General features: G+C 44.0%; 1 protein-coding gene and 1 long non-coding RNA gene across 7 annotated transcripts; one reads left to right on the top strand and one right to left on the bottom strand.

The window, feature by feature from the left end:
* Nucleotides 1–1,379: 1,379 nt before the first annotated feature.
* Nucleotides 1,380–199,551, bottom strand: Fam107b (family with sequence similarity 107 member B). Of its 6 annotated transcripts, XM_021647494.1 has the most exons (5): nucleotides 199,138–199,551; nucleotides 123,596–123,653; nucleotides 12,227–12,410; nucleotides 4,853–5,003; nucleotides 1,380–4,046 (listed from the first exon to the last, which is right to left on the bottom strand). In XM_021647494.1, the coding sequence occupies exons 1-5, from the start codon at nucleotides 199,549–199,551 to the stop codon at nucleotides 3,930–3,932; spliced, it is 924 nt and encodes a 307-aa protein (XP_021503169.1). In that variant the 3' UTR covers nucleotides 1,380–3,929. The 6 variants fall into 6 exon arrangements, with proteins under 6 accessions (XP_021503169.1, XP_060228679.1, XP_021503173.1 ...); XM_060372696.1 differs by lacking the exons at nucleotides 123,596–123,653; nucleotides 199,138–199,551 and adding an exon at nucleotides 69,941–70,263; XM_021647498.2 differs by lacking the exons at nucleotides 123,596–123,653; nucleotides 199,138–199,551 and adding an exon at nucleotides 62,100–62,260.
* LOC132649266 (uncharacterized) lies at nucleotides 114,482–122,782 on the top strand. The gene is made up of 3 exons (XR_009587708.1): nucleotides 114,482–114,601; nucleotides 120,589–120,713; nucleotides 122,651–122,782. It is a non-coding gene; the product is annotated as an uncharacterized LOC132649266 (long non-coding RNA).
* Nucleotides 199,552–222,068: the final 22,517 nt, after the last annotated feature.

The following is a 222,068-nucleotide window of genomic DNA, read 5'->3' as shown; positions in this document are numbered from 1 at the left end:
CAGCGATCCAATGAAGTGACCTGACAGCTTGAAAACTACCACCTTGGGGAGTTAGTTATCCCGAGGGGGCAGCTGTCATCTGTGGAACCTTCTGAGCTGGTTTTAGAGTCCTGGCGTAACTTCAGGAAGAGTAAACACTCACTCTAAGAGACTTTACAGTCCTTCACTTCACCAACTCAGCTATCAAAGGAATTCTAGGTAGACTTTAAGAACAAGACTCCAAAGATACTGAAAGCTGGGTAAGTGGTCAAAATTTATAGTTAGAAGATAAAAGCATGTTTTATAGTTATGTTTTCCAGAATGCCATTCCTTCTGAAAAAAAGACTTTCATATATTTCATTTGTGTGGATGGAACTCAGTGTTCTACCTCTGAACACATATGCAGAGCCCTTACAGGCTTTCCAAATATTTATAGTATCTAATTCAATATAAATATTATGTAAATTAGTGAAATAAGAGTACTATTACTGATAAAATAAGAAAAACGCATATGCTCAGTTCTCCTCCCGGCTCCTCTTTCTCTCTGTACCCTTCTGGCCCCAGTCTCTCCCCTTCCCTTCTCCTGTCAGACATTCTGCTGTCTTCCTCACACTTCTGCTTAAAGACCCATGTGTGTGTGGGAAGTAAACGAAATCCAAGTTTCCTCTCCAAAGCTGTAACTAACAATTGCTAAGGAGACTCTCCCTGTGGCGGATGCAGCTTTTTCTGAGCCCTTATGTGAGGTGGGTTTTTACATGATGCTTTCTGTTGAGTCACCCATACTCCTGTAAGAAACCCCGAGCCCCTGCCCCTGGCTGACAGAGTCATACATGGAGAGAATTTTTTAGTATGTTCTCAGTATCCCATATGTGAGGAATGGACATTCATGTCCATCACCACAGGAAAAGTCACACAGTGAGGCGTAACTGTCAAGGGATATTTGGCCCTCCCAACTATTTTTTAAGCAATCATAGAATATAGCCGTGTGTACAGAGAGTACCCAACTCACTTCAAGGGTAGTGTTCAAGCAACTGAGTAAGCAAAAACAACAAAAATTTTACAATTCACAAGTGCTGAAAAATCTGTCTCTTCCAAAAATGTATCTTCCGCTGTATAGTGAGCCCCCTAAACTTCTGACCTGGTGACCTGAGGGACCAATGGCTGCAACAATGTTGGATGCTTTCTGCAAAGGGCAGCATTTAGAGCCACTGAGATGTTAGGGTGAAATTAACTGCCATGTAAGTTTTCAGACTCAGCAGACACACAGAGGGAAGACATACCTGAGGTCAGAGAGAACAATTACCCAAGGGAGACTTGGAGGCTGCCTTTTAATCTCTGAACTGAACAACACTCCCTTCCATGTCTAGATATCCCTTAAACAGATGAGACAAACATGGCTGTGTGGTCCAAGCACTGGTGATTTTTATTAAGAATAACTTTGGTTCTAAGAATTCCACCCTTGATTCTGTAATACTTTCCATTAAAAAAACAATTATACAAGAGCAAATACAAAAAATATTAAATTATGAAAACAAATCCATTAAGGCTCCCTTTATATATATTATGTACACTCAAACGGGTTGAGATTCTCGGAGTAGAAGAATAAAGTCAACTGTTATAGCTTAGAAAGCAATACTACTTTACTAGCAGGAGACTACAAAACACAGAACTATTTTAAGAAAACTACAGAGTGGAAAAATGGAGCCTTTTTCTTTTTCCCTATAAGTGGCTCAAAGCACAACACTGCTCTCAGATGGTGATATGTCCTAGGGGCTTGGACTATACAGTGTTCAAGTGCAAAGAAAGGGTGACGGCATTCCAAAATGCAGGCTCCTGAGCTGAGCAGAGTTCTAAAAGCCCCACCGCCTGTATGCTCTGAGACCTAGCAGAAGCCATCAGTATTTACACATCCTCTTTTGGCCAGACCCTGGAGCACTGGAGCACTAACCACCAAGGAAGATGGCAGGTCTGAGTGCAATCAAGAAGGAAGCATGTTTGTAGTTAACTTTTCCCCTGTGGTCTATGAGTTCCTTAGTCTTAGGAACAGCATCAGCCCTTCCATAGGAGCTGATGATGGCTCTTGAAGATCCTGTCAAGTGGCAGGACATCTCAAGAGCTAACTTCCAGTTAGATAAAAAGGTATAATCATCCTGAATCGTCACCTTACCACCTGACATCTTTACTGTGTGCACAAAGAGAAAGAATAATCAATGTGCATTGGAGATTTTTTTTCCCCAACAATCAGTGAATGAACTTTCTTTTCCCAAAAGGAAGGAAGATGAAAGAGTAGTCACCATCCATTCCAATCCTCAAAGGCAAACAATTTTATCTACAGCATCTTGTATTTTAGATAATACTTGCTGACAAGACCAAAAATCCATTTCTGCTGTAATCAGCTCTCATGTTTCTCTATCTAGCAGTGAATTATCATCCATTTATTTCTTATTCAAGCTTGGCTAGAACATGGGCCTGTTAACTACCAGACTGAAGTGTTCCCAGAGGAAGCTAGCATCTAGTGTGCTAATCAAGGATTCCAAAGCACTACATCCAGCATTCTATGCCTCATGAAAGGAAATAGAAGTCTTCAGTGTAGAAATTACTGGTTAATCATCTCTGTGGAGAAATACTAAATACAGGAGAAAAAAAAACCCTCCCATGCCTACAGTATAAAATATATTTGCATGAGAGCTTTCATATCATTTGTAAGTTAGATGTCTCTTTGAACAGCATGCTAGCTAGCAAAAGGAAGCTGAGCAGCCCTGCCCAGCACCTCAGCTTTTCCTGAGAGATGCAGCGTAGGAGTCAAGACCATCCCTACCAACAGCATCAGGCTTAGAGAGCGCCAAAACAGTCGAGAAACAAAGGGGGGAGGAAACTCATGACCATTCACCAGAAATGTTCAAAGCTAAAATCTAAGATACTCAAAATGCAAAAGGTATAGTCTTCCACTAAAGTCTCCTGGAAACAGATCTTTGTTTGCATCACATATACTATCTAAAAACCTTGTCACTCAGTCCTAATGTACACGCCTCTACACTGCTCTGAGGAGAACTCAAAAGATCTGGCGTCTCTATATGGGACACAGACGTTGAGCTATACCCTCTAGTTTCATCCTCTGAAGAACTGAAGGACTACTTCATCTAAAAGGAATAGTAGTTTTGAGCAAGAAATGACAAACTAAAACTGAACAGAAAGGCTATGGTTATCAAAACAATAAGGGAATTGACACGATGTACCTTCTTGGAAGTAGAAAGGCAACAAGTAGCATACTGTCATACCAAGAACCTAAAGAATAACAATAAGTTTAATGATGGGTGTTGAGATGTTATAATTTCTTTTTTTTCTTTTTTTTTTTTTTTTTGAGATGTTATAATTTCTTATCCTGCTTCTGAACTTCAATGTCAACCAAAATAAGAGGTATGGTTAATCATAAATGTTGACATCCTCCATTCTTAATCTGTAATGTGGGGAAAAATATAAACCAAATACTGGATGTAACAGATGAAATGCATTTTGATGCAATCCAGCTAACCAAAGGAAGGATTCCACACAATTTCTTTAGTTTTTAAAGAAACAAGGCTGTGTCCCACTAAACTTGGAATGAAAGAAAAGCAGAGTAGTGCAACCCTCAAGCATATTCCAGTGCCCTGTTCCTAGTTCTCTTTGCTTGTTTTGTGTTTTTCTTTGTCCAAAGGCTAAACACGGGTCCATGATGACTTGCGTTTGAGTCGATGTCTTTCATTTGGCGAAGGGGAATAGATACCGTCAAAGACAACTCATCTACCACAATGATAAACCAAACCCAATCCTTTTTATGATAGTCAAAATTCTCGGCTGTATGGATTCTCTTCCTCAGGACTTTGGCCCAAGATGAGTGCTGCAGAGGCACCTAGACAGGGCTCCCGCAGAGATGGTGGGGACGCACCAGGTCACAGGCATCCTGGGCAGGCCTAGAACTCCTGGGCCTGAACCACCTCCTGGCCTGTTCTCCTGAGATTGCCTTTCACCTTCACAAACTCGGGGGCGTTTTCTTGCTCTTCTCGCAATTTCTGCTTCTCAAGTTCAAGCTAAATGAATTTCAAAAATAAGAAAATTATTTACGTACTGGGAGGCATTTCAAAAGAATATTAACTTTCAAAAAAAGGATATAATTTTAAGAATTTTAATCTGTGCAGAAGCATGAGCCCTTTGTTTGTTGCCACAAACCATACCCAGAAGTGACAAGAATAAAAAGGACATCCTAGGCTCAGCACACAGTTGTTCTAGTCTTTCTAGACAAATTACAGTAAGTTGTCCCAACACTTGGTGTACAGTGATATTTCTTCAACTTTTTTGGTATGCGTGTAGTGTGTGTGTGTGCGTGTGTGTGTGTGTGCATGCTTTGTGCTTGTACATTCCCATGAGCATGTATGTACACATCCATATGAAAGGCTGAAGCTGACTCCGATAATCTTATTCAATCACTACCTACCATATTCTTTGAGGCAGGGCCTCTCAGTTCAACCCAGGGCTGGTCAGCATGACTAGTCTATCTAGCATGTTTACTATACGGATCCCTTATCTACTTACACGACACACCCACCCCACATTTACATGATTCTGGGGATCTGAATCGGGTCCTGTTGCTAGCAATGCTTTAGCCACTATACACTCTTCCCAGCCTCTCTGATTAGTTTCGGCCTCTAGTATCTCTTTTAGGTCCCTAACAGAACTTGAGTGTCTGCCTTGAATGGGATTTATGCTCTCTGTTGCATCTGCCTCCTGTTTGTCTCTCAGGAAAAGCCCATGCACAACTAGCCTGTTGGAATTGTGCTTGCCTGGCATCCAGCATCCTTGCTTCTCAGAGCTAAACTGATTTTCACCCATGCCCTACCTGCTCCAACTTCTGCTGCCTCTTGAATAGTTCTATTTCCAGGTCGGATTTCTTCCTCTGCGCTTCTTGCTCCTTCTGCTTTATCACTTGATCTCGTTTTCTCTTCTCCATCACCTTCTGCAATTCTGGTTTATTCTGAGGGGCAAGACCTCTGGGAGGAAGAAGGGATTGGAAAAAAAAAATGTTAACTTATTGGCAGTATCCTTCAGGAAAAGAAATGTAACTGAAGATATCAGCTGCAGAATAGATGGACAAGGAATTAGCCAGACTGGAATATCCACTACTAAGCCAAATGGTTCTTCAACAGCGCTCACTCACCAGAGTGGAAGAGAAGCCAAAGCCATCTTCCTGAGAGCTCATAAAGTCCATGAATTCAATAAAACACATAAGGCCAGGAGCAGTGGGGAAGGCATGCTTACAGTGTAGGGCAGATTCTCACAATAGAGATGAAGACACGTAGGACCTGAGATGAACCCACCTGAAGCCATAAGCTGCAACCTCTAATCTCGTGTACTGAACACAGTTTAGGGACAGGATAGAAAAAAATGGCTGAGGAATGAAATCTCCCATCTGTCATTTTCCAGATATGAGAGAGGCTCTTGTACCTTTAAAGACACACCCCAAGGCTAAGCTATTCCTGAAAGACAGATGCAGAAAAGCACACTCTCTCCTACTCGCCAGGCAGTTATAACAGAGTATCATTAGTATGTGCTTTTTTATATATACAAGAGGTCAGACTTCAGGGAAATGCTGCATTCCTGAAAGAGAAACTGGGTGGCCATTTCTTCAAATACTGGAAAACCAAAGCTCAAACCAGCATTTCATCAAACCCCAAACCCTGATGAAATGCTTGGGGCAACCCAATAGTGAGACATCTGGTAGCATGAGCTCAGGTAGGAATTCTAAATTACATGCCAGCTCCGAGTCACGTTCTCTCTTTTTGTTAGGATTTATCCAGCCCCAGCTTTCTAAGATTCTAGATGAACCTACCTGCCTCTTTCTTGTCTTCCTTATTTATGCCACTGACCCATAAATAATCTTTACTTGATATTAAAATGTAAATTATTATACTTATTCAAATACTTATTCAAATAAAAGTGAAACAACGGGAACAGAAAGAGCACACTACATCAGAGACAGAACAGTTATGTGCTAGCTCTGTACACACTCATGCTATACACACATGCATGCAAATGCACAGTGATCAGCTCACCCACATGGCACACTCAACCCAAGGAACACGGGGGGGGGGCTGTGCCCTCCCACTGCTGCCTGCCTGGGCTGGCTGCTGCTGATCTGCCCTGTGGGGCCAGGGTCTCTAAGGTTTCCTTCAACCAAATCTGATTAATCAATCGGTACCTTGCTGAACACATTTTAAAGAACGGTTTTCAAAATGTTGCTCTGGTTATAAAACAAAACAAAATATGGAACCCATATGGACTTTAATCACGTTGATTAAAGCCTTTATTTCCTTGACACCCTGTGTGCAGTTTTTTTTATCTGTTTAACCTTGATAACTGTGAAATAAACCATAAAACCATAAAAGTAATCTCATGTCATTAGAACCTACAGCAATTTTCTTCTAATCAATGTCCTGCTATGAGAAATAGTGAATGAAGAGATATGTGTGTTCTTTTAACAGTGTAGCCTTTATTATCAGAGGAGGAATATACTAAATCCTTATTCTCTAAACACAGCCACACAAGTTACTGCAAATCCAAAACAAACTATATTTCACAATTTCTGGTAAATTACACATATGATTCTGGCATTTCTCCTACCTAGACTGTTTTATCACAATGAATTTTTTTCTTTTCTTATTTTCATTAGCAGGAGGTTGGTTAGAAGAAAAGTTCTAATGAAAAAAAGGAGATTACTTTTATGATTTTATTGTTTATTTCACAGTTATTAAGAATAAACAGATACAAACTACATGTAAAGTGCCAAGGAAATTGCATCTTTAATGTGCATAATTAAAATCCATATGAGTTGCATGTATCACTAGCCGTTGCGTGTGAAGGCACACTCTAATCTCAGCACTCAGAAGCCTAAAGCGGAGACTGGCCTGGGCTACATGGTGAAGCGCCATCTCAGAAACTCCAAAAGTATCACTAAGGAATAGTGAAATAGGAGTTTCTCAGTTTTATGAATATATTAGGTCTCAATATAAAACCTCAGACAAAATTAAAATTTAGGATTAAGAATTTAATTGTATGAATAATTTAAATTTCAGATATCTCACTGGCAAAATTAACTTCAACTATTAATAATTTTTTTCTGGGTTACACCAAAGCTGCTGAGCAAACTCTTGATGTACAGCTCATTAGGCTGTTTTCCATTGCAACACAATACTTAACCATGTTAAGTATTCATTTTCTAATCAAAGATTTTTACATAATGGAGACAGTAAGATGAAATATTTAGCAATAGAAAATACTGGAGAAAATGGCCCGTTTATGCTAACAGTCAAGAAGTCACATATTCTTATTTAAAATTTACCCCAGTAGATCATTTAACCTTCTGTGTTGATGAGACAGTGAAGCACCCTCTGTAGGCTTGCTAAATCCCCGGGAGAACAGACTGCAGACGTGATGTCAAAAGACAGAAAGCAGCCACTCTGAAGTTTGTAAATCGGCCCTTCGTCCCCTGAATGGAAATGATGGGTCCTCATGAGCTCTGACATCTACATTAGCAAGTATCTCCAACCCCCTGTCAATCCTGGTGTCTCAGTCTGCCTAAGACCAACCAATTCCCATAGGCCTACCTAATGACAGTAAGCAGAGCTAATTTTGTGTAGGTGTGTGTGTGTGTGTTTGTGTGTGTGTGTGTATGACTGTGTGCACACATGCACGGGGGTGCGTATGTCTGTGCCTGCATATGGATATGCGAATATGCGCCTGTGAGTGCAGGTGCCCAAGGAGACAGAGATGTAAGATCTCCTGGAGCCGGAGTTAGAAACGGCTGTGAGCGGCCCAACCTGAAGGCTGAGATCCAGACTTGGATCCTCTGGAAGTGCTCTTCCCTGCCACTTCTCCAGCTAGAGTACAGCCAATTTGAAAATTAGGATTAGGATTCTATGTCAGATGGTCATGAAACAGATCAATACCCATAAAATTAAAAGCTGAATGTGTAGCCCAAGCTCTCCCCCTTTAAGCAAACTGCAGAAACACCATTTGCATTGTATTCTGGTGGCAGGTATTACAGTTAGAATCTGAAATCCCTAACCCACCCCCAGGAGGGGGTTAATCCTATGCTTATCTCATTCCTATTGTGTGATGCTGAGATTAGACATTTTCAAATGCTGATTATGAGGATACTGAACAAGCTTTTGCATCAATGGGTGCAAGTAAACTGAAATGACAGTTATGTTCTCTATAATCACATAATATTTCTGCAGCACCTTAAGCCACCAAGCTTACGATACTTAATTACCAAGGCAACAAACTAATACATATAAATGATCTTAATTTAAGTTTAAAAAGGGAGATTGGGAGGCATTTGCATTTTTTATTACATGTATCTTTTGTGTATGTGTACCTGTGTGTGTGTGTGTGTGTGTATGTGTGTGTGTGTTCATAGACATACCACAGCCTGCATGTAGAGAGCAGAGAACAACTTGCTGGAGTCACCTTTCTCCTTCTAACTAAACTCAGGCCATCAGGCTTGGCAGCAAGGTCCTTTACCCACTGAGCCTCCCAGGGCCCCTGTGAGGCATGTCAGTTCTCCCCTCCAAGGCTAGCCTTCCTCCCAAGCTGGCTGACTCCTGCCCCAGGAGCTTTCTATAAGCAGATTGTGACTCCTTTGGTTTTGGGCCCAGCACAAGCAAGGGAGCTGTTAGACTGATGTTTAGTGTGTGCTCGTGCGTACATGTGTGTGTGTGTGTATGTGTGTGTGCGCGCATGTGTGCGTGTGTGTAAGTCAGGGGTTGACTTTGAGCATCTCCCTTGATCACTGTCCACCTTTGCTGCAGAAGCACCTCACTTAACTGCACAGCTTCCCAGTTCAGCTGCTCCACTGCCAGCTTGTTCCATGGCCTTTCAAGTTTGGGGACTATAGGTGGACCTATATTTGGCTGTCATTTACATAGGTTCTGTGAGCCCAAACTCTCATCCTCACACTTAAAAAGCAAGGACCTTACCAGCTGAACCACCTCCCCAGACCCCAGGTAGTCTTCAGGCAAACCAAACTCAAACTGCCCTCAAAGGCTGGCTTTCCTCAGGCACGGCAGTGTGGGGAGCCTGTGGGCTTTGAGTTTAGCGAGGAATGGTCTGAGTCTAGTTCACCGTTTAATTTGAACTGCCTTAAGATCTTGACCAAGCTGCCTCTCTTGGGATCTGTTCCTTCATCTATATAGTGAAGGAAAAGAATGTCTTTCCTGTAAAAATTAAATAATAGCATCCATCAAAATAGTGCATATGAGTGATAAGATGGATCCTGTCCATCTTCGCTTCCGTGTGGCACCATCATAAATCCACAATGTTGATTCCTCAAAAGATTCTGATGACTGGGAGTACATGAAAGAAAGAAAAAGGAAAGAAACAAACAAACAGAGAGAGAGAGAAACGAAGAAAAGCAGTTTAAAAAAAAAAACAAAACAAAAACCTTCTAATGGTTTTGTCTGCTTTTCAATGTAAAAACCTCACATTTTTAGGCAATATATAAATGCTTTTAGAGTGGAACTTTATTTATTACCCTTTATTTCTCTTCTATTTCATATATTCTTTAGAGACCATGGATTTTTTTTTATTTCTAAATCTTAGTGCTAAATAATATGAAGCTTTATATATGCAACATATATGTTCAGTTCATGGATAACCAGTCTTGATTACTGGCTCACAATGTAATGGAAGCCTGTTTTGAAAATATTTTACCTTATCTACTGGAACTAAGTATGTGTGTGTGTTCTTGCATTCACCCCATGGAACAAGAACTCAGAATGCCTGGCTAAGGGGGACTGATATTGACTGTCTCAATAGCACAACAGATTTTGTTAACAAAAAGGATTAAAATAAAGATTTTAAAGATCCAGAACTCACGATAGATAGATAGATAGATAGAGAGAGAGAGAGAGAGAGAGAGAGAGAGATAGATAGATAGATAGATAGATAGATAGAAGATGCTGCCGGGCAGCTGCAGTGACACATGCCTTTAATCCCAGCACTTGAAAAGCAGAAGCAGGTTGGCATCTGTGGTCTCTTAGAGGCTGCAAACCATCTGTCCAGGCTCTTCTGGCTTTTAGAGTCTCTGTTGAGAAGTTAGGTATAATTCTGATAGGTCTGCCTTTTTATGCCTTTTTCCCTTGCAGCTTTTAACATTCCTTCCTTTTCTATAGATTCAGTGTTTCCATTATGATGTGGCGGGAGGATTTTCTTTTTTGCTCCAATCTAATTGGTGTTCTGTATGCTTCTTGTATGGAGGCTCCTGGGAGTCTACGGGGGTGAGCCTAGCTGAGACTCCTAGCAGCAGGAGATAGAAAGCCATAAGTTGCCACCTCCTGTAGCCAGGTGAGACTTCCAGTGGAGGGAGGGGACATCAATCCACCCATAAAACCTTTGATCCAAGCTTTGTCTCACCTACAAGAAGCGTAGGGATAAAGATGGAGCAGAGATTGAGGAAATGGCCAACTAATGACTGGTCCAACTTGAGACCCACCCCATGGGAGAGAGCCAACCCCTGACACTATTAATGATACTCTGCCATGCTCACAGACAGGAGCTTAGCATAACTGTCTTCTGAGAGGCTTCGTCCAGCAGCTGATGGAAACAAATGCCAGACCCACAGACAAACAATAGGCTGACCTTGGGGAATTTTGTGGAAGAGTGTGAAGAAGGATTGAGGGAGCCAGAGTGGTCAAGGACATCACAGAAAGACCTATAGAGTAAATCAACCTGGGCCAATGGGGGCAGACAGAGACCATGCACAGGGTGGACCTAGGCCCCCTACACAAATGTAGCAGATGTGCAGCTTGGTCATCATGTGGGTCCCCTAACAATGGGACCTGTCTCTGTCTCTGTTACCTGCCTTTGGGTCCCTTTCCCATAGCTGGGGATTGCCTTGTCTGGCTTCAGTGAGAGAGGCAGCGCTTAGTCCTGCTCTAACTTGAAGTGCCAGAGTGGGTTGGTACCTCTTGGGGACCTCCCCTTTTCAGAGAAGAAGAAGAAGGAAGAATGGAGGTGAGGAGGACATGAAGGTGGGACTGGGAGGAGGGGGGTGTCTAGAATCAGGCTGTAAAGTGATAGATAAATAAATAAATAAATAAATAAATAAATAAATAAATAGAGTAGGAAAAAAGAAAAGCAGAGGCCAGCAGATCTCTATAAGTTTGAGCCTTATAGAGCCTTATCCACAGAGAGTTCCAGGACAACCAAGGCTATAAAGAGAAACCCTCTCTTGAACTCCATCCCCAAAATCCTGGTCACAGTAGCAAACTTCTGTAACCCAATACTGGGAGGTGGAGACAGAGGAATCCTGGGAGTTTGCTGGCCAGCCAGTCTCGCCAATCAGAAAGCTCCAGATTCAGTGAAACACCTGTCTAAAACAAAATAAGGTGGAAAAACTGACTGAGAAAAAGACAACCCCATCTTTCCACATGCCTTCACACACACTACATATAAAACACAATGAATAAGCAAGCAAACAGCAGCGGGCCCAGCCCCAGACTCCAGAGACATTCATGACAGAGGTGGGAGTAACAAAGAGACTGCAAGAGAAGACAGAGGATATTTTGCATCTCTCTAAAAATTCAACAGAAAGATAATAAAATTTAAAACACTATATAAAGAAACCAAGAAAGACACAAGGAAGAATAGTATTGTCTGTTAAGTCTAATAAGGTTCTAGAAACTTCTCTCTGCAACTAGGAAACACTAGCACAAGTAGGACTAAACAGTGGATTCCTACACTTGCCCAAATGTCAGAGATTTAAAATTAACAACTAGTATTTCTCTTCTGCTTAGGACACGCTCTTCTACCTTCAACTCAGACTCTTCCACCCAAGTAGTAAAATACGCATGAGTGGGCTCAGCAAGTGCAGGTGCTGGCTGCCAAGCTCTATGACCCGAGTTCGATTCCCAGAACCCACTTGGTGGAAGGAGAGAACTGATTTCTCCACATTGTCCTCCACATGCATGAGCACAAGCACAAGCAAAATAAACAGAAGTGCTCCTTAAAAATCTGCATGAATTTGGAAAGGGACAGTGTGAAGGCCTGCCCGTGTCAGCCACACCCGTAGGAGCCCTGGCTCCGGGATGCTTGTTAACGGTATGCCTTCAATATGGCAGACAAGCAAAATCCCTTGAAGCCTTTGTAAACTCAAAATGAAACCTGGTTACCTTAAAAATTCCTGAAGGAAAATGATGCTCAAAAAAATGCATACCTTTTTTGATTCATAAGAAGCTCTCTGTGGAGGTCTTGATGGTTTCGGGATATTTTGACAGGATTGATTAGCTTCTGGGGCCTAATTAGTTCAGGATTGTCATCATTTATATAGTCTGGCTCAGCCATGATGTTTCTCGGAATGAGACAGGAGTCTTTGGGGTCAGTATCCTCTAGCAGGCCGTCTGAAACACAAAAAGAAGGCACATTTATTTGCAGCCTTTTCTGTCAGCACTTCTTTCACTGATGCTCAGGCCCCAAGAGCTGCGCCTGGCCTGTCACACTAGGACATGCTGTCCTCCGGTGTCTACTTCAGGGACATGAGTGATTAATTCTCCCAAGGATCAGAAAGCAACAGGGAAAGATATGAGCCCTCTGACCTGACTGCAGTCAGTGCCAATCACACTCTGATTCCAGTCACATAGGACACTTCCTGTCACCACATCACAAAGGCAACCTCACAAGAGACCCTTGGGTAGCAGCTCTTTCCTCAATCTCAGCAAATGAATCCACACTACCTGTGGAAGCCTGAGGCTGCATGGAGACAAACCTTCTAGCACTCACTTGGATAACAGATGGCCTGTCTCCCACCATCAACTCATCTATTCTCAGGGCTAGAACTGGGGGGCAGGAGTGGGTCAGGGAAAGAAGATCTTATAGCAAGACCCCTTTGTGGGGTGATACAGAGAACAGGTTTTTACAGTATAGAAGAGCAATGTGCTGACATATATGGGCAGAGTTATTTAATCCTTCTGGCCTCAGACTTCCTTCCCCCCATCCCGCTCTCTTGACTCCAGTATAAGTACCCCCTTCAGTGAGCAAGGCATCTGTCTCCTTTCTTAGACACCTGTAAGTAACCAGAGCCATGTAAGACATGTAACAGAGGCTTGTGAGTATGAGTACCATTTCATGATAGTAGGAAAATCCCACTGGGGTCTAGAGCAGGGAGATCAAGGACTGACTGCACAGCAGAAGGCAGGCAAGAGCTGGTGCCAATGAGTGAGTGCCATGCATGCCAAGACCCATTCCTTGGTGCTGACCCCATCCCTGCTCCCTGCCCTCAGAATGAGCCAGATGCATATTTTGTAATAATTAACAGGAAATTTGTACTTGCCAGTCCCAGGTTCAGTAACTTTGATTTTCAGCTCAAAATCAGATAAGGGCCTGGCTACAACAGAGTAGTCCAACCTTCAGAGCCCAGTTACAATTACTAACTCCGGTTACTTCCTCGTTTACTAGATGATGCTGTGACCAAGAACAGGGGAATGTGTGGGAGGAAGAGCCACACCCCAGCACTGCACTGCCACCTTCCTGGTAAAAACACACTGCCACCGTCCTGGTAGACACACCACAAGGCACATCTGGACACAGGGTGACCAGAGGTTTCTGTCCATTCTCTGCAAGGGCGAAGATCACCTCTTCTCTAGTGCTGTTTGCAGCCCCTCTAGGGACATGGAAGATGCTGAATTAATATTGGCTACATAAAACCTGCTCTCAGAAGAATGAGAAGGGTTCTTCTGTGAACAAGCTCTTAGTTCAATGCCAGAGCATTTACTACTGCCCATGGAGGCCACTCACCACAGCAGTCATGGGAAGGGTGGGGCTAAGTGGAGCTGAGCTGGAGGGCAGTGAGAAAGCAGGACAGCTATCCCACAGGCTCCATAATAGACACTGGAGAAAAAACAAACATGCACCAATGATCAAAGCCGAGTGAGTTTCAGTTATCAGTGATGAATCCCTGAATCCCTGAAATGTCACCAACAGTGCTGGATACTAAGCAAAGTGACGGCCAGCAACCACCAGTGTCTTAGGAATGGCATGTGCAGAGGTAGGGTGACACCTGACTCCAGCAGCAACACTAGGAATAAGAGACTCAGAATCTTCACCAACAATCAGAGAAACAAAATTTCAATATTATGCTGGTGCTTATACTGCTGGTGACATAAAGCTTATAACAAATTGCAGGTCCACTAATCTCAAAACCTAGGTTTGCCAAACTGCTTAACACAAAAATAAACATGTTAAACACCCAAAGAATAAGTCAACTAAAATACAAAAGTAGCTGCACTGTTTTAATATTTGAGGTAACATTGCATGTAATCTTAAGGCTCAAAGCTCCCAAATAAGGAAAACATAGAAGAGAACCCACACATCTCCTACACGCTGTTAATAGTGACGTTTTAACTGAGAACTCCTGCAACCTTAAACCGAAAGAGAGACACAGACCTTGCACATAGCGAGGGAGGGAGCCCGTCACAGCCAGCATGATTTCAGCACCAGCGCTCCTGGGAAAAAGCTGTCCTTTGCTTGAAATCTCAAATGTACAAGGCACAGTTCCACAGTCCTGACTGTCTAAAAGAGCCCAGAGCTTATTCTAGTTAATCAGTAGACAAAGAAGGCTGCCTGCTTCCATAAAAGGACCTGCTTCTCTACCCCAAGCCATGACATCCATTCAACGCAGGAGTGACTCCAAAGGTCAAAGTTACATATGGAGGATGGTTGGGAACAGACTGGAGGCAGGCAAGGGAAGACTGGGCTAGCTGTCAATTCCAGGTGAGAGGAACTAAGGCCAGGATGCTGCGGCTCAAGTGGGTGGACAGCATACGTGTTAATAACTTCTCTTTTAGATTCTGGCTTCTTGGAAGGCCTCCTCCCCCACAGGAACAGGGAGATGACACCGATGCATGTAGGTGGGGGTCTCCTATTAGACAAGACCCTAGAGCAGTGCGGTGGAGCTGCATGAGTTCTGATCTAAGCACAGAGAAAATATCGCCATTCATTTTCTCTGTCTTGGAGTAGGGGAGTGGGCACAGAAGGCCCACAGCCCAAGTCCCATGCATAGACTCCGAGCCTTTCTGGAGCCCAGGGAGAAGGCATGTGCAGTGCACCCCCTGCTAACTACAGTAAAGGAGTATGGAAAAAGAATAGCTTCTCCCTGCACCCTGTATGGCATGGCGGCTAGTGCAGGAAGCCCTGGCTTTCCACTCTGGACCCACAACACAAAGAAGAGCAGCAGCCATCACTGTGGTTTTCCTACCAAACACTCCTTCCTCAGCCAGTCATCTTCTCACTGTCACTCAAGCCTGACAACAGAATTCTGATCATACGGCAATGTGTTCTTCTCACAGAGCCCAATGCTCTGACTGGACTGGCACAGACACTATGTTGTGCACCTTCACGCTCCTCGACCTTGGCCTTTGCTGCTCCCTGGAGCAGGCGTGACGGTCCTTTTCTATTCATCCACTGATCCTCACACCAAGCCAAATTTCTCTTGATAAGTGTCAAGTCTTCCAGGAAGCTTTTCCTAATTTCCTGACTGTAATTAAACTCTGGCCTCCAACAACTATAGAATCATCTCCCTTCTTCAGTAGGCATCAATTGTGCATTTCAGAAATAGCTACATGTAATTTTTCATCCCTTTATTGCAAGGACTGTATCTCTTTCCACTCTCCAGGTACCTTGAATTTGTTCTTTGGAGATTAAAAGAAGTAAGCAGAAATTGTGGTACATTTACACAATGGAATACTACTCAAAAATTAAAAACATGAAATTTGCAGGCAAATGGTGGGATCTAGAAAAGATCATCCAGAAGCAGAAAGACATAGATGGTAAATACTCATTTTAAGTGGATATTAGACATATGATACAGGATAAACATACTAAAATCTGTACACCTAAAGAAGCTAAGCAAGAAGGAGGGCCCTTGGTAAGATAGTCAATCCTCACTCAGAAAGGCAAATGGGATGGACTTTGGAAGAAGGAGAAAACAAGAAACAGGACAGGAGCCTACCACAGAGGGCCTCTGAAACACTCTACCCAATAGGGTATCAAAGCAGATGCTGAGACTCATAGCCAAACTTTGGGCAGAGTACAGGAAATCTTATGAAAGAAGAGGGAGATAGAAAGACCTAGAGGGGTCTAGACCTAGAAGACAAGGAGAGCAACAGAACCAAAAATCTGGGGTGTTTTCTGAGACTGATTCTCCAACCCAGGACCATGCATGGAGATAATCTAGAACCCCTGCACAGATGTAGCCATGGCAGCTCAGTATCCATGTGGGTACCCCTAGTTAGGGAAACAGGGACTGTCTCTGACATGAACTCAGTGGCTGGCTCTTTGATCACCACCCCCTGATGGGGGAGCAGCTTTACTAGGCCACAGAGAAAGACAATGCAGCCCGTCCTGATGAGACCTGATAGGCTAGGGTCAGATGGAAGGGGAGGAGGACTTGGAGAGGGGCATGGGAGGAGATGAGAGAGGAAGGGTGGGATTGGGAGAGGATGAGGGAGGGAGCTACAGCTGGGACACAAAGTGAATAAACAGTAATTAATAGAAAATTGAAATTAAAAAATTATATGAAAAAGTGTATTTAAAAACCAAAACCAAAACAAACAAAAAAGAATTAAGTCAGAGGTTTAGCTACCAGTAGAGGGAGCCCCTGAGCTACATGACTTCTTTGGCCTTTTGGAACTGTGCTCAAAGTGTGTTGGGGGATTGGGGAAGGGGAAGCGGGGTGTCCTTCACTGAGCATCAAACAACCAAGGCGGCTGAGGTAAACAAGTGATAGAAAAGTCTAGAAGTAAAAGAGTTATTCTACATATATGAAATATCTCTTCTTGAAATTAACACAAGATTCTGGCAAATGCTAGCAACTCGGAGAAATGGAAGATGCTTAAGACTGTAGGCTGGCAAATTCTGGCCTGGGTCAGCCTGAAAACCGGAAGGTGCTTCTTGGATCCAAAACAGTCTCTTCCCTCTGGCCCCAGATTCCCAGACAGACAGGAAAATAAGTTAGTGCAAGACTCACTCCCCAGTGGCACTGGCCTCATCTGCCAATGTCTTGAATAGCCTGGCCTTGAGGTAAACCTAAAATCTCAGTCTTGGATGAGGAGCCATCCTCTGATACCCAAAGGCATTTGACAAATGACTGGAGGACCCAAACCAGCTTCGAGAAAGCCTGGGAAAGGCTTCCCTCCGGGGTTATCTGTGTAAACAACAGCAGTGTTACTTTTTCATATTCTGCCAAGCTCTACAACTGTTCCAGGAGACCCCAACACTCCCAAGGGGCCCATTTAAAATGACAATGAAATCTCGACCAGTTTGCTCCTAATATGTTGCTGTCCAAACACCACACAATGACGTTCTTGGGAAAATATCCAAACTCCTTTTCTCATGTTTCTTTTTCAGCCCCACCCCCCACAAAATATATTTTTAAACAAGGCACATACTTTATATTTAGAAGATGGTTAAAGAGGAAAGCACAGTAAAGGAAAGAAAGAAATACCAGAAGTCAGAGCACATACCAACAGCCACGATAAACTGGACCAGTGTCAGAGCCAACCAGGTAGTGATGGTACAAAAACACCTGGGCATATAATTCTATGTACACAACAGTCAAACAACTACTTGCTGTCTGATATCAGGGTGATGTTATCTTAGGAGTCGGTGGTGAAGACAAGACATAAGGCAAGGAGGGGGGATTCTGGGGTATGATGTTCCATGTGCTAATTGGCTACCCAAGGTATTTATTCACTCTGAAGATTCATCAAATGGCACTTTCTGGTGCATGCCCTTCTCAGACATCATAAACATTAAACACAGCTTATATAACACTGCTATTAATACCATCAACTTTTACCACTTTATTGTTACTATGCTATTAGAATTTGGCCTTGCATCTCGTTACGTAGGCATAGTAGTCTAACCTTAATAGCCTAACATGGAGGCATGTTAATACCCCAGTGCATCTTGGAACACGTTTATTCGGCCTCCAGCCCAATTCCTGTCTATCAACTTTCCATAATGTTCCACTGAATATCACATAAAACATGTGAAACAGGTCTACCCATGTATGCATACACTAGTAAAGAGCTGTCTTGAGGATCAGCAGTCCTGGATAGACCCTTGCTTAGGTCCTTCACCAGTTATGTGAGTTTGTTTAAATGGCTTACCCTGCATCTCAACTTCCTTAAATGGAAATCAGAGCTATTTTCCAACAGCTGTGGGCTTTTCTAAGCATGAGACATATTGAGAACCCATCACTACCCAACAGTGCCATCCACACCTCAACATAACACTCCACCTCTCCATTAATGAGAGTGCTAGCAAAATAGATGACCATATTCTAGAAGGCTGATGTAGAAATAGAAAGTTAATATGGATGAACCCAATCTTGGTCTCTGTTCATTTTTTCCAATTTTGACACAGAAGTATGAATGAAGGGAGATGGAAAGAGAGAAAGCAAAACTTTAATAGGCTAGGCAATAGGTAGATCCCATGCCTGTCAAGGCCTAGAAAACTCTGAGAATCCCCCCAATCTCCTTGGTTCTGTCTGATCTCTAACACGGAGTGGCCTTCTCTATCATTAGGCTTTTTGGTAATCCACTGTGCATGAATACATCTCCTGAGCATAGCCCAATGACATAAATATGAAAGGTCTTACAGAAAAACTACACCACTCCACATTTGCAATTTATTTAATCTCCCACATATGTTAAGGAATACAAATTAACCACCAGTTGGTGGAACTGCAAACGCACTGAAACAGAAACAAAGGGAGATCCTCACAGAGGCATGGCTTGTACGATGCTCAATGCAACCCTATGCAAAAGGCATAAGCAGATAAGCAATGAGCTCTTGGCTACTGTAATAGTTTACATGTCTGCATTCCATGCTGCTAACATCAGACCAAGAGTTTACTAGGCCTGTGTGTTTAAGATTGAGTTTTGGTGTTATTGTGGCTTTACAAGAGCATTTAACCACAAGTTGTTCAAGTATGCACAGTGGCTACAGGAGGGAAAATGATAGAAGCAAAGACTCAGAAAGGCAGCGTGGCAGTACAATACCCCAGACCCCACTGTGGCTTCATCAGAAGAAAGTGATGCTGCCAATTACTAAGCAAAAGTTTGGGTTGCTTTCCATGGAGACTAGCAGAGAATACTAGTGTCTTCCCTCTACCTTCCAGCTATTCAACATCTGACATTGCCAAACACAGGCTCTGTCTAAACTTGGCCAACTACATGAGCAAAGCCAAAGTAAAAGATAGCAACTACTCGACAAGCCAGGTTAGAGAGGAAGTTGCATACTCAGACAATTTTAGAAAATTCTGAAGACAAAATGCAAAGAAACAAGGGGGAAAAAAACGACAGCAGTGTTAGGCTGGGGTGTGGCTCAGAGGCAGGAAGAAGCCTTTGGTACCATGAGCAGGATCACAAAAAAATAAACACATAAAAACTACCCACATGCCAGGCTATGAGAGATAATGTTTAGGAGGTGATTCAGATCCTTCAAGGGCAAAGTTTAGAGCACCTTGATAAGACTATAATATACTCTAACTCTTTGAGGTGTGCATGAAAGTGGGAGAAAAGGTTCTGAGGTCCTGGAAAATAGTAGCGCACCTGTGCAGGAGCTGAGCAAGGTGACCAGACAGCTAGACCATACGCAGAGGTGGAAACACACAGCACCATGTAATGAAGACATCAAGCAGAGGCAAAGACCTGCAGCCTGCTTAGTACCATCTGAGGCTCAAAAGCACAGATGCGTAATCCACCCTAGGAATTCATTAGACATTAGTCCAGCACATGGCTGGGTCTGCGGACTCCAGAGAAATATCACTCAGGAAAGAGCCTTAGCTTGCAAGCATCCTGTCCTGGCTGGGTTTGTGTCAACTTGACACAAGCTAGTCATTAGAGAGGAAGGAGCCTGAGCTGAGGAAATGCCTCCATGAGATCCAGCTGTAAGACACTTTCTCAATTAGTGACCAATCGGGGAGGGCTTTGTAGGTGGTGATCCTGGGTTCTATAAGAAAGCAGGCTGAGCAAGCCATGGGGGAGCAAACTAATAAGCAGCCCCCCTCAATGGTCTCTGCATCAGCTCCAGCTGTTTCAGGTTCCTGACCTGCTTGAGTTCCCATCTTAACTTCCTTCAATAACGCACAAAGTGTAAGGCAAATAAACCCTTTTCTCCCCAAACTTGCTCTTTGGTCATGGTGTTTTGTCACAGCACTAGACACCCGGACTAACTTACACATATCCCCCCTTCCCGATTGTCTACTAAGGACTGGTTGTGCCCTTGGCCAATCAGATATTCTTTCAGATGAAAGATCTCGTGCTCATGTTCCTCAAGGTCCATCAATGAAGATGATCCAAAAAAAATTCATTACTAAAGACAATGAAATGTCCTTCCGGCACTCAGAAACATCGCACAAGTTCTAGCTCCCATGCCTGTCATATCAAGAGACTCTCAGAAGCCTCCGGCTTCCCCAGGAGAAAGATTCTCCTCAGCCTGCTCTCCATTTGAAGCTGCTGTCCATCTGCTGCATTTGAAAGCTAGTCTTTGGGGTCTGCAGCAAAGCTTTTTCTTGCTGCATGGCCCTCAGTGGCAACCATGTCCAAGAACAGGTCTACAACCTTACACCCTACCCCCACAATTGCATCTGAAGACACTGCAAACTCTCCCTTCATGCTGCTGCAATATGAGCAACTTCTAAATTAAGCCTGAAGACCCAAGGGACCATTGTCATCTTTCCTAGCTTGACTCTAAAAGTCCAACTGCAGGCTCCAGCACCCATCTTTGGACCAACTGTACAGCCAAATCTCATTCATTCTTTGTTTAAGCAGTACTAAACACCACCCAGATTCAGGAGTGACGGGTCAGCCAGATCTTCCGGGCCTCAGCCTCCGAGCTATCACTGCAGCAGCAGTCATCCTGCCAAACCCAGGCCAAGGCTGTCGTCTACCACCATCCATGCCAGCCTCTCCTTGGTAGAAGCCACCCTGTGTTCCTCCAACTTCCTGATTTCACACCTGTCTCAGACAGGGTCCTCTCAAAGTCACCATGAAGAACCAATCCATCCTGGATTTTTCTCCATTAATGTATTTGTAAACTGTCCTACCACTGCCTGAAGCCTAGCTTCCCCTTCACCTCTCATCCCAATGCTTGCAATCAGCTTCTCTCTAGGCTCCATCTTTCCTGACTATCCTTCCTTCTCTTAGATAAACCCAGTATGCTGACTAATTTACCCAGATCAAAAGTCCACAAGCAAAGCACCACTGTCACCCTCAGGAGAGAGTGCACAACTGCCTGGTTCGCCCAAGTTTTCCATAGTCAGGTCCTCAGTCATCCTTCTGAACTTCTGGGTTCAGCAATCTCATACCAGCAGTTCACACAAATCCATACACACACACACTCGTGTACACACACACACACACACACACACACACACACACTCCAGAAGCTGAGAACCAAGAAAGGCAGATCACCACAAGCTTTGAGTGAATCCCTTCTCTGATTTGATCTCGGGTGCTTGGCACAAATTCTAGACAAGTTCTACTTGCTCTACATCTGTACAGGAAAACCAGTGTTCACTTTTCCCAAGAAACAGCTTCTGCTTTGTCTTAGGACAGCTCACTAAAGTCCTCACTAAAGGTCCATACACAGCATTGGGCTGGAGAGTGGATCAACAGAAAAGGAACGTGCTGCCAAGCCTGAGGACCTCGGTTCAATCCCCAAGATTGATATGAGGGAAGGACAGTGTCAACCTCCTCCCCCTGTCTTCTGACCGCCACAGGTGTGCTGTGACATACATCTATCAGTATGTACAAGCCACCAACAAGGTTTTGACCACCAAAAGATAAGTCAGCTTTGTGTCAGGTGTGGAATAAATATTAAAACACGAGTTCGTATAAATGTTTCCCTGAAATAATTAGTAGTTCGTTAATATGCAGCACATTAATCTAAACAAACCTCCAAGCAACTGAAAGGCTGTCTAATTAATGATCTTGTTAATAATTGATGATCCTATACTCACAGGCCTTAAAAATTGCCTCAGACTGATAAATTATACCTATCACATCACATCTGAGAGATGGCTAGCATGCACTTTAGACTGAAGAGTTAGTTTCCTTGCCTGCTGCAGAAAGCGCTTTGAAGAAGTCTGAAGTTCAAGGACCCATTTGGTTCCACTAGTCTAACAGCGTCACCCAGTGGTAAAAGGCACAGGGTGTATTCAGAGCAGCTGGCACTCTCCAAAAGAAAGCGCTAACGCTTGTCCATTACTACACAGAAAAGAAAATATTTTCTTTTTCATTTTGAATTGCAATAAGGAAACTGGCAAGTAAATTCTAAAACATAAACAGAAGAGAGCCATTCTTTGTCCAGGGTTACTCAGGAACATTAGTGAACCCACAGAGGAGGAAGGTCACCTCTGAGCTCGTCCTCTCTGGGAGAGGCTCAGCAGTGAGGCCCTGTGAGCAGCAGCAATGGAGGCTAGTCCATTGCCTCTGGCACAGCCATGCTGGCTCTCATGATGCATTAAGTGGGAGAAAAACGGCAAACTAATGCACCCTTTGTTTTGAGTGCATCTATGCACAGGTTAGCTCAGCACAGAGATCTGCAGTGTCTAAACCCCAAAGCAGCAGCAGCAGCAGCACAGACAATTCTGTCCAACACAACCAGAATCAGAATTGCTCGGATGTGTCAGAAAATCTGCATTTCCATCAAGAGTGCTGTGTGCCTCATGACCTTTGAAGGACAGTAAATGAAATCCTTGTGTAGATGGGGACACTGAGGCCCAGTGTAGCTTGGGATCAGCCTACCAAGTTAGTGAGTAACAGTATCACATAGCTCACTGCACTAACAGCGCCTCTCTCTGTAACCAGCGACTGGAAGCCTGCTCTGTGCTCTTGGCCCTAAATGGGGAGCATGGGGCACCTCAGGTATTATTTCATCTCCTAGTTTGTAGCACTCATTAAGAAGTTACTAATGTCCACTAGTGCTGGTCTCCCCATTGATAAATGCCCAGATGAGTGCTCCCATCAGCACCTTTGAGGACTACACAGAGGTATAGAAACTAGTGCACATTATTAAATCCCAGCCCATATCACCAGCAATTTACATACCAAATACACAGGTAAAGGTACCTGCTACCATGCTTTCACCACGTAGCCAGCCCAGAACCACTGTCCACAAGCCTCAAGGTCTACCTAATTTAAAGTTATGCAAATTTTAACCAATTTATTTTGACTCTTCTGGTTTCTGCATTATTCTTTCATCTGAACATTAATGCAATGCTTAAATATTTACCATGCCACTCTGTATTCATGGAAGACAAGAGGGAAAGGGAATCACAACTCATCCTGATGCTTCAGGCTCCTCATTAATGAGGCTGGCACTTCTGTCGCACACCCTGGGCACTGCTTTCAGGAAAGTACCCGGGGAATGGACTGGGAAAAGGGCAGACTGAGGCCTGATCAATCCTGAGCAGAAGGAAGCTACACAGACCAGAAGAAACTTCCTGCTGAACCTGCTTTCAAAGCGTCAAACACTCCTGTTTTTAAGAGCTGAATAATAATGCAGAGAATTCATGACCCAGCACAGCCAACCAAAGGAATTCAAAAGGAGGCTTGACCTTCAAATGACCTAATGGTTAAACCTCCAAAGAGTTTCTGTTCTGCTTGCCTGTTGTTACAAAGGAGGAAACTGAGGCCCAGAGAGGCCAAGGTCAGCCTTGAGCTCACACTTCACTTTATCATACTGCCTCACTCACTTCCAATTGCTCTCTCAAGTTTTCCAAATCAATTTTAAGACTGTACAAAGTCATAGAGTGAGCCTCCCACCTTTTTTCCCTTAAAGTTGACTACAGTGTTCAAAAAACAGATATCTCTCAGGTCCCATCACTTGAGAAAATCCATCTCCGCGTTATATCTGATCCTCCCGAAACCTGGCTTTTCAAAAGCACCAGCATTCAGGACAGAATGTAAATAATACATTTTTAAAAAGGAAGGAAAAAAAATCAGCCCCATGACACCCAGAGACGGAAGAAACAGCTTTAGTGACCCTTGACCCCAGTACATCATCAGAACATGAGGACACAAGCCACACTTCCATTTCCTCACTGACACAGGTGAAGTCTCCTCTCCACGTCCTACACAAACAACATGAAGACGCTCTTGTTCATCAGATGCAGCCCAGGCAGAGCTCAGGTCCCAAGCGGCTCCTTCAGATCCCAAACCAGAACAGGACAGCCCTGCCCTTCAAAGACAACCAGGTTCTTCTTGCCAGGCTGGCTGTGCTGAAGAGAGCTCAGTGAGGTCGCCCTCCAGAAGTTCATACATGTTGCTGGGGGCTTTGGTGAATGGTGCTCCACACATTTTAAGCCCAGTAAACTGTGAGTAAGATGGTAGGGTAGAAAGCCTTAAATGAAAGGCCTGGAACCTAAGCTCAAGCTGCCACCCCTGCTATCTGTGTCCTTCCTGGCAAAACAACAGCCATTTATTCTACCACATTCAACTTTTTATCTCAACCACAGTGTGGATCAAACCATTCAACATCCAAAGGCTCATTTTTCATAATTATCAAGAAGAAACCTGCATGCCAGAAACAATGATTGCAATTACATGTTTTTCTGGATGTATTAAAATGTTTCACAGTTGTGAAAATATATAGCAACTGTAGCTGATTTCTGTGTCCACAATGAGAAATTAATATGGAGACTGGATATCTTTGTCCACATCTTTGAGGGATGCTTGTCTCTAACTAAACCCTTGGGAACAGCTATTTACCAGCTCAGATACATCTAATTAAAGTCTGTTTTCCCACTTAGCTCTCTTCAGGCTACCTCATGGGCTTTTCTGTGAACAACAATTTGTCACTCTGTTACAGAGGACACCAGAAGCAAGGTAGGAGTAATAAACCAGAGCTAGCAGCGAGACCAGAGCTAGAAGGCTTGCCAGCATACTTAATCATTATCATGTCCCTCTCCTAAGCATGAGCCATGAGGCAGGCCCTAAAAATGTGGAGGTGAACAAGACATGGTCCCCACTGTCTAGAAGCTCACATCAACACGCAGAAGAAACTTGATGTGAGACCACAGTGTGAACCCCACAGGTGGGACATACATCAAGGCTTAGAAACAAGATCCTAAGATAGTGGCTCCTGTCAGAAGATTTCCCTTGTAGACTCTACTAGCAAGAGGTCCTGGCTGCCAACAACACGCCTACAAGGAGCTGCAGCCAAAGGCACTTCTTTTTAGCCCACACTCTAATGCTGACCTTAAGTCAAGGCTGCTACAGAGTTCACATGTGACCTGGGTTCTCTTCAATGTCAACCCTACCTCCACTGCCCCCTGTAGACAGAGCAAGAAGGGAAGGGAAAGCAGAGAAAACCCCACACTGGCTCTTGACCTGCAGGGAGGCATTTCCCATAAGCCCCTGGGAGGGGTTGGGGTTGTTTATTTGTTTGTCCAGAACAGTGTTACGTGACTAACTAATAGTAGGAAGCCAGGGGACATTCGAATCCAGCATACCAGCTGCGAAAAGGAGCCGGCAATGGCTGTCAGGTAAAGAATTAGCCCAGCCACCTTATACAGTTATGGACTGTGTTCCCCCAAAATTCGAAATAGCTAAGTCTACAATCCACCCTCAAAGTGCTAGTATCTGAAGTTGAGTTCTTTGGAGGGCAAGTTGTTTTAACGGAAGCCATAAGTCTTATGACAGGATTAGTGTTCTTATGAGAGCTGTAGGGGTGGTTTGGTGGTTAAGAGCTCTACGTACTGTTCTTACAGAGAACCTGGTTCAGTTCTTACCACACGGGCAGGTAGGTAGTTCACAACCACCTGTAACACCAACCTGAAGGGGCTGAGGGTCCTCTGACCTAGATGGACGCTTGCGCTTTCATACAGATACTCACACACAGACACATAATTAAAAACAAATCATTGTTTTAAAAAGAAAGATCAGAGCTCTAGGTCCCTGCCACTTCACATCACACCCAAGATGAGAGGACACACAAAGAAGACTATGCCATAGAGACAGCCCTCACCAGGAGCCCACACAGCTTGGGTCTTAATCTTGGCCTTCCAGAATGAAGACTAGAAACCCCTGTCGGGCAAGCCACCCAGTCTGTGATATTTCATGCTGGTGCTAGACAAGCCAACACATACTAAAGCCCCCTGTCTTCACAGGCATGATGGCCTCCTGGCAAAAAAGCCTCCTGGGCCTCCTCTCCCACCCCCTTCCCTCCACTTAGCTCTGGGCCTCATCTCCAAAACTGAAATGGAAATGGGAGCAATATACGTCTTCTAAGAATGTACAGCCACGGCACCCATGGCAAAAGGTAATAGTTAAGGAGGACAGGAGGTTCTAATGGAAACCTCTTGGGCCTCAGCTTTACTGTCTGTGGAAACACCCCTTTCTACTGGAAGGAGGTTTGGCAGACACTCAAATGTAAACACATTAGCAGTCAGTGTGGGCACAGGAACACAACTCTAACTTTCTCGGCATGAACTCTGCACACTAATTCAACTCCCTCTGGAGGCTTGTCTTCCTAGGACACCAGGCCTTTCCATTTTCTCACAGGCTGCCTTGAGGAGCCACAGGACAAACAAATACAAGAGCACCTCCCATAAACACAGCCCCACACAGCCCAGCCCAGAAGCTGGTCCACACTCAGAGGAGCCACTTAGGCCATGGGCTGTCTGTCCACAGATTAGTACACGAAACTTCCTGAAACAGAATGAGAAAAATGGCAGCTGCCTTCCTGGCAAACAAGGAGCCCAGAACTGTGAGAGCCTGGAAACAAGCTGACCACATTTAAATCGCCAGACCTCAGGTGCCGTCATGTCTGCAAAGCATAATGACCTTTGCCCCTAGGGGAATCAGAAGGGTGCTCCCTGTTCTATAAAACACTCCAGCACTGGGTTCTGGCTCAATGGCAGAATATTGCCTAAAATACTTAAGGACCCACAGCCTACCCCCAAAACTGGAGGGGGGGGATTCAAAATTCAGATTGGGAAATGGCTCTGTGAGTAAAACTGCTTGCCATGTAAGCCTAAGAACGTGAGTTCAGATCCCCAGAACCAACATAAATACTTTCTCCAACAAGGCCACACTTAATCTTTGGGGTTTCAAAAACCCAAGCCAGGCGCCATGTTTCTCTCCTCCTCCTCTCCTCTCTTCTCTCCCTTTCCTCACCCCTTCAGCTCAAGATGTAGAGCCCTCAGCGACTTCTGCGGAACCATGTCTGCCTGTGTACTAGCATGCGCTTCACCGCGATGATAACAGACTAACCTCTGAAACTGTGCGCAAGCCCACAATTAAATGCTTTCTTCTGTCAGAGTTGCCTCGGCCAGGGTTCTATTCTCACAGCACAGAACCGTAACTAAGACACGTCTCCTCCTCCACCCTCACGCCCAGTTATGGGGGAACACCAAGCTCCCGCCACGGAGACTGTGGCCCACACTCATTACAGGCTTTTAAGACTCTGGGCCCAGGAACCAGCATATCCCCATCAGCTTGCTCACTCCAGCAACTCATGGCACAGCAATCAATCTGTGACTGGCTTACAAACCTGCTGCCGATCACCAACTAAGTCCAAACAAACCCTTTGACAGCAGCAATGGTCAAGAGTGGACCGCCGTCTAGCGCCTCATCTGAGGCTGCACCTCGTACCCTTCCTCGTGAAACGGAAAATCCACGGCCCTTCCGGCAGCCACCCAAGTTGCGCATGTTTCCACTTCTTTTGTGGCCACAGGATCCATTACCCAATAACCCAGCATCCAGAAGCTTCCTCTCAGCTCTGACTTCTCTCACAGTTCTCGTCGCAAGAGGCAGAGCTTACTTTTAACAGAACCTGTTTTTAAATTTCCACACAGAGGGACTACTGGTGACTAAGTAAATAAAGACGCAAATAAATGACACATTAGCACAGTCACAACACAAACTTGTCCTTTCCTACAGTTGGCTAAAAAGGAACTCATGAATTGCTTCCGGATGAGCAATTATAAAATAATTAACAAAGGGTACATGCATCATGACAGCTAGCTATTTCCCTTGTGGAAAAAAAAAAGCTAATCTGAAAAACTGAAAAAAAAAAGATTCTACCTTCTTAAAGAAATCAAGTACTGAAAGTAAAACGTAGCAAAAAGGTCAGGAAAGAAATTGAGACAATTCTTTTAAAAGTTTTTTTCAAGGCAAAACTTGGAAATAAATTCTCCACTCTGGTTTACAATCTTACAAAGATCATACTGAATAATATTCCAGGTACTTGAGAAAACAACATTAAAACTCAGTTGTAGTTAGAAAATACATAAACACAAGAATGCATGTAACATGTTAAGAAACTCCTCCAGGGCCTGGTGGACACTTGCCTAGTTATATAAGGCCAGATGGTCTGTCCTGTACCACAAAGAAAAGGGAAGAATGGGGCAAGAGGGGAATCATAAACTACGGCCAGCCTGGACTAGAGAGCAAGACTCTGTCTTAAGAAAAAGAGAAACAAGCAACAAATAAACAAGCAAACCACCTTGATTTTCCTAATTTCATCTATGAATGCTTAGTATTGAAGTAATAACCTTATTATTATTTACAAAATACTTCAGTTCTGTGGGAGGAGAGACCTATTGCCATTGCAAGAAACTGTTGTGCTTATTAAGGATATGTTGTCACAAATGTTTTTTGGGTCTTTTTAATCTATGTCATTTCCCAGTTTAACCCTCTGATTTGTCAGTTCCAATAACAGCTCTCATTTCCACCTTTACCACAGTCTCCCAAGGCCCAAGCCTCCAGAGACTTCTTGGTAGATGGGACACTTGTTTCTCCTATTTCATCCCTGCAGAATTAGCCTGCCTTCTCTTCCTGTCCACTTCTGCCATAAGTGCATGCATGTAACCCCCCCCCCAAACACACACACACCCCTTCTAAGACACCTGCCTTTTGGGACACATAGCTTGGTTCTATCATGAAGGATTTCGAACCCTTATATCTAGTGCAGAGAAAAGAAAAATGACAACCCAAAGAGAAAAGAGAATACACTTTAATTTGAAAACTAGAGCATGAGTGGTCATATCCTGCATGTGTCATGCTGCATGTGACAATGGCTCAGCTGATTATGGCTCACAATGCACTGAAAGATTTTAGTCGGAAACAGAAAGAAGGAGGGAGAACACTGCAAAGCAATGCCATTATAGCCACCGTGTTCTTACATTCTAAACTGAGTTCACTCTGAGCCCATTCAGTCAGCAATGGAAAAAAGCTAAGGAGGACATAGTTATTAGCATTTCCCCCCGAGCATACTTAGACAAACCCTAAAGTACTTGGGTAAGCCTACAATATCCCAGATGAGTGCCTCTCAAAGGTTTCTGTGTGTAAACCATTTTATACAGTGGCACAGGAAGACCCCACAATATGAAGTCAAGGTGCCAGAAGCTCTTACCAGCTATCTATACGTCCTGATGCATTCATCACTTCACCTTTCCTAAAGCTCACTGCAGCCTACTAAACTGATTCCATGACCAACCCGACACTCAGAAGATCCTGTCCCACTTCACTCAGCTAAACATGAAGTGAAGAGCCAGGCTCGGAGGCAAATGCCTGCACTCCCACACTGGAGAAGTGGAAAGAGGAAGATCCAGAGTTTAAAGTATGACTTCACCACACAGGCACATCACACACGCTCATGCACACACATACATACCCACTCAAGCAAATTCATAAGTAAAAAAATAATAATTTTAAAAGAAATTGCATTATTAATTGAGTCATCCTATATTTTAAGAACTCTTAAAAGTTCATTTTGAGCATTTCATTTATTTGTAAATAAACATCTGACAGTGCTTTTGGAAAGCATCTTAATAAATAGAACCAAAACAACAACAAAAACTTTCTCAGCCAGTCTGCTCTCCATCTTCCATCATGGTGGGAGGAGGCACATACCACTGTGAACAAATATAATTCCTGAGATAATCTTTCTTACTCCCTCTCTTATGTACACACAGATAAAGGGACCTGTGATTACTCTGCTGGACAGGATTGTTGGAAGGTTGCATAGTGGAACTGGTGGCCACTGGATCAGAAACACTACAGCCGAGCACCTGCCGTTCGGAAGAGATGACGCTCAGCAAACAGCAGCTCCACTGGAAGTTTCCATGTGCCTACAGCTGAGCGAAGAGCTGCCAAATGATCCTGCGCAGCATTTCTGTTGTTTGTTTCTATAAGACAGGCTCACATGTAGCCAGCATGTGCCCCTCCAACTCACTCTGCAGTCCAGGCTGCCCTGGAACAAAGGTAATCCTGTCCCAGCTTCCCCAGTGCTGGAATGACAAGGGAGGGCCACTGTGCCCAGTACTTAATACCTGCTTAATGCCGAAACAGTAACTCTGCATGCATAAGGCTGTCTGTGGCGCTAGGGATGGAACCCAGGGTGGTGAGTACACTAGGCAAAAGCTCTACACGAGCAACGTTTCCAGCCCATTTAGGTAACCCAAACACAAAACAAACAAACAAAAAACAACAACACCAAATTCCACTAAGGCATTGTCAGCAAGGGGCAAAGAAGTTCCCCACGTGGACAAGTACATAGAACGGATGGTATGGGAGAAGGTGAATGCTGATCTGTTTCCTTGCTGACAGAAAGAAATGGAGTCACGGTAATAGCAAATAATAAATGGGCTGGGGGGGTGTACCTCACCGGTACAGTTCTTACCGACCAGGCACAAGGCCCTGGATTTGATCCCTACCACCACACACCGAAACCAGCAAGAAGTTTCAGGATCTGAAAAAGTCAGCCCAGCTGTACCATGGATCAGCTAACCACACAGCTAAAACAATGACTAAATAGTGCTGTGCACAGTGCACGTGACCGGCTGGGCAGTACCAGGGCTGAGCTGGGCTCTGAGGAGCAGAACCTCCAACCCCAAGCCCCTGCGGTGGACAAAGGGAGAGCCGGCCCCCCAGCCCAGGCTCCTCCCCAAACCCTCATGGTGTCCCACTGCCCTCAGGGCTTTCCTTACCTTCACCTCTCAGCCGCGCACGGACCGCCATCTCTAGCCTGTCCTCTGAGCTTTGTCACCATACACACACAGGCTTGTCACTTCTACCCAGGGAAGCCGGCTCTGCCTGTTCCGGAATCAGCAGTTGGCTTCTTCTCTATCTTTTTTCCTTCTACCCTCCCACTGCCCCACCCCTCAAGCATACCTCCCCCATGAATTCCTTCCATGGGCCTTGGGAAAGAGGGCCTATTTCATCAGGTGCAAGTAATATAATCCTCACCATTGGTATATTTACTAAAGGAAGGGAGGTGAGTTCTCTAACATCTGTCAAACAGGCAAAGTTGTCAGGCTGAACTCAAAGCCGAGACGATGACAACAGAAAGCCGTAAAGTCTGGGACACCAACCAGGTATGGAGTGCCCTGGAACAGTCCTTGGCCGTAAGCGTACTTACGCAACAATGCCTTTGGCACAGTCAGCAAGAGGGCAGGGAGGAGATGAAGGCGAATTCTGCTGGTACGAAATGGACTGGGCCAGTTGTGGCTTGGGGAATCTGGCAGAAATTAATAGGGGCAAGGCCTCAAATATGCCAGGAATTCTGCCCAGAGCAGTAAACAATCTCAGTGTGGTGTAAGACTGAATGAGCTTGGGTTTGGGAAAGACGAAAAACCAGGAGTAGCTAGTAAGTTCTGACAGGGCTTTTCCGATCAGGGTTACATTCTCGCTTGCCTGTCTATACAGTTAGTCTCCACTCCTTTACCAAGAAAGTGGGCAAGGAGGGACACTTGACTACTGAATGGAAACAGGCTAAGTGCATACATCAGAGTTAACTAAGTGGATGACGGGAACCTTCCTATGGAAAACAACCCTACGCAGACGACTTTAAGAATGACATTGTTGGTTGTAGGATGCAGAAAAATCAGTCTTGGACTGGCCAGGAAACTCTCCCTGTTGGCTAGGTCTCACAGTGCTGCGCAGGCTGCCGGGGCAGAAGGCATCCATGGCCTTACCTAGTTGCTGGACCCGACATGTTACAATATCAACCCTCAAGCAAGGAGTGTCCACTGGTCAACTGTGGCAAGACTCTATGGAGATATAAACTGCTCCTTTACTGGATTTGAAGCCTGCACCACAGGAGGAAATTCATACCTGGTATAGTAAATATGGTCAAAACCTATAGCTAGGGAAGTCCCAGGCCCAAGAGAAGAATCTACTGTGTGCTGCTCTCTATCTTAGTCAGAGAAACTTATTACAGTGGGCAGTCATTAGTGTAAATAAGTGAATTTTAACTACTGTCATAGCAATAGTGCACATACCTACACAGATCAGCATCAAGCCATAAAGCTCTCTGCTTTCTATTTTACATACGCCATTAACTATTAAACACACACACACAAAAAAAAAAAAAATCCATTCCCGCACCACACACAAGTATTAAGAAATCTCTACTTTCTCAAAACAGGGAGAATTATAACCCAGGGTAATAATCTTCATTTGGAAAAATGCACCCACAGCCTAAATGGACAGACTAAATGTCCAAACATTCAGAAGATAGAACACTGTTACTATAAATCTATTTAATAATTTAAAGAAATGTTTGGTTTTATCTTAAAGGAAATATTAGGAAACAAGACAAGACCAGATTAAGCAATAAAATCTAACAAAAATAGATTTACTGATGATTCTGTTACTTTAATTAAGTACTAACATTGTGAACTTGGAATTATACTCCCACATACATAAGACTTTAATTATAAATCATAAAATAAATGGAGTATCTGAGACTAGCATTTTTAATATAAAATTTAACTTTTGTTTTTGTGAAACTTAACATTTTACTTCCGCCTTTAATTTGGCTTTATTTTAGCTCACTCTTAGCTTTTAATATAAATTATATTTCTATTCCATTAGGAAAAAATGAACTTTGTTTTACTCCTAAAATGTTTACTGCAAGGATAAAAAGATTCAACTCACAGACCTGGAAAAGTCGGACATTACGTGTTTCCATATTTCCTCACTACATCTGCTCCCTAACTACTGTCCTTACGCTTAACTCAGCTTCACCACCTCATCCAACAGCTCAAGTCCCAGTATCAGAAACATACGGCACAGGTCAGCTGTCACCCCTCCGACCCTGTGCCCTGAAAAGGTGACCTACCCTTACATGCACACACACACACACACACACACACACACACACACACACACAAACATGGCCACATGAACACAAGCAGTGTGCACACATGCAAGCAGGTACCTAATTGCATTGCTGAACCAGGTGATCCAATTAGACTGTGTGTAACATCTTTCAGAGCACAGACTTTCCCTCTCCAGGAAAGGGAGAGAAGAGAAGTCTGGTTTTCAGCCATCTATAGCACAAAGGTGCCTGTCAGCTAAGAATCCACAGAAAGGCTATGCCTGCCACACAGCCCACACCAGTGCTGGCCCTCTCAGAACTGAGAAGGGACCAGGAACCTAAGAAGGCAGAGACGATTTCTATGTGACATAGACTATTTCATTCCTTTCTCTAGAATCTGTCACACATACACACAGATATACAGACAGGGACATACAAACACTCATGTCCCTCGAGCACAAGAGCACTTTAATGGTTAACTTGGGTGTATATGTAAAGGGCCCTTCCTATTGTTGGAACCAACCACTGTGACGGCCACTGATTTGATAACAGTACTTTACAAGGCTACCCAACTGACTACTTCCCAGTGCACAAAAGACCTAGAAATGCTGATTACTGAGGTCCTGGATTGGTCCAGGGTTGGCTGGGTTGAAGTGGAACTGTACCAGTCAGCACCCAGCCTGCCAGAATCACCCCAGGGCTCCCTGTCCTCCACAGCCCCAACCCAGTGACAGTGCTGCTCTGGACACCACCAAGTGTGTCCACTCTCAGCTCCTCTCCGTGCTATGCTTCTCACACAGGAGATGGGGGAAGCATCGGGCTAGGCCTGGCTTCCCAGTACAGTCTTCAGTGGAGCTGCAGGGTAAGAACACAGCCACCTGTGCTGCCACCTTCCAGAGATACCCTAGTCCCGACAGCTCTGTGTAAACCGACCAAAGGAAGCGTTCACACTTTCCTATAGCAAGAACTGGCTTTCTTCCACGTTTGTCAGGGCTCTCCTCAGTAGGTCCTCCAAGCAAAAACCACCACTCCCTGCCCAACCTGGCCAGCCTGCTCCTCTCTCTTCATGGCTTCACTGTGTTTCCTTGCCCCTCTGCCAACTTGAGAACTCCACCAAAGTCTGTTTGTACACCCAGCACCCCTGACCTAGAATGTAGCCTCCCAGGGCCTCCCCACCCCAAGTCTCTTCCACCATGACTCATCCTCACCCTTTAACTTCTACACAGCCTCGCCCTCCTACTCAGCAATCACAGATTCTCCCCATCTGTCCATCTCTGTGCTCACCTTTCCCACTCTCCTAATCTGTGACTGTTCTAACTGCTGGACACCTGTTACCTGACAGTGGTATGACAGCACAGGCCACCTCTAACTTATACTCATGTATCTCCAAGGGAGAGAATAAATGTTTGATTATCATCTGTTTTTGCTGTGCATGTGTGTGCGTGTGTGTGTGTATGTATGTCATGTTCAGGTTAGAAGGCAGCCTCATGTGTTGGTCCTAGTCTGCTTTTGACCTTTTATCTTGTTTGAGGCAGGGTCTCACTAGCTAGACTTACAATTTATGTCTCCCCTCTCCTTGTGGGAGCACTGAGGTCACAGATAGGTGTGCTATAATGTCCAGCTTTGACATGAGTTCTGGGGATTCAAACTCAGGTCCTCATGATTGTGTGGCTAGTGTTTTATTCACCGAGCCATCTCCCCAGCCCTCAATTGTCACTTGTTAATGCGATGAAGTATCCCAATAAATTTGCTATGGAAAAAAACCTGCAGTCTGTGAGCGCTTTCAGTAATCCTGTATTGGCTGGCAGTGGTACAAAAAACAGTTTTCACGGACCTTGGAAAACATTCCGTTCTAGTCTATTTATTCCCACTAAATAATAACTCTGGTTGGACCTGTTGACTACTACAAAGCCTTACTTACAATATGTTATCAGTGCTTTGAAACTTGTAGCAGTAATTACATTAGCAATGACTGCTTGGTCTACCAGTCGCCCACTGAAATACTACTCTATTACCGGGGAACTTCTGAGTGCTTACAGCATTCCAGGCATTGTTTGAAACACTCGTATTTCATCTCCTTTAAGCTCCCTGAGTTCTGTGAATTAAGTATTTGTGTCCTTACTGATGGAGGAGTAGCTGAGCTCAGGAGATTAGCAACTTACCCTAAGCCATGCAGCCTGGAATTCTGAAAGGGCAAAGTTCATGTTTCAGCCCCCTCCACTTGAAGCCCGGTAACTCCCCTCCCGGTTCCCAAGCAATTCCTCCTTGGTCTGTAGTGTCCTCTCACACCCCCTGAAAGCCCTGAACTGTGCACCTCTGTGCTGTGGAATTCACAGTAAAGCTCATTAATTACTCACCTCCCCTAGATAAACACAGACACAGTTACCCTTCCAAAACTCTAACACCTCTGTCTAGTTCTGACCTAACTTAAAAGTTTTACCCTAAGATAGGAAAGGGAAACAATATCCTGGCCTTCCTACAGATGCCAAAAGCTATAGCTAACAAAACATTGCTTGCTCACACATATAATTTGCATTTCTAAAAAGCCAGAAAATTACCAAAGTTGGATGGGAATTTCCAGAAGTATCCAAGGAAACCATTAAAGAGGCCCACAGGCCAACAGGCTCCTGGTCCTGGTTCTCCTGGTTCTTCCTCTGCTTCTGAGCATGTGAAGTACACCCTGCCTGCCTCAGCTGAAGGCAGGGAATGTGGCAAAGGTGGAGGTCAGGCTGGTGGGCAGCTGAGTAGGGGCTCTGCTAGCCTGTGGGGCTGACCATCCAGGCTGCACTGCTGAACTTTCAAAAATTGTGTCAACACCCTAATAATACATCTTGTTGGGTATAATCAAAGTGTCTGAAGAACTCAGATTCATTCTTGTTCTCAAACACTAAACAGGAAGGGTACCCCAAATTAGTTCACCAAAAAGCCAACTTCTCGAGTAAAGGTTCGACTAAAGAGGAACAGATCTTAAAGGCCACACATCTTAAAGGCCACACTGATTTTACGTCCATATGAGCCAGTTGGTATAAGGACAGTAAGAATCAATCACCATGGCCACAATGACAACGGGGCCTGCACCATAACATTACCATGCAAATGGGGCAGGCTCATGGAAACTACAGCAGTCATATCTAGTCAAGCCTAGCAGTGCAAGCATCTAATCCCAGCTACTCAGGAGGCTGAGCCAATGGGATTATAAAGTTGAAGCTTGCCTGGGCTATTTAGTGAGTTGATGACAATCTGGGTAATGTCATGATATTTTGTCTCAAAAGGAAAGAACCAGGGAGGGGTGGAGCTCAGCTCAATGGCAGAGTGCCTGCTAGCGTGTTCAGTACCTTAGGTTCAGTCCCTGGTTGAGCTTAGGCAGGTACAGTTGTGGATTTAGTGATTCGTAGTCTCCAGATTACTGAATCCACTTGTGCCTGCTTAAGCTCATTTCAACAGGAGGCTGGGCACTATACTACACAGCTTTATTCAATCGACAGGATTTTCTCAGTGCCTCTAAATGTCCCTCACCTCTGGTCTGGGTGAGCAGACAGCTCAATTCCTAATATATGCCCATCAGCATTTTCATTTTCGTTCCCCCACACAGACTTCTCCATACAGAACAAAGACCTTTCACAGGCTTAGGGGCACTAAGCTAAAAGATGTGCAAAACTCCACATTAAGAGTTCTTGCTCTTTTGTGAAAACTAAGCTAAAATTTCAGTAGCCATGAATGCAACACTAATTTAAAAACAACCTGTGTAAGGCAATGGGGAAAACATTAGTCAGAGTTAAAGTTCTACTTAAGGCAGACCATAAACAGGCTGTGGCCAGTCCTAGCAGGACAATTTACAGAGGAGCCAGAAACACAACGGGGCAAAGCCAGTATGATGGACAAGAAGGGCACTTTTGGTTAAATGACAGAAAATATGACTGAGTGAGTAGAGAAGCCATCAACACAGGGTCTAGAGTCCTATAGGGTTCACCTATGGTTGGTCAGTGAAGGATAAGGCCGAGTGGGAACTGTAACAGGAATGTAGATAAAGTAGCTAGCTTCAATTTCTCTTATTTGGCCCAAGGAATGTAGGACAAGTGATCAGGGGCTAGATTAGGGGAGGGTTTTCCATGTTCTCAGCATCACAGGCAGATGAGGAGAAAGGGCTGTTCAGTTGTAGTTATGGTGATACAATAATAACCCTCTTTCTGGTCCTCCAAGTCTTAAGATGCTTTCAAGCCTGGTCTAATTCATGAAGACAGCTATAAGCCCAAGAAGGAACTAAAAGTAAATAGTGGCTTCAACTTCTGAAGAGAAACCACTAGACATTCATGAATCACATTTTCTAATATCCAAAATATCCAACATGTGCTAAAATTGGATGGATGGTAAATAGGCCTGTTTCCAACTGGAATGATAATTAAGGATACTGACATGTCTAGATGTATGATTGTTTTAAGTAGAGGTTTGAATGATCTTTTCATAGAAACCGTTATTAGAATGCAGAATTAGGTAGTGAAATTTTCCATCACAGAGCCATGCCTTCCATAACGGCCAGAGAACCATCAGCATATCCTGAAAGTCCTTCACATCAGCAGAACCACAGCAGACCATAAGTGTGGGGCTGGCTGCATCTCTTGGCTTTAACATGACGGGCATCAGGTGCAAAGCTGTTCCATTCTTGGTCTGTAGACGCTGTGTGGAATCTTCCAGCACCTTAGTAATTACTAATTATAGCATAGAGGATGTAAATCAAAGAAATGAGAACATGGTAGGCTGCTCCATTTTCAGGAAAGTGACCGCCATCAGATCTGGATTCCTGCCTGCACAGGACAAAAGCCTGAGAGCAGCAATCCTTTAGGACAATGCTGCCTCAGCCACACACAGCTGCCAAATGTCCCTTCTAAATCCAGGAGTAAGCAGAGAATCCGCTCATTTCTGAAACCAGTCCAATTTCCAGCCATAAAACTGTGAAGCGACACTCACATCACCAGCAAACAACCCAGACACTAACCCATGAGTGGCTGCCTGCTCGTGTCAGGTCATTTCCCAGCCATGAAGGAATGTCATCATCACCACAGGACAGACATCCTTCGCATTGCTCTTAGGGAAGGAAACAGTTCCACCTGGGCCAGAACAGAGATGAGAAAAAGGCAAATGCTGTCCCTGAGTGCGAAAGTTCAATGCACATCAGTTCTTACACCTGAAAGGCTCCCCACTTGCTATCAAAATAAAAGGAAAAGCTCAACTCTCAGGACAGCCACAGGAAGACCACATAGTAATAGAATATTACTATGAATCATGCAGTCAGAGTTAACAACCACAGATGTAAGCAGTGCCGAATGACTGAGGAGCTGTGACTAGCAAGACACATGGCTGAGATGAGCACCAAGGGGAGCCAGGAAGAGAAAAGGAATAGTCACAAGGGCAGGGTCTCTATCTACTGCTTCCAGACCTAAACGCCCCAAGGTGTGAGAGACACAGCACTCTCTGCTAGGCTGCAGGCTGGCATAAAAGCAAAGAGTAAGGAGGCAGCATAAGAGCTGACTGACCACAGGACGAGAGCAGAGCAGCGGACGTAGAGCAAGAACAGAGAAAGCATGAGCACAGGACAGGAGACTAGCACAGAGAACAAGCCAAGAGAGTGTGGCATGGAAAGGCACCCAAGGACTGGCTCCTTGCAGGAGCACTCTACTGCTGGGAACCGGCCATCGGACTGCAAAGGGACAAGTGTGTGGATGTCAGAAGGCAGGAGCTCTGCAACTTAGTGGCCTCATGTGGCACAAGAGCAGAACAAATGGCACAAACCAAGCTGTCCTCAAACAGGCCCAGCTTCCACACATTGCATGTACGCAGCTTCCCCAACACTGCAAGTCAAATTCAGTCGTGCATGAAAAGCTAATCTCTACTTGAAAACAGATGCCCTCTGTGCCAGTTAACCGGAATCTAGTTACAAAAGCAAACGTCTGTCCCTGGTGAAGTAGCTCCCTCACTCTGTGACAATGTACCTTACAGCTAACAAGTCAGACCTACTCTGCAACCCTGGATGGATGCCACCCTCAGCCCAGCATTCATGCCACTTCTGGCCCACGCTAAGTCACTTCTGCTTATAAAAGCATCCCTAGCTACAGACAGCTGCTCTAATTTGCCTTGTGATGTCTCCCCAGTACCTGCAGTACACAGGCTCCGGGGCATCTCAGAAAAATACACCTTAGGGTGTGCTCAGAACATCACAGCTCACTTACAAAATGTGGACTCCCTGTGGAATCCAATCACAAGGGGAAGACTAGACTTGAGCTTACTAAATTTAAAAACCCAATTCACTGGCATAAAGGCAAAGAGTAAGGAGGCAGCATAAGAGTCGACTTAGGACTTAGTCACATACACTCAACACAAGCACACACACTTACAACTGAATATACAACCCTTCTCCACAATTCTTTATCTAGTATGTAACAACCGGATAGTTGGGTAGAATTACCTTAGCATCCTAACGTAAGTACTCCCGGCGGAGTTTGTGAAAATGAACCATTTGTTACAAACACATGGTAGCTCTAACTTACTCGGTATCCCAAAGGCAAGCTATGGTTTGTGTTGCTTTTGTTTTTACCTGCCCATTTTAAAGACACTCTAGAGTTGTAGAAATGTGGCTGGGGTCAGTGGCATTTGGGACACACGGACTTACTGAGTGCTGTTCTGAGCTTCTACAGATCAAAGGCCACCATAGTCATCCAGCCTTTGAGACCAACTGCAAGGGCTTTGCTGTTGGCAGTAAATCAAACCAGTAGTTATACAGTGATTTAAAACTGACCAACACAGGAGACAGAAGGAAAAACATAAGGACCACTCATAAATCACTTAGTTAACTTACAGGAAAAGCAGCAGGGAACTGCATCCGTAAGTTTACATGAAACAAAGGAAGTAAGATTACGTGATACTTTGACACTATTACATCATACATTTCCCCAATGTGTCTCCACCCTTAACACAAGCCACCCATGGCCCTTTAAATTCTGCATGAAGTTTAAAAATTGTTTTCTAATTTGTGCATAATTGGTCACAGCTAGCCAGTATCAGGAAGTGTGAGTCCAGATCCATTTTATCCCAGACATCAGAATAGTCTACTCTGTAACACATCTGTGCACAGAAGGAAAGGAAACATACCATTCCATACTCATAATGCAGCTTCATGGTGGCCTTTCATGAAAACAGATTTTGTTGGCGTTTGTCCTGAGTTGCTCATAAGAGTAAATTATTCACAGGAACCACAGCTTCTTGCGTGGAACAAAGTAGGATCCAGAGCTTCTAAACTTTCTATAGTAGGCATTGATACCTCCCTGTACTAGGCCTCAGCTACTAGGAAACTTCTCAATGGAGAGGCATAAAAACTCAGCAAAGAAAATGTGCTGTGGGAGGCTGGACAGCAAGCGAACAGCCACGAGGGGGATCACACAGGTGCACACTTCACAGTCAGTCCTTGATGGTAAAGAAATCTTACACCACAACTCCAGCCATGAGTGGTGGCATGCCGGGAATCCTAGCGCATGGGAGGCGAAGAGGGGCATCCAGCCTGGATGCAATACTTCAGCTGGGCCTCCACAGCAAGATCCTTCCTTTCTCAACTCCCCTTCAAAAGAACAGACCCCCACACCTATGCTTCATAATGCAAAAATAGTGATTATTTTTTGTTATGTATTTCTGTATTATGACACATTTTCTACTCCTTTTGTGTTTTAAAGTCCATTTCTAACACACCATGAAAAAATAATGAGATCCAGCAACAAGTGAATGGAGACATAAAATGTGCTATCTGCATACAATGGAATATTATTAAACCAGAAAGAGAAAATGTCTGAACCATGACCTTGATGAAACTGGAGAACAATAGGCTTAGTGGAATAAGTTGGTCACAGAAAAGCAAGGATTGCACCACTACACTCATCCAAGGCCCTTCATGTAGTCAAATTCATAAAGGGAGTAGAACACTGGTAACCAGGGACAGAGGAGGAGAAGGAGAACCAGGATACTGGTGTAGAGGGAGGCTCACAGCCATCTGTAACTCTGGAGGATACGGCATCCTCTTCTGGCTTTGACAGGCACACGTGTGACATACACTCACACAGAAACACATGCATACACCTGAATTAAAAATAGAATATGTTTCAAATTAATCAAGTAACTTGCAGAAAGCCTTTTCCTTCTACAGGTGTGCTGCTGACCATGTGTTTGCCCTTCAGCTCACACACATGGCAGCTGCTAGCCTGCTGCTTGACCCCGGGTGCAGAGCCCTTGATTAGAGTCTGCGCTTATCACAGCACACATCCACACTGGCCCTGCAGGATAGAAGAGACCTTTTAAGAAAAAAAAAAAAAAAAAAAAAAAAAACACAAAACTCTTTACTGGTAACCCACAGCTTTCCATTCACATAATGCTCCAGAAGTCAAAGAACCACTTTTTCCCCTTAAACATCTTTGGACAGTTAATTTTTCTGTGACCCCAGCAGGTCAGGAAGTACATTAAATTACAGCCAGTTTTTTGTTTTGTTTTGTTTTGTTTTAAGGTATACTTATTAAAGAGTGGCTCCTAGTCAAAATTCTTCCCAACAAAGTAGTCCTAAAGCTGCCATCTGTCCTAACATTTAATAAAGCAAGGACCAGTCAGAAAGTAAAATAAGATCTGCATTTCTACACTTTGAAGCTGCTGTTAATCTGAAGTATCACCCAGCTTCCCTCAAGACACTGACCTCAAGCTCCGAGAGGGCAAATGGCTCACATGTATCATGAAGAGGATGCCTGCCCTTATTTAGGAGTTTAATGCATTCCACAAACTCCGTCTGGTCTTACCCATCTGTCTTCCCTCTGCCAAAGCTTTTTCAGCAATTTCTCAATGTTAAAAACACAGTGAAGAAAATTCCAGAATGAACAAACTCCTTCCCTACTTATCGTGGATACATGTTCCCTTTGATGATTCTGAAATAATAATGGTTTATAACCATGACCAGTCTTCACTGGTAGGGAAATCCTATCAGAGTCGCTGAGAGATGGGAGCCTGCCAAACTGTTCACTTTCTTCTCCTGCTTATGAAGGAAATCGCAGCAGCCCTCTAGACTTATTTCCCAGGCAAAAAGCCATCCGTAAGGCAAGAAAACTTGGAACCATACTTTCATACACACACAAAAAAAAGTCATTTTGGAAATTTCTGTTAATTTTTTTTTCCACTATTGTGGTTGGAGAGATGACTCATTAGTTAAGAGTGCTTGCTGCTCTTCCAGAGAACCAGCACCCACATGTTGGGAAAGGCTCATAACTGCCTGTAGTCCAGATCAAGGGGATATGATATCCTCTTCTGGCTTCTGCAGGCACCTGCACTCATACACACACACACATACACACACACACACCTTTCAGTAAAGAAATCATGACTGTTATAGAAGAGATTAAAATGAGGAAGAGCTGGTCAGCAGGGAAATCTGTATATTCCACCTGATAAATCATTGCTGAGGCCTGAAGGTAACAGGACCCCAATTCTGTCCAGTGTGCTCAGTGAACTCATCTGTGCTCATCACCACTTCAAGTAATGATCTCTCCACCAGACTCCCCAAAAAGGACAGAACATTTTCATTTAAACACAGGCAAAAAATAAGAACTCTGATCACATGTTTTCTCTTAAGTTTCTGTACGGTTTGAGACTGAAATGTCCCCCACAAGCTCATACACTTGAACACTTGGTCCCCAGATGGAGACGGGCTTTCTGGACACGTTGCCCAGCCTTTGCAATGTGAGGCTTAACTGTGGACCCTGTGGTGCTGACTCCCAAGGCAAATGTGACCTCACACACTCACCTCCCAGGGCAAAGCCACTTACACCACCACGCCTCCCTGCCACAGCAAGCTGCAATCCCTCTGAAACTGTGAAAACAAACTTTTCCCGGTAAGTGGTTTCTGTCAGGGAGTCTATCTCAGCAACAAGAAAAGCAACTCATTCAAAGACAGTGTCAGAATCATAATGGGAAAAGAGAAGCTATCTTCTGTTAATTTCTGTGGCCTCTCATAAAAATGTACCCCAACACAAGCATCTGGAAAACGTCCACAGTGTAGGGAGCATGAAGTTCAAAGGAGCAAATAAACTCGGTTTCATAAACATTTTTTTCCTTAATTTTCAGCTAAAATAGTTACCAATTGGCACAACACCTTTAAAAACTAATTTATTAAAGTGTTGCTCTCTCCTAAGGGGTTTGTGCACGTTAAGTGCTATTTTTAAATGACCAGAGCAACTAGTGAGCTTCCAGAAACTGCAGAAGGTACTATGTAACTGAGGAGAAAACCTCAAGTCCTTTTGAAACAGCAAAATCTGAGAATCAGCTTACTGTTCAGAAGCCAGGACTCTAGCTGTTCTGAAAACCCTGAATATTTACCTTCACATGGGAAGATAACTAGAAATCTCACAACTGGAATAAATCAAGTAGAATCGGTGAGAGCCAAATGGCACTCTAGGACATCAGCCAGCATCCAGCTCCACACTCAGCCTGTGGCACCCCTAAAACTGCTAGCCAGAGTGTAGCCAATCAAACACAAAGTTCACCTATGCAAACACAGGCATTCCTGTATTTCAGACCCTCTCTTGAAATACACAACCGCAACAGAATTTAAAATTCAAGCTGGGCTAGGCTTAAGTTTAATCCCAGAATTTGGAAGATTGAGTGAGGCAGGAGGATCACACGTTTGGGAGGAACATGCACTAGACCTTGTCTCAAAACATGGAGGGGTGTGGGTGTTAACTCAGCGTTAGACTGCTTGCCCAGCATGGGGCAAGCCCTGGGTTGGGTGATCTCAGAAAGAAGTATGGCAGCAGGACCAGCCAAACCCAGGCAGGGCTCAGTGGAATCTGAATCCCCAGCATCAATGCAAAGCTGAGGTTAACAGGTCCTCGGGAGTGGGCCTGAGAGTCATGCCCACCTGTAGTTCTGTCCTATTCTTTTTCTGTCTGATCCCAGATGGGGAAAATGCTTTGAAACCTGGGACCAGCTAGCCGGGAATAACATCAGAGAAAAAGTCAAGCCTGTCTCAAACAAGGTAGAAGGTAAGGACTGATACCCAAGTTTGTCCCCTGACCTCCACATGGGCACCGTGGTGCACACATACACACACACGTATACACACGTACACACACGTATACACACGTACACATACACATGTCATATGCACTATCTACACCAAAAAAAGCTACTCAGTACCCCATATTAGAGCATAAAATTATTTTAAATGTTTTATCATCCCCTAAATTCTTTTTGAAGAAGACCAATGACACTATAAATGTTGAGTTATACATATAAATTAAGTCAGATATACAAGCACATAAATAAAGTAGAATTAGAAAGACAAAGCATCCAACACACAGAGCGCCCAAAGTACCACTCCGTCAGAACTAATGGAATTTCCAAGTCTGAGTTAAGTGTATTACCTGCTTCCTGATGTCCAGGACCCAAAAGTTACATATTTTTCATTCTCAAGAACAAAAAATAGCATCCGATTTTCTCAAGGGAAAAGAAAAAAACACCACAGCATGCTAGTCTAGAAGGCATTTCCCACATGGCTTAGATAAGGGACAGAGAGCAACCATGCAGACAACATCCTTCATTCATCCACACACAAATACAAGAGCAATAAACACATGGCTATTTTCTTATTTTTTATTTTTAAAAAAGCTGTTAAAGGCCAAAGGCTCAGATTATGCCTGGCCTTCAATTCACTTCTCCCAGGATCCTAACTTCATACCAAGATGGATCTCCAAATAATGTATTCTGCAGAATTTTTCCAAATAGCATTTCCACCTGTACACTGAGATGGAGAAGTATTCAGCTATCCGCAGGGATGAAGATCTAGAGTGCCCATGTCCTGCTGCTTTGGCTAGTGTAAGAAGGGGTATCCCAGGCGGAAAAACACCAGAGGCTCCAGTAAACTAAGGAAGAACACAGCACATGCCTGTGCCTGGACAGGAAGAGTTTGTAGGCTACAACAAGAACACACACTGTGTGTGCAGCAACTGATGAGAAGAGACTAAGGCCTCTGCATGGCTTTCCAGAGAGGGATCTAGGGAACTGAAAAGCCACAGGCAAGTACAAGAAGGGACATTAATGGAAACCAGACAGGGAGGAAGCAGGGCCGAGAGCAGACTTGAACTCACCCTTACACTCAAAGAAATGATTTAGTCTCAGACCACTAGAAACCAAGTCTTCTAGAAAAGGCCTAAAGCCATCTCTTGTGATGTAGCCTAGACCTAGATGTCCATGGGGTTATCCACCTATGACATCACCGCAGGTCACTGCACCAGCCAAGGGTTTCAGAACTGATGTCCATACTGTGTAAGGTTTCATACTGTTTACAATTGTGGAGGACGTCTGTCCAGGTTGGACATTTCAATTCTAGCTTACTAATGACATATCCTTTATGACTCATCTGGTTGTGGGACACTAGAATAAACCTCTGCCCTCATAATCAAGAACACTGTCATTTATCAGTGACACTTACGTATATCAAATCCGGGTTTGGAGGGGTAGGACAATGGAACACACCACCCAGCTTCAAAATACCTTTGACTTGCTGTCCCCATAAATGCATGTGAGTTCCTAAAGACTCACTCTGACATGGTTAGAAAGCAGAGCATGTGCCCAGGAGAGCCTATGCTCACGGACTGTACATGCTCTCAACAACCAGCACACCCACGTGGTCAGCTGCTTTACTGAGTGCTTACGCTACACAGACACACTGTATAGCATTACTGCAAACCTCACTGAAAAGGCTCCATGCCTAGTCTCCAATTTGCTAGCAAGGAGACAAACTCGGGCAGGTCCTTCGCTGGCCTGGTGAGCTACAGACCCAGAAGGTGGGCCCAAACAGTGGAACTCCAGGGTCCATCCCCTCACACCGTGTCTCAGTTTAGAAAACTGGAAAGAGAAAACTGGTTCCCAAGCCCAGAAGATGCCCAGGAAGAGAGTGGAGGCCTGAACAAGAGTCGGGGTCTCACTGAATATTCTTGCTAGTAAGTGGGGAGTAGCATGAAATGCAGAACCACAGGACAGACAACAGAGCTCTGAAAACAGGATATGGGTGCACCTTCCTGACACACACCACCTACTCCCCAGCTGCCCTTGCGGATTTTAGTGTGTTTTGATCTCTGTGCTACCACAAGCTCACTGCATCTATGTTTTGTTTGTAGTTATTATTATTACTTTTTTTTTTTTTTTTTAAGAAAAGACTCAAGGAACTTGTGGCCAGACACATCACTCCACCCAAATCGTAAAGATAGGGTGGGTGGAGACCAAAGACTCACTTGTAGATATCAGCAGCCAGGGAGGAAAAAGGAAAAATTCACACTAGAAGCAAGCTACAGAAGAAAAGAAATACAAGTCCATCCTTGCTAGAAGGATCTAAATTTCAGCCTTGCAGGATAACCCCTGCCATCACAAATCACTTCCTAGGAGCCATGAGTAGAGATAACATTGAGGCTTTCTCCCTAAGAGGCGCATTGATGTCATTGTCCTTAGGGAAAGGGGGCCAGGATGTATGGAACCAAAATGATAGAAACACAAGTAAATGCCGCCTTATAGAGGAATTTCTAGCTACTCCTGCAGATCATAGCTTCAACAAACACAGACAAAGACCAGCTGAGGCGAGACAGGACTTTCTGAAGTTCACTCAGCCCCATGGAGGCAAACAGTGAAGCCCACAAGTGAGTACAGTCATCTTAGTGTCAGGCGCCCAACTTTAGGAAGCAGGAAAGCCCTTCAAGAGACTCAAAGATTGACCAACAGGGTCCTGTTTCCACCCAGACCTGGAAAACCTCCGTGCATAATAAAGTGAACACAGGAACAACCCAAAGGTGGGAAAGCAAGCATGTCCCCAAGGACTGCTTTCTCATCCCATGGCATTCAGGCCCCAGGACCTTTCATCCCCTTTCACCAGGAACAAAGGCATTTCAGATACAACAGTGATCTTTATAGGGTGGCCTCCAAATAAAATGTTCCACATAATCTCTCTCTTGAGTCTCACAAGGAACACAAGCATAGGGCACTCTCTGCATGAAGACCAGCAAACTCTGAGGACACAGATCGCTCCCACTACCTTACTCCCTCATGTCTACTTTCCCAGCAGTCAATGAGAAAATAAGGTTTCCCAAACCAGTTCTCATCAGGCTGGAAAGCAAAGAAGGCTCAGCTTCCCTCCTCTCCTTCCTCTTCCTCACTCTCCTGCCTCCTTATCTAAACAGTCCTAGCCAGCCATGTCTTAAGAAGCCTATTGAGCTCCTAGGAGCTCCCAGGAAAAGAGACTACTGTCTCCTAAGAGCCTCCAGAAGAGGTGCAATGACAGATACAGTGGCATGTGATGTACTCAAGTTTCCAATATTAGCTGAGCAAACAGTCATCTAAAACAAACCAGAGAGGCGAACTCAGAGAAGCACACGCACAGTATCTTTTAGAATTCCAACAGTACATATGTAAAGAGAACAGCCAGGTCTCTACAGTGATGCGGCAAACTGGAAGCCGCTGAGGGACAAATCTTCAATCAGGTTCATCATTCACATGTGCAATGGGTATCTCCCTGCAGCCATGTACATGTAAGCTGGATGACCACACTGCCAACCATAGCCACATCACCTCATAGAGTGGACAGGCTCTGTTAGAGCCACTTCATAGAGAGGATGGTGACTAGACCTGGACCAACCAGACAAGCCTGGAGAAACACTGACCCTATGCAGAAGGCTCCTCGCCTGCTCTCCCCCTGCCACTAACAGGTGACCCTGGCTGCTACTCTCAAACAGCAAACAGTTCTTGAATACCAGGCCTCCATAAAATAACAAATACACTTGGCAAGACTACCTGCTCAGCACCACTGTCCTCCCTGGGTTTGGGGACCTGATCTGGCTTTCCCGTGTGCTGGATCCTGACCTGCACCAACACTGCTACTTCTACCACTCCCGACCCTTCACCCCCATGTCCATTCTGGACCCTGAAGACCCCTTCTCTGAAGAACACTTCCTTGCTTCTAAGAACCAACCTTGCCACCTTCCCACAAAATCTAAATCACTGATTGCCTTGATTACACCACAGATCAGATGGTGTCACTCCTAAAATTCATCCTGTGAATCCTAACCCAAAATGCAATGGTATATGGAAGCAGAACATTGAGAAGGTAATACACAGAGTTAGAGCCTAGATTCAAATGCTAAGAGAAGGGATGAAAATGCCACTTGTCCTCTCGGCCATGATACATGATTTTTTTTCCTCTCTCCTGATACGGCAAGAAGTTATCTATAAACCTGAATGCAGGCCCTTCCTAACTCTGAACCTGCCAGATGGCATTCTCACCTCCTAACTAAGAGTTGAATGTTGGTCACTAAAGCCACTCTATATCTAGCAGTCTAAATTAACAGCCACCCACACTTTTGTGCCCAGAGGTGCCCCCTCCATTCTCCAATTAGAGTCTGTGCTGGACAGTTTTACGTCACACTGACACAAGCTAAAGTCATCGAACGGGAAGAAAATGCCTCCTTGAAGTCAGGTTGTGAGCAAGCTTGTGGGGCATTTTCTTGATTGGTGGTCGATGGGGGAAGGCCCAGCCCACTGTGGGTGGTCTTGAGTTTGGGGTACAGATGCTGAGCAGGCCATGGGAGCAAGCCAGTAAGCACCACTCTGTGGCCTCTGCATCAGCTCCTGCCTCCAGATTCCTGTCCTGACTTCCTTCGATGATGAACAGGGAAATGAAGTATAAACCCAAAAAACTCTCTCCTCTTCAACTTGACCTCCAACATGGTGGTTCATGACAGCAACAGTAACCCTAGTAGAGACAGATCCCAAAGCTCCAGGTTGAGCCCTCTATCCACTCATCTCTATATTCTATCAGAGCTTAAAGCTAGCCCAACACTTCAAAACCAAACCTGGAACAAATTCTCATGAGTTCTAATAAGATCAAAAGCCTCATGCCGTTGAGTAGCCACGTCAACAGTCAGGTATGAACTCACATGAAGACACCACCCTGCGGAAGCATACATGAGAAGTGTTGTTGATACCTGCACACAGACACGCTGCCTACACTTTACCTGATGGTTCACTTTAGGGTTAAAAAGCAAAGATGAGAACATTATTTTAGTATGTAAGGGGAAAAGAACATCTCAGACATCACATTTCTAACCAACATCAAGTTCTTACTCTCTCTTGTGTGCTGTTAGAACTAATAAATAATGCCCTATGTCTGCAAAAGACTAAAGCCATGGTGATGTTTGAGATATTTCACTCAACCACCATGAGAACTCATGTTTTATTCCCATGTGTTTATCCACAAAAACACATTCTCTTACATTTAGAAAGAACTTATAAATATATTCAGGCACAGGAAGTCACTTGGCCCTAGAAGTCAAAACGAAGAGACAGCAAAAAAACGTTCTCATGCATGTAAACAAATGGCTAGGCTTCTGTCTGTAACATGAGAAACTATTTTTAACACCTAATATGTTTTAGACTTTCTACTAGATAAAGAAGAACTTGCCTCTTCCACAGAATTTCAAACCTCATCACTCATTCTCTGCAATAAAGCTATCACCATCTCAGTAACTATCGACTTTTGTTTCCTGTTCCTGTTTATATTCTTTGTGGTAGCAAACACATGGGCTAGGCACGATAAGGCAAGACTGTGACAGCTAGCAACACTGTTTTAAGTCAGGGTCAAGGGAAGAGAGTCCTAGTTGCAGAGACATACAGAAGAGCTTCAAGTCCTGTGTGACCCAGCAGCTTCAGTACATTTTAAAAACTAAGAGGCTGGGGAGAGGTACTTGCTGAGTAAGAATGAGGACCTGAGTTCAAATTCCCAACACATTAAAAAGGCAGGTATACCTGTATCCCAAGCACTGTGTGGTTGTGGTGGAAGGGGAAGCAAAGATGTGATTGGGGCTTATTGACCAGGCTAGCTCCAGGTTCAATAAGAGGCTCTAGTTCAAGGGAATACAGCGGGGTGTGACAGAATAGGCCTTCTGATATCCTCCTCTGGCCACAGCTCCCAAATCCATGCACTGCAGTCTCTCTCTTCTCTCTCTCCCTCCTCTCTCTCTCTCTCTCTCTCTATCTCCCTCCCTCTGCTCTCCCTAACACACACACACACACACACACACAGAGAGAGAGAGAGAGAGAGAGAGAGAAAGAGAGAGATGTGAGTTCTCTAAAGCACCATCCCACACTGAATCCAATGCTAATTATTAAAAACTCCTCCCTGGGCTATTACTGCAGTGACACACTTCAGAGACACAGTCGGGGTATGAATTGATAGAGGACTACCAAGTGAATCATCCACACATACAAAACAATTCATCTCCATTTAAACAGCCATGTTGATCCACATGTTAGCAAGAACGCACAGACCAAGTGTCTGACAATTACTCTGAAGGGCTATAAATAGGCTGTTTTTGAAATTAGTCAGCTCTGCGCTCTGCTCTCCTCAAGGCACATGCATGCAACATGTCCCAGACAGTACACAGGCTGTCTAGTTTCAAGCAGAAATGGGCTACAGGGAAAACACAAGTCTTTAGAGTCACCGATCTCAGCCATTAAGTGTGAAAGGAAGTGCATGAAGCGTTGTAATTTAGGGGTACTGAAAGCAAACAAGCTCTCTGGGTACATATAAGAAAAGCCACAAAGCCAAGTGTGTTTTTATTTTACCACAAAATGTGTAAGCTCCTTATGGATCAGAGAACAAACCACATCCAAGAGGACACTGGCCTCCGTTCTTATCCTGGAGTGTTCCGGGAACACGGGTTAAGTAGTCTAATGAACAGCTCTGGGGAACACACTGCACTTCCTGGGCTGTACAGGGAAGTGATGCCTGGAGCCTTAAGGAAGCAAGGCTAACCTCGGGAAATCCACACCACACACCTCCCTCCTCCTCTCACAGGAAGGATGGCCCAGGGCCTGAATTCCTCCCACTATCTCCCACACACCTCCCCAGAGGTACCTGCAGGAAGCCTTAGGTCCAGCACTGCCCGGCATAGAGAAGAAAAGAGACAAGCAGCTCCCAAGTCAACCCCTAGTGATGTTTTCAAGTATTTAAAGGATAAGTGGTGATTTTGTAAAATACAAATGATCTGAGGGATGGTTTGTTTCTTTTTTATGTGGCACTTATCAAAATATACTATCAGTTCAAATCTACCTAGACATCTAAGGGTCTTGAAACATCTAGCACTTCAAAGCCCTTTTAATGCCTTTATAAAAGCCAAGAGAAATCACCATTTAAATAATACTCTAGCTAGCACATCAATTTCCACTGACCAAACTTAAAGCTGGTGATTTTTTTAAAAAATCGTGCATACTAGATGGTGATGGCGCATGCCATTAATCCTAGCTTTAGAGAGGCAGGGGCAGGCAGATCTCTGTCTCAAACAAATAAGTAAATAAGTAACTCATCAAGGAAGTAAAAACAAAGAAACCAACAAACAAAGACCCTTTATCAATCTTAACAAGCAGCCTGGTGGTGGCACATGGCTTTAATCCCAGCACTCAGGAGGGAGAGGCAGGCAGACCTCTGAGTTCAAGGCCAGCCTAGTCTACAGAAATGAGTTCCAGGACAGCCAAGGTTACACAGAGAAACCCTGTCTGGAAAAACCAAATAAACAAACAGAATACACAGAAGGCCCTGAAAGAGACAATGTATGAGAAATAAGAATGTGGTATTCCTTTGGGGGGGAAAAAAGCATTAAAAATAGTAAGCGGGATGGAAGGAGGAAAGCAGAAGGTCGGGCAGGACCAAAGTATGGGTAGCAAGACTCTTTCTGTATTTAGTATAATCAAGGGCCAAGTGATGCTGGTGATTATGGATGTCTCTGCTTTTGGTAAAATGGTTGTAAGGAGTCTAAAAACTGATGTATTACAAAGCATTTGGCATATACATAAATATCCAATATTAGGGAACATTTTTATAGTGTGAGTTCAGGCTCCACACTGCTATCATTAGCTGCGTGGTCTCAGGAAGGCTGCTTAAACATCTAAGCATTAGTTTATTCACCACTGCCCCCATCCTCTCAAAAATAGAGACTAAATCAGATGCCTCCTGATTTCTGTTGCTTTTGTAAGCATCATTTTACACTGTCAAATTCTTTTATCATTCCAGATTTCATCAACACCTAATGGTCAGAGTCAAGAGTTACCTGATACCAACTGTCTAGCCAAAAGCATGATCTTTAAGACACTGCCTATGGGAGGGATGCCCAAACTCTTTGGACCATCATAATGCTGACCCGTGTCACAATGCGGTTTCCAGAAGCACACTATGGTACCACTATGGTCACTCACACAGGAGAAAGCAATCTATTCCCACACCCTTCTAATGCTCAGAGTATCCCCAGATCTGACTAGAGTGTCAGGGCGAAGCTTGCTGGTGAGGTAAGCCAATTTCATTTGCTATGGCATGGTCCTTTAAAAGGAGCACTCTCTATTGCTACCTACTGAAAACAGAGCAGTAATTCATCTTTCCCAACCACTCTTAAAACTGAAGCTGTGTTTCAGAACTAAAACAAAACCATCTCAAGCCTTATCGTTCTCCTTTCTCTCTCTCTCTCTCTCTCTCTCTGTCTGTCTCTCTCACTCTCTCTCCCCCTGTCTCTGTCTGTCTCTCTCTCTCTCTTTCTGTGCATGTGTGTGTGTGTGTGTGTGTGTGTGTGTGTGTGTGTACATGGTCCTGTGTGCACACAGGTCTATGTGATGGCCAGAGGTGGATGTCAGATGTCTTTCATAATTGCTATCTACTTACCTTTAGAGACAGTCTTCTCTTAAGTGAGCCCGGATCTCATCGAATCAGCTAGACTGGCTGGCCAGTGAGCACCCATGATCCCCCTTTCCTGTCTCCTGAGCACTGGGATTACAGATACACTAGGGTGCACTGGGCTTTTGTACGGGTTCTGGGTATTACATTCAGAGCCACACAGTTGCACAACTAGTAATTTACCAACTGAGCCATCTTTCCAGCCCATCATTCTCCTCTTTTTAAAAGAAGTTTATTTATATATATCGTGTGTGTGTGTGTGTTCCATGTGTGTGCTGGTGCCCATGAAGACCAAAAGAAGGCATTAGATCCTCTGCAGCTGTAGTTAAGATGTGATCCATCCAACATAGGTTCTGGGAACTACACTTGAGTCCTTTGAAGGGAAGTAAATGCCCTTAGCCACTGAACTATCTCTCACCTACCCTTTGTTAAGTTGATTAATGATTTACCTAAAAAAAAAAAAGTGTGGCCATACATGTCCTTACACATCAGAAAATCTCGACTGGTTACTGAAGAAGATAACAGACAAGTCTGTGCCACCACATAGAACTGTACCTTATACTTCTGTGCTCTAAATTCCTAACAGCGTAAACACACAGGAGTTAATATTACTATAAAACTCAACTTACAATAAGACTAGCCTGACACAATAACGTTCAGAAAAGGCAGTACAAATGGCAGTTAACTCTAGCAGCAGGAAGCACCTTACTTGCAATAACCGGAAAGACCAGCCACTCTCTTTCTCGCTATTAAGTCCCTAATATCCTTACGCTGCTACGACATGGAGGTTGCCAGACACTTTGGCCACCGCAGGTCTCCTCTCACACTTGATAACTTGCTCATCAAACAATTGCTAATGAAATACTTAAGTCAAGCAACCATCATCAATAGATACTAACATCTGGAGAAAGATCGATGGAGGAAATTCACAGTGATGGATCAAGCTGCCAACATAAAAACCCACTGATCAAAGTTCGTAGCACTGTGAGTGACAGCCACACGGTGTCTTGGGATGATGCAACATGAAGCAGATGTCACTACCAACAAATTAGCCCTTCCCAAAGAGATGACCATGAACCCAGCAAAGCGGTGGTGATAAATTCAAGGACTCATGGAACAAGTTTTCAAGGTAAACTGTAGTGCAATCCAGAAAGTGGGCCATTCTACTAGACAACTGACCTGGTTTCCTCAAGAGCACAAGGAAGAAGGTGCTGAGGAAGAACAGCTGGATTTAGAAAGCCTTAAGAGTCAGAACTAGCACTTGCAGCCTGTGCACTTTTTAAAGACTCAGCTTCAAAGAAACCAGGCATAATAAAGTTCCTGCCACACTATGAAGAAGTAAGGCCAATGTTAAGATGAAGACAAATTCAAGAGATTTCTGGGCTTCCCCTTAAATCTTGCCTAGGTTTTCAGCTGACAGAACCTTCAGCCACCCCTCAGGCATAGGGCAGGGCCTAGCAACAGAAACAAGGATGCTCTGCTCTGCCCAGCACAGAAGGGGAAGTCTCTGAGGTTAGAAGAACACCGGACAGTTCCGGGGAATACCCCAAGAGGAAACCTACAGACCTTCCCACCCAGAAACTTTTGCAAATAAGTTTGTAGCAGCCCAGGGTTTTATCCAAAACTTATTCTTGCAAAAAGAGGAAAGTCGGTGCTCCAGGCAGAAAGGTCAGATCTGAAGTGAGTAAGATGCTGGAGGATTGAGAGAAAGGGAGAAGAGCCAAAAAGCTACTTAGATTTTGCATCTTAAACAAAGATCCACTCATCCACTCTAGCACGGAGGGGGAGGGAGGACAGGATTTGACTTTTGTCTGTTTTCACCAAATTCAGAGTCTATCATCACACCCACTAATCTCTTAAGAAAAAAAAAAAAAAAAAAAAAACAGCCAAGGTGAATCAAAGGAAAACTTTTAAAATGAAAATTGTGATTTTTTTTCTCTCCTTAAAATGCTGTGACTCTGACTAGTAAACTAGATTATACAGCAAAAGCCTAAGAGACAGGATGGCATTTTACCTTTGAAAGGCTCCTGTGACAACTCTACAGTTCCGCTGAATTGAGATGTGGAACTGGCAAGGAGGGTCTCAGCAGAAACCAAGGGTAAAATCCGGTCGTGAAGCGCGTCCTTATTCCAAACAGCTCACTGCCATTAACAAGTCAGGGCTCATCAGTGCTTGGCCCGGAAAACACACGTGGCCAGCTCTTCCCAATCTACTCATGTAAACTAGTTGTTGAAAATATTCCCACAACTTCAGAATACTAGTAATACATAAGGAATCCTTCCGTGATACAGGCCATGAAATCTTCCAGTAGGAATGTTACATAGAAAAAAACTTCAAATATGCAGTTGGCACAAAGAGGAGAAAACACATTAATATCTAATGCAATTTCATAATCATCTTTAAAAAATGTATGATGACTAATTAAATTCTATCCAGTAATAGTAAAGTCATAAATAGCCTCAGGGTACTTCATACAAAAATAGTATTTCTGGTAAACACCATATTTACAGCATAACTCAAGCAGGCAAGCTCTGCCTAATGGCATAATTACGTGCTTTTTAACCTGGTGCCACTCTGATGTTATGCCCAAGAAAATTACCCCACAAAAGGATCGCTTTAAGACACCATAATATCCATATGGCAAAGCCAAACTAAAAATTAGGGACCAACATTGCTCCTAAAGCTACAACTTCAGACTTATCTGCAAGCCTGTTTCCCTACTCGAAGTCTCAGCCCTCTCAGAAGCTTTCTATAAGGAGCCAGAAGAGCCCAGCAGGATGAAGAGGCAGTTCTATGAGGACAAAGCCTCCTCCTGATCTTCGCTTTATAGCCCTGGGCAAGCGGGTTAGTCTCTCTGCACTTTACTCTCCTTGGCCATGCACGAACCACAGAAAGACCCTCAAGGACTCACTTGGAAGATCACAAACGATAACAGAGTTCAGAGCCGGGTACTGGTGAACCCTAACTCCTTCTGTTATTAATGTCATCTGAAGGTACACACTGCTCTGGATGCCATCAGAAACTGTGCTGTTGGGGGTAACTGCCAGTGTGTGCGTTTGTTGCTAGCATTGTATTTTACAGGTAAGAAGACAGGATCCCGGGCTGGAGAGATGGCTCAGAGGTTAAGAACATTCGCTGTTCTTCCAAAGGTCCTGAGTTCAATTCCCAGCAACCACATGGTGGCTCATAAACAACTATAGTAAGATCTGGTGTGCAGGCAGAATGTTGTATAAATAACAAATAGGCCTATAGGCCACTGTCAAACTTTAGTCTATCATGCTTCCAATTCCATGAGCACAGCTGACTGACAGGAAGTGCGATGCATTTTCCCCACCATTCCAGGCCTGCCTCCTTACGCCATCTCCTGAAGACCGGCCCACGTTCCAAGACCCCGGGGCATGCTCCACAGCAGCAGCTGACAGTCACAGGGTACATCGTCAGGTGTAAAAGACGCGAAGATGACAGTGAGAGGTAGGGAGGTGGAATGACCTGAGCTTACAAAAGCCAAAAAGCCTGTCTCACACCGTCCACTAACTCACAGGAAGCCTGGCTGCAGTCCAGGCTTCTCTCTTCCAGGCATCTGTAGTACTCTATGCAACTACAGAAGATAGGAAGAAAGAACAAGGGAAGAAGGGAAGGAGGATAAGAGGGTGGGACTAGGATGAACTTTTGTCACACTTTTGTCCACAGTTGTCCCTATTTCAAAGACATTAGTTTTTCAGGGGAAGAACACTGACATAGAGACGTCCAGATGACATTTTGTCCAGGCCATATCTCTACCTTAGCCATCATAAACAACCTGTGCTCGCTTAGACTGTGGAAAAGTTCACTAGTATCCATCAGGCTCAGGCACCTTAAAAACCTGACTTTTCACTTCCACTGCAGAGCACACACACTCAATGAATGTCGCTGTCAGGCTTCCACAACCCTCTTCTCTCCCACACCTCGTTATGACACTTTGGGAAGAATGCCAAAACCTGAGTCCAAGAATAGAACACAACGTGGAATTTCTAATATGACAACCAGGTTATCTTTAAAACCCTCCAGGGAACATGACAAGAAGCCAGATGAAGAGGGGAACAGAGTCTCTGCCCTCTCCAAATACCCCCATGTGACCGGCTGCTAAAATTCTTAGTTACAAGGCTTCAGTAAAATGTGGACTCCAGGCCCTAGGCCATTTTAAAAGTTTTTTTTTTTAATTACTGTTGAGTCCTCTTGAGCTAAATGGCTAACAAATCATCACTAATTCTGTAGGCTGCCCTTCTGCTTTGCTGTGCTGAGGCTAATTCCATTACTTTGGGGTTTTTGTTGTTGTTTCTTTTTTTTTTTTTTTTTTTGCTATGTTCTGTCAAATCCATGAAATCACCGCTAAAGCCAATTTTGCAAAGATTTCCTGTTTTCTTCTAGAAGTGTTGTGGAATCACCTAAATATCTACCAACAGATTATGGTTTTTAGACAGTGTGGTATATACTTACAATAGAATACGGTTCGGCATACTGTATGCTCCAACCTTAATAAGCCCTGAAGGTGTCATACTGAGTGAAGAACGGCAGCTGTAGAAGGCCCGATGCTGCACAGTTGGTTGCATTTCTGTGAAGTACCTAAGAGTCAAGTTCACAGATTCAAAGGGGAGAATGATGGCTGAGAGAGGCCAAAGAGAGAGGGAACTGGGGACTTTCCAGTCAACCAGTCATCTCTAGAGAACAGCTTTGGCCAAACCTGTGGTCACCAATAATGGACATGACCCAGGTATCCTCCTGCCTCTGCCTCCCTGGACCTAATTACAGCCATACACTTCCCACAGCTTTTCACACGGGTACTGGGAATCCTAACTCGAATTCTCAGGTCTGTGCAGGAAGTGCTTTATCAATTGAGCCATCTCTCAGTGCCCTATAATGAAAAGCAAATTTAAGTGTATTTTTTAAAAGCCCCAGACAGTCACAGGAAAGCATGAACACCAGTCATCTGGTCTCAGGGACCAAGTCTGGTGTGTTTACCTGGTGCATAGGTGGTCAGTATTACCCAATTCAAGTTAGCCCTCACAAAAGAGGAAAGTTCACAGTGATTTGCTAGAGGTCATCCGACTGTAACCTATATTTCATTCTGTTAAGAGAGAAGTCTTAATGATTCATTCTTAGGAAGCTTACAGAGGCCCAGCAAATTCCCTAACTAAAGCTTTCTGTGTCTCATGACGGCAAGGGCTTAATCAAGAGCAGCCCAAGGCGGGTGGACTGAGGCGGGCCTCCTAATCCTGCAGCATGCTCTACCACCACACCATGCCTGTGCGCTATGGAGGTCCATGCAAGCCAGTCATCAGTGCCAGTGTGCAGCTCCCTCAAGACCTCACACAAGTATGTGACACAGACAGGCAGAGAGACAGGCAGCCACACACACGCGCACACACACACCACTACTGAGGACACCAACCACAGGTCCAGCTGCTCACTGCCCTTTGCCTGACACTCCAACTTTGAATGACATCTTTAGCAGGGCTGCCCTGTGTTCCTCTGACGTAAACACAGCCCTCCTGAACCTATCCCCTCTTCCTTCCTGTATCACAACTGAGCATGGGAATACCCTGAAGCCAGTCCTCTCTATTTTCCCACAAGCTCCTCTACCTGCCTCTTGATCTGCAATAGAGTCTTCAGAAAAGGGGGGGAAACAGCTGCAGTCTGCTGACCTCTGTCTAACACCAGCATTCACTTCTCAGAGTCTCTCAGTCACCATGCCATGACACTGCAACAACTGGCTTCCAGGACTGGACCTAAGATTTACTGTCAGTGGGGACGACGAACATGTATGACGACGACATCTCTCAGACACTCTTCAATTCTGCACTAGAAACTGTCCCTACAACACAGTCAAACTCTAGACAAAACACAGTGGCCCACCTCACCAGGTAGCTCAGCTAGTCCCTGTCAGCAGGCGTGGGCAACTCATGCTCTCGGCCCCAAGTGTCTGGCTGACAACATCAGGCTTCACAGGGATAGAAACTTAATCCCCATTCTTCTCGGTGGTTTCTCTCATTCTTTCTAAAACAGCTTAAATCAAAAAGTGCTAATTTCCATTCACAGCTCTAAAAGTAACAGCTGTTAAAAAAATGTAGGGTCACTCTGTATAATTCTTAAAATATCACACTTACCTACCCTGCAACAAGGGCCTAGTTCATCTTTTAACTACAATGAACTCAGGGCCTGTTCCCTAAGCACCTGTACAAAGCCTCCCTCAGCAACCCCAGAAACAGCCCCCATCGACTTACCATGTCTAAAAGTAACCCAAGACAGCTTCCCAAATTACTGTATTTCTTTCACAGTTAAGGCACAAAACCCATGGTACTAGATGGATAAAAGCATTCACTCCTTTAAATCTACTCCCCGTAAGTACTTGGGGTTAGGAAAAGTTCAGATGGAAAAGGCGCAGCACTTCTCCACAGGAAGGAAAAAAAGAAAATAATAGATTGCTTCAAACAGGAAAGGCAAGAACAGGCAAAGATTAGAACAGGGGAAGACACAAGGAAATAGGAAGTTCTTGTGGAACCATGCTAAAGTTAGGCATAGCTATGGATGCATACATAGATCTTTAGTTCAAACTTTCCCTGCCCAGTATGGAGCCAGTGAAGCCCAAAGCTGGTCAGTTTCTCCCTAGCACTTTTTCTAAACCCACTAAGGTACATTTGGACTTACACAAATGGCTGAAAATCCAGATCTCACTGAACCAAACTCTGAAGTCCACTTTCTCAAAACAATCCTGCACTTCGAATTCTAGAGAGAAGGAGCTCTCTCTTAGACATTAACAACACTAATTAAGCCATAGTACTCATCTGTGCATCCCCCGTTCAGTGAGGGGAAGAATCTTCTACCCCTCAATCATCAGAGAAAACCAGTAAAAGCCCTACCTTTACTGTGGTTATTTTAAAGAAAAACCAGCGCTATAGTGACTGAGACCCAGCACCTGTCGTCCTACGGTAACAGGGCTTCTCTGAGCGCCCCTCAGGTACAAAGTAAGTCCTTTAACCACATCCGCAATGGACTCTCCAACAACTGGCTCTTGGCATACATGGCAACCAAAATGAAGGGAAAGACTCCTAAACTCTGACCTGAGGTCCAAGCTCACACTGTCCAAAGCACCACAGAGGGGGTGAAAAACAAGAGCCGGGCACTCTGCAGTTTGTTTCCTCCTGGACTTTATTCTGACTCTATTACGTAGCCAAGTGCCATGACTAGAAAAGCAACACAGATCACTACAGAGTGCTAACTATTCTGCCCTCCACCTAGGGGTCACTGCAACCCTGCAACTACTGCAAGCATTGAGGAACCCCAAAGTACAGATAAAAAAACCTCCAAATAGGAGGGACAGCAACAAAACCATGTACCTGAGAGCACACAGCCACAACTTCCTCCTCACCACACCTCCTAGCTTCAAAAGCTATTGCATCATCTCCTGAACACCCTGCCTCTACAGGGCTGTCTCAGAGTCTTCTCTCCACTGTGCACATTAAAGAATTCAAACATTAACATTTTCACAAGGGGGAAATAAAAATAACAAGCATGTCCACTGGCCAAATATGTGACCAAATGGCCCTCAAAACTCACTGTGCAGTGGAAACTTATTTTACTCTCTCGACCAAAATTCCGCCTCAAGCATGCGTGGTGCATATGGAAAAACCACTGATATTCTTTCTACAAAGCAGCTCTTTCCAGCTTGTATTTCTCATGAATTTCAGAATTTTTTTAAAGAAATACTTGCCTTTTAAGCAGTCAGTCCCAAGCTACTCCTGACATCCAAAGGGAATATATATATATATATATATATATGTATATGTATGCATGTAGGTATATTCCATAAAGCCTTTTGTGAGCTCTCTCCAGTAAACTGCAGAGCACATTACTTTTTCATTCGTCTTCCCTCTCCCTTCTGAATAAGTAGTTACTGGCAAGGCTCTGAGAAAATATATTCCAAAACAAGTTGTTGCTCTAATCCTCTGTCAAAGTGGCAAAGGAATATTGCAAAGTTGTCAATATTAAATGTTATACTTTAGACAAGTGTAAAGGTTACGAATTTATTAATAATGTGTTCACTTAGTCTCTCTTGCGCTCTTTCTCTTTTCCCTATCACAAATAAAGCAAGCATGCCTTCTTCATCCTCAGGGTATGTTTGGGTATCTTTTTTGTTTTTGTTTTGTTTTAATTTTCACAAATATATATTATATAATCGGAAGTGTAAAGCCTGAAACTACAAACATTTAGAAACTGTCCCTAGCCGCACGCCTGTGACAGGATTTAAAGCAACGTTAACAGCTTAAGGTGTCCAGATGATAGAAGGGTAGCATGCCTAGAAAAAGACACTGGCCTGCCTGTTAGCAAAGAGGCACAAATTCAGAAAGTTAAGTCTGACATGCCTCATTCTACTCCTGTGTTGGTCCCTTCAGTATTCTATGTAACTTCGCTTTGCAGTCCTGGACAAAAATCTTTCTGAGAAGGGACTGGTATGGTATGGTTGGTGTCTGCATTTCACCCTCTCAACAGGAACCCTCTGGATTTCAAAGAGAGCTGGGACGCTTCACTTCCCGCACACATGTCAAAACTTGGCTCTAATGCATCCGATTACCTCCCAGTCACCCAGGAGGCAATCACGAAACCCAAGGAAAACGTTGGGACTTCTGCGCAGACCTCACCCAACCTCCTGGCTTGACCGGACTCAGCAGAGTCCAACCTAGAAAAGTTACTTGCAGAAAGGAAACAGTGTCACCACCACCTTTCAAAGCAGTGCGACCCCGCCTTTGTCTGCCGGGCAGGGGCTGGCGTCGGGAAGCTGACCCCATCCTGCCGCCGGGGCAGGCGAGGCGGGCATCTGGCCGCGGGCAGCGCAGCCGCTGCAGCCTGGGTCTCGGGTCCGGGTCTGCAGCGCCGAGGATGCAACAATGAGCCGAGCAACAGCCTGGGTCCGGCCCCCCCACCGGGGTCCCCTCCGCCCCAGCGCCGCTCCACCGGGGCCGCCGCCCGGGCCCTGCACCCTCGACCTCCCCAGGCAGCGCAGGGGGCCACCGGGCTCCCGCCAGCCGCCTGCGCCCCAGGGACCCCGCGCTGCAGGCCAGGCGCAGGATTCCCCCGGGTCAGGCAGGCGTCGCTTTCTCCCGGCGGGCGGCCGCCTCGCAAGCCCCTCGTCTTTGTGTGAGAAGTAAGTGCGGGGCCAGCCTACCTCGCACAAAGGCGCGCTGCTCCCCGGCGCGCTCCGCCGCTGGCGGTGGTACCCGGCACCTTGGGAGCCGAGGTGGCGAGAGGGCGGTTCCGACGGCGGTCGCAACGCCCGACTGAAGCCCGTCCGGCTCAGGGCGGCTCTCACACCCGCGGCCCCGCGCGTCAGAATTAAGTGGCGGGGCGGGGCCGCTGAGTCATCACCAGGCCACGCCCCAAATATAGGCCACGCCTCGATTTCTTACCACGCTCCCCCCCCCCCCCCCCCCCCCCCCGCTCCGAGCCTTCAGCTTTGGTTGGCCCTGATGCAGAGGAGTGCAGAGGAGTGCTTTGGGTCTTGGATCAGGTGTCAGGAGTTGAGTGCTTTACTTTGGTTAGCTTGGGGACCCAGGAAGGAAGAGCAGGAAGACAGGAGTAAAAATTGTCACCTGTCTAATGGAAGGAGACAGATTCAAGTTCACTGCGCCTACAGTGTAAAGATTCAGTATGCACCTGCTTGTGTGTGCCGCCTCTCATCTTTCTGTCTCTCTTTGTATTTGTGTCTCCATGTCTGTCTCTCTCTTGCTCCGCCTCTATTTGCCCCTCTGTCTTTCTCTGGGTGTCTTTTCTGTCTCTGTTGCTCTTTTGCTTTGTTTCTCTCCTCTCTCTCTCTCTCTCTCTCTCTCTCTCTCTCTCTCTCTCCCCCACCTCCCTCTCTCTCCCTCCCTCCCTCTTTCCCTCCCTCTGTCCCTCTCCTTCACTAACTCCCTCTTTCTTCCTCCCTCCTTCTCCCTCCCTCCCTCTCTCTCTCTCTCTTTCCAGTCCGCTGAAATGCCGCCAAATATTTTTGGAAGAGAACTCAAAAGGAGTTTGTTATACTTACATAAACTCACAGTCAACCCAAGGCTCAGAACCCCAAACCCTGGGTTTTCCTCCCCACCCTCATCAAAGGGCAGCTGAAGACTTAAATCAAGGAAGGACTTACTGATTTTTTTTTTAATTCTCTCCAATTTTCGTTCTCTGGCTCGCTTACGTTGAGTTGTTTCCCTGGCCACCTCAAAGATTCGAAGATTACCGCCTACCTGAATCGCAGCAACTACAAAAGCAGGAGCTGGCTCAGGGTGAAAACAAGGCCAGCAGGTTGATGGATTCTATACCAAATGCTTTTTCATTTTCTTGGCAGCGGATGACTAAGGATTCATTTATTAGGAAACTTTTCTGACTCAAAGAGCTTAGGTCATATTTGCACAGAAAAATAAATGCTCTGGATGGATTTCAGTGACAAATTGCTTATTCCAGAGGTATCTCTCCTACACGGCATGCTCAGCCAGCCCCTGGGCATCTGCCCAGCCCAGAAGCAATAGAATCACTCACCCCAGGGTTTACATTACTTCATGCTAGTCTAAAATATGACAGGCAATACTGGTAACTTTGCAACATTCCTTTGCCGCGTTTACATAGACTTAAACCAATGACTTGTTTTGGAATATATTTTCTCAGAGCCTTCCTAGTCATACCTCTGCTCATACCTCACTCACAGTCTGCCATTCCTCCTCACCCCTGCTTCGCATGGTGGTGCTTCTCTTCACTGGTTAGCCACTAACCAGAACTTGGGATCTAGCCTAGATTCCTACTCCTCTCCACTCTCCACACTGGTGTCAACCCCTAAGGTCCCATATGATGGCTAGCACAGCCTCCCTCATCTCCTGTAAGTGCCACACTTGTCTCTGGGCTCTGTTGCTGTAGTATGGCAGCAGTGTCCCAACCAGTCCTAACCACCACCGTCAGTGTCCCAGGTGCTTTGTGGGTGAACTTTTCAATACAAACTTTCAGCTGCTGCTGCTGCTAAATTCTCTGTTGTCTCAGCTCCTTTTCCTGCCACTTTCACAAAACATCTGTTAGAAGCAAGGGATGGGGACTTACTCTGGCTCAGTTTCACGAGTTGGTGTCCTTCCTGGTGGCTGGTGTATCTGACGGTAAGTCCTTACACCATGAGTGCCCAGGAGCACAAAGAATGAGAGTAGAACCAGGTGCCAGTTATAATTTTCAAAGCCCACACCAGTGATCTACACCCTGAAGATTCCATAGCCCCCAAAATACCACCACTGGTGGTGGGCCACACACTGAAAGCGTGAACCTATAAAGAACATTAGAGATTCTATGTCTAACTTGTAACAGATTCCCCAGTTCCTGCTACAAGATGGCGTTCAAGCTGCTTAGTGCAGTGCTCCAAAGGAAAGCACCCTTCCCTGAAACCACCTTGACCGTGGTCCCATGCTCATCCCACTTCCCCTAAGCACCTAGGACTCTGCTCCGCCACTATGTCACATTTGCTGCATGGCCCTGCTCTGTGACCATTGACGCCAGGCTGTAGGGTGAGTAGGTCACCTACTAAGTTCTTCCACACACTTCTGCCCCTGCATCCAAAAGCTGCTCCCCTGTAAAGCCTTCGCTGACCTGCTCTAACCAAATGGGTTGATTCTTCCCCTCTGTACCGAGCACTGTAATTACCACAGTGCATTGCCAATATGCGTTCCCTGAGTGCATATTATGCTTGCCATACATACTTATCTATACTTCCTCGGGCTTAATTTAGCACGTGCCGTAGAAGTGGTGCTAGGGTGTAGATTGTATAGTCTTCATAACATACAAATGGAAATCCTAACCAACCACCCCCATCCCAGTAGAGCTCTTTGGCAATAAGCCCGTATAGAGGTAATTAAGTTAAACAGGGTCATGAGTTAGATATTAGTTGCTTGTCTGAGAGAAGCAATATTTAGGAAGAGCGTATTTTCCACACGTAGTTCAAGGAGATAGGCAGGTACATGACAGAAGTGTGCAATGGTTGTGCCCATGGTACCCACCCATCCAGAAGCAGAGAGAGATGAATGCTGTGGTGCTCAGCTCTCTGTCTGCTTTTGACATAGCACCAGACCACAGCCTACGGAATAGCACCACCCACATTTCATGGTGGCATCCCACTGAATAACCTAATCTTTATAGTATCTGAGCAGATATACCAAGGGGCTTGTCTCTGGTGATTCTAGACCCTGTGAAACTGACAATCAATGTTAAATGATCTTATAGAAAGAAAAGTGGCAAGCTCCCCCTCCAGTCTCTCTCTCTCTCTCTCACACACACACACACACATACACACACACACATGTTCATACACATGCACAAGGACACAAAGAGAAGGCGGTTGTCCAGAAACCAGAACAAGAGGCCGTACCCAGAAACAACCTTCCTGGCATCTTAACCCTTACATTCTAGCCTCCAAACCTGCATCAAAATAAAATAAAGGGTCTTGTTCGTACCTGACAGTCTGTGGTATTCTTTTATGGCAGCCTGATCAGATGACATAAATAGCACGATTTGGACCCTCACTTTGGTAAGACACTCCCCAGCCAGCGTGCCTGACTTATCCCCTCAAAGCAGACTGCACAGACTTCCATGCTGTCAAACCATTGGGTAGAGTGTCTGAATGTGATAAGTGACCACAGAGCCTTCCGTCCCTGCCCTCTCAGAGAAATGAAAACACGTTTGTTCTGCCATCTGAGATTAAAAAAAAAAAAAAAAAAAAAAAAAAGCCTTCAGAGCCTAGCCTGTGGTGTCAGGCACTACATATCTTTTAACCCCAAACAAATAAGAGTGAGAACAAACATTTGATTTTTGAAATACAATTGGAGGTAGGCAACACCCTTTTGTGAAGTCCACTTTTGGTAAGTTCAGCCAAGCCAACTTGATTTGGTTATCCCTAGAGCCGCTGTGGGTAGACCCTGGAAATAAGAGCTTTAATGCGAGAGGCACTGATGGCCACGCTCTTAAACAGCCAACCCCAGTGCCTTTGTCTCAGCTGGCATGGAATCAGTGCTTGTTGAATGGGTGAACCTGGAACTTCTGAGCACAGCTGGACGACTTAGAGGACCCACAGGTGATTCCACACTCCACTGAGAGTCTGAACACGGACAGGGCTCTGGGATGAGGATATAGGTACATACTGAGCTGCACATGGACTTTCATTTCTGGCTGGTTCGTTTTTGTTTTTTGCTGTTGTCGGTTTGTTTTAATCGGACAAGGGGGGCCTTGGCAGACTGACTTATCGCCAAATAAAACACAAAAAGAAAACGTTTCAACGGTTTCTGAGTCACGTAGCCCACCACTGTGACAGATTCTATAATCTCACATTACTGGAAAATGTATCTAGTCATTGGCACCATAAGGTCACTCATGAACTTGGCATTAGTCTCATGATTTTGCTATGATGGGAAGGAGGAACTTTTAAATTGATTCCTAAAGAAAACTGAAGAAAAAAGAAGAGAGCATTTGGGAGCATAAAGTAAAGCAAAAAAATCAATTTGGATTAAGACATGCTGGTTTTGTGCTCTTCTTTGGTCATTCCCTTATGCATCATCTTGGCAACCCTTACTTTGTATCCTAACCATCATCCAAGAAGGCTCTGAAGAGACAAGGTGAGCATAACTGTGCCCTGAAATAATTAATTCTTGCAGATGTACACTTTTTAGTACCTTATATCTTCACTATGTCTCATACACACAAGTCAATAATTCATTCAAAAAACAAATAAAATTTTTATCTTGAAATAAAATGTTGAAGCCTTGACTTTTATCCAGATCATGCTCTAATATCTAATAGATATTAGAACATCCATTACCTAATACATTACAACAATTATGTCAAAACTTAGTGTCTTAAAATAAAGATGAGTAATTTGTTCACAGTGCTGTGGCATTACAGACAAGGCTCAGCGGATAGATCTCAATTCTGTTCTATATAGCAGTCACATCCAGCCTGGCTAGGTTCTCTGCTAAAGAACTCACAAAGATAATTCAAGGTGTTTTATGGCTCAAGAGTTTGTGGTTCACTCTTCCACACCTCCCATCTTGGAGCTTTGGGTCCTTTTCTAAACTCATTTGGCAGAATTTCATGCCTGTTGTTGTAACATTGAAGGTCTTGTTTGGGGGTGGTTTTTTGTTTGTTTTACTGTTGTGTTTTGTTTTGTTTTGTTTTGTTCTTGCTGGATGTCATCTAGGAGCCATCCAAAGCCCCTCAGATCTCCCCATATGCTTCAATGGATGGCCCTTTCCACCATTAAATTCTTCAGTGCTTCTAACCAGTGACTTTCATCTCAGCCTCTATTGAAAGGTCAGACCTGAATCTTTCCCTGAATCTTCAAAATCCCATCTTAACGTGGCATGTTTTGAAAATGGTTTGAGTTGTATCTTCTCAAAAAGCTCATGTTCTGGAAGTGTAGCAGTGGGAGGCTGTGGACCAAGAGATGGAGCCTCGTGGGAGCGCCTTAAGTCATTGGGCCTTCAAAAGATTCTTAAGCCCAGCCTCTCTGGCTTCCTGTGTCAAGATGTGATCACTTCCTCCCACACATTCAAATTTTAATGACATTCAGCATTTCTGTCATAACCCTGACAGAAATCAAACAGAGAACAACTGATCCTGAACTTTTAGATGGCAAACCCATGAGGTCAATAAAACTTTTTTCTTCAGAAAATTAGCCTGTCATAGATATTTTGTTATGGTACATGGCAGGACAAAGTTCAGCATATTGTGGAATAACAGAAGCAAGGCATGGGTGCTCTATAGGCCAGTAGGCTTGGAGGATGCTTTAGAACTCCACCACACACGTGTGAACATGGGTAAATGGGTACAGAGGCAGACAGACATTCTCTCCTATAGAATTTCTAAACCTTGGGTCAGCAAGATGAGTCAGTGGGTAAAGGTGTTTGCTGCCAAGCTGGACAACCTGAGTTTGGTCCCTAGAACCTACCTGGTGGAAGGAAAGAATCAGCTCCTACAAGTTGTCCTCTGACCACCACATGCCCATAAAATAAATAACATAAAATGTACTTGAGGGCATGCAGAAGAAGGGAGTCCTCGGTAACTATCCTGCACGGAGTTCAGTTACGCAGCTAAGCCAGAAAGCCCAGGGCTGAGGATGCTTGTGTGGGTGATAACTGGCTGGATATAGTTCCATCCTGTCACCCAGATTCCACAGTTCAATACACAGTACAGTTCGTTAAGCCCTGATGACCTGGATATTGAAAATTAGGAAAAGGAAAACAAAGCTAAGAATATTTCACCCTAATTTTATAGCTTAAATAGCATAGTGATGTGAATACGCTCTGTTCTGCTTATTTTGATAGCCTGTTTGACACAGTTATTATATAACTATAACCCGGTAGTCTATCACCCTGGGACTTCATTTATAGAACTCACTTGTGGAGTATTTTGTGAAAAGTTCTATGGCTTCTTATGCAAAGACAGTGCACACATACCTTCTAAAATGAATAGTGCTTGGAAGATGTGACGGAGAGTCTTAATTGTCCCCAAGATGGATTTTAGATCACTATGGAAACAAATCTCTGGGCATGTTTGTGAGGGATGGTCTAGGTTAGATTAACTGAGGTGGGAGTATCCATCCTAACTGCGGGTGTTACCTTTCTATGGCACAGGGTCCTGGGCTGACTGAAGAGAAGAAAACAAGCTGGGCAGTGACACTAAACGCTCTCTGAGCTCTGACTGTGGATGCAGGAGCTGCCCCAGGCTCCTGCTGCCTGCCTTCCTCCCCTTGGTGGACTATGCACATGAACTGAACCGTGAGCCAGAATAAACCCTCATTACCTAAGTGGCTTTCACTGGGTGTTTGGTCACAATGAGAAGACAAATAATTAATTCAGAAGGGATAAAAACGGCATATGTGAATTGGCTTATAGCCTATAAGCCTGCTTTAATAACCTGTTACATTAAACAATCTCTGTTGTGAGCACTTGTGAGCAACGGTGTAGAATCATTTCATTAAACATGCTGGTAGTATATTAACAAAACATGCTAACAGCTAATTGCATGATAACAAAAATAAATATTCTCCCAGTAGGACTGCCCATTACAGAGCATTCTGCAGACTCCCTGCCAGAGCGACACCTCGTAAGCTGACTGAACACTTCCCTGTTTCTAGAGAGCTGAAGGACTGATTTCAAAAAGTTACTATATGTATTTCTTTAAACGTCTAATTCCCTTTTAAGAAAATGCATGTTCTATATTGTTTGGACCTTAAAATCAAAGGGGCTCTGTGAAATCCCAGTTCTGATTTGTAATTATCATGAAGAACCAGGAGAAACAGCTGTGAGTTCCATAAACAATTACCAAACGGTGCAAAGATCTGAGCCTCACATCTTTTTCTTCACATGAATCTAAAACCAGAAAAGAAGGATTTCCTGAGGTCTTCCTGTGTATTTAAAATGAAAAGTCTGTGAAAACAAAACAAGAGGGAAGAGCACAACTGTTCATCCTGTCAAAAAACACTAAGATTGCGAGCAGTGCCGTTAACTGAGGCGGTTCTGCATCTGACCAGTGACGTCATACCTCTGTACTGCTCACTTCAAATGACTTGCATGGAGGACTCACACACATATCACAGTCTACTGAGGAATTTGTTCTGAGTGTGGTCTGTTCCAACTTATTTTTCCCCTTTGACATTCATCGTAAATTCCTGTCCATCAGCAGGAACAGCCCTCAGAAGGCTTGATTGACTACCAGACTGTCTTCTTTCTTTATTCCTCTACCTGGGATTTGGTGTAATGAAGCAAGTCCTTGGAGTGATGAGATGACCAGGACTAAGGAGATGTGCTCAGGTGGAGCTATGGCTCTTAACTAGGAGTGCTTGCTCAGTTCTCAGCACTCACTGCGTGGCTCAAGACGGCTGAAACTCTACCTCCAGGGGATCTCACACCCTCTTCTAGTTTCCAGTGGCACCTGCACATACATGATACACAAACAGACAAACAGGCACCCATGCACACACACAAAAAAATAAATAAATGATAAACTTACAGAGATCTGTTTTTTCTAGTTTCAGCTTTGCCACCAGGTGACTTTGGACAGGGTATTTAACTCATTGTATCCTTCCTCTTCTTCTGGACCCAATATGTACAAAAATTCCACAGTCGTCGTGTTTCTGCCAGACTTGGTTGCGAAGCAAAGCTGTTTGATCTACTTGAAGTTTACTGGTAAAGTCCAAAGTGCAGCGAACGTGAATTCTTGCCAGAGGTTTTCTTACTAGCTTCGCTTACAGAAGCATGTCTCCCACATTTAAGCTGCTAATGATTGCTGGATTTTTAAAGTCCTTTCCCCTGTTAACTTTCTTCTGTCTGCTCCAAACGATTATACTATGAACTGAAGCTCTCGCTAACATCTGCTTTCACTGGATCATGTGAAGAGGACAGCAAATCAGAAGGACAAAGAGACAAGAAGGGATAAAAGTCGGTCTCATCCAGGTCCACCTCCCAGACATTTGCCATCAGAGCTCGGGACTTGCTGTTCTGCCCTCAGCTTGCAGCCCGCCCCGTGACCTCCTCCTCTAAATAAACAGCTGAAAGGTATTGTGGAGCGCAGGGAGGCACACCTGCTTTCCTCAGCTCGTTTTTCTTCGCAGCAACTGTTGAAGCCATTTGCTATCATCAACACTGTTCATTTACAAGCTCGCATAAGGAAAGAAAGAAAAGGCTATCATAGACACTGTCTTGATCTATGAGAGACCAAGAAAGTTGATAACTTTCTGTCCAAAGGAATGAAAGACAGAGAAGCAGAGACAAAAATCCACAGAAAGGGAATATGTTTAAAAAAAAAAAAAAAGGAAGAATGAAAATGAAGAAAACAGCTACAGATTCTCAAAGTGGGGAAAGAAAATACTAACCACCGTGACTAACTTAGTCTGGAAACTGACATGAGTTAGAAAAATAGAGCGTGGCTGTGCATGCCCACGGTGAAGCAAGAAACCTGGAGATGACTGCTAGCTTTCAGTGAGCTAGTCAGCAATCACAGTTTACTCACAGGACCAGAAGAAGCTGGCTCTGTGAAAAGCAATTGTAAGATTTGTTTATTCTCAACCTTCTGCTTCTTCAAGAGATGGCTTATCCTCATCCGTGTGACTTCCTTCTTAGCCTCAAGCCTGCTTATCAACTATACAGCAGATGGTCTCTTTGCCACACAAACGTCAAGACAAACTTCTCCTACGTTTGCCCAGCATCTGCTTAGGCAACCACGCCAGGCTACGGTCTTCCCTACACAGATCTCGGAGTTTCTTCCCCCAGCCGCCTCCCCGAAGCTCTGCCTGAATGGAGGTGCAGCCCTCATGGAGTGAACAACCTACCTGCCTGCCTCCTGGTTGCTTCTGGAATGTGTGCGGTACATTTCACACAATCCCTCAAGCCATCTTGCAAGGCAGCCACGTGAGCTAGCCTAATCAAGGAAAGATAACCCCCTCCCCCAATTCCCTTGAGCCAGACCACTGGCTTCTTCTTCTTGTTGTTCCATTAAAGTCAAAGTACCATAACAGGAAGATGATGGATCTGGGGACAAAAGCTCTTGCCATTCTAGCCTGGCAAGCTGAGCTCTATCCCCAGAACCCATGTTGTAAGCCTGATACAGTAGCGCACACCTGTAATCCCAGCACTCCTGCAGAGACACATGACAAGTCACATGACAGGAGATTGGCTGGGAGCTCAAGGGCAGCAGAGACCCAGGCTCAAAACACAGAAAGAAAAAACCTGCTCCACAAATCTTGTCATCTGACATCATGCTCACAGACACACACACAAACACACGCGCACACACACAAAGAAACACACACACACACACAGACACACAGAGAGACAAACACACAGACACACATATGATCATTAAACAATTAATGTTTAACAATTTTAAAGTTCTGTCTTTAAGAAAGGACTCTTTTGCTGGAAATGAAGGACTCCGTGCTAGACAGCTTGACCTATAAAAGGTAGGAGTCCCGGGGTTAATGCCCAGCACTGCCAAAAATGGAGGGAGCTGTTTTCTCCATTAGCTATTATCCTAAGGAGTTGCTGTTGGTGATTCCTTACTGGCTTTTTAAGTGTGTCTGTGAGGAAAGGAGTTAACTGGATTTGAGAAGAGAATTAAAAGTACGTTTAAAAGGAAAGCAACAAGGCTCTCCAAGGTAGCTTAGCAAGAAAGGGCACATGTCACACAATCTGGACACCCAAGTTCCATTCACAGAACACACACAAAGGTGGAAAGAGAGAACTGCGTTTACAAAGTTGTCTTCTGATCTCCACCCCTGTCCTATGGCCTGTGTCCCCTCCCACACAAATCATGCATAGACATCTACAATAATAACAAAATAATGAAAAGTTCAGTATCTGCTGTAGTGCTCGTTTTTAAAACTTTTTTTATGCGGGGAATTTATGCTTCTACCTCCCTTCCACCAACCCATTAAGTCTAGGTGAGAGAGAGAAGGTTAATGGGGAGAAGAGGTGCAGACCCCTTCACTTCTGGCTGTTCAGGGTTGAGTGGTTCTTTGGGGGGCTATACCAATCTCCATCAACAGCAAAGAGAGCAAGCAGTCTACTCCATTACTAGCTGGCACAAGACAGTTATCAGCTGTGGACAAACTAAAACCCCACACTTGGGATTAAAACAAAAACATATTTACATGACATAACTGAGTTTTCAAAGACACCAAAACTTCTGTTACAATCTGCATTCATGAAGCTAATAATTAAGAATATGCCCTACATTATAAGTTTTATACTCATGATTTTTACCTTAATAGCTTGCAAACTTTGAAAGCAGGTGACATTTAATGTTCAGATTTCCTCTATGATTGGTATAAGAAGTCCATATTAAAAGCTAGACAAATATTTGTTGAATAGTATTAACAATCCATAGATGGAGATTGAGAACATAGTGTCAAGGTGTGTGTCTGGGATGTGGGAATCCCTGGGTTCAGTCCTCAGCACCAAAAACCACACCAAAAGTCACTATGATGGAAGAATTTAAGACATCAGTGGGGACTGGAAGGATGGCTTAGGGGTTAAAGGGCACGTACTCCTTTGACAGAAGAACCAGGTTCAGTTCTCCACACCCATGCCACGTGGCTCACAAGCATCTGTAACTCCAGGGGCCTCTGTGGAAGCTTGCACTCACGTGAACATATCCCCATAAAGACACACAAGAATACACATAATTTTTAAATAAAAATAGATATTTTAAAATCTATACTATTATAAGTTCAGTAGAGTGGCTCACACCTATAATCTCAGCACTTCAAAGGTATAGGCAAGATCAAGAGTTCAAGGTCATCCTTGTATTCATAGCAAATTCAAGGCCAGCTTAGACCAGCTTAAACTTTTATAATAACATGCAATAATTTCTAAAATACGTTAGATATTTTCCTGCTACATTGAATAAGAGTACTGAAAAGCATAATTTATTTTATTTTGCTTCTTAAATTTTTACTCTTAGGCTTTCATAGATCTCAGGGCTTTCAAAACTACATTTATTTATTTATTTATTTATTTATTTATTTATTATTTATTATTTCTTTAATTGCAGGGCAAAGACATGTGCCATGACATATATGTAAAGGTCAGAGGACATTTCAAGAGAATCAGTCCCCTCATTCCATGATGTGGGTCCTGGGGAATGGAACTCAGGTCATCAGGCCTGGCAGCAATCACCTCTATCTGCTAAGCCATATGTCAGTCCACGACAATTTTTAAATTATGGTTATGGTCTGCTGTGAATGGCAGAACTGAGCATTTCACTGGAAACTTGATAAGGCTGAGCTTGGTGTTCAACACACATTTACCAGCCCTGCTGTTTGAGGATTGGTTTTATAAATAAATAAATAAATAAATAAATAAATAAACCCTGATCCGCTTCATGGAGCTGCTGGAAACACCTATCTCCAAACCACTAAACAGCAAATGAAAAGAGAAAGGCTATTTTTTAACTGTATTTTCTACTATTCTCAGTGCTTTCCCCATGACATGCAATAAGCCCAGGGGACTATTAATGAGGCAGTAAATTAATATTCATGAGTTGGAGTCCCACCAAAAAGCTGATAAAAGGTATTGTCCCACGACCTAGGTTGGACTAGTATTATAGAGCAGAGAGACTCAGTTGGCATATTGCTGGCAAGTTCCAGGCAGAATTTCTTCTTGGCTTACTGAAAAGCACAACCTTTCACTGAATAAGAGAAGATGTAATGAAAGATACACTTGGGTCCTTTTAAAAATCAGTGAAAAATAGTGGGTGAGTAAAAGTTTAAAAATAAGGCAGCAGATGGGTGGATAAGACAGGAGAGAGAGGAAAGGGGTAAAACAGGACAATAAGAGAAAAGGGAGAGAGAAGAACCCCTGGCAGGAAGTGTTAACCACAGGCGTGTTTGGAGTAGGCGGGAAGAAAAGGAAATAAAGAGGCAGGGAAGGAAAAAGGAAGCGGGTAGGAAGAAAGACAGGATATTTTAAGGCTGTGTGTGTAAAGGTCATGGCCTCCCTAAACTGTGAGTTAAAGACTAAGGAAGCAGACTTTCCATTGAGGGATCCTTGCTGTCCCTCCTGGCCATTGTTGCACACTAAGGCAAAGTGCTGTTACTGTGCCCCAAAGCTGGGGCTCCTATTGGTTTAGATCCTTGGGGGACAAACCTGAAACTACAAATATGGGAGAGTCCTGGCCTTGTGCATGAGAAACCAAGCCATATGGGAGATCCCTTGTCAAAACACAATGATATCCCTCGATATCCACAGATGCATAACATCATACCATGGAAGTTGAAGCAAAACCTGTCCAGAGAAACAAAGGGGACTCACAGGGGTGGGGGAGAAGTGGAGGACATTAGGTTTAAGGCAGAATATGGTCTATAATTATACGACATTGTATCATGTGCAATACAAAAAAAAGTGAAATAAATTAAATAACTGAATTGCTCTACTTTCATTTTTGTTACTGTGACAAATATCCTGACCAGAAGCAACTTTGGGGGAGGAAGGAACTATTTGGCTTACAGGTTCATCGCTGACTGAAGTTATTGCAGGAATGTGCAGGCAGGCCTGTTTGATACGCCACAGACATATCACCTCTTCAGCCAAGGAGCTCACCTCACAGCCAAAGCAGCAAGGCAGGAACCATGAGCGTGCTGCTTACCGCCTAGCAGGGAGGCTTAGGCTCAGCTAGCTTTCTTACGCAGTTCAGCACCGTCTGCCTAGGAGATGGTGCCACCCACAGTGGGCTGGGCCCTCTTACATCCTTTTAACAATTAAGATAATCCCCTACAGACATGCCCACAGGCCAACCAGATGTAGTCAGTCCCTCGATTGAAATTCTCATCCTTGATAGGTCTAGTTGACAGTTAAAGCTAATGTAGACAGATAGCAATTGAAATGTGACAATGTAAAATTATTATTATTATTTTATTTGAAAGGTTAATGCATCAGATTTCCACAACTGATGACTTCTTAGTTGAGGAAGCATAAAAGTAACGGTGTGCATTTGGCTGAGAGCCAAACTGAAGAAAACCAAGCACCAGCTATCCTGTGAGTGAAGGCAGGACATGGCCTGTCCAGGAAAGGGCTAAGGGAAGAAGAGAAACAACAGGGAAGGAGCAGGTAGATAGCATGGTGATACCTGCCTGGACAGATGGGATAGGCACTGGGAGCCTTGTTGGTGTTTGGATTTGGGGGGTTCTGCAAGCCCCAGGTTGTCTTATAGACTGTGCCTTGAAAAGATCACAGCCCTGTCACTAGAAGCCCAAGTCCAGCCATGTTGGGATTTTCCTTCATTTTGCTTTTGCTCTTCACTAGGTGTCCTAAAGCACCCAACAATATCCATGTAAACTTTCATCGCCAGACTAGAAGCATTTATAACAATGAAGTTGGGGATCCATTCATCCCTTGAATTGTGAAGAATCTTAGGTCCTGTATTTTAAAGTGTTTTTGGTGTTCAATTTGTAGTTTATCATATAAAATATATGTAAGAGTTTTCTTCTTCATTTTGATAATTTCACTCATGTGTAAGATATATTTTGACTATAGTCATTCTTACTACCCTCCCTGTCTTCCCACTTCCTCTAGACGCCCTTTTTCTCTCAACAAGTTCCCTTCTATTTTTTCTTTAGAGAATCATAAAGATATACTTTAAACATCCATATTTCACCAAACTGCAAAATCTAAAATGATACATTCTAGATATATAAAACTACCAATGTTAAATCATGAAAAGAATTTTAAAAGATCATAACACCTAATAAGATGGCAGTAGTTAAAAATCTCCCAAATAAAGTGAATCCAGGACCAGACGGATTTGGTGCAGAATTCTACCAGTCCTTCAAAGATCACCAGTAATCCTCAAGTAATTCCATAAAATAGATACTGAAGGAAAACTCCCAAATTCTTTTTACAAAGCCAGTGTTACCCTGATACCCAAACTAAACAAATTATAGAGCAATATCTGTTATGAACATAGATGCAAAAAATTCTCAATAAAATCCTTGAGAACTGAATTAAAAAAGGATTATCCCCCATGATCCAGTTGACTTCATCTCAGAGATTCAGGGATGGTTCAACCCATATAAATCAATAAATGTGATCTACCATAGGACAGAAACCACATGGTCATCTCAGTAGATGGAGAAAAGGTGCCTGACCAAATCCACTTTTCATGTCTTCTTGTACAACCCACTGAGCTTGGTTCAACACCTGATAAACCCCTGATGGATAAACCCCTGATGTAACCCATAGACTCAATCTCCTACTGGGTTCCCTAGTAAGGGGAACAGAGACTGTCTCTCTCAGGAACTCAGTGGCAGGCTCTCTGATCACCTCCTTCTGGGGGATGCAGCCTTGCCAGGCCACAGAGGAAGACAATGCAGCCAGTCCTGATGAGACCTGATAGGCTAGGGTTAGACAGAAGGGGAGGAGGATCTCCCCTATCATTTGACTAGGAAAGGGGCATGGGGAGAGAAGAGAGAGGGACTGGGTGGGATGGGGAGGAAATGAGGAAGGGGCCACAGCTGGGATACAAAGTGAATAAATTTTAATAAATAATAATAATTAAAAATTTTTTAATTTTTTTAAAAGTACCTGTGTGTAAGTTCCTGCTGGCAGGGTGTAAGGGGTCTGAACTGTAAATTGTTATTACCAGTGTTTTTGAGTTATGCTATTCTTAGAGGTATGTGGTACTTTTTGTTTTCATTCCCCTAATGTATTATGATATTGAACATATTTTCTGTGTACTCACTTGCTATATCTAAACTAATCCATACTGTCTGCAAAATTTTTTTAACCAATGTTTTTTGTTTGTGTGTTTTCTAAATGAATTATAACAGGTAGATTTTTTTTTGTTATTTGTGTGTATGTATATGCGTGTTTGCGTTTCCTCTCCTCTTTCCTTTGCTTTTGTTTTGAGACAGGGTCTCACTATGTTGCCTAGACTGGCCTTTCAATCCTCCTGCCTCAGTCTGCCTAGTGCTGGGATTTAAGGCATATGTAACTACACCTTGTTTGTTAAGACTGGGTTTTCTTTTGTTTTGTTTTTTGAGACAGAGTTTCTCTGGGTAGCTTTGGCTATCCTAGAACTTACTCTGTAGACCAGGCTGGTCTCAAACTCAGAGATTTGCCTGAGTGCTGGGATTAAAGGCATCCTCCACCAGCACCAGGCTGCTTGTTAAGATTGTTAAAGAGTTGGTTTTTTTTGTTTGTTTGTTTTTACTTCCTTGATGGATTATTTATTTAATTATTTATTTGAGACTTACCTCACACTGATTAAGTTCATGACAATCCTCCTGCCTCAACTACCCAAGTGCTGAGATTATGGATATGAGCACCAGAAACCATTCCATGTGTGTCTGGAAAGTATTTGGAAAGCAGAAAGTATTTTCTGCTCATCTGTGAAATTTTAAAGATTATTTTCCTGATCCCTTTTGAAGAAAAATAAATGAACGTTTTTTTCGAGGTTACTGTTTTTGTATCCTCTCTGAAAACAAGTCAATGTTCTAAATGCTTTTTCTCGTGTTTTCTCCTAGGAGTTTGAATATTTTAACATTTTCATATGGCGCTAGACACAGGTCCCCTTTTCATTGTTCCTTTCTTTTGTCATACAGTCATTCAACTGGCATGGCTCCACTTATTAAAAGCACCGCGCACATTGATTATTTTAATAGCTTTGATACACACCTATCGATTATGCGAGTGTGAGTGTGCTTGGGTCAGCTTCCAGGCCTTTCTGTTCTGGTCCTTGTGACTGTCCACTGATGCTGCAGCGCTCCTTGCCTTGCTTTATTGAACGCCTTGACATCAGGCCACGTGGATTACTCACCTCTGTTGTTCAGAGTTATTTTTGTTTCTCAAGTTCCTTTGTCACTCATACACATTTTAGAATTGCCTGCTTACTTTTTCCATGTATTTGCTGGATTGTTTTTGTTTGTTTGAGACACATTCTCACTATGTAGCTCTCTATGAGCTCACTGTGGCAACCAGGCTGGCTTAGAATCAGAGCTCTGGCTGCCTCTACCTCCAAATGCTGAGATTAAAAGCATACACCACAATACCCAGCTCTATTTGCTATATTTTAATTGATAGGTTTTAATTAAATCTGTAGGTTGATATGGAGAAACTGGCATCTTGTGGAAACATGGTATATCTTTCCTTTTTTGCTCTTAATTTTTTTTTTCCTCTCTGAGACAAGGCTGAATCCTAGGCTGGCTTTGAACTCACTATATAGTCAAAGATGACCTTGAACTCCTGATCTTTCTTCCTCTGTCTCCTAAGAGCTGATTTGTCAAGTGTGCACTGCCATGCTCAGGTTATGTATGCTGGGAATTGAACCCGGCATCATACAATATAAAGCAAGCTCTCCATCACCAAGCTACATCTCCATTCCTGTGTCTTTCCATTTAGTCAGCTCTTCTTAGACTTCTGTCATCAATATTTTCTCACTTTGGGCATATAAACCTTACATTTAAGTTCGTTAATTTTATTCCTGAGTATTGTAACATTGGGTGCAAGGTTATAAATAACACACTTTAGATTTTCAGTTTCTTTTTTTTTTTTTCATGCTATATGCTCTATATATGCTTTGTATATAAAAATACAAAGCTAGAATAGTAGAAAATTCTTCTAATCCCAGCACTGAGGGTACTGAGACAAGAGGCTTGAATTACAGGCCAGCCTAGGCTACAGAGCAAGTTCAAATCCATCCTGGGTTGTATAGCAAGACCCTCCTCTCTTCAGCAGAGGTGAATCTCTCTCCATAGAGTGCATCTCTAGCTTATGAACTTGACAAACTCACACTACTAGGTCTAGCGGTTTTTGTGGTAAGCCTTTGGGAAACGTTTGTGTAGACATGCATGACATTTGTAAAAATCCATCCCTTCATTTTCTGTTTTGTGCTTGCTATTCTTTTCGCAGGACTCTGGGGGAAGGATCCCGCCCGCAGCCAGTAAGAACGATGACATTCGGTTCTATTTAGATTTTTCTGTAAGCACACATTAAGATACTGCACATACTACATGGATTCCATTTGCGATTCTGCGGGGATACACGTTTGCTGTTTGTGACAGACTGCTACTGCACGCTACTTGGAACGTTCAGATCTGGAATGTTCCGACTCTTATGAACATGAAACACTTCCTCCTGTGGTCTGCTTTTTAAAACTTACGTAAAATGGAGCATTCTGTGGGCTAGACGGAACCCAAATGCCAGAGGGAAGAGGGCAATTACAGCACAGCATCTGATTAAAGAGTTAAGACCAGAGACTTGAAGAATATAAAAGATAGAAAAAGGAGTTAATGCTTACCTTAGTTGGGCTATGAGTTTATTAAAGGAAATGGGATAGTTGGCCTTCAGAACTCCCAGAGGTTCTCAAACTAGAAGCATCTGTTGAATTGAGGTTAGAAAAGAAAGGCGCATAAACCCAGACTGATAATCTGAGGCTTCCCTAGCTTGTCAGAGGAGGGGTAAGCCTGTTCCATAAGGCTTAGTTCCTGGAAGCAGAAGATAACACACAGAGAGAAAAAACAGAGGAAGAAAGGGTGTTCAGGGTGGAAAAGACCCACGCAACCATCCTACACTCAGAAGTATGCTACGACAAGAAATACTTGACTAAATCAATCCAAATGTGTGATGGTTCCAAGGTCTTGACCCTTCAGCTAATCAAAGATCATAGCTCTTGACAGAAAAGCCTTTCTCATCTCCCTATTAGATAAGACACCTGGCTCTTCAGTGTGGTTTTCCCACCAACACGGTTAGTAAAGTCTATCTTTCATCACCAACTCAATAAACACCTGTGTGTTCACACTGGGACCAAGAAGGATTTCATGACTTAAGAATATGGAGATTTAAAATGGATCACTGTCCTCCCCTGGCTCAGAGCTTTCTGGAAGAAATAGACAATGGAGCAAGCAGTTATGATGTCATGAAGGGCCATAGTGGATAAACAGCAAGGGATTCATAAGACCGATGGGAGAGGGCAGTCGAGGAAAGCTCCTCAATGAAGATCCTATGTAAGAAGCATGCTGAGCAAAGAAGTGCATTCTACAACACAAAACCCTTAGCTGATTATTTTGGCACAGGTGGCTGGTCAGTGGATTGGAGATGAAAACTTTATAAGCATAGTGAATGCTTTATACAATTTAACTTAAAGTTGTGTTGGGTATCTGTTTCCCAGTTCATTTAACTGGCATTTCTAGGTTTTGGTTTTTGGTTTGTTTGGTTGGTTGGTTCTGTTTTTGTTTTGTTTTTTCTTGTTTGTTTTGTTGTTTTTTTTGTTTTTTTTACCATAAATCTTCTCTAAAAGATCTTATTTTCTTTCTTGCTGAAATATCACCCAAAATTCATCAACTACAAAGGATTCACAGTGTTTCTTTAAAAAGAGATCAAGAATGTGGGTTAGTGGGACTGAGGAGATGGCTCAGTGGGTAAAGTGTCTGCATGAGGACCTGATGCAGAGCCCCAGAACCTGCACAAAAGCCTGATGTAGTACTGTGTGTGTCAGCACCCTTATGCTGCCGTGGAAGACAGGAGTATTCCCGGAGGCTAGAGAGCCAGCTAGCTTGACTTTCAGGGACCCTGCCTCAAACAGAAACAAGGTGGATGACTGAGGACCCTCACCAAAGGTTGCTCTCTAGTCTCCGCATGTGAGCCATTGTATGCACAAGCTCCCCCCCCCCCCAGAGAAACAATGTGGAGAGAATAGGAAAGCAACTGAGCGAAGCAGGTGAAACCTTTCGAAGCACACCTCTGTAGAATCTGATAAAATTCCTCTTGCCCGTTTTAAGGAACTCATCTTCATTCTTTTCTCTGGGTAGCTCACAAATGCCTGTAATTCCAGCTCCTGGACTCTGCTGTGACCTTCTGGCCTCCCAGGGTGCCTGCACTCACATGCATGTACCCCTACCCCCCACATACAGACACATAATTTAAAAATTAAAAAAAAAAAACATTGTACAAATACATAGACACACAGCCAGACAATTTGCAGAGACTGAGGGACCTTGGAATCCTTAGCCCTAAATGTGATGTTTCCATGAAATCCCTCCCCTCAGGGCTCAGGAAACCCTGAAGAAAGGGAGATGGAAGGAATGTAAGAGCCGGAAGGGATGGAGGATACCAAGGAAACAGGGCCCTCTAAGTCAACAGGATCTACCCTCGTATGAACTCACAGAGACTGAGGCAGCACACACAGGGCCTGCACGGGTCTTCACCATCGGAGTCCTAGAGCTGAAAGGAAAGTGGACACAGCCCCCATCCCTAACCCAGAAACTCTCTTCCAATTGATCACCACTTGAAAAAGAAGCTTTGGTGTTCTCCAAGTGCGGCTCACTGGGGAAACTACTCTTAGGGGTAGGCTGCAGTAGACGGTCAACAGAGACTGAACTAAGTGTCATCATTTCAGGACTCTTCCTTCCTTCTTCCTTCTTCCTTCCTTCCTAATTTATCTATTTTTCTTTTTTACCCTACAGATTCTTTACATATACATGGCTTCCAGTTTTGTGTTTTCATGGGATTCCTTAGTGTTCAAACAAGTATGCCTCTGCATCTATATCTGTTTTTTGTGCCTTTTCTTGAGATCTTTTTCTTGTTTATTGGTTCTGTTCTGTTCCAATTTGTTTGCTCTTGTTCTGTCACTATATTTTATCTTACTTTGTTATTATCCATTAGATGTCTGTCTGTTTTCTAAGGAGAGACAGAAAGAATGTGGATCTAGATGGGAGGGGATGTGGGAAGAAAGTCAGAGGAGCAGCAGGGGGGACTATAATCAGGAAATATTGTATGAAAAATATCTATTTTCATTAAAAACATCATTAGAAAAGGCAGACATTTAAAGGCGAATGAGCACTGCAGACAAGGAAATGATCGCAAAGAAACACAAATATACAAAGGATGGGGCACAGAGCTCAGGCTTCAGGGTGAGTACTTCACAGTCAGGCCTGTTCTTCAAAGGAGTATGTGACAGTCTATTTTCCTTAAGTTTCCTAATTCTCAACAAAATGTCCAGATCGCCTTTCTCAACACAAACACTAGATATCACTGAAGAAGACATTGCTGTTTTCAATGATCTTGCCATCCTCAATGACATAGCCTTCTTCCAAGTAATGGAGCATTATAAATTACCAGTTGCTGATGTCAATAACTTCAGTGCTTACCCTCAAACAGTTCCCAGTGAACACAGACTAAGTAATGGCAGGTATAGGAAGCTCTTATAGAACATGTGGAGGAACACTCGAAAGCCACGAGAGTATTGAAAGCAGTCTCTTGATAATAAGAGCATTGGAGAGGCCACAATAATAATGATAAATCCAGGAAAGCTACCAGATAATTGAAGAAGTATAGTAGCTGCTGCAAAGCTGGTTGAAAGGATTACCCATGACAGTGAGAGAGCCAGTTTGCTGAGCTGATGCTGAAGCTACCCTGTTATATCTCAAAGTCAAAAAAAACTTGACAGCCAACTCCCACAGAGTACCAAATAGGTGCACAAATGCACCAAAATAGGATTCCATACTTTGGTATAGAAAGCTGTGCTTACGACAAATGTGGTAAAATTATATGAGCATACACCAAACAGGGGAATAAAAAGAAAGAGGTAGGTGGAACTGCTGGCTAAATAATACACAGCTCAGACAAACCAAAAGCATACATGTAAATAAACAAACACAACTTATTTATACTGACCAGTATTTAAGAGTAGAGAGTACAAGTTGGGAAAATGGCTCAGCTGGAAAAGTGTTTCCAGGAGGCCTAAGGACCCCAGCCTTGGGAGTGGATGCCAGTAATCACAGAGCTGGGGAGCTAAAGAGAAGAGGATCCCCAGTGTTTCCTGGCTAGCCAATCTAGCCAAGCCAGTCAACTCCTGATCCAGGGAGAGACCCTGTCTCACAAATAAGGTAAAAGCCAATTCGATGGTTCAGTGGGTACAGGCACTAGCTGCCAATCCTAAAATCCTGAGTTCCACCCCCAGAAGCTACATGGGGAAAGGAGAGAACTAATTCCTACAAGCTGTCATTTGACTTTCATACAGGCACCACGGCATGTGAGCCCACGCATGTGCACACACACACATACACACACACTCTAAATAAATACATGTGAAAAAGATGAAGAGTGATTGATGAAGATGCCTGACCTCAACAGCAGGCTCTACACATGTGCATATTCACATATCCACATTATTGTGTTCACACACACACACACACACACTGAATAAGAAACACTTGTATTTCTTTTGGTATGTTGACCTATATACATAACAATAATTCTTTTGATCACTGTGTGTGTGTGTGTATGTGTATGTATGTGTGTGTGTGCCCTCCAGTACCCTCCAATTTTCCAACCTGACACTAAATCAATGCCTTGTCTCCGAGCCATCTTTAATTTTTTTTTTCTCTGACCCTTAGATGAAGCGTCATCTAGTCCCAGACACTTCCCCCAGGGCAGCCAGAAAGCCTTGCTCGGCCCAGCTCTGTAATGACTTATTTCAGAGCTGTTCCAGCCACCGGGGCCTGCCAGTCAGGAATATGACTCTTCTGGCAGCCTCAGCAGGGAGCTCATAAGACCAGAGCAGGAGGAAACAGCCCTGCTCTGCAGCTGTGACACGGTGCGCCAAAACAGGCATTAAAGTCGCGTGTGAGAGAAACAGTTGGAAGACACAGGGAGGATTTGTCTCATATTAGAGTTGAGCTGCGTTTTACAAGTCAGGTCAGATTTCTTGATCTCTTTCATGGGGAAATTCTAGAGGTTATGGAATCCAGTGCCATGGCTTAGCAGAGAGGGGGTGTACCACCAAAGAATAATTGAATTGAATAAATATTCAAAAGTGCTTCCTCCCAGACTCGCTCAGTTTGACCTAACCAGCCCAACCATGCAACCCTTCATGCAGCTGCTCCCAGATAAATGAACAGCTAATTTCAACAGGGCTGCTGAATAATGAAGACTTAAAAGGCAGAATCCAAATGGAATCCGATCCCTTGCCTCCATCATTAGAAAACATACAGCTGTACATCAAAGCCAGTGTATCTTCCTCCCTCGTTAGGGGCTAAGGGAGCCTCAGGACACGAGGTCCCTTTAAGGTACAATTGGGGCTCTCTTAAGTCAGTGATTGTTTGGAAGCTGGCAAGGCTGAGGAGAGGAGAAAAGCCACCTGTCACGTTGATATTGTGGAGGGCTGGTCACTGCTGGTCACTGCTGGCCGCTGCCAGCCCCTGGATGGCCTTGGATTTACAGAGGACTCTTCTTCATAGACTGTGAATGGAGCTGAGGTTCTTCCCCTCCTGTTTTCAATATACAATTCATTACAGAAACAAGCAAAACAATGCCCTTTCTATTTAAACAGCAATAGGGAGTTTTCCATTGTGCTATGCAGTTGTAGGTTAGGAGGCTGGACTCTCAGAGCATAGATGGCCAAAGGCTGCATTTCCCAACACCTTTGTGGGTCATTTTGCAGCTTTACGTGTCCTGTAAGAGGCTGTGCATCTCAGCAAAGGTCTTCAGGCCTTGCATTGAAAAAAATCATGAGGCAGGTATCCTCAGAGATTGTTTCTAATCTGTGCCTACTTGATCTGTTTATACCATATTCCACTTCTGAGCCCTCTGTCATAAACTTTGTGTGGGGTGTATATTTTTGAGTTTGGGCACTCATGTGCCACAAGACTCATGTGGAGGTCTGTAGTGAGAATCCTGGAATTTTGGTTTCTTTAAAAACACGGAAAAAAAAAAAAAAAAAACACGGTAATATTATAAGAAAGTTTTCACTTTAATCCCAGGTATGGGATATGGGCTGCTTTGGACTCCGCAACAGCTATGATTTGCCTCATGCTTTAGCAGAGGTGTGGTTTTGCTACAGCTGCAGATCGTTTCTGCAATTGTATGACATTTGGAATTCTGGGACATTTTCAGAGGGTCTATAGATTTCAGGAGCCCTGAGAGGCAGGGTGAGTAGTTGTTGGTCATTCAGGAGGGTTGGTTGGGCTTGTTAGTAGCATGCTCAAAGAAGAAACAAGAGGGAAAACATTATATTCAAGATCTCTCTCTCTCTCTCTTTCCTCTTCTTCTTCTTCTTTCTCTCCTATCTAGTGATAAGGTGTGAACCTGGGGGGTAAAGGGTGGGGAAAAGAAAAGCCCATTAAGAAGCAAGAGCAGCTACAGAGGTCAGAGGACAGCTTTAGAGAGTCAGCTCTGGCCTTCCACCTTGTTGAAGCAGGGTTTCTTTGGCTGTTTCTGCTCCTGCCACCTCTCTATATAGTCAACTTTCTGATGATGTTTCTGTTTCTGTCTCTTATCTGACCATCTGGAATGCTGGGGTTACAGATGTTTGACAGGGCATCTGGCCTTTCAGGTCACTTCCAGGGAATCAGATTCAGGTCATCAAGTCCTAGAACTTTTACCCACTAAGCCATACCTCATAAACTCTCATTTCAAAATCCTGATTTTTCTTCTGAAGCCATTGGCCATGGTCCCTGTTTTCATCAACCTCTCTCCCTTGAGAGAATGCTCCTAATTAGATCCAAGGATCGTCTGAAAGTGAGCCAAGACATTTACAAGGCAGACACTGGTGGGCCTGGTTTCCTCCAGGTCCCACACATGCAACTTAGGTAAATTGTCATGACTTGAACCTCAGAGTGTAAATTATGGTGAAATGATTAAAAAGGAAACTTTCCTAAATGAATGTTATTAATTCTTAAAGCATTGCCATCTGATTCTCCCAAAATCTTCTCTTAATCACAGTCCTGCTAATTTCCATATCCCAGTCTGCTTAACATTAGACTGTGACCGGCAGAATGGTTTTAGACACTTGACCTACAGAGAAAAACAGTTAAGAGGAGGCATGCAGAGGAAAACAGATGTTATGCAAATAACAATTAAAATAGGTCGCTCATGTCTCCATAGAAAGGATGTAGAAGGGATTCAGAATAGAAGTTAAGATTAAGTTGACTGAAATCATTCAGAGTTGAGCAGAGGCAGATGGCTTAGAGGGAAGGTCACGAAATATCACTGACCCTGTCATCAGAGGACACAACTGACAACTACCACAAAGAACAAGACTAGGGGAGCTAATGAGATGTTAAGAGCAATTCACCATTCTTGCAGAAAACCTGAGTTTGGTTCCCAGCACCCATAAGGGGAAGGCAGTTCGGAACCATCCTTAATTCCAGTTTTAGCGGACCTCGTGCTCTCTTCTGACCTTCATGGGCATCGGCAATGCACACAGTGCACGTGCATAGTAAAAAGTAAACAAACAAACGGAACAAAGACAGATAATGAATTCAGAAGACCTGGAACATCAATGCGGAGTCCAGACCAACTTGACACAAGCCATTGCTCCTGAAAGGACCAACAGAGCAGCCTACTGGTGAGAGGTTACTGGCAGACCAGAGCTCTTCGTTTCCCACTCAGATCTGCCTCTTCAGTTTATGTGCAACTTGGCATGTGAAAAGGTTATCTTAAAATTACTTGGGATGGGACTCTCATATTTTCTAAAAAAGTACCTCCAAATTTCTTGGAAGATAAATGAATGAAGGTGGGATTCTATAATTGCTTCCTTGGTTTATATGTGTGTGTTTCTGTTTTTTATTAGTGCATTCTAATTACACAAAATAATGGGTCTTATTTTATTTTTATAATGCATATAACATACATAACAAACAGGTATCCTGTTTAAATGGAAGAGACAGCTTAATGTGTAATTTCTATGGTATAACTGTTAGAATCCACCTGTGTTTAGAGACAGATTCCTTTCCTGGAATTCGACAGGGGATTCTCAAGAATAGATTAGAGTTGATTCTGATAATTTAACATTTTTCTAATTGAATACAACAGAGGACTGCCACTGTGAGGCCAGGTCTGTTCCTCTAATTTAAGGAGGTTCTCAAGGAAATGGGGAGGTACTGAAAGCTGACTCCTCTACCTCTAACCTCCCAGCCCAGTGACTGTATCATTACAACAAAGTCTTCTCCTTACCTCTGCAGTGAATTGCATGTGTCTTGGTTTGATGAGCAGTCCTTTCTGCGGAGCTAGCTAGCTAGGTTGTGGAGTCCAGTGTGAAATGATTAAACCATTTCAACAAGGTGACTGCATAAGCCAAATGTGGACGCTTTCTGAGAACATGTCTGTGTACGACTGTGCCAGTCGTAACTAATGAAGGAAAGCACAGATTCCTGAGCCAAAGGAATCACTGAACTCTAGTGACAGGATTTGAAATTCTGTATGAGAATTATTTCACACAGAAATCGTAAAAGCAACTTTTCTCGGGGACATGGTGGCCATAAAGTAAAGCTGAGAAGGGAAAGGTTAGGTGTGAGGTAGGGATAAAGAAGGAAAAGAACAAGACATAGCACAAGGACTGCAAGCCAAAAGATCAAAAGACAAAGCCCAGGGGATACAGAGGAAGAAGTGTCAGATTATTTATCAGGTCAAAAATGTCTCACTGAGGGCATGGGCAGATGGTTCAGTCATTAAGTCGCTTGTCATACAGGTGTGAGGACATGAGTTCGAGCCCTCAGAATGCACATTATAAAACCCACTATGAGTCACTACACAGTTCCAGTACTGAGAAGGCAGAGACAGAAGGATACCTGGGAATTGCTGCCCAGTTGGTCTAACAAAATTGGTGAGCTCTAGGTTCATGTCTCAGAAAAAAAAGAAAGAAGGAAGAAAGAAGGAAGAAAAGAAGGAAGGAAGGAACAAATGAACGAAGGAAAGAAAGGGAAGGGATGGAGAGAGACATCCAAAACTGACTTCTAGCTTTGACATACATGTGCACATATGTGTACACATATCCACACAAAATGTATAATTAAGTGAAGGCCTTTTTCAGAAGTTCATGGCCTTTTTCAGGAGTTCACGGCCTTTTTCAAGAGTTGATGGCTTTTTTCAGGAGTTCATGTGTAATTTGCACGTAAGTCTTTATTCGTGAAACTAACCAATCAAGACAAATTTACAAAATCTATTAAGAGAATAAATATATATACTACACATGAACTCCTGGTTTTCAAATAGTGCAAGAAGAGATCATCGATGGAAAAATTCCTCAGAGCAAAACTCAACTAAGTTAATGCCATAAGAGATGTCCCAGGATTGCGAAGTGCCCGAAATAATCATGAGAAATTTAATAACCAATTAAATTATCTCATTGGCGTATCCACATATTAACTCAGTTTGTGAACTAAATTAGTTTATTGATGAACGAGTGTATGGACTCACCCAGTTAATCCTAATGTACAGAATACTAAATTAGTGTTCCATTAAATAAACTAAATTTAATAATCTATAATAGGTGATCTGAGAAATAGTTATTGAGCAAAGGAACAAATGGGAAAATCAAGCAAATTTTTTATTAACTCTTAGACCTCAGGAAGGCAAAGCATAGAACACGGCAGAGGGATTGATTGCAAGGCTGGATCAACAGAAGACAGAGCCAAGGAGCTAGAGTTTTCCAACCTGAAACTTAATGGCTTTTTCTGTAAGGTTTGCGAAGAAAATACCAAGTCAATAGGTTTGCAGCATGAAGCTCATACCTCTCCTACTTCCAACATACCAAGAAATTTAGAGCATTTCTATTCAGCACTCTCTGCATTTTGTGACGTGTAAGTGCAGTTAGGGAGGAGCTGGCGGTAGTTGTAACACACACCAGCCATGTAGGCATGTTTTGACTGAATGTATGTATGCATACAAGGTACTTGCCTGTGACCGAGGAGGGCAGAAGGTGTCAGCTTCCCTGGAACTAGAGTTATGGATGGTTGCGGGACACTATGTACGTTGTCAGTGCCAAACACTGAACCTGGGTCTTCTACAAAGGCATCAGGTGTTCTTAATGCTGACTCATTCCAGCCCCAATTATTATTGATTTTTTTAAGTGATGTAAAAATAGATTTTAAGATTTCAACCATATAACAAAGGCATTTGCTCAACTATATTCACAGTGGCTTTATTCATAATTGCCAGAAACTGGTAACAACTCAGATGTCCCTTAACCGAAGAATGAATAAAGAAACTGTGGTACATCTACACAATGGAGTAGTATTCAGCTATTAAAAACAAGGACATCAGGAAATTTGCAGGCAAATGGATGGATCTGGAAAAAAAAAACCATCCTTCACCAAGCAACCCACTAGGCAACCCAGACCCAGAAAGACACACATGGTATGTACTCACTTATAAGTGGATATTAGCCATATTATACAGGACAACCACAGGCAGCACCCTAGGGAGGATATGCAATCCTCATTCAGCAGGGCAAATAGAATAGACACAGGAAGTGGTTAAAGAGAGGGAACAGGACAGGAGCCTACCATAGATGTCCTCTGAAAGACTCCACCTACCAGGAGATAGAAGCAAATGCTGAAATCACAGCCAAACTTTGGGCAGAGCATAGGGAATCTTACAGAAGGGGAAGGAGGATAGAAGGACCTGGAGGGGACAGGAGCTCCAAAAGAAGACCAGCAGAACCAACAGGTCTGGGCCCAGGAGGCCCTGTGGAGACTAACACACCAACCAAGGAACATGCATGAGGAGAACCTAGGCCCCCTGCTCAGATGTAGCCAATAGGTAGCTCAGTCTCAAAGTGGTTCCCTAGTGAGGGGAGCAGGGTCTGTCTCTGACATGGACTCTGTTGACTGCTCCTCAGTCACTTCCCTTTTGGCAGGGAGGCCTTGCCAGGGCACAGAGGAAGAGGATGCAGCCAGTCCTGATGAGATTTAATAGGCTAGGGTTAATTGGTAGGGAAGGAGGGCTTCCCCTTTCTGAATACTAGGGGAGGGAAATAAGGGAGGGAGGAAGGGTGAGACCGGGATGAGATGAGGGAGGGAGCTAAGATCAGGAAGTAAAGTGAAGAAATTAAGATAATAAATTTAAATTAAAAAAAAAATTCAAATCAGGGTTGGCAAGATGGACCAGAGAGTAAAGGCTCTTCTCCCCAAAGTGCTGTACGTTGAGCTGCACCCCTAGACTGCCCTCAACTCTAAGACTCACTGGAATAATCTCTTTGAAATTTTCTCTGACTGACACTCGCCTTCCTTGCTATTAATATCACCTGTGGTCCTGCCCAAAGTGATGTCACTCAGTTTCCATTTGCATTTAATACAGAGCATGACCATGGTAACACTTGCCATTATTAATTTTCTATGTTCCAGACAGCGTGATAAAAATCTTACCAGTATTAACTCGTTAACTCTCACAGCAAGCCTTTGAAATGAGAAACTACAAGACAAGGTAGTTTGCTTAAGGTCGTAAGGCAAGGAAGAGGTGGAAGCAGGATTTAAAAGCACAACGTTTGACGCCGCAGCTTAAATGTTTAACGCGTCATACCAAAACTTCTTGAACCGAGGCTCCTCCCCACGTGGGTTCACGCAACGGAATGTGGGAGTGAGAAACCTAGCAAGAGTGAAAAGTTCGTGAACGCACAGTGAAACCAGAAAGCCGTTTGAAATCAAACGCACCGTGAGCTCGTGGTGTCTCTGGCAGCACTTGCCTGCTTTGGGTTAACGCGACTCACTGCACCCTTGGCTCTGAGCGCACAACCTGCCCCCCCCCCCACACACACACACACTGCTCGTGCTGGTGCACCCATACAGCAGCAAGCAACACTGAAGTGCCTTGGCTGAGATTTGGGAGCACTGCGCAGCGTGAACTGCAGGGTTTTGACTGTACTAACCCGCGAGGTTTCCACTCTTTAGAAAATGATTTAAACAAAGAAAACAAAACTGCTAATATTTTCCTATCCTCACTCCACCTTTGGACTGGGTTGTATTCAGCAAAAAAGCTATTCATCTCATTAACATACAAGTTTCCATTTGTCCTTATTTATTGGTAAAATTATATAAATTATTTTAAAAATAAATTTCTTTGTGATTTCCTATCCATAAATGTTTGATTTGAGTTCCTATTTCACATACCTTTGTATCTAAGAGTACATGGAAATATCTCGGGTGAAAGGGCCATGGTACTGAATGGTAGAAAGCAATCAGCCATTCTTTTCCAAGTGACTGTATTGCTCAGAGTACACTCTCCCAATCTACACTCTCAGAGAAGATTCTCATATGCTTTAATTTCCTTAGATAGAAAGCAGAAGAGTGACCAACCTTGTACTAAAGCAGTCCCATGAGTTCCCTGTGGCCTAGCTGGGCATTAAATACTGGACAGTCAAGAAGTTCTTTCCAAGTCAAATAAAATCAGAGTTTTATTTTTCACTTCCTGGAGTTATTACAATAGTACCTTGCAGAAATCAGAGCAAGAAATCCTAGCATCAACTAGATGGACTTTTTAGATCACACATTCCAACTTAGTTTGATGACAAGGAAGCTGAGGCTCACAGCAGTGACAAAGTAAGTTGGCCTCCTGGTCATGCAGCTAAGCAGTAATTCTCAGACCAGAACACAAATGAAGAAAAATAATTTCAAAATCTATTGCTATATCCTTTCTGTTCAATGGAAATGTTCAATTCTGACCCCCCCCCCCACACACACACACACTTCTTTAAATAAATAGCTTGCTTTGAAGGAGTTTTAATCTACAGTTTCTCACCCTTGACCTAGCATGATTACCTCTGGTTTCTACTTCCAAGTTGGCTTAGAGTCAGAGGATCTGTGGTGTCCTCCACCACCTTACTGGACGAAGGTTCTTCTGTCTCCCAAAGAAAGAACTAGTTGGCATTCCTAACCAGCAGCTTTAGCAAATGGGGAAAATGTGCTTCAGTCACAGTACTGAAATAATGTAAGTAACCATGAGCCAAGCCTAACAGACTCCGGGTTCTTCTTAGACAAATATAACGCCATGTTACATTGATCTAAGAAAGTATTCTCCATTCCTAATGTGTCCAATGACCAAGGTGTGTGAGAAATTCCAATTTTTCTTTTTCTTTTCTTTTCTTTTCTTTTTTCTCTTTTTGAGACAGGATCTCTCTGTGTAGCTCTGGCTGTCCTGGAACAGCCTGAGCTGTAAACCAGGCTAGCCCCAAACTCACAGAGATCCACCTGCCTCTGCCTTTTAAGTGTGAGCTACCGCCACCCAGTGAAAAATACCAGGTTTTTCAGAGAAGTATTTTAGGAATTTGGAGACATCCAGACTACGAGATTTCTGTTTTATATAATGGTTTTGAAAAATATGAGTTGGCACATGGAGCATTGTATGCAGACTAGAGAAACAGGTGTAAACCAAGGAGGCTAATTTTGAACGACTGGCTGTCTCAGTTCACTCAGGCTTCCACATGAAATGCCACCGTCTGGGTGGCTTAAACAACAGATACTTGTTTTCTTCCATCAAATGCCATGGAGCCAGAGTTATAGGTGATTGTGAACAAACTACGTGGGTGTTGGGAACCAAATCCAGGTTCTCTAGAAGAGAATCAAAGATCCTTAACCCCTGAGACATCTGATCAGCTTCAGCACTCTATTCTTTTGTTTGTTTGTTTGTTTTTTGTTTTTGTTTTAAAGACAGGGTTTCTCTGTGTAACAGCTATGACTGTCCTAGAACTTGCTTTGTACACCAGGCTAGCCTCAAACTCACAGAGATCCACCAGCCTCTGCCTGCCAGGGGCTGGTATTAAAAGCGGGCCCATCATGCCCAGCTAATGCTGTTCTTAAGAAGAGAATCCAGTGGACACATAAGATTACATTTCCCAAACAAGTATAACACCTACCAAGGAAAAATCCATTAGATGAGGTTTGGAAGACTCTTTACGGCTCAATACTCCTCCATTCAGGTTTAGCACAGTCGCAACAACCCCACAGCTGTAGCCTCTGTGGGCTCTTTTGTGACTCTGGTCCTGTCAGATGATCCTGCCATCCCCAATGCTCCCCTGGCTGACCCTTTTCCAAAGTGCCTGGGAGTCTGTCGGGTCTACTGAAATCAAGACTGTAGCCATCAGCACATATTTTTCCTGTTCTTGGTATAGTGAATGCTTGTAGACAAGTAGTTCTAATGTCTCATCTTATCAAACCTAAAAAATCCAAAGTCACCCTTCATTTGGTCTCACCCTCTATACTTCTCAGTCTAAACTGCTACTCACAGAATCCTAGAAGTTAAGCCATTAGTGTTCTCTTTGGAAGCCATCATCTTTAGGAAGGGTGGACTGGTTAGCCCAGGTCTTCAAGATCTGAATACTTCTATCTTAACACTTTCATCTTCATCCTTTTACATTTTCACTAAAAGAAATTGGGAAGAGCCAATCCCCTCCTCTAATACTTTACTTAGAGATCTCTCCATTTTATTTTATCACTCACAGTTTGTAGTTTCCACAAAATATTAGAATGCAGTTCAGCCAAATTCTGTGTCACTTTTTCATCAGGATCATCTTTCCTCTGGTTTTCAATAACACAATTCTGATTCTTGTTTGAGATATCATCAAAATGTCCCCTGTGTCTGTATTTATAATAGGTTCCTTATAATTCTCTTTGTCTATACTAATTCTACATTTGAAAAGTATTTGTTACAGCAGTCCCTTAAACTTAGTACCACAGGTTTTGCTGGTCAGGTGTTTTTGGTTTTTTTTTGTTGTTGTTTTTCTGAGAAATGGAACTGGAGAGATAGATGGCTGCATAGATAGCTGAGTTGATGAAAAAAATAGGTGATAGGTAGATAAATGGATAGACAGATAGGAATGATAAATGAATTGATGATAGATAGATAGATAGATAGATAGATAGATAGATAGATAGATAGATAGATAGATTTGTTGTAAGGAATCCACACATGTAATTATAAAGGAACTGTTAAGATCTACAGTCATTCCACTAGACCCAACAGTATAGCTCAAACCTGAAAGGTGACTTTAAACTCAATAAAAAAGCCATAACAGCCAGTGTTTCAAAGTCTAAAGGTAGAAAAAAAAAAATCAGTGTCTTTACTCAAATAATTGCTCAGAAGTAATTGTCTTAATTTTTTTTTTTTTTTTTTTTTTTTTTTTTTTACCAAGACCTTCAGTTGTTTGGTTGAGGCCCACCAACATTAGACAGATTAATACATTTTATTCAGTGTACTGATTCAGACAATCTCACCCACAAACATCTTCACCAACACACACACACACACACACACGTGTACATATCAAACCCACCAACAACCTGGAGCCCTGTGTATGCCAGGCTAGTGCTCTATCACTGAGCTACATCCACAGTCCCAGAATAATATTTCACCGAGTGACTAAATAACCCTTGGCCCACTAAAGTTAATAAATATTGACCCTCAGGACATGACCTCTGCATTCTGCAGTATCTGCAGGCTTCCAGAAATAATATTAGAGGACAATTTAAGCAGCTTCAGATTGGACAAAGACATAAGAAAACAGATGATCAACTTAAAATTACTAACACTGATTTGTGTTATTTATTTACAAACTAATAGTATGAGTAATAAGGGAATGGAGGAAATATGAGAATGAAGGTTGATCTCTCTGTTTGTTTGGACTCTTCTTCCTGCTGATTACTTCACTTTGGTGTTGCAATAATATAGCAGAGCTTTGTGAGAGGAGCCAGACGTTGAGTCTATCTACCGATATAGCAATAATAACATGTATACAATACTTATTGTGTTCCAGACACAGCTCTCATTTTTAGTTATCTATTTATCTTTTACAATGTCTAATGCTACACATATCATGTAGCCTGCTGTGTTATCCTCACCCCTAGCTGATCAGGTGGGTCCAATTATCTTATGTTATAGAACTGAAAACTTCCCGGTGAAACAAGACTTGAAATGGGTTGTGGAGCAAGAGAAGTCTGTCTTGGGGAAAATTGTTCTTTCTCTTGTATGTAGCTTTCCACTACTGATACTCATCAGTCACCTTGTACACTAGCAAAATAAATACCACAGCAGACAGCATTTTCTTCTACATTAGAAACCAGAAAATGGAAGAATGTTATCCTGGTCTTGCTTCTCACTCACTTTCTGGCCTTAACTACATCACTTAATCTCATTGACTCAGTTTCTTACTCTGTAAAGTAAAAGTTTTATCTGTCTTACCATACGTTGAGGAGTTTTAATGACAGATTCAAGTAAAATTATTATGAAGACATTTAGAAGATGCAGGTGCAGGCTTGGGGATGGCTATGCTTTTTGTAAAATTCAGAAACCACCTTCTTTTCTGTGTGACAGACATGATTTTTTCTTTGTGTTCCCACTAGCTCATTATCTTTGTGCCCACCTGTTCAAACTTTCTGGTGTGCGCTCGTGTGTGTGTGTGTGTGTGTGTGTGTGTGTGTGTGAAGGATATCTGAACAAGTAGACACTCAGGAAATACTAATGCCCTTATTTTGTGTGACAGAGCATAGGAAGCAAAGCCTAGTCTCTATTGGTCAAGTGTCATGGGGATCCATTTACTGTATCTTAAAAATAATAATCAGCTCTGAGCTTTTTGTGTAGAATGATAGTCAAAGTAAAAAATACAACATGGGGTGAAAAGAGAAAATTATGCTTGTAAATTTCTTAGTTAGGGGGCTGGAAAGATGATTCCATGGGAGAGAAGCCTGAGGACCTGAGTTCCATCCCCAGAACACACGTAAGAGCCTGGCAGTACTGCGCATCTGTTATCCAAGTGCTCCTGTGGACATTGGAAGCCAAGTCAGGAGAATCAGTCATAAGCTCTCAGGCCAGCTAGCCTGGTGGACACAGTCACAAAAACACGAGAGACGGCCTTAAAAGTGAGGCAGAAAGGTGAGGACACACACACACACACACACACACACACACGCATATCCTGAACTTACATATATATCACATACCCATGTACACAGAGGTACACCATACATACATACTATACACACTATACTCATGCATGTACACACATACACAGATAACATACACTTAAACATACTACACACAAAATATACAAACACACATGCACTGTATATGCACACAAGGAAGAAAGGAAAGAAGAGCAAAGAGGGAGGAAGAAAGAAAGAAAGAAAGAAAGAAAGAAAGAAAGAAAGAAAGAGAGAAAGAGAGAGAGAAAGAGAGAGAGAAAGAGAGAGAGAAAGGAGAGAAAGAAAGAGAGAAAGAAAGGAAGAAAGGAAGAAAGGAAGAAAGAAAGAAAGAAAGAAAGAAAGAAAGAAAGAAAGAAAGAAAGAAAGAAAGAAAATTGCTTGAGAGGTTGGTCTGGTGCTGCGTATTCTAATGCTAATTACTGGCCCCCAAGATCTGGTTGCCACCCAGACTGAGCCCATTTTCACGTATACCTTGCTTTTGTTGTGTAAACTTTGCTCAACCTAATTCAAAGTTAATTGTTTAATAAAGTTGCTGAAACCTGTGAGTGGGCAGAAGAGAGGTAGGCAGAGCTTAGGTTCCCAGGCTTGGGGTCTCTGAGGTTCCATGAGGCAGGCAAGAAAGTGGAGAGAGAAGAGGGAGAAGGAAGGAGCTTTGCCGCTGGAAGAGATGAATTAGGAGCACGAGGACAAAGGAAGTGATGGACTGATGGAGCAGAAGCCACCCAGGAGTCATCAGATTGGCAAGTGCTGAGCTTTTATGTAGGTTTTAAGAGTAGTAGGATTAAAATAGTGCAGAACCTGCCAACATAGTACCTACAGCTTAATAATAAATCATAGTCTCTCTGTGTCAATCACTGAGGAAGTAGCAGGTTAAAGAAAACTGCCACCATATTAATTTCCTGCATACATTATTATAATTAATCATTTTGCAGGGGTGCCAGAGTCCTAGCCTCAGGATTCAGAAGACAGGAAATCGTTTGGGAGGTGAGACCTCACTGTACATTCTGCCCTGGGGCACAGGGCATTCGTTTGGCTATAGGCACTCCTTCATTGGCTGCCTCTTACTCTCCACATCCTAAATCTTCAAGTGAACACAAGGCAGAGGCCAAGTGAGCAAGTCTGAAATGTTTTCATTAAGACTTGTCACCGGGATATATGAACATTTGCCTTTAGATTTCCGCGTCCCTGTAGCCCAAGCAGACCTGGAAAATGACACACTGGAGCTGTCCCATTTGGTCTTTTCTTCCCATGTGTTTTGATTCATTGATATTTTTTTTCGGGCTCACTGTGACCATGGCTATACGATGACTAAACACAGCGTGCTAGAAAGACTCCTCAGTCTCTATGACAGATACAGCAAAAGAGGGAAGAACCTGTTCCCCGAGGGTTTGGCTGCTAAGATACGTTTATTCTTCCTTTTTCATTAACTAGTGTAACACTATGTCTGGGGTGGGAGACGTAGCATAAACAGTAGCAATTCAAATCCCACCTCCAAGCTAGGATTTATTTCCTACTTTTTGAAGGCCCCAAATAAATCTCCAAGATAGATTTCTGTTTTCTGTCACTTAAGCTGATGTATGTCACACTGATTAAAAACAGCCCAGGTGGGTGAAAAGGGGAGATCACGAGACAGGGATTTTACTGTTTTATCGTGATGACGAAGAGGTTAACAACAAGAGCTGGACTCAGGTATTAGGAATGAAGTCTTCTACCTGCAGTACAGATCTAAGCCTCGCAGCTCTCTTCCTGGTTCACAGCTTTTTGGACCACTCACAAGAAAGGCGATTTTAGTCTAGATCGCCACCATCACCTCTGCCACGGAAAGATGTGATGAGAGAGATGCTTGACAGGCATGACTTACAGATACATAACTCATCTTCTGTTCTAAACTGTGATCTCTCTATGGTTACAAAGAAATGAAAATGAGGACGTGGCTGCTTCCAGGTATGGTGGAAGAGAAGGTGTTTATTGCAGATATGAGGGAGAGAACAGCCAGGGGCATCTGGAAGAGTCCAGAGCAGGGAGAGAAAACAGCAGACTAGACATGGCCAGCAGACCTAAACCAGACCATGAGAGAAGAGAGAGCAGGGAGAGTGAGAGAGAAAGAGGTAAGAAGGGAGACCAAGAGAGCCAAGAGAGTGCATGGCCAAAATGCCAGGTTTATATAAGAATGAGAAGCTGGGAGAAGGAAGGGGGAGGGAGGGAAGGAGGAGGGGGAGGGAAGAGGGAAAGGGGGGAGAGGAAGGAAACCCTGGGCTAGAGATCTTTAGGGTGTGGGGGAAGAAGGGAAGAAGTGCTGGGAGGAGTCACAGGTACTGAGTGAGCCTAGAGACCAATCACGGGCTTTTGCTATGCTACTAGACACCACACAATTAGCCATTTCTCTCTTTAGGACCTAACAACAAAATGTGTTTCTGCATGACAACATAGCCGCTCCCACTCAGGAGACACTCAGTGCTTGCTGGTTGAGTGAGTGGATGGACTTCAACATATCTAAAGGCCTTCGCTCTCAAGGATTCAGGAGGCAATCGGTCTCAATTTTAACTGGCTGCTTGCTCAGTTCTTCGATGCAGTTGTCAACTGGTAGGCAGACACACAGCCATCTCCTATGAGATTGTTGCTGTTTGAAAGCAAAGCAAGGACTTTCCTGTGGGGCACAAGCTAGAGTTCTGTGCTTATGTAGCATGTTGGGGCTTCAGAAGCAACAAAACCAAAGCCCTTAGTCAGGGCTGTCTGTAGAGCCCAAACCAGTACTGTAAGCACTGTTAGTATTTTAGAACACAACCTGCTCCTGGGTTACCCAGCAACCTATGATGTCATCATATGTCGCAGGCCAGGTGGCCACACCTGGAAGGCATGGTTACCTTGCCCCTTAAAGGGATTACCCCAACACGTGGTCTCTCTCTTACACTCTCTCTCTTACTCTTAGTCTCTCTAACTCTCTCTCTTTCTCTCCTCTCTCTCTCTCTCTCTCTCTCTCTCTCTCTCTCTCTCTCTCTCTCTCTCTCTCGATGCCCCTTCCCTTTTATCTCTCTCTCTCTTCATGTCCTGCTCCCCCTCCCTCCATACCCTCCTAATGAACCTCTTGCAGAAAATATCGGTTGACCAGCCTCATGCTTTTTATAACTAACAAGCACTCTCTAGGAGGACATTTCATGTTGTCCCAACCATCTTGCATATTTAAATATATATTAAGGTACCAATATAATTAAGGAATGAAAAATTTTTTTTGGTATCAATAGGAAATGTAAAATAGGATGAAGAGTTGATCTTCTGGGGAGACAAAAACTAACCCTTCTTAATAAATTTAGCACATTTGAAAAATGTGTAAAAATATTACGCTGTAGGAAAGCTCCATTCCAATTTTGTCACCTCAGTCTTTTCCATTTTGGGCTCCAAACTTAAAGAAAAGAAGGAAGGAAGGAAGGTCTGAGGTAATTGCAGTCTAACCAAGAGCAAAACGGGGCCCCAGATCTCCTAAGGAAGCTTGACGCAAAGAGGAAGAAGGCCTTTGGCTTGGTAAAACTGAACCACCAACGGTTAACTAACTGGCCCTCCCACAGAGCAGGTGCTGCCCTGCCTGCTGACAGGCAACAGGCAGGGGAGCGAACAAAAAGCCAGAGACTACTGGGTGCTAAGAGGCTTTCAAAGGCCCCAGTTGCTAGGGAACCACTTCCTCTGAGTTCACACGCAGCTAACTCAAGCCATTCAGAAGCCCCTAGAACAATCTTTCTTAGGCTTCACCAGGGCTGGGAGGGGGAAAGAACCGCTCTCAAAGCTCAGACGTCAGGGTTACACCAAGCCAAGCTCGACTTTTCCCAGCAGATGCCAAAGAGCTAAGGATGCTGGGAGAGAATGAGAAATAAATGGGTGTCTTGTCTTTACGAAGTCGACCAGTTTCCGCCCTTACCTATCTGAGTGTGCAGCTGCAGACAGTGACACACCCTTATACAATTTCATTAACGATTCCTTGAGGTGACAATGTTTTCTTCTTCTCAACAACTCCAACACAGTTGCTTATAAATAGCTGCCCAAGTTCCTTGTATTCAACTTCTCCATCCCATTAAGATACACTAGGACTTGCTCAGTTTTGAGTGGGGTGCTGGGTGGAGATAAAAATACAAAGATTGAGCACTCAGAGAGTGCTCAGGGAGGCAGAGGCAGGTGGATCTCTGTGGGTTCAAGGCCAGCCTGGTCTACAAAGTGAATACAGGACAGCCAAGGCTACATAAAGAAACCCTGTCTCAAAAAAGAAAGAAAGAAAGAGAGAGAAAGATACAAAGATAAGATCTTTCCTTCATAATGTCTCCATGTCTGTTGTGAAAAGCAGTCCTCAGAGCATCCTTCAGAGCAGCTGTGACTATTCAAAGAGACCCTCCCGGCTGTCTTAGGAAGCTCCTTCAGAGAAGGAGAGGATGGAAGGGTGGTTACACCACCACCTAAGATTCCAGCCACTTCTTCCTACACCTCCCATTCAAGCTCACACAATAGAGTGAGTGTGAGAGGGACACTTTCTGTACAACTATGAGGAAGTCATCACACATGCTGGGCGGAGACTTTTGGGCAGTGCAGCTCTTCGGGTTGCTCACTCTCCTATAGGTAACTGCCATTAAGCCTAGTAAGTTCATTGGTTCACTAAGCAGGACTAAGGTGGGTGAAATCACACTTCTGGAAGATATGGGCCATCGGAAGGCATTACCTAGAGATCACTTCTTGGTTTATACTTTTTGGTTATTTATACTTTATTATCTCAGTGATGCCATAGAATCTAGCCTGGACCTTCAAGTCTAAGTGTAATATTTTTATGGCTAAGTACATAGCAATGTGTATAGGATTTATAAGAATGGGTAAAACCTGGGCCCAAAAAGGTCAGTAGTGAGACTATTAAAATGGCTTGAGTATGAAGTAACAATGACCTAGCATGATGGCAGGGCTGGAAAGCTGGGACAGACTGAGGGCACAGTTCAATGGCAGGGGAGGCTGCTTGCCTGCTATGTTCAGGGGCATTGGCTTGATCCCCAGCTCCACTTTTAAAAAGGAAGACTGGAAAACCTGGAATTGATATGAGAAATACTACAAAGTCACTCAGTAAGACTGGAGCAGAGGGTAAGTATAAAGAAAGAACTCAGCATGACCCTGGAGTTTGAAGCCAGGATCCATGCTGGCAGCGTGAACAGAAGTTCCACAGACAGAGCAAAAAGGCACATTCAGGGGATGTCTATTAACTGCTGTTGCTTGTGCTAGATGAAAGTGTTATGTCCTGATAAAGTCACAACTAAAACACCCATTCACATTCATCAAAGGAAAGTGACGACTCACTTCTACACTTCATGTTCATCAAAGCATGACTTTCTGTGTCCAGGGAAGATTCCAAGACCTCACTGGACCTCAGAGTTCTCTCTTCATGGGAAAGCTGGGGGTGGAGTTAGGAGGGTGTTCTAAATGGCATCAGACCTGAGGTTTCTGCTGATAACTTTGCTAAATCAGAGGAATATAAAACTAACCTTGACTTGGCACTGATGAGAAATTATCAAATCTGTTTAGAATACATATTTGTTTTGAAAAGCTATTAGAAAGGACAAGAGTTAAAATTGTTTTGGAATTAACCAGGCCTGAATTAGGTCCTAGTTTCAGCCTCTTCTTGCTATGTGATCTTGGATACAAAGATTTTTAAGGCTTGAGTTATCTGCAAAAGAAAAATAAAACATCCCTACTACATTGGGATGATAGGAGGACTAGGTAATCACTCTACCAAGGATGTCTAGCAAGGGGTCTGAAACATTCTAAGCATTTCTGGAATGTTTTTGCTATTACTGTTGTTGTAGTACAGAGGCTGGCTTGAGCACCAGATATCTTGTGTGCACTGTCACAGTAAATCAGTTGTGATAGTATGATCCTAAATGTGCTTAAAAAAAAATTCCTTTGGTAGTTGGACCAGATGACTTCAGGATACAATCAAGAGGCTAACTGAGGAAGTTGTAGTAGCCTAAATAAATTCATGTAATTACCCACTTTCTTTGTGCTTTTCTAAGTCACTGGAATAAACCACATACTGTGGAAAAGGCATCTGTGTAAAGAATTCATACAGAAAATACTATGAGGCATTACTTCTGGAAACATGATCATTAAGTTGCCAAGAGTAACGGCTTTAAATGAAGTAGGTGAAACAGCCTCTCTCTCTCTCTCTCTCTCTCTATCACACACACACACACACACACACACACACACACACACACCATCTCCTTGCTCAGCACTGAGCAAAGGCTCTGTAAATGCTTGGGGAACGCAGGCATAAATTAAGTATGTGACCCAGTGGACAGATGTCATTGTATGTACAAGTAAGACGGATACTAGGATCAGGCTTGGGCAAAATGTGCCCTGACTGGTTTGAGTCTTTGATCCTATTTCCATGCCTTAGAAAAAGTCAAGGGCAGTTTTTCCATTTTGTCTACTTCTCCTTAGATAAAAAGCTGAAATTTTCCATGATTCCTAAGCATACTGGAATCATACTTGATCAAAACTCCATCCACAAGGTGCCAGGCACACAGCCAGATGGGAAAAATTCTCCTGAGGTAATTTTACCTCATCAGCCTTTCCAAGCAAGAATAGAGGCAAGCAACTTTCACCCCAGTGCTCTCAGGAATAGCCTCTCACTTTTCTAGAGAAGCCCAGGTCCCAGGCCATCCCTGATGTCAGCTACTGTGCCATCAGGATAGAGCTGGTCATTGCCATTGGTCCAGCCACTCTAGCCAGAACATGGCTGCCTTTCTTACTGGTATCTTCAGAGCTGTGAAATCTTTCATAATCTTCCATTATTGAAATCAGGAAAAGCTGTTGAATAGTATAGTATTAGCCCCTTGTTCCAAGTAACTTGCAACTGCGGGAAGCTTGGGGGAATTGTGCAAAGATCTTAGGTAAGCACTCACAAGCTTGATGCATTTCCTCTCCTGTTTCCATAGCAACAGCCCCACACTATCTTCTTAGATCCTCAGATAATAGACAAAACAGAAACTTCAACTAAAGGAGCCAAAACACACAACATGGTTCATGAAACATGTGGGAAGAGTTTCCTGCTGCCTGAAGATGACAACGCTTCTTATTTGTGTCTCTTCCTCTGCTCTCCTTATTTCCTTTCCAGTCTTAAGCTTGTAAACCAGTAGCTTAAGCTTCAAATGCCCTCAGGAGCCTAGCAGGATAGGGAGGGGCAACTAGAGATACAATAGAGCTGATGTTTTCATTAGCAGAAACACAGTCCCGCTTTGGTTACTTCTTATAATTTCTGTAGAAACTGGAGCCTGGAAACTGAATGTTTTTTTCATGAAATTTTCAAGTTTTTAATTGATGTGAACTAATTGTTTTTAAAGACCACAAGCCAAACAAAAATCTTCTATTAAATGAGTGTGCTGAGTGTCACTCCTATGAGTAAGGATCTCCTTTTGACATTTCAGAATTTATTTTCTGTTTCCTGTGTGGCTATGAGGAGCATAAACATTGCATTTCCTGTACTAATTATGGCCAGAATCTCTTAATTTGCTAACAGGAAAACATTATTTCAGAACAGGCTTTATTACTTTGCTGTGTTTTGTGTTCTCTTTCAACATTTGTATTGAGGGACAAGAAGCCAGAGATGTTCTTTTGCTCTCTAGGCAAGCTTACACAGAGCCAATCAGCAATTGAGATGAGAACTAGGGTAGATGTTTAGTACTCAAAATTAAATGATACCACGATTCAAATGTATCAAAATTCAGATCAGGTATATCCAACTGAGGCAACATGCTTTAAGACAGGGAAATTAGAGATGGATAAATATCATTTACTTTTACCAATCATGAAACATCTCATGGATGGATCAGAGCATATAACAAGCACAAGAGGCCATCAAGTAGGAAAACTTGGGGCATGCTACCATGTTGACCAGTCATTTATGAGTAACCTAAAGAACATATTGGCTAGCAGTCTAAACCAGACCATGAGAGGAGAGACAGGGAGGGAGAGTAAGAGAGGAGCTGCAGACTAAGAGAGGCCACCCAGGCCAAGACACCAGCATAGCCAGAATGGCTGAGTTATACTGGCATCAGGTTTGAGGAAGGGAAATGGAAGCCCAGCCCCTGGGAGGAAGAGGCTTAGGGTGGAAAGTAGGAGAAATGCCTGGAAGGAGCCACAGATACTGAGTGAGACTTGTCCCAGGTTTCCTTGAGACCTAAAACCGACTTTAGGGCAATAAAAATATTTTAAAGTATAATGCATGTAAATATATGTTGAAGTATGTTCTTTAGAGTCACCGAACTGACTGAGAAATTTGCCAGAGAGAAATGTCCCAAATCACAGAAGAGAGGCCTCCCTTTCCATATGATAGGGGCCCAGAGAAGCATCCTGGCACACTGGTGTGGCTTTTGTAGGAACAGGAAACAAAACAGGCAGTTCTGTGGTGACGCTTACCCAGTAGAGGAGGAAAGATGTGTGGTTAGAGCAGGTAGAGGAAAAACGGCTGAAGTGTCTTAGTAAGCAGGGAGTTGCCCACATGGTGGGTACCCCAGAGGGTGTAGCAGGGTTCGGGAGCCAGAGAGAGAACACTCACTGAATAGGCAAAGAGACAGATGCTTAGAACAGGTGGAGAGCAGAATTGACTGAAGAGATGAACTCTAGAATTTGGAATCCAATATGATGGGTGGCAGAAGCCAGCAGGAACAGATGATTGTGTGTACCACAGGGGAGTCAAATTAGCAGCTTGATTCAGAGAGGCTGAGTCTCTTGGAAAGGAACTCATTTATGCCACGCCTGGGTTTTGGCACCAGATAAATGAAAAAGTGAAATGAAAGGAGGAAGACATGACTACTCCTAAAATATGGAAAAGATTTCTATTGTAGATACAAGGGAGAAAGCAGACAGAAAAGTCCAGCCAGAGCCCCTATATCCTGTTCCTCTAAGCTCCCTCCTCCCAACCTCACAGCTTCTCTGTGCCCCTGTTGTCTCTATAATACCTGGCACCCTTGTCCCTCCTGCCTCTGAGCTCACTCCCGGAAGTCCTTCAGCTTCCCTGCGACCTGCTTCGTCTCTAAGGTATTGGAGCTCTCCTTAGGGTGAGGTTCCTGCTCCAGCCCCCTGTTCCTAATAGACCCTGATTTCTGTCTCTTAGATCCTTCTTAGAGCTCATAGAAATTCTCTCTCCAGAGGAATTCATTTTGCGACCCTTCCTCCTTTCTCAATTTCCCCCATGGACTCAAAGATTTTATCAAAGCCTCACTATTTTCTAAAAATGGCTTTGCCTCAGTACAACCCAATGGTCAAAATTAGCACACTTAATTTCTACTTTCCCTTATATGGTAACAACCTCTGCCACTGCACAAATGATCCCAAAATCTTTATCTAAACTTTCTCAGCTCTCTACTCCCAAAAGTCTCATCTCTAAGCTTTTTCTATTTTCCACCCTTGAAAATCTTTTATCCCTACAATTTTTTCTACATTCTGCTCACAAGAAATATAAACAAAGTTTATAAATTCCAAAGATTATAAAAGTCTACTCAAATGAACAAAAATTGATTTACAGATGTATGTCTAACTACTTATGTCTTTGCCAACTCTGCTCAACCAGGCTTCTAGAAATTTTAGGTAAGAAACAACATGTGTTTGATAAATGATTCATATTTGATAAATAAAGTTTATAAATTTCTAAGGTGTACTCAGGTTTAAAGTGACTGGCTTAAAGATATATGTCTACCCTCTGTCTTTGCTCACTTTATTAAGCTTTATCTATTTTGACAAACAGAGTTCTATAAGAAACTTTGATGTTCTGTAATGATACACTATAAAAGGATTAGAAAAGTAAGGTTCTTAGTCTATGCCGACTTTTTTTTGGTCTAATAAAGTTCTCAGTTTCTCTATGAACTATTTATGGTTTAAAGTTTTATTTTGATGCTAAAGAATTTTTCAATTAAATCTTCAACTCAGAATTTTAAGGCTCAAAGCTAATGACTTGTTATTAACTGTTAAAGATAATTAAGGTATGCAAGTTAATAGCCAGGAACCTCATAAAGGATCATTCTTTTAAAATATTCTCAGAACTATGTTTGTAGCCATGCTAAATTCAAATGTAATTCATTTATTTATCCTCCTGTGTGTATTTTCAAGGTTGAGCCTAAAGCTAGTAACTAAAAACGAAGTTTGTTTAGCTCATATATACTTAACAGATTATGGTCCTTAAATTCTTCAGAGATCTGCTGAATATGGCATTTAAAACATCTAGTGAAAAAAGTTTCCCACGATAGACAGAAATTTCAGCTCCTAGCGGCAACTCTAATGTTAAAAAGACAATGTGGCATAGAGGAGTCAACCTGGATTGTGGTAATGCTAACCAGTGGCCTAAACTGCTCCACGCCTCACCTACCAATAGATTCCTGCCCAAACTGTGGACAGACAGAAGACTTTTGGGTTGATTGCCCTACTCTGCCTGGCCAACGCCAATGCTCCCAAGTTCCCTCCATAGGAAAATCTCTGAGACCTCCTGGGTCTAGTAGCTGAAGACCAATGCTGTTCTGTGCCTCGGCTGAAGATGGAACCCTGTGGCAGCTCAAGAATGACTACTTCTGCCCCCAGCGAAGACACCTAGATGCTCAGGAGCCTAGTGTAACTGTCCAGGCAGCAGTATGTCTGTCACTCTAATGGCTATTTAGGCTGTTTGGATTATAGTCCCTGCTCTAATTTATCCTTCTCGGATCTCTAATGATACTGAATGTCTAACTCTGTGTTACTGCAGCAAGCCCGTCAGCTCCTCCCCCAAGGCTGCAGCTGCCTGGTTAAAATCAGGCCTCAGGCCTCACTTCCCAGAGCTACCATGTCTCCAGCCAGGGAAAGACAGTTTACCTTGCTGGCAGATTCCGCTCTGAGACAAAAGCTCACAGACCAAGTTTCAAAGCAACTTTAACTACTCCTTTATTTAAACTTTAAAATTTAAAGGAACTTACCTTGCAATGACTGCTCTCAGTAATCAGCCACCTGTGTCTCATGGTAAAAGGTACTTAAGAAATTAAGAGAAGCATGTTTCACATTTCTTCCCTCCTTGCTATGCTATTGTTACACTAAAACTTCCAACATTCAAAACTTCAACATCGACCAATGGAGTTCTGATAAGCCGGCAAAGCGCTGGGTACTATTATTAGTCACGAGCTCAAATTTTTAAATTTCCTTTGGTTGTCTTCTAAGAATAGACTTAAATAGTGTTTCTCACTGTGAAAGAAAAACAACAACAAAACAACTGTGCAATCTTTATATCTAACCTCTGGATATGTAAGAAAAGTGTTCATGCTTTTTACCCAAAGTCACTTTGGGGTCTCCAAGCTTTTACTATGACTCAAAGGCAGGCGTCTACTGCCTTTAGACAATGTAAGTTTCCATACAGATTACAAACTCTGGTAATACTAACAGATCTAAAACTTTTATCTTTTTTGTTTTTAATGTAAAAAATTCAAGTAAGCTTCAGGGAGATCTGCCTATCACAGGTCAAACAGACTCCAGGTAAGTACTCCTGTCTACCAACACACTGAGTTTCTCTACCTGCCCATTCCTGAAAGTAGGGTCTCTCTTTCTCTCTCACTCCCTCTCTTTCTCTCTCTCCTGGTCTTGGGACTCCCCTCCTCCAAATACCAGGACCATGGGCCTAAAGTTTCAGATGTACACTCAAGATAAAAATTGTTCCTAAACTCCTTACCTTCACCTTCTCTCCCTAGTATATCTGTCTCACGGGGTTCAAGACAACTGGAGGCTACTCTAAGGCTACTTACAATGCATTAGCCCCAGGTGGGCTTGCATTTGAGACTACTCCAAAGTGGCCTGCACTTCCCTAGCCCCAGGTGGTCCCACAGAAACTGCACAGGAAGCTAAACAGCCTGTACTACTCTCTCTTCCAATCCTTTGACCATCATCCCAGTCTTTCCCAGGCCCCCCATGATGATGGCCCAATTTCGCAGGAAGTAGTTAGAGAAGTCACTACGTTGCTCCTTATTATCAACAAAAGATTTGAAGGTTAAGTCTCAAAGTCTCACTCAGTACCCGTGGCTCCTCTCAGCATTTTCACCGCGCCCCCTACCCTAAACCTCTCTCCCCCACGGGCTGGGCTTCTGCTTCCCTTCCAGAGCCTGATGCCAATATAACTCAACCATTTTGGTTATGCCAGTCTCCTGGCTTGGGCTCCCTCTCTTGATCAGCAGTTCCTCTCTTGCCCTCCCTCCCCTCTCTTCTCTCATGGCCTAGTTTAGTCTGCCTAGTCTGTTCCCTCAACCTGCTTTCTCCCTTATATCCTCAATAGAAATCTTCTTCATATTTAGGGAGTAGCAGTGTTCTCCTCTTTTTATTTCATTTTTTTTCATTCAATAGTCAAAATATTTTAATTGTACAAATTAATGGTTCTCATTATGTTATTTTTATATGTGCTAGTTTTTAATATGTGTGTATGGCATATGCTCACACAAGTGTGTGTGTTTGTGTGTGTGTGTGTGTGTGTTTGCAAGTACGCAGGAGCTCATGAATAAGGCCAGAATAGATGTCAGGATTCTTCCAGTACTTTTCTCTATCACTCTCTACTTTATTTTTTAAGATGGTTCTCTCACTGATCCCAGGGTTTATTGTTTTGTCTAGGCTGGATATCCAGAAAACACCTAGGGATCCACTTATCTTGCTCTTACCTTAGTGATGGCATCACTGGTATGGGGTATTGGTCTGTGCACCACTTGTGTGCCTAGTGCCTTCAGAGGCCAGAAGAGGCCAATGGATCTTCTGGAATTGGAGTTACAGAGAGTTGTGAGCATGCATGGGGTGCTGGGAATCAAACTACACCTGTGCTCTTAAGCACTGAGCCATCTGTGCAGCCTTAGTGCTCTAGCTTTTACACAGATCTTAGAGATCTGAACCCGGCTCTTCATGCTTAACTGGCAAGCACTTTACTTACTGAGCCATTTCTCCAGCCTGTTTAAATCATTTTTACATTAATTTATATTGTATATGTTATCTAAGTCGGACTATTGATACTTTCAAATATGCTTACAGTTACATTTAATCAGTGAGTGTGCCCAAAGGACCCTCTCTTATTTCAGGTCTTCCAGGAGCCAACCCTTAGACAGGGCTACAGACAGAGCAGTTAGGCAGGAGTTGCCAGGTGTAGGGCTAAGAAAGGCTAGGGAAAGAATTGTCAGGGAGTTGTTTCCACCCAGCTACTCCTAAGGGTGACATGGCTTCACTCTGCTGGAAAAACTGGGAGCCAATGCAGAACATACTATACCACCCTCTGCTGAAGGGGGCAAACTGGCATATTCATTCATCCACCATGCCCCATTGGAGATTGGTGGGGGGCTGCTCCCAGCGGAGGCATTTCCAAGACAATTAAGAAGAGGCTTTGTGCACAGGCATATACATTTAGAGATGGGGACAGTACATTGATGAGAAGGACAAGGCAACAGAGGTAGGTGTGATGGTTGGCCACACACTCAAACTTCAATGTTTGCAAGTGCTATAAAGGGGGCTATGGAGAAAGGGTGAGGACACGTTTGGGTGGATATTTAGAAGAGGGAGCTGCTGACCCACCATGGGACACCAAATCATCTGGTAAGTTATCCTATCTGCAAGGCCCCGTGGAACGAGAGTGTATGGGAATAGTGAGCTGCCTTAGATGTCATGGTGGCATGTACCTGTAATCCAGAACTCAGGAGGTGGAAGCAGAAGGTTCAGGGTTGCCTTCAGTCACATAGAGAGTTCAACCTTTTATGAGGCCTTGTCTCCATAATAAAGAGAAAGAGAGATGGGAAGAGAGGAAGAGAGAGACAGAGAAAGAGAGACAGGGAGAATATGGACTTTACAAGGGATCTCTAGAGACAGAATTTTTTTTTAAAGGGGGAAATAAGTAACCAGCAAAAACAACAGTATCACTGATAATCTCTGAGATTTCTATCTTAGAGATTCATGTTGCCATCAGTCAGAATTTCTAGATGATTTCTACTTCCTACATCCTAAAAATGGGAAGAAAGGGACACCCCAAAGAGAAAGCTGGTCAGGCATTCAAACCCATACAAAGGGAAGCGAGAAGTGAGAAGTGGGCAGGTGTTTGGGGCTCTTCCAAGAGGAAAGCATGGAAAGCTTTACTTCTGAGTTTGTATGCAAATGTCACCTTCACAACACTTCCTCCTTCTGGAGATCTCTGCAAAGAGACCACATTGAGTTTGAAGCAAACAAATAAGATATTTTAAAAGGTAAAATCGGGGCCTGGAGATGGCTCAGTGGGTACAAGTGCTGACTGTGTAAGCCTGGTAGCCCAGCTTGGTCTCTGGGACCCATGTGAATTTGGAAGGAGACAACCAACTCACAAAGTTGTTCTGTGACCTCCACATACACACTCTTGCACACATGACTACATGCATTTAGCGTGCATACAAACACAATAATCATAATTTAAAAGCTAAAATAACACAGATACAGATTTTTGTGACAGTCTCTGGCAATTCTATTCTACATGTCACCACACTGAATGTTTTCTTCTAGATAAACAATAGAGCTTGTGGGTAAACTTCTGTAATGTTCCATTCCTCTACTGTCACTGTGGTAAGAGACATAGGGAAAGCAGAGTCATAAGAAAGAGAGCGACCAAGGTCTTCCTGGGATGTGGACACAAAGTCAAACTCAGATCTTAGAGATCTGAACCCGGGTCTTCATGCTTAACTGGTAAGCACTTTACTTACTGGGCCATTTCTCCAGCCTGTTTAAATCATTTTACACTAATTTATATTGTATATGTTATCTAAGTTGAGGCCAACTGAGTGGAGCTTCTCAGGCCCTGTCTAGGGAACAAACGTCCAGTCATTCAAAAGCACATCGGATGTGAAAGCAGTTGAATGCAGAGGTCTATGCCAAAGCCTCTTGGGCATTTTCCTATTCAAAAACAATAAAATGAGCTGTGAAATTTTCTGAATTAAGGAAATCTAGTGCGCATGTGCAGAAGTTGCCATCTTGGTGACCTTGAGGAGGACAAGGGCTGTGTTTCCAGAGCCGTAGCTGACTCCTTCTGAATGCAAAATGGCAATGAGCTGGATTGTATATCATTCAAAGCAAGCAAAGAAATCTCTTTCCATCCTAAACCCTAGGGAGAACATTGATCCCTTTTTTCCCCTGGAACATGTTACACCCACCTCTGGTCACTAGAGAAATGGTTCCTCATTGTCTACAGTGATTGCAACCGGTGAGGAAGACACTAAGCCACAACAACAATTCCCTTCTATTTCCTATCCTCTATTTGATAGTGCAGTATCAATTGTACATTTAAGAAACGTTTCCTTATGAATTAGGTCAGAGTTCACGGCCTCCTGCCACCTCATTTCACTTCTTTAAGTCCGATTCCTCTCCCCACCTCTTCAGGAAGAAAGATGGAAGTGAAATCCAAACTCTGGAATGTAAAACAAAGGCAAGAAGGCTGGAAGGTGAGGTCATTAACGTTGTCGCATTGCTGAGAACTCAGTGCAGAGCCCAGAGCCCCACACACACCACACAAATGTTCCAACACTGAGCTACACACCCAAGCCTTTGTTAAGACATAGAAAGGGCAAATGTCCTTATTGTGTACTTGAGCCTCTTTTGGGTATATGCCTAGGAGTGGTACAGCTGGATCTTGAGGAAGCGCTATTCCTAGTTGTCTGAGAAAGCACCAGATGGATTTCCAAAGTGGCTGTACAAGTTTACATTCCCACCAGCAGTGGAGGAGGGTTCCCCTTTCCCCACAACCTCTCCAGCATGTGTTGTCATTTGAGTTTTTGATCTTGGCCACTCTGATGGGTGTAAGGTGAAATCTCAGGGTCGTTTTGATTTGCATTTCCCTGATGGCTAGTGACGTAGAGCATTTCTTTAAGTTGGGCGGAATGCAGGGAATGAAAGTGGGAAATAGTAAGATCTGAAGAGGACAGGAAGTCCACAAGGAGAGCAACAGAACCAAAAAATTTGAACACAGGGGTCTTTCCTGAGACTCATACTCCAACCAAATACCATGCATGGAGATAACCTAGAACCCCTGCACAGATGTAGCCCATGGCAGTTTAGTGTCCAAGTGGGTTCCATAGTAATGAGAACTTGGACTGTCTCTGACATGAACTGATTGGCCTGCTCTTTGATCACCTCCCCCTGAGGAGGGAGCAGCTTTATCAGGCCACAGAAGAAGACAATGCAGCCACTCCTGATGAGACCTAACAGACTAGGATCAAAAGGAAGAAAAAGAAACCCTCCCCTACCAGTGGACTTAGGGAAGGGCATGTGTGGAGAAGGGAGAGGAAGGGAAGGATTGGGAGGGGAGGAGGGAGGAAACTAGAGGGGGGATACAAAGTAAATAAAGTGTAATTAAAAATAAAATTAAAAAAATTTAAAAAAAAGACATAGAAAGAGACTGAGGAAATCAGTCTTTGTAAGAGGTCATCTGCAACTTGAGATAGTCTTTTTTGTTTTCTCCTAGAAAAAGGCCTCTCAAAAGCTATCTAACTGTCCTAGGTTTAAGAAAGTAAACTCAAGATAAAGGAAACACACTTGGTTTCCTGGAGGCAGGATCCATGTCTGACTAAACTCTGACATCCATGGAGCACCCTGAGATACTTCTTGTTTACTAAATCCTCAAATAAGCAAGTTTTTACATCACAAAGCTTTGTGTAAATGACTCAGCTTCTCATTCACACATCTACGCAGACCACGAAGTGTGTGGGAAACTGAAGGAAGACAACAAACAAAAGATATAGTGTTTGGTTCCTGATTCACCTAACAGAACTAATGGTTTAAGAGACTAGATACACATGGCTGCCTCATTCAAATACCTACTAAGGTATGGCCCAGGTTCCATTCAGGATGTTTGGTGTGCACACAGCAGTGTGTAATGCAAGGCCAGACAGCACTCTGCCTCCATGGAGCTTGCTTCTGGAGGAGTGGACAGACATAAAGCAAGGGAACTGGACTGTGCTGGACAGCAGTAACTGGTTTTGGCAAAACAAGTCCGCCTAAGAGATGAAGGAGAGGTTGTGGTTTTCCGGAAGGTGGCAGAGAAAAGCCCATGGGGAACAAAGTGCTGGCCTGCGGTGAGACACCATCCATGTACACCTAAGGGTCCCACAGAGGGATGAAGGAGTGTTGGGCACCAGATCTCCCCTCAAAGTCGTTACGAATCCCAGGAAACGCTCTTGTAAAAGACTCACTCAAACCCTCCCTCCTAGTCTTCAGTATTAAAACCAGGGCCTTGCGCACAGCAGGTAGGTCTGCCACTAAGTGATAACCTGAGCCCTCCTCACTGACCTCTTTACCTGAGACAGGGTCTCACTAAGTGGCCCAGCGACCCTTGAACTCTCTCTGTAGCCTACGTAGGTTTAAACTTGAGTTCTCGGCCTCCCTAATAGCTGGAATTGCAGATGATGAATGCCGCTGTTCCCACTCTACCTTTCTTTCCCTACCCCCCTTACTTTGGTGTCTGAGACTTTATCTAGTCTCTGGCCAGAGTCTTGCAAAACTCTGAGTGGGTGATATGTAAGTTATTTGTGAAATCAAAGGGGATGTGTGATTAAGATAGCCGATGGCAGTGGAGGGCTCGTTAGACTGTTCTCCAAGCACCTGGCACATAGCAGCTGTTAGTAAATATTTGAAGGAGGCAGGGATGTTTATCTGGTCTCGAAAACTATTAGTTCAATTAGGTGAAACAGCAGAAAAGCTGGGCTGGCGAGGTGGCTCCATTGGGGGATGGGAAGAGACACAGCAGGTAGAGTGTTGGCTGCACTCATATAAAGGACAAGAGTTCTGATCCCGAGCACCCGTGTAAACAGAAGGCCTAGCATGTTGGCCTACCTATAATCCTAAACATCAGAGAGGCAGAGACAAGGGAACCCTGCTCCAGTATGTAAGTAGGAGAGTGATGGAGGAATGTATTCACCGCCAACCTCCAGCCTCCACATCTACCCCCCCCCACACACACACACACAAGGGGAAGGAGGAGAGAAAGAGGGAGGGAGGGAGAGCGAGAACCTGACATCTTATTTGTGAGTAAGCAGATGTGCTTTGCTGGCTTCACCCAGCCAGAAGGCCTAACCCTAACCACGCCTGGATGGACCTCCCCCAGGGCTGACTCTGCTATGGAAAGACAGGTTTCTGCTCTGCAGAACCCTGGTCTCACTTCCTCACAGGAGTTAAAAAAAAACTCATGTTGGTTTGTCTCCGCATGCTCACTGTGATCATTTTCAGTTGAAGAACTTTAACTGTTGGGGGTTTGTTACTTCACACTCAAGTAACCTACAAACCACAGGAAATGAAAACTTGCCTAAACTGTGTCACTCAGCCAATTCCAAAACTATGCTAGGACCCAATCTGCCCCAGGTGTCCTTTGGCAAAGAGAGGGAGCACTGGCAAAACCTTCACAGTGAGTTGGTCGCGCTAACTTACAGGGCTGACCCTAAGAATCTCTGCGACACTGACCAGATACTGTGGTTGCTGAGAGCCTGGTAAGAGTTCAGTTCAATATGTAAAGTTATTCTGTCTCTGTCTCTCTCTGTGTCTGCCTCCACCCCCCGCCCCCCTGTTTGTGTGTGCACATGCATGGGCTCGTGTGCAATGCACATGTGAGTGAGTGCTGTTGTGATTGTGACTGTGATGGTAGGGGTCTCCTGTTATGTGGCTATAGGATCCTCTTATATCAAACTCCTAAGTATTAGGAAAAAGCTGTTTCTTTTTACTTGTAGCTTTGGTTTGTTTGTTTGTTCAGTACAGGCCCTCAAACCCAAAGGCCTCTAGCTACCTCTGCCTCCTGAGTGCCGGGGTTAGAAGCATGAGAGATGGTGAAGTCATTTATTTACTGCTCATGGACCTAGGATCAGTTCCCAGCACCCACATGGCCACACACAAATACCTGTAACCCCAGTTCAGGGGATCTAACGCCTTCTTCTGACCTCCGAATGCACCTACACACATGCAGTGCGCATACACACACACAAACACATACACACACTAAGCACATACATAGATAGATACATACATAAACCTAAAGAGTTGCTCTCTAAACTAAAATGTAAGATGACTGCAGAAGACGCAGAGAAGGAATCGCATTAGGACAGGCCAGTAAGACGGGAGTCTACCCCGGGGAAAGCGCTGTGTTAATTACATGGGTAACTTGACTGGGCCCAAGGTGCACAGGTTATTTTTAGGTGTTTATGTCAGGGTGTTTCCAGAAAGTGAGCACCAGAAGTGGGTGGGGGAGCTCAGAAAAGAAGACAGCCTGTGAAGTGGGAAGAATTATCGCTTCTGTAGAGAGCCAGGGTAAAAGGAAAGGTCGGGTGGGAGGAGCTTGGCTGCTTGGGTTGGGTGTTACGATTTGAACATAAATGCCTTACCCAGGTGCAAGTCTTGGGCAGCTGGTGGCACTATTTGGGGAAGTTATGAAAGCTTTAGAGGTAGGGTCTGGTTGGAGGAAGTGAGGCAAGCTCTGCGGATGTTAGAGCTTAGCTTATGCCTCTCTCTGTCTCGCTCTCTTTCTGCTTCCTGGCCTTCCCTGGTGCTCTGAAGCTCCTCTGCCACGTAAGGCCCCCAGGATGAGGTTCTGCTCACGTGTGTGGGGCCAAGCTGTCACGGAGTAGACCCTCTGAAACCCAGCTACAAGCAGCACTTCTGCCATTGAGTTTTTTAGGTGAGGTGTGTTGACTCAGTGATGAGAAGAGTAACTAAGGCACCATGAAACCTTTTCCGCTGACATCGGATCAGGGTGCAACACCAGCGGCTGCTCCGGTCTCAGCCTTTGGACACACTTAGGCCACAAGCTTTCCACAGAGTCGGACCACAGGCTACATTAGCCAGTCCCTTGCCAAACAGCTCTTTACTAATCTATAACCTAGTGCTTCTGTGTCTCTGGAGAGCCTTGACCGCTACAGACAGGCAGAGCCTTGGGCACTGCAGCTGCTGAGAAGGGGGCGTGTTCTCAGGAAACGGGACCTACGCAGGCTTCTCCCTGTCCTCGGTCACTTCCGGTTATGGGCTTAGCAGGCCGCCAAGTTTCATGATTCACCATTGTGCTAACAAATGGTTCCCTTTGGCATCCTAGCCTCCTTGTCACTATTCGTAAAATGTCTCGGCTTTATTCCTTATTATCCAAATAACGACCTATATATATATATATATATATATATAGCAAAGGAAAGCTTGAGTATGGAAAATTTTCACTTACAAAGCCTGTGCCAACATAATTTTTTACAAAACCATACCCTCAGTCTTCTTTGTGTGTGTGCATCGATTAGTATGATTTTGTATCTTTTTCTTACTTTCACATTGACTATTACATCGAAAAATGGGATGCATCTTCAAAATTTCACCTTCCCAAGGAGAATCTTTGGGTTTTTTCCCCTTCTTTTTGAAAAGTATGTGTGAGCACATGTGTGCTGTATTTGTGTGAGGCGCATGTGCTCACCCACGTGGGTGTGTGCAGGCTAGAGGTTTAACATCAGGATGTCTTCACTGATTTCTTTGTCGCCTTCATTTTTTGAGATAGAGTCTTGCACAGAGCTTGGAACTGGCCATTTCAACTAGGCTGGATGGCCAACCATCCCATGAGATCTGCTTGGCACAGAGACTTGCTGCCATCGCCAGCATCTGGTGTAGGGGCTAGGGATTCAGACGTCCTCCAGCTTGCACAGCAAGCACATTACTCACTGAGCCGTCTCCCTTGGTTCTGGCTTCATTTCTGAACAGACGCAGGCTGTGCTGGTTTGAATAGGTATGACCCCCATAGACTCATGGGTTTGAATGCTTGGCTCATAGGGAGTGGCACTGTTAAGAGGTGTGGCCCTGTTGAAGTAGGTATGGCCTTGTTGAAGGAAGTGTGTCACTGTGGGGGTGAGCTTGGAGGTCTCTTACATTCTCAGGCTATGCCCATTGTGGCACACAGTCTCCTTCTGCCACCTGTAGATCAAGATGTAGAACTCTCAGCCCCTTCTCCAGAACCGTGTCTGCCTGCACACTGCCATGCTTCCCACACTTCCCACCGTGATGATAATGGACTAAACCTCTAAAACTGTAAGCCAGCTTCCCAATTAAAGTTTTTCTTCATAAGAGTTGCCATGGTCATGGTGAACAAAACCCTAACTAAAATACAGTCCATTCCTCTTGGAAAGCATATAGCTTTCAACGTGTTTGACTGTGATTCTTGGTATTCCTCTGCTCAGGTGAGGAGAGGGCTGATGTCTTCTCCATTCACCCTCTGCTCCATTCATCCTTTGCTTGTTTGCTGATATTAAAAGTATTTCCAATAGGCACCATAGTTTTTCATTCTTTGCATAAATTTGAGACTTAAAATCCCAGTAATCCCAATTACTAAATAGCTGTGTACCCAGCAGCACGCCCTTAGCTGTTCAAGACATTAGGAGCCAAACAGGGTGAGGAGGAGGTAATAGGTGGCTGTTCTCAGGAAAATGTGCTAAGGCACCAGCAACACACTCCGTTCAAGGCTAGCTTGGTGAACCAACAAGTTGAATTGGGATTACTTACAGAAGCATGGGTGGGGGGAGATTTACAAAGGCACAAGAGTCTACCCATCTTGTTAAAAGTGGTGGAGGGCATTATGAGTCCTCCCTTCTTCCACACAGGAGTATATTTACTTGTTAATTTTTAAGTTAGCCTATAAAGAAATGTGTTTCATTATGGCAGTTCCATACACAGGCGTCACTATGCCTTATTCTCATCTGTCCTCATCCTCCACTACCTTTTGCCTTCCATTATGCTCACTGTCGTTTTCTGGCTTGTTTCTTTCTTCTACAGACACCCCTACCTCTGTGGTCATGTGACATGGACCATATTATCCTCTCTTTCCCTGTCTTCCTTAAGATTTCCTCCTCTTGTTTTCTCCTTTCTACACTGAGGAACATATGTATTCCCACAAATGGGGATCTTGTGAGAAAAGTACAGTGAGCTGGTGTGCTCTCAGGTGCTCTGATTTTAAGACGTTAATGACCATGTCATGTCTGTGAATGCTGAAATACTGATGTAGGGGAGCAGGGCACGAGAAGAACTGGCTGGGAGCAAAAAGAAATAAACCATCTACCTGAAAGACTCACCGTGTGTTCCCCTGGCTGAAAGGGAGCAACAGTGGACACAATGAACATGGCATCTCTGAAAAAATAGACTTTCTATGAAGGGGAAACCCCTTTGTGTTCAGCTAGACTTCCATGGAAGCTCAGGGAAATGCTGCCTGGTTCTAGGTAGGTCTTGTGTTCTGTCTACTACAGTCAAGTCTCTTACTAAGAAACCCTTCAAAGGAGCATAGCACTCAGCAGAAACAGAGAAGTGGCAACGGCAGTGGGAAAGATTAAGCACCCCTATCCCCTAATGAACTGTCATTGCCTCCTGGGTGGCCCCTGCACATATAAACTGTGACAGATTCCTAAGGATTAGGTCATCAGTCCAAGAAAGGGTTGATCTCCAAGTAAGTATCACTTTGAATGAAATCAATTAAAGTAATTGGTTTTCACTTTAGTAATGCCCTTGCGAATGTATCTCTATTGACAAATGAATTCTATCTCCATCTTTGTAGCCTGCTTCATGTGTCATAGTCTCTGAGAAAAATTCCTGAACACCCCAAATTGGTCATGTCATCCACTGAGTTCTCCAGTGCCCTCTACTCTTGAGTATGTGGGCACGTGCTCATGTATGTGCACATATGTACAAGCCTGTGCATGTTTTTGTGTGTAGGTGAGCTTGTATGCACAAGCATGTGTCAATCAGAGGACAAGATCAAGTGTTAGTCCTTAGCTACTAACTACTTTGCTGGTTGTGTTGTTGTTTTGACTTTTCTTCTTTCTATGTACATGTGTGTATGGTGGGCGTGTGTTTGCATGTGTATGTTCTCACATGTGTGGAGGTCAAAGGTTAGTACTGGGAATCTTTCTTTATTGCTCTTTTACCTTATCTTTTGAGGCAGGGTCTCAAAACCAAGAACAGCCTTCACCAATAGGACTAGTCTGCCTCACCAACCTACTCCGGCAGAATTCCCTCCCTCTACCTCATATGCCTGAAATTACAGGTGGCTGTCCTGCCAATCAACATTTACATGGTTTCTGGGCATTTTGGTCTTCTTACATGCATGACAAATGCTTTAACCAAAGTCATTGCCTCAACTCTCCACCTTATTTTTTAGAACAGAGTATCGCTGAAGCAGAGCTTGGCAAATCGATGAGGCCGGCTGACCAGGCAGCCCAAGAGATCTGCCTGTCTCTCCCTCTGCAGCACTGGTAGTACACACACGCTCCATCACACCAGGATGTTTTTATTTTTTCAAATATGAATGCTGGGGATTGAACTCAGGTACTCATGTTTGCAAGACAAACGCTTTCCTGACTGGGCTGTCTCCCTGGGCCTCTGTTCCTGTTTCTGTTTGGATACATGCTATATCCTGCCTTTGTTCTTGGCTCCCTATCTCTACAAATTACAGGCCATGTTTAATTATAAGGCCCATGAAGATGACTTCCTCAGCACTTCTATATAATTTACATTTTCTTTTTTAAAGGCTATCATTTGTATAGCTTACATTTTCTTTTAATTTCTTTAATGGCTTCTTTTCTTGTTGTCTATAAACTCCAGGAGGCATAGTTCTGTGATTATGTACTTAGCCACTCAATATGGCACAGTCCTCATGCAATCTGACACATAGATGATATTCAATAAGTGTTTCTGAATGAGTATATTACATTTTCATATTTTTCAAATAATTTAGCAAACACAAAGTATCCACTTTATACTAACAGGATCTCAAAGAATGATTCACAAACATAGGAAATCTTAATCAAATGGTTGAAACTAGAGACAGCTCCTTAGCAATAAAACCTAGTCAAGGACTATAGAGCAAGCACAAAGTGAGTAAATCCAGAGAATTTTAGAAATACCGGGAAGCTGCAACTGGAGAGATAGCTGTGGGGTCAAGAGTACTTCTTTCTTTCCCAGAGCACCTTTGTCAGGCAGCTAACAGCCACATGTAAACCCAGTTACAGGAGACCTGATGCCTTCTTCTAGCCTCTCTGGGCACCTGCCCACTTGTACAATAAACTCACATGGATACACACATGCATAAAAACTTAAATATATCTATAAAGAAACAGTGAGTAACTGTATTCTTTACTTGAAATTCCCACTTATAGAATAAAATTATTAGGTGGGATTTTAAGAAAAGAAAACATAAGTCATTTATTCAAATGTCCCAAATCTAAAGTGACAATAATCACAAAGAAATTGTGATTCTAAGTTTCTTTCTTTCTTCCTTCCTTCTTTTTTTTTTTTTTTTTTTTTTTTTCATTTCTTCTCTGTTGTCTTCAGATAATGTCTTACTCACTGTGTAGCCGAGGCTGGCTTCAAGTTCATGATCCTTCCCTTCTGAGCAAGGATGACAGGTGTGCATCACTTTACCTGTCTTGGGATTCTAGAGTTCAAACTAAGCATCATTTTTCCTTTTTTGCAGAACTATTCTTCCGAGCTGTTCTCTGTCTCTGAATGTGTTGGTGATTCCTAGTGATGCCCTCAGAGGTTCTAAAGACAAGGATCTTAGCAGCATGGAAATGAAATGCCTACTTTTCTTTCTCTAAGGTACCATGGGATTCCGTGGAGTCATTTGTACCTTGGGAAATTGTAGAGGGCTAAAGACACGGACCTGCTGGTAAAGTGCTTGCCTTGCAGGCATGAGGACCTGAGTTCAATCCTCAGAACCCATTAACAAAGCCAGCTGTAGTTAGCCAGATAGGCAGATTATAAGCCGGTGACTCACCCTTTTGTTTGTCCCCAAAGCAAACAAAAACAGGAAAAAAACAAACTGCAAATTCTGAAGAATGATAGTTGCAGTTGACCTTTGGCATCCACAGGTACAGACCTGTGCAAACATATGTACCCATTTACCCATGTACACATGAAAGAAAAATCTTTGGAGAGTGGTAATACTCTCCCATATGTATGAACAAACGTCCTCAAGCTACAGTGGACACTTAGCCAAGAGAGCAAATATCGCTTCTAAGCTCCTGGTCTCCTGGTCTCTTTGTTGGTTGACTTTGTGCAGACTCAACAGAGATTATTATCTGAGGAACTGAAAATCAAGAGCAAATGTGAAAGGTGACACTCGGAACCACTTTCCTGAGATATCAGGAAAGTGATATCACAAGAGATATCAGTTCAACCCTGCCTTATACCGTCCTTCCCAACTCCAAACGCCATGAAAAATGTCCTTAATGCCAAGGTTGTCACAATCATTCTGGTCACAGTTTCCCAATGCAAACTTGATTGTCTCCTCTTCACAGATCCAGTCACACTTTGGCGACACTGACATTTCATAGTACTTCTTACAAACACATCTGTCTCTTTGACATATTCTGTTGTTTTGAATACAACTACCATGTCTGATTCGTAAATAATTGAGAAGTCCAAACCAAGTGCAAAGTGGGCCCTCACCAAACCACCTTCATCTCACAGGAGAAAGACAATGCCTTCCATGAATGGACACAAAGGACTCACTAACAAGAGGCTCCTAAGGGCTGGGGTTATGGCTTACTTGGGACAGTGCTTGTCTGCCACACATAAGGCTGGGCTTACTCCTCAGCATCACACAAGGTGATATAGTGGTACACAGCTGTAAGGCCAGCACTTGGAAGTAGAGGCAGGAGGCTCAAGGTCACCCTCAGTTACATCACAAGTTCAGGGTTACATTAGACCCTGTCTAAGTAGAGCCGGGGGGCGTTAGAGGGAAGACCGATCAGTGACTGCTATATGCAGAACTGTTCCGGGTACTCAAAAAGAAAGGCGGTGGGGTAAAGAGCAACTCAGAGGCATGTGAAGTGGTCAGGGCAGTTCTCTGGAGGACAGAACATTACTGCGAATGTTCTGTCCAATGAGCCAGGAGATCCATAAGGGAACAGTGTCCTGGGAAGAGGTGCTCGGCCAAAGCAATGGCTGTATTTGAGGGGGATACACTTACAGAAGCAAGGGAAGAATAGATATAGAAGGAAATGGTGTGCTGGCAAGATAGCCCGATGAGAGAAGGCACTTGCTGCCAAACCTGAGGTCTGTCCCTGAGACCTGATGGTGGATCCTGAGAACCAGCTCCTACAGCTGTCCTCTGACCGCCCCACCCACCCAACGACGTGAGCACACACAGAAACAAACACAAGTAACAGAAGATACCATGGTTGGCTACGAGCTAACCCTCTCCTCCATCATGTCAGAGAGGAACACCACTTTTTTCTCACTTTGCGTCATCTTTCCATTATCACTTTCAGTGTTGTAACCTTACTGCCTGATTTCTACTAAACGATAAGCCTCTTCCAGCAACCATCGTATCTGGAGCCATCTCTTAGTGCTGAGTCACACACAACACAACAGTTGTTAGGAAACAAGGGCCGGGAACTGTAAGCTTTAGCGTTTGCTATGTTGAAGTCCTCTCCACTGATGTTTATTTTTCTGACCATTGCTTCTCATGTTGGGCACTGGTTACAGTCTGAAGTTATAAACTTTCTCATCCTTTGTTTCTTTCCACACAGGCTTTGTCTGTTATGAAGCAAATAACTTCAACAAAACTACATACTTGACTTCACAGTAACATTTAAAAGGAAAACAGAAAAGTGATCTAAAATAACATCTCCCAAAGTAACTCTAAGTATTTAATTAAACAACTACACTCATTGTCTTTTCTTTTCATTGAAAGAAAGATTTTTTCTCACATAATTTATCCTGATTATATTTTTCCTTTCTCTACCCCTTCCAGTTCCTCCCCACATCCCTCCCATCCAGATCCACTCCTTTCCTGTCTCTTATTAGAAAAAAACAAAACAAACAAACAAAAAACAGCTTCTAAGGGATAATAATAAAATATAACAAAATAAAAGATAATAATAAGATAAAAACTGTCATATTGGAGTCGGACAAGACAAAGAAAAGACAAAGAGCACAAGGACCAGAGGCCCATTTGTTCACAGACTAAGGATCCCATAAGAAAACGTTAAAATAAAAGTGATAATGTATATACAGAGGACATGCTGCAGACCTGTGCAGGCCCTGTGCACGCTGCCTCAGTCTCTGTGAGCATACGTGAGCATGTTGATTTAGAGGGCCTTGTTTTCTTGGTGTCCTCCTTCCCTTCTGGCTCTTACAAACTCCTCATCTGTATTACTGACTGAAATTCTTCTTCATCACCCCCTACACTACCACCATCCTCAGCACCATCTCCCTTGCAAGTGTTGCCTCATCCATAACTGTAATCAGTGCAAGAAAGAAGACAAGGAAGGGAGCAGACAGTTTTTGTAGCACAATGAGATTGTCCAGGTGTTTTGCCTGGATTGCATCACCAGTGACACTTCTAGCCATGTTTCCGATCATCGTTAACAGGCAGACTGGCCTCTGTCATCTGCAAATCTTTCCAAAGAGTTAAGCCCAGCGGTGAATAACTGCAGCCAGCCAGAGATAAGCCACACTGACCCGTACTCTACCTGACAGCGTCTTCTGTTCCTGCTCAAGGCACTGGGGCTCTTGATGGAATTCTTCTCCCTAAATTACAGCCCCAAAAACAAGAAGAGAGTGTAAAAATAAGCATTAACTTACAGTGACATGTTTCTGTAAATCTGAATTCATATGAAATTAAAAGTAGAAACATTTAAAATAAATCATTAAAAAATGGACATTTGAGCCAGTCATAGAGGCACATGCCTTTAATCCCAGAAACTGAGCAGGCAGAGGCAGGCGGATCTCTGTGAGTTCAAGGTCAACCTGGTCTGTAGTGAGCTTTAGGACAGCCAGGACTACATAGAGAGACCCTGTCTCAAAAAACCCAAAGTGAGTAGGGGAAAAGCTGAGGTTTGGAATGTGTGTGTTCCTCTGTGTCTCTGTGTATATCTGGCTGTATTTATGGGTGTAGGTGAAGATGTACATGTACTTGTATGGGTGAGAGTACACGGAGGCCAGAGGTCAACCTTGGATGTCGTTCTTCCAGGGCTAACCCTTGGCTTTTGAGGAAGAATCTCTCATTGACCTGGAGCTTGCCGACTAAGCTATGCTGCTGGCCAGCTAGCCCCAGGGATCTGCCTGTCTCCACCTCTCCAGCACACGACAAGCACACGCCACCACACTGGCTGTTTTGCGTAGGTCCTGTGGCTTAAACACCGTTCATGCTTGCGGCAAGCACTGTAACCACTGAGCTGTCTCCCCAGCCTCAGGAACTGACGTTTTGGATGAGCAACAGCTGTTAAGGAGGAACTTTGATGGTGCTAGGCTACACCTTTCTGGGTGCCATCAATACTAGAGAGTCTTTGAATGGCATCCTTAGAGCAGTGCAATTCACGGGTCCCTCTGACGAATGCATTCATGGTACCAACTACCTAGATGAAGGAGGCAGAGGTTTCTCCATGGATAGTAATTCAGGCAGTACAGTGGGACAGAGAAAAGTAGGCTCTATCTTTTCTAATGCTTGGCGCTGGCCCTACAAACCTTTGCAAAGTTATAACAGTTATTATTTTGGGGGGAGGGGGGCCTGGGAAATAGGGATACATAATCCTCTCTGAATGCTGATATAATGTCAGTTACTGATTATGCTTAATTTTGATTAATGTGTATCAATGCTGTTCAGTGTGTTCTAATCAAATCCAATCTCCATTTATCCACACTTCCTAATCATTCCATACCTCTAATAGTCAATGTTCTACATGGAGCCGACATTTTAGCTTCCAGATAGGAGAAGAAATATGTGGCATAATATAGTCCTTTCTACCTAGCTACCTTGTAGCAGATGGCAGGACAGCATATGTATGGATGAATGCCATTTTATTGTTTATGACTCACATTTTCTTCAGCATTCACCCATTGGCAGGCCCTCGGGCTGGGGCTCTAGCTCCTGAGAATAGTGTCACATAACACAGCTGTGCAGGTATGTTTGGGGTATGCTAATTTCATCTCTTTGGGCTATGTAACTAGCAGTTAAATAGTGAATTACAGCTCTGTTTTTGAGTTTCTTTTTTAGAGGCACATACATACTGTTCTCCATAACCGTTGAATTGGCTTGCATTCCCAGCACTAGCGTATGAGTTCTTTTCCTCCACATTTTTGAAAATATGTAACAGCCACACTGAGGTGAGATGGTATCTCACTGCAGAGGCATGGCACCTGACATTGGAAACATTAGGTGCACGTGTTATGTGGTGTGTGTGTGGAGAATGCACATACGTGCGTGTGGAGGCCAGAGGTTGACGGCACGCACACTCCTTCATCGTTTTCTGCTTCATTTGTTGAGGCAGGGTTTCTCACTGAACCTGAAACTCACCACTTCAGCAAGACCAGCCAAACAAGTACAGAAATCCTCCTGCCTCTGCCTTCCCAGAGATAAGCTAGCAGGTGTGCAATGTCGAACTCGGTGCTTTTTATATGGATGCTGGGGATCCAAACTCAGGTCCTCATGCTTTCTTCATTGAGCCATCTTCTTGGCCCCAAGAACTGATTTTTTTAAATTTTTAATGAAAACAGCCACTAGAACCTGCTACAAGTAAGGAGATGAATGAAAAGAACATTAAGGGGTTCCACTCTAGCTTTGTCAGAAAGATGAATTTGTGTGAGTCCTTTATCCAGATCTCTAAGCAGGACCTAGGCTACACTGTGGGGAAGCTGCCTCCTCAGCCTCCTTCCTGGCCTGGCACTCTTCATCTGCGTTCATTGTTCTTTTGGAGAATTTAGCCCAGTGAATGAAGCGTGTGAATATAAAGTTCTACGTATGATAATCAGGTCTACTATACAGCTGGAGTGCAACCACGGAACTCAAAAACTGATTCCACACGTCATCAAAACACTCCCAATGTGTCCTGAGTTGGCTAGTCTCTAAGTAATATCTCACTTGGGTGAGAACCTCAACAGGCTCTCAAGCTCAGTTAGTAAGGCAAAACAAAACCAAAAAAATAAAAATAAAACAAACAAAAAAGTGCTTTCTAATTTAAAAAAAAACTAGTGTCATTAAATTACCATCAGAATTGGCTCAAAAAGAAATTGATGTCATCTGTAACAAAAACAAATGTTTCTCCAAAAGTCCAATAACATCTTCAAAGGTTCCTTGTTGGAGATCAGATCCCTCAATTTGTCCAACTTTAAAAACCCATAAAATAGCATGGAAGGGGTAACTTCAGCATACAAGACCCCCACCCAGTTACCTCAAATTCATGTTACAAGAAATCTGAATGAAACAATGTGCCTTTTTCTTTCTATAAAGGGAGCGAATTAACAACGAAGCAAATGTCATGCAGATTATACAAAACAATCCCACCAATACACAGCAATTCGACACAGCACACGAATTCTTGTTTCCCAAGGCCCAACAGAATGGTACATGATGAAAACATGAAGAGTCATCTTATAAAGCCCTTGGGAAAAAAAAATCTTTCGAGATGCCAAAGTTACCCAGTCGTTTCATAGATGAAACAATTCTTTCTCCCTTATCACCAGTGAGACTGTTCACTATTTCTTGTTTTGCTTGTTTGTTCAAGACGTGGTTTCTCTGTGTATTCCTGGCTGTCCTGGAACTTGCCCTGTAGACCAAGTGGCCTTGAACTCGGAGAACTGCCTGCCTCTGCCAGCAAGCACTAGGATTAAAGGTGTGAGCCACCCTCCCCACCCTGCTCACCGAGCCCAGCTAGACTGCTTGATTTTTATCACTCTGATTTTCAGGAACATGGAACAACACCACCCTTTCGCCTCCTCCTTAACATGCTCATTACTCCATCTTAAACGCCCCTACCCCAGATTCTCTTTAGTGGAAATTGCTAAGCCCACAGGAATCAGCAGATGGAGGGACGGCCGCATTTCTCTCGGCTGTAGAGTTCACAGTGCAGACTAAACAAGCATCTGCCTTCAGTGGTCTAAACTGCATTCTATTTAGAGAAAGAAGGCTTTAAATGAATGTGTCTCTTCTCTTGGGTGTACGAGCTGCTGAATTTGTTCTTAGCTGATTTCCCAGCAATGCCACCATGAAATGACAACAGCACAACCAGAGAAACATCTGATTCTGCTGCCTAGAGTTCATTGTGTGTCCCAACCTCCTCCTCAAGGGATCCTGTCCTGCTCCGAAGAGGCTGTGGCTCCTTAGGCTCCTGTGTGACTCATGCCACTGTCCATCGGTCAACTGAATTTGGCTATCATTGGTAGAATAGTCATGGGACCCAACCAGAACTAATAAAAAGTAACCAGGGTGTCTACTGTGCAAGGGTGAGGGCCTACGTTTGAATCCTCAGAGCCCGTGGAAAAGCTAAGTGAGGTAACGTGTGTATGTGTGTGTGTGTGTGTGTGTGTGACTCCAGTGCTCCTACAGTGAGATGGGAGGTGGACACAAAAGAATCCCAGCTAACCTACCAGCCAGCTAACCTGGTGAATGCCGGGGTAAACAATGAGAGACTATGCCTCAAACAATATAGAGGACAAGAACCAACACCTAAGTTTGTCCTTTGACTTCTACACACTGTGGCATACATATGACTATACACATGAACACCTAATAAATGCACACAAATCATACACCAATACATACATACATATATACATATATAAATATATACATTTTTTAAAGTTAAAAGATTCAAAATTCTCTCTAGACTTCTGAGATTGTGCCTCAAACTTTTCACTGCCCTGAAACCTAAGGCCACTGACTGTCCAGATTTGAACTATTATTTGTAGTTGCCATATTTTTAAAAAATATATCAGTTATTCCTTGATAATTTCATAGATGTATGTAATGTACTTTGATTATAACCACCTACTACCCACTCTCCAATCTTCCTAGACCTTGTACCACAAAGCTCATCATCCCAAATTCATGGTCTTCACACACCATATGGGCATGGGAATTGAGCCATCCACTAGAGCATGAACAGTGTACCAGTGGCCACATTCTTGAAAAAAACTGACCCCCCTCCTAGAAGCCATCAATGACCAATATCTCCTCAGCTACAGGCAAGGCTTTGGATTCCTCCCCATCCATGCTGGAATTTTAACTAGCTTGGTCTTGGCCAGGCAACCACAGCTTCTATGAGCTCATGTGTACACTGCCCTGTCATGTCCAAAAGATGCTGTTTCTCAGCTGTCCTCTTTCTGCTTCCTCTTCACAATGTCCCTCCTGTGGTTGCCATTTTGTCCTCACATGTAGCTGAGACTCAGCCGAGAGCTGGAATGACACCTGCCAACATCGACTGACCTGCCAGTTCAAATATACCCAAAGCATGATTGTCGGTGTTATGGTTTAAACATGAAATGCCCGTTATAGCTTGGTGTTTTGGGTATGTGTATCCTCACCTGGTCTTGCTCTATTGGGGAAGTTGTGGGAAAGATAGGAGAAAGGACCTGCCTGGAAGAAACAATTCTTTGGGGTGTTGTTGTCCCCAGGCCCCCAGCCTCCCCCCCAGCCTTTTCTTTCCCAGTGCTTCCTGCCCACTGTGAATAGGCTCTTCCACCACGTGTTCTTACCACCATAATATTTTCCCCGAGATGATCACAGGACCAAGCAGCCCAGGCTGAACCCTCTGAAACTGTGAGCCAGGATAAATTCTTCAGTTATTTCTGTCTGGCATCAGATCATGGCAATCTTGCTTTCTTCCCTTCCACACACATTCACCCCAAGGGCGGTCTTATCACCCTGCACCTGCTCCTCTCCACCCACATGCAATGTGTTCTTTAGCTCGTTGCTGTAAAAAGTACCTAAGAACAAGCCAAGGGAGGAATGACTAGTCTGAGTTCACAATTTCAGAGGTTTTAGTCAATGGTCATTGGCTCCATGATTTCTAGGTCTGTGGAAGGCAGGACATCAGTATAGGAGGATATGATGGGGGAGGGGGGCCTAGGATTATGTTGTGAATGTTTTGGTTTATGATATGTTTTTGATAAAATTCCAAGTTTGGAAATTTAGTTTTTCCACACCTGTTAAGTGTCCTGTGCAGAGCATGGTCTTTGCCACATGGAATTAGTTAATTCTGAGGACTTTGAGGGGTATAAATATGACAGCCCAGAGGAAGGAGGCGCGGATGCTTGGAGGAGGACTGCTTGCTTCTGGTTCATCCTGCTCTACATTTGCTGTTTGCTGGTTAGATGGTAGCATGGACTTCTGGATGACTGATATTGGTATTGCCTCCCAAAAGAATCCTTAGACCCTACCCATAAAGAAGTAGCAGAGAGAACTCTGCCCTCTGTCCCCACTAACCTTCTTTCCCTCCTACTTGGTGTTGGGGGGGGTGGAAGGGAAGTAGAAGTGTTTAATAACCCTAAATAAAGCAAGTTTTTTTTTTTAAATCAAGGTCAACAGGATTACACCCTATAAAGTATGGTACCCCCTATTTTTCATCAGAATACCACTAACAAGAAAGTTTCTCCATGAATGTACATCAGTTACAGTGAGTATGGCAGAAGGTCATACTCACTGTAAAGAGTTTTTGGCTGTTGATCTCTAACCTCCTTTGTCATCTAACTTTTACTCACATGCCACAGCTTGTGTATACCTGTATATGCACTGTATTGAAAGTCTATGCTTAGTAAAAAATGACTGCTTATGAGATATCCAGAAGGAGGACCCTGGATAAGATGCTCAGTATTCATCAGAAAGGCAAATGGGATAGACATCAGAAGAATGTGAAAACAAGGAACAAGACAGGAGCCTACCACAGAGGGCCTCTGAAAGGCTCTACCCAGCAGGGTATTAAAACAGATGCTGAGTGCAGGGGAGGGGAGAGATAGAAAGATCTGGAAGGGTCTGGATCTCCACAAGGAGAACAACAGAACCAAAAAATCTGGGCCTAGAAGTCTTTTTTGGGACTAATACTCCAACCAAAGAACATTCATGGAGATAACCTTGAACCCCTGCACAGAGGTAGCCCATGGCAGTTCAGTCTCCAAATGGGCGCCCTAGTAAGGGGAACAGGGGCTGTCTCTGACATGAATTCAGTGGCTGGCTCTTTAATCACCTCCCCTGAGGGGGGAGCATCCTGACCAGGCCACAGAGGAAGACTATGAAAGACAGTCCTGATGAGACCTGATAGGCTAGGGTCAGATGGAAGGGGAGGAGACCCCACCCCACCATCAGTGGATTTAGAAAGGCGGTTGGAAGGAGGGAGGGAGGGAGGGCAAGATTGGGAGGGGATGAGGGTGGGGCTACAGCTGGGATACAAATTGAATAAGTTGTAATAAATAAAAAATTATATTAAAAACTAGGCCAATTAAAACTGAAAAAAAGAATTTTAAAAATTGTAAACATCTACAGCATCAAACAACAGCACAACACAACAGACTGACCACAGAAATCCAAAGCATATGACTGTAGAAGAGATATCTCTGCAATGGAATGAGCTACTTTCCCTCGTTTTTGAAGGCTTCTTCAAAGAGAGATCACTGTGTGTCTGGAGGGTTACAGAGCCCCAGGCCAAAAGCACAACAGAAATAAACAGCCTTCATCACATGGTAGGACATTCAAGCCCAGTTTCTTTGGAAAGTCTGACACATCTTATGGCTCTTAGTCCAAAGTTCAAAGTCAAATAAGGATGAAAAATAATGTTTTTAATTAAACTAAACTTTTGTCAAACTACTTGGGAAAGGGAGGAGGTAAGACTGACTCTTTATACTGCTGATTAATTACTTGCAGGGATGAAACTATAGATTCTATATGTCCCTTGCACTCTGGATTATGAGTGAATGATGAGAGAATTATGGATTTCCAGTTACTTATTATATATTCTGATATATCCATTGCCCATCTATAAACAGATGAATGGATAAAAATGTAAATGAATCTTGTTTCAAAGAAAAAAATCTCTCCCTCCCAGAAATCTTCTTTCCTAAAACTGGAGAGCCAAGTAAGTTACGTGTGCCCAGAGACTGGAGTCTGGAGCTGAGCACAGAGACACTTGTCCTGGAAGACAGTATACAGTGTGAGAGAGATGCCTGGCTCCGGCCCCTCAAGTTGTTATAACAAAACACTATGGTTTTGGTAGTTCTTAAACAACAGAAATGTATTCCTTAAAGTTCCAGATCCTGGGCATCCAAAGATGAAGATAATGGTTGATTCTTATCCTAAAGACTCACTTCCTAGTTGGTAGATGGCATCTGCTCACCTCCATCTTCACATGAGAGATGAGATGAATGAGTGTCTTTGAATCACTTTCATGAAGGCATTAATCCCATGTATGAGCACCCCATCCCCTTAATCATCTCCTTAATTTCAGCCTGCCTTAGATACAGTTACTCGATGAATCATCATCTTAACATCTGGATTTTGAAAAACAAAAACATTCAGACAAAGAATTACATCAAATATTTTGTGAATATGTTGTGAATGAGAGAATGAAGAAATTGAGGCACAATTTTTATTCTATCTCCATATTGACTCAAGAAATAACTATATACTTTTCTATATACTTATCTAATACTATATATTTATCTAATATTTCTCCATGTATACAATTTATAAAATCAATATTTTATTTCATTTATTTAATAACTGCACATGTAGGTAGAGTGGCGATTTTCCCAGTTTGTGCACGAGACATGGGAAACCCCACAGTCACATAACCTCAAAGGCCAAGCCCTCCGCTCACTCTCTATTGAAGGAGTTCACTGAGGGTCCAACGAGATGGTCCTCCGGGGAAAGGCGCCCCACCATGCCTAATAACAGGAGGTCAGGCTCACCAGGATCTACAGAGAGGAAGGGAAGGAGTGATCCCCACCAACTATTCAGTGACCTTCACAAATGTGGGGCAGCATACCTGCCCCACAGCCACAAATATGCCCCTGCATAAGATAAATAAGTGAACGTAATAATTTTTTAACAGGAAATAAAAGAACAGTGAGATGGTTTCTGCACGGTGAGTTGGGTATGAAGTGCCCCAGAAAGGACCATGTGCTGAGCCTCGGTCCCTGTCTGGTAGATCTAATCACCAAGAGGTGATGGGGTCATGTGGGTGCTGATCTCCTCAGTGCACTGGTCTACTGACGGGTTCGTAACTTGTCAGCATTATCGGGAAGTGTGGAAACTTAGACAGACCAGAGGGCACAGACTGAGGGTGTGTCCTCCCCTCCCCCTCTTCCTGGCCACCATGAAGTGAGCTCTTCCATTCCATACTTCTGACACCAGGATGTTTGGTCTTAGCACAGCCTGACAGCAACAGGGCTAGCACAAACCTTCTGTCCTTTCAACCGCTCCTCTCAGGCATTCGGCACAAGAAATGATGAGGCTACTATTGGTGCCTGTTGCTCCCTCAAAGTTAGCACAGAGACTTCCGAAAGAACAGCAAAGAGGAGGTATGACTGGCTGCCTCAGACTTCCCCAAGGTGGTCATTCCCTAGAGCTTTCCTCAGAATCCTGAGGATGATCACAGAGTTCTATGATCCACACCCTGCCCCGTCTCCTACCCCTCGCTCACTGTAAAACCTGTCATTTGCAGAGGCTGGAATTATGTCCATGGGCAGGAGTCACCGCTGTCAGTAGTGACACCCAACAGCCCCTTTGGTTTCCTGCTGTCTCTTCCAGAATAAACAGGAACTTCGTGGTGATTTTTTTTTAACCTAAATTGTTTCAGCACTTACTGAAGCTGAAGCTGTGGTGAGGTTTGGACTCCAGGTCTGGCACTCAAATACATGTCCTGAGTTTTGGTTGATACAAAGTACAATTTATAAATTGTCTACATGAATTTAAAGTGTGACCTGAACTCACCTGCAGAAGAAATGCTTAACTGAGATTCTCCAGTGGGGGAGCTAGAGAGATGGCTCAGTGGTGAAGAGCACTGTCTGCTCCTCCAGAGGTCCTGAGTTCAATTCCCAGCCACCACACGGTGGCTCACAGCCATCTACAGGCATACATGCAAAGAGACTGTTCATCTGTATAAATGAATAAATCTTCAAAGAAAAAGAGATTCTCCAATGGCTACCCCTGCCCCTCACCAGCTACACTACTCAGGAGGGCAGGCCCTGCACCTTGCATGTACAGCACAGCAGAGCTGTCCCTGGCGGCTGGGGTGTGGGTGAGCTGGCCCTGGGGGTGTGAGTGTGGGAGAGCAGGCTCAGCCACTCATCTGCTGTGTGGTGGTGTCAGTGAGGAAAAGATTCCCCTCCCCTCCCTCATGCCCTCACCACCAGTGGCAGGTGGGAAAGCTGGCCCTGACAAAGTATGAGAGCAGGAAAGCTGGCCCTGCACCTCAGCTGAACAGCACAGAAGAGCAGACCCTGGCTGTGGGGACAGGGGTGTTGCTGGTGAGCCGGCCAAGGGCATGAGAGCAGCTAGTGGGCTGACCAGCTCACGGACCTCGCAGCCCAGACCCAGGGCTTTGAACTGGCCTACCCCAACATCTATCCCATCAATGACCTGCTGGAGTACATGAAGGGGCTGTTTCTACAGATCAAAAACTATAGGATCTCCATGACACAGGACAACACAATATCCGAGAGGAGTCCCAGTGAGGCTGCAGTATTGATAGAGTAGCAGAAGCCAGAGGCCTCCTACCAGACCAACAACTCATTGCAGTGAAAGAAGTGTGGACAAAAGGGTATACTGTGGGACACACTGTGACACACTACAGCTTCCACAATAAGATTTTTTTCCCCTCTGTTTGTGGTGGTGGGGTTTCAAGGGTGGAGGGCAGGTACTTCGGGAGAGGAACATGAGTGGGATTGAAGCGCTTGATGTAAAATTCACAAAAAACCAACAGAAAGTTTTTAAAAATTCTCCAGTGCCAACTAAAGAATTAGAAATTTTGGCCAAGGAGTCAGAGACTACTGTGTCCAGCACACCCCACATGCCAACACACAAGGTCCTTGGCTAAGCCTATTTTTTAAGCCAACTTATAAGGCAATGCTATTTTTATTTTAATTTTTTTTCTTTTAAAGAAATTTGATATGTGAGTGTTTTGGCCTATACATATGGATGCTCACCATGTCTGTGCCCGGTGCCTGCAGAGGTCAGAAGAGAGCATCAGATCCTCTGGGACCAGAATTATGGATGGTGGTGAGACACCATGAGGCTCCTCAGATTCCAACTCAAATCTTCTGAAGAAGCAGCAGGTGCTCTGAACGACTGAGCTGTTCTTTTGCCCTAACAATACTATCTTTAAGTGCACGATGGTCATGCCATGCATCAGAAAATTTTAGGAATTTAGAGAAGTTTTGTGCTCAGAATACCAGGCAAAGATGCATGGAATTTCAAGGGTTTTCCTGAGTCCACACATAGCTCTCATCTTTGAGACTAATGTCAATAAAATAAATCATGTACTTCCCACTAGCCTTTATCAGCACTTTGTTTTATTGTATCATATTTTATTGAGCCTTTGAGACAGAATGTTCACTTAGCCCAGGCTGACCTAAAACTCACAATCCTCTTACGTCAGCCTCCCAGGTGCTGAGTGCACAGGCTTGGTGACGTCATTTCGGAAAGACAGTATCTTACAGTGGAAAATAAGAGGCAGAAGACACACATTCCTCTCCAACATGACTGCGTGAACCCGACCAAGCCTGTTCTTTCTTGGGCTTCATTTCTCTGTAACAAACACAAAGGTAACCATGGCTCTGAAACCTCATGGAACATCTCCAGATCAAAGAAGTGGAAGAGGCATGAAACACATGAGCTCTCAGGAAGCTTCAACCTGCTTCATATTTGGAAAGGTCATAAAGGTCAGTATCCATCTTCAGGATACTTCAGGAGAACTCAGGCCCTCCTGGGCAAAAGCAAAATCAACACAACGAACAGAATTTCTGTTGCTTCACACACAATGATCGCTCAGCAAACGTGTTTTGTTTGTGGTCTGGCCTCGGCCTCCAGACAACACCAAGAGCACAGAGGGCCTAGAGAAGCTCAGCAGAAGCAAGCGATGTTGCTATGAGAACAGAGGGGAGGAGAACACGCTAGTGAAAAGTGGGTGCGAGAATTCCGGGCCTCTGTTTCCACTCTTCCCATTTGGAACTAGTCCCACATCCAGTTATAATTCCTGGGAAGAACCTTGCAGAGACTGTGAAGATGGAGGTGTTTTCTCTCTCTCTCTCTCCCTCCCTTTCTCTCTCTCTCTCTCTCTCTAGACAGACAGACATATATAGATATAGATGCAGATATAGATATAGATATAGATATAGATATAGATATAGATATAGATATAGATATATCCCATATGTATTCTCTTTATATGTTTTTTAAATTAGTGTTGCTCTTATTTAAATGTGTTTATGGCTGATCCCTTAGGACTGGGGTCTCAGTTTTGAAACAAAATGAAAATAGCCTGGTTCTCGAAAGGGCAAACTTATGTAGAATGACTGCTCACTTGTTTTTCTGACTTGCAGAGGGACTAATGGAGTGTGCAGGGACTGCGAAGGCTCACACTTACCAGTGTCCGGAGACAGGTTGGAGAAGATGAGTTTGAAAAGTGTTTGGTAGCAGCTGGGCTAGAGCACCTGTGTCATCCAGATGGCTTTGCAAGCCTCCCAGTGACTAAGAGTTTTTGCAAATAAAGCATCAGGCAGTAAATACAACCTCCTGACCTCCCATTCTGGTTTATAAGGTAATATGGGGCAGGGAAGCAATTGACAAAGATAGGAATGAATGGGGCCCTCACTGAGGCAAGCCCACATCACAGAAATTACTCCTGTTGGCCCAGAAATCCATACCCAAGGGCAGTTCTTGCTAGATTTCCCATTAGTTTGGTGTGCTCTCTTTGTTTTCTCTCATTGACTTGTTTACTAAAAATTATGGCTTTTATTACAATGCATACACACACATACCATACTACCAAATAAATTTAAAATTTGAAGTGGGAGAAGAATAATTTTTTACTGTCTCTTTCTAGAAAGTTAACATCTGAAAGCAAATTTTGGTCAATGGAAAATTTTGGCTAAAGAAAATGGCTCAGATGCAATCAATCTTAAATTCAAGCATGACCTGAGCCATGGCTTTAAGCCCAGCTCTCAGACCACCCACGAGCTCACATGGAGCTGTCAGGAGACTCCATTTTACTTTTGACTTGCTCAGTTGGCCTCCCCTATAAACAGATGAGGCTAGGGTGACAGGCAGAGGGGATGAGTGTGGGGACAGCCGTCTGTGAGGTTGTCACTGTCACACCCAACCTAGCCCAGGTTCTTTCGTTTAGAACTTAAGAGCTTGTTGCTAGGGTGTATTTCGTCCTTTTTGCATCTGTTTAGAACTTTGAAAATGTACCCCAAACTTCCTAAAACTGAGCTTTTATATCTTCTTACCTAAAATTATGAAGAGAGGTGGCCGTTCAAGTATGAAAAGTTAGCTTAGCACTTGAGTATTTTTTTAAACATATTTACTTATTTTGAGGGAGGGCAGGGCATGTGTATGAAAGTCAGCAGGCTCCTTCTTCTGTCCTTCCACCACATGTGTCCCGGGATCAAGCTCAGGATGTCAGGCTTAGCCCAGAGGCACCTCTGCCTGCTGAGCCATCTTGCTGACCCTTGCGTATCTGTTTGACTGTGAGTTTCTCCAAAAGGCTCGGTAGGAGAAGGACCCATGATAGGAAGCCTGTTATTAATTCATTTCTCATATTAGACTTGATAGTCCATAGATAACTTGACTGGACTTAGAATCACCTAGGAGATGAGAGAGGCCCACCTCTGGGTGTGTATGTGTGTTTCTAGCGAAGGTCACCTGAGGTGATGGTGCCATCAGGCCGGCTGGGCTGCCAGACAGAATGGACTAGAATGAAGGAGATATCTCCCTTTCTTGACTTCCTGTTTGCCACAATGTGAACTACTCAACTCTGACACACCTTTCTTACTATGATGGACTCATGTCTCCAAATCCAATACCCAAAGTAACGAATCTCTCCTTTCAATTGTTCTCAGGTAATTTGGTCACAGGGCTGTACAAGTAACTGATACGATAGACAACTGGTGTACTACACCATGGGGGACCTCTGGGGAGTATCCGTGCAGAGGGCTGGGAGCGCTAGGCTTGACCATACTGGCTCCCAAGAGTCATCAGTTGGGGGCTTCTGTGTGAGCTGCTTTCACACAGCTTGCCAAGGGCCAGGCAGCCATCTTTCTTGACTCATGGGTACATGGAGCCGTTGATACCTGGAGGCCCACAATGGAACACTTCCAAACAGTCAAGATGCTGGAGTCATGGCTTGGGCAGTGTTATCAAAGTCTACATAGGACTACTATGCTGTTTCTGGAACTACACATGTCTGTTTAGAACTTCAGAGAAAGTTAAAGGATAAAGGACTCCTTTATAGAGGAAGACAGAGAAAAACTAAAATTTGGGAGAGTCAAGAGGAGCCTTCATTGGCCCTGGTCCTCTGGGGTAGCATTTCTTGTGTGGAGTGGGAAATTGGAAGTACAGGCATGGCTTCTAGGGGGAAGTGTCACGCCAGTCATTCAGCTTGGGATGTCACCTCTCCTTCTGTCATCTCCAGAACCCTAAGTAACTTTGGTTGTCTATGGCCTGTGCTAGAGTTTCAACCCTTTCCCTCCATCAGGTCTCATTGGCATCAAGCCATGTGCATTGGCTTTGCTCACAAACTATACTGTTGTACTGGATGTAACACAGGCTTCCTCCGCCCAGCACCACTGAACATTCCTGTTCCTTAGGCACGAATGCTTGTGTTCCCCCAAACCCACACATCATTCGATGGCATTAGGAAATAAAGGTAGTCAAGATCAGCTGAGGTCATGGCAGTAGAACCCCCATGAAGAGATTGGGTACCCATAACTGACACTAGAAAGCTTGCTCCCTTCATGTCTTTGCTTTGTGAGGTCCAATGAGAAGAAAACCACCTACAAAGCAGGAAGAAGTCTGCCCCAGCCGCAAGTACTCTGAGAAATACATATTTGGTGTCTAAGCCAACAAGCCTAAAGTATGTTTACAGTACTCCAAACTGACTGAGATAGAAGCTTTAGTTGAACATGGAGTCCAGAGTTCATAATCCTCACCTTTGAGAGATAAACCCAATTTCTTATTGCATCCCTCTCCTTTCTCCTTTCCTCTTTCCCTTCTCCTCTTTTTTCTCCTGTTGTCCTTGATTTTTTTTTAACAAACGCACTTTATTTAGGGTTATTAAACACTTCTACCTCCCTTCCAACCCCCCCCAACACTGGGTAGGAGGGAAAGGAGGTTAGTAGGGACAGGGGTCAGAGTTCTCTCTGCCACTTCCCACTGAGTGGGGTTTTGGATTCTTTTGGGAGCAAGGCCAATATCAGTCATCCAGAAATCCAGAAGTCCAGGTAACCAGCAAATCAGCAAACAGCAAATACAGCAAGCAGCAGGACAAACCAGCAGCAAGCAGTCCTCCCCCAAGCAGCCGCGCCTTCTTCCTCTGGGCTGTCATACTTATACCCCTCAAAATCCTCAGACTTCAACTAATTCCACACAGCAAAGACCACACTCCGCACAAGACATTTAACAGATGTGGACAAACTAAAATCCCCAACTTGGAATTTTAACAAAAACATGTTTACACATCCTAAACCAAAACATCCACAACGCCTTCCCCTTCCCTTGTTTTCCCCTCCTCTCCTTCTTTTCCTTCTTCTTTTACCTTCCTCTCCATATCCTCTCCCACTCAATCCTCTCTTGCCCTCCCTCCCCTCTCTTTTTCCCCTTTCTCTTTCCTTCCCCTTTCCTTCCTTCTTTCCCTCCCCCTCCTGCTTTCTGCCTCCCCTTTCTCTTTCTTTCCCCATTTTCCATCCTTCCCCCTCACCCCCTCACATGTGTCCTCTCTCCCTCTCCCTCTCTTTGACTCTATGTCTCTAATTGCAAATGGAGTCTAGTTTCTATAAAAACCCAGCCAAGCTTCCCAAACCATGCTAATAAACCTGGGTCTGCATGAGATGGACTGAGAGCCCTCCTCTCACCTCAACAATTCACCCTACCCAAGAGCATCTGGCCCTCAGGTGCCGCTTCTCTTTCCCCCATGCAGTTGTGTTTATTTTCATGAAATCCGAATCATGTGTGTCTGATTCTTTTACATGAAACTCAAAGGGGCGCCGTTCCCTTGCAGCCTTTTGAAGTTAAGGGAGCTTTATGGACACGACTCTGCAAATGTTTATTTTCTAGCTTCATCCCAAATGAAGATTTAAAAAGGCTCTGTCTTACAACCAGTGGAAAAGAAGACACTGGAGTCTTTAGGACCCGTGTGGCCATGGCCTGGGCACACCACTTTTCATGGGGGGAAGGGGTTCTGCATTCCCTCAGCCTTCTTCCTGCTTGCTCTACTACTGGGCTCCTGGGATTTGTATAAACTTGTATAAAGTTTGTTTGGAGCTGGTTTTAACTTTCTTCTATTAATCCTGAGTTTCAAAAGAGAAAACTCAGTTCCATGATTCTGAGCCAAATTTGAAGCAAGGTTTAATTAAATACTGTCCAGGATGGACTTTGGTTAAGGACACTCTGTGGAATTGCCAGTGAATGGGGACAAGACATTTGGAGTAGGGATTTTTGAAGGATAAAACCATTTGGCCACCCTACTTTCCAATGTGGCTTTGTTATTTTCCAAGAACTACAGCTCTCAGAATTCCTGGAAGTTGCCTGGACCTTGGGCAGGTGGGGCTTACAGGCAGATTTTTGGTCTTACACTTCAAAGACTCTGGTCTAAAGTTCTTGTGCTAGAAAATGTTCTCTTCTTAGAAGCAAAATTGTGGGTGCATGCTGTGAGCAGTTGCTAGTGCTGATCATTGTGAGCCAACGTAGGAAAGGTATTTTTATGTCACACTAGCAGATTAACCCATCTGAATGTATGGGAAGCCTGTATTGGCCAGACCCCCACTTTGCTAGGGATTGTTTTGTCTTTATGGTGTACTGTGGCCGGTGTGTGACGCGGTAGGCACGTGAGCAGTGTATAACTGAAGAACAGATGGGTGACTACTCCATCAGCAAGGGAGACGCATGTCAGCGAACATCAGTGTGGATGTATTCCTGCAGGAGCTCACTTTTGCAAATGGTAGGAGCAGTAACCTCTCAAATTAATATGGGCCCCCACACAAGGTTATAAAGCACTTTTTGTGGGGTGTCGATCATTCATTACTTAAAAAAAAAAAGACTCTGGGATGTTTACTGTAGAACAGTTCTAATGAAGTATTTGAAGTTTGACAGAGTAAGGAGAGCCAAATGAGGGAACTATTAGATGCTAAGACAAACAGATGCCAAACTGCCAGGGGTTTGACACAGTTTTATTTCTTCCAGAACTGTAGCCACAGGTGATAAGATTAGTAAGGAGCCTCCTACACACAGTGTTTATAGCACCCATTTTAGAAAAGCCAAGTAGGCTATAAATAAGAGATGCATTCTTTGCTTTTTGCAATAGGGCTTCATGATGTACTTCTCAGACCAGCCTTGAACTCCTCTTTCCTTCCCATGTAGGATTACAGGTGAGCCACCATGATCAGAGAGATGTTTTCTGTTGTTGTTGTTTTGTTTTGTTTTTTGTTTGTCTGTTTGTTTTTAATGGATCCTGCTTTCCCCTGGATGCTGGTACTGTTAGACTGTTAGTGAAGTCTCATGGGAGGGATGGAGGATGCCCCTTCTCAGCACTCACTAACTCAAGCTGTCTTTGACTCCTAATTGTTTGTTTTCCTAGGTTTGGGCAAAGGCTTCCAAAAAATTAGAAATCAAAACAGCCTTTTCTTAGCTCTCCATTTCCTCTAAGTCCAAAAAAAACCATGCATTCCAGATTTCTCTGGACTAAACACAAATGCTCATTCATCATTCAAAAGAAGATAGGGCATTGTGTTCTGATTACTTAGCTGTCCATTCCTGGGAATGTTAAGAGGATCTTTCTGAGTTCTGGTTTGGACCTTAGCCAGAGCTGCAGGATAAACCACATACTCTACCAAAAGCCTTCTCCATATTAATGACAACTGTGATTTACTGGCATTTCCATGAACAGTTACTTTAAATAATTTACTCTTAAAAGAGCTGTGTACAATGGCAGGCACATCACACTCTACAGAGAAGGAAACACGGGAAGGAAGAGGTTAAATAGTGTGTAGAGGAGCCAAGACTCAAACCCAAGATTATTTGACTCCGGACTTTATCCTCCTATCTCACCACACTTTCACCACTGTGAGCTGTCTCTCTACAGTGAAACCTTCCTAGGCCCTTTTCCCTAGTTCAGACCTGATATTTTACATGTAGCAGACTATAGTGGAAAAGCATGAAGACTTTCTCTTTGCTCCCTCTCTGATTGCTTTCTCTGGCAGAGACCAGCTGCCAGGTCAGGAGAACACACAGGCAGCTCTTGGAAATACCCACACAGTGGAGGACTTCTGCCAGTTAGCCAGGAACTGACCCTCGGGAGGGAGCCAACGTCGTCACTACCATTCCAAAGAGTCTCCAAGAGAACCATGTAGCTAGGTGCGAGATGACCTTAAAAATCTGTATGAGATAATTAGCATTTAGTGTTTTAAGCCACTGTATTAGTTAGCCAAGGTTGTGCTCTCCCCCTGCCTCTGTCTCATCTCTTCCTCCCTCTTATTTTTTAGATTTATTTTTTCTATTTAATCTTTCCACTTATTTTAACTTCAATTACTGTATTTTTAATTTCTAAAGGCATGCTTGAGTTATTTGTTCGTTGGTGGGTCACCTGTCCTAGTTCGTCTGGTTCTTTTGAGTCCCATGTTTCCCTTTTCTCTTGTGCCCTAGCCCTTTCAGGTGTCTGTTGGTTCTAGCTTGTCCTTTCATCAGTCAGAGGGCAGAGGCAGAAGCTGGGAATTCTAGGGTGCCTGTCTGTGATGTACCCTGAGTAACCACCCACCAGCAACGGTTGCTGGTCTTTCCTGTGGTTTACATCTGTGAAAGAAAGACGTCTTTATTCACGATCTAGGATGAACCTGGCCACATGTGTGAGCAATTAGGTGACTATGGAAATGAAACCCAGCACCACTCAACTGAAGAAAGAGATGGAGAGGATTTTGTGGCCAGTCCCTGCAAAATGAAGCATTCCTCCCTGGAAGGAGGGTAAGGGTGCATAAGACTCAGGAAGCTAAAGAGATTCCTTTCAGGAAACTCACTGAAGTTTATGAGGCTCTGGAACTTCATGAAAGTAACAGGACTCACAAGGGCATGCCCCAAGTTTATAAGATACCTTGAAGGGGTGGCTCCCTTCCCTGCCCCAGATACCAACTTCTTAGCACAAAGGAGGTTACCCCAGAGGCAAGCAGCACTGGGGGTGGGGATGGAGGATGGGGGTGGGGGTGCAAGGGCTTTATCTCTGGATTGGGCAAAGGCAGACTACAAGCAGCAAGTGTTTTTGTTGGTGGTGGTGGTTGGTTGGTTTGTTGGGTTGGTTTGGTTTGCTGTTCAGGAGTGGGTTTTTAAGGAGAAAGGGGAAATCTGTGCTAAGGTGAGTTGGTAAGTCCTGAATGGACAAGTTAGCTAGTGTGGCCCAAATACGAATTCCGATAGCTGGACCTTGCAGTTTTGGGCATAAGAAAGTGGCCAAATAAGGAAATAGACCTCGGGGGCTTGTGGAACTCTGTCGGGTAAGGTTGAAGTCTGACATCTCCGAAGAGCCTTTTGTTTGTGCTTGGTCTGTGATGGTGGAATTATAATACTCCAGGGGACATCCACGCTAGAGTTCATTTTATAACTTGTTCCCTAGTCTGACTTCGTAAGGCCACCCTTAAAGTGGTAAATCATGACAAAATCTGAGAAGTCATACAGGACAAGCATGAGAACCCATTACAATTCCTAGAGCGCCTTACCAGGGCCCTCTTCCAATATGCCAGTCTGGATCCTGAGACAACAGATGGAAGACAACTTATGACTTTTCTTCTCTCAGAGTTTTCCTGATTTTAGAGCCAAACTTAACAGAAAAAAAGCAAAAATACCTGATGCTATCTAAGGCCTTTTGGGCAGCCTTAGGAACTGCCTAGGCTCCAGGGCCTATCAAATCCCAAGAACCTCCAGGCCCCTGTTTTAAGTGTGGTCAGGAAGGACACTGGGCCTGAGCCTGTCTGAGGCCTCTTAAGCCATTCCAACCATATCCAAGGTGCTATCAAGAGGGACATTGGGCTACTGACTGTCCTCATGACTTTTGAAGTGTGAAGGTATCCGTTCTCCTAGTTACAAACAAGATAGAAGAAGTGGTCCAAAGTGTCTCAACAGCTCTCCCGTCTGTCTTTGATAATATTAATACCACCACCCTGTCATATGGTCTCTTGTTTCAACTATTAAATAATGTTCTGCCTAACCACTTTGGGGAATGCTAGTAGTATGACCCTCCTGGGTCAAGCTCACAACCACCCTTTGTGTCCTGGCCCATTGTCTTATTAGATTCTCTCACTTTACCACTTGTTAAGTGCACAAGACCAGGAATGTAAGCCTGGAGCCGAGGCAAACTGCTGCCCAAGCCCACTGCAATGGATGCCCCAGGCTGAGGCAATCCCAAGCCCCAGGGCGTGGGATGGCCCACCAAACTGAGGTGGCCTGCCACCCCAAGTCGTTCTGATGCCCCACAAGCCATGGTGACCTGCTGTCGCCCCTCCCCTCTTGCAACAATAGGGAATCCGAACAACCTGTTGCAAATCCCCTCCCCCCCCCCAAAAAAAACCCTAATGTTTAGAGGTCAATTAAATACATAGTAGCCTTTGAGCAGCCCCGGCTCTAGCGCCAGTTCTCCTTCCTGCCCTGGGGCTGTGGAGGCAGAAGACAAAATGGCTGCATTGCCTCAGTGGATGCTGTCCATGTTGACCATTCCTGCGTCAGCTGATTGCTAGGGGAACACCTTTCCTGCTTCAGAATGCCTACTGCCACACTATGTCCATAATGACAACATTTCCTGCTTCAGCCTACTGCCTTCACACTGGACTCTTTCTAAATTTTGGACTCATTGTGGACTTTATAACCCCTCAAGGCAGAAAAGTGGCCTGACCTCTGCCTGAGGAAGCTCCAGCAGCCCAGCTCAGGCCCCCACCCCCAGACCTCTCTAACTGTCATTTCCAGCCTCTCAGTAGGACTCATCCCAGATTATGCAAATTTTAGGTGAGAAATCCAGACAAAAACCCATCAATCCCTGAGCGGGAAAGCTGACCAATCCCTGAGATTCCCACTAAAACCCACCAACCCTGAGTAAGAAAACGGACCAGTTCCTGAACAGAAAAGCCCACCAATTCCCCAGTGTTCCACAGCTCAGCCAGAAAGCTCCGCCCACTAAGAATCTGCTAGGTTCCCTGCTGCCTTCTCCAGGGACCAGAGGTAGCCCCTCCTGGATTTGTCCCTCCTTTCCTGGATTCCTCCCTTCAATAGATCTCTTTTAAGACATTTACTGCCTGCTGTGACTCACCCGTTGGAAGAAGAAGAACAAGAGAAGAAAGAAGAAACTAAGAAGGAGCAGAGCTCATACTCCAAACCTCAGCTCATCAGGGGTTAAGGCAACCCTCTCTTGGGAACTGCAACAGCTGGAGGAGTGGGGCTGAGGCTCCTAAGCTCCTCAGCTCATCAGGGGTTAAGGCAACCCTCTCTTGGGAACTGCAACAGCTGGAGAAGGAGGGGGGCTGAGGCTCCTAAGCTCCTCAGCTCATCAGGGATTGGGGTAACCATCCCCTGGAAACTGCAACGTCTCTGTTGAGGAGCCTCCTCTCAAAGCTGTGTGGTTCCTGGGCCTTGCGTGCCTCAGGATACCATTGAGACACTGTTCCACCTCATAGCTGGGATACCATCCATCCCAGTTCTCAGGGCTGTGACTCGGATTTGTGGCCTTGGGGTTGTGGGTTTCCTGGACACCCTTCCATCTGAGTATAAGAAGGCAGGCCAACAAAACAACAGCACATAGTCCTCAGGGCAGATTATAGGCTGGACCTTCCTGATAAGAAAACTGGTCCAGCAAGCATCTGGGAATTCCTCACAAAGCAGCACCATGCTAAGGAGATCGTAGTTTTAAGCAGTGACTTTCAATTTTTCTTGGAGATTCTCCCACCTGTAGGATAATTAAGTACTGTTTTTTTTTTCTTGTGATAGCACAGTGCTGCTTCATGCAAAATTTAGCACTGCAGCACTACATTCAAATCGACTATCCCTGACCCGCTGACCCCCTGACCCCATTGAATCAAACACATTCACCCTCAAAATCCCTACCATTGCCCACCGTTTATAAATAAATGTGGTTTCAAATAAATGTGCTGGCTGGCTGTGTGCTTTCTCCCATGACCGCCTGAGATCAGTCATTCATCCCCTACCAGGCCTCACTGTGCCTCATCTCAGGGGCCTATCCTCCGGCCTGCTGGGCCTGGGCCGGGCCGGGCCTGGGCCCCAGCAAGCCTGAGTCTCCGCTGCAAGCCCACCAGTAATGGGCTTTCACCTGCATCTCTGCCGTGCCCAGCACAGCAGCTTAACCAAGAGCTGTAAAGCTTTGGTATCGCCATAGGCTCTGGAATGCCCGAGTTTCCACTGCCACCAGCGATCTCATTCTGAAAGAGCTAGCTAACTGTAACACTCCGTGGAAAATTCTTTCCACACCCAGGCCTAGTATTCCGGCATCGCTCTAAACCACTCCAGCTGCTCCTGAGAGAAAGAGAACCCCCATTCTCTGTCTGGAAGCTGAGTTCCAGGCCCCCACTGAAATCAAGGCCTCCCTCTAAAGGAGAATGACAGGGGCTAGCTTTCAGAATGTATTTTAACTGTTTACAGAGAGGAAAGGGGAAAGGGCAAAATCTGCCCTTGCCATGTTTGCCATGCTCGGGCCTTTTAGAGAGCCCTTCACAGTTGCTCCAAAGAGGAAGGTACTCTTAAGTGGTGCTGGCTGCAGGATAGAGAGATCCGGGGAAGCAGCTTCTGTGAGTCACCCCATGCTAGGGTCGACCTTGAGGGGATACAGTTGCCTTTGAGCCATCCATGTTCTCCTAAGTGACCCCTTACTCACTTTCCTATAAGTCAACCCAACAAACTCACTGCTTCACTCTACTGGACTTGCACAGAGTCAGTTCTTTGTCCTGTTGTGAACAGAAAAAAAAAAAAAAAAAAAAAGATGTATGTTCATATCTACCAAGGAAAAGTCATACAACAGAGTTTATTTTTAAGGACTGATATCATCTTGTTCCTCTAACCTCTAACGCTATTTTGAGATGGAAAGGAAAAACTTCTCAGGTTTTTGCAGTCAAATGTTCAGCTTTTCCAATGTGCCTTATCCTCCATTCCAAGATTGAGTCTGATGTCCAGGTGGGGTCATGGTGCTGGTTCAAGGCTGTGGGCTCCCTGTGAGTTTTCTCACCCTCCTAACAAAAGCAGACAGTCTGGATGGCATAGGCCACGGTTGGGATTTTAGAGCCATCCTATACTGGATTTTATGGTTCCAGCCATTCATATCTTGTTTTAAAATTCCAGCTACTACTATGTTCTGAGCCTCGGCTGCCACCAGCCCTCCATTTTCCCAGTGAGGCACATAGAAACCGTTACTCCCACATACTCCACACAAAGTGAATTGATTCTTTGGTTTGTCATGAATAGAAATCATGCTCACATCTATCAAGAAAGAGTTATATAGCAGTGTTTATTTTCAAGCACTGATACCCTATTGTTCCTCTCACCGCTAACACTATTTTGAGAAAGAACTAACAGAGAGGGTGAGATCTGGGAACACAGTTCAGGTCCTCTCTCTAGTCTGTTCCTACCACCAGATCCCTTCCAGCCCAGCAGGGCTCCTCTCCTCCCCTGCCCTCCCCTCCTCTTACTCTCTCTTCTCTATTCCATCCTTCCTCTTCTTTCTCTCACCTTCTCTCTCCTCCTCCTATCCTCTTATTTTCTCTCCTTCTTTCCTTGCTTCCTTCCTTCCTTCCTTCCTTCCTTTTCCTCTCACTATGTAGAGCTAGCTGGCCTGGAACTCATTATATCAAACAGTCCGGCCTTGAAATCACAGAGATTTTCCTGCCTCTGACTCTTGGTGGTAGGATGTGCCACCGCTTTCTTTCTTGATTTTGAGAAATAGTCTCAGGTGGGCTACGCTATCCTGGAACTTCTGATCCCCCTCACAAACTCCTCTAGAGTGAACTCGGGATTCCAGACAGGTCCACCATATTTAGTTTATGTGGTGCCAGGCACTGCAACCAAAACTTTAAGAATGCTAGGAAAGCGCTTACATAATGACTGAGCTTTTCCCCAGCCCCTTTCCTTTTTCTTAACTCTTAACACGTTGTGTTCTAAAAACTTGATGAAAGCATGTGACTGTCCCTGCAACCCCACCCCCATCTCATTGCAGGAACAATGAGGGATCTGCATGAGTCTTTGTGTGTGCAGACTTCCTTGCTCTCTGTATTTCAATGGGAACCCCTCACCTCCTCACCCCCTCATCCCCCACCTTGGAGCCAGAGGGGTGAACGATTACAGGGAACTGTTTGTCTAAGGAGTCACCTGTTCAATATTTTCAAAATGTTTTCTATGTAACACTGTCTACCCTATAAAGCAAACATGCTTATGGAGAAAGCTTTCGGACTTCTGTGGAACTGCTGGGCTGTGGACAGGAGCAATTTGCAGATGTTTGATGCGTGTTGTCAATTGCCGAGTAGGGTAACACAATAATCCATTATCTTCCATTACGGTAATGTGGTTTGCTTAATCCAATTAGCCAGAGAAGAACATGGCTTGGAATGAAACTCTAAACCTGTACACGGGGCAAACATGGTGGGGGTGGGGGGAGGGGATGGCATGGAGAAACAAGACTGCCCTGAAACTCCATATCCAAGGACTGGGTTGTAATAGAAATCCAGGAAGAGAAGTCCAAGAAAGCGATTAGAAGCCCTAAGGCAGTAGTTCTCCACCTTCCTAGTAGCATGACCTTTTAGTACAGTTCTTCAGATTGTGACCCATGGGTTGAGAACCACTTTCCTAAGGTGTCCGCTGAGGGCACATTTTTGACTCCATGACTATGAAGGAAATTGCTTTAAACACACCCTCATTTTGGGCTGAAGTTCTTCCTCATCACTTTAATAAAAGGGACTTCAAGGAACACACATACACTCACACACATATATATACATACATAGACACAAACATACACACTCACACACACACAGAGGCACACAGACACACACACTCACAGACACACACAGGTCTCAGAATCTCTGACAGGTTTGTACCTTAAGCCTTTTTCAGCAACGTAGCGACCATTTAGGTAACTTATTAAGCCTTAGATTCTGTGCCAACAGCCTTAGCCTCTAGTCATTTGTACTTCTATGACCTCCTATTAATAAGTCTGTGAGAGTTTTTACATAAGTGTGTATGTGTGCTGTGTGTGCATATGTGTGTTCTTACACACACATGTGTGGAGAGGGTGTCACTGGGTGTCTTCTGAGATAGCACTTTCATCTTCTTTGACTACGGCACGATCTTGCTGAGCCTGGAGATCACAGACCTTGTTAGTCTATCTAGCCAGCTTGCCTAGGGGTCCTCTGAGCTATCACCACAGTGGTGGGCTAACAGGTGGGTCATCACGCCTGACTGTCCTTTAAATGAGCACCAGGGATCCAAGCTCTGGGCCTCAAACTTGCAAGGTAAGTGCTGTAGCCACTGAGCCACCTGCCTAGCCCAAGTCTGTATGCTTAACCGATGCTGACCAACTAGGGTTCAAAGTCCCGTTTCTTAACTTGGTAAACACAGGGGTGGGGTAGGGGGGGATTTCATACTCTTCGGCAATAATTTGGGTGTTTGAGTGTCAGACTTCCCACAGGAGAACCCACATGAGCTAGCAGAAAGTAATCAGGGGCTGAAGTTGGGCCTAGGCATCACTATTTTTTAAAGTTTTCCTCTATATGTTTTCTAAAGGTATAGATTTTTAGAGAAAAACTGAAGCAAAAGCAGGTAGGCTTCCCATAGCTATTGCAGAGCAATTCGGATACAATAGGACTAGCTAAAGTCCAGAGCTTCTTCGGAGGAGCAGATTTTTTTTTGTGTGTAGCTTTTTTTTTTTTTTTTGTATCTCTTTTTATTGTTTGAGGATTTCATGCCTGCATCTAAAGCACTTTGATCAATCTACCCCTATCATCTCCCTGCCAATTCCTTCTCTGCATCTCTCTTAACTATCAATTTCATAAAAAACAAAACACAACCCACGGAGTCCACTGCGTGCTGCCTTTGTGCTTGTAGATACAGGACCACCTACTCGACACTGCGGTCTCCCAGAGCTCATGTCCCCAAAGACAGCTCTACCTTCCCTAGTAACCATTGACCCTCAAAACTTCCTCAGGGCGGGCTTTTTAATTGTGTAGGAGTCTGTGCCTGGGTTTGTGTGTAGAGAATAGTGCTCTTGGCCTCCAGAAGGGGCACTGGATCTTCCAGAGCTGGAGTTACAGCGTGTTGGAAGCTAAACTTGGGTCCTCTACGAGAGCACGGCGTACTCCTACCCACTGGGCCATTTCTCCAGCCCTCTTCTGTGTGCTTCTGAGAGCGACATGATGTATAAAACCACCAATATGGTAATGTGTAGAATAACTTAGCTACTCTAACCTTCTCCAGTTCCCCTTCTACTTGGAGGGCTAGGATGTCTTCGAACTAGAGTTATAGATGTCTGGGAGCCACTCTGTGAGTGCTTGCAAATGAAGCCAGGTCCTCTACAAGAGCAGCCAGTACTCTTACTGCTGAGCCATTTCTCCAGCCTGCCTGTTTTCAAACTTTGTAAAGTATGTGAGGTCTTTAAAAATCAACGAAGCCCCTCACTGTGAGTGTATGTGGGAGTTCCTTCTCTTCTCCTACAAATTTCCTTTTCCTTGGCTTTTCAGAGCTTTGTTACAGTCACAGTTCTGACAGTTCATTAGCCAGTCCTCCGCCTCCAGACTGTGCCGCCCTGCCTTGCTACAGTTGCTCAGCATCTCCACCACAGCCCTGTTGAGTTTGGCAGACGTCTCCTCATCAAGTGCTTTAAAGTGGTGGACAACCTTCTTGAGTGTCTTCTCCCAGCTGCCTTCACACACGCCCTGATGACCGCCTCAGTCCGAGCCAGGCACTGAGTGTTGTCACGGATTCAGTCATCCCTCCAGAATTACACCAATGTCTTCTCAGTTGTAGAAACAGCCCGGATAAATGTTGTTCTCCCCAGGTAGCTAACCTTCAAAGCTGCTCTAATTCCTCAGCCCATTGGTTGGATGAAAGAGATAGTGTTTACAGGGAGAAAGCTCGCCAGTAAGAGGAGATGGTGCTGTAGGGTCATTAATGAGCACAGTCTGGAGGAATATGTCACTCTCCAAACAGTCTTTCTTCATTTCTCTGTATGGCAAATCGACGAGCGTGTGTGGCTTCTTGGAAGAGCAGCTGGACCATCTGATTTCTTATTGCGCCAATGGCAGCGTGAGCTTCCTATCATGCTGGGTTGGGCAGGAGGGGCCCTGGCATCCTCATTAAGCCGGATCAGAAATTTTCCACATGTAGCCTGAAACATCGGGCCTGTTATGGTCTGGTTATAATGGGTCTGTCCTCCTAAAAAGCTCATGTCCCTGATGTAAGCAGCCACCAGTGGTAGGGCTTAGGGGAAAGGATTGGCTCATGGGAATTCTGGGGGAAAGGATTGGCTCCTGGGGATTCTGGCTTCACTAATGGATTAACCCATAATGATTATTTGGGCACTTGTCACAGCAGTGAAAAAAAACTGAATAATACAGCTCCCAAGCAAGACTTTGTCTTTTTAAATTTTAATTAATTTATTCACTTTACATCCCATTCATAGGTCCCACCCTCCCTCCTTGTCTCCCTATTACCCCTTTCCCTTCCCCTCCCCCTCAGAAAAGGGGAGCCCCCCCCAACCCACCCTAGCACATCAGGTCATATCAGGACTGAACACATCCTCTTCCTTGGTGGCCTGGCAAGGCAGCCCCGCCAGGGGAAAGTGATCAAAAAAGATGCAACAGAGTCCTTGTTAGAGACAGCCCCCCACCCCCTTACTAGGGAACCCACATGAAGACCTAGCTGCCCATCAGGTACATCTATGTGGGGGCCCTAGATCCAGTGCATGCATGATCGTTGGTTGGTGCTTCGGTCTCCACAAGTCCCCCTGGGCTCAAGTTAGTTGGATCTGTTGGTCTTCTTGTGGGCTATGACAGGATAGGCTCCTGGGAGGATATGGGGGTGACTCTGGCTGAGATCCCAAGTAGCAGGGGTCATGAACATGTTAACACTCTGCCTTGGTACATGCTTCGGAATGAAGTTGATGAATCACGTGTGTAGCTTTTGTAAGAAGTGGCTAACCTGTCTTGTCAAGTGGCTGGAGCACTTGGCACTCCTAACGGTATTCAGAGTTCTCAGTTTTCATGTCCGGGTTAACATGTGGAGTATGGGGGATTACAGCCTTTCTAACAAGTTTAAAATGGTATGTATGTATATATACACACACGATATATATAAAGTGTGTGTGTGTGTGTGTGTGTGTGTGTGTGTGTGTGAAGATATCTGTGTCTGAGTGTATGCCATGAGACTGCAGTACCTATAAAGGCCAGGAGAGGACACCAGCTTCCCTGGAGTGACAGTTCCAGGCTGTTATGAGCTGCCCATTGTGGGTTATGGGAACTGGACTTGGGTCCTCTGAAAGATGAGCAAGGGCTCTCCACTGCTGAGCCATCCCTCCAGCCCAGTGGTACCTTATTGTCTTAATTTGCCCTTCCCCAGGGACCTTTCACATGGTTGTCACCTGGATATTTTATTTGACACAGTGTCCGTTCAGGTCTTTTGCCCATTTTTTAATAGGGTGTTTTGTTAGTATTAGATTTTAAGAGTTCTCTGTGTATATTAAACACCAGAATCTTATCTGATATATTCTGCCTTTCTCCCCAATCTATGGCTTGTCTTCTCAACAGGGTCTTTTGCAGATTAGAAATTTCTAATTTTAGGGATGGGAGATGGCTCAGTCGGCAAAATGTTTGCTATGCAAGCAAGGGAAACCGAGTTTTATTTCTAACACCTGCACAAAACACCCAAAGATGCCAGCATCTGTCTGTAATCCCAGTACTGAGGAAGTAAGTAGAGGCAGGAAGGTCCCCTGGAGCTCAGGGTCTGGACAGTCCCTCTGAGTCATTTGGCTCCAGGTTCAGTGAGAGACCCTGACCCATGAGACTAGGTGGAAGAGTGATCGAGATGACACCTGACACAGATCTTTGGCGCAGACACACACAGACACATGGAGATACACAATAAGAAAAACTGAGGAGAATCCAGTTTAACTTTTCTCCAATCAAATATACTGCCAGGGCTGGCAGCCAATGTTTAAATGGAGCCTGGCTATCCATTTCCTTTCTCATTGGTCTCAAAGGCTCTTTCCCCGGGCATGTTGGTTTCATTGATCATAAATGGGAAACACCCCATCATGTCTTGATGGCCAATGTGTGTCTCAAATGCACATGGAGTCATGAGAAAGGGAAATGGTCAAATCTGTCTGGGGCGCACACTTCCTAAAGGGAGGAGACTGGGCAGACACTCAGAGCAACAACACGGCTGGGTGTGGAAGGAGAGCGTGCAGACTGTGTGTGCGGTACTGGTTTGTGAGCAACCGGGAGCTGAAGGCACTGCCATTTGTCACTATTAACATATGCTGTGCCTTCCACAGCCGGGTCTGAATTTGCATGTTTTTTCCCCGTGAGCTCGACTTTGCCCCTAGGTGCTGGGACTCCCTGAGAGATTCATGACTCCTTTTTAAACAGTACTTTAAATTTCATAGTGTCTGCATATTTCACCAAATGGCCATGTGAGAGGCAGGGGCTGTACTTGTGGCTGAAACAGCGCAGAGATTTTCAACAGAATGAAGAATGAGAAAGAAGGGGAAAATAAACACTGAGGACTGCCCAGTGAAGGGGCTAACGTGGTCCATTAATCTCCCCCAGCTGCCACAGCCCTCTGCTGGGGCCGGAGTGTTTGCCTGGCAGAGCAGCATCCTTGAGTGGAAATAGCTGTCTAGAGCTGAGCTCACAGCTGCGGGCGCAGGGCCTCTTTTCTCTGAGGAAGGGCTTCCCCTCCTCAGTCGCTTGACATCCTGTGAGGGACAGTTCTTCCTTTGATCCTGTGACACACTTCCGGCTAGTGCTCCCTGGCAGGGACTTGGAAGCACATACTCTGTGAGGAGAGGAGGAAGTCTTTCTCTGTGTCCATGAGAAGAATATCCTGATAGAAGAGTTGGTAGGAAGTAGGTCAAAGGTAGATACAGCCACCTGTGCCATTACTTGAGAGGGGAACTATGAGCCCATAAGAGCCAGACCCTGGGTGTTTGTGTGTGAGTGCACAAACCATACTTGTAAGCAAACACAATCTGAAATGTTATCATGCTAGCCATCTTTAATGGCGTAGTTCAGTAACCCCAACCATGTCTACCATCCAGCTCCAGAACTCATCATCATTCATAACTGAAATGATTCCTGCTAAACACTAACACCCCACTCCAGGTCTGGCTTAACACCTCTCGACCTTCTGTCTGCCTGCACATAAGTATCTTGCATTGCTGTTTGGGCTGTGCCTCTCACACATAAATGCACCCGTGCGCGCACGCACACACACACACACACACACACACACACACACACACACACACACACTTACCAGCGGTTAGCCTGAGGGGAGGAAGTGGGAGGCAGGAATGGCTGGGGGTGATGGAGACATCAGTCAGTGGGTGAGCAGGAGGAGAACAGATTGATCAGATATCAGTCCCCCAAACCTATTTAAAAGACCCCAAATTAGTGGTGTGTGCCTTAATCCCAGTTCAGGGGATGTGGAGACTTGGGAGGGGGCTTGCTAACCAGATAGTCTAGCCAGATCGGTGAACTGCAGGTTCAGAAAAATGATCTTGTCCCCCCTCCCAACCGCCCCCCCAAAAAAAGTGGAAAGCGATTGAGGAGGACACAGGATAGACTCTGGCCTCCATGCACACACTCACTAGCAACCATGTATGTGTTCCCACCCTCACACACACACACACACACACATACAGAAAGGGGGAGAGAGGAGAGAAGGAGAGAGACAGACAGACAGAACATCTTACTCCAAGAGGCTTTCATTAAAGATAGAAGTGCAGGGGGAATATTTACCAGGGAAAAACACGACTGCATCATCTCACTTCTGGTCCTGGTGCCAGGATGGAACTCCTATGGGTACTCAGTGCCCCAGCAGCCAGCGTCCAGGGGACACTCACCCTGCATGTTGGCTGTTGTCCTGAGCCTTTCAGGAAGCCACATCAAGACTGCATTTACTCTGTCATTTTCTTTCTACAGTCAGCCTCCAAGTGGCCAGCTGGGCCCATAGCTCACCTAAAGCGTGTGCCAGCTGGGACCGTAGTACAGCTAAGGCCTGTGCTAGTCATGTGACTTTGGCTGCTGGAGCTGCCGGTGGGGAATGGTTACTCAATCTATTTCAGCATCTGGGAAGGAGTGTGTCGTGGATGCCCTAAGCCCCGCAGCAGTCTACACGGCGTGCTTCAGCCTGGGATACACACAGACCGAGGCTGCCTCTCTAACCCCACACCCACCCCACCAGCATGCTCGCCATTCCTGAGCCAATTTCTCCACTGTTGTTGGGTTTGTTTTGTTTTCCATTTTCATGTGTGCACGTATGTGGAGTGTGTGTGCTTTGCATGTATGTGGCACGTGTGTGGGGGCTTGGGCACATGTGTGCATATGGAGGCCTGGGGTAGATGTCAGAATCACCCTCCACCTTTATTTAGTGAGGCGGGGCCTCTCAGTTAAAGCCAGAGTTCTCCCGTGTCTGGTCTTGCTCACCAGGCTGCTCTGGGAATCCTGGGAATCTTCACCTTCCTGCCTAGATTTACAGGCAGGCTCTGCAGCCTAGCTGGCATTTGTACGGGTTCTGGGGATCTGAGCATAGTCCCCATCCTTCAGCCGGTGAGCCATTGCCTCAGTCCACATTCTTCCTTTTTAGTACAGTACCCTCCGGTGTCATCACTAGTTACTCTCCCTGCACACAATTACGTGTGCCCATCCAGCAGCCCTCAGGGCTTTCATTTGAGAATGAGCCTCCATCCCATTTTTCTTGAGTTCTAAAAGTTAGGAGAAAGGAAGCCAGGTGAGTTTTCAACCACTAAAGCGCCCTAGAGGGTGCCAGTAAGCTCACTCACTGGGACAACGTAATTCTCAAATTCCACAAATTGTTCCAAATAAGGTAACATTATTACATTAATGAGGTTTGGTTTAGTTTAGCTTCAAAGACTAGTCTTTCTACTGGGATTGTTCCTCAACTGCTGATTCTTCTCCTTAGCCGTTTGACCCCAGTCTGCTACTCCCCTCCGTCACAGTTACCTTTATTTTTCCTTTTATATTTATCACTGTTGTTTTTAAATTAGAATGCAGCGTGGTGAGGTGCCTTTTCATCCCAGCTCAGGGGAGGTGGAGGCAAGCAGATTTCTGTGACTTCCAGTTTAGCCAAAGCTGCATATCAAGACCTTGTCTCAAAGAACAACAAACAGCATACAAAAAAATGGGTTTTACTCTAACATTTTCATACGCACTGCTTTCCTTTGTGTGTGCAAATGTGTGTACAGATATGCGTATGTGTGTGCACATGTGTACACATGCATGTGGCAGCCAGGGGTTGCTATTGGGTCTTCCTCTACCTCTCTGCACATTATTTTCCAGACAGGGTCTCTTGGGGAATTTAGAGCGCACATACTTGGCCTGATTGGACGGTCAGCAAGCCAGGTGGCTCCTCCTGTTTCCACCTCCCCAGGGCTGTGACCCTGGGGGTGCACCAGTGACTACCTCTCAGGTGTCTTCTGGGGATCGAACTCAAGTTCTTAGGCTTGAGAGGCGAGCCCTTTGTTGACAGCCCTATACTTAGCCCTATACTCACTGCTCTCCTCCTCAGGAGCCACCCACCCTTCTTTATGTTCTGTTAGCTCTCCTTCACATGCCCTCTGCTCCCTTAACACCTTCCTCTTCTCCCATAGTCTACTTTACAGTTCCATGACCTTTACACACACACACACACACACACACACACACACACACAAGTCTTCTGTTCACATATGAAAGAAAACATGCAGTATTTGTTTTTCTGGGCCTGAATTACCTTACTTAATATAATGATTCTCAGTTCCAGCACTGTTTTGTTGTTGTTGTTGTTAATTTCATTGTCCCTTCTTCTCACAGGCAAAATTACCCTAATCCAGACCCCACACTGTTGCCTGACTGATCTTCAGGACGTGAGCTTTTGGTTCCTCCAGGGGATTACCCCAACTTCAAAAACTAAGTAAAGGTTTTCAGCACGGCCTTCAGATCTTGTACAACATACATGGGAACTAATTTGGGTCTCCTGGTCAGGACTAATGGATGCCACAGTTGCTGGCAAAACAGTGTCTCCAGGGATGCCCCGAGGGTGTTTTCACCTTCAGTTAAACCCTCACAATAAAGCGCTCTCTCTCTCTCTCTCTCTCTCTCTCTCTCTCCATCTAATGCAATGGGTCAGCCTATTTCTCCCTCGCCTCCTCCATGATCAGAGCCCGTCGCTCGGTGTTTGCCCTGTGGACCACACATTCCTTGCTTTTTCTCACTCTGCGCTTTTAGTGCTCAGTGTCTCTGGAGCCTCCTGTTTCCCTCTCCTCACACTGGACCCAGTTTCCCCGGTTTAACTACAGCTCATTTCTGCCATTAAGATAGTTCTTGTCTCCCAGGCAGCGAGCTATACCCCTCCCTGAACTTCCACAGCCTGTGAAGTGAGCTAATGCATCTCTGTGATGATCACACACACACATGCCCTGTAGTTCAAGTTGTACAAGTTGTATGTGTCTCTGTCTTAGCCAAAAAGAAAGAAAGAAAGAAAGAAAGAAAGAAAGAAAGAAAGAAAGAAAGAAAGAAAGAAAGAAAGAAAGAAAGAAAACAACACCAGAATCTTTCCAGTCTAATTTCCAGGGACCTGACACTCCGCGTGAGGTAGATACCATGAGCCAGCTGAGATGCGACAGAGGGAACCACACTGGAGATTACACAGGCCAGAGTTGTTATGATTAGTCCCATACTCACCATCAAGAGGCCTGGAGTTGACATTAGCCCACACTGGCCTTGAACTCCTGATCCTCACCCCTCAGCCTAATGCATGCTGGGATTATAGGCGTGTGCTGCCATGTTTTGAAAAATAACTCTTTCAACTGGCCCTATAATCACTGGGTTAAAAACAAACAAACAAAATGGCAAAACATCAAGTTTCCAGTGGTGCCAGTTCACACATGTAATCCTAGTAGTTGAGAAGCTGAGGCAGAAGGACCGTAAGTTCAAGGCCAGCATAGACTATATACGGCATGATTCTAATAAAACAAAGCAAACAAAGATCTTCCTACCTTAAAAAAGATACAGGAGCTACCCACAGCAGACTTCTACCCCTCCAACAAATCTACCAAGACAGAAGATGCTTTACATGAGCAGTTGATTTTGTGAAGTTAAAATTAACATGAACACAAATTATTTTTGACACCAATGTTTGTGTTTTAAGAGCAAATGTTGAATTGGACTGGGTCAATGTTTTGCAAGAAAACTTTCCTCAGTGATAGTACGTAACAGAAACATCTAGGTTGAAACAAAAACAACAACAAAGTCAGGAAAAACACCCAACCACACAGACACATGCACATACACACACACACACACACACACACACACACACATGCATGCAAGCATGCGAGCGCACACACACATACATCTTCCACCTAAAACCTCATGATACTGGCGTAAATAAAACTGAGGTAGAGCAGAGGAGAACAAAATAGAAATCTAGACATCTATGATCAACTAATTCTGGAGAAGAGGAACAAGAACGTGCCATGAGGAAACAATCCAGTCAGAATGAGATACAGTAATGCCATATTTCCACATGCAAAAGAATGAAATCTGACCCCAAATTAATGAAAGGCCTGAATGTAAAATCTGAAGCCATAAAATCTTTGGAAGAAAACATGGAGGCAAATGTCTTTGACATTGCCCTTAGCTTTTGTATATCGAATCCAAAACTCAGCCCAGGAAAGGACGAATAAGCCATGTGGAGCTCTGAGCTAAAGCAAGCCCTGTGCCCTCCACGTGGCTCCCACTGCCCCCACATCAGTGGGAATAAAACCAGGACAGTGCTCAGCTCTACCACTCCTTAGGGAGGGTTAAATCAATGCCAGTGTAAAATAGTACATCACGCCCTCCAGCACGGCTGTTATCAAAGCATCAATGGATAATAAATGCTGACGAGGGTGTCCGGAAAGAGGAACCCTGATACAGATTAGGAAAGTCACTATGGAATTACGTGTGGAGGCTCCCATCAGTGATGAGCACAGTGGTGTGGCACAGCACTCCCAGGCAGGGCCCTGTATAGATATGTGTGCTTTCATATTCACGGCAGAATCATTCACAACGTACAAAAGCAGTTGGCGTGTCCACTGATGGAGGACTGGATCTACCATGAGCCATTAGCTACAACATGGATAAACCAGGAGGACATGGTGCTAAGTGAAATAAGCCAGAAGGAGAAACAGTACACAGTCCCACATGTGGAACCCGTGGGGAAAAAAAATCAAACACAGAGATCAAGAGGAAGACAGCAGCTACTGGCTGGAATGGGCAGGAGGTGCAGGTGAGCAGAGACAAAGCAGCTCAGCAGGGTGGACAAGGACGAGCTGTAACCTACACTGTGACTACTCTAGTTGACAAATTGGACTGTCGTAGGGATTCCTATAAAACAAGTCTATATTTTATATTGTTAACACACAAAAAAACCCCAACAACGTGAAATTATGGGTGCGTTGATTTTCTTCACTGCCACAACCATTTACCATCTATATGTATGTCATAGCTTCAAAACTGTGTGACTTAAATATATTAAAAACCTTTATTTAAATGTTTTGGTTTTAGTTGTGTGTGTGTGTGTGTGTGTGTGTACACATTGGGGGAGTGGAGTACACAAATAGGCGTGTGGAGGACACAGTTCAGCCTTGGCTGGTGTTACTCAGGCACCAGCCAGTTTGGTTTTGGTTTGTTTGTTTCTCTTCCTTCTTCCTTTCTTTTTTAAAATTTATTTGTTCACTTTACATTCTGATTTCAGGCCCCCTTCCTCTCCTCCCAGTCCCCCCTTGCATACTCCTTCCCTCATTTCCGCCTCTTCTCCTTAGAGAAGGGGAGGACCCCCAAGGGTACCAGCCCGCTCTGACACATTAAGTCATGCAGGATTAGGCTCTTCCTCGTCTTCTGAGGCCAGGCAAGGCAGTTAGGAGAAGAGGATCCCAAGGGCGGCATCAGAGTCAGAGAGGGCATTTGCTCCAGTTGTTTAGGCATCCACATGAAGACCAAGCTGCACATCTGCTACTTGTGTTCAGGGGACCTGGCACTAGCCCAGCCTCTTTGGTTGGGGGTTCAGTCTCTGTGAACACCCATGGGCCCAGGCTAGTTGACTCTGTACATCTTCTTGTGGAGTCCTTGACCCCTCCAGCTCCCTCAATCGTCTCCCCAACTTTTTCACAGGACTCCTCTAGCTCTGTCCAATCTTGAGCTGTGGGTCTCTGCCTCTGTTTTCATCAGCTGCTGGGGGAAGCCTCTCAGAGGAGATATGCTAGGCTCCTATCTACAAGCATATTAGACTGATATTAATAGTGTCAGGGCTTTGTTCTCTCCCATGGTATGGGTCTCAAGTAGGGCCAGTCTTTGGTTGACCATTCCCTCAATCTTTGCTCCATCTTTATTACTGCACATCTTGCAGGCAGGACAAATTTTGGGTCAAAGGTTTTGCAGGTGGGTTGGTATCCTTATCGCTCCATTGGAAGTCCTGCCTGACTACAGGAGGTGGCCACTTCAGGCTCCCTATCCCCTGCTGCTAAGAGTCTTAGCTATAGTGAGCTCCATAGACTTCCTGGACCCTCCCCTACCCTACATCTCTGGCAAGTCCCAGAGATGCCCCTACCTCTAATTTCCCTCATCCATCCCTCTCTCTCCCCTGCTCTCCCTACTCCTAATCCCCACTCCTGCTCTTCTTCCTTATCCCTTCTCCTAGCCAATTCCCTCCCTCCATCCACCTCCAATGCCTATTTTATTTCTCCTACTGAGTGAGATTCAAGCATCCTCCCTTGGGCCCTCCTTGTAACTGAGGTTCTTTGGTCTGTGGACTGTAGCAGGGTTATCCTGTACTTTATGGCTCATATCCACTTGTAAGTGAGTGCATACCATGCATGACTTTCTGGATCGGGGTTACCTCACTCAGGATGATATTTTCTAGATCTATCCACTTTCCTGCAAATTTCATGATTTCCCTTATTTTTAATAGTTGAGTAGTATTCTATTGTGTAAATGTCTTACATTTTCTTTTTCCATTTTTCAGTTGAGGGAGATCTAGGTTGTTTCTGGTTTCTGCCTAGTGGAGCATCTTTTTCCTTCTGGTGGAAGCCAGGAATGTTATATCTCGGTCTTGAGGTCAATCTATTTCCAATTTCCTGAGAAAGAGACAGATTGATTTCCAAAGTGGTTGTACAAGTTTGCACTCCCACTAGCAATGGAGGAGTGTTCGCATTTCCCACAATCTTGAAAGTATGTGCTGTCACTTGAGTTTCTGGTCATAACCGTCCTGAGAGGTGTAAGACAGAGTCTTGGTGTTGTTTTGATTTGCTTTTCCCTGATGCCTAAGGACACTGAACATTTCTCAACCATTGAAGATTCCTCTGTTGAAATTTCTCTGTTTAGCTCTGTACCCCATTTTTAATTGGATTATTTGGTTTGTTGGTGTTTATTTTCTTGAATATTTTTATATATTTTGAATATTAACCCTCTTCCAAATGTAGGGTTGGTGAAGATCTTTTACCAATCTGTAGGCTCCCAATTTATTCTATTGACAGTGTCCTTCGCCTTAGAGAAGCTTTTCAGTTTCATGAAGTCCCATTTATTAATTGTTGATCTTAGAGCCTGTGCTGTCGGTGTTCTGTTCAGAAAGCTGTCTCGTCTGACAGTGAGTTCAAGGCTGATCCCCACTTTCTCTTCTATTAGATTTAGTGTGTCTGGTTTTATGTTGAGGTTTTTGATCCAGTTGGGCTTGAGTTTTGTACAGGGTGATAAATATGGATCTATGTGCATTTTTCTCCATGCAGACATCCAGTTAGACCAGCACTTTTTGTTGAAGATAGTGTCTTTTTTTCCACTGTATGGTTTGGGCTTCTTTGTCAAGATGTGCAGGGACAAATACGGAGCAAAGACTCTTTTTCTCTTTCATTTTATTTTATTTGGTTTTTTTAATAATTTATTTAATTTTATTTTATGTGCATTAGTGTGAAGGTGTCAGACCCCTTGGAATGAATTGGTGTTAGAGACAGTTATGAGCTGCCATATGGGTGCTGGAAATTGAACGCAGGTCCTTCATAAGAGCAGACAGTGCTCTTAACCACTGGGCCATCTCTCCAGCCCTTCTTTTATTTGTTAGGTAAGTTTTCTCCCTGGTTTGGAACTCACTAGGCAGCTTAAGCTGGGTGGCCAGTGAGCTGCAGGGCTCCCCCCGTTTCATCCTCTCCAGCACTGGAGTGATAAGAGTATACCTCACCCAGCTCTTTTCAAACTTAGTTCCTCATGCTTCCAAGGCCAGCCCATTGACCTATCTCTCAGCCCTAAAATTTTTAAACAATTTGAAGGCTTCTGTGAATATATGCAACAAAATTTACACATGACAGAGGCAGAGCGGCACTTAGAATTCTACTTGCTAAAAGGTTTACATCGCCAGGTCACTACTGGGTCTCTATGCTGTAGTTTACCATGGTTATAGAGTTCTCTAGCCTGCAGAGGGCCATGGTGACAGCTAACTGCCTCCTTCTGGTCCTCACTTGGCTCTTAAGAGTCCTGTGCACCGAATGATCTCTTGAGGTCATTTCTAGGCCTAAAATCCATAACTCTGTGAACTACTTCCATCTGTTACGGCTCACGAAGTCACTGGCCATGTAGTCTATTCTCATTTGGCATAAAGGATCTGAGAAGTTAATTGCACAGTCTAGACTCATGTAGCAGAGGACATTCATCCTGAAACCAGACCTGGGCTGCCAGTGCCCGGCATCACCTTCCCTGCCAGTCAGTTGTACACAGCCTAGGAAGTCTGATTATTTGTCATCCAAATTGCTACTTTGAGGCCCTTGAAAGGGAACCGCAGGCATATACCATGCCAGGTGAGTATTTTAGGCATAACGGAAACTAGGTAGCAGGTTTTTTAAATGAAGATGTCAACAGTTCTTAAATTTGAATTTTATAGGACTTGTAAGGTACTTTACATTTACAAGCACTTGCATTGCTTGTCACACATGAAACCCCTCCTGTGTGGGGAGGTAGAGAACCATGTGGTCGAAGGAAGCACATGGTGAAATCACCCACCCACCCCCCAGCCCATTCCCAACATGGGAAGTCACACATCCCCCATGTGTGACTAATCATGTGTAGAATAACCACACATTTACAATCCGAATCTTAGCCCCCTTCTTACCAGCCATCAGCTCCAATGCCACTTCAAACCAACAATTGACAGACAGGTCAAAGGGAGTGCAGTTCCTAGGGTGCACCTTGCTCTGCCTCTCAGCCCTCCTCGCTTCTAATTCCAGGGCCAACTGTTAACTGGTGTCTAGATTTACCTTCTGGGACGGGGATGCCCAAAAGTTGCTTCCTTACCCTACTGTGTGCATACAATGATAGAAATCAAACCCAAAGGGCAGGATAGCCCTCCACCATCAAACCTGCAGCTGACTCTCATTCAACAAACCCTCTTCGGTCTTGACCATGAATTGTCTATTCCTGGAAGAGACACTGCTAGGAGAAGCTAGGTGAATAGATGTTTAGATTCAGATTCAGATCCAGATCCAGATGGTACCTGCTGCCAGCTGTTAGAAGCTGGAGGCCTTCATTTCCTCATCTGCATAGTAAAGAAGATAATGCCTGTTTTTCAGAGATTGTCATGAACACTGAGTATGGTACTTGGCAGGAAGCTTTCACCTCATCGTCGGCCTCATGGGTCTTGACCCCAAAGCAGCAAATGGAGTGTTCAGCGAGTGAACAAGCTCCACCCACAGTGCAGCTGCAGAAAGCCTGCACAAATCCTGCCGTGCCCTATGCTTGCTCAGGCCTTGGACTTTACCTGCCCTATTCCTTTAGACACATGGGACGTCAGAGCACAAGGCTGGAGTATATTCTCTGGGAGCAGAGTATCTGCCTTGTTCATTTTCCCATTACTGATAGCTACAAAGGTCATGTTTTATTTTATAAAAATACATGATTTATCTTTGAGAATTTTGTACATACATACAAGTACATTTCACATGTCATTGATACTCACCCTACTTCTCCCTCCTCCAACTCCTCCTGGATCCCTTCCAACACTGTGTCTTTTTTTTTTTTTTTTCTAAATAACCCACAAAATCCAATTACTATTGCCCCCTCTGAGGCAACCACTGGACCATGGTCAAACAACCAGGGCCACACCCCTGAAAAAAACCTGACTTTCCTATTGTACAGTTCTTGACCAGGCAACTAAACTTGCTGTGAGTTCATGAATGAAACAATCCCACCATGCCCAGAAGGCATTGTTTCACCCAACAACCTACCAGATTATAAAATCTAGAAACTATGATTTTCTTATCTGTTGTGGTTTTCTGTGTACTTGGCCATTGCTAACTGCCTGTATATTGATTGAACAGATCAGCTATCACGAGCTCCGTCGTTGGCATCTATGTCCATTTTCTGTGTCATGTTCATCTTGATATGTTTGCTGGATCAATGTGGGTCTCAATAGAAAATGGCTTCACCAGGAATACCTGGTAACAATGGCAGGGCAATGACCACTCTTAGGCCTCCAGGGAAGAGGAGAGGAAGCAGAAATAGGAACTTGGAGAAAAAGTCTTTCCTAGAAAAGATTGCCTTGACAGAAGCCTTGATCTTCACCTGTGGGGGCAGATGAGAGTAGGGAAATAAGAACGTGGCCCCACTCTCTCCGTTTCTTAGCTAGTGGTTCCCACTGATAGACCTCAGTAGGAAGCCAGAGGCCAAAGGAATCCATTGATGTAGTGTATCAACAGACGCAAGGAGAAAGACACTGGGGATGTGTTCAGATGGACTTAAAGGTGAAAACAATTATCTAAAACTGTTCCCCTAAGCACTTTCACACCTGGAATACCCCCATATCTGTTTCCCTGGCAGGCACCATTCCTGGACTTAGTGCTCATGACCTTCAGATGACAGGGAATCCCTCAGGATCCCTGCATGCTTTGCTCTTAACTCTGCGCTGGTTCTTCTCATGCAGCGATTGTCCTCCCTCTGAAGGAGCTCTTGGAACATAGGCACTATGTGCTGGGTCCCGGTGGTCTCTCTCCTACTCTCCCAGTGACATGCTTGCACTGGTGTGGCCTCACAGCTTGTTGCATGAATGATATTTTCCAGAAAAATGAAAGAAAGGTTGACGTTATATTATAATAAAATTCTCTGTAGATTAAAGTTCAGAGTTGGTTCAAGGGCACTGATGGATTAGAACATCTGGAACATGGCAGCAGTGGCTGCAGGAAGTATCAAACCAGCAGGAAGGTGTGGGTGGAGAGGGCGATCAGACTAGGGGGGATGGCTTTGGAAAGGAACCTCCATTTGATTCATTGTAAAGGAACCTTGGACAGTCCTAAACCAACACTCAAATTCACTATAAACAACCTTTCCCTTTCTGGAAGCTCTGACAAAAGAGGAACTGAGACAAAAGGCTTATGTCCTGTTAGGAAGATCAGAGGCATTGCCAGAATGGGCTGAACTATCAAAATCTCCTTCCCAGGCTTATTTCCTATGGGGGGGGGGAAGAGGGAGGGAGAGAGCGAGTCAAAAATAAATATAGAAAAAAGGTTATGAATTCTTGCAAAGGGTAACTGGGGGACATGGGAGGAGCTAGAGGAAGGGAAGGGTGAGAAAAAAGCTTATCTCTCATATTTATTTATTTTTATGTGCATTGGTTTTCTTGGCTACATGTATGTCTGTGTGAGAGCATCAGATCTTGGAGTTACAGACAGTTGTAAGCTGTCTTGTGGGTGCTGGGAATTGAACCCAGGTCCTCTGGAAGAGCAGTTAGTGCTCTTAACAGCTGAGCCATCTCCGCAGCCCCATTCCTTCTTACTTTTGACAAGAAGAAACATTCTGGCACAGTGGATATTTGGACACAGCTTGATTGCCCCGATGCATGTAGGAGTTTAAATCTTAGTCAGTCATATTAAGTTAAGGTAGTACAAAATGGCTCCAGGAGTAAGGGCCCTACCACCAGACTTCACAACCTGACTTTGTCTTCCTCTGACCTCCACACATGTAGCATGAATGTGCCCTCAGCCATAAAAATAAATACATAAATGTGAAAATAAAATTTAATACTATTAAGATTGAAACAATCTGTTGTAGTGGGGGGGCTTTGAGAAATGATTAAAGTCATTAGGGTGGAGCCCCTGCATCTTGGTGGCTAATGAGGAGAAAGAAGCCCTATGATACAGCGATGCACAGTACCCCCACGGATGGCACAGCTCAGAGGGGCTTTGCAAGAGCCTACATAATACTGTCTGGACTTTGTGCCTCTGGAACTATGACGCAAAGCAAACTTATTGTCTTTATAAAGGAATCTGCTTCAGCCATTTCATTAAAGCAATGAAGAGATAACTAATATAATGGAGAAATGTCAGGAATGTCTTCTCTTGTTGATCTGTTACCAGATCAATGTGGTAGTTTGTTACCAGATCAACAAGAGAAGTGCAAGCCAGGCACGTGATATACTAATGTTTAACTCTCTGGAATACAGATAGATAAAGCTTCTTGTGGGAGAGATAAAAAACAGGGGCATAGGGAATATGAAGGGTCATAGGATCAAGAGTTTCACCTTAGACCAGTGGTTCTTAATCTTGGCTGCACAGTAATCATCAAAAGAGCTTTAATAACTACAGTGCTTTGGGGCTTTAGAGATGGATAGAATGCTTGCTGTATAACTATGAGAATCTGAGTTCAAATCCCAGCACCCACTGTGAGGAGAGACCCTGCCTCAAAGTAATAAGACAAAGAGTGCTAACAGCAGGACACTGAAATCCTCCTCTGGGTTACATGCACACACACACACACATACACACACACACATATAAATGTACACACATGCACATACCACGCACATATATCACACATGTGCTCACAAAATCTATGATGCTTAGTTCCTTAAGCAGACAGGAAATGAATTGACATGGCACGAATGTAAGGATCTTCTAAAGTTTCCCTAGGTGATTATACTACAAAATGAATGCTGAGAGGCACTGATCTATAATAAAGCCACTTGGACCCAATGACTCATATCACACATAACAGTCTTGGATTGGCTTTTGAAGGGTAAAGTTATAGGGTGAAGTGGTAGATCGTTTGCATAGCATGCATGAGGCCAAGTTTGATCTCTTACCATAATGGCCACAGAAAAACTCAACACAATTCATAAGCAGTAATCTTACATGATGGTCTAGAGAGTAGAGTATATGCTACGTTAAGGGACATGAAGAAGCAGGGGAAGCAGGCAAGGAAGGATAAAGCTGGCAGTGAGAGCCATCTGAATATCAATGTGGTAGTTTGTTGAAGGACTTTCATCAAAAATAGGATTTAGTTCTTGGAATAGGCTGTAGGGAATGAAATACTTGCCATAGATCAGGCAAGAAATTACATGGCCCTGACCTCAGGTAACCAACCTCTTTGGTTTGCCTAGAAATATTCTAACTTTTGCATGTTCTGTTTGACTCTTCAGTCTCGGGCAAACCAGAACAGTTAATGATCCCATGAAGACCATAACAGTGGCAGCAGAAATGAGTCAAAATTTCATGGATATTGTTTAGAGATGTGAACATTCAAATTGGCTTGAAAAGAGTAAAGAGAAAGAAGAGGAAAAAGAAGAAGGTGGAGGAGGAAGAGGGCATGGAGCAGCAGTAATGTGGACACCCCAGTTTTTAGCATGACAACTGATGAATGGTTTCTCACAGTGGTGGGGACTCAAGTTGAGGAAGGTGCTTTTGAAGGCCCAGGTGGCATCTTAGGCTTTGTTTTCCATCCTGTATTTTGTGGCATCTAAGCAACAATAGAACAGACTCACAGTACCTAAATATCAATGAATACATTGACGCACTTATTGAGCACCTACCAGGTACCAGAAAGGAAAATAATAATAATAATAATAAGGCACACAGGGTACTTGCTTTAGCAGGCCCTAAGTCCAGTGGAAGAGGGAAGCAGTCAATGAGTCTATCATGTATTATTTTTAATTTCCCAAGGCAGATATTCATCTTTGTTCTTGCCATTTTTTCTACTGTCCTAAAACCCTTGTATATACAATGAGCAAACACTTGCCTTCCCTGGGATGGTGCCCATTCACACCTGCTGTCTCGATGTAATTTTAAGTAACAACCCTCCTCCCTCTTGGGAGCACCCGGTTTCTATGGTGAAGTGTGTAATGAGCTAACGACCACCATCCTCTCTGTATCGGTCCATGCACACTATTGATTTTCTGTGTTCATTTTCTTACAAAAGCTCTCTCTCCTCACAGATACCATTGTTCAGCAGGTATTGACTACGCTCTGAATATGCCATGAGCAAGACTAAGGAAATGAAGCAGCTCTCTTTCTCTCCACTCTATAAACCATTCTCACCCAGACACTGACAATTAATCAACCTGTCAGGGAGCTGGTTCTGTGCAGTGGGGCGATATTGATTGGCAGGATGCAAAGCTATGCCAATGCGGTTTTACAAGTGAGAGGACATCATTTCATTTATTGGAGCCTCAATAAATGGCCTAATTTTCTGAGTGGGAACAATAATATCTTCCTGGATTACTTTAGAGTACTCTCAAGAGCAACTTTATGAAAGTATTTCCAAACTGCAAAGTACCCCATAAGTATGATGAATTCTTTTTCTTTTGAAGAGAAAGTTCTACATCTAAAAATAAAAACATGTTTGCAGGCTCGCGAGATGGTTCAGCAGCTAAAAGTGCTAGCTATGCAAACCTGACAACCTGAGTCTGATCCCCAGGAGAATGAGAGAACCAACCCCAGCTTGTCCTCTGACATCTACAGGCATGCTGTGGCCTCTGTGGACCACACACATGCGAAGCAATGACAATAAATAAAATATTTATTTAAAGTGTAATGCACTTGAGAATCTACATATAACTGACTGTAAATGCAAAATTTGACTCTTGCTGATAAAACGTATACTCTGTATGTGAAGTACAAGAATCGGGGGCCAGGGAAATGGTATAGTCAGTAAAGTATTTGCCGTGTAAGCATGAGGACCTGAATTCAGAGTCCCCAAGACCTCTGGAGAAAACCAAGGGTAACAGTGTAACAGCGCGCATTGTGGGCCCAGGGCTAGGGAGGAAGGGACACAAGGATCCTTGGGGCTTGCTGATCAGCCAATCTAGCTAATCAGGACAGTTGAAGATATTTACCATCAGTCTCCGCCCTCCATGTGCTGTGCACATATGTACACACAGCCTCACACACAAACATGGACACACATGAGCCTTAAAGCATTAGTTAGTGATATTAAATATGACACCGGAGACTTTTTTATAAATGACTCATGTAGTAATACCTAATAGAACATTATGTGTAATGACATTATTAATCTTGAGAAATAAGTAGGTTATTCGGACCATCTACAGCATTTGAAGCAGTCTCAACCATCACTCTTGATTGCCGTCATACAGAACATAAGCTGTGGCCCATCGGCTAACCACACCCACCTAAATTTGCCAGCATCAGATTAAAAAGAGCACCCTGTATTTTGGCAACACAATCTTCTCACATTTCATGTAATCCTGATTAAAGTTACTTTAAGAAGAAATGATATTTAGAAAACATAGTATTACTTTACCTATGACCACAAACTAGTCTCTAAGTACAGAGTAGAAAAACAACAGTGTGTCTCACACCTAGGAAAATAATATATTTATCATCAGTCTCTGGAAGTCTTAGACTAGGTATACATACCATTAGAGAAATATCTAGAATAGTAATAAGATTAATTATCTATAATAATGATAGGCTTCTACCACCTAGCCTGTTTACAACACAAGCCAATGGGTTGGGTTTCATAATTTCTACTTACCGATAAGAAATCTGGAACTAGGGAGATGGCTCAGTGGATAAAGGGCAAATATGATCACGAGGACCAAATTTTGGGTCTCAAGAACCCATGTTAAAAAGAGAGACCAACCGACAGACAGACAGACAAGTGCAATGGCCTGCCTGTTACCTGCTGCTAGGGGGCAGAAACAAGGAATCCACAGAGCAAGCTGACTCACCAGACTAGCTGGCTAGCTCAAGGTTCAACAAGAGACTCTGGCTCAATATGCAAAGTGGAGAGCCATTGAAGAAGAAACCCACATCACACACACGGGCTCTCTCTCTCTCTCTCTCTCTCTCTCTCTCTCTCTCTCTCTGTCTCTCTCTTGTTCTCCCTCTTGCTCTTTCGCTCTCTCTCAAAATCAGCAGCTCAGAAAACCTATGCAATTTGCCAATGAACAAACAGCAAGCTAGCCCTGAGACCCAGGTTCAGTGTCAAGTCTGCCTAACTCCAGAACTCTTGTTCTTTTTTGCAGTCATTTCACTTGGCAACATTTTCTTCAACAGATTTCTTTCATTATTATTAATTTATTATTTTTTCCTCTTATTGAAAAATAGATACTTTTCTTATATAATATATCCTGATTGCAGTTTCTCTTCCTTCTCTTCCTCCCAGTTCCTCCCCACATTCCCTCCCATCCATATCCACTCCCTTTCTGTCTCTTATTAGAAAAGAATAGACTTCTAAGAGGTAATATTAAAATTCAACAAAATAAAATATAATAAGGTAAAACAAAAACTGTCACATCAAAGTTGGACAGGACAAACCAACAGAAGGAAAAGAGCCCAAGAGAAGGCACAAGAATCAGAGACCCATTAGCTAGCACACTCAGGAATCCCATAAAAACACTAAACTGGAAGCCATAATATTTATGCAGATGATGTGGTGCAGACCCTTGCAGACCCATGCAGACCCTGTGCCAACCCTGTGCCTGCTGCCTCATAAACTCCATGCTCATGCTACAATAGATCTCACATTTGGCAGTGTCAACAGTATAGAGCATTTGAATATAATTTCAGTGGACATCCTTGATGGGAGTATCTGGTCACTTTGTGTTTAAGAGAAGGCTCTGTGAGGACAGCTAGTGCCAGACCAATGTTCTTTGGTCAAGCCCCTGAAATGACTAGATGAACTGCTGACTAGGCCCATGAGAACTTGGGATAAGATTTGTGCAGGTACTTGGGTGTCCTTCAGTGCAAGATTCTCTGGTGAAACAACACTAATGATTTGAAGTGAGATGAAAATGTTCAGTTAGCAAAGAGGATAAATACCCTACCACACAAGAATCAGAGGTCAAGGGTCAAACTGAGCCAAAGGGCAGGCTTCAGTCCCTCTGAGAATGAATGCCATACTCACCAATACCACACAAGCTATGCCCCTATAACACTGCCTTTATACTGACCCATCCTGAACTATGGGACTTAAACATATCTACAGGATGGCTCTAAGTATGATCAATAAGAATTAGCAGGGTCACTGGGAATGGTGGTACACAGTTCTAATCCCACCACATGGGGAGGCAGAGGCAGGCAGATCTCTGTGAGTCTGAGGCCATCTTGGTCTACAAAGTGAGTCTAGGACAGCCAAGGATACACAGAAGAACTCTGTCTTGAAACAAACAAACAAACAAACAAACGATTAGCCGGGTCTAAGCTCCAAAGCTTAGGAATGTCCAGATAGCTCAAGGTTCGTGACATATCAGGTCTATAAACTCAGCATTGCTGACATTTCCTTAAAGCCTGTGTCTTTGGACAGTTCATTTGTCAAGGACATTGGCAGTGAAATGAGGAGAGTACAGGTTTTATAAATCTGTCGAAGAAAACAAATCAATGCACATAATCTCCTCCAGCAGCACACAGAAGCCCATCTGTTCCTGACTGACCTGCCAAGTTAGCAGTCTCAAGCTAGCCCTTGTCAGCTCCCACACCTGCTGGTGTCCAGCGAGATGTCACCCACCTGCTCTCTTGAGGTAGGCTTCTATTGTGTAATTGAATTGCATTTCAGTGTTCCATCACTCTGAGCCCTGTGCATCCCAGCAGGGAAAATCAGAAGAACCAGTTCTCCAAGGGGTGATGGCCCTTTGTGATACGCCAGATACTCATCAGTTGTAAGTCTTTCAGGGCAGCCTTGGCTGAAAGCAGGGTGTCTGTAGGCATTCGGAATGTCTGTCTTCCCAGGAAATAAGGGGCTTCAATTCAGAACCACTTTGTTGCGGTGCATCATTAAGTCATCAGCAAGACATTTGAGGGCAAGAAGATAGAATTATCCTGGGGAGAATTCCTCAACTGGAATGTTCACTGGGGACATGGGAACCACTCCGTTCCAAATCACAGGGGTTGTGGGCATACGTTTTTAGGGCCTTCCTAATCTGCTTCCAAAGGTGGGAGCTTGCCCCCACTTTACCAAGCGGATTTAGAATCCCTCCCTAGGAAATGTATCCACGTTAAACCCTAATATTTGAGTACTGCTTGAAAATTTCCTAGAATGCTAATCCATCACATTATATATTGTCTAATTTGCACATATTCTAGCTATCACAAGTCCTATTTTAGCATTACAAGAGACCTATGGGAAGGTAGGAGATGACTATAGGCTCAGGACAATGAATTCTACAAGAGGTTTTATTTAGAGTGCCTGAGGAAGAGCTAAGGCACAAGTAGGAAACAGGTAGCGCAGATAGTTGTCCACAAAGAAAGTTTCTCTGTATGGCGAAGCTTCTAGAACAGAGACGTGCTTGAACAGATGTGCTTCTAGAACACTGTGGTGCACAGCCTTAAAATGGGCATGCTCAGTGTGGCCTGAAGAGATCAACCAAGTTCAGTCACTAGTACTTGAGTGAAGAAACAAGCCCACTGATTGGAAAGTGAGGAGGTCATGTTCCAAGGGAGAGCTTGAGGATTGGGGGACCCAGCTCAGTTAGAAGATTGTTTGCCGAGCACACATGAGGACCTGAGTTTAAGCAAAATATGGTGTGGCAGTGTGTACCTGTAATCTCAGCACTCAGGAGGCAGAGACAGCAGGATCAGAAATTCAAGGTCATCCTCAGTAATAGAGTTTGATGGCAGCCTGGGCTGGGGGACTGGGCTAGGAGGAAGGGAAGAAGAGAGGTAGGGAGGGAGAGACAGAGACAGAGACAGAGACAGAGAGACAGAGAGAGACACAGAGAGAGCATGAGTTAGTTTGAGGTCAAGCTGAAGAAAACCACAGGTGGAGTTTGGATTGTTTTGAAAGCTGGCCCCAAGCTACAGAACAAGCCCGTCCTTTGGCTAGCCTTCCGCTAGACCCAGGGCTGCTCCAGCCATTTGCCCTTTGTATACTAGTCAGCTTCCTTCCACACCCTAGCGAAGCACAGAAAATCTGCTCTTTTAAGAAAACATAAAAACGTATGTTGTAACTCAATTTGCCTCTATCAATCAATGCTATTTCCTAAGTCCAAGATACACTAAAATCCTTCACTAAGTAAAAACATCATGAATCATTAATTGGTCATTTCCAAAAATTTATCTTAACTCTGGCCAGGGGTAAATGTTACTCGGATTTATTTTCACTCATAAGCCTGCAGTGTTATTCCTGAATAGTCAATGTTAGAATTTTGAAAAGGTCATCTAAAAATAAAATTTAAACAGTGCAATGTTAACTATTGCCAACAGAACACAAGGTTATGGCTAATAATTGCAATGGAATAGACTAGAACCTTGATAATGTTGTTCAAGACTCTCAGATTGGAAGCCGAGACCAGGTGGCCTCTTCATGGTCACACACCAGACCTCACTGCCGGAGGAGTGAAACCAGAGAGAGAGGAAGAAGAAATGAAGGAGGCATGAAGGTAAGTGAGCCAAAAGAATTCCTGGAACAGAACAGACTGGAGGTCCGGTGAGGGTTATGAGAAAAACCAAGCGCCTAAATTCATACCTGCCTCACAGTAGGCCCCTTTGTCTCACTCATATGGTTTCTGTTATTTGTATAGCATGGATTATAGAGGTATGATGAGACAGAAAGGAGAAAGAGAAAAAGGAGGAGGGAGGAAGGGAGAGAGACAGAGTTCTCCTTTGCCAACAATAAAAGTGCTTTCTTCCCACAGGCAAATATCCTAAGGTCTCTCTCTCTCCATTTAAAAAATATTTGTTTTTATTTATTATTTATCTATCTGTTTGTGTGTGTCTCTGTATGCGTATGCAGGTATCAGCAGATCCCCTGGTTACAGGCATTTGTAAGCAGCTGGACTTGGGTCCTGGGAATCAAATCTAGTCCCCTGGGAAAACAGCAAACACCCTTAGCCTCTAAGCCACCTTCCCAGCCCCCTAATTTTTTAAATTAGCATAAAAGATGTTAGATACAGACAATGTTTTTGTGATTCTCCTTTCCCATCTCACTCACGACTAACTACTGGTGGTAGTTCCCTTTCCCCAAGCCTCTTTCCCTTTTTTATGTCCCATAAGCCTTTGGTCCCACCCTTCATTTTTTCATTACCTATTATTTTCCTGTTGTGGTCTCCGTTCTGCTTTTCCAGGCTTTAACTAACACTTGTACATACAGTGTGTGTGCGTGTGTGTGTGTATGTGTGTGTGTGTGTGTGTGTGTGGTGTGTGCCTTGCTTCAAATTATACTTTACAGATCCATCCATTTTCTTCACATTTCCTGATTTCAATTTTCTTTACCGCTGAATAAAAGTCTACATTTCAGACCCAGTATCAGTTTGGTGACTCTTTTTGTTTTTGCTTTGTTTTTCTTCCTCTTTTTAAAACTATAAACGTACCCTGACTGGCGGCAATATTACAAGATGTGCCGAACATCTTGCACAAACATCCCTCACGGACAAAAGCCCCGTCCCTATGCATTTCAGTGCCCGACGTCAGAAACGCCGCCCCCTAGAACACGCTGGGCACATGCGCTAGCTCCGGGAGCGTAGTTCACAGCATGAACTTCTTGAATTGAATAGTATTTACACACTCAGATGTGCAGCAACCAGGGAGAAGGATTCCCCAGTTCTACAGCTAAGAAAACATGAACTCAGCAAATTTGAGTAAAGTCACATAAAGTCGCCTAAAGTCACATACGGAGCAAATGCCCGAATTTACACCTGAAAACACATTGAACCACAGAGCCGGGCTGTCTTCAGACAGCCTTAAATTGGATGAGATAAAGAAACAGGAACAGTAAGTCTGTTGCAGACGAGTGCTAAGGGAAATGTCAAGTACAGCTCAGAATTCTTAAGAAAACACTTAAAAGTTGTCACCAGTGAACCCACCCCGGGTACCCCGAGAAGAAGTCACCGTCTTGGATTACAGCGTGGCTTTTCCTCCTGAGCACAGCCAAGCCCCCTGACCTCTTTAGGCCTTAAATCTTCACTGTACAATGAGATGGTCACTCAGAGCCTTTTCAGTTCCAAAAGATACCCTGGGGATGCTCAGCAGTAGCCTACTTCTGCATAGCCTGAAGCGTGTCACACGTCACCTGAAGAATGAGATTAGATGAGCAAACACAACATTGGTGTTCAACAGCGTCTCTGTGTAGGACCAGATGCAGGGAGCCTGCATGGTAAAGTGAGCAGATACATTAGGCCCACTGCGGGTGTGCTAAGTTCCCTCCGGTGGTGTTTCATACTTGTATCCTAACAAGCAGCTCCAAACTATGGCTCAGGGCAACTATTTTATTCACAGTCTTATGGGTCAGGGATTTGGAAAGACGCCTAAAGCCACTTGGGTTCCAGAGGTCAAGGAAGAATTAAGGAACAGAGCAGATTTTTAGGAAAGTGTTGTGTATGATACCATTAGCATAGATACATGGCATTTATACATTTGCCCAAACCTGTAGAACCACACAACACGGAGTTTTAACCTTGATCTAAATTATAGATGTCAGCCAATAATAATAGAATCAATTTAATTCTAACAAATGTGCCATGCCAATGAAAAAACACTAGTAATAAGAAAAACTCCAGGAGAGGGAAGACCTGATAAGGTAGAAAAGTGAAAACTTGCTATAGTTTTCAATCAACTCTTCTATAAGCCTACCACTACTGTAAATTATAAGATGGGATCCTGATGATACATGTCACCGTTAGTCTTTCTCAAGAACAATTTGATAATAACTACAGGCGATTTGATAAAGCTTATCTTTTTAGCTTAAGCAAGCTAAGCTTAGGTTTATTTTGAGAGAGAGAGACAAAGAGATGAAAGAGAGCGAGACCAAGACCGAGATCCTTGAGAGCCCTTGAGTGAAAAATTCAGTGTGCTGGCTGTCTTACTTAGGATGTCTATTGCTGTGAAGAGATACCATGACCACAGCAACTCTTATAAAGGAAAACACTTAATTGGAGGGTGGCTTACAGTTCAGAGGCTAGTCCATTACTATCATGATGGGAAACATGGCAACAGACGTGATACTGGAGGGGCTGAGAGTTCTACATCTTGATCCAGCAGGCAGCAGGAAAAGAGTGTGACGCTGGGCCCGGCTTGAGCATCTGAAACCTCAAAGCCCGCCATAGTGATGCACTTCCTCCAACAAGGCCACACTACGTCAACAAGGCCATACCTGGTAATTAGTGCCACTCCTTATGAGCCTATAGTGCCATTTTTATTCATGCCACCACTGTGGATGAGAAATGATTCATGAAACTCTAAGAGTACCTACTTGAGTTCCAAGGGTAATCAACAAGGAGAGTTAGGGATTCCCAACCAGCAAAAAGCACACACATGGGGATTCTCATGGCAATGGCAGTCAGGGATGTGGTAGGTAATGTGGCAGTCAAAATGAGGTCTTCAGAGAGAGCTTGAATATATAACAGTGGACTGGGGAAAGAGGGAAGAAAGGACCATGGCAGGAGGTGAGGCCTGAGCACACCATTGGAGCAGCCTGGCTTGGGGAATGAGACAAAAGCAAGACACAAGAAATGGAGGGCCCAAAGGAGATACTTGAATCTCACTCGGAAGAGGAAATAAAATAGACATCTGAAGTAGATGGAGGAAGGGAACCAAGTGGGAGAGGGGGTGGGGAGGGTAACTGAGGTGAGGATCAGATAGGCAGAGAGCAGGAGTGAGGGTAGGGGAAGGACTGGGAAAGAGAACAGATATCAGTGTGTGTGGGTCATTGCTGGGACAAGGGAGGCTCCCACGTCTATGGGGGTGACCCTAGCTGAGACTCCTAGCAGCATTGAAGGTTAAAGAGTCTGAAGTCATTACCTCCTGTAGCTTCATGGGACTCCCAGTGGAGGGAGGGGGACACCTTCCCACCCATAAAACCAAAATTTTTTCCTGCCTACAAGAAGTGTAGGTATAAAGATAGAGCAGAGATTGAGGGAATGGCAAACCAATGACTGGCCCAACTTGAGACCCACCCCATGGGAGAGAGCCAACCCCTATCACTACTAATGATATTCTGCTATGCTTGCACAGAGGACTGCAGCATAGCTGTCTTCTGAGAGGCTTCATCTAGCAGCTGATGGAAACAGATGCAGAGACCCACATCCAAACAATATGCTGAGCTCAGGGAGTCTTGCAGAAGAGTGAGAGGAAGGATTGAGGGAGCCAGAGGAGTCAAGGATACCACAAGAAGACCCACAGAAGCAGCTAATCTGGGCTCATTGGGGGCTCACAGAGACTGAACCACCATCCAAAGTGCATGCACAGGCTGGACCTAGACCCACTACACATATGTAACAGATATGTAGCCTGGTCAACATGTGGGTCCCCTAACAGTGGAAGTAGGCTGTCTCTGTCTCTGTTGTCCGCCTTTGGATCCCTTTTCCCTAGCTGGGCTGCCTTATCTGGCCTTAGTGGGAGAGGATACATTTAGTCCTGCTGTGACCTGAGGTGCCAGGGTGGGTTGGTACCCTTTGGGGACCTCCCCTTCTCCAAGAAGAAGGAGAGAGGGGGGAATGGGAGGAGGGGACATGAGGGGGGGACTGGGAGGAAAGAAAGGAGAGGACTGGGATCAGGCTGTAAAGTGATTAAATAAATAAATAAATAAATAAATAAATGGGAAAAAAAGAAAAGTAGAAAACAAACAGAAAAGCAATTAATGCTCATTAATAAAATAGGAAGAAATAATGAGGCAGAATTATAAATATGTTTAATGCTTATGATCTAAGATTAAAGTGAAAGAAATAAAACAATGCAAATTAAAAAAAAAGAAATGGGTATGCCGTAGTGTCATGAACTAAGAATAACTGATTGAAGTGGAGATAGACTGGATTATCTGCCAGGGAGCAAGAAGTGGGGCAGGGAGAAAGAAGCCCACGTTTCAGGCTAGACAGTGTTGACTGGAACAGCCCTCAAGGAAGTCAGAGGAAAGGAAATACCAAGGAACGATGATATCTCCAGGAGGAATCAAGGGCATCCTTTCCCACACAAAATGCAGATCTATGATCCCAGGAAAACCAACTGAGATACAGACCTATCAGCCCCTGGTCCCAGAGCTGGGTTTTGTCCATTTGTGACACTGAAAACTGCACCTGGGGCTTCCACAATGTTAGGCTAGCACTCCACCCAGCAGTCTTTGAGGACACAGGGTCTCACCAAGAGGTTTGGAATTCCCAGTCATCTTATCCAGCTCAGATTATTGGCCTGCAACACCACAGCCAACATTTAACAAGACAGTATTTGTTGTTTTGTTTGTTTGTTTTTTTCCCTGCATAAGTCCTCTCCTTTATAAATAAATATTGGCCAAGAATTAAATGCTACCGAACCATCTAGAAGTCATGTTGTAATTGCTCAGTGACACATAAGCAGTGAACAGAAGCTGTGAATGAACACCAGGCACTGTGCCTGTTCTGAAGTCAGATAGTTGAACAATGTGTGTTATTGATCCCGTTTGTCATTAAAAACTCTTCTTGGGCCCCAGCACAGACGTAGCCCTTGGCAGCTCAGTCTCCATGTAGCCCTTGGCAGCTCAGTCTCCATGTGGGTACCCTAATAAGGGGAACAGGGGCTGTCTCTGACATGAACTCAGTGGCTGGCTCTTTGACCACCTCCACCTGAGGGGGGAGCAGCCTTACCAGGCCACAGAGGAAGACAATGCAGACAGTCCGGAGACCTGATAGACCTGATCAGATGGAAGGGGAGGAGGACCTCCCCTATCAGTGGACTTGGGGAGGGACATAGGGGGAGAAGATGGAGGGAGGTGGGGCTGGGAGGGGCTGAGGGAGAGGGTTACAGCTGGAATACAAAGTGAACAAATCGTAATAAATAAAAAAAAATTTTAAAATAAAGGAAGAAAAAATTCTTCTAAAAAAAAAAAAACTCCTCTAAGCAACCTAACATGTCCTGTTTTCTTTCTCATTAGTGACTTTGTTTCAATAAGCTGATGATAATACTTAAAGAGCTAGTGTGGAGCCACACACACACAGACACACACACACACACACGCACACACACACGTGCACGTGTGCACACACACACATACACACCATTTAACACGTCAATCACATGTCATGTAACAGGGATCCCATGCAATGGGGATTTCTCTTATGTTGTCCTACCTACTTTTTTCTGGGTACTTTATAAATTTATTATCTGTTTGTCTTTCTGTCTGTCTAGCTACTATGCTCACCCAGATAATATGGGTTTCATGAGATCAGCCATCATTGTCTGGCTCCACTGACAGACCCAAAAACAGTACCTAGGCTGTGGAAGCTACTCACTAAATATCTGTTAACTGTTGGATGCATTGTTTCTTTCTCTCATTGGTGAAGGTAGTAGGATTGGGGGTAGGTAGAGAAGACAGTAGTTTACATTCTCTGCATTCAAAGATTGGTATCTGCCATGTAAATAAAAGGCTGCCAGAGTCCTTGGTAGTCAACCTCTCTCCACACATCCAAAAATACTCTGGCAATGTGAATTGGCCTTGAAGGATTTAAAAAAAATAAAAAAGGAGACAAATTGGGTAGGTTGGAGATATCAGGAGAAAATGGGAAGAACTGGGGAAGGGATGAATATGATCAAAACACATTGCATGAACTTCTCAAGGAAATGACTTGTTTTGAGGCTAGCAAGATAGTAACAACCAGATTTTAACCATTTCTCCATTAGCTCTAACCCTAGCTTATTCTTGCTGTTTGTAATCAAACTGCCCAGAAAGTGTCCCCTTCCTTCCACTGTGTAGTGGAAGGAGGTAAACTTTCTCCTCAGTTAGCCTACTGGACATTGCTCCACTTCACTCTCTGCTGCTCACGGAGGATGTCATTCTACCAACACCGGGTACACTTTTTAGTGATTATATTTCTTGGACTTCATACTCACTTTTTCACATTTTCTCTTTTGTTTTTTCTTCTTCCCTCTGAGTTAGACCCTTCCAAGTTCTCTTCTAGGCTGCCTCTACTCTGTAATTACAAATTACTCATTACCACATAGCACACTTACTTCTTTCTGTTGCCTCTATATTCTCATTCTCTGCCCTTGCATGACACTAGCCATACCTCTGACTTTACCAGTGACTAGCTGTGAATCTTCCCTGTGTTTGCTACTTTTTGTGGCTGTGGCAAGTATCTGAGAGACAGGATTTTAAAGGATTTAGAATAAAGATTCTTTTTGGCTCATAGTCTCAAACCTTAAAATCCATGGTTGACTGACCATGTTGTTTCTCCGCCTACAAGGAAGCAGACCATTATGTCGGAAGGGTTTGGTGGACCACAGCTGCTCACCCCACAGCAGCCAGGAAGCAGAGAGAGCCAATGTCTGATCTAATGCTTCCTTCTTACTTTTTCTGTTCCACTCAGGCCTTCAATCTATTGAACAGTGCTGCCCACACTCAGAGTGGATCTTTCCCTATCAGTGCCCATGTCAATCATCCCTGGGCATGGCCACATGAACACACCCAGAAAGTGTGCTTTACTCATTTTCTCAATCCAGTCAGTTAACTTTTAAGGTTAGCTACCATCAGCCCCAACCGCCACCCCCAACTTAATGTCCTCCCTTGAAGTTTTGGCCCATAGCTCCCTCTGCCTGTAATTATTCTGTTCCTGCCCAGTGCCTCATAGGCATCTCAAACCCAAAATATTCAAAATTAAATATATCTTCTCTCCCCTAAGTTTAATGTCACACTCCACATAGGTGCCTAAGCAAGGAGCTAGCTACCACCTATGACTTTCCCTCTTTTGCAACCTACAGTTAGCCACAACTGGTCATTACTATCTTGTCAGCCTAAAAACAAATCATTTCTTTGAGAGCTTCACGTAATGTTTTTGATCATATTTGCTCCTCCCCCCTCCCCCAACCCTTCCCATTTCCACATACTTTCCTTATCCTACCCAACTTTGTGTCTTTTTTTTTAATCCTTCAAGACCAATTCCCATTTCCTGAGCGTTCTTGGCTATTTGGCCTTCTACTGGACAGTGGCTGACTCCCGAGGGCTCTGGAAGCCTTTTATTTACACGCCAGACAGCAGTCTTTGAATATGTGACATCATACCATTCTTGAATATTTCTTCCCCAAATCTCTGTAATTAACTACTGACTTATCTGCTCACCTGTCGTGTGTCCAGTCCCATGCAGTTTATTCCCCATGACAAAGCATTATCTATAATATGATTTGCCTTAAATGTCCACCAATGATTTTTCCATAATCTTAGACATCAATTTAAACTCATCAGTAAGACATGGGAAGTTCTCATGATATGTCTCTATCTGTCTCTCCATTCCAAACTCTACCAGATTTCATTTTGTAACACTGTTTAGTCTTGGGGATGGGCCAAACATCTGACCTAGGAGTTCCAGTTAGAGCCAATGATGTAGAGGTGAGGAAAAATGGAATGTTGAGCTAGCTGTTTCTTCAGCATCCTTGATCTGAGTATGCTGTGTGGCCTCCTGAAACTCCAAATGAGAATTCCTCTAGACATAAGTGAAAGGTACAAATAATAGGTGGCTCAAAAGAATGACAGATATCCACTATCCTCCGATAGATCCCTCCTTGATGTCCATGTACTGATTTCAAATACTTGAGAGTCAGTCACTATTATTTCTTCTGAAAATGGCCTCTTTCTCATGAAGCCAATATTCTAGTTGGGAAGTTGGGCAAAATAGAATGAGATAGTGAGCATTTGGCAGGACTATCCCCTGAGGTATATCATCAGAAGAGATGACATGTAAATAGAATAGATAGATAAGTAGATAAGTAGGAAGGGTATTGGAGGGGTAGGGACTTAAAAGGAAGAGCTATGACTAAATATTCTTGAGGTAGATAGGATTGGGAACTCCGCCTATTAAGCAAGTTTATGTTTCCATGCTAGTGGCAAGAGCTACTTGGATACCAGTCAGCAGAATCCAAGGCTTCATCTGCAATGTGTGCGCTTGCAGTAGCAACATAGCTAGCTTCCTAGGGTGGCTCTACAGCATGGCTTGAGATGTTGTCCCCAAATACTGGCCCCAAACCTAATTCTCCAGCATACTGATGATTCTGCCCCTGTTTCTTGTGACTATAATACCTGACTGATACTAAGAATTCCAAATGGACAATTTTTGCACAGAGAAACCTAGGTAAATTTCCAGGGCCCTCAAAACCTGAGTAGTCCCAAGTGGGACCATGTGGCCTGCTTGCTCAAGTGCCATCTGGCCTGGATTTTAGCCGTGTCCTTTCTCAAAGCAGGATGTAAAAATAGTTCTGATTATGCCTTGGGGAACAAGTGTGACTTTCTTTTAAAATAAAAGATCCCAAGTGGTGTCATAGTCAAGGCCCATGTGTTATCTGGCACACTCTGGTTTAGCACCAGGTGAGACAAATGGAGAAGTCTTGGGCCCGGCCAGTCTTCTGGAAAGGAGGAATCACTGAGGTGAAATGGCTGGGTTTGTAAGCCAGGGAACAATGGCACTTGGAAGAAACAAAAGCCCAGACCTTGTCTGTCAGTCTCTTGAAAGCTTATCAGAAGATGCTGCAGTTACGTGACACCGAGGGAGAGCAGTGATGTGAAGGTCTTTCCCTGCCCATGGGACCAAACACACCATTTGCTCAGCACCTCCTCTGACAGCTCCACTTTCAGTGGCTCCCCTGTCATCCCCATTCTCTCCTCAGGCTACCTGCCATCAGAGCTCCCCGTACCTCATCCATTGACCTGGGTCGACTCTGCTCTGCAGATGAAAGCTAGATGGTGACATCATCTATTTAGTAAAGCCACATAATTTGTCGTGTAATTGTTTCCCCAGTCAGGTGAATGACAGAATGGCTTTATGAAAACTAAGGCACAATTGAAATCCACCTCCTACTCCTGGTAATGTGTTCCAGGCATGTTCAAGTCAGCGGGATAGGAGATCTGGGTCTCCCACTAGCCTGGAATGCTCCAGTAGGCTAAGCTGGCTGCCCAGCAAGCCCCAGGATCTGTCTGTTTCCGCCTTTCCAGTGTCGGTATCATAAGCACATACTACCATGCCCAGCTTTCTAATGTGGGTTCTGAGGAAGCAAACTCAGATAGATCCTTCTGTTTCAAGGGAACTGAACTAATTTCCCAGAACTACTCACTCTTTTTGAGATAGGACATGATTCCAAAGCTACCTTTGTCACACTGCAAATGTGTTGGGGAAGGATCACACAATAATGAACAAGACTCATGCCTGACCCCCTTGGATAGCAAGGGTGTGGGGTATAACGCACATTGGCTCTCCAAAATATAGATGTGAATCACCCCAATAATGAGAAAATATAGAGAAGAGCCACATAGAGGCAGAACCAGAAGGAAAAGCCATTGATAGCATCCCTAAGGCCTTTCTTGTCAAAGCGGAACTGCTCTTTTTCACAAAAGAAAGCCTTCTGAATACTTCCTTCCTAGACAAGTACTCACTATAGACAAAGCCAGTTCTCAGGACTTGGACATCTGTGGAAACTGAGAGCTTCATCAGAATGGAAAGACATGAATATAGAATTCCCTTGAAACCCACTTTAGTGCAGATGGACCAAACATAAAAACATCTGGGCCTGTGTAAAATGTAGGCCTACAAGAGCAGCATGCCACTCTCACTCGTATTGCACCAGGGAGACTGCGAGATTGCAGGATGTGAAATCCAGCCCTAGGACCCAGGCCTCCAGGGTCTCTGCAACACTCTGCTGGAAATAAGCCCACCTCAGGACTCCCCAGGGCAGTACCCACTCAACATCCCTACCCTTGCCAGATTATGATCCTAGTACCTGGGACCCAGAAGTTCCTTGGCCAAGCCACCAGAGTCGCGCCATCTTCCTCAGCACTGTGCTCCTGATGGACCACACACAGCGGTACCTACGCTTGTCAAGAAAGGCGTCCAAAGCATGGCTCCCCCGGAGGCACGTGATACATTGAGGTGGGAACTCTAGGCGGAAGGGTACCTGAGTGTGTACTGCAGGCCCCGCAGGGTGTGATGTATAATCCGCGAGAGCACACTCGGAGGCTTAGACTCAGCTTCATCATTCCTACAGATATTCGTTGCCTCACCTCCAGCATCTCTCTGTTAGCACATCTGCGAAGGGCCTGGTCCCCGCTGCTGTGGGCATGCACAGGTAATGAGAGGGAGGAAGCAGACACCAGCACCAGCTGTATGAAAAGACCTTGCACGTCTGTTCCCTCTGGTCTATAGTCATGCCCCCAGAGACAGCCGGACTCCAAACCCAGAGACCCCATCTCAGCTTTCCCGAACAAGACGATGCTCCAAAACAAAGCCTCAGATGTGAATTTCTAAAGGAGTTCCTCTAGCTCTGAGGGGACATTCTCAGGAAACCATTAGTATTTATATAATTTCTCACACAGGGCTCTGGTCCTACAAGGAGGAATTGACTGAACACACTCTAACATCAGAGTTTGTCTTCTCTACTCCTTGGGACCCGAGCAGCCAAGGCTGGGAAGGGCTGTCGATGAGGAATGCCCAACCTTGAACAGTGCTCCCGACAGCAAGCAAGAAAGTGACTTTTTTATATGAAGTCTTAGGGAAATTAGAGAGATACTCTTAGAGAGATTCTAGAGCATGGCCAGTCCTTTAGACCATGACCAGCTCCCTACAGACTTAGTTCTGGAGACCATTTGCCTTGGTCTAGTGCTCTCAGCGCTGGAGGGACAAGAGGATGAAGAGGAGACTAAGTCACCCTGAAGGACTTCGAAGCCCGCCCTGAACCACATCGGCTTCCAAGAACAGTCAGGGTGGTCAGAACAGAGGGAGAGCGCCCCCAGCGGCTGGAAGGACACGGGGCTTGCGGAAAAAATGAAGGTCATCAGACAGAAGGTTGGTTTCCGAGGCCCTCACTCTGAATTTTCAATGTTTTTGAAACTGGTTTCCTAAGACTTGATCGGTGTGGGAGGAATTTCCATTTCAGACTGCTGCCACTTCCGGTCTGCAGCTCCCGCACCGTCCCCTTACGCGGGCGGGCATGGGGCTTTCGCCGAGGGCCTGACCATCGCTTCCGTCTGAGCCGTTGGACCGAGCAGTCTATCTTTCCTGTTTTTATTGTAACCCGAGGAAAGAACTGGACAAAGGGTTACGACTTCCTTCCTGTCTCGTCTAGCTGGCTTCAGGGCCTCCTCTGCTGCCCTCCCCCCTCAGCTTTCCAAGCTGTCCCTCAGATTCACCCGTCTGGGAGGAGAAAGAAAGGGGGCCCTGCGAGGACTCTGCTTTGTACCCCTTATGCTCTAAAGTTCCTACTGTGCTCTCATTCACTAGAAAATACAAACCAAGCCCCAGACTGGTGGTACACATCTGTAAGGCGACCATTTAGGAGGCTGAGACAGGAGGATTGCAGGTTTATGCCAGCATGGGCTACGCAGCAAGACCTTGTCTAAATAAAAGGAAACAAAATAACCAAAACCTAGTGCTGACTAAAATGCCAGCACTCGTGAGAGCTCCAAACCGACAGAAACACCATTCTTGTTAACTGTCTCCCTGAGTAACGAGTACATGAGTTTTGGTATAAGATACAAACAACCAACACCACGGGAGGTAAATTTGCGCTGTGATCTGTGTTATCATGTATGATCTGACTAGTATGCTCTGACATGTATGTTTGTGTGCACACGGGTATGTGGTGGATGCACATGTGTGTGTGTGTATGTGTTTACACCGACGTGCCCTCACATGTGGGCATGCGCATAGAGGTGAGAAGTTGCTGTCAGGTGTCTTCAATTGCTCTCCACCTGAGCTTCTCAGACAAGGCCTCTCACTGAGCACATGCTTACCTGCTAGAACGGGGGCCATCAGGCTCCAGGAATTCACCTGTTTCCAACTCCTTCCCCAGAGTTGGGACTCCAGACATACACTGCCGTGCCCAGCTTTTGTGAGGGTGCTAAGGATTTGAACTCAGGTCCTCGTGCTTTTGTAACAAGCACTCCATCCGCTGAGCCATCTTCCCAGTCCCACTCTGGCAGTTAGTTAATTTTTATTAGCATAAAAATAGATGGATTTTATTGTGACATACATAGATGTTATACTTTGCTGTGGGTCTATAACCACATGGATACTTTGTTTTTCTAACAATAACCCATCACATCCGGGAAAATGCACCCGCTTCCTCCCTTTTCAAGTTACTCAGTCGAAGATAATACCCAGGCCTGGGAAGCATGAAAAATGTTTCCTAACACAAAGGCTTGGATTTGATCCTAGCTACAGATTTGAGAGACATCTGCTCTCAGAGGCCAGGCATGGATTCAAAGCCAGTTTGGTGACAGTTTAATATGCCTGACAACATTTCCACTGCCAAGGGAAAGGAAACACATACTTCAGAGGAACTCAGCCATCTGAACCAGGTCAGCAAATGTATAGACCTTACGGCCTGACCCTCTCTAAGTTGTGTTTAATGCCGACTCACCTCTAAGCCAAGCTTAACACGATTCGGTGGAACAAGAGAAATCCTGAGACGCAACTCACTGTCACAGCGGCGACAGCACTGGGTCTCGGGGACCAGAGCAACCGTAACAGGAGCAGAAGGAACTGGCAGATTCTCCAAGCAGACCCTCCGGGGCAACAATGCTATGTACCATCCTCAGCTTCAACCTTTCCCATCCATTCCCCAAGATGGCTGACTCTGGGAGCCATTTATAGCTCATCCTATAAGCTCATTTTTCATCTGCTCCTCCCCAGTAAACACTCATTCAACAGGTTGCAATATCCTAGCATATCTACAACAGGAGGCACAATTTTTAAGGTGGGAGGAGAAGCATTCAGGATACTGAATTACCTTAAAAGGACTCAGAACCAATTCTAGAACCAATTGGTATATTACTAACTTGGAAACTTCCTGCCTATTGCCCCCCCCCAAAAAAATTTTTTCAGAAGAGTATAAATGAGCTCTGAATGTTTACAAAATGGTCTTGAAAACAAGTTAGCAATTTGAGACTAGAGCCCAGGTTTTCTGAATATAAAAATCCAAGCTTCTTTTCCCTTGATCAAGTGCTTTGTAACAGTCTTGGGTGTCAACCTGGGCAGGCTACACTAGCAACAGTAATCTAGGCTTGTTGGGGGGTGGTGATCTGTAAGGAGGGTACAGTCTACCATCACTTGACTTGAACAAAGATTGTGATCAGTAAAATCAGTGGATGCCTTCTGATCAAGTAGAGGCCTTCAGAATAATCAGTGAGGTTACAAAAGAAGAAAGCTCTCTGTGTCAGGCAGCTGGGGCTTGGTAGTATGAGTCAAACCTTTAAAACACCTGTCCCTCCTTCTTTCTGTGATACACGCGCGCACGCGTGCACACACACACACACCTGTGTATATTCTATTTGTTTCTCGAAAGAATCCTAAGTTACAAACAAACTATTAAAGAAGACAATGAGACTATGTTCATTCAAGGCAACGTGTGGCATATTTGTTGGGGGAAAGAATGATTGAGTGGAAATTTTTCTGATGTGAGTCCTACCAAGTAATGCCAACTTTTACTGTGAAACATGCCAATTAATTGGGAAGAGATGAGTATAGCCAGGAGTATAGCCCTGCCAGCCATGAGAATCCCCACAGTTGATATCAGGACCAAAAAGATGCTGGGGAGAAAAGGCCAGAGACTTATCAACAATGTAGTTCTGAAAATAGGGCAGGAGTTCAAAGCTCCCTTCGTGTATCATTTGTTGTGGAAGTTTTGGTTTGGGTTTTGGTTTTGATCCACGGTGTCCACAGCAGCAGACTATTTGCCTCAGGCGGGCTCTGAGAGCAGCTCTTTACCAGCTGCAGAGAGTTTAAACCTGAGGACTCTGGTGCTGAAGGGGCTCTGAGAAGGAGGCTCCTGCTGCTGCCCCTGCTGCCCCTGGTTGCTGTTGATACAGTTGGATAAAAACAAGTTGGAGATCTCCTGAAACAATGATTGGACTTGCCTCAAGGAGCCCTGCGATCTTCATCAACAGGAAGTAGCCAAGGAGAACTACACCCCCTCTCCCCACCAACCTTCTTGCTCTCCTACCTGGTGTTGGGGTGTTGGAAGGGACTGGGGTGGAGAAGGGAAGTAGAAGCCTAAGAAACAGTAAGTAAAATAGTTTTTAAAACGTACGCTACAGTCATTTAACAGGTAGTCTTTAAAACTTGTGAGAGGGGGTTTGCCGGGACCTGTGGGGGTACACGTGGAAGCAGGACTATCCAGACCATGCAAAAGCGAAGCGCAAAGGGATCTGCTGATTTGACTGCTGCCACCGAAATGCATATTGATGAGGTAAGAGATGAGGTCAGGGCCCAGCAATGTGGCTCTATAGGGAAAGCACTTGCATCACAAGCATGAGGACTAGACTTTGCAGCTCCAACACCCCCGTACATGCCGGGGGGATGTGCTGGCTTGCCTGTGATCCCAGCCCCTGGAAGCTAAACACAGGGATTCCTGAAGCAACGTGGCTAGCTACACTAGCTGAGTCAGTGCTATGGATTTCTGTGAGAAACCCTGTGTCGAGATAGAAGGCAGAGTGTAGGTGATAACTGGTGTCGCCACCTGTAACTACACATATGTGAACATACATACACACATATATCCAGACTACACATGCGCAACAGAAAGAGAAATGGAGCCAGGGAAGACCTTCGAGACACAGTTAAGTCACCTGTGGATGGATAGATTCGTGGATTATTTTCAGACTGGGGCAGTTTGAAAAGCCTGTGGCACTTGTGTGTATCACACGCTCACCATGGGATGCAGTGTGGCACCTCAGATCTTCACACAAGGTCCCCATAAGCGAGCAGAGTGTCACCTCTGCATTTCCCTGACCCTTGACTTTCCACTCGCTGGAACTATAGGAAATAAACGTAGCTTAAAATAAATTCCTCAGCTTTCGACAGTCGTTTGTAGCAACTGAATGTGGACTGAGGCAGAAAGTGTCTCTAGAGTGAAGAACTACATGTAGCAAGTGGCTTGTGAATATTTCAATAAACACAGATTCTGATACTAACCAAAACAAGAAGAAAGAGAGAGAGAGAGGAAGGAAGAAAGGAAGAAGAGTAATAAATATGAGGCTGTGATAAGACAATGGCATACAATCAAACTCCAGTTCATGGAACACTCACTGGGTGGGAAGGAAAAGCAAGTGCTTATAACCATACAAATGCCTTTCGCCCCAGTTGTGGAGGTAGCTGTGCAATGAGGTTTGATTGCGTGCTGCCTTTTATTGCCACTGTTCGCTCCCCAGCTGCTGGCCTCGCAAGAGCAACTCAAAGTCAAAACCAGTGCTTTGTTTTTCGGAGCATGCTGGTGCCCACAAGCAAGTGCTGCTCTACTCAGTGGATGGTCCTTCAGGACAGACACAGGCTTTTAAAACCTCAAAGCAAGTCTGGACACCGAGTATTGAAAGCACAGAAGAAATAGCATGGTGATTGTTTTATCTGATTTTTGGCTGAATCAAACGACTTTTTTTTATTACAGACATCCCTTATTATCCACTTGGAATGAATTCTAAGATGACCCATAGACACCAAAACCCAAAGATGTTCAAATGCTTTATACAATGGACGAAATATTTGCAATAACCTTCACAACCCACCCATAAAGATGATCTCAAGTCATCTCTGATTACTTTGATTACTGAACACAGTGTAAATGCTATAGAAGCTCAGTGTGGTGGTGTGGACCTAAGGTACACACAGTTGAGGAGGGTATCAAGTTTGAAGCCAGCTTGGATTAACACAGCCAGACTCTGTCTCCAAAAGAGAGGTGAACTTGGGAAAGGATAGAAAGGGCCAAGGACAGAATGAAAAACAAAAAATGAGAGGAAGAGAAGATGAAAAGAGAAAAATGAACAAAGGAATAAAAAAGAAAGCAAGAAAAAATAATGGAAATAAAAGGAAGGGAAGCTTTAAAAATAGTTGCTTTATTTACTCTTTAGGGGATTCTCACTAGAAAGAACCTCTGTACGTGTTCAGAGCAGGTACAAACACCATGGACCTCACTATGCACAGACTGATCCTTGGTGGGCTAAGTAACAGTTGTAGAACTTGTAGGTTCTGAGTGCTGACTGCCAACCCCCCATTGCTTAACCACAATTCAGAAGTCCTTGACAGCCTTCAACTTTAGAAAGTAGCCCATGTAAGCATAAGCTTACACATACACACACACACACACACACACATATATATACTTCAATCAGATTACCTAAAAATATCTTCAAGACATCAAGTTCTCTGCAAATCAGGAAAAAAAATACCAAAATGCTGGAAGTCCAGAATTCGAAGAGAAAATGGTAAAACCAGTCCTAACATTGTCCTCATGTCCTTCAAATAGCTCAGTGCCTTGGTAATGTGATCGGTATCAGTGTGTGCTTCTTGACCTGCTATTAAAAAGTCGAGGAAAACACACATCCCTTGTTTTCCTCTCTTTTTGTTATAAATATATCACTCTTTGTATTATTAATGTTGTGTATTTTCCCAAGAATATTTGAGTAGCTATGTAAGTAGCTGCTCCTTCTGAATCAGTACTGGGGTCATAAAAACTATTATTCTTATCTTTAAAAAGCAAAGCATAGAGAGTTTAGTTTGTATCAGGCAAAAAATTTCGATGAAGTGGACAAGAAGATGCCTAGGGAGTTGAAAAGTACATTTTCCTCTGGCTAAGTTCACTTAAAAAATGAAATGTTCTTAGTCTTTCATCTTAAGCCTGGTTGATACACAATTTATTCCTCCAAAGGAAAAAAAATATCTTGACTTTTACTCCTTCTACACAGTCTTAAATTATTTCCATGAATTCCTAGAAAATGAATAGATCACAAAAACATTGGCAATACTAAACAGCGGCTAAGTGATAAGAGTTTATAAGAATGATAAGAAGTTATGTAATTTTAAATTACATGGGCTGATTTTTCCAAGGCAGACAGCATCCGAGGAAGAAATTATCCTTATAACAAACAACCAAATCGTACCTGTGGCTTAGGTTCCAACTGAGCTGTCATTTTCCATTTAACTAACCATGGCAGACACACACTGGATTTCCAGAATGAGACCGTCCACACCTCGCCTGCCAGGCTCAGTGGCTCTAGTGGAGGCTTTCCTTCCTATGTTACCTCCACTTTTCAACCTCTCCCTTCCCACAGTGCAGAATTACAATAGCAAGTATGTCTCATGCACACTGGAAAAAGGGTTAAGTCAATGAGTTACATTTTCTTTGGAAAGGAAAAACAGCAAGTGGAAAATGAGCAACAGTTCAGATCAGGTTAAGAGACCTTAGCTGGAAAAATCCTCTCCAGTTTCCCATGATTGATACAGCACATTCATTCAGCTAGCCCCTGTGGTTCCTGGAGCCTAAGGCAAGTTCAAGTTTCCAGCATATTCAGCAAGTGCAATGGAGGAATGAAAATGGTTTCAGCTGAGGCATGACTCCAGGTTATATAATCAAGAAGACAAAAATCCTAACTAAACAGACACAGATAATCTTGAGGGGGTGGGTCTTGTCAATTAGAATACCCTTGGTAGCTTTTTGGTCAAGAATATCACCTACCAAGAACTATAGTGTGGCCTTTTATTCACTCTGTAAAAATTGGGTTTGGGGAAGCCAAGGATGTGCTCAGTTGGTAGACTGCTTGGCCAGCATGCAGAAAGCCTGTGTTCAGTTCCCAGTGCCTCAGAAACCTGATATGGAAGCACAGATCTGGGATCTCAGTAGAGGTGGAGGCAGGAGAATTAAGAGCTCAAGTCATCCTTGCCTAAGTAATGAGTTCAAGACCAACATGGGGCTACATGAGACCCTGCCTTTAAAAAATGAAGAAAGAGTACAAATGAGTCCTAAAGGGACATTAGAGTCTGTCTGTATAGCTGGAAACCGGTATTGCTCGAATGTAGGCCAACCTCTTCCTCTGTACCTCTCTCCCTCTGACATGCTAATCTTTGCTTGAATGGATGTCATTTTTAACTGGATTTTAAAGCAGTGGTAACCTTGCTTGAAAGCAGAGCTTTCAACTTTTATTAAATTATACACTTGTCTCTTATTTCTTACTTTGGAATCTATATTCCCTTCAGCTCTAAAGTGTCTGAGAGTTCTGCATATTTGCTGTCCTCTGGAGTCTTTTATGGAAGACTTCCAAGAGCCAAAGCTGTACAATGTAAATTTCATGGTTTTATGAGGACCATTCATTTTACTTCATCCTCAGAGGAGCCAAGAAGCTATTTCTTTCTTTTTTTTTTTTTTTTTTTTTTTCCAGTTGGAATGCAACTGAATATCTGGCTTGGAAAATTCCTGACTGAGAGTATAGGTATATCATGCTCAATCCTGCGCTAATGCTTGACTTGTTTTGAAAGTAGAAACCTAGCATGAAAAATCACCAGTGCTTAAACGCAATGGGATGAGACTTGCTCTAACTCCTTCCAACATCCTCTGCGTTTTAGAAAGCAAAAGATGGTTGTTTTGCTCAGGAGCATTAAATGGAACTAGACAACTTACAGTGATTGGGTGAGTCTGTAATTTGCTTTCAATTAAAAAATATGTCAAGAAAATTAGTATCTGGAATATATAAATAGTCATAAAAAATAAGCTCCAAAACCCAAATCATCCAATCGATAAATTAGCTAATGAGCTCAAGACACAGTTTTCAAAGGAAGAAATATAAATGAAAAGTAAGTCCTTGAAAAAGTGCTCAATGCTCTTAGCCACCAAAGAAATGTACATTAAAGTTGCTTTGAGCTTCTATCTCCCCCCAGTCAGACTAGCTATCATCAAAACAAATGACAGTGCTGGCAAGGATGTAGAGGAAAGAGAATGCTTTCTACGCTGTTGGTGGGAATGTAAGCTTATACAGCCATTGAGAAATCACAGTGCAAGTTCCTCAGAACACTACAAACAAGACTACCATTTGATCCAGCTATAACATTCCTGGATATAATGTCCAAAAGACATGAATTCAACATAGAACACAAACATTTGCATGACCATGTTTATTGCTGAACTACATATTCACAATAGCTAATAAAAGGAACCAGCTGAAATGTCCACAAACAAGCGAGTGGATAAAAAAGCATGGCATATACATACAATAGAATTTTATCAGTTGTGAAAAAGAACAAGATCGTGACATTTGCAGAAAAGTGAATGGAACTGGAGATCATTATACTAAGTAAAATAAGCAAGATTCACAAAGACAAATACCATATGTTTTCTCTCACATACACTCTAATTTTAAGTGTGGTGTCTCTCTCTCTCTCTGTGTATGTGTGTGATATGAAAGTAGAAAATGGGATGTGAGAAGAGAGGAAGAGGCCTCGAAGGTAGGAGGAGAAAAGAAAAAGAAGCAAGGACCATAGCACCTGTGGTTGGCTGTCCAAGACTTACGCAAGATCAAGCCAGTTAACATTCTAGTGTGGAGTGGGAAGAGTTTCAGAAGCCTCATCTCTAACTGAGGAGCTATGGACAATTCATGGTTTGTGGAGAAAAGAAAGCTGGATTTTAGGGGTGTGGCTCCTGGGAGGAGCCACATGCCCCACATTCAGAAGTACACCAACAACACAAATTAGAGTTATTAAATTTTTATAAAAGAGTACATGCAGTTGGGAAGAAATGAAGGTGGATCTCAGTTGGAGCTGGGGGAAGGGTTGGAGATGAATATGATCAAAATACACTGTGTGAAATTCTAACATTATTAATAAAATATTCATTTAAAGTAAATAAGAGAAAGGGAAGGAAAGAAATAAAAAATAGACCAATGAAATATATGTAACTTAAAATCAGAAAAGGACATGACTTGGGAGAAAGAAAGGGGCCAGCAAGAGCAGCATAGAGTTGCCAGGAAAGAAGAGTGAGTAAGAAGAACACAATCATGACATATATGCATATAAAAATGCCATCATGTCACCTATGACTCAGCATGCCAACTGGAAAAGTTATTAAAGGTTATGTCAAATCATCTGTTCAGCAGGAAATGCCCCTGATAGGGCACTTGCTTTTATAGCTGGCTTAAGGTTCAATTGTATTCAAACTTTAGGCCCATTAGGAAGAGATGGAGATCTCACTCTAAAAAGAATGCAAGGAAATTTGTTTGTACCAAAAACAAAACAAAACAAACAAACAAACAAAAACTGAGTATGCAGCCCAACAAAGTTTCTCCCAATGATGTTGACGTTGTTAGGTTTTATTGCTGGTATAAAAGACTCTAACCAAAAGCACCTAGGGGAGGAAAGGGTGCATTTCATCCTACACTTCCATGAAATAGTTTGTAGCTGAGGAAATGCAGTGCAAAAACTCAAGGCAGGAACCTGGAGGCAGGAGCTGAAGCAGAGACCATGGAAAAACATCACTTACTGGTCTGTTTCTTAGCTCACACTCAGCTGCCATTCCCATATAGCCCAAGCCAGCCTGCCCAGGGACTGCACTGCCCAGAGTGGGCTGAGCCCTCCTTCCTCAGTTAGCAGAGAGAAAATACTCTGCAGACATGTCCACTCGCCAGTCTTTACTGTGGCTGCATGTGTGCACACAGGTGTGTCCCAGGGACCCACTTGTCTCTCCCTCCCCATCACTGGGATTATAAGTGTGCACAGGCATGCCGGGGAATTAAGCTCAGCTCCTCTTCCTTATGCAGCCAGCACTTTACTCACTAAGGTGTTTCCTCGGTCCCTACATGTGATTTTTTTAATGGACAGAACATATGGTTTGGTCTGTCCGATTCTGACAGCTAATTCTCTAAGTCTATGACCAGACAGGCAGTCTAACTTATACATTTGGCTCTTTAAAAATGTGGGTCAAGACTGTGTTTTGGATAAAGATGATGAAGGAAGGGAGCTGTCTTAAAGGCAGCAAAGCCAAGGTCCACACCCTGAAAAAGCGACTGCCTGCATCTCCGTATCTTTACTTAGGCCACTGTGAGACAACGGAGGTGGCTCCATTGCTGTGTTACATCTGACTGCAAAACTGAAATGCAACGGTCACTCTAAGGTGGACCCTGTTTCCAGCATTTTCACATAATTGATTTTTTAAAGTTACAGTTCACCCAGGCATTATTTCCCTAGCCACGATTATTTCCTCTTCCTGTGTCAGACAGGTTACCCTCAAGTGGAGTGAGAACTAGATAAAACTATTGCTATATAAAGACTTTCTCAAGAGAGAAAAGTACTCCAAAGAATTTAGTCACATGCAGCCTTTCTCTTCCCACTCTACCTATAGTACCGAGATGTAGCAGGAAAAAAAGCATTAACAGCCACCAAGAAGGATGCAGTGCTGGGTAGAAGCCCTTCCCTCAGTCTTCTACCAGCTGCTTCCACTCCCCTCCCTCCCACCCACTCAAGGCCCCTCCTGAGTTTGTAAGTAATCCAGAGCGTACACCTTCTCATACTCTGTTGCTACTGTGGCCATCTACATCTGCCTCTCCCACTAGAATGCAAACGACTTAGGGGGCTCTCCATTCAGCCACAGTATCCAGGGCCAGCACTGTCTTTACACAGAGGAACATCACAGCAACTTTCAGCTAGAGCAGCAAACAGAAGCATTTATGTTCTCTGTGTTCTGTATGATTCTACCAACTACGAGAGGCATCACCAGGGAGACAGACCACTACTAAGGGAAATATTATGGTCCCCAAAGATACCCAAAATTATAGGACACATTCCAATTCTCAGCTTTTTAACCTTGATTTCAAAAGCATGATACAGGAAAGAAAAGCACATACAAAAAATGTTGGAACCAAGCATGGTAGTAAATGCCTTTAATTCCAGCACTTGGGAGACAGAGGCAGGAGGATCTCCATGAGTTAAAAGTCATTCTGGTCTACATGGTGAGTTCCAGGCCAGCCAGAGCAATGTCATGAGACTCTATCTCATTAGACAGACAGAGAGAAAGACAGATAGATAGACAAGAACAGAAATTGAGGCTAGCTGATATCACTTATGGTTTTCAGATAACTTTTTAAATTAAAAAATGATTCATATCTGCTTGTTTGTGTGTGTGATGTATGGGATGAACCCAGGCTGTCAGCCTTGTGTGACAGGAGCCCTTACTGCTCAGCCATTTCTCTGGCCTGACATCACTTTCTCAGTATAAACACATATGCCCTTCTTTACCCCAAATAAAACCCTGTCGTTTCTACTTAGTTTATGAGTTCATTACCCCCAGATCTTCCTCTCAGACTTGATGCTGTTTCAGATTTGAATGACCCTCCTTCTCCTCTGTTCACCAGGGTAACAAAAGACAGCGGAGGCTCTGTCCTCCTCAGATTCTGAAGCTGGACTCAAAGAAAGAAAGGAATGCAAGTATCATTTGTGGCCGCTACCAAAGCAGCGTCCACGAGGAGGATCAGTTCACCTGAAGCATGTCGGCCACCAGGCAAGTGTGTCATAAAGGCATCTCATTCATCAAGTCACTGAAGGCTTGTCAGGTCACAAAGAGGCCTCTGGCACTTTTAAATAGAAGCGCCCCACGACCATCAGCAAAGCTTTGTCACTGACAGAAAATGAAAAATATCCCTTTCCATAGGGGTACACACCTGCCACCAAGGGAGACAATACTATGCAAATTAATTTTTAAAGCTAATAATTGTACACATGTATGCATTTATAAAAAGATATTACAGTGCTAGGGATTGAACCTAAGGCTATAGCCCAGCTACTACATTTATATGAACTGTACATTTTCAAAAATACACACCATATACATGAATGTGTATGGTGCCATCATATGGGACTTTCTGGCTTTAAGTTCTCATGCATTAATATTAGCAATAGAAGCACATTCTATTTAAGAGGGTGGGTTTGGGAGTTAGAGAGAAGTAGCCTCTATTCCTGAGCCTGCAAGTTCCTCCGTCTGTGGCCTTGGGCAAGTGTCAGTGTCTCCCTCTGGAAAATGAGCCCCGTAAGAGTGCAGCACTTCACTAGGGTTGGGTGAGAGTCCCCACGTACCGTGTTGAGAAGAAAGGCCGGCAGACTGTAGGTGTTCTGTGCAGGTGAGTTCTCAGCCTCAGAACCACCACGCATGCCCGTTTGCCTTGCCGGCCGAGCGCCCTTTTATTATGCTCTCTGGCCTGTCATTTCACGCTGTTTTCCCTCTATTGCTTTCAGCCTGCTCCTGCTTCCCTTCCCAAGATAAACTGCTGCATCTGATTCTGCCTGTGGTGCCCTCTCTGGTCTCTTTTATGACTATTCTAAGGACTGGTTATTTTAATGGCTTTTCAACTTCAGTCCACCCCAGAATCAAATCCCGTACAGGACACAGCTCTGTACAAAATTCCAAAAGCCACTCACTTCTCTCACGGTAGCATCCCAGACACCCCTCTGTGGGTCTTGATTGCCCTTCCACACACTTCTCCTAAGTATAATCTCACCTTTCTTTCTCTCTCTTTCTCTCTCTCTCTTTCTTTCTTGTTTGTTTTGAGACAGGGTTTCTCTGTGTAGCCCTGGCTGTCCTGCAACTGGCTCTGTAGACCAGGCTGGCTTCAAACACAGAGATATGCCTACCTCTGCCTCCCAACTGCTAGGAGTAAAGGCATGTGCCACCATTGCCCAGCTATAGCTTCATTTTCAATCACTCTGATATACCTACTTGTACATTACATTCAATTCCTATGAATGGTCTATAGGCTTGGTCACATGACTCCTTAATCACAATGCCCTTCCCCCCCTTTTTTTTTAAGTACTAAGGCTTCAGAAGGCAGGATGAACAGTGAGCAAAGGCAGTTGCCACCAACCCTGATGACCTGAGTTTGATTCCTGGGACCCACATGAAGAAGAAGAGAACTAACTCCCACTGTGTTTCCTTGGCTCTTGTGAAACGTCTATGTCAGCCCCTGTGTACCAGGAACCACTAAGACAGAAAATCAGGTCAACCCTTTGTCTTTGCTCCTAACCTCGGCAATAGAGGGCAAATGCTGACTTGCTGCACTCCCTCCCCACAACAGAATGTGTGCTTCTATCTCATCAGGGCACAGCAGCTTTTACTCCTTGTACACGTAGCTAGTGTGAACTTGGCCATGATGCACACTACAAAGATCTTAAATCTATACATGAGTGTGCACAGAAAACAAGTATTTTAGGTTCTGTTGGTTGTTCAGAGGTTTGACTTAATGGTAGCTAGAAAAAAAATTTAAGCTGGGTGTGGTGGCACACGCCTGTGATCAAGAACTCTGGGAGGTAGAGGCAGGCAGATCACTGTGGGTTCAAGGCCAGCCTGGTCTACATGGCTCCACAGTGAGACCCTGTCTCAATAGACTGAGAGAGAAAGAGAGAGAGAGAGAGAGAATATTTATTGCTATAAGACAAGATTTGGGGAAATCTGCCCAATTTCAGAATAGAAGAATTCAAACAATAGAGATAAACTTAATCATTTATGTTTTGTTCCCTGGCCATTCTGAGGATGGAATCCAGGGCCTGGGACATGCTAAGTAAATGCTCTATCCCCCAAGCACACCCCCAGATCTCTGTTCACTCACTTAACATAATCTAAGTGGTTCTAACCTGTGGATTGTGATCTATTTGGGGGGGGTCAAATGATCCTTTCACAGGGGTCACCTAAGACCATGGGGAAACACAGATATTTACATTATGATTCATACCAATATCAAAATTATAGTTCTGAAGTAGCAACAAAATAATTTTATAGTTAGGGCATCACCACAACATGAAGAACTATACAAAAGGCTCACAGTGTTAGAAAGGTTGAGAACCACTGTTATAGACTATCAAATAGAACTATTTTTTAAAATTATTTTAACTCTTATCTTTGCTGTTAGGCAAGTTATAATTTTTATTGCTAAAAAGACTCCTTAGACCATGTCAGCAAATCAAAAAAAAATAACTTTTATTAAACTATCTGTGAAGAAAACATTTTAAATCAGAACATCTTATTAATAAATACCCAAAATGTTTTCAGCTCTTTAAGGCCAAGAAATTACTGCCAACAAAAAAAGTTTAAATAACATCTTTAAGAATGCAGCCTTTAGTAGGCTATTTCCTAACTGCCCTTCTTATTTGGGATTTCCAAGAACTATGAAATCATGTGCACATCTCAATCAAATCAGAACAAATTAAAATCCAATAATGCCAAAACAAAGGAAAGAAAGTAGTAACTCAAGGCTGTGCCTCAGGAGGGGAGGGATACCAGACTTCAAACCCCTTCCTCTTCCTGCTTTCAAATCTTCAAAATTATATTCCATTAGTTCCTTTCTGCTCTGGACACAAGGCTCCTTATCATCTCCAACTTTTCCCATCATTCTCAATTTTCTGGACATGATACATTCTAACCATTAAAGACAATTTCTGAAATTCCATAGTCAGACTTCGTATTGTGGTTTTAAATACATATGAGGTTATAGATCAGCTTTTTAAGGCATATGTATACATGTGTTTCATTTGTGTGGATATACATACATGTATACATATCGTGCATATATCCACTGATGTTTTGTGTTTTGGAGACACTGTTGTGTTCTGAGGTATCATAACCACTTCTTTAAAGTTCAGTTTGCTATTGTCACAGCTCCTGGACTCACTGTCACTTCTCTCTCTACATCTTTAAAGAACACGCTGAGAATTTAAAAAGCTTTCTACGCTTCCTCTCACTAGTGAGAGTTCCCTGTGTCTACGCAGTAGCGAATTTACACAGGGCTGTTTGCCAGAGACTCTCTGGAATGATAGAACACTCCCCGGCGCCGCCCCATCTCTAACAGCACAAGAAAACCCACTTACCTTTGGCATGTCAATAATTGATGGTCTAGGGATGGACGTCTGGAAAGTAACCGCTTCGCAGTCTGGTTCGTCGTTCAGGGACCTGGGCAGATCCTCGTGGCTCTCCGCAGGCGGGACAGCGGCGTGTTTGCTGTGACTGCCGCTAGCACTGCCGTTTCGCTCCGAGCGCATGCTAGAATCTCGCCTTTTCTCTGGGGCTCTCTCCTCCACCTCAGGGTCACTTGGATGTCTGCCTGCTTTGGCCATGGGCTGGACGTAAACGGTGGCGTGAGCATCCGTCGAGCTGGACTGGTCAAAGGCAGCATTCTCCCTGGTGTTCCCAAAACAAGCCAGCAGAGCTGAGCATGGGAAGGAGTGCATCCTTCGAGACGGAAATTTTAAGCTCTGGGTGAGCCTCGACTTCCACGTGGACATGACCTGCAGCGAAGCATGGCAGATGCAGAAGAGAAAAGGAAGTCTTCCAGGGCCTGCCTCCAAGCAACTGTTTCCGTGCCTGAAGGGGACGCACTAGTGACTGTTGCCCCTACATAGGAGAGGAGGTGTCAGGGCGGTCTTCTCGGCTCTAGCCCTGCTCGGAAGCCTCCATCCTGGAGGTGCACGCTCTTCCTTCCTTTCTTGCTGTCAGTAGCTAAAGAAGCCGGTGTGAGTCAGGTGGCTGGCTCGGGTTACAGTCCCCAGCAGGGCAGACCTTCAGGGTAAGGTAGTGCCAAGGCAATAGGCAGCTGCTTCACGTTACCTGGGAGGCATAAAGATAATGTGGCCTGTTAGCACCCGCCATGACAGCGTCAGCCCGTGTATCAATAACATCATAACAGCCGCAAAGCCTGCTCCGGTTTCCCCCTTCAAATATTTATTCCCCCAAACAAAACAGAAACCAGCCAGTTATCTACGGCAAACGAAGACCCCTGTGAGAGGCCGCAACCCTGGCACCTGCTTCATTATTAAAACAGAAAGTACACTGGATCTTCCATCCAGAGAGATCCATGTTTGCACCTAATGTCATGAAGACGTTTCTAGATTGTTCCTGAATCCTTTCCCAAAAACAGTGTCCTGACTTCAGGGTTCATCTTGGATCTGGTAACTATAAGTGAGCATTTATTAGTCTGGTTTTTTTGTTTGTTTGTTTGGTTGGTTGGTTTTTGGTTTTGTTTTTGTTTTTTTACATCAAGTTCCTGATTGTTTTTTAAAACAATAATAATAAAAAAGAGCACACTAACAACTAAAAATGTGTTTAATCTCGTGCTTCTGAAGATACTGTGTGGAGTGGTATTTGATTGGGTGTATGTGTTGCCTAATTTTAAAAAATAAATTTCTGTTCATATACATGCTTCCACTTTTCAAACCACTTATAGGGGAATGGAACTGAGTGTGGTAGCACACGCCTATAACCCCAGAACTCAGGAGACAGAGGCAGGAGGATCACACCGAGTTCAAGCCAATCTGGGCTACATAGCAAATCCTAGGCCAGCTAGGGCCACACAATAAGAGCCTATCTCAAAACTAAGTGAATGGTAGTAATAGTGAATTCTAACCCCATTCTAAGATGATTTAAAAAAACAAACAAACGGGATTTTTCCCTATACAAACATCTGCTAGGAGTGTTCTAGAAATAAAACACTGTAATGATTTCGGTTTTGTCGTGAATAGTGACTCCTTGGACCAAGGCTTCAGGACATATTACTCTAATCTATTTGTTTGCTCTTTTAACCAATGTCAAGCTCACTTTACTAGTATTAGTAGTATTAGTATTAGTATTAGTTTAGTATTACCCAATTTGCAGGCTCAGAAGCTGGGTCTTTGAAACGTCACCTCTCACTAAAGAGAAATTACGCCACCGGGAGGGTCTAGATGAAAGTGTCTACTGGACCTAGCATCAAACGCAGACCACCAAAAGTTTGAAATGGAACATGGAAAGATGCCACCGGGTGAAAGGTCACCACATAAAAAGCCTGTGCCAGAAGTCCCAGGAGCTAATGCTCGTTCTCCGTTTCAAACAGAAGTGCAGAGCCCAATTCTTCCTCCTAGGAGGAACAGCAAGTCTGTGCTCTCGCTGGGCCCCCTCATTATTTCTGGAGAGCCTGAAAACTGTTTTATCTCTCACCTGCCCCCTGCTACAGTCAGTTTAAGCACAATAACTCCATGCTGCCTTCAAAGTACCCATAGGTAAGGGAGGCTGTGATGCTTAACAAGACTGTTTGGGGCTTGGAAATAACTGGAAGAAATTAAAAGCAATTTATAAGTCTAGTTGTACTCATCTGTTCATTCAAGCACACGTGAAACAGTGTCTAGAGTGGCAGATTTGGGGTTAACAATGCCGTGTTCTCTCATTTGAGAAAGGGTCTCTCAGGTTACAGCGGTCTGACCTCAGACTCTTGCTCATCGTCCATCTACTTCCATTGCTAAGTGTCTGCACGGGAGAATATGCAAACGAATCAGCATCCCAGTCTCGGCCCATTCAGAATATGAACATGTCACTGGGTAGTTGCTGAGTCAGCACTAGAATATGGTTAACAGATAATGGGTATTAAACTGTCAACACAAATCTCAGCAGATTAGTCCATTTAAGCCTTACAACCCTAGCAGAAGGAATTCTCATCTTACCCATTAACAAAACAAGACATAGAAATTTAAGTAACTTACCCAAGGCCATTGAACTGAAAAGGAAGAAAGCCAAATTGTATGCCCAGGCTGCCTGGGCCCCAAAATTTGCATTCCTAACCAGCATGTAATTCTGACTGTCTCTCCTTCTCTCTCTCTCTCTCTCTCTCTCTCTCTCTCTCATACACACACTTCAAAGGGGAACTTTCCAATGCTCTTCAGTCATAACTCTAAGACTTTATTTCACAAATATACACGTAAAAAGGGAAGTGATTATAACACTGAGTTTACACAGAATTCATAAAATCATAGAACCGGCAGAAGACAAGTTAATATATAAGAAGCTATCTGTACAAAAAAATATTACATAGCAATCAAAAAGAAAGATGCAGAAATTTTGGGCACAATGTGGTGTACTAATTAAGCCTGTGTATATACAGACCCTGCTTCGTAAGAAATCAACACAACAACAGCAATGGGACTCTCTTACAGGTTTAAATGCACAACATTGAAAAGCATGAGAAGATGCTCATTAGTTTACCAGAAAACTCAACAACTTCCTACAAAACAAAACCATATGTAACATTGCGAACGAGTGAAGACGAAGTCAGGCAGCCTGAGTGCCTTCAGGACCCTGTGGAAGCCTTTGATTTGGACTTAGGCAGCAGACCTTGAGAGTAGATCTAAGAATAGGATGAACTGAGGTTCTGAGTAGGACATCCAAAGTTGCCTAGATCTGTCTACCTGAAGACAACATACACTTTCAGTCATAATGAATCCCCAGACTGGAGTTAAAGCGGTACATTTAAAATCTGAGGATAAATAGAAGGAGGAGAAGGAAGAGGAGGAGGAGGAATAGCCGCTAGCATGTTGCCTCCTGAGGGGAGAGCTCACCCAGTTGAAATAACACAGAGCAGAACTTAAAGAGCTGTAAAAAGAAGGGTCCCAACAACAGTTCTGGATCAACTGTTACCTGCTACTGACTGTGTCTACGGCAGCCCTTCCTTGCTAGCCATGAAAGCAAGCCCTTTTTCTCTGCTTCTCCATGAGCTTTGAGCAAAGGTTTCTGAGACTGCTACTAAGAGTCCTAATTGACAAGCTCACTAAAAGACTTACTAGGGATGGTCAGCTAAGAGCAGGGACATCACTCCAATCAGTATGTCTTAAGATAAGTCATCTTTCAAAGTATTAGTATTTTGGAACACAACCTGCTCCTGGGTTACCCAGCAACTTATGATGTCATCATGTGTCGCCAGCCAGGTGGCCACACCTGGAAGGCGTGGTTACCTTGCCCCTTAAATGGCCAACCCCGACACGTAGTCGATCTCTTACTCCTTCTCTCTTACACTCTCATTCTTCTCTCTCTCTCTCTCTCTCTCTCTCTCTCTCTCTCTCTCTCTCTCGGCACCCCCTCCCTTTTCTCTCTCTCTCCCCATGTTCTGCTTCCCCTTCCCCCTCCCTCCTAATAAATCTCTTTCAGAGAATATTGGTTGACTCATGCCTTTTTAATAACATTTCATTGGTGCATTGGCCGGGAAGGGCTCACCTAGCTTCACTAGGGTCCCTTTCAGACTCCTGTAATCTAACAGGATGGTTACAACCGATTTCTAAAAATCTCTACTTTTCTCTCAACTGCCCTCATGCCCACATGCAGCTGTTTCCCAGGCTGCTTCTGCCCTCCCCAGGCTTGGGTCCCTGTCCTGCTGCTGAGGCCCACGCTCCAATCTGGCACTGTGGCCAGGGCTCTCTGAGAGACGCAGTGATGCAGGTCCGGTTCTGGTCGAAGGTCCGGTTCTGGTCGGTGACTGGAGAGGCCCAGTGCAGCCCTGGAGGGATGTGGTGAGGCTGCAGGGGCGCCCGCCGGGGGTGCATGGCGCTGGGCACTCAGCAGCTTCCTGCTCCGCTGCGGCTGTGCACCCCTGCCTGCGTGGCAACCGACAGCGAGGCCCCACCCCTACCAGCGCTCCCGAGTCTCGGAGACTCACACAACCACAAAAATCAACTTTGAAAAACTTGGTAAGAAATTTCTAAAAAACCAGCACAGTCGGGAAACTTAAATTTCCCTTGGGATCCCCAGCTGGCACCATGTTGGTCCTGGAAGGAAGTGGGCGTAAGAAAAGCTTAATCATTCACTTAACAACGCGGCGTGGAGCCATCTTAGGTGGCAAAGAGGCCCTGCTTCCTGTGCACCCTGCTGGGCAGCTGTCTCTCCATGCGCTTCCCCCCTCCCCCACCAAGCTACGTTCCAAAGCGCCAGCCACTGCCTGCTCTATCTTGCCATGTGCTCCCCCTAAATTCCTTATCTAAGGCTTTATATAGTTTATATAATTTTCTCATTGGGTTTGCATTTATAAGTCTTAATCATAATTAACTGTTTATCTTATCTTTTAGACTAGGCCACAACAATGAGCCTCATTTCAAGTTGGTATGGATTTTTATCAAAATTCAAAGTTACATTTTACTGTCTTATAATTCAACCCTGCTTCAAAATAAATTTTATATAATAATAAAATTTCAAAGTTATAAATATCTATTCAAATTAAGTTGGTTTATGTGTTGCTCAAATATAATTTTAAAATTGCTTTATACTGTTCTGCTCAGGGGTTCATTATTACATACAAATTGTTAACCAATATTCTAAATTAAGCTCTATTAATTTTAGAGGTATTTACTTATGTTAAAAACAGGGTCAATTTGCTGCATCTCTACTATCAAAAGGTTAAAATATGCTTGGTTAATTTTAAAATTTGTTTTATACTGTTCCGCTAAATTGTTGGTTTTAAACATATAACCCAAGGGTTCGTTATTATGTACAAGTTGTTTACCAATATTCTAAATTAAGATCTATTAATTTTTAAAAATATATATTTTTATTAAAACTGGGTCAATTTACTATATCTCTAATCAAAAGGTTAATATAAGCTTTGTCTTGTTCTCTTAAAATGATGTTATTAATCTGTAGTATAGCCTTAGACTAATATAAGCTATAAACTTTTATATATTAAATCATACAAAAAAACTCTTATGCTCTCACTCTAATAAATTATATTCATGACTTTTAAGATTCTAACTTAAAGTCCTAATATTTAATGGTTAACAAATGCAGGTTAATAGTCATCTCATAGATACATATTTATAGTCCTATAGATGCAAACATGGTCTCACTGCAATTTTTAATAAACAGCTGAGGATGATCATTGAGTCACCATAGAGGAGTTGGTAAAAATAGTGAGCCATCCCTCCAGGCTCTATCTAGACCTTAGCTGTGATCCGAAGCTGTTGGCGTTCTCACGAAAAGGCAAGAGGTTTGCATAGCCAAAAGTCCGTTCGCCAGTGATGTTTTCAAATGCAGCCAAGTGGATGCTGGTCCCGCTGCTGACATGCCAAAACTGGCTGCTGGCAAACTGGCCTCTGGAAATCAAAATGCTCCCAAGCAGGCTTGTCCTCTGTGCCCAGCCATGGAGGTTCAACCAGCACAAGAGCGACAGACACTTCCAGCCTTCTAGCTCGTTGGCCTGGCGGAGGACGAATGGCTCCTTCACTTTGCAACCTCCACAGCTCTCACCCAGCACTGAGCAGAATGAGGTCCCATGGACATATTGCCTACTTCTGTGTTGGGAGACTTCAGGTGCCTTCCCAGATCTCTTTATATGCAGGAGACCAGGCCTTAAGCCTAAGTCCTAGAGCTGCTATTTTCGACCTAGACACAGTCCAGACTCAAGAAACAGGCCTAAATGAAACCTTTTACCATCCCTTTCGCTAAAGGACAATAAATGTTCATAGCAGTTTCAACTACGTCTCATGGTAAATAACTAAACACAAAGGTCCCTCTCATAAAACATATTTGAGAGATGTCTTAAGGTTGGTAAATACAAGTTATACATGTTTGAGAGTCTAAAAATGTGTCTTAAGGTTGGTAATGCAACTTATGAATGTTTGAGGGTCTAAAAAATGTTTTAAGGTTGGTAAATGCAAGTCATAAAGGTTACAAGGTCTAAGGTGATTTAAGGTATCTTAAATAGGTAAAAAGGCTTAATATTTCCTGTTGCTATGCTACTGTTGTATTGACTGTCCAGAGTAGGTAAAGAGGCTTAATATTTCCTCCTGCTGCTATGCTACTGTGGTATTGACTGTCCAGCGTTTTAACCTTTATTAATAGGGCTCTAGTTTATTAATCTGACTCTAATACAAAAACATTCCACTATACCATGTACTATTATGGTTCTAAGCTCAAGACTGTAAGCCTCCATAATGTGTATGCTTATACTAAAAGTTAAGATCAAGTGACTTTCCCTTTTACTTCACAAAAGGCTTTTGCCTTTTCAGAGCTCACCTTAAAAAATACTTATGCTATTAACACAAATATGTATGTCTACTGCCTTTTTCTCAATGCAGAATACAATTGTAATACTAACATGTCTAAAGTTTTATCTCCTTCTTAAAACTTAAAAGTAATTCTTGTAAGCTGCAGAAAGTCCACCTAAATCCACCTCTCAGGTCAATTGGACTCCAGCTAAGTCCAATTGCCTATCTCAAAATATAGATATTGCCTATCACAAAAGGTGGGACTCCTCCCCTTTCCCTGGTTTTGGGACTTCCTTTCCTGGCTACCAGACTGCGATTTACTGCATGCAACACTGGCTGGATTGGTGAGTCCTCCTTATTGACCAGCCACTAGATTGGTGAGTTCACTCCATTTTCTCAGCATAAACATCTCTTTTGGTAGGGGAAGCTTGTCTCCGGCAACTTTGTACTATCTTTTGAGATGGAGGGACCCCCCGTCAGCCGTAGCCTTAACTGTGTAGTTTTGACCCTCTATACTGACCTCCATTTTAGGGCCTCACTCTCCCTTGGGCAGTACGTCCCCTCTCGAACACGGTTCCTTCTCCCCCTTGCTCACTTGCTCGCTCATGGGAAGGTCCTCACTCACACACGGTTCCTTCTACCCCTCTCTCGCTCACTCATGGGAAGACCTAGCGCTAGGTGAACCATCGTGCCCCAGCCATGCCCCACTGGGCACAGTGCCCCGGTCTCTGGCCAAAAGCTGACAAGCTATTGGACCAGGTAGCACCCCTCTTGCTCAGAGTCACACCTTGCCATTGGGATGCCTCTGGAAGGTCGTTGACTTCTCTGCCCCCAATGGGAGACGCCCAGATGCCTCTCCCTCCAGATAGTATGTCCTCTGGAAAATTTTAAGTCTCTACACCTAGTGCCAGCTGGCACCAGGGCCTCTAAGTTTACATGCTTCTGTAACCAAACCTCACCTCAATGACAGATCGAAAACAAAGGCTTCTTTAAATATTGCCAGTGATTGGGTAAATAAAGGTAGACCGAGGTTCCCATGTTCAAGCCTCATCAATCCAAACCTTCTACCTCTGTTTGCTCTCCCAAAAGTTTTCAATGTATACCTACAGGATTTTCTCCATAACCTACTCAACTTTATCTTTTGCCTATATATGTGTGTTTCAGTGTCCTGCCAGACAGATGTTTCCTATAGCCACAACAGTGCCAAAGCAGCTACAGGTGTTTCAACTCTGACCTCACAGACTTCCAACAAGCTGCAGGTGTTCAACTCTAACCTCACAGACTTCCAACAAGCTGGACCTGTACCTTCCCTCCCAGCCATGGATGTTCTCACAGACCCTGGAAAGCATCAAAACAGCCTATTCTTCCAGGACTTGGCCAACCTTTCAGCCTTTTGACCTCCCTACAGCGCCCCCAGTATCAGCAGGAGGTAGCCAGAAAAGAATCTATACCCGTTATTCACTTGTTGTTAACAAAAGGCTGGAATGGTGTGCTTCAGGACCAGGACAAGCAGCTCCAGATTCTCCCAGTGTTCCCCAGCCCCTAAATGCTGCTTTGCATGGCTGGCAACTCTCTCTATTAACAACCCTCTACCCTAAACTTTCCAGGGCAGAAGCTTCTCTTACTCTTGACCTTGCAATCTGAACATTTTGTTGCTATAATTCTTCGCTCTCTCAAACCCTTGCATGACACCCAAAAGCTGCTTCCAATAAGCCCAAATTTATATACTTTAACTTACCTTATAAAAAGCAGCCCAAGCTCCCCATTTTTTAATTATAGAAAAAGGGAGGAATGTTAGTATTTTGGAACACAACCTGCTCCTGGGTTACCCAGCAACTTATGATGTCATCATGTGTTGCCAGCCAGGTGGCCACACCTGGAAGGGGTGGTTACCTTGCCCCTTAAAGGGATGACCCGGACACGTGGTCGCTCTCTTACTCCTTCTCTCTTACACTCTCACTCTTTCTCTCTCTCTCTCTCTCAGTGCCCCTTCCCTTTTCTCTCTCTCTCCCCATGTCCTGCTCTCCCCCTCCCCGCTCCCTCCTAATAAACCTCTCACAGAGAATATCGGTTGACTCATGCTTTTTTAATAACATTTCACAAAGAGCACTCAAAGTTCATGCGCTAACACTGGACTCATTTCTGCAAACGTACTGAGAACCCACAATAGAACCAGGAGGCTCCCATCTCAGTGCCTCAGCCAGCAGCATGATTTAGCAGGGAGTGTGCTGTGTGGGAAAACCGGTGACAACTGGCTGACCACACACCTGGAAACCTGGACCCACTCTCTCCTTGGCTACCCTGGTAACCAGTGTCTCACCACAATGCCTTCAGCTGCGCTACACTACACTCCATAAGTCCAGATCCACACTTCAGCTGATCATAAATTATCTATAAAGTTTGAGCAGATGTCATTGACTAGAAAGGGAAATGTTACTTCCTCCTCCTCCCTGACTACTTCCTGTACCACCTCCAAGAATTGACCATCCTGCCCTCTCAGGCCCATCTGGGCTCCTGACCACAGAGAGTCCAGAGATAAGTCTCTTAACCCTCCCTTTCTCCTTTCTTGTCTTCTCCTGCTCCGGGGTGATGAATGCTTGAATATCCTCTGCCCTAAGAAAGAGCTCTCCTTGCTACCAGGTCTTAGGCCTTGTCACACAAGAGAATATCACAGCTGAACTTGGGAGCCCAAGATAAGTCCCTGAGAGTGGCAGGAAAGGCCACTACCTTGTAAGTGTGGAATAAGGAAGGTCCCCAGGACAGGAGGACAGGTGCAAGGAACAGGGACTCATTACAAACACAATTGTAGGTAAAGCTTTGTCGCTGTTTGTTTTCATATCTCCTCCCTTTTCTTATATATTTTTATAAATCCAGGTGAATTAAAATGGGATTATACTTTTTTGTTTGTTTTTTGAGACAGGGTTTCTTCGTGTAGCGTTGGCTGTCCTGGAATCACTCTGTAGACCAGGCTTAAGAGATCCACCTGCCTCTGCCTTCCAAGTGCTAGCATTAAAGGCATGCACTACTATGCCCATTGGGGTTATACTTTTTATTTAAAATGTTTCAGGAACAATTTCTCAAACATTTGTGTGAAGATTCAAAACCATTTTAATTTGTTATAAAATTGGATTTGAGGAGCGCACGATTTTTTTTTTCTTTTTTCTTAAATAAAACTGCCTTGCCTTTGCCTGCTAAAACTCTTTACCAGGTCTAGGAGATAGCTGAATCAGTGAATTCTTGTAATGCAAGCATGAGGATCTGAATTTGAATCCCCAGTATCTACACAAAAAACTAGATGCATGTGTGCAATCCCAGAGCCAGGAAGGCAAAGACAGAAGATTCCTTGGGGCTCACTGGCAATCCTGTTCAGTAGGTAAACAAGCTTCAGGCAGTGAGAGATGCTGTCTCAAAAAAATAAGGTAGGGCACAACTGAGGAAGAATTCAGCATTGATCTCTGGCCTCAACACAGACATATATGCACACAAACACACACCACACAATTTTATTCACCTCTCTTTCTCATCTAAAAATACCAGATGATCACAATATTATCTTCCGCCTGGGTTAGCCAGGAAAATCCAGACCTTCTCTGCTCTGTGTTCCTAATTAGCTGCCTTTAATAAATTTTCGAGCTTGGGTAGATTCTGAGATTTCCCACGTGTGTCCCCTCTCCAGTTCCTTTCACCATGCTTCATGGCGTACAAGCCACCATTCAAAGGTATCATGAGTCCCCTGAGGTGGTCACAAGAACATTAAGGAAGTCCCGGGCACTGCTGGTCTGTTAATAAAGGAACACTGAATTCTATCCTTGTGATGGTGGACAAACCATCTCTTTGTGTGTCATTTCTCTGACTTGTCTGATGACAGTGTCCAGCTATCTATGGTATGAAAGTTTGCTCTGATAGTTTCAGACACCAAAGGTGCCCTGAGACCCAGGTCTTGACAATTTCTCTATAGCTGCACCTGGGCACTGGTTTGCCCCACACCCACATCTTCCTTTATTTCGGACCAACAGTGCCTGCAGGCTTCACCCTCCCATTGGCAGGTGTGCCAGCCACGTGATACACACTGGGTAGGTGTTAATAAGAGAACAAAGAAGTCTTATGTCAAGTCTGGCCGACATGAAAAGCCCTCAACTATATATTAATTTTTACCTCAACAGTAGATTAATTTTTAAAAGAAATTATAATAAAGCATTATTTATGGTATCACTGTTAAATAATTTTAAAAGACAAGTTTTAAAGAAAAACAGAATGTGAACTCTGGTACAAGTTCTAAATGAGTAAAGTAACTGATATCAGTTAAAGACTCTCCCTGAAATCACAGGAGACTGTTTTACAGCACTTAACTCCTTAAGGGCAAAGATTAGAATAAAAGACAATAGAAGACAATCAGCTTAAAGGAAAACAGATTTATCTGATTGACACTTCACTGCAGACAGAAAACAAAACAAGATCAGAGGCCTGTCATTGAATCTCACAAACTTCTCCCAGTGTTCTGCAGAAGGCTTAACTATCAAAGTCACCAAGTAGCTCAGAGGTCAGGAAATATAGAGGATTGTTTGAAATTTTGCTAAAAGTTTAGTTAGTCCCTGAAATATCCAGAGTATGTATATACCCGCAAGTTTCTATATTGAAATATCTGTCTCTCTGCCTACCTATCTATCTGTGTGTGTGTGTCTGTCTGTCTGTCTGTCTGTCTGTCGCTCTCTCTCTCTCTCTCTCTCTCACACACACACACACACACACAGACTGATAATGCTAAGGAGTTATTTGGAGCTGGAGAGATGGCTCAGTGAGTAAAGTACTTGTTGCATAGGCATGAGCACCTGATCAGGATTTGCAGGCAACCCAGAAAAGCAGAATGTAGCAGTGTGTGCCTGTGACAGAACACTTAGGGTTTGGACACAGGCGAATCCAAAGGGTCTTAATTATCAGCCAGTCTAGCAATAACATTTATAACATTAAGCTCCAGTTTCAGTGAGAGCCTCTGTCTCAAACAAAATAAGATAAAAGAAGATACCTGGAGTTGGCCTCTGGCCGCCACATGTTCAAACACAAGGAAATGCACCCGTACACACACCCATGCACACAAACTCTCTGTCTCCCTCCCTCCCTCTCTTTCTCTCTCTGTGTCTCAGATTTGCTTTCCATGCCCCAGTTCGCTGGGATTATTCCAGATACATTTGTTCTGTTCCAAGGAAGGACTCAGGTCTGCTTTATCTTTTGAAAGGGCTGTCTGGCATATGCCTAACATGGTACCCAAAGTCGAAGACAGTGCTGGAGTATCACCTAGGATTCATCAAGGACTGAGTTTACATGTGCCTTAAATCACATTCACTCTGAATTGTGCAGAACCTAAATGCACCTCCGCAAATCCCTGCAGAGGAGTCTGGGGAAAGTCTGCCTGTGCACCTAGGGAAATAAAATGGGATGAGACACATAGCATTGACTTTACCACAGAAACAAATTGAGCTTGTTCAAAATTGAAAAATTTCCAGTCCTGGGTCCTGAAGAACCAAATTTTATATCAGTGGTAGCCTAGAACTGAGGAAGGGATGTAGAAGGCTCAAGAGGTTTACAGAAAGGCACAAGAGATTTTTAGGGTTGATGGAAATATAATATATTCATTTGGAAGAATTATATGTATATTAAAGGGTGCATTTTATGTATTCAAGTTGTATTTCTATAAACCTGGCTTAAAATAAAGAGATGTTAGCAGCTCGTGACGTCTCTAAAACTCCAGAAAATCAGAGAATTGTGCTGTTAGAAATGACACTAAAATGTCATCAGCCCCCCAATGGAGACTCTACCATTGGCCATCCTGAGGAACAAGTGAGAGACCAAAAGATTAAAAATCAGCAGCTATTTTTTTAAGGCCTGAACTAGGTGGGTGGAGAAGTCTAGGAATGCCCTGAGGGGAAGAACTGCCTTATTGCATTCTTTCCCTATCCACTAGAGAAACAGTTGTTAGGAAACTGGTCCATCCCCCTAGGGAGGGACACCTGGTCATTAATGGTCTGGGGCCCTTCCTATAGCCAATCAATTCAAAATAGACAAACTTGTAGTTTTTCTAAATACCATTTTAAATCTGAATCCCATCAAGTTGACAACCAAGACTAACTAACCATTGTATCTCCAATGCCTGCCAAACTTGTCAGCTTGTCACTTTTAAGCCATAAACTTATACCTTTGGCCCCCGTAGGTTCACAGGCTCCTTATAATGCAGAACACATTCATTTCAATTTCAAAAGCCCCCAAAGTTCAAATATTTTCTCTCAAAGAAGCAAAATTCAGAATCAATTAACTAAAGAGCAAAAATGATAAAGAAGATGAATGCAATCAAAAGTGAGTTATTTGACTAGGGTAATGAAATGGAAAGAAGATGGAGAAAATCAAGAGGAAAACAGGATGAGGGACAAGGGGTACGGTTTACTGGTTAAAGCCACATAAGCTTAAGAGCAGTAGCTACCCTCCCAGAACAGAGGGGAAAGCTGGGTAAGCATGGCGGCCAGCCTGAAATTCCAGCTTTTGGACTTGTGTAGCCAATGTGCGGAGAAAGCAGGCTAAGGATAGTGGCCATACCAGTGCATGCTGGGTGTGACTGAGATCCTCCCTCAAAGAAGAAGATAGAAGAGAAATTAACGATGATTTGGGACTCCACATACACACCCATGCACAAACACATGCTCCCCCAACCCCCAACACAGAGGCAAACATGAACACACATGCACTCAGCATAGTTGTGAAAATGAGACAAAAGGATGAAAATAAGCAGCATACAGAACTGTGGGGATAAAGAAACACAGCAAGCTGTGGTGGTTGAGGTCAGGGGAGGTGGGATGCTTGTCAAAGGTGTAGGCTAATGAAGGCCTGTGTTCTGCCCAGTTCACGAACCCCAAAAGACCAGGAATAAACAGACTCCGCTGTAAATACATGAGGTTCTTTTTATTACAATTTATTACAAGCTGCAGCTTGGGCCCACACCCCCCACCACCGAAGCGGTGAGAGCCGAGCCCCGTGCCCAGATTAGTTGGGTGATTTAAAGATTCTGGTCCCTCCCAGCATGCCCAAGGCAGGGGCGATTCCAGATTTGATCATTTGAGGTAGGAAGGCCCACCTTACCGTAGACAGCAACAGCTCCTGGGATCCTGACATGAAAAAAAGAGAACTTGAGCTTAGCCCCTGCATTCATCACTCGGACTGTGGGTGCAATGTGGTTAGGCATCCCTCCCTCACATAACAGACTGTGTGTCCTGGAACTGTGGGCCAAAAATAAGCCCTCTGTTCTTTAAGCTTCTTCTTTCAAGTATTTTGTCACAGTTATGAGCAAGCACCTAATACAGGACATTTGTTTGTTTCTTATACACTTTTGTTACTAATTTACAACCATTTTTCACAATAATAAAGTCCTAAGATTTGGATGTGTTGAGGTTTCTCATCTGGCCTGGTTTGTGAGATATACGTGTGTGTGTGTGTGTGTGTGTGTGTGTGTGTGTGTGTGTATTTGAGAAAAGTGTGTGTTGCTGATGAAATTAGAATTAGTATCTTAATAGCGTAAGTGATATTCCCCAAAGATGGCCTTGCTCTAATACCTAAAATCTACTAATGTTTTATGTACAACAGAAAGCTCTTAGTAGACATTACCAAAAATCTTAAGGGAGAGAGGTTATCCTAGATGACCCTGCGATGAAGACTTCTCAGAGGGAGGCTAGAGAGATGTGAGCACAGAAGTCGCTGGCGAGGCGAAGGGTGAGCAGAGCTGCAGCAAGTGGGGGACACCCATAACCTCCAGCTGCTGAAGACAGTCCTCTCTTCAAGCTCTCAGAAAAAACAAGGTCAAAATCCAGAGCCTGGCTATAGCCGTGGGGAAGGTGACTCAGCAGTTAAGAACACCAGCTGCTCTCTCAGAGGACTCAGGTTCAGTTCCCCACGTCCACACGGCGGCTCACAGTTGTCTATAACTCCAGTTCCAGGGAATCTGATACCTTCTTCTGGTCCCTGCAGAAATCCTGGCATGAGCATGGTGGACATACACCCAAGCAGACAAATACTCATAGGCATAAATTTTTTAAAAAATAAATAATTTTCTTAATGGCTAGGTATACCTTTATGAAACTCATTTGGAATTTTTGTTTTCTAGAACTGTGAGAAAACATCTGTGTTGATTTCTTTCCTTTTTTCCCTTTTCTTTCTTTTTTTTATTTTTTGTTTTGTTTTTTTGTTTGTTTGTTTTGTTTTGTTTTGTTTTTTTAAGACAGGGTTTCTCTGTGTAGCCTTGGCTGCCATGGACTTGCTTTGTAGACCAGGCTGATCTCAAACTCACAGCAATCTGCCTGCCTCTGCCTCCCCGAGTGCTGGCATCACAGGCATGCAACACTGCACCCGGCATTTACTTTTTTTTTTTTTTTCTTTTTGGTAATCTGTGTTGATTTCCATCACTGGATTTGTAGCAGTTTTGTTATCGCAACAAGGAAAAAAATTAATATAGCCGCTAAAAGCTTGAGTTTCCTAATTGCACAATTCTGATCTATACTGTTTCTTACTTTTAACCTGCGTATCAATTTCTAAAATAATCACATTTAACCCTCCAATTAAACTTCTGACATACTTATCTACTTCTATTCTTTATTGCTTTGTAAACTTCTGAGTGTATGTTGCTAGGAACATGTGTGTTCTTGATGATCATATGTGCTCTCTATAGTTGCTCCAATTATCTGAATATAACAATTTTATTAGGTGAAGGACTGTATACAGAAATACAGGCAGAATAAGGGAACCACAGCTAGTAGGTAGAACATTCCTAGTCACGGTTCTGAAAGAGCATGGGGTGAGGGGTAGCTTGAACCCGGTCAGACAAGGCTGGAACTCAGGGTTAGGAAGATGGCTCCGTGTGTAAAGCATTTGCTGCACAAGTGTGAGGACCTAAGCTTAGACCCCCAGAACTCAGGAAAATCCAGTGGTGGCATCTGTAACCCTAAAGTTCCTACGGCCAGACGCGCCCGAGGTGGAGACAGGAGGAGCCCAGCGCCCATGAGCCACCTAACCTTCGATACCAGCAGCAAAGAGGAGACGTTCTAAAGACAGAGAGAGAAGAGAAAGAGGGAGACAGAGACGGGAGAAAGCTAGAATTCTGGACGCAGGCTGCTGGCTGAACTGCAGCTGCCCCTCGCTGCTCACCAAAGCAGAAACCAGACGAAAGGAGTCCAGTAGGTAGAGCCAGCAAAGGTCAGCTTCCGTGATGCACAGTGGAGCATGCACAGAGAACTGTTCCAGAGTGGCAAACAGCACATATTACCACCTGAATTGTGGCAAAATGGCAAACTTTAATTTCTGTCACATGGACAAAAAAAAAAAAGTGAACTAATGAAATAAATCATTGTTCTGGTAGTCTTTACATTTCACTTTAGACAGTAGCACTTTAAAATTATGCAATTTTAAGAATTCAAAAACCATATAATCTCTCCGGGTTTTTTGTTTGTTTGTTTGTTTTGCATGTGCTGTATATACAGAGAGAACGGGTATTGACGTGACCCTTACAGAGTCCTTTGCTTCTAAGAGCAAGTTAGACTTTGTGTATTTCATTCACTTATGCAAGAAATTGACTGGTGGTGTATTTAGGATATTCAACAGCTACAGCTGGGGTGTAACTCAGTGACAGTGCTTGCCCAGAATGCATCAGCTCCTAGGGTCAGTTCCCAGTAGTGGCACTGAAAAAAAAAAAAAAAAGCGAAACAATTTTTTGTTTTGTTTTGTTTTGTTGGCAATTAAGCTAGAATAATTTTCTTACGTTTATTTACGGTGGACCAGAAAATGAAAACTTAAAACTACTGCTTTGTCCTGTTAGCTCTCCTTACTCTTTATCTGATGAGATGCTTCTCTCTCTGCAGTGCCCTGTACTCCCTGACAGAACAGCTGAGAGAAGACAACCCTTAGGGACATGAAAAGTGACTGGAGATTCTGTCTGCTGCTGATGCAGAGGGAGGAACGGAACCTGGGAGACAGATAGACCGCTGAATGGTTTGCCATCTGCTGGCTGGATATGCACGTATGGGCTGTTTCTTGCGTTTGGTGCTGTGGTGATGTGTTCAAACACGCAGTGGTCTAGAAGTCAGAGGTCTCATGTTCTAGTCCCAGCTTTGTCACCAAATGGCAAAATGTCTTTGACCAAACTGTGTTGTTCTCGTGGCTTCTATTTCTTCAGAAGGAAAGCCAAAATCACTGAGCATGTGTCAACTGATATATAACATAGGGACAGAAAAATCCCAAGGGCTGTGTTTTTATCGGACACTTTTTTGAAGAGTGTAGCGACCATTAGTCCTGGATGTTGGCATCCACACCATGCCCCTCCCCTCCTTGTATTCTTTCTGCCCCTTTCTTCATGTTTCCTGGGACTTGGGGTGATTAGACACTTTCATCTTGATGAGTTAAACTTTCTGGAGAGGGGTCTCAAAAATTTCAAGGTGAAATTTTTAACCATTAGCAAACAGCAAATAACAAAATCTGAGCTGCACATTTACCATACACTAATATGATTTCTGAACAAATGAAAATTTAGACAGTGCCTGAAGAGAGTCCTGTTGAAGTGATTTTGTATGTCCTTTTTTTGAGATTGTGTTTTACTCTATCCCAAGATGATCTGAAATTTGTGATTCTCCTGCCCCCTGTTCCCAAGTGCTGCCATTATAATCATATGTCAACATGCCTGGTTGATCTGGTGATGATTGATAGACACACAAGATGGGAATATCCACAGATCTTTAGAATAAATCTTCTGGAAGATTCTAAGTAAACCTGGCCTTGGACTACTTTTTTTTTTTTTTTAATTGATAGTACAGTGAAAATTCTGAGACAAGGCAGCTACTTTACATATTGTTCTCCCTACTCACCAACTAACCCACGGTCCAGTGTCAAAAAATGTTAGGAGAACTGGGAAGCCCATGAATTGGTGTGCCTACAGCTCCTCATACACTCAATGGTCTCCTGCCTAGAGTGCACACACACACACACACACACACACACACACACACACACGTGCATGCTGAGGCTATTTAGGAGCTTGTTTGACAAAGAAACTTCAATGAATGGTGCCCTTAAATTAAAAAAAAAAAAAAAAAAAAAGCTTGTGCTGCATTTCCTCTGGGATCTGGACCCCAGCCAGCTTCCACAGGAAACTCCACAGAGTGAGGAAACAAGCTCCCTGGCCTCTCCACCTGGAAGACAGGTGCCGTGGGAAGAATGTGCCAGAGCCAGAAGCACCTGCCAGGAAGGGTACGTGTGTATACACCACACTGGGCCCACACAAGCTCTGCTGTCAGCAGATGCCTTGAGAGAGATACTGTAGTACCGAGTCCAGCCAGCCAAAGGCCCAGGAGGGGTAGAGAAGAGGCCCCACGGGAAATCTGCTTCTCTCTTTGCACAGAAAGGAGAGAAGAGAGTAGGAACTCCATCACATAATGTTTACACTTGATGTGCAAAGAAATCAGTCTGGAAACCGCTATCTCAAAATGTAAACAGCGCTTATTCTTGCCTAATGGGGCTGCCAGTAATGGGTGTTAGCTTTGCTTAACTGGGTTTCATATACTTTTTCCCGTGAATAAGTGCTGCATTTGAAGAGGCGTGGGAAAGCAGAGTGGAAGGTGTTCATTAAATTATCTCCTGCTCCATGCACTGGAGAACATTAGCTCATTTGGTCCTTACTAAGTTCTCGGGCACTAGGCAAGCCCACATCACCATCAGGTTGAAAGCAAAGAGGGCGGGGCCCAGATTTCCATCACTCTGTGGTGGATGCTTTCCTCCAGGTCGGGAGCGTCTGTCCCGAGCTCCAGCTGAAAGTTACCACTCAGGTTCCAGCCAAAGACTGGAGAAGGCAGAATCCTTCCCTCTGAGACTACACTCCATACACAAACCAGGAAGAAGTGGCAGAGAGCCTGCCGTGTGCCTGTTTTGGCCTTTCTTTGAACAGAACACTTTTAGATACTGGATAGATAACATTAACTTGCTTAAGACGACACAGCCAGCAAGTGACGGGGCTGTTATGTGAGCCAGACTTTGTGATTGTAGAATCCTCACACTTAACTGCCAGTGAAAGCCACTGCAGGGAACTAGTCAGGATTCACTGAAGACGTGCGGCTGGGGAGCTCTCGGCTCGGTGCCCACAGAGCCAGGTGAATCTCTCTGTATCTGCTCTACACCAGCTAATGTGCATTAGAGACACTGGGGTTGAGAAGAAGCTTCAGGGAACGTAAGACCAGCTATGTGCAAAAGAATTCATGAAAATCATTGCTAAAGAGGGCTGGCTTTCTCTGCTGATGAAGAAAACACAATATTCTCTAATAATGTATGTAACTATGGGTATTAGCACGAAGCTGGTAATGTCAAGGCTTAGATACAGAAGCTGTTAAAGTATGTCTGTGTGTGTGGATGTGTAGCTCTGCCCCTTGAGAGAAGCTGGGGTTGATGACACCAGAGTACTGTTAATGCCCAAGTCTCAGTTTCTCAATACCGTTTTCAATTAGAAATTACTGCATATAGCTGCATACATACAAATTACTACATATAGCTGCATGCACATACGCAGCTTAACTGCCTGTGGTGCAAAATCCCCGAGTTCAACCTCCAGCACCACAAAATCAGGCACAATGGCGAATTTCTGTAATCTCAGCTCTCGGTAAGAGGCGGCTGGAGAATCGAAGGGTTCAAGACTAGCCTTGAATATCAGCTTGGGCTACAGGAAACTCTGTCCAAAGGGGGAAAAATACTATAACTCTGTGGAGAAACAGCCGACACTAGCAGCCAAGGTGGGGACATAACGAGATGAGTCTAGAATTTCTCCTAACAGGAAGCTAGGATGTTTTCCCAGTTGTTTGGTTGTTTTTTTCCTGGAGCGGTCCATCAAGAGGCACCAGAGCTGACTCCAAGAGGCTCTTTCTTGCTGGCCAGATCTGAGCCAGCTTGAGAATGAAAGGAAATAATGCACATTCCACAAAACAGGAACCCACCAATCAACACTGGTTTTAATAAATAGAAACTACATCTTGGAGTAAAATGCTGAGTGATAACTTTAGAAGAAATAGGTTGCACTGTATAATTATTCATCAGTAATATTAATTAATTGGCTTAGGCATATGCAAAACTGATGGGTGATGGTTCACTGAGACAATAGATGTCTGTACAGTCTCCCAGGCTTCCCCACAAAACACTAATAACATCCTAGAAGATAGTCATAAACATCTGCCGATGCTTAGTCCATGCTTATTAAAATATCTTCACAGAGAATTTAGTAAGTCTCTCACTGCGGAGAAACTGGTCAGCCACCATCTTAACCACGTGAGAAAAGTTTACCTGGCCAGAAGTGGGTTACATCAACATCCTGTGCCTTTGATACTATGCACTGAGATGAGTGGATGAGTGCGTACATTATCATTTCTGTGACACTCCTATAACACAAATTCAAAACACAGGGACCCATGACCAAACATCAGACAACCTCGAATCGAGACGGATTCTTCCAGCTCACTGGGCTGAACTTCAAGAACACCAAAGCCATGAAAGACAACAGAGACTAAATTCCTGTCCCAAGCTGAAGATGACTAAAGAGGCTTCCAACCTAAACGCAATGTGTGGTCCTAACTGGACCTTGACCCTATGAAGATCACATTAGTCAATTTTGCATTCCTGTAACAAGACGGCTGAAATAATTAACTTACACAGAGCAAAGTTTTATTTTGGTAGGTTGTCTACCTGGGGAACTTCAGTTTCAGTATCAGTTGGATTCGATGCTTTAGGCCTCTGATGTGGATAAAGGATGACAATGGTGTGGGTTGGGGCAAAGGGAAATGCCACAGTGAAGCAAACTGTTCCCACCACAGCCAGGAAGTGAGTGGGTTATCTACAATCCCCAAATCCCTTCAGAGACACAACCCTTAATGACCTAAGAGACTCTCCACTAAGACCCTCCCACTAAAGGTTTCACCACATCCAAATAGCACCACCATCAGGACCAATCTTTTACCAAGGGAACCATTTGGGTGGCAGTTCAGACCATAGCATCATTATTTAGATTATTCATGAATTTTGAGTGCAGATATGAGGTAAGAAGATAGTGTGATATCAATGTTAACTTACTGATTTTGTGGCTATCCAGTTGCTATGTAGGATGTTTTCTTACTTACAGCCATCTCCCTTCCCTGCTACTTAATATTCCAGAATATTTATCTTTAAAAATTTGTACTGCTCTATTATATAATAGAGTCAAAATCAGGATGGAAACCACTGCGTGTCAGAGAAGAAAGGTGCTTCTTTTTTTTTTTTTTTTAGTTTATTTTTAAAAGATTTATTTATTTGTTATGTATACAGTGTTCTGACTGCATTACACCTGCACACCAGAAGGGGGCACCAGATATAACTATAGATGGTTGGGAGCCACCACGTGGTTGCTGGGAATTGAACTCAGGACCTTGGATGAGTAGCCAGTGCTCTTAACCTCTGAGCCATCTCTCCAGCCCAGAAGGAAAGTTCTTCATGCTTTAATTACTGAGGTATTCAAAAGTAATGAGAAGTCCAAGGTTGGCCTTTATGCCAATGGGCTAGGCTCTCAATCCCCATGCCTCCACTTGTAGGACTGAAACCGGCAAGTTTCAGTGTGTGTCCTCAACTTACTTCTTTCTAGAAATCTACTCAAGTTCAGGAGTTTATTTTTTCCAAGTTCTGATTTGTTTTTAATTCTGGGATTGTGTGGGTGTTAGTACCTGTGGAGGCTGGAGGTTCAGGATCCCTGGGACGGGAGTTTTGTGAGCTGCCTGACGTGGGCACTGGGGACTGGCCGTGGGTGTTCCGGAAGAGCAGTCAGTATGTGTTCTTAGCTGCTTAGGCATCTCTCCAGTCCTGTCAAGACTCTGTCTGATTTAGATTGGGAAATCTTCATTAGCCTACTGAGGAAGAGGCATTGGCCCCTACCCCACCTTTATAAACCTGGGGTTGTTTGTATGTCTTTTGCAGAAGGCAAATGTGAAAAATTATTCAATATATTCAAAGTCAGCAAAACTAGAATCCTGAGAAACAAGTTTGCTGTGTTTGTTGCTGAAAAACAAAAAAACAAACAACAACAACAAAAACAGTTGTCTTCTGGCGTCTCCACAGGACAGGAGTTTTAAGTATGTAATACAGCATGGCTGACTTATTGGGAAAAGCAAAGTTTCTGCAGACACAGCATTGTTCTACATTATTCTCCAATTCTTCTGGGACCGGAAGAGGCCCTCCATCAAAGAATTTAAACATTGCAAACAAGGGTGGGGTGGGGCGGGGCAGGGCGTGGAAAGGAGCTCTATCACCCCACCCAGATCCAAAATAGCCCTGAATTGCAGTTGGGCTGGTGGTGAGGCAAGTCTCCAAAGCTTGGACACCGCTCTTGGACAACTGACCTCACCCTAGAATCACCAGGAATACAAGCTGCAACCTACAGACACAAACAGAAAATGAGTTTGTGTGTTTTTATGAGGCGTCTAAATGAAGAGGTGCCCTAGGGTTGTTCCTGAACATTTCATTTCTAAGAAAATGATGCCATCATCAAAGAGTCAAGATCACTGGAGTCAGATGTTTATAAATGTCACAGTCATAACCCTGGTTCCACTTAAGCTCTATGTGATAATCACATTAAAAACATCAAATTATCTCTTACTCCCTATAGTAGCTGGACAACACAAAATGGATTGTGGGAAAAAGAAAAAACCTCAGAGTTGGGTGTATAGGAAGGTGAGGGTGGAGAGGGTAGCTAGGAAGGAGTTGGGGGAGAATATTGTCAAATTATCTTGTATGAAATTCTCAAAGAATTGATAAAAATATGTTTAAATAAGATTATCAAGTCATTATTATCCTTACAGGTGAAATAAAATACTCCATGTGAGTTAGCTGCAGTGACCGGCCAAAGTGATTCTGTTTAGTTAATGAAGTCATGAAGACTCAGACTTAAAACCAAGGTGTTGGGCATTTGACCATATCATACCAAAGACAATCTCTGTTTGTTCCAA

Source organism: Meriones unguiculatus, chromosome 19 (assembly GCF_030254825.1).
Source record: "Meriones unguiculatus strain TT.TT164.6M chromosome 19, Bangor_MerUng_6.1, whole genome shotgun sequence".
Taxonomy (NCBI): Eukaryota; Metazoa; Chordata; class Mammalia; order Rodentia; family Muridae; genus Meriones; species Meriones unguiculatus.
This window is presented reverse-complemented; position numbering and strand designations above follow the sequence as displayed.

Bases quoted from the DNA above. Each gene is read 5' to 3' on its own strand.
- Fam107b (XM_021647494.1), bottom strand. From the start codon at position 199,551: ATGTCCACGTGGAAGTCGAGGCTCACCCAGAGCTTAAAATTTCCGTCT. The intron at 123,654-199,137 runs GTAAGTGGGTTT...GCTGTAATTTAG, and splicing joins CAATTATTGACATGCCAAAG to GGAGAAGAATTCCATCAAGA. The intron at 5,004-12,226 runs GTATGCATTTTT...TCTTCCTCCCAG, and splicing joins CTTCTTATGAATCAAAAAAG to AGGTCTTGCCCCTCAGAATA.